The 288358-nt window shown below is 41.7% G+C and overlaps 1 protein-coding gene across 5 annotated transcripts; it reads right to left on the bottom strand.

Annotated features, from left to right (window-relative positions):
• Positions 1-80292: 80292 nt before the first annotated feature.
• GABRB2 (gamma-aminobutyric acid type A receptor subunit beta2) lies at positions 80293-262097 on the bottom strand. 5 transcript variants are annotated; one of them, XM_048491881.1, is made up of 12 exons: positions 261697-262097; positions 260616-260849; positions 260369-260460; positions 259445-259512; positions 202144-202364; positions 176526-176608; positions 137067-137204; positions 130119-130271; positions 128751-128995; positions 104434-104544; positions 92701-92751; positions 80293-87303 (listed from the first exon to the last, which is right to left on the bottom strand). In XM_048491881.1, exons 2-12 carry the CDS (start codon positions 260690-260692, stop codon positions 86956-86958), a joined length of 1587 nt encoding a protein of 528 aa, XP_048347838.1. In that variant the 5' UTR covers positions 260693-260849; positions 261697-262097; the 3' UTR covers positions 80293-86955. The 5 variants fall into 5 exon arrangements, with proteins under 5 accessions (XP_048347838.1, XP_048347841.1, XP_048347842.1 ...); XM_048491884.1 differs by lacking the exon at positions 92701-92751 and having other exon boundaries at positions 261697-262096; XM_048491885.1 differs by lacking the exon at positions 104434-104544 and having other exon boundaries at positions 261697-262096.
• Positions 262098-288358: the final 26261 nt, after the last annotated feature.

Here is a 288358-nt window from a genome sequence, read left to right as displayed (position 1 = left end):
TGCAGCAGCCAGGTAAGTGGGCGGTGTGTGTGTGGAGGGGGGGTGGGCAGCAGTGTGTGGGGGGGTGGGGTGCGGTGGGGGGACCACTTCTTCGTAGGAGTGGATTGCAACTGCTCCTTCAATATTTCATATTTTAACAAATCCCACCCCTCTTGAATCACTTAACCTTGAAGCATTTTGCTCCATGAAATACCATTCAAAGCTTGCCTCAGACTCCTAAAATCAGCTTTCCTAAAATCCAGATACATTCCTGACTTTTCACTATACTCCCCTTCCTGACAATCATAAACCCCCAAAAACTGCACATTCCTTATAACTCCCATACTTTGAAGATCTATTAATCTCACATCATTCTTTTATTCTACTGATATTCAGGATAATACTTCCCTTCTAATTTCTTAAGTATGTTTGTTCTCACATTTTAAAAAAATTACCTTTTGCTTATGCGAATAGATTCTACTTTCCTCCTAAGACTATGACAGCCGTATCTACAGAAAATATGTTTGATCTGTGGCTTTATGGTTAAAAATTCACATACATTACAGAATATGTAATGCTTCAGTTTGGTGGTAGAAACCACACATGCAGAGGAGTGTGAATAGGTTCAGAGTGTCATGGAGTATTATGGGTGGTTGCTATGTTTTTCTTTTTTGATGGACTATAATATTACATACTGATTATGTAAATTGATAGATACAAAATGTCAAAGATCACCTTATGTGCCTGTGCTATGACATAACTGCATTGCAAGAATTAAATTACACCCACACTGAACAGCTCAGTTTGCCCTGAGAATAATTTCCAGTCCCTCTGCCAGGAGTGGGTGGGAGAAGAGGAAGAAGTACAGAAGAACTGAGTTATAGTGGAACAGTTTCAGGGAAGAAAGATGGAAAACTGCTCATGAAGGTTATATAGAAGAACAAACAGAACATAGAAGAGTAAGTTGATAAGATTTTACATACCATTAAAGCAGACAATTTTAATTTCTTTTAAAACATTTTTCTTCCTGCTTTTTCATTTGATATTCATTTCTCCTTATTTGTCACTCCATGGCCCTTTCTGCACGGGCCGGATACGGAGCCCTGGGGATGGCAAAAACGCCATCCCCAGGGAGCCGATCGCACAGGGGGCGCAGCTGCTTCGCAGCCGCGCCTCCCGAGCGGTGCGAAGCCGCCGTTTTCCAGTGCTGCGCCGTCATCAGGTCGACCTACCTGCCCTGCAGCCCTCCGGCACGTCCCCGAGGCCAGGGGACCGCAGCCCCCCTGCCCTGCGACGGCCGCTCGAGTCGCCTTGGGGCAGAGAGTGATTCCCAGGTCTCGGCCAATGCGCCGAGAGAGGAGCCACAGGGCACAGGTAGATCCCCGGACTAGGGGGAGGGAAGATGCCTTGGAGCCGCTGCCGTTCGCACGGCAGCGGCTCCAAGCCGCCGTTTTCCATAAACCTCGCTTCCCAAGGCCCTTTCATGCGAACGGTCCCAGAGGGGTCGGCGTCATGTACGCCGACCCGACCCCTACCGTGGCCATGCGGAAACAGCCCATGTTTGATGCCTTTTGAGGATAAGGGTCCTGGGGTCTGGGATCCTGGGGTAAATCTCCACTGAACTTCTAGGAGCAGTACGAATGGTGAGTTGGTGGTTTGCACTAAGGGTTTATGAATATCATTACTCTTCTATTAGTGGAAATGTATAGTAGGATTCAAGCCTCTCTGTCACCAATTGCGCAATGGGGACAAATGTCACCACAAGATTTTTATATGGATTATTTCCTCAAGCCCTGCTTTCACTTTCCATTCTCCCCGCAGCAAGCACGACCACTTCTAGCGAGAATTTAATTTTGCTTTCCTGTCAGAGCAGACAGATTTGCCAGTGAGCACAGTTTTGTCCCAGACCTCTTCCCTCCATCCACAGTCAGCCTACCTAGTCTCACCCCTCCCATTCCCTTGGGCTGTTTTGCATGCTTTCCCCTCCCCCTCCTCCCTGTTGCTGATTCCTTTCCACTTCTCTAAATACTTGTATTGATACATCAAACAGCACAAGATACCTGCACTCTCTCACATGCCAAAACGAGTGAGGGAAGGAAGGTGTGAAAGGAAGGGAAGGAGGGAGAGATGGAGGCACTCTCAGCAGCTAGCACAGGCACTCCCCACCCCTGCCATGGTGTCTGCTGGGATCTTCCGATACGCCAGCCTGTTGGGGGAAGGGTGTCTAGGTGTGTGTGTGTGGGTGTTGATTGAAAGTGGTTCCCTTTTCTTCTAAAGGAGCATACCCACACATCAGAAGCAAACACCTTTAACATCAGCGCCATGCCTACCCTCTCTCCTTCTCTCTCCATTGTTCAGACCTACTCTCTGATCATTCTCCATCACCACTACCATCACCTCCTTTGCTGGCAATTACCCTGTTGGCTTCAAATGCAATTTCCCTCCGCTTTGTGAAAATAAAGAAAATCCTAGCTGGTTTAAGGTAGCTGACAGCTCCATCTTGCTGGAGCCTGATCACCACTGGCTATTATTGTGGAAGGGTGTCCCCACCACCCAGACTTAGCACCAGCAGCCCTTTTAATTCTCACTGTTACAAAGAGCTTTGGCAGGACTTCCTGGAAAGAGCAGGAAAAACAGAGAGGTGAAGAATCACACATAAAGGAAAGAGGCTCTGCATGTGTGGAAGAGAGAAATGCCCCCTTACAAAGATCAAGACTCTTTCCCCTCTCTCCAAATCCTTCCATCACACAGGCTACCTTCCCTGTTAAAGCAGTTGGTCTTCAATGACACGATGCACACTGATAGAAGCCAGGAATGACAAAGCTTTCTTCCAGCCCACCTTCCTGACTAAGCCTTCCCATTGTCATCTTTAAGGAGTCACCTCAGTCCTCACCTTGCAAAAGCGGCAATTAAAGTTGTTCATTGACATTAACAGGAAGAGTAACAAGCAAGCAGGAGGGGAAGGGGGCAAAGGAGATTCAGGTGCACAAGACACTCTATGGGGAGGGGTGCTCAGAGAAGGTGAAGGACTGACTGCTGTTGAATTTCACAGGGAGGAGGCAGGCAGGGAGAGGGCTCAGCAGATGTCACTTTGGTAATTGTTGAGGACTGTAGTATCAAGTGATTCCCAAACAGTAATTAGGGGACTTGAGCAAGGTCTCTTTCTTGCTCCCCCCCCCCCGCGTTTGCCCTCTCTGATGACTGGGAGGGCATTTTTTAAACAAGGGGGGGAAGGGAGGAGGAGAGAATATCAGTGAGATCTGTGCCCTTAAGGACGTTGATGGATGGAGTTAAGAGAAGCAGCAAAATGAGAGGCTGGTTACCTCAGAAAGCAGCTGTGGGGTAGGCACTGGGCTGCCTCCCCATGTGCAAACAAAGAAATGTGAGGAGAGCCCTCTGCAAGCCCACTATGCAGAGAAGAGTCCTGAGGCAAGCATTCCCTGTGTAATCAGCCTATATATTATTAATATGGCACCATCTATTTACATGGTGCCTTGCAGAGTTTTGTAAAAGATAGACAAGTAGTTTAGCAGAAGCAAGTATAGTTTAGAAGAAGCAAGTATAGCAGGGGATGAAACAATTCATGTAATAAAGTTTGACTGGTTTTGTACTACCTATAAGATCAAGGAAAGACATGCACTCTAGATACGTGTCTGTGTTAACATATAATACTTTACACTCAGATAGTCTGAACAAAAGGAAGAAATCTTTCCTTCCATAACTTTTAATTTTTAGGAGCTGCTGGTATGATTTCTACACATATAGGTTTGCCCTATCTGGGCAGTGGCCCCCACAAGTGGCAACCAAGAGATTACTGGATAAAGCTCTTAGAACAAATTTAGACTTAGAATATGCTAAAATTAAAGAGATGGAATAAAATTTTCACCTCGAAGCAGAAAGATATTAGGCATATAACAGCCAGATTATCCTTGCATCCTACTAGGCATATATCAGCAGTACCGAAAACTAGAATGCAACTCCTCCAAATGTGTGTACACACACACACACACACATGCACACACACACATTTGTAATGTATATCTCCTATACATAGGAAAGCAAGAGGCCAAAGAGAAAGAGAAAAAGGGTGAGAGCTTGTTATGAGTCGTTATTGGCACAAATTCCAGATCTTGTTTCCAAAACAGGGTTCCCACTATGTCTAGGCAACCCATATCCAAAAGGTATGTTAAGAATCAACAGAGAGAAACAATGAGAAAAGAAGCAGAAATGCAACATGCATCCATTGGGGATCTCTGCAGCTGTGCAATCCTGTGAAGTATGGAGCCCACTTCGTGGTCATATTCAGGCTTCAGTTATAGGGCTTGGGTCTTGAATGATAATAAAAGATTCCTTTTCCAAAACTTGGAGAGAGTGGAGAGAAATTCCAATGAGCTATCCTGTAGACCAGTTCACAAGTTACAGTAAATGCACCGGAGACAAATTCCTTGTGTGTCCAATCACACTTGGCCAATAAAGATTCTATTCTATTCTATTCTATTCTATTCTATTCTATTCTATTCTATTCTATTCTATTCTATTCTATGCATGTAGAATCCATTATGAAATCGATGTATTGGGTACACTTGATTTTTATTTACGATGCATATTACTAATTCATGTACAGTGTAGCATATGATACATTCAGGTACTGCTCCCCATTTTCATTTGTAAATTTAACACATATTGGCTCTTTCTTACAAACAGATGTACATATGTATAGGCAAGACATACATTTGTTCATTGTGAATGGCACTAGTCTGCTCCCTGATTTGCCAAAGAAGAGAAGGTGGGAGTTTGCTTCTGGGGATATTCCCATTAATGTATGCTCACATTTTACATATTGTGTGTTCTAAATGATGAGGCGGGGGGGGGGGGGGCTTTTATTATTCACAGTTTATTTTATCCACCTCTACAGAGAAGTAATTTCATTTGCACCCTGAACCAAGTCTACACAATCTGAGCACATCTACATACAATATTAGTCTCGGGAGTAGCTGGAAATAAGTTAAAACATTATAATTAGTATATTCTGCACTTAGGTTAATTAAACATTTTCCTTTGTTGTAAAGTTGCTATTCCTTAATTGCATATTTCTAAACATAGCACAGTCTTAAAGTAGGGGACTTACAAAACAGATTTTTTTTCCTAATGGAATGTAATTCTATTTTAAAGAATCTGTGGGTTTAAAAAAATAGTTTAAAAACAGAAAATATGTGGAGTTTCTCACACCTCTGAGTTTTGAGTGTTTCATAATGTTGAATGCTCAGTACATTGCCTCACTAGAGAACATTACATGGATGAGTCAATAAAAACATTCATTTTCATTCCTTTGTACCCTTTTTAAAGTTGCCTTTAATAAATAAATCTAGCCACATGCTGGGAAATGTGCTTTTATTATAAACTCTGGCTAATTATGACATAGTGAAGATAGGGGTCACCAGTGAGGTGACCCCCATCCATTCCTTCATTTTAAATTGAGCACTCTGAGGCATGCAGACACCCTGTTGCCAATGTATTTTGTCTACGTTCAGAATAGAATGCTAGAAAAATTCATTTGTCATCAAAAAGGGTAATTAACTTATAAAGGGCTATAATATCTTTCGCTGAACTGCTGACAAAGAAGCTAATATTTATATCAGGAACATAGGAGCAGCATTACAGCATCTATATCTCTTCCATAATTTATTATTTTATTTTATCCTAAAATGCCTTTATCCTGCCTTCCTACCACAAAACAGGGCCCAAAGATGCTTACAATAGAAGGGTTTTTCCCCCTAAACAGATATAACATAAGTAGCGGTACCCGGCCACGCGTTGCTGTGGCAAATTTCCTCCTCATCACAGTCCACAACCCACACAGATGTCCATGCAAGTCCAATGATCCCCAGCATAGCCTTTTGGGCTGGTCAAATAGAACCCCTCTTTCCCTTTTCAACAGCAGATTGGATTCACAATGTTGTATTATGGTTTGTAGTTTGTTTAGTGGAATTCAGGAATGGTCCAACACAGGCTGGCACTGACAGTTCAGACCTAATTTACCTTGGGGTATGCAATGGCAGAGCTTGGTGGCAGCAGCCATTATCTAACCACTCTTCAAAGGTCACAGCAAACACGACGTTACTTCAGAGATATCAGATTAGAACTACCTGCCCAGCTCCCTTCTCCCCGCATGAGTTGGGTTGTCCGCCAATGGGGCTTCTTGTGAAGGGAGATCTGGCTGGCCAAATTTCTGAAGGGAGTAGGAGTCCCTGTAGACAGGTATTCTGTTGTGAGTTAGCATCTGTCCAAGTGCTTGGTGGACTGAGGGTGAGAGGGCAGTTATGAGAGTGTTCACTGTGTTGGACTGTATGGGGTGATGATGTGCAAACAGTGTAGGAGAATCGCTTTGCCTAATATTACCGAAAACCTAAATATTACCTAAATATTACCTAAAACCTAACGTGCACAGGTGTGTTGTGAAATTGTCACGCACAGCCAGCCATGTGATCGTGTGAAGAAATGATGGGTGACTGTGGCTGCACTGAGATGTGAGGTTGGAGAAGGGAAACAGAGTCTGCTTTCCTGACCTTTGTGTCTCCATCCTCAAGACCTGCAGTTCCCAGTAATGTGTGAGGTAAATGGCACGGGGAGCAGGCCATGCAGTGCGTGGTGGGGAAAATGCTCCTGTGGCCTAACTCACACGGCCTCCTTCCAATTCAAAACTGGGAACATTTCCCTACCGGAAAAGTTAAGCACAAATACAGTAGAATACAGTGTGTGTGGACTGCGGTGGCTAGGCTTTTACTAAATACCATGCTGCAGAAAAACCAATGTACTCTCTGATTACTTGCCATACGGGGGGAAAACCTGTTGCAGCATTCTCCTCTGTAATCATTGTAAGCACAGGCTGAAGAATGAATGTATTTGGCTAGTTTTTTTTAAGGGAGGCACCCGCAAATATTACAGTGGCTATGTATATGTGAACTGTTTTTATGATTCTGCCAATGACGCTGCGCTCAAGGCAGTTAAAATCTCTAGTGGAAGTTTTTTTTCATTTGCAATGTAGTCTGTTAGTTATCCTGGATTAGAATATATAATTAGCAGTGCAATGATTGTATTACTTATACAATGGCATCAGTGGTCATGATAAGCATGGTTTGAAGAATGCCAGTCCATACTGTAAGAGGTTTGTATTCCTAAGGCTTAGTGAGACAGCAGAGTGGGGTGGATTATGCGTTCTGAGGTAATATTTCATTCAGGGAGAGGGACTGGAGGTGAGGGCAGGGGCTTCATGTGTAAATGTGTTTGTTTTCTAGATAATAGGTTGAGAGTGGTTTTGTATTTCATTTCTGTCTGGCCAGTACCTCTAGAGAAATGCTGCGCACCTGGGTCACCTCAGCTTCTGTCGTCCCTCTGCTCCCTCACTGACTCTTGGCCCTCTCCCTGAATGAAATATTACCTCAGAACGCATACCTCAGAACAGGCCCAGCGTCCACCAGATGGCGCTGTTTTTTGGGAAAGGACAGTGATGGTATCGTTTTTGGGAAAAGGATGGTTTACCTGGCACAGATGAGATATGTGAGGTGGTGAAAACATGCTCGGTCTGAAAATTTCACAGCATTTGGTCCAGTAGTTTCGGAGAGCAATGGTAAGAAACAAATGGACACTTTGCTTTTTATTTATATAGATAAAAGGAACAACAAATCTTTCACTTAGCATGTCACAGGTAGAATTGGTCACAGTCCTTCTCTCAGGAAGTGATCCTTTCAGTGCCTCAGGCATAGGAAAGGTAAGGGCTGAGCAGCTGATTTTAATCATTATTAATCTAATAATAATTAATCAATGGTAAACAGAACTCAGGGTCTACTGCTACAACTTAATCCAGACAAACTGGAATAGAAAAATTTCGTCACTGTTGCTCATGCTGTGGTAACCTTCTAGTACAACTATTTTTGTGTACTTTAAATAGGACTGTCTTGAAATAAAATTTTAAAGCTTCAATTGATTCTGAATGTGGCCATCAAAAGTGTCACTTCTGCACTAACTTTGATGTGTACAAATATGCTTCTGCCCAAATTTGAGGTACATTATTCATTTCCATTTTTTAACCTTTTGTTTTTATGTTACATGAGGGTATAACCGAAATATTTTGAAACATGAACAAACAACAAATTAGTGAAAATACATATTTGTAAGAGGATAGTTTTGAAGGGCTTTATTTTATTTTTAAAATGTTGACACAATTGTACTCATGTGTCACAAAAATAAAAAAATATAAATATATATTTTTCAACATAAGGAATTCATTTTGAGGAGATTTTTAAATTTTGCTGCGCTTCTCAAAAAAGCAATAAAAGAAATCAAATGTTTTTCTTTCAGAGAACTAAACTTGTCGCTTGAAATCCATCACTCACTTTCCAGAATTTTCCTTTCTTGCCAAAGGGCAACTGGAGCAGAACTCAAGACATCACAGAACTCTGGAAATAATGATGGAGCAGAACAGGAGGAATCTGCTTATCCTGATTGGTGCCTTTCCCAAGGTTTGGCTGTCAGTTTCTCCCATCTTGGTAGCAATTAATCCTTACACCCAGTTCTTGAACTGTTTGCATCACAGCAATAAGTGAAAGTGTTAATTGTCCAACTCTCCCCAGAAAGCAGCCAAGTTCAAATCTGTACAGGTTATAAAACTATCAAACAAAAGAAATGAGCTCCCAATGTATAAACTGACTCATCTTTATAACTTTGGAAGCAGATGATTATGTGACTTGCCTTCTTTGTGCATGGGATCACACATTACAAGCACCATTTCAACAGCTGTCAATCCCACTGAGGTGAAGGTTTTATTGTAGCACAGCCATTTAGTAGCATTTCCGTTTTTGTGTGCCATATCCCATGGTACTATTGCAGTTTGGAAAGCTTAGAGCAATTTAATAGTTTTGGTCAGGATGGAGGAAAAGAAATTCTGAGAGAAATTATTAATAGATCCCTTTGAATGGAGTCTAGGGATCAAAATGATGGCATTTGCCATCAGGGAAAAATAATATTGTGACTCAGATAGTAACAAAGGGCAGAGGTTATGACAATTCATTGGTGTAATATGAAGCTTATGTGAACGTACAGAGAGATAGCTATTAAGTATGCTTCCCTGAATTTTAGAAATAAAATGTACCACTGCTGGCAAGTCTGATTTTTCTTTTAGAATTTAAGACCTTCAACCTAACAAGTATCTTGCAACATAAGCTTGTGCCATTTTATGTCACAAAACCTCTCTTAATTTCTAATTAGATATCACATGAAATGCTAGATTTGTATCCATTAATTCTTTACCCTTGGCTACTGAAATCACTGCCTTTGAATCTTCTTTAGGAATTAACTTGTGCTTCCTCAATGTTAAATTACAGATGAAAGGCAGCAATGAAAGGAAAACAGATGTTCCCAATTTGCATATCGATAGCTTACACTTGATTGCTGGAGAAAACATGGCATTTGGGAGAAAAATTCCTGCCTATTATTTTTCTCTCACCTTTATTGTATTTTCAGCATTTGATCAAAAGCCAGACTGGAGTAGTTTTCATTTCACTTGATCTTTTCCATTATGTGCCATGTCTGTAGAGAATCAACAACTATAAATAATAGAAATATGTGTGTGTGTGAGATGTCTCTTTCTACAAACTCAGTTTTTACTGCCTGAGCAACAAGTGGAGTATTTCCACCCTTCTGTTTCTAACAATACTTCTATTAATCAAATAGAATCAAGCAAACTGCATAATGAAGACGTAAATGTGATATTAGCATCTCATTGCTCTTGTTCTGTGAGATGATTTTGCACACTCAGGGGATAACAGCGAGGATTGATGATTGCACCGCACTGCTTTCTTTCTACCTTGATGAAGTCTCCTGAGGGGGACAAAATATTTCCATCAAATGCAAGTGGGGAAATGGGCCATTTTTTCACTTCTTTAAATTGTGACAAAATTTAAAGGGCAAGAGCATTATGTATAAATGCAGCAAAGTTCCAGACAAACTTATAAATGAAATGATAGCCATGTTTTATATAACTGAGTGTTCGCTATTGACAGAGATAAAATCCATCAATTCATCTAATCACGCATCTGCCTGGCTGATGTGGAAACAGAACACTAAATAGGGGAGACCTTGGTATGATCCACTCAGATACATTTTATTTCACATATTATCCTAAGCTTTTCAAAATGAAAAACACCATAGTCTGAAAGAAATAGCATCTGAATGAGAAATTATCATCAATAGCAGGACAGACTGAATCAACTGAAGTGCACTAAAACAGTGGGGTTCTGTGTGGTTTCCGGGCTGTATGGCCGTGTTCTAGCAGCATTCTCTCCTGATGTTTCACCTGCATCTGTGGCTGGCATCTTCAGAAGATCTGATTGTTGGAAAGGAAAGCAAGTGGAGTATATATACCTGTGAGTAAAGGTCAATAGGTGAGGACATCTGAATAGGAATGGCCTGGCAAGTGAGTAACAATGAAGTGTAGCATGTGAGTAACAATGGAGATAGCAAGGTCAATAGGTGAGGCATCTGAATAGAAGTAGTCTGGCCTTTGTTCCCTTTGATTGTCTATAGTCATCCTGTGTCTGTGTGGAGCTGATTAGTCACTGTCTTGACTCTAGTGTTTTTCACTAAAACAATTGGCACATTAGCCATAGTATACAAGACTGTAGAGAGATATTGCAGAGTTCTCCAGAAAAAGTTCCCCAGGCATCACTGCATGTCTCTCTGAAAAACTGTTTCTTCTCTCATGAAAACTGGTCCAAACCACGTCTGTATGTTTGTATATTAAATTTTCCTGTGTAGTGTCTCTGATATTTTAAGGCAGTAATTATGAGACTGTGGTGTGCTAGGGTCCCCAGACTTACCTGGGATCCATTTGTGGGCCTGCGGGGGAGGCAGCACTGGTCAGTTGGCCTGGTGCTGATGGCAAGGCTGGCTAATGGTTGTGGAGGCTGGTGCACAGATGTGGGCTTTCCTTGACCTCTCAGTCCATCTGACATCCTTCCCGCATTTCTGCTTCCTCCCCTCCAGGGCAATTGGACTCAGTCTGATCTGGATGAGGGCGGGGGCAGGGGGTGGACAAGGAGATCTCTCTGGGAGGGGCTTCCCCTCAGTTTGCCTGGTCACGATGTAGATTGCTAGCTCCAAGCCTCAATTGCCTTGTAGCTTTTACCTCTCAATATGAGTAGGGTTTAATGGCTAATTACATCAGGTTGTCTTTGCATTTTATATCTTGGGATTTTACTGTTCATGTCACAACTATGTTGACAGTATCAACATGGAGCTAGATACATTGGGGGTGGTGGTGGCCTACATGCCTGTTTTCCACATCTTCGAGAATCTCTCTAAGGCGGATTCCGCATGGGCCAAAAACAGCAGTGTGAAAATGGTGTGAAAACAGTGTAAACCCTTTTACACCATTTTAAACCATTTTACACCATTTTCACCCCACTATTTTTGGCCCATGCAGAATCTACCTAAGTGATTTTGTGCTAGGGCATATGAGGATATGCCAAGCTTGGGGGCTGTCAAGATGCCCTCACTCCAAGTGTCAGAGGAGACTACAAGGTGGTTGGTACCCATGTGGAATCCATCAACCTACCATCTTATGGGATCTCCCCCACCCAACAGGGGTGGAGTACATCAATTCGCAGGTGAGTCAGCTGATATTGGGATCCGTTGTTCCATGCTGTGCCAACGCTTCTCAGTTGCTATACCAATAAAGTTGTGACCATTTGTATTCCAGCAGGTTGTCGGTGTCATTACATGTCTAATCCAGTGAAATATCAGTAAATTTAATATGGATTTTTTAAAAGTGCCAAAAAGGGGGGAACAAAGGAAGTAGATGGTGGGCAAAATGGCTGCTTGGAACCCTTTGCACTGCGGTGATCAGGTAAGAACAGAAAGCTGTGGAAAAACCCAACTGTGAAGCAAGGAGCTTTGGAGCAAGTAGAACATGCATACCAGGCCAGAGGGTTCATGCCTCCCAGGACCAAAATCCTGGAAGTACATCCTAAAGATCGACTAATAAGCATCAAGAATTTGAAGAATGCTATTCTTAGGAAAGATCAAAACGCTACAAGGAACCCACCAAAACTTCTTATCTACAGCAATAGTAGAAGTCATAGTTCAAAACTTTTAAGGCAGCACACTGATCCTTTTCTGTGGGGCTGATTTTGCACAGTAAAAACACTCTGCTATATCTGGGAGCGCAGCTGCCGAAGCTCTCTTTACTCTGCTATTGACATCACACTACTTCCCGGCTCTCCTTCACTTGCACCGCAAGGTTTTTGGCAATGTCTTATACAAATCTCTCCCCTCCTCCCGCTCACTTTCACCAATTTAGTTGACTCTGCACAAAACAGGCACTGGGAATCAGTGCCCTTGCCCCCCTGTCTAAAATCCCTGCATGTGCAAGGCAATCACTGCCCTGCCATTCGCAGCGCCTTCACATGCCACTTCTCTACAAGGTTTCTCAAGGTTTTTGCAAGGTTTCTCCTGCCATGTTTTTAATTCTACTGCAAAAGGATGGAAGGCGCCCATTCATTGCAGGGTGGGCATAACAGCAAGGAAGGAAAAATGGCCTCGTTTCTCAGCAGGGGAAGCCACTGAAGCAATAGAGGAGCATTCCAAAAAGTCCCCAACCTTTGCAGTTCTGGAAAGTCCCGTAGCAAAGCCACTGCTGCGGGGCGGCATTGGGGCAACAGCATGCCAGACACGCTGCAGCACCAGGTGCTGTGGTGAACTCCCCATTGTGCCGGGGCATTCATCATGCCAACAACAGGGCACTTTTAACGTGCAAAATCAGCCTGGGTCAGCAGTTATTCTTAGTTGTGTGCAAAAATTGCATGTGTGAGTGCTAGTAAACAATATAAGAGTCTATTAAATGTCATATCGACTATTTAGAGGACATGACACAGGTTAGTGCTCTTCTGCTGGTGTTAAGAAAATTTTAGTAGCAAATTCATGGTTGAAAATCAGAATGGGGTATATGGAAGCATCCTGTCACTGGGTATCTTCTTTTAAGAATATTGTTAGTGACTCTAGACAACGTCAGGTACAAAGATCTGACAGTATAATAGGAGCAATGTGCTAAGGTAGGAACTCAAAGACTAAATTCTTAAATCTGTTAACAAGCCTGTCAGGTATCCATCTGAGAGGACTATAGGTCTCATAGTCAAGATTACTATTTTGGTTCGTGACCTTCATTACAATGAAAATAATGTATTGTTATGTGGCAGCCCAAATCACGCAACTTTAATTGGAATAGTGAAAGACAAAACAAAAAGTTAATTCTACAACAATACTGCTGAATCCAGATTAAAAAATTAATCTGCATTTACCTCTTCTATATTAGTTTTGATTGGATTGCCAGTATTGTACTCTGTGTTCAGTAGACATATGGAGTTTTATTAAACACAGTCAATTGCATGAATGCCAATAAAAATCTTGACGTTTTTCCTTAAGCTCTGAAGAGCAAGCTATTATTAGTAGTTCTCCTGCAGGGACAGAGATTAGAGGTATACAACAAACCTGAAATATCTATTTTTCCCGCAATGAAGCATTTGCATATCTGCATCAGGGCAGTTTTGTGTATTTATTAAAGTGACAAGAATATATGGTAGCAGACAACTCAGATGGCTTAATTTATCTTGGATCCTTTTAAAAAAGCCAGCATGGTGTAGTGGTTAAGAGCAGGTGGACTCTGGAGAACCATGTTTGATTTCCCGCTCCTCCACATCAGCGATCCTGGAGTCCTATCTGGTGAACCAGATTTGTTTCCCCACTCCTATATGCCTGCTGGGTGACTCTGGACTAGTCACAGTTCTTCAGAACTCTCTCAACACAACTCACCTCACAAAGTTTCTGTTGTGGGGAGAGGAAAGGAGTTTTTAAGTTCCTTTAAGTCTCCTTACAGGAGAGAAAGACTGGAGATAAATCCAAACTCCTCTTCTTCTCTTCATAGAATGCTACAGACAGAAATGAAAAGAACAAAATCCAGAAAAAGAATATCACACACATCTTGTTCAGAGGCATCTAGTCAGTTAGAATAGACATTGGTTAATTGATCAAAAGTGTCATTCGCATCCACATTCTCCACATACGAAGCTTCAACAATACACATCTGAACACATTTAATGCCAGTGGTATAGTAGAAGCTGCCCAGCCCAAGATTTTGGACACTTGGCAGCATTCCAGAATTCTGAGTTTGTTCAAATCTGATGTCTGCTTGGACCACTGTCTACCTAAATGCTGATTTCCTTCACTGGAGTCTAAAGAACCAGATAGACTTCCCTCTGTGACACACTTCTGAAGATGCCGGCCACAGATGCAGGCGAAACGTTAGGAACAAGATCCACCAGACCATGGCCACATAGCCCAGAAAACCCACCACAACCACAAGATAGACATTGTTTCAAGAGCCAACATGCTGTGGACAATGATCTAAAATGGCCCAGTGACAGCAACCTGTAATTAATTTTTTTTTTCATTGCACATGACATCCCATATTCTGATGATGGAACTTAAGACTACCTCTACTATGCCTTCTCCTGACTCAAGACTCCACTTTTTATTTAGAGACTTTTCCAGGAGACAGGACTCCCTGTGGCGCATCTCCTGCCCACCCTAAACCTTTCTTTGATTATGTGTTTTATCACTTCAGAAATACTTTTACCACATCACCAACTAGCAATATCCTTCTTCCCTCATCATGCCCAGGAACAATAAATGCTTTGTTCTCTGCTATTTCCTTTTGCCTATAACTGGAACTCTATTATGTCCTCCAAGGTTTGTACACATTCTGCAGTTGTTTCCTTGATGTGATCAGCTCCTGTTTGTACAGCCACTTCCACATGCTTTCCCCTGAACACTTTCCTGGATTGCTACTTGGATTTTCATTTGGCTTAAGTTTCTGATCTCACCCCAGCACCTCTCCTGGAATCTTGCATCTCGCAGTTTGTACAGGTCCACGGTACTTTTGAACTATGAACTACCCAGATGGTTCAAATAATCCCAGATGATTTCCCCACCCAAAACCAAATCAAGATACATAATACAACTGATTGCCACACTTGGAGCTGCTACCAAGGTGCCCAAATGAATGCTGCATGAAGCAACCCTAATTTTTCATATATATTTTAAACAAGAGTACAAAATTTCACACTGGCACTTTTTGCACAAGTACTTTAAAATGTTTTGAAGCAGGAAATAGAATGTTTCTTCCAAGGAGTTCTGCATCCCCCCCCCCAAATATTTTATTTGCAGCCTCAAAATACTTTGAATGAGCCTCTTTTTTAGTGATTTCTTTGCCTGAAAAGGCTTCATTTGTGCACTGCCCCTTTAAGATGCTCCTTGTCTGCAGAATTCTTTTGCCCTGTTTTTGGAGCATTTCAGAGTGTTTTTGAGCTTTTGTGGGCACTTAATCTTCACAGCATTGACTACAGAAGATCCAAGGAACTGCAGCATGTGGCTGTGAAGTTTGAATCACTGATTTACCCACACACTGGGGAAAAACAGAGAAAAAACAGAAAATGGAATCATTTTAAGGGAATGAGTGCGAACAAAAGAGGGAAGCTGAAAACATTTTACAAACATTTTACAAACATTTTACAAACATTTTAGGAGATCTGTGTGTAAAGGGCCCCTTTACAATCAAACCCTCAATTCTCATACATTAATGAGAATTCTCACTTCCTGGTCAATGTAGGAATTTAAGCTGGAACAAACAAGGAGAAATGCAATAAGCAGAAGGTTGCTTATATTGATGCAGAAATGGCAGAATGCTGGGCCATGCAAAGAAGAGAATTGGTGGGGTGATCAGGACACAAACACATTATTTGGTAAAAACAGCTGGCACAGTTTTGCTTTTATTGAATTCAGGCATAGGAAGCTGGGTGCAGCATTGGGACAGATCATGTCATCAGGCAACCTGCCTGCTGGCCTGATGAACGCAATTTCCCCCAGCCCACCTGCTGGATAAACACAGGGATTAACAAGTTCCAGGATTGCACTGAGTGCTGGCCTCTGTGTGGTATCCCCTTACTGCCTGGGAGTGTAGGCCAGCTGGCAACCCCCATCTGGGCATATGGCAATACACTCCACCACACTCCCAAGACCCCTTAAGGGAGTCCCCAGCATTGGAGAGGCAGGTACACAGACACTGCCTCCTCCCAAAAGGATCCATTCCCAATTTCAATCTGCCACTTAGTGGGAGCACCCCTAGCCCAACTCCTACCAAAGCTCCCCAGATTGTAGACACGAGCAGCTGAGTTGAAAGGAGCAGGAGGCACAGAAGGGAAGCTAAGAGCCAAAACAGTTGATAGGCGTCATGCAAAAACCACTGGGAAATCAGTCCAACTTTGGAAGGATGCCGCATGAACTCGCAGGAGGTCAGAAGGGCTTTCCCTGAAAAGTCATGCCAGACCATGGCCCTACCCCCTCCAGCCAGGTGCAAAAAAGCCTCCTGATCAGTTGGCTGCCCCTAACTGTCCTGCCTTGTGGGGACTATGGGCTGGCTGGTTTCAGCTCTCCTTCCTCCCCACCCCTCCTGGACAGCAGCTGTGGATCAAAGGTAAGCTGAAGCTGCATTTATTCCAGCTCTAGCCAATTCAGAGGCTTCATGATGTTTGCCAGCTAAAAGTGCTGTGGCAGATAGCTACTGCTGATGTGTTAGGCCTGTCTTGGAAACTTGACTCACAGGAGTTCAAAAAGAACTCTACTGTTGACTGTTGAGAATGGCCCCTTCTGCACACGCAAAATAATGTGTTTTCAAACCACTTTCACAACTGTTTGCAAGTGGATTTTGCTATTCCGCACAGCTTCAAAGAGCACTGAAAGCAGCTTGAAAGTGCATTATTCTGCATGTGCGGAATGAGCCATAGATAGCTCTCAGCTGAGAGTGACAGAGGCAGCTAGAATTGTGTTGGCTTGAGGAGTATCCTGAATGAGGGAAGTGAAACTGGTGGTCCTTCCCTGAGGTAAATAGCTCGAAAGAAAAGGGTGTGATCCCTATAAAGTTTTAAGGGAAGAAAACTGGATTGTGTGTATATTGTTCCTGCCTTCACAAAGTTTAGAAATTTTGTATCAAACAAGCATACAACTATTTACCTAAGGAAAGACAGTCAAGTGATATCTCTATCAACAGTTACAAATACTAGCTGGAAGAACCTAACATTCATTCTTATAACAATCTGTTACATATACTTATATGACATTTCCCTCATTCCTGTTGCCCTTTCATCTGCCACGTTTAAACCTGAAACCTCCCTGACAATCTGATTTGACCATTTTCCCCAAAAGAGAAAATGAGGTATATATACTCGACTTTCTTTTCTGTCACCAGATCCTCTGAAGATGTCTGCCACAGCAGGCAAAATGTCGGGAGAAAATAATACTGGAACATGGCCATACAACCTGGAAAACCCAGAACATCCTAAAATGAAAACAGTTTTTTATTAAGATTCAAAATTGGCTTCTCAGTGTGCTCAATTCAGACTTATACTAATGAAGAATTTCTCAGTTTCCCCATCTTCTTAAATGCTAGATTTTAGTTTCATTTTGTTCATTGTGATGGAAAGGGTCAATGCCTCAAGGTCCTATTTCCTTTTGGGCGTTATGAGTGTTCTGACTGATACTGAGAATATGTAGTCCATATAGTCTTGCTAGGCAAGACTTAAACCCCTGATTTAAGGACTGTGGTTCCTGATTTAAATTCTAGGATCTCCAACATCTTATTTCAATAAATAGCAATGGCTCCTTGCTAGTCTGAAACACCAGCTAAGACTTTGAATACTTTTGTTTCTATTGTGATAAATCTCATAATGTAGTCCTATTAGGCAACAAAATCCATTACAACAAAATCCATTAAAAAATCTAGTCACATCTGTAAGACTAACACTTGTCTAACTCTTGTACAAGAGTCTGTGGTTTAGGCTTTAGGTCATTAAAACTACCACCAGAATAAACCTATTTGTCTTTAACAATGCCATTCTATGCAGAGTTACACCCTTTGAAGGACATTGACAGACGCACTAAAAGAGTATAATTCTTAGGATTGTATCGTAAGATTCTTTGTTCTTTTCATTTTTTACCTGTTATGAAGTTCTACCACACTAATCATCAATAAGGAAAATCATGCAAATTCATATAAAATGCATTTTATGGGCCTACTAACATATTACATTTTATGGGCCTACTAACATTTTTATGGGCCTACTAACATGAATGCCACAAACAATTATTTTCACAAGGTAGCAGTCCCACACAACATTAACATTAACAAACTGCTCAGTGGTTGGATAAACCCATTCACATGGACAGGCTTAGTGTGACTTTCTATACTTCTTGGCTGATGCATGAACCAATCTCAGTATGCAGAAGCAGTTTCTATTGGCTTCCACCATGGCAAATCAACCATTATGATAGTTGTAAACTCCAAATTTCACTTGCAATTTTAATCAAAATGCAATCCAAAGCAGAATCACACCTTTAGAATCCCATTGATTAAGAAGGATGTGCCTTTGCTTGGGACTGAATGGCAAGAAAACAAATTCCTAAAATTAAAAGCACTGTGAATTGAGTCCATGGAAAACTGGGGTCAAAGGACTATTGTGCCATGAAACTCAGACGCCTCCTCCCATTTAAGGCAAGGGGGCCTCTAAGTGGCATCAGATCATGGCACTGCTCCCCCAAAATGGATACCCTCAGAATTTTGTTTCAACCAAAGGTGGGTCTGGCATATCAATGGGACCAGCTGGACTCAATTGTTTTGCCTTAAGGTGATGTAATCAGCTCTCCAAGTAGTCCACAATAAAGCAGACCACTTATCATTAAGTGTCTTCTGTCATTTGTCTAACTCCTAGAAACACAATCAAGGAGCAGCAGTGGCGTAGGAGGTTAAGAGCTCGTGTATCTAATCTGGAGGAACCGGGTTTGATTCCCAGCTCTGCTGCCTGAGCTGTGGAGGCTTATCTGGGGAATTCAGATTAGCCTGTACACTCCCACACACACCAGCTGGGTGACCTTGGGCTAGTCACAGCTTCTCAGAGCTCTCTCAGCCCCACCTACCTCACAGGGTGTTTGTTGTGAGAGGGGGAAGGGCAAGGAGATTGTAAGCCCCTTTGAGTCTCCTGCAGGAGAGAAAGGGGGATATAAATCCAAACTCTTCTTCTTCTTCTTCCTTCTTTTTTCCAGCTGCTCTGCCACAATATACCTTGAGATCCATTTTAAGGTATAAAAACAGGTACTTTGGCCCCATCGTGTGTGTGTGTGTGTGTGTGTGTGTGTGTATTTGTGTGTTCTTGGATTCATCATACACCACTACCCTGTGAGTCTCTCCTCACTTCCAGAAATGTGGGTTGTTTATTTTTTCCAGTGCTGCTTTTGTTGACATCTTCTTCAGGACTGATAAATATCATTGCACCTCATAAAGTTATTCCCAGTCTTCCTTTTTACCTAGTTAACTCTTGTTTGCATTTATGTGTGTTTGCCATGTTGTCTATCTGTTTTTCAATAAAGCTTTTCTAATTGAACAACAGCCTGGTTTACTAGAGAGTTTCGTTGAAACAATTCTTTGAAACATTGGTCTTTCAATCTCAGTTATCCCCTCTTGCTAGTTCAGTCAACTCTAAGCTAATTCCCTGAACTCTCAAGGAGACTGCCTACTTAGGGCAACATGGTGACTTTGATCAGTCATTCTCTTTCAACCAAACCTATCTCAGAGGGTTGCTGTGAGAATAAATTGGCTGAGGGGAACCACACGTTACCCCTAGGTTGTTGGATGAAGAATGGTAGAAAAGTGCATTAACTGAATAAAACTATCCTATATATTCACATTTGAATCGTATTTGACATAATTCTACCCTTGAAGCGGCATGCTTTCCTTATTTGATAGTGATGCACTAAATGAAAATAGAATTGGGCAGCAATCCTACCCACCCCAGGTTAATTAAACGCAAGTTCCATGTAAATGTGTTTAGAAGCAGGGTGTTTCTAGAGAAAAATGTTGATAAGCTGGCAGCACTACAACAGATATGTTTTTTATCACAGTGTAACCATCTGGCTTGTGTGAGGGCATTTCAGTCCTGTGGAGTGTGCACATGGACAGTTTTTGTTTAGCCTCTAGCTTGGAATGCATTACACTGAAAAATCCAGCAGGACATTTGTTTCAGTTGGAGCTGGCCAAATTAGTCCCACCTGACTCATTTTCTGCACCCACCCTCCAAGAATATGGATCACAAAATAACAGTTTTTCATTACAGATTTCCTGAAGTGAATTTGATAGAAGATTTTTCTTTCTTCCATTTTTTCCTAGAAAAGTGGTGATATTCTCTCCAAGTCTTTACTAAACCAGTGAGAATTTGTCTCATGACATCTGCATTTGGGGGCAAGAGTGATCTTTAAGGAACAGCACTATTCCTATTTTTGAAGAATTCTGTATATTCTGAGTTCAACTGAACAATGAGTTCAACTGAATTCTGAGTTCAACTGAACAATGGGGTTTTACTTGAGAAACTTTGGGATGAGGCAGGATCAGTTTCTCTTCTAGTTCACCAAGATGCTAGATATTTCTAATTCACTCATTTTACAAAGAAATTCAGTCCCAAGTTCCAACAGGCTGGACAACACAGAATTAGGTTGTGATGCTCAACTTTAAAAATGTAGCCCTCAGATAAGATGATAAGACCAGGACATTTTATTCAAGTCCCCAGCGAAGCAATTTGACTCTTTCTCCTGGTAACTTCCCATTCAACACTTCATGCCTGCCTGGTGAAACCTGTGAGTTACACATACACTTTATGCATTTTTCAAAAATAGAGACAGCTTCTACTCTAGAGCTGTGGCTATGCTAAACTCCGCTGCTTCATATTGATGTATTTGGGGCTGTGTAGGGATGGGTGGAGGAAGGGGAAAGTGAGGATGATGTATGAGTCTGAAATTGTGTGCATTGAGGAACGCTGCTGTAAATTTCGTTGTGCGTGCACAATGACAATAAAATGCTTATGCTTATGCTTATGCTTATGCTTATGTATATACCATTACTCCAGTCTGGTATTCCCGAATTCTTTCTGCACCTTACAAACTCTAAATTACTATGAAATTTCCTTTCAGCTGCACAGATTTTTAAAATCTTCTTTTACAATTTTACTGTAGTATGTTAACTTAGATAAGAGTTAACATATTACAAATTTTTCTGGGTCTCTCTGGTTTACCATCTTACTTTCAGTCTGTGAGATCCAGATAATGTTGCTGAATGCAGCTGTTCAGTTTGTTACATTGTTCCTGATGTATGGTATACCCAGAAGCCTAGGGATAGAATTTGTAGGCAGAAAATAATATTCCCACTGTAAATCTATGTAGATGAACGCTAGTTATCACTATTTTTATAATAATGTCCACTTCCCCCCTACAATTAAGTCTAAATTCTATGGTATTCATCAGTAGCGTGTAATAATTAATTTATACATTGCTTCATGATCTGTGAATTTACAAATGTTAATATTTTAGAAGTTAGGTGACTGCTGACATTTACTAGCAATTCTTAAGATTTTTATGGCTATTCAGAGCATTTATGGCTATTCAGAGCATTTTCAGAAGCACCCTGATGCCACAAATCACTTACTCTCCTAATAGGTTCTTAGAACTAAAATGTCCACCTCATTGTATATATATTTGTGTGTGTGTGTGTTCGTTTATTTATTTATTAAATAGTAGTTCTACCTTCCCCAAATGGCTCAAGGCACTTCACAAATAATATTGATATAAGTGCAGTTTAAAGGCCAAAACCAGCAATCTTGATCATTGGGTGTAATGAGATCTGTGCCTTTAAGGATTACTCGATGGGTGGATTTAAGGAAGAGTTCTCTGCAGAAAAGCTCTGTGGCAAGAGTGAGTGTCTCCTCATGTGTAAACAGAGAGATGCTAGGAGAGCCCATTACAAGTCCACTGCCTAGAGAAAAGCCCAAGATAAGTGGTCCATGCACAATGGTCTTTAGTATATTTTCAACAAAATCCATTAGACCAAACCAAACATCCTTATCTATCCCACAACCATTTTATGTAATATTTTGTCATTCTCTCATGAAATAACACTAAAAAGTTAGCTTCTGAAGAAATATTTTCCCCGTTCTTAGACTGAAGAATCAGAGGTTGGACAACCCCACTGAAGCCTCATCTAGTGATTTTTACAGATTCACCTACAAGTTCAAGAGTGGACACATCTTATTTATGTCACCTATGTGTAGCACTAAGTGGAAGCATCATTCACAGTAAAATGCACAGAAAAAGTGATTCTCTTTTTTTTGCACATGATAAATGGAATAAGTTTAAAATTATGACAGATAGATTAACATCACTGGATACAGCACTGACGTTACTATCTTACTGAGATGAATGAGCCTGTCAGAGCTATAGTCTGGGCTTTGTGCAGGTTTTCATAGATGTTTCTGCACCATTTCCTGATGGTTCTTATTAAGGGAGACATTTCATAAGAGGCTTTGTTTATATCTGTTAAAGTGAAGCAGTTACTTTTTAAACTAGTAAAGCAAAACTGACCGTCAGACATTATTCTGAAGAATTTGCTCATTTTGTTTGTAATAGAATACCATTTTTCTTTATCCAGAAGGCATATCTAACCTATGTCTGCATTGGTTCTATGTGGCTAAATCAGGAATAAAACTTGCAAGGCAAATTAATTTAAACCTAATTTCTTTTGCTTGAAACCTTCCACCATATAGAGCAAAGGTTCATACAGACGGATGTAGCAGAAAACAAAAATATGCAACTGATAGCTGCTCTGAGTTCAACTGAACAATGGGGTTTTACTTGAGAAACTTTGGGATGAGGCAGGATCAGTTTCTCTTCTAGTTCACCAAGATGCTAGATATTTCTAATTCACTCATTTTACAAAGAAATTCAGTCCCAAGTTCCAACAGGCTGGACAACACAGAATGAGGTTGTGATGCTCAACTTTAAAAATGTAGCCCTCAGATAAGATGATAAGACCAGGACATTTTATCCAAGTCCCCAGCAAAGCAATTTGACTCTTTCTCCTGGTAACTTCCCATTCAACACTTCATGCCTGCCTGGTGAAACTGTGAGTTACACATACACTTTATGCATTTTTTAAAAATTCAGTCTTATTCTTTTCCTTTCCTTTTGCTGTGCTTATAATAGATACAGAAAGGACTATATGTTAAAGTTAGTTCATTGGAATCTGGAGATGAAGACTCTAGATCAAGGGTCCAAAACCACTTTTGAGCCTGCAGGTACATTTGACATGGCATGATGGGTGCAGCCATGAAATGGCTGCCACAAAATGGCTGCTGAAGTAGGCAGAGCCAGCCACAAAATGATTGCCACAGCTTAACTTCAGTAGTACAGTATAGATCCTTGTGCTGTGGTGTCAGCTGCTGCAAAAGCAAAGTTTTTTGAAAAATCTGCACAGCCAATTAAATTTCCAATAATCAGTTAGAAACCATGGTCCATTCTGAGCAGCACAAATAAGACATCCTGAGGACCTTTAAAAAAGATGTCTTGGGAAGGAATTCCACATAGCTTTCCCCCCAATACGTCCTCAAGATGCCTTATTTCTGCTCAAGGTTTTTTTTTAAAAAAACACTTCAAAGTACACCTTTTTCCTTGAAGTACCTGCAAGATGTCCCCTGCCTGGCTGTGTAGAATGCAGAGCTCAGGAGGTGTATAATTTTTCCTGCCTGACCATTTCACTGTCTGGCCAGTTCACCCTTCACTTGCACCTGACATTTTGTTTGCTGGTGAAGGGATTCTCCCTTTCTCCATTTGCTGAAGGTTGCCCCAGGATGTGTGCTCTACAGGCTCTGATCCTGGGTGTCTCTTCAGCCTGAAAAGTACATAGTTTTACGCAATTCCGGAAATATACAATTTTCCTTTTTTTTGAGGAGCTATTTTTGAAGATACGCAGACACACATAAGAGAATCTTAACTTCTCAGAAGACTCCCACTGAAAAGCATTGGGACCACAGAGGTAAACCTTTCCTCTGCAGTCCAATAAGATTCTCTTATGGATATCTCTGTGTCTTCAAAGATAGCTATTCCACACCAAAAAAGAAAGAAAGACTATTTATTGCTGTAGTAAGCAGGATGAGTAGATTACAATTATGTACTTTTTCAGGCTGAAAAGGACCCAGGATTGGAGCCTGCAGAGCAAATGTCCTGGGGCAACCTTCACCAAATGGAGGCAGGGAAAATTCCTTCACTAGCACACAAAATATCAGGCACAAACAGAGGGTGAATCTGACCAGGAACCAAAGCTTATTTTCCCCACTCATGCTATCTAGAATCAAGCCAGCAGCCACCTCTTTTTAAGACGACCCCAAGATGTTTTATTTTGGGCGTGCAGAGTGAAAAGAAGAAGAGGAAGAGGATGAGTTGGATTTATCCCCCCTTTCTCTCCTACTGGAGACTGAAAGGGGCTTACAAACTCCTTTCTCTTCCCCCCTCACAACAAAGGTAGATGAGGCTGAGAGAGCTCAGAAGAACTGTGACTAGACTGTGACTAGCCCAAGGTTACCCAGCTGGCATGTGTTGGAGAGTACAGGCCAATCTGATTTCCCCAGATAAGCCTCCACAGCTCAGATGGCAGAGCGGGGAATCAAACCCGCTTCCTCCAGATTAGAGTACCTGTTCTTAACCAGTACGCCACTGCTGCTCCTTAAAAAGAAGCAGTCGCCTCTTTTTAAGATGTCCCACAAATGTATTTTTTTCGTGCTGTGCAGAATGAACCCATCCTGGATAAAAGCCCTTCTTCACCCTGTCCACATCCTAACAACACTTGGTGAGCACCAGGGAAAGTGTTGGTGGGTGCCACATTGGGCATGTGTCATTAGGGACCCCTGCACTATACAATGTTTTCAATAATTAAAATAGAAATGAGGGAACTTAAGTCTTCCACTCTCTCTCCTCATGGTAAGGACACCAGATCCAGTTGGCCAAGAAGAATACAACTTGATAACTGTTATTTTCTAGCCAATTACATAAGCATAAGCATAAGCATTTATTGTCATTGTGCACGCACAACGAAATTCAATGTACACTGTACAAAATCAAGGTATTCCTTACACAAAGTCATACAAAACCTTAAAACATGATGATGAGTCAACAGTTTCTAGAGTAATTCAACAGGGGAATACACTGCTTCAGAAGGTGGTGGAGTCTCCTTCTTCAGAGGTTTTTAAACAGAGGTTGTCAGGAATGCTTTGATTGTGTGTTCCTGCATGGCAGGGTGTTGGACTCAATAGCCCTTGTGGTCTCTTCCGGAGCTATGATTCTATGATCATATTATACAGAACAAATCAAAAGAAAAAACTGACTATCAATTTAGCATTATAAAAATTTTGAAAATAGCCCTTCAGGATGGGCAAATCAATATTTAGTTTTCTAACATGAGAAATATCCATGATCATATCTCCCATGAATAAGAGTGCCTATAGCTTTGTTTCTTAAAGGTGGAATATAAATTGAATTCTAGTTGCAGGTTTTGAGCTACTTGGAAAAAGATAAGAGCATAAAATGAATCTTTCTGGATTGCTCCAAAGATCCATCTAGTCCAGGTACCTTCTTCCCATAGTCTCAAGCCAAATGCACACAGAAGGTTTACATGCATACCGCAGAGGTTATAGGCTCTACTTGTTATTGCATCACCAAATGGTATTTAAAGGTGCTGCTGAACCTGGAGATTTCATTGAATTCTTCTGGATGAGAGCCATTGATCTACCCAATATGGGTTTTACTTGGTAGTGACTGACTATAAAGGAGATTTTAGGGTCACAGAAAATAATTCAATAAATAACAATTTAGTATGTGGCAAGGTTGTAAAAAAATTATTCTAAGGACCATTAGGAAGGGTTAAAAATAAAATGGCCAGTATCATAATATCCTTACAGGGGGTGGCCTCATTTACAATATTTACACGATGCTATTCACCTCAAAGGATATCACAGATCAGCATAAAGAACAGAAAAATATATAAGGAATCAGAAGATCAAAGGGGCTATTCAGTTTAGAATAAAAACAACTAAGGGTGGAGATCATAAAACGTCATAAACTTATGCAAGGTATGGAGAAAATGGATAGAAAGAAGAGAAGAAAAGTTTGGATTTGTAACCTGCTTTTCTCAACCATAAAAAGTTCAAAGCCGCTTACAACTTTCTTTCCTCTCCCACAACAGAAAACCTTGTGAGGTAGGTGGGGCTGAGAAAGTTCTTCTTCTTCTTCTTCTTCTTCTTCTTCTTCTTCAGGAGCCAGGAAACAAACCTGGTTTACCAGATAAAAATCCACTGCTCATGTGAGGGAGTGGGGAATCAAACCCAGATCTCCAGATTAGAGTCCACCTGCTCTTAACCACTGTACCACACTGGTCTTTTCTCTCCAGTTATTGGAACTCAGAAACACCTAATTAAATTGATGGGCAATAGGAAAGGCAAAGATGGGTAATCAGAGAAGTGGCTGCAATTTGGAAAACTGGATTTATCTGTATTCAGTGTGTGCTAGTGATACAATATTGCAATAAGTGAAACAGTGCTATAGCACCTGGCTAGACTCACTGATAACCACACTTAGAGGTAGATAAATTAGCCCTCTGTCACTATCATATGACAGTTCCTATTATTTGCCCTCTGCTAATGCCCTATGTCTCTTGTATTGGTATATGCCTGAAGCAAGTGTGAAGGGCCAGCTGGGGTCAGAGACTGAAGGGCAGGTGTACACTTTTTTTTTAAAGCTGGGGAGTCAGTAGCAACTGTGGCTAAACATTTGTGTTTGAAGTCCTACACTGTACACTAGTCCAAAGTTGGAATAGTAAAGGCATGCAGGGTCAGAAAAGATACACTGAGCGCATATATCTGAAAGCATCTAGTGTACTCTGAGTCAGCAACATAAAGGCTTTGGGTTTTTCTTTTCTTCAGTAGGTAGAAATCCCTGAAGGAAATCCCTCATTTACAGAGAGAGGGTCACTATTGACAAAATGCTAATTTGACAGTTCCTCTGCAGTCTTGGCAAATAATCAAAATACAGAAATCTAGCACTCATATTATACAATGTAGAAAGATTTCTTTTAAAACACATTGACTTTTGCAGTATCCTGCACTCTGTGGAAGGAAGGATTAAACCTACTGGGAACAGGAAACTGATAGCTCCATTAGTCAAAGTGGTAGCTTTTTCATTTCTGTATGTTTATTACTTTCATACCTGGTCAAAATGATTTATTATCCAATCTCCATATTTTAAAATTTTGTCTTACATATCTTTCACTAAAGTGACTGACCGTAATTCCCTGCAGTCGTTCTAATAATAAAAGAAGTCTGTTAATATAATTTCCTCTATAGGCCATTTAATATTCATTATACCTGGATAACATAAATGATTAATGTAGTGGAAGTAAAAAAAAGGGACCTACTGCTCTGTGCAGAGCTGGAATCCTCAAGTATAGTTAATAGAACCTTATTATTTCGCAATCATATCAACTGACCCATTTTGACTGCAAATCTTCCACTTGCAAATGAGTTTGGAGGACATCAGAGGCGTGAGTGTCATTTGCTTAGCTGCATACAACACTGGATTCTCCGCCTAGCTGCACATCATACATCTTGAGATTCATTTTACTAACTTGTCATATTTGATAAACTAATAATGCTGGAAGGAAAATGAAAAAATATCATAGATATACAGGATAACTGGAGAAAATTTATTTATTTATTTATATTTATCAATGGATTTTTACACCGTCCTCCCCCGCCCTAAGGCACTTCAGTGGCATTGTCCCAAACTATACCACATGGGTTCTAAGGGTAAAAAAGATATACAAACAGGAAATGTGTGTATTTCCAGAAGTAACACAGATCCAGAATACAGTAAGTCCTCAAACAGAATAATGTAGTGAAGGATATCTGAAAAGGATAATATGCTGGCTATTTTTCAGCTCTCACCACAGAGGAGGAAGAAGAGACAAAGGTTGCAGATGTCATGGGTTGGATCCCTTGATCTATCAGCAGAAAGTGCTTATAGCTGCAGATCTTTGGTGCATTCTCCTCTTCACAGCAGTTTTGTTTGACCTCAGGAAAGTTGATTCCCAAAGTCACATTCCTTAATAGCCATGTGCTTTATGAGGTTGCAGTGGGGAGGAAGGGTAGAGCAAAATTTCCCTCTTCCATGAACAGATTTGTGCTGAAAAAGATGAAAGAGCACTTTTGTCTCCTTTTCCCTCTCCAGTGCTACCTCCCAACCCTTGTTACTGTTAGTCCATACAGGTTTCATAAGTCCTGGAATAAAGTTTCCTAGGATCAGAAACAACTGTTTGTGGAGGGGAACATGAGTAAGAGATCTTTCATCTTTGTGTCCTCCAATTGAATCAGAAAAGGAAGCTATGCCTGAGCTAAGCTGTGAGTGATATTATGTTTTGGAGGACACTGACTGCAACACCTGAACAAGGCTGTTAATGATAGGATGTTTTGGAGGACATTGATTCACAGGATTCATGTGTTGGAAGCAACACACACACACACACACACACACACACACACACACACACACACACACACACACACACACACACACACACACACACACAGAGAGAGAGAGAGATATCAATGGATTCGACCCATTGGCTGTTCTGCCAGGTAGCTGGGATTAAGTTGCTGGAACATCCATGCAAGAGCCAGATAGCACAAAATTGTGGGTAACTCACCTATCAGAATGGCATCATACTGCGGAAAGGGGGAAAACTAGAACAGTCTTGTATATTTGTAATTTTTTAAAAGACACCACAAGGTTCCAGTGTGACAGCTCATCTCCCTGAGAATCAACCCAGGTAAGTATTGCCCTCCCCTGGAACTTGTCACCACTCAGAGAGGAGTGTGTATTGCTGTATTTATGATGTCCCATGCAGGCTAATCTCTGTGATCTATGGTCAGTCTTTGTCTTTCAGCCTGGCTTCCCTACACAGGAAAATGCTGAGGGACAATACAGTTTCTGATCCGAGTGCCTTAACTCAGCTAAATAAGCAAGAGTAATGATCCTGTACAGATCACCGAATAGCCTTTACCCATCTTGGCTGTACTCATCATCAGGATGGTTAAAGAGTGGCAAATAATTATTTTCTGCTCTTCCTGTTTATTTTGGGTTCCAATTTGTTTTAATAATGGTAAGTACAGTATGGTGGTGGTAATTATTGAAAATCAATTGACGTGCACTGGTGTGAGCAGCCATAATAGCCTAGCTTAGCCCAAGCTCTTCAGACTTGGGAACCTAAGCAGGTTGGTTATGGTTACAACCTGGAGGAGAGGCTAATAAAGAAGACTGGGGTCGCTATGCAGAGGAAAGCAATATCAAAAGACTTCTGCTGATCTCTTGGTTGTGACTTGACAACATGCAATTATTGCCTTGACCTGAACAGTCCTATCTCATCAAATCTCAAGAGCTAAGCAGGGTTGGCCCTAATTAGTACTTGGGTGGGAGACTCTTGCTTATTCAGCTAAGGAGCTCGGATCAGAAACTGTATTGTCCCTCAGATTCAGGAGGTCCAGGACAGCTACTCAGATGCAGGAATTGGTAAACTATCTCTGTTACTCTATGGCCTTGAAAACAGGTTGCCAAAAGTTGGTTGTGATTTGATGGCCCTTTACACCAGCACACACTTGTCTGCATAATTAGTGATAAGTGCAATCTTGTCTCCAAAATTCCATGCTTGGACAATTGGCTCTAGGTCTTGGGACCCTCGGATCATCTTAATGTCTCCACCACATTAGTAATGCACATGCACAGTGATAAAGCATTGCTAAGAAAGCATCCTTGGTGTGAACTTAGGTACATACATTCACATCACACATTACTTTTTAGCAGCGCATCTTAAAATTCTTTTTTTGTACAGTATTTTCCTGATGACCATGTGCTCCTACACATTCATAGAATATTGCACAAAAAACCCTTGTAATAATAGTATTACAGTCAAATCAAAATTACATTATTACCGTGCTTCACAAATGGACCTAGGTAACATGGGGGTGGGGCACAATAAAGTGTCAGAACAGAACCTCATCTGATGCAAAATTAAGAAATTTAAAATAAGAACAATGGAGAATTCAAATACATCAGTTCAGCTTCTGAAAATGGAAGAGGTAACATCATACCCCAAACTGAGGAAGAATATGGATAAGGACATTTTCATAAATATTCCTGTCTGTAGTATCTTCATCTGTACTGTCAGAGCTGCACTGTCATCTCCCACATCCCTGTAATGAGCTTCACCAGTGAATGAACCTCATTTAGGACAGAGAAGAATGCTCCAAGTACTAAATGTGATTTTGGGGATATTAAACACAGTAGTAGCATGAGACGAACTGTGCTAACCTCCAAACAACTGCATTTATCAGCAATGCCATAAACCAAATTGTTAAGTAGCTCTTCCTTTTTGGTATCTGTTGTAAGATTAGAGGACTCTGCTGCCAAACAAGCTGCCATACCAGCTGGAAATACTTCTGTTTAGTATAAGTGTAATTCTCAATAGCTTTTAAAGTTATGACTAATTCAATTTAGCTTCATTGTAAAGCAATGCCGTCGGCCAGCCAACAGCATAACCATTAAATGAATGAAATGGGTGTAGAATTGTCAAAAAGTGTCTCTTAACCTGCATTTAATGAGGCAATTTCAGTTCTATGGATCTCCTGCCAGAAGTTTAAATAGGAATATAATGTTTGGAGGTTCCCACATGCTAGTTCTTTATGGAAAATCTGGGCAAAATCAAACAATAGATTTCCTGAACAATATAGCAACAGCATCTGTGGTTAGGCCTTCAAATTCTAGCCTCAGGGAATATTCTGTTTTCCAAGTAAAACATCTTAGGTGCCCTATACTTGGTCAGAACAGAGTGGGAGACTCACAAGCAAGGTGTAACAGTAAAAAAAAGAGAGAGGTTTTATTGCATAGAAGAATTAAGACCCTAACTCCTCCCAGGGTCTGACTAACAACTTGGAGCTTGAGAATACCCCTGTTTAACTCAGTTCAGTTCAGTACAGGTGCCCAAGGAGTTAGGAGGCAGAAGTATTTTGCCACGTCAAAGGTGTACAGAGCGCACAAAGTTGAGGTTTACAGAGAATAATAGTCTGATAAGGAACTTAAAGAAGTGGACATTCCTGGAAGCAATTTTTACTCAGAAAGTGATATCCTTGCACTACATTTCTCATCTTAAGTCATAATGCATTTTCTGTTTAATATTCAAGTCTTTTTGTGGTTATTTATCTTAAATTTCACCTCCTCTGAGGTTTCAATAACCATTCAACTCAAATATCTTTATTAATACAGTTTTATTTCCTTATATATTCCAGCTCTTCCATACCCTCCATAGCAGGCTTTTGCAGCCAAGATGACTCCTCCCCCTTCTTTTGCATCTTCAACGCATGCATTAGTCTCGCAATGCATGCATTAGTTTTCATATCTTCAATGTCTCTCTCTCTCTAAAGAAAAAAAGAAATAACACCTGCCTCCTTTTCCTCTCAGCACAGCAATAGTTTTAATTCCAGAACGATGGGTTAGTGTTCAGTTGGTGATGAAAAGTTGCCAGTAATCCAGCAGCAGCTCGCTCTCAGTCAGTAGTTGATGCTTGACTCAGCTCCTGCTGCTCCACCAGTTGTGGGCTTTCTATGTGGAGCTTGGGTTTGCCAAATAAGCATGTAGACCCCCCCCTTCTCCTGGGAGGTGGTACTGCTCCACGTGGGTATCCTCCTGTTAAGGAGTTCTGTGGGGTGTCCAAAAGATAACCGAGGGTGCAAAGAGGTTCATGCTCACATCAAGCTCAGTCCACGTCACAAATAGAAGTTTCCCATTTTGAGATTATATATCATCATATATAGCATTTTTTAACATTTTAGTGTAGATTAATATTAATTACAATTCAAAATAAATAAAAGGAAGGAAAAAAACAAACTTGATAAATAAATCTGGCAATCCCTTCATACTAACATGCTTGTTAAAAATATTTACTGAATAATGGATTCAAGGTGCAGGAAAAGAGATTCCACTTAAATATTAGGAAGAACTTTCTGACTATCAGGGCTGTTTGACAGTGGAATTCACTGCCTTGGAGAGTGGTGGGGTCTCCTTCCTTTGAGGTTTCTAAACAGAGGCTGGATGAAAATATGCCGGGAGTGTTTTGATTGTGTGTTCCTGAATGGCAGGGGGTTGGACTTGATGGCCCTTGGGGTCTCTTCCAACTCTGATTCTATACATATTGATTTATGCCTCTATACATTAAAATCACTTCAGTAAAACATAAATGTAAAACATGAACTTCGTATGTTATAATATTTAACATAAGACTCTCCATTAGTTTCAGTTAATATTCTGAACTGCTATTTAGTTGCCATACAAAAGTATTCTCTCATTTTAACTTCCCAATCCTCTCAAGTAGGAACTTTTTCAAACTTCCATTATTATATTTTGAATTGTAATTGGGATTTTAGTTCAATTAATTATTAATGTAGATCCATTTATTTTGTTATTTTTAATTTTTCTGTATTATATTTTAATTTTGTGGAAAAATAATAAAATATATGTTTTTTTAAAAAAAGACTAAAGATTTCCATTTATATCTGCATGTGTGTCTGAGCAGTGAGGACAAAGGGATCCAGTCTTTTGACTTACCGTATGTCATTTGTAAAAAAATGTATGTTTATTTATGTGTCAGTTACATATGCATGCACGTGGAAGTATATGTGCTGTTCATGTACATTGTTAACAGTGAATGGTGGCATTCTGGCCCATGCTTTTGAATCACATTCACTTGATCCTGTATTTTGACCTCCAATTTTTTTAAGGTGATTTACAATGCAACCATCAAGTTACATGTACAGATTTGAAGTATTAAGGTTCTCTATGGCCTTTTGTAAACTTATTGTTTGCAATGCAGTTGTGTGTTTTGCAGTAGGGTTTCCCCATGGCTTTCCATTCAAAAGGGAAGTATCCTGCTACAAAGCATACCTGTAAAAGATTAGGTGATCTGCCATTTTGTCCACCTGCTGTTGCTTGCTTGCTTCTGTGTAACCCCCTTTGGTTTTCTTTTTGCTTACTGTCAAGTATTATTTTGCTGTATTTATGATAGATCTTCACTGTATGCTTTAAAAAATGCCCTTCAGATCACACTTAATGGTGGAACTGGTGGAACTACTGTTGACCCGCTGCTTCCTTGTTTGCATTGCCTGCCACCTTTTTTTTTTGTTTGCTGACTTCTTTTTGCTTTTAAAAATAATTTCTGTTTGCTTTGCTGGCACATACAGAGGGGGCAGCATTGCTTTTCTTCCCAACTGATGTTAAAAGCAAACTGCGGGGGTATTTTCAGCAAAGGATTGGTATTGGGAGAAAGAGTTCACACTCCCTACCATAGTGCTCTGATCTTGAATCTAATAAGCGTCCTTCATCTTCCTTTTTAAGACCAAAAACTATTGGAAGGCCAGTACTGCTTGTTATTTGACCCTGTTTGTTATTTGACCCTGAAGCCAAAAGTGGGTCTAAAAGGCACCAGGAAGGACAGAATTCCCCAAAGATAAGAAAGAGACAATCCTTTGTCAACAAGAACTTACAAATATACTCTGTTCCCTTCTTTGCACAGTCTGCCTGTTTACTCAGGATATCTTAACTGAAACACATGGAAACATGTTTTGTAGAATAGGAAGTGGAGAAGGTATTAAGCATGGTTGCAGTTCTAGGCTGTTAGGAGGAAGAAAACAGTTCGATGTGCATAAACTGGTGACATTCAGAAATGCTTTTATCTTAAACCCATGCAGCTAACAGTGCAATCCTGAGTGGGGAGAGCAAAAGGGCTGTCAATGTGGTATGATCCCTGAGCCGGTGTACATGCCAGTTGTGATGGACCCTTTCACCCACCTAACTCACTGAGGCAGGGAAACCACTCACTGACCTGTTTTGTCAGATTTTTCCTGCCTCTTCCCCTTCAGGGACTGAGGTGCTTAAGAAATGGCAGCCTATGATGAAACAGAAGTGCTTTCCCTCAACCCTGTAACTAACCCAGAAGGTGAAGAATGCCTGTTATTATACCCTTTCTAGGCAAACCCCTTAATAAGACACACAAAATAATAGTGAGGCATATTTTAAATAGAATCAAAGTTAATTTAACAGGGTGAAGGGAATTGAGATAGATAACAGGGAGGGAAGGAAAGGATAAGACAGAATAAATACATTTACAAAAGAGTTTTGGCAAAGAAATTCAGTATTTGGTTCAGTTTTACAGTTAGCTTAGATGTTATGTAGCTTTTTTTACAGATGGTACACTTGCAGTGTTCTAGGTAATGGGTTATGCACTGAGGGTCTATTTCACACAGTAACCTTTGAAGCCTCACTGTGTTAGAAAACCCTAAAATAAAACATAAGTCACACTCTCTCTGGTGGAAAATAAAGCAAATCCTCAAATACTCCAGACTACTGGCCCCAATAATTATTCTTCCCTCTCTCTGGAAGATATATTCCTCCCTGGTTATATATATGGCCACTTTAGCTTGGACCCCTCCATAATGCTCCATTAATTCACTCAGTCCGAGTATTATTTTGCTTTCACATGCAGCACACCAGCTGTCATATAGTAGATTATGCCAGTTTTCCACACACTGACTGCAACTACTCTCTTCAGAGATGGCATGTTTTAAGGTACAGTTAAAGCAGATAGCTCTTAACTCTGGGATCTCCAAAATTCAAAAGCCCCTCAGATTATTCTTCACAGGGAGATAACATCTTCCCTCTGTGCATCATTAAGCTTTTTAACCAATCAAAGTGCAGGATGCCACAACCAATCAGGTGGCTTCTCCTGATCCTATGGCCTTCTATGCCTCACCCTGAAGATAAACAATAATGCCTCTGACAGACCTGCACTTTTAAATTAACTTTTCTCAGCAGTCTGTCAAACCAGTCAATGCCTGCACAGGGGAGCTGCACAGTGCCCAGGTGCTGATGCAGCCCCAGCTTTTCTTGTATAGGAGCCTGCACCAACGCTGATGGGGAAGTTCCCAGGGTGGAGCCTTTAGTTGGCTTCCTGTGCCCTTTCAGCTCAGGAATGCCCCCTTTTGCTGACATAAACTTAGGCCAGCAAAAAGGTTGGGGCAGCGTTTCCACTAGGGGCTTGCATTTAAGTGGCTTTTCAGCTGCCTGGCCAAGAGGAGTTTGGTACTTGTTTCTTTTGGTGGATGTGGAAGCATCCGAAACCTCTATGGAGGCAGCGAGGCTGCACTGTGCCTGGCCTCCACACATCTACCCACTACCCCTAGGATTAGGCTGCTCATATTGATTCGTTCTCAGTACATGTGGACTTCTTCCAGTGAATCCTCCTTCAGCTCAAACCTTTTTTCAAAACAAGAAAGCTGAATTACAGCCTTGCATAATCAAACATAGAGCTCCTCTTTGGATTTCTTTTGGTCTCCCCATTCTATCCCCCACTTTATATAGACACTATATTTAAAACAAATGTAACCACAACAAATGCTTTCAAAATACATTTGCTTTTTGGCAATTTGATACAGAAAATATTAAAGAACTGACCTTCAAATCCTTGAACTCCCTTATTATAGTCCCTTTGCCCCCTCCTTTCTGACACCAAAACTGTCACCCTCCTTCAGTGGGATTAAATCCATTTTAGTCCTTGTAACTGGTGAATTATGTAGACTGGGCAGACAGCCTTTCTCAACACTACCTGAAGTTGCTTTCTCAATATCCCTTTCTCAACACTGCACAGGCCACTGCCTTTGAATGCAGAGATTCCATTGCACTACCATGGCATCACTTCAGAATGATTAGCAGAACAGAAAGTGTGACTCATACAGAGAATCAATGAAATGAAATGAAATGAAATCAGGTTCCCTGTGCCACTTTGCCGTGGCTGCTCTTCTAGACATCAACAAGTCACTTCAAGAGCCATTATGTACTCTCACTTGACCTGAACTTGGAGTCTATTTCACTTACTGATTGAGAAGTAATTGGTTTGAAATGGGTCACGTGACCATTTCATGTCAATCCCAGCATTTGGAATGCTTTGCAACCCCCACCCCCGTCCCCCGGTCCTCCTTTCCGCATATCTCCATTTCTTAGACTCTGAAATCTCTGTCTTGAAATCTCCGCACAAAGGCATCTTCCTTGGCAACACTGCTTTCTTTAGAGTCTTAGCCTCATTAGTAAGCAAGGCAAAGGCCCACCTATTGTCTTCTGCACATATATTTTATATAAAGCTTCATTATTTATATATTTAAGAAGCCCTTGCCTAGAGAGCAAGTGTTAATTATTAGCCAAACATTAGCAAGTGAAATTCACTTGTACTTACAAGTGCCATATTTATTTTAGCTTGCTGTTTGGCTTTATTTATTTTAATCTTGTCATGAATTATGCTTACACAGAGAGGGGGGGAGTAAATCCCCTCGACCTTTCCACTTGAATATATTCCAGATGCTAAAATGTCAATGGCATAGCTGCTTACAATGTAGCACTTGACAGTTTGCATACTTTAATAATCCTCCAAAGTTTTAATTATATGGCTACAGGCACATCTTATTAACATTTGTTTTCTTGTTTAAGGTCACTGTATGGACAATAAGGTGAAAAGGTCCAGAGAATGGTCTGAAGGCAGACCTTGCCATTCTTCTGTTCAGGGTAATTAGAGCAAGGACACTGCCTAGGAACCATATATAAACCACTGAGGGAAAACAAAGGGGCCCCCTAAATGTTTCACAAAGAATAAACAGGAGATTGTTCAAGAGGGTAGCCCATATTGGCCTGCAGACTCCAGTAGCACCTGAAAACAAACAAGAGTTGTGGGATATGAGCTTTGGAGAGTTAACATTCCCTTTGTCAGAAATAGGAGGGCATCCTTTGGTACCTGAAAAAAGTCATCTGTCCCAGATTCTATGGTCTGTTTAGACTATAGTGATGTTAGAAGGGGAGGAAAACCAACATGGCAACGAACTAGCAGCTCACAAAAGAAGTTCTTGATTTCTGATCATTTTCACCTCTTTGAGCCCAGCCCATACAGTTTAAAAATGCTATCCAGGGCTAAAGGAGACCTGGGATCAGCCCCAGGAATGACACTGGGATCCACAAACCCAATGCCCAGCCAACCCCCACCCCGCCACCCCCTTGAGAGACTGAGGGCACTGCAGCATGCTCTAGAGCAGTGATTCTCAACCTTCCTAATGCCACGACCCTTTAATACAGTTCCTCATGTTTTGGTGACCCCCAACCCTAACATATATCCATTTTACAGATGGAGAACATTGATGCAGAGAGTCTTAGGTGACCCCTGTGAAAGGGTCATTCCATCCTCAAAGGGGTTGTGACCGACAGGTTGAGAAGCACTGCCCTAGAGGCACAGGGGCCTGATCCCATTCATGAGTAAATACTACAAGACTCAACTCCTGAGTGAGCCTGGGATTGTAGCTTTCACACACTTGCCCAGGAGCAAGCCCAGAGTAATTTGGTTTGCATTGAAGGGGTGCAGGGGGCTTTCCCCACTCACCTTCTGCTGTGCGCTGCTCTCGCGCCCCCTCAGTGCGCGTCATTCCTGGTGCGCTCTCGGGGTTCCCCATGACCCCGCGTTCTGTGTGGGGTCATCAAAAGGTGCCGTTTCTTCAGCGCCAGGAATGACGCGCGCTGAGGTGGTGCAAGAGCAGCAGTGTCGGGGTGGCTGCGTGGTTGCCGCCCTTGCAAGTGGGGAGCGCCGCTGGACCCCGTGCTACTTTCCTGGAGTAGCGCGCAGTAGAAGGTAAGTAGGGAAAGCCCCCAGATTTCTCCAGGAAAAAAGGTGCTGATGCAGTGCACTGCATGGGGCCAACATGCAAAAACATGTCCTCTTCAACACCTCCCTAGCAAAGAATAAATCAGTTGAATGGTAAGCGCATACGCCACTGAGTCTGCCAAACAGACACACCCCTCATCCGACTCTTCCAAAAGAAAGAGGAAGGCTGGTTGCAAGAGCTGAACAGGTGAATTTCTCTCCTACAGGAAAAGTTTGTGGATGATTTGTTATTAAATGTATTCCACTCATTTTTGTTGGGGTAGAACCATGGAAGAAGAACAGAAAGAAAAAAAGGGGCTTGGGTCCTAGTCTGTACTACTTTCTGTGCCATAACAAAGACCCTCCCCCATTTAAAACATATGCCATGATTGTGTTCAGCCAATTTAAATAACATAAATAAGTGATCTATGTGGAACGCTGTGATTTTATGTTTTAATGATGCTAATTATATTGATTTTTATTGTAATTGTTATTGCCGTCTATGTAATATTATTTTGTTGTCCACCGCCCAGAGCCCTCAGGGGATGGGGCGGTAAATAAATAAATAAATAAATAAATAAATAAATAAATAAATAAATAAATAAATAAATAAAACTCCCTGTTGGTAATTAAGGTAGATGTGCCCCCAATAAGGAAGAAATTTCAAGTCAGAGTCTTGTGGACCCAATTGAAAGCATATGTTGCTGATCTTGTACTGCTGTACCCAAATGCATTTGCAGCATTGGAAGGGAACCTGAATGCTAGATCGGGCCCCAATGATGACATCCTGTATGGAAAGTATTAAACTTCCCCACCCAACCTTGAAGTAGATGAATTTCTCCTTAATTACTGTTCAAAAGATCAGAAGTCCAACTTTACCTGGCTCAAATGATATTTAAGTTAAATCTCTACATACTAAATGATGCTCTTGAAAGGGACTACCCTGCTGAATTCACCTATCTAACCTGGTCCAGCATGAGCATTATTGGCTATATTACTGTCTCTGGGGCTTCCTCTCTTACGTTAAAGCCCTAGAAGTTGCACCTGCATTTGAAAGTGACCACTTGCCAATCTTTCTCCAATTAAATGCCTTTTATTGAAAGACACTGTGACATACTGCTGATTAAGGCTTAATTTTAAAGTGCAGTTCTGTCAGAGCAAAAAGAATTTAAAGAGTTAGCTTGGTTGGCTGGTACTGCAGCTGTTTAAAAAAGCTAGAGGGTAGGTGTTCATGAGGAAAAAAGAAAAAGAGGGAGAAAGAAAAAAGAGAGGGAGAAGGAAGCTCTCAGAACTGATAGAAAGAGGGAACTTTGGTTTTCAAGAGGCTAAATAGCTGGTTTTCAGTGAAGGACTAGGAAGACCAGGCTAAATGTGAAACCTGAGCAAAGATCCTAGGGAAACATCATCACAAGAGCAAGACTTCAATCACACGGAGGCTTGTTTGTAAGTCTCTGTGGAGAAACACCTAGATATGGGACAGTGAAGTCTCTGAGGGTGTGTATTGTTTAATTAACAGAGTCAGGAGTGGGTTTCCAGGTGGAATACCCCAGAGTCTGTTCTGGTAAGCCCAGTGTGTCTCTTTTAGTGAAAGGAGTTGGATTTTTAAGTATCTGCCAAGTTCTGTGAAGGAAAGATTTTCCCTGTGAAGGAAGTTTTGTTAAAAGTGAGTCAGAGGATTGTCTGGAAACTATAATAGAATATCTGAAACAACTAATGTGTTTAGTAAAGTATTCCTGCCAGAGAAAAATAAAAGATTAATTATTTCTGTAACTTATTTTCTTAAAATTCATAAGTAAATGTTTCTTCTTTGTTTGCCTGTTAATAAGCCTCAGGAATCATTGAAGGATTCCCCAATCCAGCCTAGTAAGAGTTTTTCAGGGAAAAGTAAAAATCCCCTCACAGAGCTATCAGTATACCCAAGAAGTGGCAGTTAGAGTAAGGCTGACAGGAACTCCTGAGGAACCTTAGGTGTGTGCCTGTTCGATCTGTGCAAGCTATTGTTACAGACACATATTGTGGATCACTACCAGTCCTCCTTAATATCAGCTGAAAGAACTTATTGCTGAGCCAAATGGACTCTTCATCTAAACAAACAAAAATAACTGAATTGTTGAATTCAGATTGTCTACTGTAAGGGTGGGGGCTAACTCGCTCGTTCAGCCGTCCTGACCTTGGTGCATTGTTGCGTACCGGGCTGCCTGCCCAGGGAAATGACCTTGTTTTGCTTATCGTCTCTGTCTATGCTTACTTTCGTCTTCTGGCTTTCCTGTGTGAAAATTGTGTTTGGGAAATGGGGGGAAAGGAGGGGCTGTTCTCCCGTCTGTAAAAACGACGAGCCTTGTTGGGGAAAGCCAGTTCTCGCATTTCTATGCAGCCAGACCGTCGAAGCTTTGAAATGTGAACTGTTTAGAGTTGCTTTGTTTCTGATTCTTCTGAAGTTCCTTACATTATGCCGGGAGCGTGACGCCGAAATTGCCCAGGAAAAAGAAATGCTCCGAGAACAGTTTCTAAAAGACCTCGAACGCTCCCGCATGGTTTTGGATCACACCAAGCAGGACCTCGACCGCCACCGCGAATGCGTTAAGGCGCTTCAGACCCAGGGGGAGGTCGAAGCGGCCCTACAAAGACAGGAACGTGAAAGGCTCCGGCAAGAACGGGAGATGCTTGTCCGCCAGGAGAGGGATTTGGCAGACAAGGAAGCCGCCACTCGACGTGATGTCAGAGCAGCGCCGGCAACGGTCACCAGGACCGACGGAGTTGCTCGACCGCGCTCACCCCTTACTCACCTTCCCGTGGGGCCACCGCGGGGAGCCCCCGTGCCACAGCAAGGACTTTTACCCCCTCCGCAGCTCCCGCGACCCGCGGCCCAACCGCCTCCCATACCTGCCCAGGTTCCTGCGCCGCAAGCAGCTCCGATTGCCGGTAGAGGCTACCCCCGACCCCCGATTCCGGCACGTTTTGATGGTACTGCTTCCCGGCTGCCCTATTTTATACTGAAACTAGATGCGCACATGCTGGAATTCGATGACCTCTACCGCTCCGAGGCGGAGAAAGTGCGGGATATCGGGTCGGTGTTAGATGAGGATGCGGCTGAATGGTTCGTGGAATTACACGAACTTGGGGGAGCCCCGGAACTTCAGACTGTGGCCGCCTTGCTCCAAGGACTTAGGTTACGTTTTCAAGATCCTGAGGAAGCAAACAAGGCCAGTAAGACTATTAAAACCATCAAACAAGGGAACAGACCCTTTGCTGAGTTCGCTCGAGAGTTCCGCTTAGCCGCTAATAAGCTTCCAGACTGGCCTGAACGTATGAAATGCGAATACTTTCACGATGCAATTGATCCTGAGATCTGCACCTGGGCGGACATGGTGGGCCGGCCCCAAACCATCGCTGAATGGATTACAACAGGGAATTATATTGCATCCCGTCTTAACCGCTCCAAGACCGGCAAAACCCCACCAGCCAAACCAACGGGAAAACCAACAGCCGCCGCTCCACAGAAAAAGGCCACAACGGGTACCCCCACCACCGAATCCACATCCGAGCGTCGCCGTCGTCTTGGTTTATGTTTGTATTGTGGGGGCCCAGGCCACATGGCAGCCAGCTGCCCAAAGAAAACCAAGGCTCCCGTTCCGGTGCCACGGAAATCCGTAGCTAGGGCCCCCTGTAAAGCGGGCCCGAAAAAGTCTCAAGGGGCTGCGCGAAGCCTGGCTGATGATGACTCAGATGACCGCGATGACAACGACTTTGGAGGAGTAAGCCTTTCCTCCGGCCCAGCGGACGAAAAGACAGCGCCGGACGCGGTGAGTGAAGGGGGGGCCCCCATAACCCTTATGACCACTTTAACCAATTCAGCAAAGCACACCCATATTTTAGCCCGGGCTCTAGTGGACTCAGGTTGCTCGCACTGTCTAATGAGACCTCAGGTGGCAGAACAATTAGGTCTCGAATGAATAGCATTAGTCAAACCCATCACCTTTACTCAGATGGATGGCAGTCCTTTAGGAACGGAGGGTCCGGCTCGGTTCAAAACCCAACCTGTACTTTTACGTTGTGCCGACCACTGGGAGAGGCGCAGTTTCATTTTAGCCCCGGTTGCAAAACACCCCATTGTCTTAGGCATGCCTTGGCTTCTCTCCCATGAACCTACCATTTTCTGGGGGCAACGCATCGTACGTTTTACGGACCCACCATGTGGGGGACATATGAATGAGGGGGAACCTCCTGATGAACCGGTAGATACTCCAATCTCACAAAATTCGCTGGCCCTTGAACTCGCCCCGAGCCCTGAACTGGCTGGGATCCCAAAGCAATACTGGGATCTGGCTCGGGTTTTTGAAGAACATGAGTGCGACCAGCTTCCCCCCCACAGAGACACAAATTGCAAGATCCTCTTAGTCCCGGGGGCACAACTGCCAAAAGGAAGAATCTATCGAATGAGCCCCGCCGAACAGAAGGAGCTTCGTGCTTTCCTTGATAAAAATCTCGCTAGGGGTTTCATTCGCCGGGCAACCAAAAGCACCCACGCAGCCCCAGTTTTGTTTGTGAAAAAGAAGGACGGTTCCCTGTGCCTCTGCACCGACTATCGGGGACTAAACGCCGTCTCTCTTTCCAACAAGTACCCTTTACCATTAATCAAGGACTTGTTAGACGCTCTGAGAACGGGACGCATTTTTACCAAATTAGATTTACGCGAAGCTTATTACCGAGTGAGAATTGCTGAAGGGTATGAACATCTAACTGCTTTTAATACAAAGTTCGGACAATATGAATATTGTGTAATGCCATTCGGATTAGCCGGAGTGCCCGGGGCCTTCATGGCACTAATCAATGACGTTTTACAGGACTTTTTGTTCAAAGGTGTAGTGGTCTATTTGGATGACGTGCTGATTTATTCACGAACGGTGGAGGAGCATGAGAGAATGGTCAGAGCTGTGTTGCAACGACTACTCGATAATTCTCTGTTTGTCAAATTGTCTAAATGTGCGTTCCACCAGACTTCCCTGGATTAAGAACATAAGAACATAAGAACAAGCCAGCTGGATCAGACCAGAGTCCATCTAGTCCAGCTCTCTGCTACTCGCAGTGGCCCACCAGGTGCCTTTGGGAGTTCACATGTAGGATGTGAAAGCAATGGCTCCTTCAAGGCTGTTGCTCCGGAAAGAACCTGGACTGTTAAGGCATTTGCAATCTCAGATCAAAGAGGATCAAGATTGGTAGCCATAGATTGACTTCTCCTCCATAAATCTGTCCAAGCCCCCTTTAAAGCTATCCAGGTTAGTGGCCATCACCACCTCCTGTGGTAGCATATTCCAAACACCAATCACATCGCTATGAAGAATAGTTTCTCTTTACTAGTTCTAATTTTTCCCCCCCCAGCATTTCTGCTAATGAATGCCCCCTGAATTTAGTACTGTGAGAAAGAGAGAAAAATGTCTCTCTGTCAGCATTTTCTACCCCATGTATAATTTTGCAGACTTCAATCATATCCCCCCTCAGATCGCCTCCTCTCCAAACTAAAGAGGTCCCAAACGCTGCAGCCTCTTCCTCATAAGGAAGGTGCTCCAGTCCCTCAATCATCCCTCGTTGCCCTCTCTCTGCACTTTTTCTATCTCTTCAATATCCTTTTTGAGGATGTGGTGACCAGAACTGGAACACAGTACTCCAAGTGTGGTCTTAACGCACGGCTTGAGTATAAGGGCATGACAATCTTTGCAGTTTTATTATCAATTCCTTTCCTGATTATCCCCAGCATAGAGTTTGCCTTTTTCACTAGCTGCTGGCACATTGAGTTGACATTCCCATGGAACCATCAATTAAGACGCCCAAATCCCTTTCCTATTCTGTGACTTGAAGTAGCACTGGACCCTGTAGCGTGCAAGGTGAAGTTTGGATTTTTTGCCTATGTGTGCATCACTTTGCATTTTGCTACATTGAACTGCATTTTGCTATTTCCTTTGGAGCCCACTCACCTACTCCAACAAGGTCCGCTTGGAGCTTCTCGCAATCCTTTTGTGGTTCTCACTACCCAATTTGGAATTTGGTATCATTCCAGTAAAACTTGGCACACCATCAGCTACCCACCCCTACTTCCAGGTCATGCCAGGAATAGGGTTAAAAGAGGCTTGGTCCCAACACGGATCCTTGGGGGGGACACCCCACCTCCCCACATCTCTCCACAGAGAATTCTCCCATTTACACCCACTCTTTGCTTCCTGTTTCTGTTCAGTTTTCCTAATCCATAGGGAGGACTTCCCCTCTTATTCCTTCATTGCTGAGTTTTCTCAATAGTCTCTGGTGAGGAACTTTGTCAAAAGCCTTTTGGAAATCTAAGTAGACAATGTCCACTGGTTCCCCCTTATCTCACATGCCTCTTATTTTACATCCTCAAAGAACTCTAGTAAGTTTGTGGGCGATAGGATTTGCTCCCTCCTGCAAAAGCTTACATGCTGACTCCTTTCTCAGCAGGTTTTGCTTTTGTACATGTTTTATAATTTTGTATCTTTAATGACAGATTCTACCACTTACCAGGAACAGATGTCAAACTGACTGGCCTGTAATTTCCTCGGTCCCCCCTAGATCCTTTCTTAAAGATTGGTGTGACATTGGCCATCTATCCAGTCTTCAGGGATGGAGCCTGATTTCAAGGATAAGTTGCATATTAAAGTGAGAACATCAGCAATTTCATGCTTGAGCTCTTTTAAGAACTCTTTGGGTGAATGCAATCTGGGCCAGGGGATGGTGTAACATTTAGTTTATCAATGGCTGCCAGAACTTCTTCCTTGGTTCTACCACTATCTTCGCTTAGTTCCTCTGATTCGCCTCCCAAGAAGCTTGGTTCAAGTGCAAGAATTTTCCGCACCTCCGCGTGGGTGAAGACAGATGCAAAGAATTCATTCAGCTTTTCTGCAATCGCCCTGTCATCTTTTAGCGCACCCTTTGTTCCTTTGTCATCTCCCGGGCCTACCGCTTCCTTTGCTGGCTATTTCCTGCTTTTGATGTACTTGAAGAACTGTTTGTTGCTGGTTTTGATGTTCACAGCCATGCGTTCCTCATAATCCTTTTTTGCCTCCCTTACAGCTAACTTGCTTCTCTTTTGCCACCATTTAGTTCTCTCTGGTATTCCTTTATCAGTTAAGTTGGACTTCCATTTTCTAAAAGACATCTTTTTTCCCCTAATAATTTCCTCAACGTCCCTTGTTACCCATGGTGGCTTTCTTTTGGACTGGGCGCTCCCTTTCCTAACCTGGCGCACATACTCCAGTTGAGCTTTTAAGACTGGGTCTTTAAATAACCTCGAAGCATCTTGGAGATTTTTGACTCTCTTTGATTTTCCCTTTCAGCTTCCTCCCAAGCACTATCCCCCTCATCTTTGAGAAATTTCCCTTTCTGAAGGCTTAATGTAACTACATTAGTAGTTGTCACTTGTCTGCATTTTGAGATACTGGAATCTGACAGCATTGTGGTCGCTGTTCCCTATCGGCTCAACAACACTGACTTCCTGCACCAGGGTCCTGGGTCCCACATAGAATTAGATCTAGGATCACATCTCCCTCTGGTTGGTTCTACAACCATCTTCATGTTTCTAAGATACATTGTGTCATTTAGCATATCCAGGGAATGTTCTCTCCTTACTATGACCTGAACATGCATTTTTTCCAGTTTATATGGGGATAGCAACCGCTTCATTACCACGACATATTTTGCTTCGGTTGGCCTCTCTAAATTCTTTTTCCATCTCAGAACTCCTCTTGTGCGCTTTGGTCAGGGATCTTATAATATATTCCTAATGTTAAACTAAGTGCTTCACCCCTGGTATTGATATCCACAGTGCTTCTGTAGAGGGAATCAGCTCCCCCCCTGCATTGTCTATTTTATGTGACACCTAAAAGTTTCCTTTGATGTAGAGGGCCACCCCACCCCCAATACGCTTCCTGTCCCATCCTTCCTGTAGAGCCTGTGTAACCTGGGATAACACAGCATCCCACTGGTTCTCCTCATTCCACCATGTCTCTGTGATGCCCACTATATCAACAATGTCCTCCTTCAAAACTCTAGACTCCAGCTCCCCCATTTTAGGTCTAATGCTTCTACTATTAGCATAGAGACACTTTGTATACTCTGTCTCTGTCCCTAAACCTGGGATTTATGTGTTTTGCCCTCTAGCCTTTTGTAGACACTTATCACCTATCACATTGCTAAGTGTTCCCTGCTACTTGTATGTGGTTGATTTAAAAAAACCTCCTTCTCTGTCTTTGCATCCCCATGGGACTCTGTATTCTCAACCGAAGTTACCTCAGCTCCTGTCGGGTTTCCCCCAGGGAATCAGTTTAAAAGCTGTTCTGCCACCTTTTTAATGTTGAGCGCCAGCAGCCTGGTTCCCTCTTTGGTTAAGATGAAGTCTGGCCCCTTTGTGTACAGGCCTGCCTTATCCCAAAAAGGCTCCCCAGTTCTGGACAAATCTGAAACCCTCTGCCTTGTAACCAACCACCTTCTCACTCCACGCATTGGAGAGACCTGTACTTCTGCTTGCCTAGCTCGCCCTGCACGTGGAACAGGTAGCATTTCAGAGAATGCCACCTTGGGGGTCCTGGATTTTAACCTTTTTCCTAGCAGCCTAAATTTAGCTTCCAGAACCTCCCGGCTACATTTCCCAATGTCATTGGTACCAATGTGGACCACAACTTCTGACTCCACCCCAGCACTTTCTAACAGCCTATCTAGACGTAGCGTGACATCCGCAACCTTCGCACTCAGGCAGGCAAGTCACCATGCGGCCAACAATGCCTCTGTCACAAACCCAACTCTCTATATTCCTGATGATCGAATCACCCACTACAAGGAGCCCCCCACCTCCCCGAGGGGTATCCTCAGTGCGAGAGGATAGCTGATCACCAGTTAAGGAAGGGATCCCATCTAAGGGAGCATCTTCCCCCACCTCAGACTGGATTATTTGGGTTATCGTATATCACCTGAGGGGTTAGAAATGGACCCTGCCAAAGTGGCAGCGGTCGTTGACTGGCCCGTTCCGACATCTCGTAAGGAACTTCAATCCTTCCTGGGCTTTGCCAATTTCTATCGAGATTTTATTCCCCAGTTTGCTCAGCTGGCACTACCATTGACAGATCTGTTGCGTACCAAAGGAAAGGGTCCTCAAGCATCTAAACCCGGGGCTCCCATTTCCTGGACGGAGGATTGCCAATCCGCCTTTCAAGCCCTTAAGATCGCTTTTACTACTGAGCCCATTCTAAAACATCCGGATCCCGACCTGCCTTTCATTGTGCATGTCGACGCGTCGGATAAAGCTCTAGGAGCTGCCCTCTTGCAGAAAAATAAAGCTAATAAACTTGTTCCGTGTGCTTACTTGTCAAAAAAACTATCTGGCCCTGAACTGAACTGGACGGTGGGGGACAAAGAAACGGCCACAATCAAAGAAGCTCTTTCTACTTGGCGGCACTGGCTGGAGGGGGCTGCCACCCCCTGCTCTTGGTGGGTATGGTCAGACCATAAGAATCTGGTTGCGTTGTCTACCCCACTAAAAATGTCAGCCAAGCAGCTGCGTTGGGCCGATTTCTTCTCTAGGTTTGCTTTTACAGTCCATTTTTTCCCAGGCAACAGCAACAAGTTGGCCGATGCTTTGTCCCGCCAGCCAAAGGGGGTGGACACCTCTTTGCGTAACACCCCTCGGACTATTCTGTCCCCCTCCCAGTTGGGGCTGGCGGTCACACGATCCTTGACGATCTTTTATCGCCGGCTTTGGAGAGATTCCCCATGTAGCTTCTACCCATTTTCTCCACAAGCTAGAGGGAGGCGGGGCGCCAGGACATTCCAAAAGGGGAGTCGGATCCTCTCCTGCAGTTGCAAGGCGGGGTTTGGAGGCGGGGAAACTTTTGGTAATGCGTCACTTCCCTCCGCAAGTAGCAGTTCTACTGGTCAGCATGATGCCCGCCTCTTGCCGGTCATTTTGGCTTTTTGAAAACACTACATCTGCTTCAAGCGACAATTTTGGTGGCGCTCCATGCGCAAGGGATATTGAGGCTTACATTACAAGGTGTCCCACGTATAGAAGCTAAAGGGATCCCCCCTCGGAAACCGCATGGTGGCTTGCCGCATCCCATCCCTCCAGCTGTAGACCCTGGCAAATTATTTTGGCGTGGACTTTATAACAGATCTACCGGAGAGCCATGGAAATACGGCTTTATGGGTGGTGGTAGACCTTTTTTCGAAACAGGCTCATTTTGTTCCTTGTCCAGCCCATCCTCCTGGCTTCTAAACTAGCTGTTGTTTGTCCAACACATATATCATGACACTGGCTCCGGATAGAGTAATTTCGGATAGGGGCCCCCAATTCGTTTCAAAATTCTGGAAGGCGTTTCTGGACATTCTGGGGACCACCTCGGCGGTCGCCGCCCCCTACCAGTTGCAAAGTGACGGCCAGACCGAACGGACCAACCGTACATTGGAGCAGTAATCACGCGTTACACCAACTACCATCAAAACATTTGGCTCTGAAGTTGCTCCCCTTCGCGCTTGAATATCATTTATTGATAATGCGGTGCACAGTAGCACCAATAAAACGCCTTTTGAATCAACGTGGTCTGGTCGTATCGCTTCCCCCTCTACCTGAGCTCCCCGACTTCTATGATTGCAACCCCTAGAGTTTGCAGACCGGATCAAAACCCCATGGAGGGCTGGAAAACGGTCTCCACCTCCCTTTCTCAGGCGCAAGAAGCTCAAAAGACTCAAGCTGACAAACATAGGGCTGACTTTCCTTTGCAAGTGGGCGCCTGGGTTTATCTGTCTACCAAAAACTTAAGAGATGTGCATAAATATTCCAAGCTAGGCAAGAAATTCATAGGGCCTTTTAGGATCTCCCAGGTCATTAATGGGGTGACCGCGCGTTTGGAATTGCCTAACTCATTGGTAATATTCATCCTGTCTTTCACTCTAGTTTGCTCTGGGCAGGCTCCCGCTTCAGATGTCTGGCACGGCTCAACGGAGGCTCCCTCGCCGGTGATCGCTGATGGCCACAAGCATTACGTAGATCGCATCGCTGTTCTGGACTCTCGCTTTGTTCGCAATCAGCTGGCAATATTTGGTCTCCTTGGTGGGATATCCCTCCGGGCATAATCAATGAATCTATTTGGAGAATATCTACGCCCCCCCATTCATCACTACCTTTCACAAAGCTTTTCCCTGGCCAAGCCTGGGGGGAGGGGGCTTTCTTAGAGGAGGTATGCATGTAAGGGTAATACTAACTCGGCCGCTCAGTCAGTCGTCCTGACCTTGGTGCATTGTTATGCATCATTGCTCACCCAGGGTTGACCTTGTTTTGCTTATCGTCTCTGTCTATGCTTACTTTCGTCTTCTGGCTTTCCTGTGTGAAAATTGTGTTTGGGAAATGGGGGGAAAGGAGGGGCTGTTCTCCCATCTGTAAAAACGACGAGCCTTGTTGGGGAAAGCCAGTTCTCACATGGCGTGTATTGAGACCGTCGAAGCTTTGAAATAAATGAACTGTTTAGAGTTGCTTTGTTTCTGATTCTTCTGAAGTTCCTTACATCTACAGTTCCTACAGTTTCCCCTGATACTAGCTGAACCCCCGATTAACTCTTGAAGAACTACAAAGTCTTGACCCAAGAACTACACCAGCATTTAGTCTGTAAGTCATGGTTTGACAAGTACTGTATCAATGCCAAGAAAGATTTTGCCATCATATAACAGGCTTATGTATCCAAAAATACTCCAGCTGCTCCACTGGATCTCCTACAGCGGAAGGGACTTTATAAATAGTGGCTACCATGCAATAAAAAAAGAAGCCATGAAAAACAAGTGATCACAACTCATTCAGGTAGACAAGGGACCTCACTCAAAGTTCAATGCAGCCCTCAGGGCTATCTTTCCAATGCTATCAAAACTGGGAAAGGTGTTAAACCAGGTTACATATTGACTCCACTCTTATTTGACTTTTATATGGTGGGCCATCTTCAGAACATAAATTTTCACTTCTTGCTAGAAGACACATTTTAGTCTTGCTTTGTGTAGACGATACAGTAATCCTTTCGAGAATGCCTCTTGGCCTTAAAAGACCACTGGAAACACTAGTACTGTATTGCATGGAGGACAATTAGAACTTAATTACCAAAAAAACAAAATTATGGCATTCGTCAAAAGGACCAAGTATCACTCATGGAGCAACAATGGACATAAGATTGAACAGGGTCTCTGCTTCAAATATCTGGGGTACACTCCTCTAGCAGCAGAAAGGCCATGGGACTATATTGCTGAAAATGCACAGAGGAGCTCAACCGCCATCCTGTAATTCCGTAAGAAGAAAGGTGGCCATTATATTCCCTCAGAATTTTAATTGCTTGAAGCCAAATCAATCTTAAATTGCTTGAAGCCAAATCAATCACACAATTTCTATATGGTACACAGATAGGCCCCTTTTCCATTTTTGCACTATTGGAACTGGTACAGTCTAAATTCTTCAGATCAACCCTTCAAGTACCAAAATGTGTTTCTAATGCTACTTTGCATTTAGAAACGGGTCTCTTGAGAGTGGAGGCTAGAGCATGGATGGCTATACTTAATTATTGGCTCAGACTATTGTTTTGCCCATCTGCTTGCCCCATTGACTCTGAATGACAATTTTCAATGGCCGTTTCTGCACGGCCGTCGAGGCGCCTCCATGCCGGCAAGAATTCTGCCGGCGTGGAGGCGGAGGCCGTTCGCATGCAAGCATGCGGGCGGCCTCCGGAGAGGCTGGCAGGAACTCCTGAGGAATTCTTAATTCCCAGAGGGTTGGAGGACAGCGTGGTGAGGGGCTTACTGGATGGCCAACCCAGGCCGGATGACGAAGGGACAAAGGTGAGTGGGACGGGGAAGGGAAACAGCGTGGTTCTCGGCGGTGCTGTTCTCGCACCGGCACCGCCGGGAACAAGCTGTCGAGGAAAAGAAAAAACAACCCTTTAAAGGGGTTGTTTTTTCAGGATGCGCCTGACGCCGCCCTGGGGGGGGGGGCGCGGCGTCAGGTCGAATGGTTGGGAATGGATGTGCGAATGGCTCCTGGGGAACGGCGTTATCCCGGTCTCCTAGGGAAACATCCTCTCGGCAAACAGGCCGTGCGGAAACGGCCAATCTAAATGGAAGCAGACAGTGGCAACCAATACCTTAAACCTGGGTTTTTCTCCAGCATGGGTTTTGAACAGGCAAAAGGAACAACTAAACAGCATGTGGCTGATATAGAGCACCAACTGGATTTAGCCAGATCTCCAGCCTTTATTGCTAATGAACCTAATAGGTTTTTCTTTTACTTTTTCTTTTAGACCTTTATTAGGCATTAAAACATAGCAGAGCTAAGTAATCCAAATACAGTTTTACAAGATAGAACAGGTACTCCTGTTTCAAAAATGCATACATCAGAGCGAAAGAGGAGACCAGGAAATTATTTCGTAATAGTGAGCAAGAATTTGGCCACTATGTCCAATTGCTTGGGATTCTCTGTATTCAGAAGATAGTTCAGTTTAAGATTAAAAAGGCTTGGATGGACCAGTAGGGGATCCCCTAGAAACAGGTTTGGTCTAAAATCATTAAATTTTGGACAAACTAATAAAATGTGCTCCAATGACTTCTCAGAGGTTTGACAGAACCTAATAGGTATTCAATCTCTCCCATGACATGCTTAACTAATCTGGAAATGTTTAAACAACAGAGAGCCTTTACACTGGCATGGTGCCAAGCTCTCCCCTCTGCTGTCCTGGAAGGCCAATACAGGAAGACACCTTATCAGGAGAGAAAATGCCCCTGTGGATCTAGACACATAGAAACAGTAGAACATGTCCTTCTCCACTGTCAGTTTTACAAAAATACACATATTAATTATATTTTGCCATTGTTGTATAGATTTCCAGATCATACAGAACAATTTTATATTTCTTTGTTGCTTGCAGACACCAAACCTGGTATAACTACTAGGTGGCCAAGTTCTGTATAATAGCACTTGGAACACGTAACAAAATGGTCTGTGCAACACTGTAAGGTTAGTGACCTTACAAACACTGTAAGGTTAGTGACCTTACAATTATACCTATCCTCCTTTTAAAAGTTTACCCCTTTCAGTACTTATGCATACTGTTTCATTATGTTTTATCCTTTGCATATTACCCTTTATTTCATTTGTCTTATGCTGGTCTATGATCACAATAAAGTTATGATTTGATAGTCATGTTATTTATTTAAAATCTATATGCCCTGCCTGATCTCCTCTAACAAAACACAAATGCTACAGCACACACAGGCATATCTACTGCAAGAAAAATACTTATTTTTAATATTGAGAAATACATTACTCATTTTTAAAACAAAGAGTAGTATCTCTGATACTGCTAATTTAATCCTCCAACATATATCACAATCCAAATTTTTAACTGTTGGTTTTACACATAGGTATTATTTTTAAATTATTTTATTTTTTTAACTGGTCATAGCCTTGAGGGTCTTAATTGGGTACAAAGATGGCGAAATATGTTTTTTGCCTGTTTGTGCCTGTAGTAATTAAGATGTGTATCATGAGAAAACACCTCTAAAGCATCACAGTCATTGAGAGGGGTAGGTTTATAACAGAATAGCTCTGGAACAAGGTAAATTCAACAAGAAATCCAACTGTGATGTACCAAATAACAGCTGAACACAAGGGAAATGATTTTATGTGCAGAACAATTTGCACATTTCATAATGTGCAGATGAGTCGCTGTGAAGGACGTATTGTTGCTTTTTGGGCTTCACAAATTCAAAAAAAGGAGGGGATAAAATCAATTCTAATTAAATATTTTCCATATTTAAGATCACGTATTTTGGAAGTGAGTTTCAAGCAAAGCACAAATATTTGAAAATGAGTTACTATAACCATTCCCAAGCATTGTCTTTATTATACACCTGCAAATTGGGTAGTTATGGCAACAGAAAAAGAAACCTGGAGGCAAAGAATTGAAAAACAGCCAGGTATGGCCAAAAAAAGAAGAAGAAAAAACCCACTAAAAGTACAAACAAATGATAAACAAGCTTATTACAGGCTTGCACAATTTAAGATTCATCTAGCTGAGAGCAGTCTATCCACAGACTGTTCTCAGTGACACACCACAATCTCACTGAACCTCTTTGAGGTGAGTGTGTGATTGATTAGGACTACAAAAGGTGTCAGCATAGAGTTCTTGAGCACTTGATAGGCCAAAATACAAAGATCATTGAAGGTATGTAGGTGCATTAGTTACTAGTCATACAGGCCTGTGATATCTTTGGGGAGCCTGTTCATTTTTGTCAACTCTGGGTTGGGAAATTTCTAGAGTTTTGAGGGTAGATTGTGAGGAAGGTGGGATCGGGAGAGAGAAGAGACCTCAGCATGATACAGTCGTCATAGATTCCACCCTCCCAAACAGCTATTTTCTCCAGGGGAACTGATATGAGCCAGTTGGAGATAAGTTGTAATTCTGAGAGATTTCCAGGCCCCATCTGGAGGTTGGCATCTATAAATTTACAAGAACTTTCAAAAGCCTGTATCCTATCTCTCTCTGTTAAGAAAGGTTTGAAGCATAAAACCAGCATAAGGAGCTTTCTTCCAGTTTAAGTAATTTTTTTCATTGGCAGGAGAGACATTTAAATTGGAGAATAGCTTTAGGCTGAAGGATGGCTCCTTCCTCCAGCTCAGGTAGAATACTACCTAATGAAATTAAATATTCTTGTCTGCTCTATTTGCTCACCAAATTTTTTTCTATCTGTAGTTTTTCCAATCCCTGGGTGTATTGGAACAATTTCTCTCCATAAAGATGTTCAATGTATTGTTGAAGGCTTTCATGGCTGGAATCACTAGGATGTTGTGAGTTTTCCGAGTTGTATGATGCAGATGAAACGTCAGGAGAAAATACTACTGGAACATGGCCATACAACCTAGAAAACCCACAACATCCTAGTGATTCCAGCCGTGAAAGCCTTCGACAATGCCTATTTTCTATCATTTTGATACTTTTCAGTGGTATATCTGAAGAAAATGTTGCTTGGGGCAACAACTCTATGTGAGTTCAGCCAGGGTGGGGCACTTGGGAGAGAGGAGGTGGGAGCCAAAACGTGCACCCCACATGACCCAGGCCAATGCCACCTGGGTCAAACGATCTCCCCTGCCCTCCTAGATTCACTTATGTACTTTTTATCTATTTATAATATGACTTGGATGGGATACTTTTTGCCAGGAGAGAGTGGAGAACTTTTTGGCAGTGAGGAGGGTTTTAAAAAATGTTTTGGCTCCCCACGTTTTTGAACACACACCCCGCAACACACACACATATTTGATGTTCAATAGCAAATGTTTTAATGCCTCAAATGTTTTAATGCCCTGAATTGGGTGGAAAGGCAGCTCAAAAATGTTTATTTAATTATAACTTAGTTCAGAGTTTACCTGACATCTGCTCCCCCTTCTGGGTGTAACAGATGGGTACATAGCGAGAGGTTGCTCTCCAGTGTGCTCTCTCTCTCCCCTGCTTCCCTCTCTCTCTCTCTCTTTCTCTCTCTGTGTGTGTGTCTCTCAAACATACATACAGGCAGGCTGATTTTACCCTGCTCCTTTCCAGCTGCAGGCCAATCTGATCCTTGGGCTCCCCCACCCCTAATCATCTTGAGTCAAGTAGCTTTACTGCTTCACACTCAGGATATAAACACCCACCCATCTGGACTTTGTTGACATCCCTGCAGACTGGCTACCTCCAAACCCACAGATATATCTCCATAAATTCTCCCTGTGTAATTGCTGAGCCATCTGCCTAGAAATTATGACCAGAGACGCCCCAGCACAGGGTATGGAGAAGAGCATCTTGTGTTCATTTCCCAAAATGACCCCCAAACAACAGCAAACAGGCCAGGCTCGAGAGAAGGTGCTGGACTCTGGGTGCTGGTGGCGACACCTGTGGCATCCCACTGGTGGTGAGAGGGCCAGGGCGGGGTGCACTTGTTCACCACCAAAGACTCCCAGAAAGCAGTGGGGACCAGTGGCAGGGCCCTCCACAAAATGCGGAATAGCTTTTCAACTAGCGTCCCCCAAGGAGAACATGGCGGTAGCAGTGGCGACGGCCTGCAGGTGGCAAGTGTATCGGTGAGCGGACAGTGAGAGAGGGTGAGCTGGTAACAACAGAGCCAGCTGTAGACGTCGGGTGGCTGAGTCCTGACAGACTATGGACACAAGGGAGACCCTTGGTCCCTGGAATTACTGTTTGCTGGTGTGGACTATGTGAGGGTGGGTGGTTAAAGGCTGCATTGGGTTCCCTCCCATTTTGATAGTTATTAGCTTTTAGGGAGTAAGTTATTGCATTGTTGTAATTTCTGTTGTGCTAGTGTTAGGTTTAGTTGGATTTCTTAGGCTTAGTTTAGTGATAAGATATTGTATTTTAGACTACTCACTAGGCTAAGCTTTTTGCACCAACACAGCGGTGGTTTATTGGGGGTTGGTTCCTAGGTCTTGTATTTTTCTGTGGTTCACACTACAGAAGGGAAAAGTCGCCATTATATTTTTATTGCTTCGTTGTTGATCACATTATTGTTGCCTCTTAATATGATGTTATGGTTATTGATGCTGCTGTTTAAAATGTTAGGTTTATTATTGGTTATAATGATATGTTTTTATAATGTTCTGTTTATTGTTGTTTATAATGTTATACCTTGTTGCTGTGTTATGATGCTGCGTTTATTGTTTTGAGGTTGTAGCATGATGTTATAATTACTGATGTTGTTATGCTGTTGTATACTGCCCTGAGCCTTTTGGGGTAGGGTGGTATATAAACTAAACATACAATGCAACATGTGTAGCTGTAAAGGCATACAAAAATGACCCCCCCCCCCCCGCCATTCCAACTGTCATACAATCCAATCGGTTGCACCTGTGTAGCTGTGGATGTTCAACACTCAAAAATTTTTAAAAAGAAAGAAAAAGGGACCTCCTTGCAATGGCTGGGCAATAATAAATGTGTTGTTGGAGATCTAGATGGCAGTTATACTCCCTGTCATGGGGAGAAAACATGCTTGGGGGACTCTGTACAGTACACTGTCGGGCGCTCAGAGAATCTGCCCACAACATTCTGGGCGACCTGCACAGACTGGTGGGTGGGCGGATTCTCCCTGACTAATAGACGGTGTGCAACCTAAAGTGAACGGGTGGAAGGGAGGGAAATACAGTATCTCCTGCCTGTGGTGTTTGTGCAGGAACGCCTCCAACCCAGGATTGTGCAAAAGGATCACTGGTTTAACGATTTTTGAAAATCCCAGGTTGAGGGGAATAACATTGACAAACTCGTTTTGGGAACGGGACCTTTGGGGAGTTTCCCCCCTAAGCAGGTTTTATAACGTCCTGCAGATGTTATATTTGGCCTGTGCAGAATCCCTCATTGATAAACACTGTCAGCAGTAGGAAAGGTGGTTAAAAACAAAGGCTTAATTGGATACAACCAGGCCGAAATGAAACATATCTGTATGCACAGAGACGTTTATAAACACACATTTCTTAATTCCAGAAGGATTACATATGCATATTAGAGAAAATCAGTACCATTTGAGTGGCATAGAGTATAATTGCTGCTATGGCTCAACAGAGCTCATTTCCAGTATATGTTTTAATTAAAAGTCTTGACCTATGCGTATGAGAAGAGTACATTTTCCTCTTTCCTAGATGAGCCAAAGCTGTCCCACTCAGGACTAAAAAGTCGTCTTTTGGGGCAGATGCCATAATTTTTGAACAAGGCCAATGACTTAAATATTTCAATACTAGTATGTAGGGCTCTCTGTCCCTACCGAACCAGTCACATTGCCATTTTGTAAATTTGCTATACTATTTACAGTGCAATCCTAAACAGCGTTACACCATTTTAAGCTCATTGACTTAAATAGATTCAGAAGGGAGTAATCTTGTTTAGGATTGCCTTGTTTAAAAGGCATGTGGCCAGAAAAGATCTTCCCTGTTACTCCCTTCCCACTGCAAAGCCATTGCTGTGAGTCAGAAGGTCAGCAGGAACACTGAGGAATGTGCCACAGTGTTGGAGCTGTCGGAGGAATCCATTGACATTACAGGCCTTCACCTTGTCCAAATGAAGTGCCTTTGTTTGGGTGAGGGATCAAAGGCCCTTGAAATGGTCTGTCAGCTACTTTGAGCAAGCAGAAAAGGTGTAAATATTTAATTGAACTTCAATTAAACTAAATTAAATTAAATCTTTTGATCCTGCAGTTTTTCTCATTCAAAACTGCATTCATTATCGATTTTAGAGACCTTTATCTGGTAAAGTCTTGCCAGCATTTGCATACTTTATCTAATGTGCTTGAATGGATTTGGTATAAATTTTGTTTTGAAAGGGCCAGTCATATTTTTCATATTCCTTTTTTCTCTTTTTTGTACATGGAATTCCATGGTAGCAGGGATGTAGGTATAGATTTTTAATGGGAGGGGTTCGGGGGGGCCACAGCCCCACCCGCCCCAGGGCATGGCCACGCCTCCCCAAGCCCCGCCCCTGGCCTAGTGCTTATAAAAGCAGCTCTCCGAGGTCGGGGATGGCAGACTCCCCTGCCCTGCCCTGCCCTGCCCCTCCCTTCTGGGCAGAGGCATAGAGGAAAAATGGAGCCTGGTGCAAAATCTGAGTTTTGCGCCCCCCCCCCCCAGCAGCTGCTGTGATGCTGGAATACACCCCCAAACAGCATCACTTTCAATGGTGTTTAAACTAGAGAGCCCAAATTCTCCTATTAAATCCACCTTAAAGGGAGAATCTGGGGTCCCTAAACAACATTGAAAGTGATGCTGTTTTGGGGTGGATTATCCCCCACCCTGAAACAGCATCACTTTCTTTGTGGCGTAGTGGTTAAGAGCAGGTGCATTCTAATCTGGAGGAACTGGGTTTGATTCCCTGCTCTGCCACTTGAGCTGGGGAATTCAGATTAGCCTGTGCACTCCCACACACGCCAGCTGGGTGACCTTGGGCTAGTCACAGCTTTTCGGATCTCTCTCAGCCCCACCCACCTCGCAGGGTGTTTGTTGTGAGGGGAGAAGGGTAAGGAGATTGTAAGCCCTTTGAGTCTCCTACAAGAGAGAAAGGGGGGATAAAAATCAAAACTTTTCTTCTTCTAAACTGAGGACCTCAGATTCTCCCTTTAAATCCATGCCGAAGGGGGTGGATTTAAAAGGAGAATCAGGGGAAATTTGGGGGTGCCTGCTGTCAGGGGGGCAATTGTTAAGCTAGAAGCACCAAATTTTCAGGGTATCTTTAGGAGACTCTCCTAATGATACCACCTAGGTTTGGTGAAGTTTGGTTCAGGGGGTCCAAAGTTATGGACCCTCAAAGGTGTAGCCCCCATCTCCTATTAGCTCCCATTGGAAACAATGGGAGATGGGGGCACCCCCTTTGGGAGTCCATAGCTTTGGACTCCCTGGACCAAACTTCACAAAACCTGGGTGGTATCATTAAGAAACTCTCCTGATAGTACATCCCAGGTTTGGTAAAGTTTGGTTCAGGATGTCCAAAGTTATGGACCCTCAAAGATGTAGCCTTCATCTTCTATTAGCTCCCATTGAAAACAATGATGGATGGGGCACTCCTTTTGGGAGTCCATAGCTTTGGACCCCCTGGACCAAACCTCACCAAACCTGGGTAGTATCATCAGGGGAGTCCTCCAAACAATCCCTGAAAGTTTGGTGCTGCTAGCCCAAACATTGCGCCCCCTGCAGGCCAAAAACCAAAAAAGCACAAAAATGTTTTTAAAACCCACAAACGGAGGGGCGGAGCTTCGGACATGAAGGGGGGGTTCAAACCCGAGAACCCCCCCTTTAACTATGTCCATGCATGGTAGTAGGATAGTAGCTAAGCAGTTAACAAAGTGACTTGATCCTAGACCAAACCTATTTTCCAAGTGGGCTCAAGGTGTCCCCTGTAGGAATTTTAGGTACAAGAAATCATCTGGGGACAGTAATGTGTAACCTGGCCTGGCTGAAAGAGAAAAATAATGGTAGAATGAAGGATTGAATATGACTAACAGCTTTGCAAGATGCAACAAGACAATAAGTTGGAAAGACTTAGTACCCGAACCTTGCAGGGATTCTCAAAGCATTCACTGACTCTGCAAGTTATGATTTTGACAAACACAAGGGCAAGTGTCTGAGGAACCAGAGACCTAACAAATTAACAATACTGATATATAGTCAGAAGACTGCATGGTAGAGATATGAACAGATTCAGTGAGCAAGTCCACATGGTTTGGGACTTTCATATCTATGGATTATCTCCCCTGATACACTCTTCAGACAACATTATGCTCCTCTGAAAAAAACCTCTCTGATTATCCCTGGCCCCAGAAGCATCTGGCTGTCTTCAACCAGAGCCACAGCCTTTTCAGTCTTGGCCACAATCTGGCTCTGTCTACTGAGCACCATGCCCTACAGGACTTGGCTCAGTTCCACAGGGCTGGAAGATGGAGATGTTCCACCAGGCCTATGATTAGGAATGCCGTCTCTGGGTTGGTAAATCCCTGGAGATTTTGGAGGTAGAGCCTGAGGAGAGCAGAGTTTGGGGAGGGGAGGGACTTCAGCAGGATACAATTTCATAGAATTCACACTCCAAGGCATCCATTTTCTTCAGGTGAACTGATCTCTGTTGCCTGGAGATTAGGTATAATAATGCGAGATCTCCAGCCACAGGCCAGAGGTTGGCAACCCTGCATATGATTAAGGATAGTGATAGTCTCCGTTCCCCTTCCCCCAGAGGTGGAGTGAGGGGGAACTGCACCTGGGGCATGCATGCATCCTGCACCCCTGCCATGGCGCCATTCACCCCTGCCCTGGAACCCCCCCAGAATGCCCTGCCATGCTCCGCCATGCTCTGCCATGCTCCACCAGCCACGCTTGGCCATGCCTCCACCACTGCTCCTCTCAGGGCATTGTGCCGTATCCAGCTACACCACTGCCTTCCCCTCACTTTAACCTTCCCTTTCTTTCCTCCATCTGTTCTTGATTCCCTTTTCCTTCTGGACCTTTTAGTTTTGTGCAGGGGTGTAATGAGGCAGCCCTGGGCAAACTGTAGCCCTGGGCAAAACCTGAGTTGGATGCCCCCCCACCATGGGCAGCCACTCCACCACGACCAATTTTTTTTTGCACCAGGACATTGGTGCCTTCAGGGGGTGCATTTTTGTAGACCTATCAGCACCAAAATGGCAGCATATCATCAGGAGACTGTCCTTATGCTACTCCCCAAGTTTGGTGAGGTTTTGTTCAAGAAGTCCAAAGTTATGGACTCCCAAAGGGGGTGCCCCATCCCGCATTGTTTCCAATGGGAGCTAATAGATGGGGGCTACAGTTTTGAGGGTCCATAACTTTGCCCCCCCAGAACCAAACTGCACCAAACCTGGTGGGTATCATCAGGGCAGTTTCATGATGAGACCCTGAAAGTTTTGTGACTGTGCCTTCAGAAATGTGCCCCCCCCCCAGCCTGCAACCCCAATTGACAGCAATGCAGAAAACTCAATGCAGAACAAAGATTCTTGGGCAAATTTCTAGGATGTTCCTGAAGGGGGCGCTTTTTTTGATGTATCAGCACCAAAATGTCAGGGTATCATCTGGAAACTATCCTAATGGGACCCCCCAAGTTTGGTGCAGTTTGGTTTAGGGGGTCCAAAGTTATGGACCCTCAAATGGGGTACCCCATCCCACATTCTTTGCTAAGGAGATGGGGCTACCCTTTCGAGGGTCCATAACTTTGGACTCCCTGAACCAAACTGCACCAAACCTTGGGGTTGCCATCATGACAGTCTCCGGATGATACCCTGAAATTTTGGTGCTGATACATCCAAGAATGCCCTCCCTGCAAGAACATCCCGAATTTGCCCAGGAATCTTTGTTCTGCATTGAGTTTTCTGCATTGCTGTCAATCGGGGTTGCAGGCTGGGGCGGGCACATTTCTGAAGGCACAGTCTCAAAACTTTCAGGGTCTCATCATGAGACTGCCCTGATGATACCCCCCAGGTTTGGTGTAGTTTGGTTCAGGGGGGCCAACGTTATGGACCCTCAAAACTGTAGCCCCCATCTCCTATTAGCGCCCATTGGAAACAATGGGGGATAGGGGCATCCCCTTTGGGAGTCCAGAACTTTGGACTCCCTGAACCAAACCTCACCAAACTTGGGGGGTAGCATACGGACAGTCTCCTGATGATACGCTGAAATTTTGGTGCCGCTAGCCTAAAAACTGCGCCCCCTGAAGGCCAAAAATGGAAATCCACTAAAGTACCCAAAAACGAACCCAGCATTTTGATGCCCCCCACAAGGTGATGCCCTGGGCAGCTGCCCACCTTACCCAATGGGCATTACGCCAGTGGTTTTGTGCCTGTCTCATTGGTCTCCCCGTATTGTTGTCATTTGGGCCAACATCACCATATTGGTGATGATTTCCCTTACATGAGGTGGGTGCCTAGTTCAGGACCCCATCCCTCACTATATTAGATTATGACTGGTGGTTTTAAATATATGTTTTAATTTCACATTTATGTATCTATTTATCATTGTTGATATTTTAAGTTGCCCTGAGGTATAAAACAAATATAAATAACAAACACTCAGATCTATGTATTTAGTAGATCTGCTTGTAGCTCACTATTTCAGCATGCATACTCAAACACTGAGGTTTGTGCTCTAGACCTTATACTAAGTATCAGAACAGAGGGAATGGAGTTGAGCTAGCTTAAGGAGACACTATAATAGTCTGATAACCTATACAAAAGGGTTGGATGTTCATTTAGGCAACAGTTGTTGATACAGTAAACAAGTATCAGCACAATTATTTAGAATGCTGTCCTTTAAACCATTTGCCAGGTCTGACTCCATAGGAGATCATATGATTATCGTAAGGGACCTTCAAAAAGATTTTGGACAAGCATCCAAATGTCAAAGTGTAGGGCATTGGGACCATCTGTGTGGGGTTTTTTTTGCAAAGCTTTGTAAAGGATATTGTAGCCTTTTAGAAGTCATTCAGTAAAAGTCACCTTTACATCTCTGCATATCACATTTCTTAGGATAGTGATTGATCATAGGTCATTCTAGGGCCTGTGGAAATGCATGCACATTTCACTGTCTTTCATTAGGCTTTGTTCTCACCTCCCCCTCCCATGTAATCCTTGCTTAGTTCAGAAATGTCTCAAATGATCTGCTGATGAACATAATTAGATACAAAGAGTGACTAGAATGTGGCTACAAATGACATTGGATTGTATTCATTTTGAAGGAATACAATTTTGCTTGCATGTATAGTTGTGCAAGCACAAATTCCAAAAGACTTTTTTTCCTGCTTGACCTTGTAGTTGGAGTTGCCTGCTGCCACCCACAACTCACACTAGCTAGATGGGCACACCCACGTGAATATTTATTTTAAAAGATTCATATTCACAAATATTTGAAAGAGTGCAAGGAACAATTATTACACTCCACGAATCAGTAATGTTAGCCTAAGCTCAGATTTCAGAGTTACTGCTGTGAACACCTGACTTCCAAGCTACACCTACAGAAAGTAAATGGCAACGTTAGCCAGAATAAAAGGCAGAAATGTTGCCTTAATTTCATGGTATAGAGGTTTAAACTTTCAATTAGTTCTTTCAAAATAACTAAGGATACCAGTGAGTGGCACAGCTGAAACAAAACTCTGTTGACAAAAGTTGCAAAATCTGGAATAGAAAATTTGGGGGTGGAGTCCAAGAAGTACAGGGTTGGCACTGGGAGGGCCATCAGTTGGGTATAGTGCCACACACAGCACTCTACAAAGTACCCATTTTCTCCTGGGGATGACAAACCAGTGCTTTCTCTCTGGGAAACCAAGTGGGAAAATACTGGACATATAAATGGCCAGTATTTTCTAATTGATCAGCCAAGAGATACAACCAAGCATGAATATGATTGCCAGACAGACAGCCCTCCTTGCCCAATCAGAGCTCTGAATTCCTCCAGCCATCCAATTCTCAGTGTCAGGAGGCAAAATGCAACCACCTTTGGCTTGTCTCAGCATTCTGTTCCCTTTCCTTCCCCACTCAATCTAGAAATGAAGTCTGAGAGATTGCATTTTGGAGTTTTTGAAATGTAAGAATATCTTGCAGGAGGGAAGCCCCATTTTTATTGTTCTGAATCAGCTCCATAATGTTAAAGTTGCAACAACATGGAAGTCAATGCAAAACACCCCTCTTTTTCATATTACTCCTAAATGTTTAGCTTAACACATGTTATCCTTTTTATTTTGTTGCATGGATCAACTAGGAGCATTACTGAGCTTTGAACATCTTTAAAATAATGCTGACACAAATTTGACAGAAATGCTTAGCTCTCTGACTGCAGAAGAGTCACTTGGCTGAGTCTGATTCTGAAGAAACAGAATTGGGGGAGATGGTCATTATAGAACAGTGATGGCGAACCTTATTGAGAGCGAGTGCCCAAATTGCAACCCCAAGCCCACTTATTTATTGCAAAGTACCAACACGGCAATTTAACCTGAATACTGAGGTTTTAGTTTAGAAAAAATGGTTGGCTCCGAGGCATGCGTTACTTGGGAGTAAACTTGCTTTGAAGCAGCCAGGCAACTCTTCCAATGGGTGAATCACAACCCTAGGAGGGTTTACTCAGAAGCAAGCCTCATTGCCAGCAACCGAGCTTACTCCCAGGTAAAAGATCATGCTTTAGTTCTTCGCATGAAAATCAGTAGGGTTTAACAGTGCTTAACAGGGTTACCTACACTGCTTCCTCAAAATTAGGTCTAAGGTTTAATGCTAATAATCGAGCCCAGCGTCCCAGGCCAGCCTAGATGTGTGTGTGCGGTGGGGGGGGGGGGGGGCTCTGTTTGCATGTGCCCACAGAGAGGGCTCTGAGTGCCACCTCTGGCACCATGCCATAGATTCACCACCACTCTTATAGAACATGAAAACTTGACTACTTGAAGAATCAATATAATCATTATATGATGAGTCGTAGGAAGTATTATGCCCTTTCACAACTTTGTATTACTTCTTGTCCACTAAGAATTAAATCAGAATTAAAATCTGATCCCACCACTCCTTTGCTTCTGCTACTTTATTTATATCTGATATTTTAAACTTAAAATATCAGCAAGGAGACTTCCTTTTAGTAAACATGTCTGGATGAAGCCCCTTGCCCCCAAATCTCTATAACAGTTTTTATTGACTTCGAATAATATACCCTCCCCCTTCTATTAAAGGCTGTGATTATATGCACAGGTACATGGGAGTAATGCCCAGGACTGCTCGAATATAGCATTATCACAAGTTTTATATATCTATCAGCATAACTAGAGTTTACCCACATGTCAATTGCATATTACTGCACTACCTAAACATATTATTTTTTCAACTTCAACATTTTATTAATCAATGTATATTTAGATATATTTCTCAGTCAACTGACAAACTGAAGAAGTCTCTGATTCCCATCTTCTAATTTTCATAAGCCTCTTGCACCCTATCCTCACTTACTTGGGAGCAAGTCCCCAATCCTGAAATCTCATATTTACGTCCATGTGTGTTAAACTGCTATCAAGTCGCTTCTGATTTATGGCATCCCTTAACTTCATATTTACTATGTCTCATATCTGACTAGATGACAGAGATGATAGTTCAAAATCGCCACATTTATTGGTACCAGATATGTGCCAGCTAAGTCTGCTCAGGAGCCCCTGCCCTATCTTTTGTCAACAAAGTTTAAAATTGCTGCTTGATCTTGTTAGAAGAATATATCATTAACGTGTCTGAATATGTTAGTTCCCCATTATAATAAAAAATGTCTTGTGACAGAGTTCTGGACATCTGTGGGTAAAATCAGAGTCAGGTCCAACAAGAACTCTGGATTTTGGTTTCCAAGTGGTCATATAAAACAACTGTTGGATTTGATTTGCTTAACTTTAATGTCACTTTAAACTACTGTCCCTCTTCTGTACATTCTGTGCTGTGCTAGTGGTAGAATTATATTTTTTAGCCAAAAATCAAGACACCAGCAGCACTTTCTTCCCTCCTTGGCAGGGTTGCTAAAAGCCTGGAGATAAAATGGCCTGCATTTTTAACAGAGGCTTAATACACTTGAAGCTTTTAATGGCAGGGAATTAAATAGCAGACCATTAAGCCTCTGTTAAAGGAGCAGAACATCTTTTCTCTAGGTTATTGACAACCCTACCTTTTGGTAGTGTGGCAAAATTATGTTTAGGTGCTTCAATCTGAACTCAACATTTAGAGGCTAAAAATTGATTAAAGTGAAATAATTTAATGTAAAATAAGGGATAGTTATCAATAAGCTTCCCACCCTTCATGTATACTTTGGTGATCAACAGTTTTTTAAAATCAAGTACATCCAGTGTTTTTCTTGAAACCATCTGGCAATCCTACCATCAAAGACTGAGGTATCCCCAGCTTAAAATCTTCGGACAGGGATACATTGAGTGCTGTGGTCTGCAACCTAGATTGTAGAATTGCTGCAGACTTGTTGCATGAGAGTTTGTTTTGTTTTTATTAATTTCCAAAGGGACTTTTCATTATTAGGTTGTTTCATATCATTTTTGGTTTGTTATGATTTCTTTTGTTATTGTTTCATTTTTATAACTGTTTCATTATTCTTTACCATTTCAATGGAAGACACACACCATTTTTTAGGGAATGAAATATACCCATGTTAAACATTAAAGTTTATGGGAGATTTGGTAGGAAACAGTAATACATAATGTAGCTTGAGGAACTGACTACAAAAACAGCAGTAGCTTGATCTTGCAGGAGGGACTTCCAGAACCAGGTGGAAAGCTACTGCTGTTCGCCACTGTAGATTTTTCAGAATCATCCCTTCCCCCCGCCCCCCCTCTGCTATAACTAAAAGATCCCCTGCCAGTCATGAGGTTCTATGTTTATGCACAGTTGTCAGATAAAATACTGTCGTGTGTATTAAATGTACATAATTTTATTACTGGACTGTATTTGATTAATTCTATTTATTTTAAGTCACAGTTGAGACACCCAGACATACAGACTAATTTACACAAGACAGACAAATCCCAAATTAATTCCCAAAGAACCATAGCAAAATTAGAGAACACAAGCAGACACAAAATAGAAATGAGCTCTGTACATTGGATTGAAAAAATAAGGTTCCAAGACTCTTAGAATTTATATTATTAAACAGAAGCAATTCTGGTGGTACTCCATGACCTTTATCAGTTCTCCCTTCTACACTCTCACACACAATATTCATACAGTCAGGATCCATATAGGTTAAAATGGTTAAGTTTTGTCTGTATCACAGTGGCTGGGGTACTAGTTGCCACTTGAGGTGGGCAGGTAGGAGGGCACACCTGAATAACATGTAGCCACATGTTTGATGGTAAAAATTTCTGACCACTGCTTGTTTAATTAACAACAATAGGAAATAGGAGGAAAGGCGCCACAAGGGAATGGCTCCAAGCCAACCCATAACCATCAACCCCCAGTATGCTTGCTTGGAAGGACCCAGCTGGGTGTCAAGTGCCTAGGAGGTCATGCAGGCTCTGGCCTGTGTTTCACCTCCCCTTGCCAGCTAGGGAGGTAGGCAGTGGTAGGATTCAAATAATTTAACAACTGGTTATTTACAAGCAACATTTCAACAACCGGTTCTGCCAAAGTGGTGCTAACCTGCTGAATCCCACCACTGGGTGTAGGCCATCTGCTTGCCTCCATCTAGGACAGCGGATTAGTGGCCTAATCTACCCCAAACCTCTTATGGGGGTCCCATATCAATAGGAGGTAGTCATGCAGGCACCACCTCCCCCAAAAGGATCCATCCCTATGGCCAAACAGCCACTGAGTGGAGGTGTTTTTTCTCGAACAGATTAGGAGTCCTGACATCTAAGGAGGAATGGGACTTGCAGGCCAGCACACCGCCCTGCTGCACAGGTTGTGGTTCCATGGCTGGCAGCTGGGCAAGGTTGGTTGTGGGGTGAGACTGCAGCATTACCTTGTAGGTGGGGTCTTGCTGGGAACCCATCTCCATCTCAGGTGGCACTTCAGGTGAGCCCCATATGCAGCAAGGACTGAGCCTGAGACATATGCTGCAAGGTAGGCCACCACTTGGCAAGTGTGAGAATGCCTATCAGCTGGCTAGGTCCCACAGGGGCCTCCAAATGCCCCATCAGCTTGGAAAACTGAAGGAGTGTGGCTGAGAGTCCCTGCAAAAAATGGCCATGAGGTACAGGTGAGAGCATAGAGGGAGGAGCAGCAGGGCCTTGTAACCCATGAGCCACAATGGTGGTGGGTGCAGCCTGTGATGGCCCATCCCCTCCCCTTGACAGGGTTTCCCTAGGTGCTTAGACCTTCTCCAAGTGAAGGGGTGCACCCTAGAGGCCCTAAGTGCACTGAAGTTGGGAGCCTGCTTGGGGGCACTGGACCTTGTGGGCTGTTTGGGGGCACTGGAGTTGGCAGGTTGCTTGAGGGTGCTGATGTTGGCAGGGCAGTTGGCAGTGGAGCTAGCTGGCTGCCACTTTGACCCCTACGCTGCTGCAGAAGGACAAGAGGACTGACCTTTGTTAGGCTTGGCAGGCTTTTTTGGAGACATGTTAGTACAGTTGGGCACTCAGGAAGAACAGAAACAACAAAAAAACCAGAATGAGCCCTGAATGGACTGGGAGAAGAGGGGGAGCCTGGAGACGGCTAGGAGGGAGCAATGTAGACCTTCGCTGGATGCAGATATCCCAACTTGCTGCCAAAGGGATTAAGGGACTCAGTAATGGTGACCCCCTTGTAAAATAGGTAGCATTCCCACCCGGTGCATGCTGCCTTTTCCTAAGTCCCCACCTCTTAGGAAGAGCCCAGCAATTCTGGGGCTTGCTCTGAAAGATCCTGTCCCCAGGCTTGCTTGCGCCACTCCTCCCCCAGCACTTTCTGAGAAAACCTGCAAAACGTTTAAAGCCTGTGGATGCTGGGCCCTATCCTCTGGCATCTGCTGTGCTCCCCACTGATGAGGCCTCAGCTGGGAAGAAAAAATGCCACAGGAAGTCAAAAACCACCTGTGCTGCTGCCAAGGTGGGAGCCGAGACTCTGGTAGCCAAAGGAACCAGTGCTACCACCGCTGATTCAAAACAGCCACCAGAGCTCCTGATAGGGCTGCCGAAGCCCCAACCCCTCCAAAGCTTCCTGAAGTCTTCCAATGATCTCCAAAGCCACTGGAAGTAAAAACTGAGGGCGGAAGTCAACATCCGTAGCAATACCAAAGAAGAGACTGGGAGGTGTGCCATCCAGCCATTTTAAAGCCACCCTGGCCCACCTCCCAGCTCCACCTGAGCAGCTGGTCCACAACGGCTTGCCCAGAGAGAAACATCTGGGTGGCTCTGAGCCCTTTGCCCTTCCAGTCTCACCTGCGCGGCAACCTTCAGTAGCTGGTAAGTCTGTGTTGCATTTACCATCACTTAATTGTAACAGTAAGGACTAACAAAGGTGCAGTAGTATCTTAAAGACTAACAACATTATTGGCAGTGCATGAGCTTTTGTCAGGTACAGCTTGAGTTACTACTGATACAGATGATCTAGCTTCATTGGTAACAGTTTTGGTATTTCCCAGCCTACCATATTTCCCTTGGGAAAAAATTAACAATCCAAGCATTAATAAACTGAAGATGAAATGTAAGAATGATTACAGCTCAGTAATGCTTGTGGTCCACGAAGGTGAATCCAGGGATTGAACAAAACATTGCTTTGGTAGCAGAATGGGGAAAAAATGTTCCCAGCATAGGGAGGGTGCCAGGTGGACCTTGACCTTTTATAAGGACTTTTGAGAAACAGAGAAAGAAAAGCAAAATAAATAACATTTATTCAAACCTGTCACTCTTGGACAGTGTGACATGTTCAGATTTGTATCATTTCATTCCAGGGTTATATATTTGAAGTTCTATCTATATTTATGGTAATTAGATTGCCCAGGAGGCAGTTTTTTCTATATCACCAGAAACTGTCAACATTTCTGTCAATGAGTTAGTGCTTTATAAGCCACATGGGTTTGAAAGTACACACAAAATGAATTGTTCATTTGGCTTTCTCTTACTTCAAACACCCCTTGCTTGGTCCAAAGCATTTTCACAACTTGCAGTCTTTTCCATTGGCATGATACACAGCCTCTTTCTTTGGATACATTTTGCTCTATTTGGAATAATGACATCTTGTAGCATGCCAGCGTTGTAATTTTCTACTTTTACAAAGGCCTAAGAAATATTGTCATTGAGTTTTACAAGTTATAAAATTAGAGGCGTGGCTGGGCCAGTGCGCACTCTGGCTTTTTCACGCCCCCGTGGAGCCCCCCAGCGCCCCCATGCACCCTGGCACCCCAGCACCCCCCCACCCACTTACTTTAGGAAACCGAGCAGGCTGGAGGCCTGTTCTGGTGGGAACTACATTTCCCAGGGTATCCTGGGAAATGTAGTTCCCACCAGAACAGGAAGACCTTTTCTCCAGCCTGCTTGGTTTCCTAAAGTAAGTGTGGGGGACACCATGGGGGAATGCTGTGGCGGGAATATCATGCCCGCCCCCCACGGCGACCCCCCCACAACCCTGGTACTGACCAGAGCTGATCCTGTTTAGCTTCCAAGATCTGACAAGACTGGGCTTTCCAGGGCTTGTCAGGTCAGAGTTGAATCTGCACTACTTTCACCTTATGCTTTCAGTCTCTGGTTTTCTGTCTTTTTCCTGGAATAACAAAAGGAGATTCTGGTTGCAGGACAGAATACACATGAACCTCACCCTTCCTTTCCAAGCAGCAAGGAAGAAGCTCTGAACATGAAAATGGGGCTATCAAAATGTTTATACCAGCAGTGAAATGCCTTTTATTCTTCTAACATTTTTAAACTGTTTGTCCATCTTTGGATGAAGAAGTCTCAATTTCTAGACAGGGCACTGAAATCAAATTTAGTGTGATTTAACATAGCATCACATAAAGCCTTACAGCATCTTACTTTAGCTTTCAGCAGCAAAGCTACCAGAGGGAAGGGGGGGGGCGCGCCACGCACCGGATGCACAGATTTGGGTCATGTGGGGGTGCAAAATTCCCTCTGGCCTCTCCTCCTTCCCCCCATGCCCCCGTGCCCCCCCCACCGCAGGCCCCCCTTACTTTAGGAAACCGAGCTGGCTGGAGAACAGGCCTGCCTGTTCTCCAGCCTGCTCGTTTTCCTAAAGTAAGTGTGTGTGTGTGGGGGGGGTCGCCACAGGGGGCAGGCGGCCGGGCGGGCATGATTTCCCCCCCCACAGCACCCTGTAGAACTTTGTACCAAACCCCTGAACTGGGTTGGGAAACATATTGTTAACCAGTGCAGACACCTGGGCACAATGTTTTACCCTGGCTGCAACCTCTATATCATCTTGAAGGACAGCATCCCCAAACCCAAGTCCTACATTCTTTCACTTGTACCAGAGATTTCATTTATATTGGCTAACAACTGCATTCCTAACTGGTCAATATCACCACTACATATAAAAGATCTGTGAAGCAGTGACGTACCGCTAATGGGGACATGCTCCCACAAAACTTCTTTTAACTTTAGTGCCAATCATTCCTCACTTCAGGAGTAAACATTTGGAAAGTTTAACAGGCTAAAATGTTGTGGTGCTCTCCCAAACACAGGAGACAAAGTTCATGTTCATTGGTCTGGGTTAGTTTTGCATTGCAACATGCACTTTTAAAACAAACTTCTGGGATACTGCAAATGCTGCAAGCCCCAAAAGGTTACTCTTTGCACAACAGGGGAGGAGCAAAATCCCAAACTAAATTTAAAGAAGAGGAAACAAAGATCAAATTACAGATAATGAAAAAAGCTGCTGACTCCAATAGCAGTACAGGGGCAGCCACACCCATGCACATGACAGCTTTGACAGGAATGCCAGTATAGATCTGACATGCTGTGCCGCCTAGAGGTTTTAAGCTAGAAAAACCTCAATAGCTAGCCTTCACATGTGGGATGCACAGAAGACCAGTGAAAAGAACAATGGTTTATATCCGTTATTTTTGAATCTGGGTCTATTTTATTCCATTTTTTTTGCATGGGGGGCTGTTTTCCATGATGGAAACAATCTGTTTTCTTTCTGCCCCTTCGCACAAACCTGCTTTTTTTTTTTAACAAAGAAAAGTGCAGGCACAAACATCCTGTTTTTCCTGCATTCTGATTGGCTGTTCCATCACTACAGTCCCCCTTCCACCCACTCCCACCCTCTGCTAAGGGGATGCTTCCAATTGATGAAAAATCTACAGCAACCCTGGGAGCACAACAGGACTTTCCCCTCCCATTTCTACAGCATGGAAAAAAAGTTTAGACTTTGAAACCATGAAACATGTAAACATGAAGCATGCAACAGCCCACTTAATACTGCAATATAAAAAATAATACAACCTGTTCAGAAAGGAATCAAAGGGATATGTTCCATCCACATCCAAAGCTGTGTGCTCTGAGCACCCCAAAAAAATAAAAAGAAAAGAAAATGGGGCCATTGCTCACAACAGCCCCATTTGTTGTGAATCTTTTGCTGTACACATTTGGGTGAAATGGTGCTCACAGTCACTGCCAAGGGAAGAAAATGTGTTTTGGGGATGTTTCTGAAATGGCGCACTATCACGTCGATCAGCAGCTCAGCAGAAACTAAACTGACATGACGTAAGGCAGAAGAATGGGTGGCGGGGCAGGAAAAATAAAGTGGTTGGGTGTCTGTGCCATTCCCTCGGTAGTGGTTTCAACCTGGGTTTTTTCAAAAAGATCAAGATTTGGCATTTTTTGAAAAACCTGGTTTAAGGGAAATATAACATATCAATTCTGCTTTGGGGAAGGGACCCATGTGAAGTTATTTCCCAAACCAGGATATTTCCCTTTGTCAACCTGTTATATTTGTACCGTCCGGAATCAATTCTGGTTCAGAGTTGGAAATTCTTGCTGCCACTACCAAATTGTTAATGGATGGATTTTTAGGGCTTTGTGGTAATTAATTGTTTTATACATGATAACCTCTGTGCAGAGCACATTAGCCTTGCTTAAACCTCAGTAATTTCAATGAGTTATCTTTGAGAAAGGTAACACACTTCATATTACTGTAGTTTATAAAAAGTAATCTTTGTTAAAGAAGACCAGGTTTCTAAGAATTTCTTAGACAAGCAAACAATGTAATGAGGATAAATACAGAAAAACCCTACAGCCACTAATTAAACTGATCTTCAGAAAAAACTGAAACAATATGTAATGAAACTCTAATTTTAAAATTCATCCTTAGAATCTAGGTTGGACAGTTTTCCCTCCCTCTTGCCCAATAAATGCCCTAAAAAAATATTTGGTATAATAATTTTAAAAGTCAACAACTAAGTCCCCAATTCCAAATTCCAAGGTTTCCTGGATGAAAATTCAGGAAAGTAATATTGTAACCTCACAAGCATTTTTGATCTAATTTTTAATCCAGCCAGTATTATTTTAACTTGACCAAAGTCGTATCCCAGAATTCCTCACAAAGCCATATTCAGCCCAAGTCCTTTACCTCATCAAAGTGCTGACAAGCAAGCTGTCACATACACAGGATGTGGTAACAAAGGGCCATGGAAGAATAAAGGGTCCTTTTGACTTGCAGAATAGATAGCCCTTCCCTGAAGGAATATATCAGGAAACCATGTAGTCTGCCCCAAGGGTCCGTGAGAATACCGGGTGTCTGTGCCTTAAGGAAAATGATTTCTTTTGTTCAAAGATCTATGCTTTCAACCCTAAAGATCCCAATGTACCTGTTTCTACTGCATTTTATTTCTATCTTTGTATGCTTATATTTTGTAGGAAAGTGATATTATGAAGCTTGTGATATTACTTGCCAGTTAGCCTTTATGAAGATAGTTTGTAGAATGTTTGTTAAACTGAAGTAAAATTTCTGTCTCTCTGGACACAGTGTGTAACAGACTTCTCTCTGTGATACACCTCTGAAGATGTCAGCCACAGATGCAGGCGAAACATTAGGAACAAGATCTACCAGACCACGGCCACACAGCCCGGAAAACCCACCACAACCAATTGAATCCAGCCGTGAAAGCCTTCAACAATACATCATTCAGTGAACTTTATGGGCATTTGATCACAGGTTTCACCACTCCAAAAGTACAGCAACTTGTCCATAATACCACAATAGTTATTCGGTGTCTTTTTGGTGATCTTCTTTTAATCACTTACGTGCTTCCCCCCCTTAAACCACCCGTTTCATTTTTCCACCATACAAAAATCTCATTAAATTTCAACAAAGAAGAACTTTCCCAGCTTCTCTGTGCTTTGTTCTGTGATGTGCTTTCAGGGTACAGTCTTCATTTAATTCGACTGACAATTCAGATCTTCATGATATTATCAAAGTATTCCCTGAAGTAAATACTCTAGAGCTAAGGTTGATAAGATTGCTGACTACAACTGTTGTTATTTTCTATAAGGCACTATATTGTTGTTCATTAGCAGCAAGGCAGAGAAACAAAAAGGGCAAGGTGGGAGGTAGATAGCCACATCCAATTCACAGCTGCAGAACATCTTGCCAAGATTAGCAACATATGCTGCTAGGCTATGAAGATCAGTGTGAGGGCAAATTTATGGTATGAAGACTCAAGAGTTTGCAGCCTGAGGAGTTAGATCACAGGAGTAGGTGAAAATTTTGCCTAATCTTTAGATCAGGGGCCTGCAATCTGTGGCTCTCCAGATGTTCATGGAGTGCAATTCCCATCAGCCCCTGCCAGCATGGCCAATTGGCTTTAGATGCTGGAGATTAACTGTGGTATTGTGGTAAGAGTGTCAGACTAAAATCTGAGACACCCTGGTTCAAATCCCCACTGTGCCAAAGAAATTTGTTGGGTCAGTCACTTTCTTTCAGCATTTACCTACTCCACCGGAGTGCTATCAGGATCAAATGGAGGAATTATGTACAGTGCACTACTTTGAGTCTACGCTTAGAAGAAAGGTGGGGTATAAATAAAATAAAGAAGTAACCATTTCTCCATTGAATTAGATAACATGCTACCAAATTAGATACAGCAAAAAGGTTACGAGCTTGCATAACCACATGCCCAGCCATCTCAACAGATGCAACAGCATTTATAAACTCTTCTAACCTTTTCATGTTCCTAACCTAACCTACAAAAAATCCCCAGATTTTCATTAAAAGTCAGCTTAAGGAAATCATTCATTATTTATGAACCTTTGGGTCATGCATGAACTTTTCTGATGTCCAGTGCATCAGAGAGGAGTTTTTTGGTTGCTGTCATATTAAGACAAATTCCTTTGCTTTTTCTTAGTTTGCAAAGAGAGTGATGGTTCAAATGTTATTAGGGGAAATTCTTTAACAATCTATCACTTTCTCTCCCAGCAGACTCTTGACATTTTCTCCAATGTCATTCACAATGATGCTATTTACATAATATATCTTGGAATCTCAAGTGGTTATTCATTTGTGTCCTTCTTCCTAAGGCCAGCAAGGATTTATTGTGGCTAGTGAGAGAGTTGGGAGAGTGTCTGTAGCTTATCTGGTTGGGAGAGTGTCTGTAGCATTTAAGACTTGGATCCTATCCCTTTCTTCCATGGCACCCTCTCTTCATGTATAACAAATGGGGACTTTCACTGCTCAGAACTGTCCTCTAACAGAAGGGACTTTTTGGTTCATTGTGCCACCATAGGCCTTCAGACAAAAATCTGGGCCGCCCATATGAGCCTATTGAAAACTAAGCAACTCATTGGACTTTCTGTTACTGCAAACATAATAATATTTGCAAAAGGATATGGTGCATCCCCCTCTCTCACAAAACAATAACAAACCAAGGACATAATCATACTATCAATTTTAATATAGGTATGAAACAAGTCACTTGGGAATAGGCCCCATTGAACCAACCTCTCAAAAAGTAAAACAGTATAGTTGCATTTACTAAAGACCAAGTTCCAGGTGTTCCACCGGAACTGTAATGAAACATATTGCTTAAAAAGTGTTAAGGTGTCATTAAAAATCACATATGGTTATTTGGGGGCAGGAGTACTTCTTATTTCTAATGTTTTTCTCAGCCTCTATAGCCCTTAGGAACAACATGGTGTAGTGGTTAAGAGCAGTCAACTAAGATCTGGAGAACCAGGTTTGATTTCCCCACTCCTCTACATGAGCAGATGACTTTCATCTGGTGAACTGAATTTGTTTCCATGCTCCTACCTATAAAGCCTGCTGGGTGACCTTGGGATATTCACAGTTCTTTTAGAACTCTCTTAACCACACCTATCTTACAAGGTGTCTGTTGTGGGGAGAGGAAGGGAAGTAGTTTGTAAACCACTTGGAGAGTAGTTTGTAAACCACTTCTTACAGGAGAGAAAAGATGGTTATAAATCCAAAACTCTATCTCTTAGGCCGTTTCCGCACGGCCCTTAAATGGCGCCCTGGGGACGGGATAAACACCGTCCCCAGGGAGCCATTCGCACAGCCATTCACAACCATTCGACCTGACGTCGCTCCCCCTCCCCCAGGGCGGCGTCAGGCCGCCCTGAAAAACAACCCTTTAAAGGGTTGTTTTTCCCCAGACAGCGTGTTCCCGGTGGCGTGGTGCGAACAGCACCGCCGGGAACACGCTGTTTCCCTTCCCCGTCCCACTCTCCTTGTCCCCGTCGGTCTGCTGGCCGTCAAAGCCCCGCCCACACTGTCCTCCGACCCCTGGAAGTCGGAGGGCAGCGTGGGCGGGGCTTCGACGGCCAGCAGGCCGACGACGGGGACAAGGTGAGTGGAACGGGGAAGGGGGAAGAGGCAGCTCCATGCGGAGCCGCCTGCCGCCTGCCGTCCTCTCCAGAGGCCGTCCGTATGCTTGCATGCGAACGGCCTCCGCCTCCACGCCGGCAGAATTCTTGCCGGCGTGGAGGTGCCTCGACGGCCGTGCGGAAACAGCTTTACTTTCCAGCCAATTTGAGCTTTCTTTTTAAAAGATTGCTGCTAAAAATGGGTGGTAAACAGCCCCAGCCAGTAGAACTTCTGTCTGTTGCTCTGATCTTCCTTATTTGCACTCTCAATAGTTGCTGTGCAGAACTGTCCTAAAAGTAAAATAAACAAATGTGTTTGCTGAATGCAGGATAATTCCAGTTACATAGGCCCTTCAACTGACTTGAAGCTCTAAGAACCGATCTGCTGTTGTCTCCAGTATATTCCTAGAATCTTTACATGTGCTGACAGAGAAAACTGTTATTGGCATTTTTGGTCTCTGGAGGGGAAAAAAGGTAATCTAGTTCATATAAAAGAATGACAGCTATGCATTGCATCAACCAATAATCATGTTTTTTTCCTTTTAGTTCTCTGCTTGAATGGATGAGATCTGAGGGGATGCTGCCAAATTGAGAGGATTCTCCTTGGCCTGATTGCCTACTCTCACATTATGCAAGGAAGGCAAATACCCCCAGTGGCAAGATGGATCATCCTTTTATAGGTGCTCTATTTAGCTAGGCTGCACCAGGCAGCATAATTCTTCTGGTCCCTCTGTTAGAATCTAACATCTAGCCTCATTGTTTCAAACAGGGAATCTGAGGCAAAATTGCCTCCCATACAATTTCAGGGTGAGAAGTGGAGTTCTTTCTAACACTGGACATCATTTATTTTGTCCACATTTATCTTTGTCCACATTTGTCACAGAGCCATTTGAACCACTGCTTTGACTTCTTTGTATGGTTCATAGGTTAACCACTGTTTGAATGTTAAATGCTTGAATTTGGTTTAAGCTCACAGTCTTAAAATATGTTTATGTGAACAACCCCCCCTCACAAAATGGGCCTTACTTCTGAGTAAGCCAGCTTAGAATTGCTTACTAACATTACAATGCTTCCTTTTACTCACCAACCGCTGCTGCTGCTGCTGCTTCTTCTTCATCACCATAAATGTGTGTGTGTGTGTGTGTGTGTGTGTGTGTGTGTGTTTAAGCATTTATGGACCACAAGCCGCTGAGAGAGAATACCAGAATTATTTCTTTATTGTTTAATTCCATTAGTAGAACTAGAATTTATAAGTACACAAGTGCCATCAAGTTGCAGCCGATTTATGGCAAGCCCAGCAAGAGGCTTTCAAGGCAAGTGAGAAACAGGGTGGTTTTCTATTGCCTCCCTCTGCACAGTCTTCCTTCAGGGTCTCTCTTGCAAGTACTGACCCAGTTTAGCTTCTGAGATCTGACAAGATCAGACTGTACCATGAGGCCTTTTCTCCAGTAACTAGAATTTACTGGGATGTAAAATAATTTTGTATGCTTGCTGGTTTGACTTTGGTAATTGAAATGTTTTTTTAAAGATGGACAAAACTGTGAATGCCAGTTATAGTCCACTTACAAAGTTGAACGCAGCTGGAAAACAGGAAGACCCAACATGAGATGGACTGATTCAATCAAGGAAGCCACAGACCTCGGTTTACAAGACCTAAGCAAGGCTCTTAAGGATAGGATGCCATGGAGGTTATTAATTTCATATGGTTACCATAAGGTGGAAGTGACTTGATGGCACTTAACATACACACAGAATTTGTAAACACGGCTACCTTGTTATTTTAATGAAATTACTCAGTTTTACTAGGTGGTTTTGGTAAGGGAAATTTTGCTTTTACCGTCAACTGTCCTTTTAGAATTCTTTGAATGATCAGCAAGCATGTAATTAAAAAAGTATTTTTTCTAAGATACACTTCTGCTTGCTGATTCTTTTTGTACACAGATAACTCAGAATGATTGGCTGATGTTTCCTGAATTATTGATCTCAGGATCTGTTTCGTTTTGGAAAGTGAAGTGGAAAGAAAAGCATTGTGCTACCAGTCTGGATTTTTCACATGCATTTTTTTTTTTACCCCTCAGAGGATTTAATCATTAATTATGCAGCAATTGATGTCATCTGTGCATCAGGAACCATTGCAATTTATTAACGGCTGGTCTAAAAACAAGCTTAAATCAGTAAACTGAAATGTGGCAGAACAAGTGACCTCAATTTTTAGGGACAGAAAAAAAGAAGGAATTTGAGCACTTTGAACATAAAATATTCACAAGAGAACTGAACACTGACAGGTTTGGGTATCCCTCAGCCATTCAAGACATTTCTGGAGAAAACTGGAAATACTGAAACAAGAGTACTGATGTCAAAGTACATACAGCTTCCAGCAGTTTTAGAAAATTCTAACACAGAAGATAACATCTTCCAGTTTTTTCATGTACTTTTTATTTTCCAACTTTCCAGATTTAATGAGACTTATTTTCTTTGATCTTTGTTCCCCTGAAAGTCAAGATCTGTTCTGATATTGCACGATATGCGATAATGTTGCATTTAACCTTCCTTAATGAGATTATGCCTTCATTTGAGGCTAGATTTTTCACAGTGAAGGACTGATAATCAGTGAATGTTTTCTTCATATTTAAAAGTAGATATAATAGAAATAGAAACAGCTATGATGATCTGTAAACCATTTCCTCTTCAGTAGTCACTAACAGTGCATTCGTGGCAGGCAAGCAGGATGGATAGGATAGGTCTACTGAGCAGGGGACTGAACAGCTGTGCTGCCTCTAAAGAGGCCTGCTATGCCACAGACAGCAAACCAAAAGCGACGCTGCCCCTTCCCCTGTGAAAGTGGTCTATGCAGCTCAATGAGCTGCCCCACTGATTTTGCCAGCATCAGTCTGTGCTGGCAAATGGGGGTTTTCCCAGGCCAAATGGGCCTAGGAAGCTGACTGAAGCTGCCCCTGCTCCCAAGAACACCCCCTCTGGCAGTGATGCGGGCTCCCGTGCTTGAGGAGCACTAGTACTGTAGTTGTGCTGGCGCCCAGGTATTATGTTGCCACATGGTTCCCCACCACCAGCATCTGGATGCCCCTCACACCAGCACAAGTGGTCATGCTGTCTCCTCAGTGGTTTCACCCCCTCCTGTAAATCTTCTATTTAGGACATACTCTATAGAGAATGTATGAAGCTCTATGGGGTACAGTGGCTTAATTTCCAGTCATTCTTGCCTGACTCTTCCCTCTCTTCTCTTTTTTGTTTCCATACTGCTAATATTTAGATTGCTAGTTTGTTTGGCAGTTTGGCCATGCAGAACCATTTATCCAAGTGGATCTATATAAATAATATACTACTTCTGGACCCTTGAGGAATAACTGGGAATAATTATGCAGTTCTTTACTTTTTCTAGCTGTATAGCACAACATCACTCAACTTGATATCTGCTTGTCATGGAGAAATCCAGGATTCAATCTGTGGCATCTCCAGTTAAACAGTCTTGCAGTATTTGATATAAAAGAGCTCTGCCTGAAACTCTGGAGCTGTGGACAGACTGAGTAGACAATACTGACTTTGATAGACCATGCACGTGATTCAGTATAAGGCAGCTTGTAGTGTGTTCATGTGTTATACATTTCATAGCACACACTTCTAATCCTAAATTCTCCTCACAGTTCTCAGACATTACAAATGCCCAAAGCAGCTTAAAGAAGCCTAAAGTGGTGATGGGGAAGTAAGATGGGGCCATTTTTTAAAAAAACATTGCAAATTATTGTATTTTTAGATCTCTGGAACCCACTACCTTCTCTGTGTGCTTGCTTCTGCAACTTTCTTATGTTAGCATACAATGGGACATTTAGAATGCAGTTATCTCACTTCCTGCAACAAATAAATCATCAAGTTCACTATTTCAAGGAGTGGCATGAAACCAATAGTATGGTACCATAAAGAGAGTAGAAAGTGTTTTTTTTTAAAAGAACTTTTCAATCCTGGCTTCACTAGTGCTTGCATTTAAATAGTAACAGTTGCTTTGGTTGAAATATATGGAATCTATTCCCTCTCTAACAACATTTCCAGGAAGGTTATATTGGATTTTTATTGTATTCAAAGGAAGTATAGTGATGGCCTAATCCAGATGGAAGGGGGGGGGGGGCGATTTGGCACAGAAACTTGTGGAGGGTTGTGCTAGAATGTTTGCCTCCTCCACTGGCACAAGGGGCATTTTATACTAGAGGAGAGGGAAGAGGTGTGGGTGCCCAGCTGTCTCTCAGCTCCATCACAACAAAAGCAGGAAGTCCTGGCCACAGTGGAACTTCCATTTGAACGCCTGTGTTTGTGTGTGTGTGGGGGGGACAAGCCAGGGCATTGACACTACTCAGCTTCCACCCTGGGTTTGTGGCCAGATTTATGCCACCCTTTTTGGTAATGTAAGTCTATTGGCCCCTATGGAGGGCTTTGTGAAGGTGGGGAAGCTTTTTGGATTTTTTCTTCTGCCCGTGCTGGTGAAAAGCCCTCTGGAGGTGTGGTGTGGCAGCAGCACTGTCCCCACTCGCCTCTGGGAACAGGATTGCACTGTTAGAGAAGCATATGTGATTTGGCTTTACCACATATATCCACGTTCCTGGGGTCCTGGGATGCCGAGAGAAAGGCAGGTATGCAAATATTTTAAATGTAAATATGACCTAACAAAATATGGAATTATGATTACACCCAGGTAGATTCTTTTACATTTTCTTTATTTATATTTTTTTAGTTCAAGAATTACACACTAGCCAACATTATTATATATTTACATGCTGAAACTGGCTGTATTAAGTTTAGATTCAAGAAAATATCTCTTATGTGCTACTCAATTTACAATCATAATTTAATTACCTCTATTCTTCTCAGAGGTTAGCAGTCCTTTTGAGAAAAAACATGAAAATCTGATGCAATGATATCCACTAGTATTTTGCATTTTCTAGCCATTGGAAAATGTGCATTATGTGCATATTAGAAAGGCTACAAGGTCATTAGTAAGGCTGATGATTACTACATTATGAAGTAAATAGTACTAAGTAAAGAGAGAGAGAAAAAAAAACAGTGCAAAGACAGTACTAACAGAAGTATTTAAACACCCATGCAAATTAAGATGTGAAACTCAAAACACAGTCAACAATAGAATTCTTGGATGTTTCAAATGCCCATGTGAACTAACTGAAACTGTATGATCAAGCTTAAATGTACATCCTGGTGACATTTTCTTAAATGGCATCAACAAGGCAAACATACAAAATGCTGAGAAACTTCAAAAAGAGAACTTTAGAAATGAGAAAAAAACATTACAGGAGAACTAAATTAACTTCCTAAATATCAAACTGTAGCTAAGAGTTCTGCTATTAAAAAGTATTTATCAAAGCACTTAAAAGAAATAACTTGACACGTAAGAAACATGTTGCATATAGCCTGCAAAGATCATCCATTCTAATTTATCATTAATTCATTAAAATGGATGTTTAGAGATACTATTTGTACAAGCTGGAATATGGATGAGTTTCATTTAACATTCCATTTACTCCTCAAAAATTCTGACAAATATATCCTAGTGCATTTTGTTAAACATTACCTTTGGTGTTAAGCAGTGTCTCAATAATGTTCCCTTTTAATAAATTTCTAAAATAAAGAGTCTTTGGCATTGGGAGGGCTGGGAAGAAGTGGAAAGAATAGAATATTATACACTGGCAAATGTGCCTTTTTGAAGTCTGGTGTTTACCTTTGTGGTACAGATTTTAGAGATCAGACTTTCATTTATACAAAAGGGGGAAAATCCAAAGGGCCTGGCAGGTTCCAATATGCACATGATGGATTTGGTGCATGGTAAGGATGTTCTAAGCTTATGGTAAGCCCCTGAATACAGGGTATAGCACTCCTGTGTTACTAATTCCACACCATCATTCTTTGTGTGTGCGCGTGTGTGTGTGCTACTAGCTGTTGAATTTCCCTAAGCTGGAAACATGCACTCTGATTCTCTATCATGATAAAAATTAGGCACTATGTTTTAAGCTGCAGAATTTTAAACAGAGTGCACTGTGACACACAGAATAACAGTAAACTCTATTCAGAGGCATGCTCAGTTAACCAAACTACATCATGGCTAAAAGTGAACTGGGGTAATTTTTAAACAATGTTAATTAGTTCATGGTTAATTTACCTCTGCCATTAAAGTGAATTTGTATTAGCCCAGTGCTCTAGCAGCCCAATCCAGTCAGGGGAGGGGGAGCACTGCAGTGGCCAGGGATGGCACGGCAAGGGCACCGCTGCCAAAAGAGTTTTAGGTGGTGCAGGAAGGAGGGAAATTCAAAAGCTCTCCTGCCGCATTAATAGCCCCATAGAGCAAAAAGATTTATGCAATGATTTCCCAAGGTGTAACTGCAACCGAGGATGGGGGTGTTCCTGGGCCAAAAGCATGGTGATGTCTTTTGTTATGCCAGTGTGGCTCTGGAACAGGCAGCCTCTTCTGGGTCAGGTGTCATGGAGCTGTGCAGCTCCCTCCACCCTGTGTGCCCTCCCTGCTGGTGTAGGTTCCACTTACGTATGTAGGGTGGGCAAATGTGTTGGTGTGGGCCTTCCAGGACATGTTCTCCCATCCTCAGACTGGGCTGTTAGAATCACAGTCATAGTGCAAATGAAAACTGAAACATATATTTTCTGTTGCTGGGTTCCGTACTATTGATCTAGTGTTCCAGTTGTCTCCAATATTCACAAGGAGCTCTGCATTTGCTGCCATTGATCCTTCTCTTTAATGGCAGAGAAAACTTATATATGAAAGCTGGGTATATGTGCATAAATTTTCCCCACTCTTATGTCATTAGGACAAATGTGCATATCTCATTGGTCTTGCATGCGTTTACTAGAGCCATTTGAAGGAGGTGCTATTTGATGATTTTCAGTAGTCTGATGTGCAGATGAATTTGATGCTGTTGCACTGACCATTGTAATTCTGCACTTTCTATGGATTTCTATATTATAACCCTTCTCTGGAATCCAAGTCTTATGCAAAAGGGTGTTTAAATTATTCTGCTAGAGAACTGCAATCATAGTACTTAGTAAAAAAAACCCCCAAAATTATCACTGAACAATTACTGTTTCTATAGATTGCTCATTTACAGCTTATTTAAATATATTTACATAATTTTAGGACACTAGTCTAAACCATAAATAGAATCAGCTTTTTGCCTTACATTAAAGTACAAATTAGAAGTTAAAAATGTTAAGAAATCTGACAATATTTACACATGTCAGGCTTAAGTTATGATTGCTCATGTATGTTCTATATACAGATAGCAAAATGTTATGATCACTATTGTAAAAGTATTGTACTCTAGCCTTCCTGCCTTTCCTCCAAATAAATGTTTCAGAATTTTGCTTTCCTCCCTATTAGGACCTTTTATAAAATTACTAGTGGACAATGATTTTTTTATTTTTTTCTAAAAAAAAGAGAGAAGAAATAGGCAAGCAATGTGAGAGCTACTCTATTTCGAAATGTTTGGAGGTACAGTACTATTGTAATGTTAAACTGTGCAATGTTTTGTAAGAATTAGATGCATTGATCTGCTGATATAGAAATGCCCAGTTACCCTGTATAGTAAGATTTTAAATACATTAATAATTTGCTTTCTCAAAAAATATTCACATATCAGTTGATTATAGAAAGAAAACTGTTATTAGCTTATTCCTTTAAAATATCAACGTAAAGTTGTAGCCCAAATCCAGAGAAACATGAGCACCACAGAAGGCTGCATGCCTGCAGTACCAAAGAGGAAAATCAGGCGCCAAGAGAAGAATGTGGTCTCAGCCCTGATCTGTTCTCAGGAGTGCAAGAACAAAGTGATGGACAAGCTTGCCTTACAGTGCAATCCTAAGGAAAGTTCTGCAGTCTAAATTTTAGAAAATCAATGGGTTTAGAGTGAAGTAACTATGCAGAGGATTGCAATGCTAGGCTTTCTTTGAGCATCCTCTTCCTCCTTCCTGTATCGGATCATCACTACAGTGCTAACCACCTTTTGAAGTGTAAGAGTAGTACCCAAACCACCCAAGTTCCCTCTTTCTTATCTAACAGCTCTTTTGATATTTATTTGAGTCTTATTACAGGACTGATCTGATACAGGATGCACTGAGACTGCATTCCTGCAACTGTACTGTACGGGTGGGGTGGGGGCTGGAAGTTGAGATTTTTCTCCTCTTCACATTCAGCAGCCTGTCTGCATCTTTGGCATAGCAGATCCATAGGCAGAAACCAATTTCTGCTGATGGATTGCTCTCACTGGATTGGGGTGCCAGTGTGTGTACATACAGCATGTATGTGCACACACAGGCTCATATGTGTGTGTGTATTTATATATATGTGTGTATTTATATATGTGTGTGTGTGTATACACACACGTACACATATATATATACACACAAATACACATACATACATACATACATATACACACATATACTGAAATATGTGTCAATATACTCATTATATACTTAGATAATGTTTAATGTTTTGTTCCCTTAGATTAACTTTGCTAACTATGACACTGGAACATAGTTTTAGTTTATAATTTTAAAATTATTTAGGTTGAATGTTTAATAAACATTTTATCTAAATTTAAATGAGATTTATTCCCCAGATGTCTCTATATGCCTGCTCTCATGTTCTCTATGCATTGTGCTTTTGTATCTGGCAGATTCTAAGCTTTTTATATCAGAATATAAAATTTCTCAGATGTCTCCTTCAGTGCTATTATTTAAGACTTTGCTTCACTGGGGATGAAAACAGAAAATGTTCAGAACAACATTGCTTGGTTCTTTCTTCCCAGTCATTAAAACTGCAATAATATAGAAACATAACATTCCTTAGGCAAACACAAATATGCTGCATGAATTATCAGTCTGGAAAATGCATATTAGCAGTCATATACAGAACATATCTACAGAGCTTTGATTGCAAATATTGTTAAAACTGTGCCATGTTACATAGTTGTAATTTTGCCATGATTTCACAAAGATGGAGAAAAAACACCTTAACTGCTGGCTGGTTGCATCCTGAAACCTGGAAAAAAGGAACAATTATTATGTGGAAATGTGGCCACAACAAAATAAACAAGAATGTATTTCAATTCCATGCAAAGGGAACAGTTCATTGAAATTTCCTTTCAGAAGCAAACTATGTAATACTTTCTCTTCATACGCTGATATTACACAGGACAAAACAAATGAGTTTTTCAGTTATTGTCCTCGTCCTCCTACAAACCTTCTAGTACTTGGTATTTACTCCTAAGAGCACTTTCCCTTTAAAAAAAAGGGACCTCAGTGAGGTGACTGTGCAATTTCTTTTTGTAATCTCCCTGGAAAGAATTCATCTGTGGAAAGGTCAGACATTATTATGGCTTTTACTGTAACTTCCAGATATCTTAAAATGCAGTACTAACAGCTGAATTTATAGTTTCCACAAAAACTGACCTGTTGGACCAATGTGAAGGGAAAAAAGAGAAGTACTTTCTTACAAGATTCATAAATCCCATGTTGGTATCAGCACGGATATTTAGTTTACTTGTCAAACTTCTTTGAAATACTATATATATTTATTTTGTGTGTAATGGGGAAAAAGCCTTGAATACAGCACAACAGATCTCACAAATGACAAAGTGCATTTAAAATTATTTTAAACATTGCTAGTTTGCACACGAACAAAATCACAAAAAAAATGTTCTGACTTTCAAAGTGCGCTCAGGAAAAATGCAAATGGGAAACGGTCTCTTGTCTGAATCAAGTGGTCAGTGCTTCTGCAAATATGTTGCAGCATCCAAAAATTCCAACTCATTCTGAGTGATGAGCATTCAGCAACATCTATTTTAAATGTCCCTTACAAAAATACATGAACACATTCATGTATTGTATTGCTAAAACCAATAATTAGATAGTAAAGCTGCACAAGGAAAAAACAGGCAATATTTAGCACTTTAGAAAAAGTTCTTTTCCAACAGTGTGTTATTTCTTTGAACAGAAACACACTCCCCCCCACCCTTCACTAAGTAGTTCTTTTATATTAGAAACAAGAATTCAGTTTGAGCCCAGCAATGAATTCTACTGAACCAAATGTAGTTACTTGAAGAATGTGAGGAAATGAAAAGGAGGTGGAGAATACTGAAGGGTCAGTTTTAAAACCCAGGATGAAAATTCCACTTCTTTCACCAAGAGATAGTGGAATATTCCACTACATAAAAACAGTGTAAGTAATACTTCCCAAGTTCTCCCATGTAAAATAATAACACCACACCCCTATATTGAACACAATGATATGGAGTGAAGAATCTTTCCTCCTCCTAGAGTTTTGGTCTTTTCTTTTAAAATATATGTTGTCTAAACAGGAAAAAAATTATGAATGTGATTTTGTTCAGTCTCTTTGACCTGGAAATGAGATAAAACCAATAATACAGAATTCATTGGAAGCATTGAGACTAGCAGGCAAACTGATACTAACCATTTAACAGTATGTATAACCTTTCCCTGGCCATTATTATTTTTAAAAACAAGCATTCCTCTTTCTTTCTCCTTCAAAGAATGACAAAATATCAACAGAAAGCCCCCTTAGAAGTCACTGCTGGCCCACTGGCATTTGGCACTTTACACATAGAATGGTCTCAGACATTATGCTTAATAGCACACTGCAGCATATATTCAGACAACTCTCAGATTATTCCATGGATCATTGTTACACAGCATGATAACCACAATGCTGTATCTTTTAAACAAATGCTGTGATTTTTGCATAAACTTGTCACATACTGGAAACCTCACTCAGTTTTTAAATTCTCACAGCCAGTAGCATGAACTGCTTGGGAAAACACTGATACTTGTCTTTATGGGGTAATGGTAGGCACTACTTATTTTCAAGTTCATGTATTTCACAGGTAATGTAAGAATATGGTTTGTAAGCATGATACAAGTAATATTACCCTTTCTCCAGTCAGGTAACACAGTGCATGCTTCAGATGTGATGATACGTTGCTCTTAGAACTTAAATCATACAGCTTTCTATGAATGAAGTTATTAGTGTTAAAATCAAGGCTGGGGGAAACTATGAAATGATCAAGTGCCAAATTCTACTTCAACACATTGTAATGCAATCATATCTTTAAAGATCATGGTGCATACATCTGTACTGAAACTAAACATGTTTCACAGTTTTGCAAATGTTACAAAAGGGATTTATAGAGCAGGCCAGCAACTAAGGTGTTTTAAAATAACTTTTGTCCTGAATAGATTTTTTTTCTCCCTAGGTCCCACATTTGGCTGTACAACTGATTTTGAAGAGAAATTCAGTTCTTGATATCTGTGTGGCTTTAGTTTTTAGTTCACATAATAAAGCCAATAGACAATATTGAAGAAGGAAAAAACGACAGGGAAGAATATGCGTGACCATCGATCAATGGCATTCACATCAGTCAAGTCAGGGATGGTAATTTTCAACTGAGAGGCACGTCTCCGTAGTCGGCTTTTCTTTTGTGCCACGTGCCGTTCCAGAGCGTTACGGCCAAAGCTGTGTCTTGGTAAGCCAGCCTTCCGATACTGGATACTTGACGTATCATAAGCTAGCATGGTGCTTCTAGGGTCTCCAAGACCTATAACAGCTTCAGAGGCAGCCATCTCGTTTTTAATTTCAAGTGTGCTCAACAGAATGTTTTCATGAGGATCCATCTGGAAAACACAAGAAGGTGTGTAAGTGTGAGCAAAAAAAACACCAAACCAAATCAGACCTAAGACACCTAGCTGTTCATGTGAACCTACTGAAGCCTATATTTTAAAGTTGCCAGTATATTTTCATTTCTGGATCGTATATTTTGAAAGCTCAGGCAAATCCATTATAGGGTAATATCCATGGCACATGACTGCTGCTAGAAGTCTTGGAAGTCTGCAGCACTGCTATTATGTACTTGACTAAAGTGCTACACTTCTCAGTCCTAAAAATTCTGTTCTGAAGAGACAGCTCAGCATTCACAATAAGAATGATCTCAATAGTGCTGCAGCATGAGACAAAATAAATATGATTTCTGGCTTTAACACAAAGTTCTGAATTTCATTTAGTTCTGGTGTTTTGATACAGATTCCATTATGTTTTCAGTAGCGTGATGGAAACTTTCAGTTCAGAATTCAGATATACAGATTTGATATTATCTGCTATTGGATCTCTTTCAATGGTCAGAATAAATGTATTCTCTTCACAAACAATTTATCTTGGAACAATTTGTCCTATCAGACCCCAACAATAGCCATAGCCCTAGATTGTTCCTTTGCAGCAAAAATAACCAGGCATTCATTTCAGAGTACAAATGTCAACTATACATTTTTGGTGTATCAGTATCTGTAAAGTCAGAGAATTTTTTTAAAAAATCCCACTTGATGTTTCTGGTGTTAAGTACACAAAGGACAAGGAAAGAGCCACAGTGAATTACTCTGGGAAGAAGTATAGAACAGCTCTCTATCATTCACAAGTTTTTCTTCAGAAAAGTATCAATTGCTTATTTAGGATAGATCTTTAGATGAATAGAAAGGATCAGTACTTTATTTTAATAGATATTATAATGGATCATTAACTTTTTAGTATGTCATAGTCTTCTCCCCCCAGTGATCACATCAAAAGTTTCAATTTAATATTTAACTGACACTAATTATGATGCTGTCACATATTACACCAACTTGGTACGTCCTTTAAACATACACTTGAAAGTAATTTGAAACCCAGAAACCTTCATAGGGTCAATCATCATAAGTTTCCTTAATGACCTTAATACAGGCCAAATGACATATTTTACTGGACCATCTTCAAATGGTGTAACCTCTTTTCTTTCTGCTTTACATGCTTCTGTATAAACAGAATATTGTCTTTATTAATCAGTCCGTGTAATATCTATAAACATCCATTCCACTTCTGCAACTTCTTCCATTCTTGGGGGAAGAGCGGCATACATAGCATTCCCACTCACGCCAGACATATATTCCAAGCTTCTACTTTCTCTTTGATTTGGGGGATAGTCCTGCTTCAATGAGTGAGGGCCTTCCTTTACATCTAGAAATTCCCTTAGTTTCTACCTTTGTAAAATCCATGTTTATGAATTTTAACTGGTTTAATATATTCCAGGTGAAGTAAATACCCTCCTTGTGTTGATTTCAGTGGGATAAGGGATTGGAAGAAGCATCATTATCGACATCCTCATTCAAGTAGTCATATATCATAACTGATAATGGGCAACTAGAGCATGTTCAGGCTGTGGATTTCTAATGGGAATTAAGTTTAGCAATACTTTTATTTCCTGTTAACTATTGCTCATGTCATCCAAATTATGGGCTTCAACTATACCTTTTTCAATATAAAGTTGACAGGAGATTTGGGAATTCACCTGCCATTTCCAGGACCATTTCTGTCCTAGAATGCTCAGCTTAGGTCCCAGTGCTTCGGGGACCGAAATGGGTAGTCACTAGGACCCAAGCAGAGCATTCTAGATCATCATTGCATATGCAGTCCACAAAGCCAGGCATCATTAGACTAACTGTTCAGGAAGGAACATTCAGGCCTGCATTAGCAGTGAATGACTAGAGCAGGGCATCCCCAACATCGTGCCATAGTACCTGCTAACACATTTTCTGGTGCACCTGCCAAGTGCTTTTAGAAACAGTGTGGCCAGGTGCACTATCACCCAGCAGGACTTCTGGTAAATATTGGGGATCTGATTGGCTATACACTACAGTGTTTGTATTATTCTCTTCTCTTCTGGTGCATGTGGTTGAACCCACCAACTGTCAGAATTCCCAAGGTGCCCACAGGCTCAAATAGGTTGCGGGCTGCAGGATAGAGTGTTGTAAACAAAGTCTTATACATTTAGAAGCGGCCTAAATTGTTACTGTTTATGAAAAAAATCATTTTAAAATTATTATTGCTAATGTACCCGATTTAACTTTCAACAATAGTACCTTGTTAAATACCACAGAAATCTCAAGCAATCACACAATTTTAAAATTGTAGTTGGGGTTGAATACTGAATCGTGGCCCATGTCCAATTGTAACCCTTTATTTCAGAGACCTTACATTTAGGAAAAATGTAACAAATTAAAGTGAAACTTAGTCAAAGGTAGCTAATTATGCTTTATCTACAATTTTAGTACAATTTTATTGCACTCTGGCCAACATATACAGCTCTCCCTGTGGTGGTGGATAGGTAGCTCTCCTGTAGTCCTTTGAGTCATTTATCTATCCCCTCTCCACTGTGGTCAGAAAGAACAGAGCCACAGTAACATTCATTTAGGAGGGGGAGAATGTTAGAATGCTTGTGTGTGGGGGGGGGAGGTGTGAGAGTCAACTCAACACTTCAACAGTTATTCAAGGGAGAAATGATCTGACCATTGACGGGATAGTGTGAGCCATAGCTCTGGTTCAGGTAGTGCAGACTGGTTACTTAATTAATGGTGTTAAGAAAAAGTGACTGTTAATCCAGAGTGAATTCATCTTCTCAGGTGGGGTCTGGTCAATCTGAAGAACTCTTAAAGTTGGAGATGTCATTATAAGTTGATTGAAACTGTTGTCAGTCAGGATTTAAAGCATATTCAAGTTTTGAAGGGAATTGGGTTAACTTTTATTTAAGCTTCCCTGTAATAGTGATTCTCTGAAAAAGAAGAGTTGTCTGAGCAGAAAACTGTGAGGCTGCTGTAACATTCATACAGCAGATACTATTAAACATGAGTATTATATCTTGCTAAGGGAATGGGCAAACAAATCTATTTGTTCTCCTGTAAATTCTGCCTCCTGCACCTCAGTCAGGTTTACAAATAATTCAACATTCTTCACAATAACCAAATAACACTAACAGTGCCACTGAAATAAGGACTGTGTCACATTAGTGTAAAACTCACAGACTGGGATTTCTGTCATGACTAACACTGAAGATAGAGGTTGTTACACCCCTCTTCCATTTTATTTTCACAGCTCTTTTGGGTTAAGAAAGAATGACTGGTCCATTGTGATTCCGTCAATTTCATGTTGAGTTTAATGTTCTAACCACTATACCACACTGGCTCTTTCAAATCAAAATCATATCTTCTGTATGCATCTTCTGCATGCAATTCACATATGGATGTAGTGGAATGAAATCGTCATTGACAATCTATTTGATGTTTACAAAAATGCTTGATAATAGGATAAACTTTAGATACTACATGTTGAGTGTCTAATCTATAACAGAATAATATAATTCTGAACAGAATGCCTGGAAAAGCTCCCTTACTACCTCCAGTTTAAACAAAATAGGTCAGTAATCAAGCATACATTTTCTGCAGTCCACAACAAACATTTATATACATATAACCACAACAAACAAACTATCTCTCCATCACTGAATTCTGAAGTTCTAGGAAGAGATTATTTTTAATGGGGGAAAAACCCTGTTTATTCTATTTCTATTTACATTTATTACCCTCCCTTTACCACGGTCTCAGGGTGGGTTACAATAAGACATGCAACACTAGAATCATGACAGTAAAAACACAATAAAACACAATAAAATCCCATTCTAAAAACCCTATTCTAAAAACCTCATTCTACAAACCCAATAAAATCTCATTCTAAAAACCCAGACACACCTTAAAACCTCCCACATCCACCCTACCCACCCAGAAATGACATGTACATCATGGCACCAAGCATTAAAGAACTGACCATTTAGCAAATAGTAAATTCTTTAATGACTAAATATAAAACTTTTAAGAAAAAAGCAAGTTAGCTTTGAAACAAGTACATGATGACTGTGAAACAAATAAAGAACTTTTCTACAAAATCTAAGGTTAAAAAAATTGAACTATTAACAGCAGTAACTGCAGGGAGGGTGAGGAGGTTGAATGGGAGTGAATCAAACAAGCAGGATAGCAAAGTTTTTCGAAAATTTCATTTTCTATTTCCAGTCAAAGCCCAAGCTTCAGCCTTCTACACACTTTTATTTCAAAAAGAATATGTTAATTTGGCCCAACAGAATTTTTTAAAATATAAAATCATATAGTCATGCTCATTAATCATGAGAATACTGAGTGTGACTGTTTGAAACACAGGAAAAAGTCCAATATAATTGGACATACCAAGTTCCCAAACAGCGAGCTTTGGAATGTTTTATGAATGCTGCATATGTCCCATTACAGTATGACCAACTTTAGCAAGCTGTCACAGTTTCAGATAATTTAGTTATTTCCAGCCTGTATGGAATTTACCACTACTCATTTTTTCTTGTAAGGAGTTTTCTGCCGTTATCAGACACTTGCCTGGTAACACAACTCGAGAAGGCTGGAGGTCTCTTAATCTTTTCCAAAGAAACATTAGTAATTACTTGATAACAGTAAATTAGTAATGGATGAACCTCCAGCTGTCCTATAGGGCAGGTAGGTAAGAGAATAGTGTTTGTTCATAACAAGCCAGCTTTCCTTGAATGCCTTTTTCAATAACGCCTTGCTTAACACTTCCAAAACAGGAAGTACATAATCTTAAGATAAAGAAAAATGACAGAAAGCAAATTGATCTCTTCTTTGGACCTGAAACAGAGGTTTGAGTTTCAGTTTAGGAAGCTAACTTCAAACTTCCTTGTGACAGACAGGTTCACCCATCTCTAATGGAAATGTATGCTTGTAACTCAAGAAAAGCTTACAATACAACAGCAAAACACAGTAGATCTACAGGAAGCCTTTCATCCAAAAGGCTGCCAAAGCAATTTACAGACTTTAGAAAGCGACATCACTTCACCAACAAGTGCAGTCACCTCTCTGGCGAAATGTGGTGGCTATCTAACACTGCCAAATGACACACTGTATTTTAGAACAGGAAATGTAAAAATGCTGTAGCCAATTGAAACGATGCGGTGGGTGGTGGTGGTGAATGGAGGGGATTGTTCAGAAAGTAGGAGACAATTTATAATACAACTGAAATTTGGACAGGATGTTGGCATTATGATGCCAGCTCTAGCAAAAAAAAAAGTGCCATGGGATCTTTAATGACCACTAATGGTCCAAGACCTCAGTTTTATGTCTCTAAGGATAAAATCATTAGAAAACAATAAAATATACCTTTGTTGAATACATTTCTGGACAATGATATGTGCCAATTATTCTTCTGTCCTGTAAGTTAATAAAATCAAGACCAGTTTCCTTAGAGAAAAAGTAGCTGTTAGCTTTCATTTAAAATTAATGTACTATAGGCTATGATTACAAATTATGCAATTTAATTAAAAGCACAGGGCGCTCTGAGCCAACAATCAGCAGCAATGTATCTTCACTTTAGAACTGCTGTTGTTGTCTTGGCCCTGACACTGTAGACAACATAAATTTGTGATGGAAATGTAGGGGGGTGGGTTACTCTCCCAACTGGTCATTTTTGACCTAGAAAGAAATGATGACATGTAAAACCTATTTTGGTGTAAGTGGAAAACATGTGGGTTTAGGACATGATGGGGAAGAGTTAAAAAAAAGGGGGGGGGGCATTTGGTGCTGAAGGAATACTCAGCCACAGATCAAGTTCCCTGATGATATAAAAACAGATATTAGGTATACAAAGAAAAATTCCAAAGAGCAAGGAAAGTAGGACGGATAAAGATGAGAAGGGGAAAAACAATTTAAAAATCACACATGTGGAAGATGAATGCCAAACTGTAAAATACTTACTTAAACTCAGCAATCATTGGTGTGTTACAATCACTCTAAATGATAACATGATAAATGACAAACATAGATTTTATTGTTATTCCTGATCTTCCCTAGCTCATAAACCAGGTTTACCTATAAGAATCCAATCCCAGTCAAGTGTCCAAAATGATGGCTCTCTAAAGGAAGAGGGTGTAACACGTACAGAGTAACATAAAAAAAAATAAAAGTTTACTTATAGGACAAGGAAATTTGGTCTCGGCTTAGAATAATGGTTACTTCAATACTTTGCAGTATTTTCAAAACAAGAAAATTATTATTCATATCAGAGTTGCATCAGTAATTTATTTATACAATGATATTCCCTTTTTTCTAAAATTTTACTCTGAAGATACTTCTGATACTTCAAACATACTTCATGTCACTGGTACAGAATTTCAGATAAAAAGTCATATTCCCTTGCTTACAAACTGCTTGTTCTTAAAACATGGCTTCAAAAGCAAACCTGAAGACAGATATAGCCATAAAACGCTATCCAACTGAAATAAGGAGCAAAACAATTTAAGAGACTTAGGTAACACTGACAGAAGTGGAGGTATTATCCTCAGCCAAACAATGAGTCAAAGCCAGAAGGTATGCCTTATCTCCTTCAGTCTTCCAAAAAGCCTTTTATCAAATATTTAAGAGCTTTGTTGAAATAGATACAGGAATCTCAGTTGCTCTTACTACTGCAATTCTTACTCAAGAACACTTTCCATCATTTATTTATTTGATTTTTATACTCCCCTTCTTTCAAAAAGTTCATTTTTTAACCATTTTATCCACACAACCCTATACTGAGCAAAACTGACCAGGGTTGCCATTTACCAGGTAGGAGTAGGGAAACTCCCACCACATTTCCACCCTTACCCCAGTGAGGGGAAATGACAGGGCTAGAATGGCGTATCCTGACATCATGAAATCATTTCAGGCTAAAGCCCACTCTGCATGGGCCAAAAACAGTGCCCCAGACATGGTAAAAACACCGTTCTTGGGGCACAGTTCGCATGGCTGCTGTCTCCAAATTAAGGCAGCACCGTGCTTCTCCCCACCCCTTAACCAGCAGGGAAACGCTGTTTTTGAAACTTGCTCAATGAGTGAGGCTTTTCAAAAATAGCGTTGTGCAGTTGGAGGTGCCGCTTTTAGGCGCCTCCTGTTTTTTTTTAAAAAAACTACCTTCTCTCCCTGCACAGCTCCGCAGGGATGAGGAGGCACCCCCATGCTGCCCTCCAACCCCTTAGGTGTCGCTGTGGCTGTGGGGGTGTCTCCTCTTGTCCCCGCAGAGGTCTGCAAGGAGAGAAGGTAGGTTTTTAAAAAAACAGAAGGTGCCTCCGCTGAGGCGGCAGCTCCAGGGCCGCCCACACAGAAGCATGCAAACGGTCCTGGGGCTTCACTGACATCATGTATGCTGGTATGCAGCCGCTTCACTGGCCCGTGCGGAATGAGCCTTAGTGTTGCCAGCTTTGGGTTGGGAAATATTTGGAGATTGGGGCGGGTAAAGGAGGAAGGGGTTTGCGGAGGGACTTTAGTGGGGTGTTCCTCCCAAAGCAGCCATTTCCTCCAAGTGAACTGATCTCTCTCACCTGAAGATCAGTTGTAACAGCAGGAGATCTCCAGCAATTCCTCACTGACTGGAAGTGATGACCCTTTGTCTTCAGCTGCTCAAGCATTTACTTCAAATTCAAAATGGCATCATTATGTCAGGGGATTTCATTCTGGTCTGGTAAGTCTCCACCTCACAAAGTCTTCCTTGGCTTGCAATTTTAACAGTGACTAGACCAAGGTGAGACTCATGGCAGAGTGGAATTTGATTCAGTTTCACCACTTTCTGCCTTTGCCCTTCCCCTTCTTTCTAAATTCCTTTGGGCCATTACATATTTTAGCCATTCGTTCCAGGACATCCTGGGTTGGATCCAACTAATTTTTCCGCCGGTGAAAAAAACCCACCCACCCACTGACTATGTCATGAGTGGACAAAAGCCAGGTGGAATGAGAACTATAGCAAGAAGGGAAAAATGGGGTGGAAAAGTTAGCCTGCTTCCCTTTGTCCTCTCTGTTCTTCTGGGACAGTTCTGATCTGTTCCTCTGCTAGAATCCTATTCTGTACCTTTTTGTCTATGCCACTGTGTTTGTGATGTTCCCTGTGCAGCCAGATACCCTTAAGACTAAAACCACCCTGGAATTAGACTGTTCAGTTTGCTTTGTGGTAATATTAGACCAGGTGAGCGAATCACTGCCAGATACTTCACAAGCACTGTGTTAATGCCCCACATTATGAGGGCTCAGCATGTGCCCTGAGTGAGATCTAAATATTATAGCTAATATCTAGACTGGCAGTTTTTCTAGCAAGTCATTTGATTCATATATAATGTTATCAACAATTGACATGAAACGGTAAGTAAATATTTGGTAAATGTTTAGAAATTTAGAAAATGCTGATTTAATTTAAATAGCACCAACCTTTTTCATGGCCTTTTCAAAAGATGAAGTCATTCTGAATGACGTGTGACAAAGAACTGGGTACCCTAAATAATGACCTTAACCAGTTTGAACTGAAAGGTTAAGACTATTTACATTTCACTGGTTTTTTACATGTTTGATTCCCTGCTCCTCCACATGAAGCCTGCTGGATGACCTTGGGTCAATTACAATTTTTTCAGAACTCTCCCAGCCCACATGCAGGCAGGCAATGGAAAACCACCTCTGGAAGTCTCTTGTCTTGAAAACTCCACTGGGTTGTCAAAGTTAGCTGTAACTTGATGGCTCGCAGACACACAATTAGATATTGTACCCTCAAAAGAATGAACTCTTTAAAAACCACGCCTTTCAATTATGCTGGAACCACAGATATTACATTCTTGTTTGCTTCTTCGATGCTTATGCTGAATGTATAACTGATACTGAATACCTCTTTCAATCTTTGGTAATCTAGCATATCAAGTAGCATACAACGCTTTAATTAGATTTGCAGACATATTATCTTACTCTTTTGGTAAGATGGGTTTTCAACGGGTTTTTAAAGCTCTGCACAACCTGTGTGCTAGAAAAGACAACAGAATGAAAGTACACTAGGGTTGGTCAATACTAAAAAAATTCGGTAAAATTCGGATTTGGGTATTTTGGGGCATAAAATGATTTGTATGCCCGAATCCGAATCATAGCCAATTCGGATATACCCGAAAATTCGGGTAAATCCGAAAAATTCGGGTCCGTTTTATTATTTTTTTGAATTTTGGGTGTTTTTACACGTTTTGGCCTGCAGGGGACGCAATTTTAAATGGCACTGAAAATTTCAGGATATCATCTGGAGACTGTCCTGATGATTCTGTTTGGTGCAGTTTGGTTCAGGGGCAAAGTTATGGACACTCAGTAAGGCCCCATCCCCATTGTTTCCAATGGAAGCTAACAGGAGATGGGGGCTACACTTTTGAAGGTCCATAACGTTGGACCCTGAACCAAACTTCACTCAAACTTGGGGAGTATCATAGGGACAGTACATTTATGATACCGAAATTTTGGTGACAGTAGTTTAAAACTGCACCCTCACAGTCATCTAAAGAAATTTCCCAGATTCTGTGCTCTGTAGTGGCTGGTTGGCTCCATTGCAGCCAATAGGAAATTTGTGTGGGGGGGCTGTGGAGTGTGCATTTCTCATGGTAAACCCACAAAACTTTCAGGGTGTCTTCAGGAGAGTCTCTTCATGACACCATCCAACTTGGTGACCAAGTTGCTTCAAGGGGTTCAATGTTATGGGTAGGGTCCATCTCCACTGCCCCTTAGTAAGCAAAGTTCCTCAAACCTGGATGGTGTCATTCAGACTCTCCTGAAGATACCCTGAACATTTTGTGACTGTACCTGATAAATGTGCACCACACAGCCCCTCCACCAGAAATTCCACATTGACAGCAATGCAGAAGTCACTTAAAAAAGAACCTTGGGCAAATTTTTTGGGGGGTACCTGCAGTAGGGCACATTTTAGATTACATATCAGCACCAAAATATCAGGGTATCATCAGGAGACTGTCCTGATGACATGGTGCAGTTTGGTTTAGGGGCCAAAGTTATGGACCCTCAAATGGTAGTAGCCACCATCTCCTTAGCTGTCATTGGAAACAATGGGGATAGAGGCTCCCTTTGAGGGTCCATAACTTTGGCCCCTGAACCAAACTGCACCAAACTTAGGGGTGTCATCAGGACAGTCTCCTGATGATACCCTGAAATTTAGTGCCACTAGTTTTAAAATTCCGGTTTCATGTTTCACGGCTCCTGCACATGAAGCCTGCTGGAGTGAGGAGCGTGAACACGAACCAGCATTTTTAGCTAGTGACACTAAACTAGGGTAATGATACTAAAGTTTGGTGCAGTTTGGTTCAGGGGATAAAAGTTATGGACTCTCAAAGGTGTAGCCCCATCCCCTATCAGCTCCCATTGGAAACAATGGGGATAGTTGCACTCCCCTTTGAGGTGGTCCATACCTGAACCAAACTGCACCAAATCCTATGGGCAACATCAGGACAGTCACCTGATGATACTCTGATAATTTGGTGCCGATACATCTCAAATCCCCAAGATTCTTTGTTCTGCAGTGACTTGGCTGTATTGCTGTCAATGGGGAATTTTCTGGTAGAGGGAGCCAGAGGTGCACATTTCTGATAGGTATGGTCATGTAGGTATCTTCAGGAGATCCAGGTTTGGGAATTTTGCTTCAGGGGTTTAATTCTATGGGACCCAAAAAAGGGTAGGGCCCATCTCCCACTTCCACCTGAAGTAAAATTCCCCAAACCTGGATGGTGTCATCCAGAGACTCTCCTGAAAGATACTCCTGAAAATGAAAATGCACTCCACAGCCCCCAGAAATTCCTTATTGACAGCAATGCAGCTACGTCACTGCAGAACAAAGAATCTTGTGCAAATTTTGCCTGCAGGGGTGCATTTGTAGATGCATCGGTACTAATATTTCAGTGTATCATCAGAGACTGTCCTGATGATACCCTCCAAGTTTGGTGCAGGGGGCCAAAGCTATGGACCCTGAAAAGGGTAGCCCTCATCTCCTTAGTTCCCATTGGAAAGAATGGGGATAGGGACACCACTTTTGGGGTCCATAACTTTGGCCCCTCACCAAAAATGCACTAGTCTTTGAGGGTATCATCAGGACAGTCTCCTGATGATACCCCTGAAAATTTGGTGCTGATATGTTTAAAATGTCCCCTGCAGGCCAAAATGTGAAAACACCAAAAAATAAAAAACGTGGTAATCCGAATCCCATGGATTCGGATCTGTTAGGATTCGGACAGCTCAGATTCGGCTCCTGCTCGTCCGAATCCGTCCGAATCCATGCAGATTCGGTAAAAATTCGGATTTGGACTGTCCGAATCTCCAACCCTAAAGTACACATTGCAGATCAGGCCCCTTTCATACTACCTCGAGCCATCTGAAATATTCTGTCCGTCTCCATCAGTAGCCTAAAGCCTAATCTGTTTTGCTAACATCTCTAGGACACAACCAAGTGATACAATTCCATCCTATGTCATCATCTCCTGTTTTAGAGGAACTTCTCAAGAGTATTATGGGATCAAAATGATGCTGATATGTGTGCAACTTGAGTTGCATGATTTGGCCCTTTTTTCTATTTGTATCTGGCAGTATGTCTGTATAAAGTGCTGCAGAGTTGCGGCTGGCTCATGGCCACCCCAGCAAGGGGCTTTCAAGGCAAGTGAGAAGTAAAGGTGTTTTGCCATTGCCTTCTTTTGAGGTCTCCCTGACAATACTGCAGGGAGGCCTCTGCTGCTTAGTTTCCGAGATCCTACAAGACTGGTTGTCTTCAGTCTCTATGTGTCTAGCTAAGGGATAAAAAAGAGTCCATAAAGGGTCAAAGGCTAAGAATCATGAATAAGAATTCAGCTTGTTGATCAAGTCTCCCACACTCACTTGTCTTCTTTACCTACCCCCGGTCACATGAAAAAGGCCAAGGAATCCTCAGGAACATCATGGAATACAGAATAGAGTATTTCAACTAGGAAATCTGTAGACATTACAGACCTCCTACTTGTCTGAGCAGAAATACCTTTCACTTGAACAAGGGTATCTTTGGATTCATCCCAAGATGTCCTGTAAGCAGAACTATCAACTCTTGGATGGCTTAAATTTAGCATGGGCTTAGCTGCCTACAGACAGGGTCAGTGGGACAAGAGGTTGAGCCCATGTGCTCATGATAAACATGAGAAATAAAAGGGAGAAGCCAACAAGAAATACTCTATTTTATCTAAGATGCTTAGATACATTTGGTTGTATTGAATATGGTTTACATTTAGCAATATTCTCTCCTGACGTTTCGCCTGCATCTGAAACGTCAGGAGAGAATGCTGCTAGAACACGGCCATACAGCCCGGAAACCACACAGCACCCAAGTGATTCCGGCCGTGAAAGCCTTCGACAATGCTTAGATACAGTTGTTCCATGTGCTTACAAATCCTAAAAAGCAATACACTCAAATCCAGAGGTCCACTACCAGTTAAAGTTTTCAGCTCAATCAATGGTAGGACTACGCAGCTTCACACACGTTACCCGGGAGTGAGCCCCATTATATCTAGATTCTAGTGGATTGAATCCTATGGAAGATTTCCATGGACTGAAGAGCTTTCTATCCTCCTCTCCAACCTCAAAAATGCTGCTCCTAGAAAATAGTTGTGGGAAGATAGTTGTGGGAGAAGGAGAGGAGAACGAGGGGGAAGAATCACCCCCCTTACCTGTGGAAATACTCCATGGGGTCCAAACCAATTGGACTAACTTTTGATTCAATGTGTGTATGACCAGACTAAAAAAATCCCTGGCAACTGAGTCTGGAAAACATTTTAGTAGAAGTTGATAGTAAAACTAATTTCAGTTTTAACACACAAATCTCTGTTCTAATTGACTAACAAATGCAGGGCAAAATGGACGGTTTTCAGTGCTGGTGCTGTGCTCTCTTTCTGGTGTGGATGTACTGGGAGAGAAGGAAAGCAAAAAAGGTAGCATATGCCAGTCACAGCAGTAGGAGAAGTCGGTTTTGATGCAGAGAAAAGCCTTGGCTGAAAACAAAAGTAACAATCAACTGCATGCCATGTTTTCAAGAACTGTGCAGCAAATTCAGCTGCCTTACAAGCAGTGGTGGGATTCAAATAATTTAACAACCGGTTCCGCTGGTGGGATTCAAATAATTTAAAAACTGGTTGTTTACAAGCACCATTTTAACAACCGGTTCTGCCGAGGTGGTGCGAACCTGAATCCCACCACTGCTTACAAGTCACAAAATAAACAGTTAAAAATTGGCCTCTTACCTATTCCCTCCACTATATGAAACAGAACCTCATCTGGCAACTGGCCAAAAGGAGGAAAAACTATTGGAAAACTGGCTGGCAATCCTGCCTACGTAGAAGGGAACTGATTGAGAAGAAAACCCCAGCACAGGTTGGAGTCTTTCTATGGAATCATACTGCTATGCAGTAGAATGGTTGTTAAGACAGAAGATTTTTTTTGGTTCCCTCATGTTGCATTCTACGAGTTTGTAAATGTGTGAGAGCCATGTGTGATGAGATGGGATAGATCTGTTGTAACGAACCTTTGGCACTCCAGATGTTATAGACTACAATTCCCATCAGCCCCTGCCAGCATGGCCAATTGGCCATGCTGGCAGGGGCTGATGGGAATTGTAGTCCATAACATCTGGAGTGCCAAAGGTTTGCCACCACTGGGATAGATTGTTCACTAAACACTGAAGTGTGCAAGAGGAAAAGAAATCAGTCACACCAATGCAGTTGCAAAGCTACAAGGGGATGGTGGGGTGCGCTGTGGTATGGGCGCACGCCTGGGGGGCATGAAAAATTGCCCCCAGGCCCCTCCCCCTTTCCCGGCGGTGCCCCCCTCTTCCCACACTTACCTTAGTTCTTTTCCTTTTTAAGAACTTTTTCAGGCTGCAAAAGGCCTGATTGCAGTAAAAACGGCCTAAGGAACTACAGTTCCCATGAGACCTTGGGGCTCACAAGGTCTCCTGGGAAGTATAGTTCCCATCAGCCCGTTTTTACTGAGAACAGGCCTTTTGCAGCCTGAAAAAGTTCTGGAAAAGGAAAGGAACTAAAGGTAAGTGTGGGAAGGGGGGGTGCTGTGGGGGGCGGGGAGCGCTGTGGGGGGGCGGGGGGGGGGCAGAAAATTAGAATGTGCACTAGGCACAGTTTGGCCCAGCTACGCCTCTGCACCAATGTAGTATCAACTTAGTACTCAACATGAGCTATATAACTTGGCTCCAATTATGTCAATGTTTTTCATATGTAATTTTCATAAACTGTGAAATGGCTGCATTTTTGCTGCACTGCCTGGCCTACTGGGTTTTTTTTTTCTCATGACTGCTGCATCTGAAGGAAGTCTCTATTAAAATACCTTAAATAAAAAAACAGAGCATTTTTAATGAAAGTTTCTTCCATGGCCAGAGCTAATTAGCTGCTTAAAGGCACTGCATGATAGAATGTTCCATTATGTAAGAGAGCTGATACATTTTAAACATAAATACTGCTGTTGTGCAAATCAAAGTTGGCACTGTGAGATCACTACTACAGACAGAGAGAGCCTTCACAGCAGAATTCATTTTTGTGTCTGATGTCAGCAGGAAAGCACTTCAGATGGCATAAATAAGTTACCTTGTGACCTTTTCCTTAATACCCACAGGCCAAGACTGCCACCACCTCATTACATCCATAGCAAATGCTTACATAATGCTAATGAGATCAGAAGCAATGGCATGTGCACTGCTGGTTCATGGCAAATTCTTTTTCTTTCTTTCTTTGCTGTCAAGTTACAGCTGACTTATGTTGACCCAGTGGGGTTTTCAAGGCAAGAGATAGTCAGAGATGGTTTGTAATTGCCGGCCTCTGTGTAGTGACCCTGGTATTCCTTAGTGGCCTCCATCTGTTTAGCTTCTGAGATCTGATGAGACTGGACTAGCCTGGACTATCCAGGTTAGGGCAAAATTCTTGCACAACAGCAATGAACAGTTAGAATTAATAGTTATAAAAATGCTTTTAAAATGTTTCAGCACTACATGAATGCCGTTTCAATTAAATGCAGTTTCAATTAAAAAATCTGGACAGAAATGATTTTGGGTAGACTACTTGTACTATTATTCTTTTTTTTTTTTTAATGAGCTTTCACTTTCATGATCTAGAATACAACTTCTCTCGTGGTTCTGACATCATGGTACAAATGCCCAAGTTGCCAAGATGGAAAATTAAATTTACTTAACCATGACAACATGGTAGAATCCCTTAAACAAAAAGCACTGTTCCAGGCATAAGAAAAGATGAGTGGTGATATAGTACTAAGGTATGGAATTCTGAGGGGAAATCATCTCATTGAGCCTTTTCTGTCTATTTTACTTTACCTCCTTTCCTGCTTTAAAATTATACATAATCTTACTACTGAATTCAACAAAAGCCACTTCTTCAGAGATTGCATGGTATGAAGTATAAATAAAGATTTACATTTTGCCTCTGCTCTAAACAAGCTGATTACAATTTGAATTGTTCCTTTGCAACTGAAGTTCCTTTGCTACACTACTCCCACCTTCTGACTGAGATATAAAGACTCAGAGAAATCCATTCCTACTTATATCTTACAAAGGGAACTTTGACTTTCAAAAGCTTATATCTCCCAAATCTTGTTTGTCTCTAGGGTGCTACTGGTGCTATTAAAATCTAACTATTCTACTTCAGACCAGTATGGCTAACTTCTAAAAGTGGCAATCATTAGTCAGTACACAGTTTTTCCTTTTTTCAGTCAAGGTCAGCATTTCTTCCAAATTTTCATTGTTTGGATTACAGTCACAAGTGGGATATTGGGGGTGACGATATCCCTGTTGCTGTTAATACTGATTTTCCCCACATCATGCTGTGTGTGAATAGCTGCATCAATTTTATGGTATTCTCTCTTAGCTACAGTCCTTCCAAGATACAAATGCACCCTGAATAATTTTTGCAGAGAATGCAAGAGAAATATGAGATGGCAGCCGTAGATATCTCCAGAAGGAAGTACCAAGTAGATATTGAGAAACTGACAAAATCTCTGTGTAGCAGACCTGAGTTACAAAAGTGGAGATTTGTACTTTGTCCTCTAATTGGATAAGAAGTAGGACACATGTGTTTTAAACAAAGATATACATATTTTTTATCTTGGCTCTTCCACTGATGACCAAAAAAACCAGGTAGTCTTTCCAATGCAATTCTCTTTCTGTTTCTATTGCCTAGCTACCAAACAATATTCAGACCCCTAAGGCTGAAGGCAGATACAATATAGAAAAAGGCTTGCAGGAAAACAAAGGAGTTATTGATAAGAGGCTTGCTTGAAATAAGACTAGAAAGAACCTGTTCACTGAAGGAAACATTTGCACAAAATCAGAAGCAAAGCAAATTCAAGATGGCACATTGGCCAAGCTGCGTGAAAGGAAATACAGAATCAGATTTCAAGATGACTGAAGGTACGGAAATGTATTAACCTTCACAAATAACTAGCAAGCCAGGAATGAAATACAAATCTTGACCTCAGAATGTAAATCTATACTAAATAAACAAGTGCTTTAATTTCATCATAAACAAACAAAAACAAATTAAAAACCAAGCCTCCTACAAATTTAAAAACATAAATGCACCAAAAAATGAACTTTTTGATAATTAAGCACTGTTCATTAAGCTGTGAAAAATCTAGCACCTGAAATATCTAGATGGAACCATTTTCTTCTAAATTTTAGAAATAAGCTGCTGTTATGCCTTTTTAGAATCCTCAGTAGTCAACAATATTAAACGCAGAATATGTCAAGAGAAAAATACTACATCAGAATGAGTTCAAACAAAATCTTTGGGAAAGATTAATGAATTTTGACATTGTGATACGTAGAATTATTTCTGTTAGTCTCTTTTCATCTGAAAGGATTCAAAGTGACTTACAATATAATGAATGATGAGAATGCAGTGGATACTTTAGCTGGGTTTTAGTAAAGCATTTCATACAGTACTATACAATAGCTCATGGTTAGAAAGCCAACATAAGATGTCTTGGACAGTTAGTACAATCAAATGGATCAAAAACTGGCTATCTAACCGTATTAAGAGAGTAATCGTAAGTGGCAGTCCATCTAGTTGGGGAGAGATTTCCAGTGGGATCCAGGGATCGCAATTCGGTCCCATTTTGTTTTATATCTTTATAAAAGATCTGGAAGACAAAGTAGAGAATACGCTAAATAAGTATTTTAGCTTCTACTGATTAGGGAATGGTGATCAGAGCTAGAACCAGCATTGTAACCCTATATGCCTTTTTAAAATTGGATGATTAGATTTTATAGACCATTATTTCTAAATAAGCAAAGAGACAAGAGAATAACAGAATACAGGAAGTTCAGTGAAAAAAACCCCCAGAAGATGTCTTTGCTGTGTCAAACATGTGAAATGTTTTGTGCATCTGGACATTCCTGCTTCATGCAAAAATGCAATTATCACATAAAAAAGACAGATGAGGAAATATCATCATATATATTGTAAAAACTAAGTGAACAAAGAGCTTGAGGCAAATAAAGTAAGCAACAAACAATATGACAGTACACTAAAGTGGAGATGTGTGACAACGTGGGAAAAGAAGGCTGTTAAAATAAATGACATTTCTAAACATTAAAAAAATCAGACAAAATCATCATGAAAATAGTACTTGGCACTAACCTGAAGGGCATATGTGCAATGCTTGCACTGTTAACTAGATGTTTGAAACAACAGATAGGTAATTCATGAACATTTCAGGGTGGAGTAACTTTTGGAAATTTCAGGATGGAGCACCTTTTGAACACGAAGAAGATTTGGGTCTAATTTCAACATGTAAAATATCATTTGATTTAACCTTCTACCCATTCGACTGTATTCAGAAGGATAATTGCAACAATTCAAATTTCATTGTATTGGGGTAGAAAAGTTCCCACAAAAATGTTTGTGGTGGCAGAAGCCATTGTGTTTGACAATATTAAAACATCCCGAACTTGAAAACAAACTTGGACATGATGCAGAATGCTGTTTTGTGCAGACTCACCCCTCCTAACTTTTATACTGAATAACACACATTAGAATGGTTCTTTTAGAAAGCTATAATTAAAAAAATGAAACAAAAATTTTATCAATGTTCATGATTTTAAAGAAAAACATCAGGAGGAGCGTCTTTTTTTAAAAAAAGTAGAAGCACCAAATTTGCTACATATTTACTAGTGACACTTGTTAGAAGAACCACTAGGTTTGGTAAAGACTGAGACAGGATTTCCAATTTTATGGATCTTTCATTCTTTCCCATGGAGCTAAAATAGGGCCCCATAAAATTGGACCCCCTGACCCAATCTTTTCCAAAATTTGGAGGTTCTTCTAAGGCGAATTGCCAACAGCTATGCTACAAATTTGGTGCCCCTACCTTAACAATAACCCCGCCCACAGCCATGGAAAGCTTTAGTGGAGTCGAGGGGGGAGTGTTAAACTCTAAAGCCCTGTGGAATTTGATGTAAATTTGCCAAAGCATTTTCTTCCTTTCTACTGCTATAGTCAGCAATTCCAACATGATCCCGAAAGAATCTGATTTTTCCCCAGATTTTTCAGGATTGGGATTACTGGCTATAGTTAATAAGTGACTGTCCAATTTGGCTTTACCAATGTATACCCCTAACAATAAGTTCTTCATGCATTTTGCCAACATAGTATCAGAATACAATTAAAGGAATGAGATGCAAAGTCAAATAAACTCAAAGCTCATACATGTGTAGGATGGATGTGCCAAGCCATATGAGATAATTGGTAAGAGGATATTGTGACCAAAACACAGAACAGCACACTTGAACTATGAACAAACATTTGACACCTGTTTCATCCTTCCTTCTATTATGTAAATATGAAACACGTTTTCTGTCATGCCTTTCTTGGCAGATGTTTATTTTATTTATTTATTTATTTATTTATTTATTTTTTCAATTTATATACCGCCCGATACATAGGGGAAGCACTGAAGTCTAGAGCTTATGTATTTTTATACTACTTGTAAAGATTATATTGTTTACTAGGTTTGCTTTGTTCTAATTCTGGGTAAAATGGAACAGCTGCGTTCAAGGCAAAAATGAAAAAAAAAGACAGGGAAAAAGTCCATTTTGAGGACAGTCAATTATTAGGATGGGAACAAAGTCCTCAATTTAAAATGTAATGGTTGTTACAGTTAGAATGAATTAAGCAGAATTTCTCACTAGGGGAACCCTAAATTTTTAAATGAAGGCTTTAGCAATAACATTTTCTCAGCTACAATTACTATCCAGATAATTCGTGACACCATTTGTACAAACACAATCTGGAAGCTTGTGTGGGCAATAGAGCCATCATAGTATAAAAGCTGGTAGATGTCAATAAAGGCCTTGGATTGGAAGAAAAGCTGAATTGATTGCTATCTCTGTTGGTAGTTCATCATATCATAGGGACAAAAGTCTCTATCTTTTCAAGTGATCCTCTGTTATTATTTACGATCCTCTGTTATTATATATGTGGTTGAGGAAAAACAAGGCTTAATACCCAATTCAGTGGATTACACAGTATTCTTTGATGACATCTCTTCTAATACATTACAGTATGTACTGAGACTGTCTCTACCCCTCCAAATATATACCGTTTTTGATGTGGCTCTGCATTTCTGTACAAGCTGTTTTTCATCTAACATCATTTGTCACAAAAGGTCACTTTTTACATGCACAACATACCCCTACAACCATGCCATATGATATGCCGGGGGTACACTTTAGCTCAACTGGAAACCACGTTCTAAAACCCTCTGATCAATGCTAAAGTTTGAATTACCGTATATACTCATGTATAAGTCGAATTTTTCAGCACATTTTTAATGCTGAAAAAGCTCCCCTCGACTTATATGCAGGTCATTAAAATTTTTTGTGTGTTTTTACTTTGCCGGCCAGCAGGGGGCGCAGTTTTTATGCTAGTGGCACCAAAATTTCAGGGTACCCTTAAGAAGACACTCCTGATGATACCAGCCAAGTTTGGTAAAGGGGTGTTTATGGTTTAGGGGGGTCCAAAGTTATGGACCCCCAAATGAGGTGCTCCCCATTCCCCATTGTTTTCAATGGAGCTATTAGTAGATGGGGCTACCCTTTTGAGAGACCATAACTTTGGGATCCCTCTGAACCAAATCCTTTCACTCAAACCTGGCTGGTCTCATCAGGAGAGTCTACTTTATGATATCAGCCAGGTTTGGAGTGAAGTTTGGGTCAGGGGATCCCAAAGTTATTATTGACCCTCCCCAAAGGGGATGCCCCATCCCCCCACATTGTTTTACAATGGGAGCTAATAGTAGATTTTCCATTTCTGATAATATCCCTCTTAAAATCTAAGTTGGGTTACATTTGGACATACAGATGATGATGAGGAATCCAGCTTTGGAGGATTTTTAACTCTTGTGTTTTAGCGTGGTTGCTGGTTGAGCTAAGTGTTTTTTGCACTTTTAAAGCTATTAAGTTGATACCTCATATTGTTCTTGTGGTGCTGGACCCTCTCTCTTTTTCCAACTTACAAGCTTCTGCCAGTTTACTGTTTTTCTTTGAAATAAATATTCAAAAATATTTAACCAACTGATGCCTCAATTGATGTGTCCGGGGGTCACTGCGCCGGCTCGCCCCGGACTTGGACGGCTGGGGGCGGGGCCGCCAGCGCGCCGGCCGGCGCGACGCCCCGACCCGCGGCAGAAGTGCCAGCGGGGGGGCGGCGCCGACGGACGAGAGGCGTGACGAGGAGCAGCTGCGGCTTAGCCATCAACGGGGCGCGGCCGGGACGACGGCGCGGCCGGGAACGCCCCCGAAGACCCGGAAAGCCTTCAAAAGGCGAAGACGGCCGGGAGAGCGAGGCTGGCCGCGGCAGGGCGTGGGAGGGTTGTGCGGGAGCCCAGGGAGGTCGGGAAAAGCGTCGTGGGGGAAGGGAGGTGTACCAGAGAGAGGAAGAGCGACGGAGTAGAGAGAAGAGGAGAGAGAGAGAGTGGAGGAGCAGAAGGAGGAGGAGTGAGAGAGAGTGGAGGAGCAGAAGGAGGAGGAGGGAGAGAGAGCGAAGGAGCTGAAGGAGGAGGAGTGAGAGAGGGCGAAGGGGAGTGCGGAGGTGCCTTGGAGGGGGAAGAGAGGAGGCCAAGGAGGGGAGAGAGGCTGGCTGGGAAGGAGGCAGCAGACCCCAGTAGGAGGGCAGCCACCCCCAAACGCCAATAGGAGGGAACCCCAGGGAGTGAGGGCTGCCCTCACCCCTCGAGGAGCACCCTGTGGTTTAAGCAGCTGACTGCATTACGAGCCCCAAAGACCGGGGCCACAGACGAGGAGTCCATCACCTCGGATAGGGACGGTGGGACGGATTGTCGCCGCGGCCACAGGAGGGGGAGGGGAATCGCCACATGATGTAATTTTATTGGCATCTATTTTTATTTTTGAAATTTACCAGCAGCTGCTGCATTTCCCACCCTCGACTTATACGCGAGTCAATAAGTTTTCCCAGTTTTTGGTGGTAAAATTAGGTGCCTCGACTTATATGTGGGTCGACTTATACGCGAGTATATACGGTAACTAGTTACCATTTCAGACCCTAATTCTACAGTCCATGATTCTCATTTTCTGCTCATGAGAACAATCAAGCAGCATTCATTATGTAATCTAAACATCATGTATAATCTATACATTTCCATACTTGCTAGAGAACCAAGCATACATGTCTGTCTGTCTGTCTGTCACATACAGAGGTACCTTCAAATGAACTGCTGTACATTTGAATATATGATCATGGATCTCTTATGTTAAGTTTTAGGACAATGAAAATGCGAATGGGAGACTTCCAGGAAAGGCTGCCATCCCTCGAGAACTCTGAGATAGGGGAATTATTCCTCCATTGGCATCAAAGGTCTGATTAATTTTGTCAGACTTTAAAATCCCTTGGATCACCAAGTGGATGTTTAAAAGGTGCTATCCCTGTGGAAGCCCTGTGAGGAGAGTGGAAAGAGAGCTTATTTTAGAGCCATTCTGCTGAAGAAAAATTGTAAATGAAGAGCCCCAAACCAAACTATTGGCCCGAACAATGATAGATAAGACTTATAATATAACTAAGACTCAAAGTTGAGAAGGTTTAATTGTTATCTTTTAAGAATTCTGACCACTATCTGTAACAAGCTTAATTACAGACAAGTGGCAAAGAGCTGAAATGCAGACCAGAAACGGTGATGTTACATCTGAACTTACCTCAATGGGACTGCCGCAAGGATGAATTCGGAAGTCAAAAAGAAAGACAATATTATTTCTTTAATTATTATTAAGATCAACGAAGACTTAGTTACCTTTAAGAATAACGATACAGGCACAGGACTGAGATAGAAGAGTGCAACAAATGAAGGAGCTTCTGGAGCTGATAGGCAGGAAGCACCTAATGTAAATAGGTCAGCAGAAACAGAAATGACGTGGCGCTTCAGCTTCCAATTTTAATATTACGCTTTATAAAGTTTAAATTGAAACAGGAGAGCAAAGGAAGATAAATAGAAGCTTTTGAAAGACCTGAATGTGTGCTAGCTGTTTCAAATTATTTTAAGTTGAGCTTACGATTTTAGTTTCACTTTCCTTGGAAAAGAAACAAGGATGTCAAACTAATATATAGTGATTCAGGAGAGAGGAGAGAAGACTTCAGGTATCGAAAAGACAAGAAAACAAGCTGTACTACAAGCTCCTAAATAATGGCAGCCAAAAAAATAGCAGCTAAAACTTTAAATGGAGAAGCCAAAACTCCAGATAAATTCTATGACAATAGCCAAGACTATATACAAAGAGTGGAACAACTTTTGGAAAAAAACTGCTACAACCGCAAGAAGAAATGAAGGAATGATTAAACCAAATTGAAGAGGAAATTCTTGTCAACAGTGAAGGAATTACTCAAGAAATTAGAAGAATCCATCTACCAACTGAGCATAAACATTAAAGAAACTAAAGAACAGATAAATGAAATAAAAGAAGACACTATTAATCATACTAAACAAATGGATCCCTTGGATAATAGACGAATTCTAACGGAAATAAAACAGAAATAATTTTTTTGAGATTGAAGTTTCTGAAAGAGACACAGAAAATTTAAGAGAAAGATTGCTACCAATAATTGCAAAATATATCAATATGGAAGCAGAAGAATTTATGGAAGAAATAGATGAGATTTGTAGAATTTTCACCAGGTGCTCAAACCTCAGTCTTAGTAGCTGCTACCAGCTGCTAGCTGCTACCAGTCCCTTTTCATTGTCCAAACAGCAAAATGCCAAGGACCAAGTTTGCAACCTTCTTGGGATTAAAATCAAGAAAATCTCCCCTGAAAGGTAGACTAAATGCAGTGTGAGTTTCACAAAACAAAACAATAATCTGGTTAGGTGTAGCAACATAGGCCTAGGTACTGGAATTAGACTGAAGCATTAAATGGGAGATATGAGGCAATTGAAGTTGCTTGGTTTAGGAAGAAGATCTTAATGGTGGGTATTTATGCCCCTAATGAAAGAAAGAGTGAATTTTACAAAAAATTGAATGATCTGTTACTGGTTTTGGACTATGAAGATTATTGTATTATGGGCAACTGTAATGGTGTGCTTTCAACCTCCTTAGATAAGAAATCTGATAAGAAACTAGATAAAGGAAAAGGAAAACTACCCAAAACTTTTTTTTAGTTAAAAGAAAATTGGTTCTTAGAAGATATTTGGAGACATTATAATGGGAACTCAAGAGAATTTACTTTCTTTTCTGAGTATTTTAAGTCCCATTCAAGGGTAGATAATATCTTGGGATCCAAATTTTTGAATTCTTTGACCAAAGAGATTATAATTATGCCCAGAGTTTTATCAGATCATAATGCTATTTTATGGACACTAGGTGATAGGACAAAATCAAGAATATGGAAGATGAAGGAATACTTGTCTTAAAAAATATGTGGTAGAAAGAAGTAAAAAAGAGTTGAATAACTTCTCTAAGGAAAATTGGACTGCTGAAATGGATATTAATGTGGTTTGGGAGACCTGTAAAGCATATATGAAGGGAATATTTATAAAATAAAATAATAGGTATAGAAGTGAGAGACAAAAAAAATGAGAAAAAGCTATTAGAAAGGATTAAAGAAAAAGAAATCGCGCCCCAGGCTTCAGCCTGGAGGCGCCGTTGCAGGGGGGGAGGGACGAGTGTAGGTTTTTTCCCTCCCGCCGGCCGAACGAGGCCGTCACGTGGCCGGGTGCCGGCACGTGACAGGGGCCTCTAGCAGCCTTAAAAGGCTGCGTCGGCGGGGGCCGGGCCTCTTTCAAGGCCGGCTCGTGAAAGGGAAGACGGCTTACAGAGCTTCCTGGCGGCCTTGATCGGAGCCGGGTGAACCCCCCCCACCTTGACGTGATCGTTCGCAGGCAGGGCGTCGGCGAGTCACCGAGCGGGCGTTCTTCTCCCGCTTGGTGCGGCCGCGCAGCCTTGCGCCGGCCGAGCGAGTCACCTTAGTGGGCGTTGTTTCTTCTGCCGCTCGTGCGGCCTTGCGGGCCCGGGGCTTCACCCGCCCAAGCGAGTCACCTTGGTGGGCGTTCCTTCTGCCGCTGTTGGGCCGTGCGGCCTTGCGGCTGCCAGGGATTCCCCGTCCGAGCGGGCGTTTGTGCGGCCGTTTACTCGGGCTTCAGCTACCGAGTCGGCCGGGGTGGGGGGTTCGCCCTTCCCTTCCCTCCGCCTTGCGTCTCTGACGGGCCCGGGGAGCCGTCCGTCTTCGAAGGAGGCAGGCGAAGGCAACAGGCAAAGCCCACTGTCTAGCCTGGTAGAAGGTTGCGCGGGAGTGGGGCGGTGGCCATTTTGTCAGCGTTTTGACCGCGCATCCCCTCCCCACTAGGCTTGCCGTTTATTTTATTCCTTCCCTTCCGTCTCTTACAAATAGAAGACCTTCCTTTTGAGGAGCTTTCGGTCTGTGCGACCAGCGAGCAAGGGCGACAGTTGTAATAATCGCAGGGCCATTCAGGCGCCGGTCCTCTATTATCACTAAGGGAAACCTGAGAGCCATTTTGAGTGGGAAAAGCCCCTTCAACAGCGGCGGCCATTTTTGGTGGCATTTAGAGGCCAATTACGAAGCTGTTTCAAAACCCCATTTTGAGAGTGGGTCAGGACTGGCTCCACCTCTAGGTTTATAGTTACAATTAAATTAAGGAATAAAATTAAGGAATACAATTTATAAAAAAAAAAAAAGGAGGTTAGCGGTTAGGAGCCGACAACCTTTAATACCGAGGTTGGCTAGTGCCATGGCGTCAAAGCCGAATCTCAGAAAAAAGAAAGCACGGAAAGGTGGCCAAGTTGTGCCGCCCAGGGTTTTGGAGCAGGGGCAGGTGGGGCCCACTCCTGGGACCCTTCAGGAATTGGGGACAGAGCTACCACCCCCCACCAGGGAGATGGCTGCTGCTATTAATCTAACAGGAGCGGCGGTCCCCTCTTCCAGCGCAGGGATGCCGGGCACATCTGCGGCACCTGCAGTAATCCGGCCAGAGGCCGTCAGGTTGGGGCATGGACCCCGCATAGAGGTGCTAGGGCAGCCGGGGCAGGCAATTTTAGGACCGTCCCGGCCTCCCTCTATTCGGAGCGGGATGAATAGTCCCTCAGTGCTTATGGCACCTTCTGGGCAAAGCGGGATGCCCATACCCACAAACGCTGTTTTATGCCGGGTCACTACCCATATTCTCCTTATATGAGCATGACTGTTAACCCTGGTATGGGCTGGCCAGGCCAGTTCAACCCAGCCCTCTGGTTTTGGGCAATGGTCCGGCTGACTTCATGGGAACCAGCAATTACCTCCTTGCTTTTGGCCTCCTCAAGTTCCAGCGTTCTCCCAGTAATCAGTTTAGGGGGCCTTGGGTCCCGCATGAGCTTAGGTTCCCCTCTCACCACTTTTGGGGGGACCTTGCCGTTCATCAGAGCTTGGGTTACCAAGCACCTCCTGGGGCCTGGGCTCCTTCGGCACCTGCCGACCCATTGGATTCAGGGTCCAGAGTCGGACAGCGGGGAGTAGTACTCTGCCAGGACCAATGGGCGGTGTTGAAGTCGCAGCTGGCTCTTCCAGCCAGGCGGCTGGGGTGCGAACCAGAACCAGGCGGAAGGGGAGGAAGGCCTCTCGATGGATTCTAAGTCTTCCCGGCGGTCCCCTAGCTCATCCTCATCTGGTGAGTCTACAGATGAGGATTCCGCTTTGAAACAGCAGGGGATTATTGGGGAGAGAGGGGAAAAGGTGCCAGCTCTTCCCCTTTGGATCACTCAAAGGAGATAAGGGGAATTTGCAGTAGAGGACAGTGCCGGGAACGTTGGGGATTCAGCCTTCTGCTCGGCATGGGACCCTGGGGACCCCCCAGGCTCCCATTTGCCGAGGAAGTTAGAGAGAAAGAGCCCTAGATGGGTACTATGTGGATATCTTCACGGTTTTGCGGCCGGAAGAGGATCCAGAAGAGATCGGTTCACGTTCAGCCAGAAGAAAGAGGGAACGCCCGGAAAGAGCAGAGCGTTCCTTCGACAACTGGCTGTTGGGGTTCGCAGAGTGTATGGCTCTGATAGGAGCTGCTTACCCACAAAGGGCTTGGCATCTGTCTGCTCACTGGGCCAATGTTTTGAGGAGCACGATCCCTATCAGGGGATGCGGCTGCTATCAAGTGCGATGAGGCATTCCGTGGAAGAGTGCCTCACATCGTCCGGGACGCAGGTGGGATCTAATACACCGATCAGAGCGTGGATGACAAATGTAATAAAAGCTTCGTCATCTGGGTGCTACTGCATCAACTGGGGCTGATGGGCCGAGGGAAAAAAGGGTTTGGTCAATGCTGACCCTCCCATCGGGCCAACTTGCTGGGCGCTTTTGAACTCAGAGCTGCCCTGTAAGAGGGATAAATGTAGGTTTGAGCACAGCTGTTCCCGTTGTTTTGGGGGGCCCACACCAGAGTACAATGTGCCCGCAACTGGCTACCGGCCTCCCCTATCGGCGTGGCCGGAACCCTGGCTCCGACGGCAACTCTAAGAAGGACGATTGGCTGACCAGGGAGGATCATTCCCCGCTTCCAGAAGGCCCTGAGAGTCCCGGAGGTTCTGCAGAGTCCTCGCCCCTTCCCCGGGTAGCGTGTGCAACCTTTATGCCAATGGCTGGACAGGTATCCGTGGTCGGGAAGACGCATTGTACCTAAAGCTAGAGGGATTTCAATTTGGTTTTCACATCCCATTTTTAGGGAGTAGGGTGGCAACCTCAGCTCCCAACTTAAAATCAGCCAGGGAATTACCTGCGGTGAGTGTCTGCCAAAATTGCAAAGAATGCTTGGCGAGGCAGAATGCGCAGGTCCCTTTGCACAGCCTCCGTTACCCAACCTCCGGGTTTCCCCATTGGGGTGTGGTCCCCAAAAAGGCCCCGGGAGTATAGGATGATACTAACATTTGTCCCTACTCCATGGGGCAGGGGGGTCAGTGAAACGACTTCATCTAATCCGGTAAGTATCTGCTCTGTTCGGTATGCCACACTGTGGATGAGGTGCAGTGGAAGTCTCATCCGGGAGGTAGGGAACTGCCTCGATGTTGGCAAAATGCTGACTATACAGTCAGCCTTTCGCTTCTGCTGCCCATACACCCCAGGACTTCGAACTATTAGGTTTTCAATTTGAAGGACACTGGTATAGCCGCATAAATGCATGCCCATGGGTTGCTCTTATAGCTTGTGCAGCCTTTGAAAAATTTAGCACCTTTTTTGGAATGGGCAATCCAAGGATCGCATGCCATCCAGCCGAAAGTCACTCATTATCTGGATGATTTTTTTTGTTTGTAGGTGCAGCTGGCTCCTGACGAATGTCGCGATGATGTTGTCAGCATTTCAGGCTCTTGGCGGCGGAGCTTGGGGTTCCCTTGGCGGCCGACATTAGACTGAAGGGCCTGTGTCTCTGTTTTAACCTACTTAGAATTCAGTTGGACACTGTGGCAGGAACATCTTCTCTGCCCCTCGACAAGCTGACAACATTACAGCCGCCACTGATCGCTTGAGACACCTGTGCAAAAAAAAAGTAATGAAGGTTGCGGGAAATACAGTCCCTGCTTGGGCACCTTAACTTTGCCTGCAAGGGTTTGTCTCCCCGGGAAGGGCTTTCTGTTCCTCGCCACGCATAGGGTCCTTGCAGGCGGGCTATTCAGTTCCCCATCATCACATTAGGGTTACTTCTGGTTCTTCGCCAAGACCTAGGGGGGTATGGTTACATTTTTTTCTGGAGCGTTATAACGGAGTTTCCTTTTGGCAAAGTTCCTTGGGAGCTGCAGGATAGTTTTCAAGTTCACACCGATGCAGCTGGCTTTCGGATAGGGCTTTGGTATTTATTTCAGGGGCCAGTGGTGTGCAGGGAGTGGCCACCAGCGTGGTCTCAGACCGAATTTTGAGGGACATGACTTTCCTGGAGTTGTTCCCTCTGGTGGCTGTGGTTCACATCTGGAAGGATGTGTTTAGCGACCATGCAGTTAAGTTCTGGTGTGACAACCAGGCTGTGGTCAGGGTGGTCATCGGCAGTCCAACCCGGTCAGAGCGGGTGATGCGGCTAGTAAGGGAGTTTGTAATGGTTTGCCTGATTAATAACATCTCCTTTAAAGCTGTTTTCTTGCCAGGTATAACTAACAATATAGCTGGCAGCAGCTTTGTCTCGTCGTCAGGTCAGCCGCTTTCGCTCACTAGCTCCCGAAGCCAGCCAATTTCCGGAGAGGTGTCCCGACCATCTGTGGCGTCTTGGAGGCAGTCAATAGCCGAAGGTGTCTTGCGGTCACTGGCTCCAGCTACCCGTCGCGCGTATGAAGGGGCCCTGAGCACCTTCTTTGCTTTCGCGGCTTCCATCGGTGAGCCTGTTCGACAGGGGTTTGCTAAGGATTTGGTGCTCCGGTATTTGGTTGACTTGAGGGACCGTCAATTGGCTGCCAGGACGATTAAGGTCCATTTAGCGGCCATTTCCTTTTTCAGCCAGGCCCTGGGGATCACTGACCACTCACGCTGCTTCGAAGCTAGAAGAGCAGTGGCCGGGTGGCAGCGCGCTTCCCCCAGACCGCAAGATAGTAGGCGTCCCATCACCAAGGAGCTCCTGGGAACTTTACTTAACGCCACAGACTCAGTCTGTGACTCTGCCTATGAGTCTACACTGTTCCAAGCCTTGTTTACCTTGGCTTTCTATGGGGGCCTTTCGGTGTAGTGAGCTAGTGGCCCCATCCACCACATCATTGGCTCCTAAGGCTCTGCAAAGGGCCGATGTGTCCATGGCCGATGGGAACTTACTCATATGGTTGGCGGGGTCCAAGACTGACCAGCGGCGTCGAGGAATGAGAGTGACATTGGCCCCCTCCCCACCAGGGGCACCCTGTCCGGTCGCTAGGATAGCTGCGTTTTTAGCTGTCCGCCCTGAAGGGCAGGGTCCCCTGTTTATCCACAACGATGGAGCATCAGTGTCCAGATTTCAATTCACGGCTGTGTTACGGCTGTGCTTACAATTTTTAGGACTCCCAGCAGAGCAGTTCGGTTCCCACTCCTTTCGGATTGGGGCAGCTACTACGGCCTCTCAAGAGGGACAATCTGCAACTGAAATTCAGGCTTTAGGCCGCTGGAGATCTTTGGCTTATCGTGTTTATGTCCGGCCTCACCTTTCCTTGTAACTTTGTTCTCTTTATAGTTCCGGTGGCCTGTCGTTACCTTGTTTGGATGGTTGGCCACAGTATTGTTTACTGGGCTGGGCGCTATGCGAAGAAGTCGGGCTGGGGACAACACCTTGGACTGGACACCTCCCTGGACATTCACTGGCTGGCGAGGCGAGGCATGCGGTGGTCTTCTCTGCTCTTCGAGTTGCGGAACTCGGTGCTTCAGTTTGGCTTCCCAGACGTAATAGTTCTTCAGCTGGGGAAAATGACATTCCGGCTTTCAAGGGAGTAGCGTTGCAGAACCATGAGGGAAGACTTAAAGTTGCTTAAAGTAGCAAGATGCCGAAATCAAGCTGTTCTGGTCATGCTTGCTGGAGCGGAGGACTTGGAGGAAACGCTGTGGCTCCGGCCAGAGTTAACAAAGTCAGGTCCAAGGTTTGTCGGTCCATAGCCCGGCTGGTACTGAGCATGGGAGGGATGTTATTCCCCATGTTGATTTGTCTCATGCTCTGCCAGCATTGTTTTGCCCGACGGAGTCCACTTATCGGATTGGGGCCAGGACATCTGGTTGCACGATGTCCGCCATGCTCTCACTGGAGTGGCTTCGCGGCCCGCATTGAGCTGGCCGAAATCCATTCTGCTCTGTTGCAGTGACTTTCGCGGCACGCAGACCTGAGCTGTGAGACTCTGGGCTGCTGAAGCTGGGGCGGGAGCTGTTGGAGTGACAGCTCGGTGGCGGTAGGGCATAAGAGCACATCCTATTTGGGGAAGGCAGAAGCTTGCATGCCGGACCTTCCCACCTCGGGGGCCTCCATATGAGGTCCGTGGTGGCGATAGAGCTCTCGAAAGCCAAGCCTGGGGGCTGCGCTGAGAGCTCGCTGCCCGGCAGGGAGGGGTGTCACAAATTGGGTTTGCGCCCATGTGGCACCTAGTAACTTCCTGTTCCGTTCCCTCGGGGGATGTGCCGGACAGGGGTTCTGTCCGAAGGGCCTAAGGGGTCAGCTTGGGCTGCCCTATAACCAGGTTCAGCGGTTTGCTACCTGGGGGCCAGGATGTGCTCTGGTATGCTCGCCCAGCTTCAAGGGTTTTGGTTATGTGTTATAATAAATTTTGGGCTGCGGCCGATTTCTATTCCAACAAGTTATGTTAGTGTTCTTTTTGACGAAATGAGTCTCCACACATCCCCATGCAAATGGAGCTGCAACAGAACCCAAAAGATAAATAAAAAGTGAACTTAATTTGCCAAAACAATATTCAATATTAATTTCTAAGGAATTAGATGAGAAGTTATAATTCGTGCATTTAAATTATTTCCATCATGCTAATAAACCAGGTAGATAGCTTGCATGGAAATTGAGGAAGGAAAGGGAGAAAAGAAGGATTATGGAGGTTAGAGACAGAGATTGCAGGTTTACAAAACAAGAAGGTATTATTTAAAAAATTGTAGATTACTATAGAAGATTGTATAAGGATGTAGATATCAATGAAGGGGAGATAGATGGTTGTATGCAAAAATGTGGTGATTTTAAATTGCCCAAAAATCTGAAAGAACAACTTAATAAAGAAATCACCAAACAAGAAGTAATTGATGTAATAAAGAATATAAAATTAAATGGGGCTCCAGGCCCTATGGATTTACAGCTCTATTTTATAAAATATTTTAGATCAATAAAAATATATTGTTTTTAATTTGATGAATAATATTAGAATGTCATATCAAGTTCCAAATTCCTGGAAAGAGGCAACTGTGTCTCTCATACCTAAAGAAGGCCAAGATGAAAAATCTGTTTAAAATTATCAACCTATCTCCCTACTCAATACAGATTATAAGATGTTTGTGGCAAGATAGTATGAAAAGGCATTATAGGGAAAGAGCAGAATGTGTTTCTACCAAAAAGATATTTAAGAAATAATATTAGAACAGTGGTCAATGCTATTGAATACGTGAATAAAAAAATTGATAAACAGGCGACCCTAATTTTTTTAGATATGAAAAAGCTTTTGACAGTATTTCTTGGAAATTTATGCTTAAAGTTTTAAAAGCTACTGATTGTGGGCAAAACTTCTTTAATTGGACACAATCAATATATACGAACAATTGGCTAAAATTAGATAAGATAAATTTTAATATCATTGTGCACACATAACAAAAATACAAACATCTTCCGATGCACATTTCTGCAGTCCTCACACCCATCTTACACAATCCCCCTTCCAACCATCCCTACACAACTTGTAAATGACGCAAATGAAGAAATCTCTGAGTTGATAATTATAGAAAAAGATACAAGACAGGGATGCCCTTTATCTCCCTTAGTAATGTTAGTGAGAAATATAAAGAAAGATGAGGAATTGAAAGAATTAAAGATTGTGAAAGAAGGATATAAGGTCAGATTATTTGCTGATGATATAGTAATTATATGTGAATATCCCAAAAATCAATTAGTATATTAAAAAATAAATTAGAAGAATTAAAGGAATATCAAAATTAAAGATTAATAAAAAGAAACCCAAAATGATGCTTTTCAACTTAACAAAAAAAACACAAAACAAGAGGAAGAGCTAATGAAATAAATAAATATTGATTCTGTAAAGAAGATAAAATATCTTGGTATAGTTCTTACTAAACAAAATTCATCATTATTTCAAAATAATTATGAAGCTATTTGGAAAAAATTTAAAGATTAAATTAATAGTTGGACACAGTGTGTAGCACATTTCTCCCTGTGATACACCTCTGAAGATGCCAACCACAGATGAGGGTGAAACAATAAGAACAAGATCTACCAGACCATGGCCACACAGCCTGGAAAGCCCACAACAACCAGTTAAGTCCGGCCATGAAAGCCTTCGACAATACATTAATAGTTGAAAATTTTTTAACTTGTCATTTTTAGGGAGAATTGCAGTAATCAAACAGAATATTTTGCCCAAAATGATGTTACTTTTCCAAACTCTCCCAATAATAATTTAAAATAAATGTTTTCATACATGGAGAAAAAAACTACTTAAATTTGTTTGAGAAGGAAAAAACCCAGAGTTAAATCTATTAGAGTTGGTCGATACCAGAAATACCAGATATCAGTGCGGCTCAGTCCAAACTCCAGATTCGGACTGTCCAAATCTCCAATTCTAAAATCTATGCGATATTCAAAGTAGAAGTGGTTTGGGCCTCCCCAATATTAGATTTTATTGTCATGCTACTGGTTTACTGTGCCTTAAGGAGTGGTTAAGCTTGGAAGACTGAGTTATTAAATTTAGAAAGGTTTGACGATGTATGATTGGCTCGCATATTTGTGGCATAATAAAGTCAAGGTTCATAGAAGTTTTGATGACCACTATATAAGGAGAGCCTTAAGGATAATATGGGAAGAATATAGAATGTCTTCAATAATCAAAACCCCATGATGGATTTTCCTGAAGAAAATGGTGGTGTTAAGACCAAGTCTGGTAAAAACTCATTTCTTGCAATATAAAGATTTAGTAGTGAAAGAAAATCACCAATGGAGAATAAAAGAAAGACATAAAATAAGTATAGATGATAAACAATGCCAATGATTCTTGTATTTACAAATGAGAGAAAAATTAATTTGGATATGAAATGTGGTTTTGAATGGGAGAAATGTGAATTGTGGGATGCTGTATTTAAAAATGAAAAGTTCCACATAAGAAGAATACATAGCATGTTGTTAGATAAGGATTTAGAAACAGAAAGAGTTAAAAATAATATGATAGTATGATAGTTGGTAGAGATATAGGTTTGGTAGAATGGGATTCTACTTGGAAAAATTTGACCTTCACACAAAACACTGGTTTGAGGGAGAATTGTTTTATGAGGTTTTATTGTTGGCACCTCTGTCCAGATGAATTCGCTAAGATGTATCTAACCAATGGGGATCTTTGTTGGAGATGCCTAAAAGAAACTGGCTCTTAGGACCGTATCTGGTGGAAATGTAGTAAAATAAAGTAATTTTGGCAGGGTATTTATGAATTAATAAATAAAATACTTAGAACTAATTTTAATTTTAGGAAAGAATTATTCCTATTGAATATAGTGGAACTAGGTTCTAATTTCAAATATAAAAAAACTATTATTATATATGACAACAGCTGCAAGGGTCCTGATAGCCAAAGAATGGAAGAAGGAGAATGTCCCACAAATTGAGGACTGGATGAACAAATTGTTGGAGTTTGCTGCACAAGTTATCTAGTTTAATTAAAAATAATTGTACTGAAGAATATGTGGATAAATGACGACCATTAATATGTTACATGGAAAATAGAACAGAATGCTCAAAATTAATAAAATATTGTAAATGTTAAAAAAATGCAATCTCCTCTTAATGGAAAGAAATTAAGTTTTATAAGGAATAGGAAAGGAAAAAGTATTGCATTTTGGAGTTGTTTATGATTATGGAAATTGTTGGAAGTCTGAAAAAGGGAAAGAAAAGAAAAAATGTTTACAGATTATTTAACAATAACTTGAATAAAAATCATAAGAATATTTTGTGAAAGTTGTTTGTTTATATTGTTATTTTAACAATGTCAATAAAGATTTTTTTAAAAAAGAATTAGATTGAAGCCACCTGAAGAAAAAACCAGAAAATATAATTAAAGCGATTTATTGAAATTGTGCAAGAATACGTCTACAAAGAAGAGCGAATAGTAAAGATTAAAATTACAAAGGCTAAACCAAATGAACTAACTACACAGTTATAACACTTGTTCAAATTAGCAATGTCACCCTTCCAGCTGAAATCCTTCAGAATTCATAGTCCACTTTCTTTCCAAGAGTCAGCATGGACAGATAGCTTATGTGATCTATGCATGTGTCTGTAGTTCAGTATGTATGAAATCAAATGGTCCAAGCTTGCATCAAAGAGCCACAAATAAGGCACCAAGAACAAAACTAGTCTGAAACTGCCAAACTTTATGGCCAAGGGTCTGAGCCGGCTTGAGCTCATTTGACCAATCAGATCTGTGGCTGGTGATGCCAATTAACAATGTAACCCTGTCACTAACCAAGTGACTCAGGGGATTCAGAGTGTGAGATGGTGTGGTGTGGCCATGTGACTCAGGGGATTCAGAGTGTGAGATGGTATGGCCTTAAATGCAGCTCAGTTCTTCCAATACTCATAGGTGTTGAGGCTCATGATTTCACCTTTGCTAATTGGATGGAAAATAGTTCCACTATTCTTGGCTTTGGAGACTAGAGGGGAGTTAGGATAGAAACTGCCTCCTCCCAGTACCTGTACTAGTTTCAGTTACATAAAGGCAAAATTAAAAGATCAGTTAATACAATCAATAGGCAGCTATTCTATTAATTAAAACTGTAGGCCCTCCACAAGCCATCAGCATTGAGTTTTCTTTCTCTTTAATATGGACCACTACAAAATCAAAATCCTGCAAGACTAAACTCTATTAAGAATAAAAACTTATGATTGGAGTTTTTAACCCAGTCGAACCATCACAGTGGGAAATGATCACTTTGAAGTTAGAACTTTTGTCCCGAGAGGAAGGACTTCATTTATTCAAAGCCCATACAATCCTCAAATGTTCCATTTCTATAGTAGCCAGATTTCTCTCAAGAGGAAGTAATTTCTTGCTCAAGAAAACCACAGGGTTATCTTGGTCCATTTGGAGGAAAACAACACTTAGGCCCATCTCACTCACATCAGTTTGGACAACAAAATGTGCGTCTGGATCGGGAGTAGCCAAAATAGAAGACTGAATGAAACTGTTTTTCAAAGCACCAAAAGTAATTTGATATCTATCAGACCAAACCACCTTGATAGATTGTTCATTCTTACACAGGTCAGTAAGGGATATGGCTGAAATTGTGAAATGAAAGACAAATTTTCTGGGGTACCTTTTAAAGCCTATAACTGCATAGTCTGATCATTTGAACTCATGGTAAGGTCTCAATACTTTCCACCTTAATTTCAAAAGGTTTGAGGGAACCTTAGGTGTAAGCACACAACCTCTCCCAACACTCCCAACTAATCCTTCTGCACTTTAATAGTGGGTTCAGTAACATGAATCTTTTTGCATGCACATCAGGTGATTTTTCCAAGTGTCACTAAAACTAACACTTTCATTAAGGTAGGAACAATCCATTTGTGACAAAGAAAACTGATCAGGACAGTCACAGTATCCAAATGTTTATAGTCTTCACAAAAATAAATTCCTCCATCCTCCTTAGGAACTAAGAACATTGGATGACTTCACAGAGATGTCTCTGTAGCAATTTCTTTACCACACTGTCTACTACCCAGGTAAGGAGAATTTACAATAGGGGCAGCATCTCTGGCGTTAATGCTGTGGGGTGGTAAGTTGTGTTCTGCCAGGTTGACTTGAAACACCTTTCTAAAGTTCTCCAACACACCATACAACTGAGTAGCTTGACTTCCGCGGAGTGCAGGATTTAAAACCACATCTTCAACCCCTCCTTCTTGTTGACACTGAGACAAAAAGGGATTGGGGGGGGGGGGGTCAGAATCAAATTTCACAGAAAACAAGTGTGCGAAATACTCTTTCAAAGAGTTCACATGGTAGCTTTTTGGTTTAGGGTGCTCTTCCGGGCAAGACAGTTGTTTAATAATTTCTCCTAGACTTGTCAGCACAACCGACCATCAAGAGTAATGCTTTATCTCTAAAAGAAAACTTTTTCTTCACAGGAGCAACTTTTTCTTCACAGATTGTTTAGATTCAGCTTGGCAATTAAATCAGTCGCAGCAACTTAACACTTTTCTGGGCAGTTCTCAGACAAAGCTAGTTTCTCCAAAGCAAGTAAATCTTCCAATAGCTTAAAGGTTGCAAGCTCCTCATTTGCATCCTCGCAGACATCCAAATTCTTCCCACCATCAGCTTCAGTTCTGATGTTAGAGACAACATAGTCTCTAGGTAGCTCAGGAGGATCAGAGTAACCTTCGGCTTGCATGCTCACTCCCTTGTTTGAGGAATCTGATAGGCAAACCTCACAGTTAGAAGGGATTTTAACTCTTTCTGTATTCCAAAAAGAACAGCTGTTAAGTCAGACTGGCTGTTCAAGAAATCTTAGTCATTGATGGGCCAAAGCCCCATCATTCCCAGGGGCAAAACATCCTGCAAAAGTAATATGATTCATACAAATTTCCTGACTAAACTCAATCTGAGACCAGTTCAGTTGTTGAGCAGATCCAGCTGTCTTCTTCCTTCTCTACGCTGAAGAGCTGTTATCTCTGCTTTCAGTGTCAGACAATGAGCCTCTCTCGGTCTAACGTGGAATCTTCTTCCCAATTTGCAGCAGTCTCAACTGCCTGGATAATCCTCCCTTCAGGCACTGTATTTGCAGGAGTGCTAGTCACCCTTTTCTCCTTCTCCTTCAAGAGCGGGTAGTCCAGCTTGATGTTTCCTGGCTTATCAAGAAACTGTGCCTGATAATGCATGGCAAGATTCCCGTGACCCCAAAGAGAATTTGCCGCAGAGTCTTTGTTCGGCATTATTACCCACTGTTCTGTTTACAGTGGGGCAGGCATTGCCCATCGGTTGGCTTTTTGCTTGTGTCCAGGGGAGGACAATCTCCACTTGTTTTCAAGGATTCTCCATTGCGCACGAGTGCTTTAATTTTTAATATAAATTAATTTTTAGATTATCATATAGAGATATTGAAATAGCAATATAAAAAAGCAAACTATTACATAAAAGTCTTGAATACGGTTTCTGCACACTTCTGCACACGTTGATTGTCTTCTAGGTTGGGAAGTAATCGGGAAGTAATGGTGGTGGGTAAACTGCAAAAGGACAACCTCAGCTGCCTTTTGCAAAGCTCTGCAGTCATCCCTCTCCTGATGTGCTGTAAGTGCCAACCTGCTGTGGTCTCGAATCACTGACTGCTTGTGTGTGAAACTAGGAGGGCTGGAGATGTCCCAGTCTGTTGATCAATGAAAAGGAATAGGAACAATGGAGGACAACGCATGGGCAAATTGGGTGTTTGGAAGAACGAACTAGTGTTATTATTTTTACACTGATATATCAATATGAGAAATTAAATCTTTAAAAAGATCTACAGATATACAGGAGTGGGGAGGTAATGGGTAATAAAAATGATCCAGCAGGACAAGAAGCAGGACGGAGTCAGCAACAAGGATGGGGTGAGTGAGAAGGTGTGGAAAGCAGCATGAGGGAGTGGCAGAAGTGAGGCTAGGCAGGCTGGCTGTGGGCAGAGGGAAGATGTCTGGGGCAAAACTGTGCTCACTGGCAAATCTGTCCTGCTCTGGTGGCAAAGAAAATTAATATTGTGCTAGAGGTGGTCTCGCTTGCCATGGAGAGAATAGAAAGTGAAAGTGGGGCTTGAGGAAATACGTCCATACAAGAAATCTTGCTTCGATGGACATTCACCTCAATCGTGTGACTGTGTAATTGTTCTCAATGTGTGTGTAATTGTCCTCAATTGTGTGTAATTGTCCTCAATCAACTTTTGGAGGCTAGTCTTGGGCAAATCTCTGCCATTAGGCAAATAGTTTCCAAAAGCATACTCTCAGAACTCCCACCTAGCTTGACCGTTTTGCTGGCATCTGTAGACCCAGGGTGAGCTGGATTCTAATCCTACACAAGGGCAGATAATCCCTCTGGCAAAAGTCTAAAAAACTGTGCCATTAGGATCAACTCTCTTAGATCCTAGAAGGAATGGACTCCTTCTGAAGTTACATCTATGGTGTAGACTGGGACATATTTGCTACAAGCACATGCAAGTTACCTTGCCAAGCAGTTTTATCCATTTTCCAAAAGGCACAAGTCTCAGCTGACAATGCATAATACTGTCGGTCCAAAGTCTTAAAGTGCTCATAGTTATTCATATCACCCAGGTGCAAATTACCCATAAAATTAGTCAAAGTCCCTGTTACCTGGACTTCCACTGGACATGTCCCCACATGTTAATTCAAAGAGCAAAAAAAATGCCATCACATTTTGGTCCTCCTTAAAAGTAGACAAGTACATTCAGGGAGATTCTTCTATTGCTCTGCGATGTTGGACCCAAGTGAATTCCTCTCAAACTGTGATCTGGACTGTGAGCAGCAAGCGGTGATCTACTCCACCTGGAATCTTTCTCTGTCTGGCTCCCACAAAGCAGGTTCATGTGGCCGACATATCCTTGGCAAGCACCCATAAGTCATGTTAAAATGGCAGTAAGGTTCTCCCAAATCTTCTGTTGGTAGGCAGTAAGGGACAAAAGGCTCCTGTCCACTAGCCAGTATTTCTGAATCTTGCAATCTAGCAGAATGTCTGAAATGAACCACAGGCTCCTCTTTTTCTGAAAACCCATGTGGAAGGGTTTCTTTCCACAGGCTTAAACTTTTTCATTGTAGCCTGGACAGTCACTGTGGGTTGATTCCCCAGGTGACAAAGCAAAAGGGATCTTCATCAAAATTGATAACATCCATAGCGTGGAGGCTCACACCCTCTTTATCCAGTGGGACACCTACTATGCACTTCTCTGCCCTAGTGAACAACCTGACTCGGCTAATAAAAATAAAAACCTCTCACAACCTCTTCAATACTCATGCACAGACTAAAACAGGAGCTTTAAACTTCAAGGATTCCACTCTTATCCCAACACTGCCATGTCAAGAACCAAGTCCAAGGTATTCTCAGGATTAGCCAACAACACCCAAAATTACAAAACCCTAGGGAATGAGTCCACCAGCCCCTTTTAACTACCTAAACAACCAAAAGCCAAGAAGCAAGCTTGCAGCCTTCTTGGGATTAAATAAAGTCTCCTCTGCAAGGTAGACCACATGCAGTGAGAGTTTCACAAAACAATTAACTTGGTTAGGTGTGGCCACATAGGCCTAGGTGCGGGAATTAGACTGAAGCCACCTGAAGACAAAAACCACAAGATATAATTAAAGTGATTTATTAAAATTATGTAAGAATATTTCTTAAAAGGATAGTGAACAGCGAGGGTTAAAATAACGAAGGATAAATCTGAAGGACTAACTACACAGTGATAAAATTAGTGCAAATTACCAGATGTCTCTTCCATCTGAAATCCTCCAACATTCAAAAGTGCGCTCTTTCTAAGAGTTGACATGGACAGATAGCATGTCTGATCCATAAAACATGTATGAAATCAAAAGGTCCAAGGTTGGATCAAGGAGCCAAGAGCAAAAACTAGACTGAAAATGTTAAACTTCATGGCCAAGGGCCTGAGTTGGCCTGGGCTCATTTGACCAATCAGATCTGTGGCTGTTGATACAAATTAACTACATAACCCTGTCACTAATATGGGATCTGGGACAGGGATGAGACTGGGGGTTTATGTTCAGCTAAGCCCACCGAGTTCTCACAGGTGTCAAAGCTCACAATTTCATCTCTGCTAACTGGATGGAAAGTAGCTTCACTGTTCTTGGCCTTGGAGACTAGATGGGAATCAGGATAGAAATTGCCTCTTCCCACAGCACAGTTATTTTCAACTTAAACTTTTCTATTGTAGGCCTGAAACTTGAACCAGTGTGTAACAAGAAACTGCACTAAGGGACTCAGTGCCAACTGCCTACCCTGTCTCTACATGGTTTGTTTTATTTGAAACTTGGAGTTGCTTAAAGTTATTATGTACCATTGGTATAATAAGCTGGATGTAGCAAGGGTGGGGAATTTAAAAACTCTAGCCCAGAGCTGTATGAACCAATTTTAGTTTTGAATCACAATTCCTTAATTTCTATTGAGGTCTTGCTTTCGGAAAAACACTGCCATGAAATTTGAATTTCCTCAAATGTATATTGTAGAAACTCTTCCATGTTCTACTTACACATAATTTTACAAAAGTGTATATTAGAAAGGTTCGTTCTGTATTTCAGTGGAACAGAAGTGGATTTTCATTCAGTTTCCCTGGCATCTTTACAAGAGAGATACAGATTAGGCCATCTTGGTTCTGTCATATAGTTTCATACAGCTCTCCAGCTCTTCATATTTTAGCCATCATTTTGGATTGTTCCCTTAGGGAACAGTTTAAAGACCCATTAAACATATGAAAGGAAAATAAAGCTTCAGTAAGGAGATGATGATCCCAGCTAAAGGATGGAGGATGGCTGAGGCATCAAAAGGCCTTTCCAGATGATTCTTTTTGGTGCAATAAGTGTACAATTGTTACTAAGATAGAGGCACCTTCCCTCGTTGGCACACTTCCAGTCCAAGTGCATATTAGCACTATAATATCATGCCACCAGGAAAAGGCAGTTCTTCTATCAGCTAGTGCACTTGTTTGCGACTGAAAATACACCAAAGCACCTAAATGCAAAAGGATCAAGGGATTCTCTAGAATATGTCACCCTTGTCCTATTTTTGGCCAGTTCGTTTATTTTATCATCATTTGGGGAAAGCAATTAAAAGGCCAAAAACAAGAAAAAATGTGTACCAGGAAAATCAATCCCTGCCCCAAAGTTCCTACTTGTCTTGCTTTTAAAATATACTTTAACATCTTCTCTTTCGACCTCCTTGAAGAAATGCCTATCACTTAAACTTGCACAACTATCCGCTCTTTTCCAGCAAGACTATTCCTTCTGCAGTAAGCCTATGGTTAATCTGGGGTTAGATCAAGAATAGTGCTAAGAAAAAAACCGGATTCTTAAAAAGTCATCTGGAAAGACTCTATGTTTCAAGCCAAGGCACAGTATTGCTGACAGGAGTTGCATGCTAAAGCTCTAACAATGCAACTGTAATACACCCCATTGCCATTTACCTTATTGACATCCATTCGTAACTTCTCATTATTTGCACTGGCAGCTTTTTCTGCTGCTTTCTTCTGACGTTGTGGTCCCCTGCCAAAGAATATGTAGTTGACCAAGGCATACTCCAGCAGGGCCATGAATACGAAGACAAAGCATCCCATTAGATACATGTCAATAGCTTTCACGTAAGGAATTTTGGGCAGTGTCTCTCGGAGATGTGTGTTGATGGTTGTCATTGTGAGAACCGTTGTGATCCCTGGAAAAAGCCAACAACATAAACTCTCATTTAACACACATTCTTTTTAAAAGTCAGAAACATTTGCCATAATGTTTAAAGGCTGGCACCAATCCTGATGCAACAATATTATTCATTAAGTTGCTGTTTTGTTACAGCAATGTCGAGAAAATGTAACATGCTACTAACTATAACCTTGTTCAAATGTTATATTTAACATGCATATGAGAACTGACTATATGATCTTTCCAATTGACATTGTATCTGAAAGGGGAAGCATACATAGTTTTAGACTCAGTATATACATATCAGAACTCAGAAACATCTTCTTAGACCTTAGAGGCCTCTTGAGGTATAGAAAGGAGAAGGGATATCTCACATAAACCTCTGAAATCTGGGCTAATAATGATACTAGGAGCCAGGGTCTGACTGGGTCAACAGAATTGGATATCCTGATTGCTGAACTTCAAATTCAAGTCACTGATATCAAGGAAAGTAGATTTATTTGTTAAGTATCTTTGTATCCAATTGAACAGATTTAAGACAGTGAACAAGACTGTGTGGTTGAAGACTCTGGAATTAGTAGTCTGTGTAGCTGTTATAGAGAAAACAATATTTGAACCTTTATTTTGTAAACAAGTCACACTGGCGAGTAGTGAGTTCTTAAGATTAAAGATACTAAATTATTTTGCTTCCACTATTTGAAATGACAGAACAGGTCTATTTGAAATGACAGAACAGATACTAAATTATTTTGCTTGCTGCATGGCTAGAGTCTTATTAAAAAATTATTTAGTTTACACCTGAAAATATAGCCTAACACCTTGGGCTTGTGTTTGGAACTCTGTTCCCAGAACTAATTTCAGCTACAGTGATTATACAGCTAGCTAATTCACAGATGAAACTGCTCAAAATGTTAGCTGAATTGTAATGATTCGAATGCTGAATTTTAAACACAACTTAATGAGTCTGCAACAAAGCTGAAAGCCAGCACATAACCTCACTTGTTGCTGAAAACATTTAATTCATTTAAGAAATTTGGGCTAAATTTATTTAACTGCAAATGCTGTATTTAAACTGGTGTATTAGAACATTTACCCAGTACATAATCCTGAGAGGAAATAAGCTAAGTAAAAACATCTACCTAAAGCCACTCTTGCAGCAGAAGCATCATAGTTAATCCAGAATGAAACCCAAGAGAGGATTGTGATCAGAATGGAAGGCATGTAAGTCTGCAGAATGAAGTACCCAATGTTTCTCTTAAGTTTAAAGCTGAGCGACAGTCTTGGGTAGGAACCTACAACAAAGAGGAATATTTAAAAATTAAAAATTCCAAAACCTGACAAAAATATAAATTTACAATCCACTGACTTTTATGGTGGCACAGTAACCCCCCATTAAACAACAAGTAAGGCCATTTCTCAAATCTGCCCAAAATTGTCACAGGAGAACTGTCATGTTGATAGTACCAATACATGCATATAACTAAGCTGCCCAGTAGTTTCAAAATACCATCCAGTTTATGACCTGTTGTTATAGTAACTCTGAAAATACCCAGAATGTCAAGACTGAAAATTAGTTCACATGATGCCTACATAATACTAATCACAGAAGAGATTCCTATTAATTCTGAACCTTGTCATAAAGAGCAAGCAGTATGTTGAGCTGGTGGGATTCTGTTTCTTTAGTGTGCCTTCCTTGATAATGTACCCTGAGGACAGCAAATTACTTTCCTTTTAATTAATTGTTTCATTTTATATTTGATCAAATATAAGTTCTTTAAATTCACCAAGTGTCTCTTATATGTATTTATTTATTTCATTCGTTTAATATCCCCATGCAGGTTCAGGGTGGCGTACAACATCATTAATAGAAATAAAAGCAATAAAATCCACTGTATAAACCCATAAACTCCACTAAGGCCCTTTCCGCACGGGCCATTTACGGCGCCCTGGGGACGGCAAAAACGCCGTCCCCAGGGAGCTGTTCGCACAGGAGGCGTTGCTAAAACACAGCAGCGCCGACCTGGCTCCCCTCCTCCACCCCCAGGGCGGCGTCAGGCCTCCTGGAGGGAGGTTTTTGGAAAACAGCGCATTCCCGGCAGCGCGGTGCGAACGGCACCGCCGGGAACACGCTGTTTCCCCTGTCCATCTCCCACTCACCTCGTAGCCTTCGTCGCCCTGCTGGCCTCCTAAGACCCTCCCTCACTGTCCTCCGACCCCAGCAGGGCGACGAAGGCGACGAGGTGAGTGGGAGAGGGATGGGGAAGAGGCGGCTCCATGCGGACCTGCCTCCCCCACGCCGGCCTCTGCGGGGGCTGCTCGCATGTTCCTGTGTGAACAGCCCCCACCCCTCCACCGGCAGAATTCCTGCCGGTGCAGGGGCACCCTTTCTGCTGTGCGGAAAGGGCCTAAGGGATAACAGTTATATTAAAATCATAGCCCTTAAAAACCACCATTCATGCCAGAAAGGAGGGAAGGAAAAGAGAAGGGAGGATGAGGGGAGGCCAATAGGTGAAATACTGTTCCTGTCCTCAACCGTAAGCTTGGTAGAACAGCTCTGTTTTACAGGCCCTGTGAAATTGCAGGACCTGAGTCTCACATGACATAACGTTCCACCAGGCTGGGGGTCAGAGCCAAAAACGGTTAGAACTGTGATAGCTGGATCACAATCACCCAGCAGCAATTGTAGCTTATTAGCTACATGAATGTCTATATCCTGGCCAAAAAGTAGACTCTTCTAAAAACTGGGATAGTTAAAAAAAATCAATTCATGGACAAGAATTTAATTATGTAAACCCCCCAAAAGCAGGCAAATACACATGTGGGCATGGAGAGCAGAACTGTTTAGGGCCCACTGGAACAAGAACAATTTTTTTAAAGCAAGTTACAAAAAAAGACAGATGAAAAAAGGTATTTTGCAATCCCAACCTGTGAAGTTTAAAATCTACATATCTAAACCAAGGATTAACATGAGTCCTTGGATAAGCAAACTTAGGAGGCTGCCCTCAAGAAAAGCAAAGAGAAATTTTAATTGATATTGAAAAATCAAAGCCCGTGCTTTTGCCCCCAAGAAACAAATCCCCAACTCAGATCTTGTAACAATCCCTGCCATGCAATATGGAGCCTCCAGTAACTTAAAAACCTACACACAATAGCATCAAGATGTTAACCTACTAAAGCAGTCCACAAAGGTACACCAGTGGTGTAGCTACCATGGAATGGGTGTAGACAAATGCACTGGGTGGGCCCCCATTCGGTCATGTGGGGGTGGTGGAAAATCACCCCCCCTTTCAGCAGAGCCTGGCTCCATCAGGCCGTTTCTTCAATAGGCGGAGGCTGAAGGAGCATAGTGGGGCTGCCGCAGGGCACCCCTCGGCCCTGCCAGGTCTGTCAGAGGCTGTAGCTGGGCACCCCTCAGCCCTGCCCCACCAGGCTGCCCAGGACCACTGTTGCCTTAGGTAAGTGGGGCATGGGGAGTGCCTTGGAGCCATTTTCCCTGCTACGCCTCTGAGGAACACTATAAAGAAGTTGGATAACTATTTTTGCTTCAAAAAGCATAATAGGAGAAGGAATAGAAGCAGATTGCTAACTTGGGCCTCCAGAAACAGGTTATTTCTGGGCCACTGTAGTGCCACTTTGCAGAAGACCACTGTAATGTGAGGAGTTAGTCATGAACTACTGTTTCTCCATTTGTACACAAAATGCCCTGTGAGCCAAACCTCAAGAGGTTACTGGTGCTGACGACGTTTTCTTTCAAAAAACAAGATTTTCTTCCCTAATAATTGTTTTTATACTTTGCTAGTGGGTTGTTTGTAAGTGAAGCTGATGCACCAGCTATTGGAATGTAGGGAATATCTGTAATGGACGCCTGCCACTCCTCCCCACATCATTCGTCCTTGGAATGTATTATTCCCCTTCAAGTTCAGTTATGGGATAAACATGCACACATATTGACAGGTGAAAATCATGTAATCCTAAAATAGTATATTAGATCCTGGCAACCACTCTGTTCTCAAGCATCAGCTGAGACTGGATCCCAGAGCAGTGCTGAGCACATTGACCAATTCTAGGAATCTGTCTGCTGTTGTGCTTCAAGGTTCCCAACAGCTAAAGGGACATAAACCTATATTGTCTGTTCCTTTTTTAACTTGATTTGTTGTCTGTACATTACTAGAGAGATTATCTTTCCCCACCTGTGTGCTTATAGCCTCCAAATCTCTCAGTGGAAAAGGACAAATTGCTCCTTGGCAATATCCCCTTCCTTCCCCGAATACGTCCAACCCAAACATCACAGGAAAACAACACATGACCCCAAGGATGACCGTAGTTCTGGCATTTTGTTCCCAGTTTCATGGTTGCCCTGAGTATAAAAGAGGGACCTCCAACACAATCATGACAATTCTACTTCTAAGGCACTGTTCTTTTCTGTCTAAGGAAAACCCCCAAATGACAGCTGCTCTAACAAATTAGTGACACAAGAAAGAAATAATCACAGCCAGACTCAATCAACAGTCTGAAAGCTTATTTTCTCATTATCAGTCACAGAAATTAATCACCCTGTTGCAGATTGATTGTCACTGAAGCCTAACGGGAAATCTGTGTAGCAGACAGGGAAGCGAGCTAATTCATGTTCCACCGGGCATCATCAGGCACCACAAGGATAATGCAATTGGGTGGTGAAACTCCACCACAAAATCACTCCACACTGCGCCATGGAGACAAATGCATCTTACCACGACATGCTTCTGAAGATGCCATCCATAGATGCGAGCAAAACATTAGGAGCAAAAACTATCAAACCATGGTCAACAGCCTGGAAAACTCAGTTGATTTTGGCTGTGAAAGTCTTTGGCAATATAAGGAACAATAAATACTGACATTATAATCACTATTAAATGGTGATTATCATCTTATAAATCACAAGTTACCCTATACAATACTTCATAAATACGATAATAATGTTGGAACTATTATAGGATAAATTATAATGAAACAGAATAGATTAAAAAACTTGCACTAATGATTACTATTATACATTTCTAAAATACTTCCAAATGATTGAAAATAGCTTATCATATATCCATGATACCTAAATATGTTCCCTCCCTTAACACATTTTCAATACAATATTAATAATTCTACAAAACTTTCTTTTCTCCCCATTTAAAAAAGAATAATATAAGTAGTATGCTTTCTATTTGTCTTCACCTTCTTTGACCGGTCCTCTATTCACAGTTTGTTAATTTTGCCATTGCTGCATATTCTGCTAATTTACTTTCCCAGTCCTCCCTGTGTGAACACCCTTCCACATTCTATTTTGTTGCAAATGTAACTTTGGTTGTTGTTATCATATATCTAAACAAGTATTTAAAAGTTTGGGGGATTTTTTCTTTTGGCAGAATGCTCAACAGCATACCCTTGACTTCCATAGTAAACGTAATATTTTACATTTTTCTGGATTTCAGCATGTATTTCTTTCCATTTTTTTTGGTCTTTTTGCAAGTCAACCACATACGATAAAGAGTGTCATCCATCTCCTTACATTCATGTTTCCCCTTATAGTTCCTGTCCACCTTTTCAATATTCTTTGGAGTCATGTACCACCAATAAAACATCTTATGTCAGTTTTTTTCTTAATGTTTGACTGGCTGTGAATTTTACATCTTTTGGATGTTGTTGGAGAGATAGCTCTTCCTCAAAGTTTTGCATCCAACTGACCATACTTGTTTGAACTTGTTTCCATGTCAAAATGAAACAATAGCTTATGTATTTGTCCAAATACACGTTCTTTTTGCTGCATTATTGCCTTTTCAAATTCAGTCAGCTCCCTTATTACACCTCTTGCTATGTGAATATCCTTTTAAAATCTTGAAAATAGCTGAAAATATAGCAGCCCACTGAACTTCTTGCCTTCATCCTTCACCTTTTGCCAATATTTATTTCTGCTTGAGAGTTTATCATATCTCCATAGACACTTTCCCCACATTCTTATCGTAATATGCATCTGTATGGAACATTAATGGGAATATTGGAGGACTAACTCTTCTTCCAGTACATTCCTGTTTCTAATTTTCACTCTTTGATTTGAGTTGTTAATTCAATTTACAATCCAAATCAGGTCAGCTACTTGATAAAATAAATGAATATTAGGTACTGCCAGTCCTCATCTCTTTTTCTCAAAAAGGCTTATTCTTTTCAATTTCTTTATAGGTTGTACAATTTCTTAAATCATAATACTTTCAGTATATCCCTGTATTCAGATGTGAACTTCTCAGTAGGTATTTCTTTTATATACTTCTGTCTTCCTTCTTCTGTTAAATCATTTTTGTACAGTTCTGAAAATTAGAGAGCAAACTTCCTGTATCTCTTTTTCTATATGAGTAATTTCTTCACTTCTATTATCATTCTTCTTTCAGTTACTTTTATTAAAAATGTGCTATGTACCTTCAAGTTTTGTTCTCATTCCCTGGTATCCTTCATGCAAAGCACACAGAAGTGATAGCTCCCCATACACACTCCAAAATGAATGAATAAAGACAAAGGGACAGCTCTCCTTCTAGAGATCTGAGAATTTCAAAACACTCTTTTAGGAAAAGGAAAAAGGGGCCATATAACCAAGGATGAATACAAACAAATTAATCAGTGCTTGTAGGGAGAGTGTTAAGCTAAAGCTCAGTTTCAGCTTAGGCTAGCAAGAGACGCTAAACACACAAAAAGATTATTTGGTTATATTCAGAGCAAGAACAAAATAAGGAAGCGGGGAAGAAAGTGAAATTATCTTTCAGTCTTCTCTTGCAAGAGAAACAGAGCTCCATCTAGCAAAACTTGGGAGGGGTAGCAAATACAGTGGGAGTCAAGGTATCGGATGATCTTGAAAGGCTGAAAAACTGGGCTAAAACTAACAAAATGAATGTCAACAGAAAGTTGGCCTTGGATATATTGTGGCTTATGTCCATTATCACCTATACGCGATTTAAGCTGGCCAGCCCTTTCCTTTTTTATTTTTTTGCTTTCCATGCCCCCGAGAAGCCCTTTGGAGGTGCTGGGGTGGTGCTGCAGTGATCCCTGCTCGGTGGTCCCTGCTCAGTGGAGAGATCTGGATTGGGTTGTTAGTAGACCATACACTAAACATGAGTCAACAGTGTGATGGAGTAGCTATATAAAGGGTGGCATCAACAGTAGTTTCCAGATCATGCGAAGTGATAGTATGTTACTCTGCTCTGGTTAGACCTCACTTGGAGTACTGTGTTCAGTTTTCAGAACTGTAGTTTAAAAAGGACACTGAGAAGCTGAAAGTGCTCAGAGAAGAGCAATGAAAATGGTTAAAGATCTAGAGACCAAATCTTAGGAGTAAAGACTAAAGGAGCTGGGTACGTTTAGCCAGGAGAAGAGATGACTGAGAAGTGATATGATAGTCCTCTACAAGTTTTTGAAGGGCTGCCATACAGAGCCCCACAAGGTTGGACCAGGACCAATGATCAAATTATTTTTCGGTAAAACATCAGGAAGAACTTCCTGATAGTTAGAGTGGTTCTGTAGTGGAACCGACTTCCTCAGGAGATGGTGAACTCTCTTTCTCTGGAGGTTTTTAAGCAGAGAGGCCAGATGACCATTTAACAGCAATGGTGATTCTGTGAGCTTAGACAGATCATGAGAGGTAGGGCAAGAAGGGATGTCATCGCTCAGCTCTTGTGACTCTTTCTTACATGTCTGGGGAAATGACAACTATCACTTTGGAGCCAGGAAGAAATTTTATTCCAGGCCAGATTGGCCAGGGATCCGGGAGATGGTTTCCCTTCCTCTGGGTATACAGCGGGGGGTCACTGAGGAAATGCTGGGGGAAATAGTTGTGAATTTCTTGCGCTGTGCAGGGAGTTGAACAGCATGAAGCTTGAGGCCCTGTCCTGTTCTGTGTTTCAATCACTATGATTGTCATAGCATCTCCTGCCCCTTGCCACTCATCTTATTTGCCATTTGTGATCATCTGATTATTTAAGTAGTTCACCTTATTCCATAAGATCCCAAATTATTTACAGCCAACTTTTCAACAGACAAAATGAAGCCTTCCCTTTATATAATCTTTCACAAACCTGTTGAGAAAACAACTTTCTTGGAGATAAGTTTGTACTCTACAATGGAGAACTGAGGCAGTTCAATGTTCCTCACTCCTGTAACGGCATTATCTTCCCCACGCCAGTAAAATTCAATATCATCTGTTGTGTAACCATCTGAAAAAAGGAGAGAAGCATTAGGATATGGTACACTTGCAGTAACACATGTTGCAAAAATAATTCAGGGATTTTACTGGGAGCATATATATATTTTGCTAAAGTAAAAATGAATCCAATTTATTGTATTGACTATGTTTGCTGTACAACACCCACAGTTTTTATCTAAAATAAAATCTACATATCAATATGAGTAATTTTATAAAGTATGCTGGGGATCTAGTTAGTAATTTGCCCACTTCGTTATTATGTATTTCTACTGTTGGGCATGACAGGAGTCACAACTGAGTCACGGTTTGACTGATGATGGATCACAAGAGCAGCACAAGTAAAGGAATGGTTTCTATAGAGCACATTTTGACTAAAGAAAAGTTCTTGTCATGATCAGCCCCTGCTTGATCCTGCCATGTTTCACCTGCCACCTGGGACCTTGATTCTGTTCAGGCTTTCTTTTCAGACCCCGCCACCCACTCTTTTTCCTTTTCTCAGACTCATTATCAGCCTGTTAGCCACCTGCTATTGTAGCTCTCTCAGTAGTGTGGAATGTAGGTTATTTTGACAGTGATGGGGGAGGGCGGTTTTTTCTTCGAGCAGACCATGGAGCTGGAGGGATGCCCTCCCCTCCTTGGGAACTGGTGGCAGCAGTGGGATGACAGAACGCGGGAGTAGGGTATAATGGTGCTTGCAATATTGACTATGCTTAGTTCTGACAATAGGAATCCAAATGCTCCTTTCCTGATGCTGTTTCATAATAAAGAAAATTATTTTTAATGTTAAATTATAATATAAAATTTTATTTAAAAAGAAAAGCAGTCTTGATGTGATTGCATGTATTACTGAATCAAGATAATTTTTAGGCATTTTACCAATCTGCAAGAATGCACATATGCAAGAGCAAAAGACCACAAAATAAATATTTCTGATACAAACATGTGTATATTCACATCAAGGGGTTTTTTTTTGGTAGACTTGTATCAATGAACATTTGTAGATCAGTAGCATGGGAAGGAACTGAAGGGGCAGTAAATGTGGTGTCTGCTTCAGTTTCTGAGTTAATTTTAGATATTCTCCTGGTTAATGTGCGATTAAGAAAGAGAAGATTGCAATGCAGAGCAAAATTTTGTAATAATGAAATGGAACAGGGGAAATCTACTCAATCCTAATGCAGACAATATAGTATGTTAATTGTTATACAAGAAATCAAGGAATTACACAAATTGTTTGTGGATAAATGGAGCCAAGTCCCTACGTACTTCAATAAGTACTCTAAAGAAATTAGAGATAACATTGTTTTGGCAGAACAAGAAGCAGCTTTTGAAAACTAGGATGTGCAAAAACAAACAAACAAACAAACAAACAAACAAACAAACAAACAAACAAGCCAAAACCAGAAATAACTAAAACCAGACTCTCCATTTTACTATTATTTAACAGTAGCTCTAAAATATTCAACAGTTTTAAATGTTTCAATCATTGGCAGTATTAAAATGATTTTATCATATTATATCTCAATAACTATACCAGTGGTGGCGAACCTATGGCACGGATGCCAGAGGTGGCACTCAGAGCCCTCTCTGTGGGCATGCGCAAACAGAGTGCCCCCCCCACACATCTAGGCTAACTTGGACTGCTGGGCTCAATTATTAGCATTAAACCTAAGACCTGGTTTTGGGGAAGCAGTGTACGTAAGCCTATTAAGTGCTGTTAAACCCCACTGATTTTCATGGGAAGAACTAAAGCACGATCCTTTATCGGGGAGTAAGCTCAGTTGCTGGCAATGGGGCTTGCTTCTGAGTGAAAGGTACCTGTGTGTGAGGGGGGGAACCCCACCTGACATCTTACATGGTAATGTGTGTATGTGTTTTACGTCCACTCGAGTTATTGCCAATGTTCTGTTTTCACTGCTCATATATGGCCATCTGAGCGAACATTCTAAGGGCACGAACATTCTAAGGATGACAGTTACACACAGGCAGCTTCATGCCTGGTGCACCAGGAAAAGGATGTTTTACCTGGCTCGGGTGAGTTGTCTGACAGCGGGAGGTACGTAAGAACACAGTCGGGGGGATGAGTAAGTGTCTGTGAAATTTTCAGTGCGTTTGGGCCAGCAGGTGCGGGGTTATTCTCGAAGTAACAAACGCATGGTTCCATTTATATATATATAGATGTGACAGATTTGGCTTTAAAAGGGCTAATCTGAAAACATGCAGTTCAGCGAGAGCAGGAGCACCAACTGTTAACCTGATTGGCTGGCTGAGATGCAGTAACCAGGAGACACCAAGAGAGAGTGCTGGCTCATATAAAAACAGAGAAAGCCTGTCAGAAAGCCAGAGGATAGAGAGATTTTGAACAGATCAGAACGATTTTGAAGCAGCTTGTGAGCTTGTGTGACACACAGATCGTGTCAGTCCTCAGATTCAGTCAGTGGAGATTGTGTCTAAAGACAGAGAGAGCCAATGACAGAGGGATAATGGCAAGGGGGCTAGTGTTCTCAAAGAGATCTCAAAGACTGAGAGGAAAGAGCCTTGTTTTCACTAGAGGATAGGAGGTCTGGTTTGGTGGAAAACAAGAGGGAAACTTAGTTCACAGGGATGCTCCTAAGACCATACAGAGGGCTTGGCTATTGTCTCATTAGGAGACCACACCTAGATACTGAGCCAGAGAGCCCACGAAGGTGTGTTTAGCTGAACTGGCAGAGCTTAATCTGTCCCAAGCCAGCCGAGTTCCCTTTGGAGTTAAGGGTGGCAATTTTAGGAGAGTGTTCAGGACCGTGTTGAAAAGGTTTACCCTAAACAGAGACACCTGTGCGTGTGTGATGTTATCTGGAAATTGAAACAACCATATTTAAGTGAAGCTATATCTTGCAACTGAAACAGCTATTTAAGTAAAACGGCATTTTATCTGTAACATCTAAGTAAATATCTGCCTCAAGGAACTAGAAACACTTAAGTACCTCTTGTAACAACAACCTGAGAAGAAAGCTTGTAAAATAAAATCTAGTTTTGTTTTATGTTTCAAAAGCCTAAGTTCCATATTTTTAACCTCAGAATTGGTGGCGGCTTATTATTAGTCTTCCTGACAGGATTTTTGACTAAAGGGGCTTGTGCTAGTGCGTGAGTGGGGAGTGCCTAGGCAAAAAGGCAGCTATCAAACATTGACCCCAGCAACATGCTTCCCCCTGCTGGGACTCTGTCTCTCTTCAGGGAGAGGGAGTGCGTTGCACAAACTATTTCTCTGTGTGTAGACACACACACAAATACAGCTGCTTTTTCAAGGAACCCAGTTCTCTGAAAAATTCAAGAAATACAATACAAGGAATTGAAATGGAAAGAGGTAAGTTTGCCAACTTCCAGGTGAATCCACAGTAATAAAAGGGCGGCTGGGTGGGTGGGTGGGTGTTGGTGCACCAGTAGTAGTACAATCAGAACATTCTGCACCAAAAAGCTTACAGTACTGAAGAACTGGAATTTATGCATCTTAAAGTATTGAGTATTTAAGAAACCATCTTTTATTTTTTTTCATATGTTCTATATCAAAGGCAAACATAGGATGTCACTTCTCCTTACAACATAAAGTTATTAACCATCCAAACTAAAAGATTCCATACAATGCGTATGTGTATCCTTGTTTGTTACCGATATGCATGTGCATATACATTTTCAAACAGATTATCAGGCTTTACAGAAGTACACCCACAAAATCAATCCTGATCTAGAGGTTGACAGCCCATTTCTTAGCCCAGAACTAGGGCTTGTTTAGTCATAACTCAACTGGAGTGTGGCTGTTTCTAAGTGTGGTTGTACTAAGAGCCTTGTGCCCAAGTGTGCTTGTATTAGGAGCCTATTGGCTAAGTGATATCTTGCATTTTGATTTCTGCGCAATCATGATGGATTCTATGGAATATTTTTGGTGCAGAATTTTCTGATTTCACCATAACTTCCAGGAGATGCCTGGAGATCTCCCAGAATTACAACAGATCTCCAGACTACAGAGATCAGTTTCCCTGGAGAAAATAGCTGCTTTCCAGGATGCACTCTAGGGCACAATATCCTGATGAGGCCCCTCCCCTTTCCAAATCCTGTCCACCCATAAATCTCCAGGAATTTCCCAACATGGGGTTGGCAACCCTAGTTTATACATAAGCCTCCAATTTTTCATCTGAAAGAGATTCAGTGAATGAATCATTCATATCTTAAGGATTAACTGGGTCATTATATTTAATCCTTCCCTCAACTGGTGGGCATGTGCTATTTTTGACTGTAACTTTTTAGTAGGATTTGTGTCATGTTTTGTTTATGCAAGGAATTGAACAACTCAAAGTGCAGCAGAAAGCAAACACTGCTGCATTTTAAAGTGCATAAACTTATTTCATGTATCTTCATAAACACCAACCTATATGGATTCTATGTTTTTGCTAAAACAGCAAACACCACCAGTATATGTGTGTGTGTATGAATGTGAAAAAAACCCAAAAATTGGTTTTTATACCTCACTTTTTTCTACTATGAGGAGTCTCAAAGTTGCTTACAATCCCCTTCCTCTCTCCTCACCCATCTCCACAATAGTGAGGGAGGTGAGGCTGAGAATGAACTGTGACTAGCCCAAGGTCACCTAGCTTCCCGTGGGGAATCAAACCTGGTTCTCCAGATTAGAGTCAAATGCTCTTAACCACTACACTGTGCTGGCTCAATGGTATACAATGGCAACTAGTAGATATACATAGGTATAACTTAAAATGATTAATACAACCTCATTACTGGCAGAAGCTAGTCCAGTAGTGATTTAGTGAGTGGTTCTCTGATTCCTCGGCTTTCCTTATTCTTGAACTAACTGGATTCTATAACCCTAATATACTGAACTTCTACTCATAATCTTTCCAAAAGATTCACCTATCAGGCCAGCATGTACAGTCAAAAGGTTTTGTAACTGAACATCCATATGTTCAGTTAGTAACCATCAGCAATTCGTGCCTTTCAGCCCCTGTGACATAATCCAGGATTTACAGTATAGTATTAATCCAGAGTATGAAGAAAAAGTTTCTTTTGTCACTGTCACAATCTAGGCCCTAAAAACTCAGCAGAAACAGCTTTATCATTGCTGTGAGATTGTCCAACCCCAAGTTTTTGTGTAACTTGCTAATGGCACAGGAGCAGTTGCATCAGGAAAGCTCCATACCTTGAAGATACAGCACTCAGATGGGTGCTACTGCACATAAAGTTGTTCAGCCCTCAACCACAAATATGACCTTAAGCTATTCTCTCTGCTTCACCATCTTCATCCCATAATAGTACTTTAGGTGACAGATCAAGTGAGAACTACTGTGCTAGTGTAGATGAAGTGCTCTGAATTTACAAAACATGCTGTGAAAGTGTTATGCAGAAACAAAAACAGCAGTGCAGATATCAGACACAGTTCATATTTAACAATGTTCATATTTAACAATGGCTCTGTTTCACGAAAGGGAAAAAACCTCACAATGCTATGGGAACTAAGTACATGGGCAGTGCAATCCTGAGGGGTGGGGGTAGTTGCAGCATACCCAGGGATGGTGCAGCTGCGCTGTGTCCTAAGAGGGTTGCTGCACTGTGACTGGCAAGCCAAAAGGGACACTCCCCAGTCTCTGTGAAATCATCCTTATGCAGCACAATGGGCTGCACATACCTTTTTGCTGGCATAAATCTGCGCTGACAAATGGGAATGTTCCCAAGCTTCGCCCTGGGAATGCTGCTGGTGTTGGCATGAGCTCCTGCGCTGGAGGAACACTGGTGCTGCAGCTGCGTTGGCACCCAAGCATTGCACTGCCTCGGCGCTCCCAGCACTGGAGTAAGCCCCTTTTTTTTCTGATGTAACTTTCGCCCTTTCACCAGTGTAAATGCCCCTCACACAACCTCCTCAGCAGTACCCCCCCCGCATTGCAGCTGTACAAGGAAACCTTTATTGTTATGTGATGATGAAGTATATGCATTAAAGCCTAAAATTTCCATTGAGGAGACCAACCGATAAACAAGATTCAGTAAATGTTTAATTTAAAAGGCAAAAAGTTGGATAACTTCAAGAGAATAATCTTGTTGAAAAGGATCTAGACGATGGGGATCATAAGCTCTCATTGCTATTCTGTTTTCAACACCAGTGAAATAACAGATCACATTCTGGGAATGCTGAAATGACCAAACAAATGTATTTCATTTTCCACATGGAATTTCATGAAGTGCTATTTACTCAGTTGCTTTTGGACTCATTCCATACAGAAAATGATTATAGCCACTGCAGGCTCTCTAAATTTGACTTTCGTTCTAAAGAAAATTAAAATCCAAACCTAATCCTCTCCTTTCCCAAAATAAGGAATTAATTTATAAATTTATAACACAGGGCAATCAACAACAGCCCTGTGCCAATTCATTCTACTGAAAAGACAGCAAATATTAAAAATGCATGTACGAAGAAGTGCCAGAAAATCCAAAATTACCACGTAGGTTTTTGTGCAGCGTAAATGACTAATGGAGTGTAGTATGTGAGATGAGGTACAAGTCTTTCTAATCCAATATTTCACACATATATAATGTCTACACCCTCCCCTCAGTATGCTGCTCAGGAGCCTAATTTTGCAGTGAATTGGAACAATAACTAGAACAAGTGGACAACATCTGGCAATTTTAATAATGCTGGAAATTAAACTGCATTAGTACTCTACTTAGTTTAATTATTCCATAGTTGTATCACAAATCGAAACCTGCACGGAGAAAATCATTATGGCTACAGTCCAGAATCATGCTCAACCAGGATCTTCACAGTCTCCTTACTGAAAGGGAAATGCTTTGATGGCCTATAGGAATTTCTCACTGTGTTCACCAAATATTTATTCTCATAGCTTGGGGCTCCCCAGGCCTTAATGCCAACAGCTCAGCTTAAGAAAGAAATATCATTAAAAACCTTTTATTCATCAGTCTAAGTCATGGATTAATGAGATTCTGACGCTTGTTTCAGTCTGTGACTTATCCACTGTGACCACATGTAAATACCCAGCTGTTGCACAGTTCCAGGTCCACAGCTTCAGAGCCTTGACCTATACAACTTCTATCCTGCCTCAGACAATGCAATGCCTTAAAAAGGACAAAATCAGAATTAGCATGTACACACAAAGGCAAGAAATGACCAAATGACAACAGATAGTTTGAACTGCCAAAGCGTACAGTGACAGTCTACAAGAAAAAGAGCCATGCTGAATAAGTGGCTAATTCTCCAGTCTGCACTGTGAAGTTATATTCACAAATTATGTCAACCACATGGTACTGACAGTTATAACTTGATATCTGGATATTTACCATAAATCACTGCCTCCTATTGCCCCACAGGTACCCCCAAGTGGGAGACTTAGTTGCCGCACTACAGTAACAGAGAGATGTCCCAACAAGGCTCATTTGTATATGTGTATCCATTTTCCTTCTCATTCCAGTGAGCCCTGGTTAGTGTTGGGCAGGAAACCACCAAAGAAGGTCAATACGCAAAAGCAGACAATAGCCAGCCACCTTTGTTCATTACTTGCCTGAAAAATACTAGGGTATGTCAGATGTGACTTACCGGTAAGAACACTTTACACACATACAATGGGAAGAGGACAGGAAGAGCCTCATGGCTTATCTCACAAACCAAACATGATGGGCATGAGGTCCAACAGAAGAAGTATTCATGACAACAACACTCCAAAACGGTTACCCTAAAAACATTTATAACCAAGAAACACTACTTCTAAACTATTGTTAATAGGATAATAAGCTTGTAATTATTTTCAGGTATTCAGCTTTACAAGTTATCTACAATGTGTATGAAATTTAAGTAAACCTACAAAAATTATATCTAAATCAGTCATTTCTTGCTCATTCCATTTTGGGCACAATAGTCCATTTTATGGTACCTTTGTTTTATGTTGTGAAAAACATAAGAATTTATGTCCTGACAGTTGAGTAGACAGTGTTCAACATATCCATTTCTGTTTTTCACAGCTCATAAGAGACAATACTGAAAGAACTTTAGATCCTCTGTGACATGTCATTAAATATCTGAATTGTCAAGAAGATTTTTAATCCTCCTTGGTTAGCATCTCATCTGAGTTCTAGATTTAGCATTATGTCAATATGCAAATGATGTTGTGTAACGTTTACTCCTGGGCTAGAAAAAGATAAAAACCACATGTAAATATTCATAAAAATAAAGCCACTAATAATATCTTTACATACATAAAAGAAAATTGTCCTAAAATTGAAGATGATATGCTATATTTTTATGCAGAGAACAGCACACAGACTCCTCTGCTTGGCTATTGACTGAGCCTTGTACCAATAACAAAATATAACAACAGAACAATAAAATGAACTTATAAGCAGTTTCTAGAACACCAAGCCCTGATCCAAATAATCCTAGGACTGTAAGAAATCCAAGAATGTGCTACTGAGAATCAGAGTAGGAGAGTCTCATTGAGTTTCTGGTATGAATCTAACAGTGCAATCCAGATTTGGCTGGGGGGGTATGTGCACAGAGGCAGTTGGCAGTGTGAAAGCGGTGCCACGATGCTTCTATGGGAGCTTCGGGGGGACATGGAAAAGAGGGAAAGTTTAACTCCCCCTGGCTGTCTTACTCCCGCCAAAGGACAAACAGGCTTATGCTGCAGTCTGTAAGGTTTGGGGCTGGTGTTCCTGGGCTAGAACACTGGTGGAAGCTGACTGACATCAGTTCCATCCCTGGAAACAGCCCCACCCCCACCCCACCCCCCCACACCGTTTCCACTCAGATACCAGAATATCTGTGCAGCAGTTCGGACTTCCAGATTTGCTCGCCATGGAGCTGTGGGGCTGAGGGACACCAGTGTTTTTACGCCTTCTGCTGGTATGAGTGCCCCTTATGTAGGCAGAGGGGGGAAATGCATTGGTGCAGCCCTCTACTGCTATCACAGCAAAATGGGCCCCTCATCTGGATTGGGTTGTTAGTTGAGCACAGCTTGCAACATGACAGATCCTGATGAGATACACAGAATTCACTAGAAATGCTCTCTTCGTTCTCTACACAGCAGGCTTTTCTGTATGTAGTACAGCAGATCTAAGAGAAGAAACTGATTTCTGAGTTCAGAAGTGGACTGGGGGGCAAAAATGACTCTGGAAAGGGTCTGTACCTGATGGAGGGGGAGAAAAGGAGCAGGCTGTCTACATCTGCCACTCAGCTCTTGTCTGCCTAGATTGGGCAGGGCAAGGCTGCTAGCTTGCAGCTGTGGCGGCTTCTTCCACCTGCCTGACTTGCGTCAAGTGGAGGCCACCAGATTCTGGTGGCAGTAGCTCCTATCCCCCTTGTGGGCACTGGCAACGTGCAACAATGGCCTCTCCTGCCCACTTCATTAGGGCCGGAGTGGGGGGGGGACCTGTGCCCAGGGCATGCATGCATTCTGCGCCCCTGCCATGCCCCTGCACCGGCACATGCCTGATGTGTTGCGCACCCACCTGTCCCCTTGCTGCTACACCACTGCACTTCATGTAGGGCTAACCTGAGCTCCCAGATATTCAGCCCATCAGAAGTTTTCCTTGTGGCCTTAATGGCTAATCTGCCCCATTTGGACATGATTATGTTTTCAACATGGACGTTTGTGACTAATCTGAATGTCTGAACAATGGAAGTCAAGCTATATGTTGATAAACTACCACTTGGGAAATGGTGTTACCTGATCCAATTTTTAATGTCAGGGGAATATTGACTTTCTTTAACGAATATGTTTATCTGCAAGGAAGTATACAAAAGGAAGAATAGCACAGAAGGCACACAGCGCAAGTAGCCACAAAAAGTAATCCAGACTTATTCTGTACATTCCATGATGCGGTTGCTTCTGAATGCTTAAAATTAGCAGACTGTACAAATTAAAGATAGCTCATGCCATAAAATGTACACTAAAGTACAATAAACTGAAAGAAAAAAGGACAGTTTTGGATTTGGAGATGATTTCTACTGATGGAAGGGATGTTCATCAGTGGATTGGGACTCCCCTTGCTGCAGCCCAAAAGGAGAGTCAGACAGATGTAGTGCTTATAGTATGAGACTAGGATCTGGGAGACCTTAGTTCAAATCCCCACTCTGCCATGGAAGTTTTGTGGGGTGACCTTCAATTCATTGTCCACTCTCAGTCTAACCTACCTTACAGGTTTGATACAAAGATAAAATGGATGAGAGGAAACCAATGCAATCTGCTTTGAGTTCCAACTCAGTATAAATGAAATAAATAAATAATCGTTCCCCCAAAGCTGCTCCTGGGGAACTAGAGATCTCAAAGTACAGCACAAAAGTGAGCTGGGAGTCTGTAGTGGGAGGGGAAATTATTAATAATTGCCCCTCCTTCTGTTAATGAAGATCCAACTGGATCCAACTCACAATAGATTATTCAATCAGTCCTAAATTTTCAGATTATTGTCCATTGAGTAATGAGACTATATAAGGAAACATGGGCCGTTTCCGCACGGCCAGGATGCGCCCCCACGCCGCCAAGAGTTCTGGCGGCGTGGGGGCGCAAGCCCGTTCGCATGAACGGGCGAAGCGGAGGCCGGCAGATGGCAGGCGACTCCGCACGGAGCCGCCTCTTCCCCCGTCCCCGCCCCACTCCACGGTGTCGGATACGCGTGGGCGTCGCAGCCCATACGCCCCTTGACCCCTGGAGGTGGGGAGGTTGGTGTGAAGCGAGACTGCCCTTTCCAACGAAGGCTGGCGGATGGTGCTTCTTCAGTGGTCGCGAACGCTGCAGACGCTTCTCCCTCAACAACAACCCTTTAAAGGTTGTTGTTTAGAGAGCGGCGCCAGGCCTGTTGTTTTAGGGGCGTCAGGCCAGGCCTGGGGGGAGGAAGCGCCAGTCAAAGATTAACGCTGCTGCGTTGCAGCAGCAGCGCCTGTGCGAACGGCAGCCTGGGGGCGGTGTTTTTACCGCCCCCAGGCCGTCGTTAATGGGCCGTGCGGAAACGGCCATGGTTAAAAAAAACTGCCTGGGGATGTCAGCATAAATTTATTTCCCTGCTGTTGGCTTGTCAGTCTCTGGCAATCCTAAAATGTGATGCAGCAATCTTACATTACCCTTTGCAGTACCTGCTTTTTCTTCCATTAACTGCTATGCTTCTTAGATTTTACATCCTTTTCCCTGATTCCCCTTTCTGCCTATTAATTCCTAATGCCCTGCCTAGCTTTAAGAACTAGGTAGTCCTTTCTCTTTTATATTCCCTTTTGTATCATACTTGCTTTGCCTAACAGATTTCCTGTTTGTTTACTGAGTACTTGAACTTATGAATTATTTAATTGGTTGTTAAGCAATAGTTTTTAATAGTTGTTAAGCAAACAGTTAAAACAAAATTGTTCTCACTCAAAATACTCACAAAAGTACTGATCTGCAATCTTTGGGTCATAATTTTTATTTTAAAAATGCTGCCTGTCTATGTATTAGAGGCACTTTGCTTTCATTTCACTGCACATTAAGAGCATTCCGATGGTCTGTTTTGTTTTATGGATACTTTTAGACTGCTTATGTCTAATACCTTATTTGTTGTAATGGTTTGTTTTTTTATTGTGGTTTTTAACTGAAATCGCCGTCAATCAGGACTCTGAAGAAAAGGCATAAAAATATTCTACATAAATAAGCAGTTCAATTCTCACCTAGGAAATTAATTATCCACTTCCAAGAATCCCTGAGCTCATGGATAATGAAATATATTTACTTATTACTGTCACCTGCTAATATATTGGTTTCTATAAAAATATTCAGTGCGCAGGGCTAGTTGTTTCTGTATTGTTAGATGCCTAGAAGATTACTGTGAATATTATTTTCTTGGTATGGAAGCTGAGGCCTGATTTTAAAGTGATCCACCTATAGAACATAAGAATGGCGAACATGTATTTGTAAGATGCCATCTTGGCAGACTGTGAAGGCCCACCTAGCATCAGCAGCCGTTACTAAAGCTTCTAGAGCAGATCAGGTTGCCTGCCAAATCTACTCTGTCCCGCACTGCCACTCCATAAAGAGACAGGAGAAAAATGGGGCAGAGCAAATGGCATTTGTCAATGCTGAAATGCCAACTGGAACTAATGTCAGTGTGTCACAAGATGCTCTGAGATTCACCCCAAACTGAAGTGAACTCTAGCATATTCCATGATTGTGATGCCACTTTTGGCTATTTTATTTATTTATTTAATCTGCACGTCACCCTTTCCCTCGTAAGTTTAGGGCAGCTTCCAACTTACAAAAATGGCAATCATACAATCATACAATCATATGCAGTCAGAGTCAATGGATGCCATTTAGGTAAGCCCCCCCTCCCCTGGTCTCCTGGGGGTTGCCAGTCCTTTGCAATCCTAAAAAGCCAGTCTCTGGCAATCCTAAAATGCGATGCAGCAATCTGAACATTTTACTTTTCTCAGTATATCATACCTCTTTACAGAACTGGCATCTACATATTTGATGTTATTTCTATGGGACTTGAAGTATTTTTTAAAAATTGGATCAAAGTATGTCCTTTTGGTTTTTGTTATTATAAAATGTTACATTATTAAAGTTTTGAGATACATAACTAAAATAATACATATTTTCGTTTGGAACCAAGTACAGTTTTCCATATTACCTTCAGAAGATCTTTTCACGTATACTCCCTTACAGAAGGAGGTCCATAAATAGTATCAACTTCTCTATTATTGATCGTAGTATCAAGAGAAAACAGTTTTCCCTCTGATAATATTTAAGCTTCTCACAACCAGCTAAGGTTGCCAGCAACTTGCCCGCCCACCTCTCCCCATGGAACTTTGGAAATGCATGCTTCTTTGTCATATAGCCATTCTCAGTTTGGTGCATGGGTATTGATCCGAAAGGGCCAGGGGAAGGCAGCTAGGGAGCTGCCCCTCCCCTGCTGGTAGGGAATGCTACAGCAAGAGGCCGACCATCCAGCTGAGGATTACATCAGGGGGATGCTCTCGCAAGAGGCAGACTGCCCAGTGGAGCTCCACAGCAGAGCGAAGCTCCAGTAAGAGGCTGACCACCCGCTGGAGCTCCGCGGCAATGTCCCAGAGCAGATCAAAATCCCATGCTGTGCTTCATGCTTCTGATTGTATAATACATGATGGCTATGGCCAAATAATTTATCCCAGCCAAGAGTGTAGTGTGGTTATTGGGTCAAAGGACTCCAACCAAGGGTGGTCCTGCCCTCGGATGGTCAAAGGACTCCAACCAAGGGTGGTCCTGCCCTCCCCAAAAGCAAGAGGCAAAGCAATTCCCTTGACCACACACTGCTGAAGAAGGGGACCATGTGCTAGATCCCCCTTCCCCTCCACTCTCTCTGTCTCTCTCTGTCTCTCTCTCTGCTGTAAAATGCCCTCTCCATCATTGGGGAGGGTGAAAGGAGAGCAGGGGAGGTGGGGTGGAGATAAAAACAGACTCCTTAAATTAAAAAAGTCAATACTGAAATACAGTTTCTATACTTCACTTGCTTCAGAAAACATTTGTTTAAGCCTTTCCTCCTTCACATTCAAATATTTGTTCTTCTATTCTAGTCCAGCCTCTCTCTGTGGTATATTGTAGAGTGTTCGGTCACCCACTCCCTCTTATTTCTGATTTCCCGTCCTTCAGTGTACAAAACAATAACTCACAATTATCTAACAACTCTGCAGGGCTCCATTCAGAGCACTGAAAGTCCCTGGCAAAGAACCCATACAATTTAAAAAATGTTTTCTGTTTCCATAAATCTGCATAAAAGCAAATAAATACAGAAGAGATACGCTATTGCTCAGGTGATATCAGTATTTGTTATCTGCTTTATTAGCAGGCATCATTCTTCACATTTGTACCAAAACAATTATATATTAACAAGAAATGACTCTGGTGCAATGTAATATAAACATCCCCCATGATGGTACTTCAATGATTACATTTTTAAGCTTCTATACACCATGAGAATACATGCTGAAACAACCATACAGTGTCATCTTTACAAAGGATTTTTATGGATTAACCAGATTCCCCTGCGCCTAGTTGGTAACTATTTTCACTGAAGTTTTGGTAAAACTCATTACTATAAGCATTGGCAATTGATATGTTTTTTGGCACTGCTCTACCAAACATAAGCATATGCTACCAACTTTTAAATGATGCCTTGAGATTTAAGTATACTAGCCAGAAACAAACTGAAATTCCTCTGAAAATGTGGATTGGAAAGTTCAGCCACCAATTACAGAATGCATTAGGAACAATTATTTAATTTTCTGGCTTCTCTCAGAAATCACTTAGATTTCTTTGATCCCTTTGCATTATATTATTCTCATCTTGTACCGCATAAACTTCACAATGCACAATACATATTATAGCTATTATTAATGGGCTTCGTGGCTTCAAGTCATTTTTATGTCCCAACAGTTGGATGTATGCAAGAAATAAATCCATATAAAGGATGGCTTTTGATTGAGCACATTGGTGATTACAGTGGATAGAAGAAAGAGGGTGCTGTGCAGCTTCTAATTAACATTGGCTGAACTGCGTAAATGTAGCTTTTTTCATTCATCCCAGAGCTGCCAAAATATATGCACATGGAATAGTCGGAAAAGTTAGCCTAATATTTTTTCTCCTTGGACACTTTAGTCCTGATTTCCTTCCTGCAACTCTTACTGGAACCTGCACCATTAGATATCTTTGGGATGCCACTGTGTACAGTCAAATGGAACAACAAGATGGATTAATAGATTTGCTTAGACTTACATGTAGGTACATGCCAAATACAATAAATTCACATCCTCTTCCACAGATGTGGAACTGCATCTTAAAACAGACTCTGGAGTTTTTTGGTTTATTTCCCTGTAATACTGAACTTTGTGCTTACAGATAGGACATGCCTCACTGCACTGAATTTTTTGTTTTTTACTTTCTAATGAAGTATATAAATACAAGTAACATATTTCTGGAAAATGAATGAACAACTTTTCACAGATATCCATCTTTTAAGTCTGTCTGAATATACTTTTTTTTTACTACGTACAATGTGGGGGAGCTCTAGCTTTATTTAATTCCATTTTAAGGAATGCTCCAGTTAAAATAAACTAAATCAAACAGATTTCTTGCTGAAGGCTTTCACGGCCAGATTCAACTGGTTCTGGTGGGTTTTCCAGGCTGTGTGGTCGTGGTCTGGTGGAAACATTAGGAACAAAATCCACCAGACCACGGCCACACAGCCCGGAAAACCCACCAGAACCAGATTTCTTGCTATTTAAAAATAAATGTAAACACAAGGTGAGGCAGACTTGTGCAGGGAGTCAGACTAGTCCATAGTGGGCCATTTAACCTTTTTCCATTTGCGGTTCTCCTAACATCAATTACTCTGACATATAGAGGGAAATATACAGGTACTAGTGCCTTATGTTATTCACACTCACGGAACAAAAATAATTGGTGGGGGGCATTGAATATGGGACAATGGCAAAGAGTTAAAGGGTTAACAGTCCTGGCTGCACTTTGAACCCCTCTTCACAGTTGCTACTACACTAGGGAGAAAAAACTTTGAAATTCATTCACTGGATCTACCCATGTCAGGTATAACTTCCCCTTTGTAAGTTTATGGTACTTTCCTTCAATAAGAGTACATATAGTATAGCTACTTAGTTTGCAAAGGTAAGGTAAGAAGGATGGAATTTAGTCTTTCTATCTTTCCAGATCTACTGATATTAACTTTCTTGCAAGGACTGATCACACTCAATTGCAGCATATCCTGGTTATGAAAGCAGGGATACAAACTTACAATTTTATTGGTTCCTCACTTGCAGGCTATAAATTACATTACAATTTCTCATTAATCTGGAATGCAATAGTGCTGAGACACTAAAATCTGAGAAAACAATTTGGCACAGGTACATTATTTGATAAAATTATATACAGGCTGTGAAGCTCAACACCCAGCTGTTCATCTAGATCATAGTTTATTTTTTAAATTCTTTAATACATATAAACAAAACAGAATAAGAAAAAAGAAAAGAATTTAAAACCCATATCCAAACAACAATAATAGTTACATTCTGAGACAAAAAGAATATAAACATATAATGTATTAAACAATTATATAATAACTATAAATGATTATAACAGTTATGAACAGTAAATGATAATGTAATGATGGGCACTAAATATTATTTTAGTAATCTAAACAGAAATCATAAGATACCCTATATAAAATTAAACAATATTGTAACATAAATTGTATGAAATGGAATCGATGAAAAGGAAACTTGGGAAATTGTTATTATTAATTTCTAAACATACATTATTGAATCAAATGAATCAATGTATCAAGAATGTTATTAATAATACATATATATCCTCCCCTACTCTTCATTATTTTAAAAATAATATAAATAATATGATTTCCATTGATCTTGAAATTCTTTTCTTGGTCTTTTGTTCACTTACAGCCACGTCCAAAGATGGTGATGGTAGAGCAGTGACTGAGGATGGCACCATGGCATCACACGCATACCGCCTCCAAAGGGGTTTCAGGCAATGTAGGAAGGAAGGAAAATTTAAAAATCATGGTGGCCAGTTGTGGCAGGGGCCAGGATATCGCCAGGGAGCTGGCACTCACTCATTGGCTGTCCAGGAGCAGGAAAAGCAGGTGGACAAGATGACGGCACCACCATTCTGAGGGGCTCCAAAGCCACTGTTGTGGCCAGAGAGAAGGAGTTTCCTGCCCAAACTTGAGGCTATTGAGGGAGGATTCCAGGGGGGTCTGATCTACGTTCCTTCATTATCCCTGGGACAGAAATTGGAGCTGGTACAAGGGGCAGCATCCAGTGGCTTAGCGCCAATGGAGTTGGGGGGCACAACGCCCAGGGCAGAACTGCAGCAGGGGCATGGCCGGGCCATGGAGGGGGCGTTCTGGGGCGAACAGCACCACGGCAGGGGCGCAGGGCCCCAGTCGCAGTTTCCCCTCGTTCCGCCCCTGGCAGCATCTCATCCATTCTTACAGCTGTTTCTCTCTCAGTTGCAGCCAATGGTTTTCCATCCAGCTTAGCTTCAGTAATGCTAAACTATTGATGGTAGTGAACCAATCACAAAATATTTCAATCTTATTTAACAGCATCCTATGAAAGTTTTCTGAATTGTGCATTCAGATGCCCTGTTCTGGAATCCTTGCCTTCTGTCTTCCTTTGTCACCTATTAAAATTAACAGCATTATCTCTGTTTTTGGTAACTACAAAGAATGTTCTTGGAAATCCCTTTAGAGAGTTAGTAATAGTTAAAGATAAAACATCTTGTTGTAGATTGTTATTTCAAAGAATTTTGGTTACAAGAGAAAAGACACTATTGTTCTGTGCTCTGTGCAAGACCATCTGGTCTTTCAAATGTCAACTGTAATTTTTAAAACTTTTCAACTAGCGCTGTGAAAAACTTCAAACATGCTAAAGCATTTTCACTGTCTGACATGAAAGCTCAGGGTCTGCAGCACAGATGCAGTGCCATTGTGTAGACAAAATCATTGATTCCCTCCATAATATTGTCTTTTGAAATTTCATTTTGAACATGCTTTCTTGCTGAACATCATTACTTTCAAGATTTCCTGTATCAGTATTATTCTTCAGCTAATTACCATAGCTGTACAGAAATGAAAAAGCAGACATTTTTAGGGTAAGCACTACCAATAGCAGGGGTGAAAAAGCGGGCCCTGTCACAACCACTAATTTGTTGAAGTCATGTAGGAGAAAATCACTGATGCATTCCATCCTTCTATAGTAACAGATGCAGGCTGGAGCTAATCAGACTATGATTGACATTTTATATAAGAGCACAACTTGTTACAACCAGTTACAACCAGTAGGTTAGGAAGTTCTGAGTGCTCAGAATGTCACTACAAACAAGAAGCGAAGCACTGTTTCCCCTGTATTTTCTTATTGCAGCATATGCAATATTGGGTGCGGAGATACTAGTTTTTCAAGGCTTTCTTGAAAACCCAAATAGTTTCTTACAATCCAAAGTGAAGTCATGCCCGCGAGGGTCACCAGGAAGAGGCGAGACGCGGAGATATCATCTGGTGGAGAGCGCCAGCAGCAGGAAGCGCGGGATTCCGTGATCCTAGCAACTCTGCCGTGTGCTCGGCCCTGGCACCTTTTATTAGGGTTTACAATAGGGGCGGCAATGGGGGCGTACCGGGAGGCGGGAGAGCTGGAGAGCGGGAGAGTATCATATGATACATGACATCATGGAGTTGCCTACGTGCGGGAGGAAGAGTCCGTGTCTGGGTCTAATCCACACCTGGGGGCAAGAGCCCCTTTGTCCCTTTGTCTGGGACACCTGGTGACCGTGAGTCAGGCATCTCATGACCTGTGACTCACGGGGGAACGGGGGGTGGGGGAGCGTGTGCGCCCAGAAGGCCGCAGCTGGCACCAGCATTCCAAGCGCTCTATCTGCGGTTCTGCTGGGTCCGCGGGCCCATCCCTACACAAAGCAAGGGCCGGCACCACTGCCACCATCGCCACACAAAGTGGCTCAGACGCCAGTGCAGAGGCAGTTAACTTGGTGGCAGGCACAGTGTGGCTCTGTGGCACCTGAATCCAGAGGCAACTATTGAGTGGTGAGAAGTCAACATCAGAAGACTGGTGAGGGGACTCTCTTGGGGCACGTAAGCACTGGTTAACTTTAAGGCCATCAAGGTTAAGATGCCACAAAAGGCAAACCATCTCTGCTTCCCCCTTGCCTCAAAAGCCCCTTGCTGGGGTCACCATAAGTCAGCTGTGTGTGGAGACAGGCCAGAATGTGTATAAATTTGTATTTAATCAAGAAACATGGAAGTTGCCAGAACCAAAGATTGCAAAGAATCAAATGGAGCTTCTGTGTAAGTGACCAGCAGAAGCCTGCATTTTTGCAGCAGGTCAAAGGAATGTTACCAGCTTGTCAGTGATTATGCAGGCAAGCAAGATAACATCTTTAGTATCTTGTCACTGAGGGCCAACGTGACAGCAGAAATATGCATTTTATAACTCTGTTTTTGGGTTAGAAATGAATGTGATTAGTTAAATTAATAAGTGTTTTTCTATATAGTTAAATGAACACAGAAATGATAATGAGTGATTCATATTTACTTGTATTTGATCATAATTCTATTGTGTTAGAATCAGTGTATGCAAAATCTTTTAAATGTTTTAACATTTCATGTTGGGAGAAAGAAGAAGTTTTATGATCCTAAAGAATGCTGCATAGCTTAAGGACATAGCTCTCTCTGGGAGCAAAACTAAGAAAAACAGGATTTTCTTGAAGACAGCAAGCTAGTTTTATGGCTGCCCTTTGCATATGCGCAGAGAAGGCATGCGCTAACAGCATGAACAGAAGGAATGTAATACGTGAAACTTAAGGGGATGGATTGTGTGACGTCTGTATTCCTGTAACTATAAAGACTGGGACTTTCATATATTGGGTGTGACTCTCACTCGAGAGCCACCTGGAAGGGGGCGTGTCTCTCACTTGAGAGCACCAGGGCATACCTCTCCCTCGGGAGAGGTCACCTTCTGTAACTTATCTATATTCTGCTAAGTAAAAAGTGTCTGTTTGTTTCTGATGTCAGATGTCTTTTGCTTTTATTTCTCTAACCTATCTTCTGTTTCAAAACTGCTTCTTGGGTGTTTTCTAACTTTAAGTTTTTCTTAAACTAATTCAGCTGTGTAGGACCAGAGACGCGGTCCTGGCCCCACATGTGACTTGATGGCATTTTACACATATGTTATGTCCAGAGCTGGGGTTCCCAGCTGGTCTGGACTTCCCTAAGCCAGTGTCACTTACCCAAGGAAAGGCAGCCACGGCAACATGGAGCTGCCAGGAGTAACAAGTGTGGACCCCGAATGAGCCACCCCAGCCAAGGGAAACAGGGCCTGCAGGTCTGGAAATGTTGGCCCAGAGAATCAGCGGGAAGGGCAGCATTCTCCCCAGCTGCCAGGGTGAGGCAGGAAAGCCTTGGCTTGCCTGGTGGCAGCATAGAGTCCAGGGGAGAGCCAGGAAGCCGCAGGAAGAAACCCAGGCAGGTTCGTGGCCTTGCTAATGGTGCCAAGCAAACTGATGGCAAAGCCTGGCTCAGTCACACCCCCTCCCTTATGCTTTGAAGGGCCAGGTGGGCTCCTGGGTCAGGGGCTGAAGGAGGAAGCAGGACAGCAGGGGCAAGGCCTTGCTCTGCGCTAACAGGATCCAGCCAGAGACATACTGAGGGACTAAGGGGTTCAAGAACTAGGGCTTAGATGTGGCCCTCGAGATCCAGCTTGTGAACAGGCTTAAGATAGCCCATGCAGGCAGTAGAGCAGCTGACAACCCAAATCAGGGTAGACTCAGGGAGCACTCCACATGTTAGGATGGATGGATTACTGCACTGTCACTCTCAGCATATTAATTGAGAAATGCAGATGGTGAAAGGCACTGCACTGACTTAACAGTGCAACTCTATTTGCCATTGAATTGCAATGCTTTCAAATGGGTTAGCATACAGGGACTCTGGACAAGACTGTTCATCCATGCCAAGTTTGGATCCAAGGTGGAATTGCCTAGTGCTCCAAGCAAATTACTATTACCCAAAATAAAAAATTGAAGGGAAGATTCAGGCTGGTAGTAATCATGGGACAATGATCAGAACACATGTGAGATCACTAGTGCTTTGAGTCCTCCATTCTTCTCTTTGTAACTCTATGAGAGAAGTGGTGGGTTGGGGTTTCATAGCCAGGATGTCTCGGTTCTGTTTACAGAGGAGGTAATAGAAACATCTAGGTATTAGGGAAGGAAAAACCTTGATACACAAAGTATTGTCAGAAACTTCAAAACTGTGAACCTCTTTCCCCCGTTTGGTTGGTGACAAATATTTGTGTTAAATTATATTCATGCAGAATAAACACTTGACTTTTGGTCTCAGCTGGAATCTCTCTAGTGAGCTTTACTATACTTTCTGTCTAAAAGGTTTTCTAAAAATTATCCAACTCCCTAAAGGAAAATGAAAGGATGTAGCCATAAGGATCTGCCTTATGTTGCCTTAATTTAACTATGAAATTAAAAAAAAAAAAAGGTGAAAACCCTCCAAAACCAGAACAAGGCAAACAGTCAGTTCTGGGAATGGTCCATACTAAATACAAAGTGGAATGATAAAATAATGGCATCTTTCAGCCCCCACCCAGCTTTCAGTCATCATCTAACATCCCAGGGTAAAATCCAGATAAGCCAAAGTATTTTAGAGTTAAACCAAGTGTGGTAGAAACGTTCTGAATACTTATACTCTGCATTCAAAGACATTTGTTTTCAGGACACAGAGGATGTGTGTTGAAACTATTTCTACAACACTCATAATATCTGATGTCTTTCATCCTAAATCTCTGGACTATTGAGATACAGAGATATAAAATTTTAATTGCACTTGAAAACATGGTAGTATTAATATCCTGGCTATCCAGATAGCAATGCTAACAGTGTCGTATTTGCCTTTAAACCAATTATAAAAAGACTGCACCCTTGGCTCAAAGAGGCATTGGGGAAGGGGTATAGTTTGCTACAGCAAGTGTAGGAACATCCAGATGGCATGATGTTGCCTATGTTGGAATTAGGGGTGGGGGGACTCAGTCCTTGTTCAGCATCTGCATACAAAGCCCTTTGCTACTTTGACAATTTAAAATGCTAATTATGTTCCTGGGGTTGGATCCAAAGATTTCTTTATTCTTCTTATTCTTATTTTCAGTATTATCCTGGAACTGTCTGGAGGATCTCCTTGAGCCTAGAGGGCCTAAATTGACCGAAAGAAGACAAGGAAATGGATCCTTCAGCCCTTGAGTTCATTAGTTCCACCTTTCAGCAATGCAGCTGGCCACTGTTGATAGGGCCACAGAAAGCTGGTTTAGAGTGGCTGGCTGAGGTCCAATTTCTCAGTTATTCACCCCACCCCAACTCAGGCACTAATGGTGCTCCAGCAGCTTGAAGCTGAAAACTAAATTTATGGGCTTTGCAGAGAGGGCTTAACCTTACTTTTGTAATTAAACATTTTTAAAACTGGAAAAGGTTTCCTACTTCAGCACTGCAGAATGTCTGAGTTGTGGGAAAGAAGTGAAAATAAGGAGAGGCTACACTGGGGTAATTAAGCAGAAGGACAGAAGCAGCACCAGTATTGGTATAGTCTACAAAACATGCCACTGCTGTTGGAAACAGATGTAAATATGAACACTTCCAGAAGCCAGTTTTTGTGGTGTGATACAATGACAGACCAATTCCATAACCTGCATCCACATGCCATAACAACTATTTAATAGTTTCAACTATTTCAACTATTTGACAGTTACTATAATTTTTTGCAACTGTTTTTGCTTCTTCAAAAGCAGCACTGGGGGAGGATCATTTGGGGCTGCAATGGAAGAGGAGGAGCAGGAAAGCCACAATTTGATAAGTGGAATGCCTTCTATCTGAGAAACGTTCCTGGTCAGTCCAAGCTGGTATTTTCTATCCATTCTACTGAAACCCTCCATTCTATACCAGAGAGTTTGGAGTTTTGGATTTATACCCCCCCCCCTTTCTCTCCTGTAGGAGACTCAAAGGGACTTACAATCTCCTTGCCCTTCCCCCCTCAAAACAAACACCCTGTGAGGTAGGTGGGGCTGAGAGAGCTCCGAGAAGCTGTGACTAGCCCAAGGTCACCCAGCTGGCATGTGTGGGAGTGCACAGGCTAATCTGAATTCCCCAGGTAAGCCTCCACAGCTCAAGCGGCAAAGCGGGGAATCAAACCCGGTTCCTCCAGATTAGAATGCACCTGCTCTTAACCACTATGCCACTGCTGCAGAGGCTTCAGCGTTGACAAGGAACTGTGCATACAAAACAGCGGCTATGCATGGTCCCTAATCCAGGAAGCCATACAACCTGGGTCAGAATAACTGGCACCAACCAGCTGCTTAAGTACAGATTTAGTTTCCTCCCCTCTTGTGTGCTTATTTTGTGTGCACACATCTCAATCCAGGCCAACAAAATTTTAAAAGTAAATTTGGATTTAATTTTTGTCGTGATAAAACATAAACATGCAGTTGATACAGCCCAACCTTTTCTAATCTAAAACAGATTTAGAAACAGAGCTGTTAAATATCCAGCTAAAAGTTATTAATTTTTTGTAGTAATTGTGCAAGTCTGGGTCAGGTTTATATCCTTGTGATAGTGTACCATATGTATTTTGCAGTTTCAGATAACTTGGACAGTTTCTTCCTGAAGTATTCATCTTGCAACTTGCATGCCAACAAGCTTTAGCAAACGTGTAGTAACATTTTCTCACATCAATTACAGTAGTTTTGGCTGATAGGGAATGACAACTGTATCCCTTAGCACTGCTAAAAGTTAAGATGAAGCCATGGCTGAATTCTCTTTAAATGAACTGCTGCTGTTGTCAGACATAAACTAAGCCATCACTCTAGATTTCATACATCTAAGGCAAGGAAAATGGGAATTTTTCCAGAAGCAGAATGCAGTTACTTCTTCCTGATTCATACAGACTTTGAACATAATGTATTTGCAATACAAAGAAACTCTGATTGAAAAGTACAAAAATAAATGTGAATGACAATGTGCTCATTCTATGCAAGGTTCATTTTAATCTAATAATATCAAGGCTTAGCCTTTCAGCAAATTATATAATTTATAATATTTTTCAAACAGTCCACCTGATTGAGGATTAGAGGTTTTTTTTATTTTCACTCCAAAACAACTCTGCCTTTTTCAAGTATGTTCCTAAGATCTACTGTCTGAACTCCTCTACGTACCTGGCACCTGCAACGTGCTCATCTCCCGGTTTGTGTAAAGGCAAAACTGGGAGGTAGTTTCACATATTGGCTGCCCAAGCAATGGCTAAATAGCGACTTTTTGGGGCTGGTTCATTCACTTGGCAGATCCCATCTGTTCATCCCTCAAACTACATAATAGGAAGTGCCTCCACATGGGAGCTATCTAAGAAACTGCACCAAATGACAGATGCATACATAGCTCACATGAAGCCATCAATTCATACAAGGCACCACTTCTGCAAGTCCAATAGAGTCACTACATAATCCTTGAGATGATCATAAGGAAAGGGGGCAGGGGAGTAGAACTTCCTTGAACTCCATATTCTTGTCCTCTAGCCATTGACTTTTCATTCTTTTTTCTTTCCCTTTCCTCATTACTTTGTCTTGCCCATCCAATGCAGCCTTCAGTCTCTCTGCTCAGAGACTGTAAAAGTAACTATGAGTGCAATAACTCTGGCTGTGATTCACCAATATAGTTTAGTGCAAGTTTGTCAGTGACTGCACATTATTCCACACTCTTAAATGAGATAGAAACGTTTCTATATTTTTTGAGCTACATTTTTTCATGGTGCCAAAAGAATGAAACGAGCACAATTATGTAATTCAACTTGATGACAGTTACAGGAGTGGGAGTCTGGGTTGCAACAGCTTTAAGCTGAGCTGGCAACACTTTCACAAAGAAAAAAACCCCTTATGACTTTCATGTTTTATTATCCCTTTCAGAAATAGCTGCTCAGTTCCAGCAGGTTTAAAATACTGCTCTTGTGGTTGCTGTTGTGACAAGTGGATATGGTCAACGCCTGAAATTCCTCATCTCAGAACACTGGAAGAGAGAAGATATTTATACAATAACTGCTACGGGAGGATTACAAAGCTTTATAGTACTGGTCAAGAAGTGCTACTGTTACCCTAAGTAGGCAGTTTCCACTTTAGTTTGGGGAAATTAGCTGGAGATAGAAAATGACAGGGGGTAACTGGGATTGATAGCTTATGTATGGATTGATAACCTATGTATACCAGGCTAATCCTGGTATACTCTCAAATAAGCAGGCATTTGTACAGTTAAAAGGGGTTTGTATTAAAGAATTAAGTAATAAAAACAAAAAATATATCTCAAGCAACAAGCACACACACACACACACACAAAGAATACAAGAGCTAACTAAGTGAATGGCATAGTATAATCATTTGACTGGTTTTTAGAACAGATCATGTAAACTATGAATGTAACTAGTCCTGAGAGTTGGTGCTTGAAACTTTAATAAATCTTTGGCCTTGTGGTTGGGTTCAGATACCAATGCCTTTGGTGAGCAATTACGAAACAAATGACACAGAGGCTACAATTTAGTTTCTTATGCTTTGAACAGGGAAAGAAAAAAACCCAACTCATGATTCTTTCCTTCAAAACAAAAAGGTAGGCTTTGCTTTCTAGAAAGGTTTCTGAAATAGCAAGCAAATTATCAGTGTTTCTTATAGATACTAGGTATTCCAATGGCTTGCACAGTTGATCTGAAGGATCAAATATCAACCAGCAATCAATAACACACAGAAGTGGGCATAGAAGAGATAACACACACACCTTTAGTGATGAGAGCCCAGCATGAAAAGAAGGGTCAAACGCTTTCAGCCTCTCAGCAGTGGAGCTATCTTGGACCATGATTCTCTTTCAGTTGTGCTATCATAACTAGAGTACAGTTCTTGAATAAAATCTAGATTAGGAGAATAAACTGTGCAAACTGCTTTCTTCATAAATCAACAAAAGTGTAAGTAAAGTATTTTGAGAGAAGAAAGTAAAAATGTAACACAGGCACAAATATGCCAGCAATACAGAGGTGGGATCCAGCCGGTTCTCACAGGTTCCCAAGAGTGGGTTACTAATTATTTGTTTGTGCTGAGAGGGGGTTACTAATTGGGTCCGCTCAGAGGCATTGGCATATTTGCCTAGGGACAAGGGGTACCCCATGTCCCCGGGTGCATCCATTGCAGTCACGTGGGGGGCGCTAAAATGTCCCCCCACACAGACTGATTTTGCAAGCCCCAGCAAGCCTGGACTTGAGGAAGCCGGCTGCTGCAAGAATTAAGGAAGCCTGACATAGCCCCGCCCACTCTCTATGGTGGCCCTGAGTGTCCATAGGGCGGGGGGAAAAATACCACTGTGCTCCCAGGATGAGGACTGGGGAGCTCTGCCTCCCCTCCCTCTCACCCAGACTGCAGTGCCTTATTCTCCATTAAGTCATTGCCATTGCTCTCAGTCTCAAGCCTTCTCCCCAGAAGACAGGCGCCAGCCAGCACAGGAGAAGTCCATAGGCTGGCTAGGGAGGCAATCTCTGCCCCACCTGCAGGGTGTTTGTTGTGAGGAGAGGAAAGGGGGGGCGCATTTGTTAGTTGTTTGGAGACTCCTTAAAGGTAATGTGCAAATCCAAACTGCACTTCTATCCCTAAAATCTTGTTTGCAGTTGTGAATGGCCTTGATTCGGGGGGGGGGGGGGACATGAAGGACCTGGCTTCTTAACTTTTGCTCTGGGGCTGGGCTGTAATCTGGAGAGCTGAGTTTGATTCCCCACTTTCTCTGCCCCACCTGCTGCCCCACAAGGTGTTTGTTGTGGGGAGAGGAAAGGGAGGGGTTGTTAGCTGTTTGGAGACTCCTTAAAGCAAACTGCACCTGGGGTGCACGTGCCCTGCGTCCTTGCCTCAGCCCCGCCCAGGAATGCCCCGCCCCAGAATGTCCGGTCATGCCCCCATCATGCCCCGCCCAGCCCCATTGGCGCTACGCCACTGTTTGAATCCCACCACCATGGAAACCTATTACTAAATTTTTTGGATCCCACCACTGCAGCAATACATTTCTAAACCACCATATTTTTCCAGTCAAGCATGGTTTCGTGAGCTGCATCTTGTACATGGACGTGCATAAAAATATAGCTTCAGAGGGCAACTAGTCTGCAGTAAAACAGTTAGATTCAAGCCCAGAAACACCCTTGAGGCCAACAAGATTTTCGGTTCATGAGCTTTTGAGAGTCAATGTGCCCTTCATCAGAAAAAATACAGGTACATCATGTCAGTCTATAAGTATCCCACCTCTATAGATGTTGACTTTTCCTTTAAAAATTCACCATAGCAGATAAAAATCCTGATATGACACTAATTAGTTTCAATCCGTGGATGAAACGTGGGCTGATTCCACATGGGCCAAAAACAGCAGTGTGAAAACGGTGTGAAAATGGTGTAAAAGGGTTTATACTGTTTTCATACCGTTTTCACACCGCTGTTTTTGGCCCATGCGGAATCAGCCGGAGTTTCAGAAGATATCCTTAGATCTGTTGAAAGGTTTACAATTTACAGTCCACCAACTGAACCAACTCAGATATACATGGGCATACTTTTTTTTAAAAAAATGTGCTGCTACATTACAATCTGCTTTAATATAGAAATTTTACACATCCCTGAAAGTTGTGATCCTCTGTGCATATTTTCAAGTGATATCATTTTATAACAGAACTACATCACAAGTTTCCAAATGTTTGAAACAGCTTTCATTTGTTCAAAACCTTGCAAAAGATAACCAATGGACTACTTTCATTGAACACTAACAATCTGTTTCTAGAGGAACAGGAGGTATTATTCAGTCTTCAAACGCTACCTCCCCAACACAGTAAAAATCATTGTTCTCTAGTCCCCTTGAACAAAATTGAAAAGAGAAAGGATATATGAATAAAACCTTTAAATGGGATAGGATCACATGTACAGTATAACAAAAGGGGGAAAAAACCCCCAGCATTTGATTCAAATCTCTGGCATATTCAACAGAGGAAACAGTATATATATGGAAATTGCCTTATAGAAAGAAATTCATGTACATCTGCACTTGATTATGGCATTTCTAAAATCTGATACTGACAAAAAATTCTTTATTTTACCTTAAAGCATGCCCAGCACAAAATATCTAGTAAATATAGTCAGCAATCTTAAGAACACTTTCCTGGGAATAATATCTACTGAATAAAAATGGGACTTCTAAATTGCCCTGTTTAGGATTGCACTAGAGGTCTCCTATATTATACCCTGCTTGTCTTACTATCAAGGTTTAACTTTTTATGCAGAAGGCAAACCAACACCTATATAATCATAACATTTTGCTTTATCTGACAGCTTGATGGATAAAGCCAGGGAAGTACCAGGACATAGGACTTCTCTGCACCAGATTTTTCTCCAGTTTAGCTTCTTAACTACTTTGCTTTCCCGTTCTTTTTTTCTGAGTTTTCCCCATGTTATCCATATCACCTCAAAAGTGGGAGAGCTGCTATGTGTAGTGGAGCCAAAAAACTGATGCAGTTAAGAAGCCTGGCTGAAGCAAAAAATTGATGTCAAAAAGCCCCAAGTCAAAATACATTGGAGTTTTACCACTGATTAGAAAAAGGGAATTATAATTCTCCCTAATCAGGTTCTAATGTCTATGGGTTTTGTTTTCCCCATTACTGCTTGTAGAAATTTTTCCATCATGATCCCGAGGTTTTAGTTGTTGGAGGTCAATTTAGACATCAACTGACCTAACTTTTCCACTCCCACTTTGGCCAGTGTAACAGAATGTTACTGCCTCCCACTTCCATAGCAACTAATTCATTTTCCAAAAATGATACTCCTAGGAGACAGGGGACACTCAGGAACAGTATGAGATGCATGTTGTTGTCTGTAACAGGAAGAGGGAATTAGTAAAAAGTATCTCTCTCCCATTAGCAGACAATGTAGAATAGATTAGGGATGGCAGCCTCCATATTGGACCTGGGGATCCCCTGGAATTATAGCTCATTTCCAGGCTACGGTGATCAGTTCTTCTGGAGAAAGTGGTTGCTTTGGAAGGTGGTCTCTAGTGAATTGTACTCCACTGAAATCTCTATCCTCCCCAGGCTCCACCCCGAAATTTCTAGCAGTTCCTTAACTGGAACTGGCAGCCCTACCCCCACCCCCTTAGTATGGATCCACCCCATTGGACTGTTTATTTGGATTCAGTTTTTTAGTTACTTACTGCTCAAGTTTGCTTTGAACATCTGTTTTTATTCTTTGCCTCTATGGAATGTGTCCTTAACTTTCTCAAGACTATGGGATTCTGAAAGGTGGCAATGAGTGCCACAACAAAACGGCTGCTGCAAGAAGCAGAGCCAACCCCCCAAATGGCTGATTCATTAGGCATAGAAAACACAATAATTCCCTCTTCGTTTTCCAGAAGAAAAAAGAAATGAAGGAAAGTCCAAGGGTGAGGGAGAAAATAACTGTTTTGAAGATGGCATGGAACCACACTGACTAAGGAAACCTAGAGTCCTGATCTAGCTGCCCTTTGCTTTGAAATGATGAAAGTCAAAAAGAATCCCAGCCTTACAATCTGCTCACTTTTTCAAAAGCTCAGTGGGTGCCAGGGGAAGTACTGGCAGGCTCAAAGGGGAATTCTGCTGTATGGCTTCAGTGGATCATAGTTATCTATTTGCTTCAGTGCAGTTTGCCTTTTCTTCTAAACTTCTGACTGCTTCTTCTTGGCTCCCCCATAGGTGACCTTTCTCTGTAGCCTTGCCAAGTTTCTCTTACGGCAGTCTTCCTTGGAAGACAGTCATACATTGCCTGATTCCTGAGGTGGCTAAGAGATACCAACGACTTATAGTTCTTACCTAATCAGGCAAAAGAAAATACCCCAATGGTGGGACACATGAAGAGATTCAGAATGTTAAAGGGTTGTTACAAATGGACCATGAGGCTAAGAACAAATGGTAAAAATAATTACCTTCATATGTACATTTTGATAGGAATAGATTCAAAGTAGAATCGTATGTTGATGAGCACTGCACAAAAAGAAACCACCATAGCCCTTTGTTTTGAAAAGCCTTTGTGCCAAGTGCTTAATAAAAAGCTACCAAAGGCATAAACGAGTCTCCTGCTGCTGACACTCAGTACATCTGATACACACAGAGAAAACTGCTCTAAAATGAATTATTTTATAAAAGGAAACTACTGGGTGACCAGTATCAACATCAATCAATGTTTATTATGATCAAGAGCTCAGTCAACAACAATTTCACAGCAGAGATTAAAATTCATAGCCTTATTGTGCTGTAATTTATTATTATTATTTGTGGAGTCAACTGACTTATGGTGATCCCATAGAGTTTTCAAGGCAGGAGACATTCAGAGGTGGTTTGCCTCCACATGATAATGCTGGTATTTCTTGGAGGCCCATTAAAATACTAACCATGAGTAAAATAAGTAAATAAAATAAAATAAGGTCCTGATTTAGATGGCCCAGGCTAGTCTGACCTCGGAAACTAAGCAAGGTTGACCCTGGTTAGCATTTGGAAGGAAAACCACCAAGAAGTTGAGGATCACTTCACAAAGGCTGGCAATGGCAAACCACCTTTGAACAGCTCTTGTCTTGAAAACTCTACAGGGACACCATAAATTGGCTGCAACTTGATGACACTTTCCACCACCAAAGAAGCTGACTTACTGGCAATTGTTTTAGAACTTTCCCTAACATAAAATGTAATTTGTTTTAACTGCTTCCTATACTTGACAATTCTTTTAAATTGGAGGGCGGGGGAAAGAAACAGAGGTTTCAAAAGGTCAAGTTCCACTAAGTACACAATGCAAAAAAAAAATGATTAATGGAGAGCAGGCAATGGACTGAGTTTTACACCTACAGTCACTAGGTTCATATCCTTATCAAATGGCCCGAACATCTGAAATGCACAATCCCATCCACTTCCTGACAATGGCAAGTTAGCATCAGCTGCCTGCCACCTCATGTGTCTCTGTGAAATGACAAAGCTGTTTGTACTAAATGGAACTGTCAATGACATCAGGACTGCTATCAGCTTTTGTAAAGATAGGCAGGAGAAAGAAAATTATTCCATGTGAACAAGGACCTTTCCAAACAATTCCCTCTGTCTTAAAAATATATGCCACCACTTCCTTACCATCTCTTCTCTGTAGAGAGATTAAGGGATGCTAATGGAGAACAAACAATACTGGAACAGTTTTCTTCATGATAAGTGGGTCATACATTTATATAGTGAGAGCGGGGAAAAATCTTTACTTATCACAACAGGGTTTTGGGTTTTTTTTACTGCAAATGGTCAATATGTTTTTTCAATGTATTGTTCCCTGTGGTACTAGCAGGAATCAAAGAATCTAGGCAAGCTGAAAACAAAACTAAGTACAAACAGGGTAAAATTCTGTGGCAATCTGAACGTTTCCTTACAGCTGATACAAAAATTCACCCAAAGGGGAATTTTTCTAGGCTAATGTCTGCAAAAATCCTGACGTTTATGTAAAATCAGAGTGAATGTGAAGTTTCTTAAAATGAATCTGTTGCACCATAGAGAGAGACAGCCAGTGATATGTAGTGATTAGAATGTCACACTATAAGCAAATAGATCCAGGTTTAAAAGTTACTGTGCCATGAAATCTTACTGGTTGCCCTTGCTTCCTTTGTCATCTCTCAATGTAAACTTATATCACAGGTTCACTGTGAGGATCTCCTTAGACAATGGGTGGGGTAAAAATCCAGTAGATACATAAAATGAAGTATCAACAAAATGACTGATTAGAATATGGAAATTAGCAGCCCTATGCAAACTAACAGCCTCATCCAAAGCCCTCAGTGGGCTTTCCAAGGGGGTTTTCCGGCAGTGCAAGGAGCAAAAACACCCCCTCCCCGCACTGGAAAGCCCTGCAGAGGGTTTACAGGACTTATGCCAACCCAAAAGTGGTGTAAGTCTGAGGGCTGGGGCCCTGTGCTCCTGGCCCTAAACTGCGGATGAGAGGTAACTAATGCTGGCTCTGCCCTTAGAATGCCCTAGCCTCCCCCCCCCCACTGGCATCTAATTGGGAAGCCAGTGGAGCCCATCCAGGGCCCAGACTTCTTGGATTTGCACCAGCGGGGGTTGAGGGACAGTCAGCTGTTGGCAAGTCTGCCTCCTCCACCAGGATAAGAAGTCTGGGGTGGGCAAATCTGCTGGTGCAAGGCTGCCCTGCTCTGTCAAACCATTTTGCACCCCCTCCTTCCGGATGGAGCTGTTCAGCAGCTCACATCATTCTCTTCTCTTCAATGTTATCTTCACAATACGCAAGCTGAGGCTTTGATTGTGAGTGGCCCAAGGTCACCCAGTGAGCTTCCATGGCACAGCAAGGATTCACATCCGGATCTCTCAGATCTAAGTCCAACACTCTAACCACTACACTGCATTGACTCTCATAATGCACTGTGACAATGAAATCAACACTGAATCGCACAACTATCTTGGTTATTTCTTGGATGGTATAAAATGGAAATGTATTCATACTGCCCCCCACTGCCCCCCACTGAAATATTAGAACTAAAACCGAGGTTGCCATTTTTCCATCCTTTGTCACCTCGGTCGGGCCACTGTTGATTCCATCTGGGCCCGCCGTTTTCCTCCCTCCCTTCTTTCCTCTACTATGTATTTTCCTCCCTTTTAGCCTTGGGAATGGGCGCCTGCCTTAAACTGTTTAAACTGTTTTAAGCTGTTTTAAACTGTTCAGACCGTTGAATTGTTCGAGCTGATTGAACTGTTTGAACAGCTATATTGTTAAGTTGTTTTAAATTATGTGACTGCTGCTGGTTTTAAGAGTGTTAAATTGTGTTGTTGAGTTTGCTGTCGGAGAACAGCCATGTTGGAAGCCGCCTCGAGCCCCTTGGGGAAGAGGCGGCCTACAAGTTCGAAATATAAATAAATAAATAAATAAATACTGTGGGGACAGGCCAGAATGTGTATAAATTTGTTTAATCAAGAATTATGGGAAGTCATAGAACCAAGGATTTGCAATGAATCAAAATGGGAGCTTCTGTGTGACCAAGGCCTGCAGTTTTGCAACAGGTCAAAAAGGCATGTTACCAGCTTGCTAGCAGAGATGCAGGCAACTACAGATAACATCTTTGACATCTTGGCACTGAGGGCCTACGTGACAGAAGACAGATGCAATTTTATTACTTTGGTTTTTGGGTTAGAAATGAATGTGATTAGTTAAATCAACAAAGTGTTTTTCTATATAGCTAAATGAACACATAAATGATAAGTGATTCAAATTCACATGTATTTGTATTTTACTATAATCCTATAATTGTTAGAATCATTGTATAAGTCTTAGAATCATGTTTTAACATTTCAAACTGGGGAATGGCAAAAGAAAAGGTTTATGAGCCTAAGGAATGTATGTTAAGCCTACCCCTGCCCTAGAGCCATAGCTCTCTCTGGGAGAAACCTAGCAAAACGGGTTTTTCTTGAAGACAACAAGCTACCTTTTATTACTGTTCTTTGTATATGCATAGAGGCCATAAACTAACAGCATGTAGCGTTTGAATGTGGATACGTAGGAATATGGGCTGTCTTCATGTGACCAGTTCTGACCAATTAGATTTTTAAGGTATATGAATCATCATACGTGGAACAAAAGGGGAGGACTGTGTGACGTCTTTGCATCTACAAAAACTAAGGTTTTCCTATACTGGGCGTGCCTCTTTAGAGAGCCACCCAGGAGAGGGCAATCTCCTGTAACATTCTAAACATTGTATTGGGGCGTGCCTCCTTCGGGAGAGGTCACCTTCTGTAACTTATCTGTATTCTGTAACGTTCTAAATTCTGTGTCTATCACTCGAGGGCACTAAGGGCGTGTCTCTCCCTCGGGAGAGTTCACATTCTGTAACTGATCTAAATTCTGCTAAGTAAAACTGTTTGTTTGTTTTCTAATGTCAGATGTCTTTTGCTTTATTTCAAATTTTAGTTTTTCTTAAAACTAACTCAGCTGTGTAGGACCAGAGAGCGGCCCTGGCCCCACAATACTAATGGAATGGAGTTTCTTCCAGCATACGAATAAGACAGCGCTGCTTTAAAATGGTATGCCATGATACCTAACACTGAATAGATTATCCCAACTTCCTTTCTGGTTTTGTGCCTCCCCCAAAGCAGATTACATGCAGGTATGGAGGTTGTGCTCCAGGGCTCAAGTTTATTGGAAAACATGACAAAAGACCATTTTTGAGATATGGGATTGGGCCTTAATTTGAAACCTGAATTTTATCTCCCATATCCTGTCTGTGCTATAATTATTGATCCTGGTACTGTTATATGCTCTGATATCTACAAGAATAGTATCTTAGTATCTGCACGTTACTGGAAACAACTGACATCGCCTGGCAAATTAGAATTTGGACATGTAAGAATTGTTATCTGTAGTTACATTAGAAACAATTCAAAATGCGAAAAATATTTTTAATGATAAAAACTAGCATCAATTATCTGCATTAAATAAAACCCTCAAGCGATTATAAATGAATGGGTAAGAATAGCTATGCACAATTTCATTCTTTCCTTAATTTGCTAACTGGGTATATTGTTTGAGCTGTACAGTGATTTTGATTATGTATTGTTGCATTTTAACAAAAAAATTAAAAATTCTCACAGCTGTTGTCAGATGATACTCCTGACTTGTCTGCCTTTTGGAGGAGAGACTGTTTTCATCAAGGGCAGAACTGCTATCACCTGCTTTGCATCTCTCCAGCCTGTGTATTAGTCTGGTGATGGCAAGTATTTTTGTTTAGTTATTTGTACTTTGTTTTTTTTATAGAATGTATGGTTATCTGTTATTATTCTTTATTGATACAGTAAGCTGCATTGAGTCCACACTGAGTAAAGAGGGTTAAAAATGCCTCAACAAATAATAACTGAAATCAGTGGTCTAAATAGACCATAAATAGCTGTAGGTATTTTGGGTGGAGTCTAGCTCATCTGCTATAGGTTTTTACATGAGGGTAGTGACATTTGAAGGTCAGTACCTAACAGATGTGCAGCAAAGTACTTTGTCTATTCTTTTAATGAGAGAAACCAGTGTTCTGTGAACTGTAGGAAAAAACATCTGTTTGCTATTGGCACAGTTTTATTTGTTAAAACATAGCTACTATTGAAACACGGTCATACATAAAAGGAGGAAAGGGAAAATCAGCAACTATGTAGAGACTGGATGTGTCCATTTAGGGAAAAAGCTACTGATCACATGAAACATGAATTTTCCATTGGGCTAGGAGAAAAAAATTCAGTGTTCTAGGGTGGAGACATAATCTACTGGAAGGAAATGAGGGAGATGCATAAATTGAGAGGGCAAGGAGTTCCGATGCAAATATATTCCAAAATGCATAAGAGAAAAGGAGAAACGAGTAGGCAGCATGTTCAAAATAAGTGGAACAGACTAGATAGCAGCTTGACATACTGAATCTTGAGGAAATGATGGGCAATGAAGGCTGAAATTTAAGACAAGATGTGAGAAAACATTGTGCTCTGTTGTCCTGCTGCATAGCTTCTATAGAAGTTATGGATGGCGGCAATAAAGCTGGGGCAAGAAATTGAGTTGAAGTTCACACACTGATCTGAAATGAACTCAGATAAGTCCATCTTATTTTTCCACCATGCCAAATAATGTGCATAATTTTGCCAATGCTTCTGACTAGTTCACCAACAAGTATGAAAATCTGGATCATGTAACATTCAAAACAGAGATAACAAAAACAATTACCATCATGGTTTTCCTAATCATTAATCTTAATGATTTTGCACTAAGGCAGAAAATGCATATCTATACTATCCCTATTTTTTCATATAAAACTAAAGGTGAATCTAGAAGATGCACATGATGCGATCTAGAAGTGCTGTTATTTTAAAAGGGATTCACTGGTGGGAGTAGAGTGGGACTGCAACAATGGATTTGCCCTCCCTGGAGCACTTGCCAACAGGTGGCTACCGTGGCCCTCTCCAGAGATCAGACGCAGTGTAGGTTGCTCCACCAGCATCTCTGTGACCCTGGCAGAGTGTGTGTGTGTGGGGGGGGGGGAGGGGAGAAGCCAGGAGCACTCCCACCTCTTTCAATTTTGGAAGCTTGGGCGGGGGGGCAGTGGCTAGAGATCTCTTGCTATAACAGCTGATCTCTAGGCAACAGAGATCAGATCACCTGGAGAAAGTGGACAATTTGAAAGGTGGACTCTATTATGTTATACTCTATTGAAGTCCCTTGCCTCTCCAAATCCTGCCTTCCCTTGGCTCCCAACTTCAAGCTAGCAACTTTACAGAGGGTCCTTCCTTCCTTTCACACCAGTAGAAAAGTTGTTTGGATTCAACTGATTGCCATGAAATGCCATCTTTCTCACTGCACAGACACATACCCAGATTTCCCATTGACCTTCAGCAGTCTACTTTTAAGGATATCTCTAATGAGCAGTTAAAGTCTTGAACTACATGGACAAATTCCTTTATGTTGTACTTTCACCTTCATGTGCAATTTTATTTCATTTTTATGCAAGACTATGAATAAACCAATTTAAGTCCATTTTTGCAGCTGAAGTATTGTTTCACTTACAATATAGTAAAATGTGCTTTGCAAGAGGGATTTTCAGAGCTGTTATATAACCTAATTCGTCTACCTGTAAACTATTGCATTCCCTTTACACACAGCTACTTAACACCAAAGTAAATGAAATGTAAGCTGTTCCATTTTGCTGATACTATATAAAAAGTAGAGCTGGCAATATATCTTATAGATTGTGCAAGTGCTCCCTCAGAAGGAAATGTAAATGGAAGGAAAATTTCCTTTCCCCTAATATTTCTTTGTGCTGTTATTAATTCCAGATCATTGTTGCTGTATTGGAAACAAGCAGTGAATACTGTGTAATCGAGGTCACATTCTCTATTAATATAGCTGCATGCCTTGGCTTTTCCTTCTTGCTGCTTACATGCTAGGATAAATTGTAACAATGATTTAATAAGGACTTAATCCTAAATACACTTTCAGTAAGAAAACAGTGCCCATAGCACTTACACAGATAATACAAATATGAAATGCTTAAACCAGATACTAAGTTAAACATGAAATGTGAAGCCACGTTAACAAATCTTGAACAATCAAATATTTGGCAGTGGGTCCATTAACAAAGATAGTTTCAACAGCAACACTGCAGAGAGAAAACTATACCAAAGATTTTGAGTTACAGAGAAATAATGGCCCAGAGTCAACCATCCATGCATGGAACATGAATTTTCCCTAGATTTCTTTCTATCCTTGAAGTCTCTTTCAACTCCCAGAAAGATTATTCCTGGAGTCACAGGACTCACACGGAGAGAGAGCTGTTTATATGGTAGGGGAGATGGAGTGAGGAGCAGGGAAGGAAATCACTCATCCTTAAGTGTGGCTCTGTCAAAAGAAAGGGGTAATTTCATCCCCTTGTGTCACCTCACTTTTGCCCTTTGACCCCAGGGCATGATCTTTCAAGGGGCTGGAAGGGGCTGCAGGAATGGAGAGAAATGCAGGAAAATTGTGTTGGATACAAACTAGTGATGTATCCTAGAACCAAATGTTTCAAGAGGACAGTATCCTTCTTCTCAGATGGACCTGATGACTCTAAGCTACAGATTTACAACACAGGATCTGATAACTGAGTCAAAGTTGTTGTTTAATCATTTTATGTCACAGAGAACTTGCTCTTTTGGGGGCATTATTACGGTCAACGTCTTATGCATTTATCATTGAAAACAAGATGTATGCCGCAAGTTACTATTTTGAAAATGTATGAGGTTATGAATTAAATAAATGATAATGAAAAGCTTTGTGAACATGAGAAGCAGAAACTCTGGATGATCTCAAAATTCGACTAGGGCACATTTCGCAAGCAAAACTTGCTTCTCTCCCAACCGTGCATCAAATTGCTATCTGGTCTGTAACACAGTTGATAACAGGGATGGTACTGAATTCATTACATGTTAAGCCTTAACTTCTGTTTTTAGCTTGGCTTGTAAGGGGCTTTGGAATTCTGAACTGGGAAAGTTCATGTGTGAACATGCATACACACCTTACCATCTCCAAACATGGTGCCCTTACCGTGATCTCTGCTTGCTAATAGTTTTGATGGGTATTGCTGCCCTCTAATGGCATTTGTCAGTCACACTAATTAAGCTGTAGTATGTACCAGTCCTTATTGTCTTTAAAGCGTTACTTCAACCAGAAGCTTACACTGAAAGGAAAAATGTTCCTCAAATAATAAATGTGATGTATGGATGAAGAATATTCACCAATAACCAGCATACAGTTTTTCCTCTTCCTTAACAGATTGTTCAAGTAATTTAAAAAAAATTATATGCTGCCTGACCACACAATTGAGGGTCCCTAATGTGTATAATTTGGAAAAACAGCAGACAGATGTTCTCATTTTAATTCAGCAATGCTATCCTTTTTCTGACAAGCCTACAAGTACAACTATAAGCTATGCATGTGGATTTGTGTACAAGATAGCTCATCAAGCTTTGCTGTAAGTACCTGTTTTCAATGCCAGATTTTTATCCTGGAATATGTGGAAAAAATGCATTTTACTATGTGTAGAAGGGTACCACTGGAATTTCCTGTTCTAAAAACAAACAGCAAGAGAGAGAGGAAAAGGCTAAGGAAATTCAGTTGTGAACTCCAATTTGCCAATGAGTACACATGCAAAATCTGCTGATATTTATTCCCTTCAACCTTCGGGTCACACAACTGGAAAATATTCCATATTAACTGGATTGAACTATCCAGGGATGTTGAAGGGAATATTCTGCTCAGGATGGCACTACTTGCCTTCAGAAAGTTTTCTTTATTCTCTAACTATATCTTGGGATCCTTTGGCTTCATGGGCTATTCTCTAAGGAACAATTTACAAAAACCTGGAGTGGCTTGGAACCAAGGCAGGAGACTAATGTCCCAGAAGAGAAACGTTCTCATAAGCCACTTACAAAATAGAATCCAAACTTCAGAAAGTGTCTCAGCTTCATGTCTGTACTTAAACTAGGCATAGGCAGAGCTATTCAGTATAGCTTTCTCAATTCCTAAAAAGCCACAGAGGAAGCAAAAAATGAAAGCTGGCAATAATCTACTCCACAAACTCTGCTCTACTGAATCCTGTCACATGTAATGATGCAAAACGTATCCTGGCATAGTAAATATATGAACTGGTATAGAAAATGCAGAATTTTTATTGGGACACAAAGATCAAAGATTCTGAACTTATACAGAAAGATAGGAAGCAATAATAAAAAATCAACATGTATTCTATTGCCATAATAATAATGCAGGAAGCCCAGTTCACCATCAACTGCAGTGACAAACCTAAACTCTTCATTTAAAATGGAAACAAACAGCAACCCTGTTTAGCAGCACAAAAGGATAAAGAATGGATGGTATCCCTCATACTCCTGGCATGAAGGCATTTCAGTGAGACATTTAAAGCTTAAAGTTGTCCATCAAACTCAAAAAAATAAGTCCCTTAAATCCTTGTACTACAAATTACTCCTCCATCTGGAAAGCTAAACTTGTTTTGTGTATTTACAAGGATCTAAGTGCCACCAGACACAGGAACAACTAGGTTAGTTGCAGGTGGAAAGGAAGTAAATGCTTGAATCATTTTGCACACATAGCAAAGTAGGATTTAGAAAGAATACTTACAGCTCTCAATTTCCAGGGTGCAGTTTTGTTCATCCAGGGGGTATCTTCGTAAATCCATCATACAAGCAGCTGTTGTTGTAATTCTAGAGAGGAAGCGAATACAAAGACAGGAATTTAAAAAACTTGTTCAAATCTGTTTGAAGATGGTTGGCTTCATTGTATGTGTTGTTACTCAAGTATTGAGTACGCAAACACACTTGCAAAAATTACCCACCACCGTCTGCCTGACTAGAGAAGTTGAAAATACATTCCATTGGTTCATGAGAGATGAGAATTTTCTTCAGTTTGGTTTCATATTCTCCAGACAGGAAACAGATGATAGCAAGAGGAAAGCAAGAAGAAAGGCCTTAAAGAGACCGATGGCCTAAAAAGAGTTCAGGTTTTTCCACTACTGACTCTGAGGGCTGTATAAAGATTTGTATGTCTTAGGGGGAATACAAGAGCAAAAAAGCCCTGCTGGAAACTTCAAATACCCACTCACCAAGAAACTTATTGGCAGTGCAATTCTATCCGGATTACTCCAGTCTAAGCCACTGAAACCAAAAGGCTCAGACTGGAGTACCTCTGCACAGCAGTGCGCTGCCAGAAATCTTGGGTCTTTAATCCTTTGCAGCCAAATCAATCTCACATGGTTGTTACGAGGATAAAATAGGAAGAGGAACCATGTACAATAACTTGCTTTGATGTCCTTGGTAGAAGGATAGAGAAAAGTCCTAAATAGACAGCTAAGTATGTCAAGAAATTGAATACCTGCAGTAACAAAGAAAGGTGTAATTTATATTTCATTCCTGGTTCATCAAATCAAACACTGATAAACTCTAATACAGCAACTTCATTTTGGAGTCTCCCTTTAAAGTACAACTACTGAAATGATGAACAGGAATTTTCAACTCACCAGTAAACAATGTCCTTTGACTGTCTACACTGACAAGGGAGTCTGATTCTATGCAAAAGAATTTGAAAATAGTGGTGGCAAACTTTAGAAACCTATAGCATCACATTTCAATATATTGGGCCATGTTGGCCTGAAGTTGGGCAAAAATCTTCTGATTTGTGTGACCCAATACATGAACTGACTGCTTACATTCCCAAAGCAATGGCTACCAATTGGCCATCAATTTAGGTGGACACCCTTAGATATGAACTGTGCTTTAACAAAATGGACAATCCTGAAAGTGTACACTGAGTTCCATACAATGACTCACACATACATACAAAATTCTCACTTTCTCTACACATATGTGACTAGACAATAATAAAGCACAGTATACATGATTGTTCTATTTAAAGTACCTTCAACCAGATTTGTACCATAGGGTGTAGCAAATGCTTTGCAAAATAAAATTCATTTTATTGACCTATTACACAAATACTCTGAAGGCCATCTATGCAGCATATAATCTGGACATTTTGTGTCTCCAAACACCACAAATCTTTCGATTTTTAACATACACCAGTGAATCTTATCAATGTTGATAGCAGCATCTGCACAATCAGAATTGATTAATGATTAACTGCTAGATCTCAGGAACTGCCCTGAGTTGCATCAATGCAAACAAGTATAGTAGCAGGGTTTTATTAACCACATTCAAATCTTCATACAAAAAGCCAGAATAAACACTAAAAATCTTGCTATATTGTATTCTAATTTCCAGTTCTTGAAAGTGGAAGATTTTTGAACTAACACATGTGGCTTATTTAAACATTTTTTTACCAGGGACTCAGTAACTACTAGAAAAACTGGGGGAGAGACTGGTTCCTCCAGAGTTCAGCAGCCCTTCCAAGGAGAGGAGGGAAGAGAGGCTGGATGTGGGGCAAGAGAGGGAAGTACACCCAGAGGTGGGATCCAACCAGTTCTCACCACTTCTCTAGAAGTGGTTACTAATTTTTTCTGAGTGCCGAGAAGGGGTTACTAAAGCAACCTCCCTGCCCAATAGGGACAGGAGGTGCATGTGTGTGGTGCCACCACTGTTTGAATCCCACCACCATCGGAGCCTGTTATTAAGATTTTTGGATCCCACCACTGAGTACACCCCAAGATCAGTGGTGGGATTCAAATAATTTAACAACCGGTTCCCGTGGTGGTATTTAAATAATTTAACAACTGTTTGTTTACAAGCGCCATTTTAACAACTGGTTCTGCCGAAGTGGTGCGAACCTGCTGAATCCCACCACTGCCCAAGATGCTGCCATTTCAAACCCTTCTCCCTCAGATATCTCCTTTTGGCACTCCCACCCCCAACATGTTGTGCCTGACCCAGGCCTCTCACCAGAGGCAGCTCAGGTAGTACCTGTAGAGGCTTAGTGTGGGTGCCTTTTATATCCTTGGTGCAGTGGTTAGAATTTAAGGCTAGGCTCTGTGAGACCGAGGCTCAAATCACCGCTGGCTGATCCTGAGCCAGTCACATATTCTCAGACCAACATATCTCACAGGGTGATTATGAGGATTAGATGGAGCGGGAAATTATGCAAGCTGCTTTGGGTCCCCACTGTGGAGAAAGGCAAGGTCATTTTTTTCATTTCAATTGTATTTGTACCCCACCCTATCCCCGAAGGGCTCGGAGTGGCTAACAACACAGTAAACAATACATTCCAATAATATAACAAAATACATAATAACAATAATAAATACATATGAACTAAATAAGCTAATTCCAGATGGCGACTATAATACAGGCTATATAACTTCAAAAACCTAGACAGCAGCATTAACAAAGATACAGCTAAGTCCATACAATACCTAGTATCTTAAAAATAAATCAGTGCATACAGTGGATCAATAATTTAACATCAGAGCAATAATACACAACAACCAATAGAAGTATATTGATACATCTCAACAACGTTATCATCAGTATACAATATAAAACTTTGTAACAATACATATCCTGGCATATAAAGTAAATAAGTAATAAATATGACTGAACATAGGGGGTAGAGAAAGGATTGGTTGGTTGGAGGCAGGGAAGGAGAGAAGGAAGCAGGGAAAGATTGCCTACAGGAAACAGTGTGGAAGGAGGATACCAGGGAAAGGTTTCCTACTGCACAGCTGGACCTGGCAGCTGATATTGCAAAACTGGACCCACACATTTCCCAGGCACAGGCTACTAGGGGTAGGAAAAAGTGAAACCTGAAGATGAAGGCATAGATAAAAGGTAGGTTGGCAGGTGGGTGGTAAGGAGAAGCAGAGGTTTGGGGGGCTTTCAAGGAAGGGAAAGAAGTGGGAGGAAGGGAAACAAGATGTCCCTCTTTACTTGTTGCAGGGTCCTTGCTTGAAATACTTGTGTTTTTCTTCATTTTTCTTATGTCTGACAGTTATAAAGAAAAACACTAGCAAGCTGATTGCTTCATTTGGGTTATATTATGCTCCTGTCTAAGCCATGGCAGAAACAATGGAAACATTCAACAACATTCTGGGAACAATATTAAACATCAGAAAAGTAATTGTTCCCAATTCTATCCATAGGATCATCAGATGCACTCATAGCTGTATCAAGAAAACAGACATCCACAACAGAGAAGAGACTCCGGGTTTAATTAGCAACATCAATAATGAACTTTCAGTATAAATCACGTTCTTTGCCTGATTGTATGCTTTTATTAGAACTCTTATCAGGAGTCTTCTATGCTTGGTGACTAAGCATCAGTGACTGTTATGTCTGAAATAGTTACCAGAGCTGTGCACTTGTAGCTTTGCCCAGTGTTCACTTCTGCTTCTTGGAAGTAGGCCTGTTTTGTGACAGTTGGAAAGGCTGGCAGCAGCCCCAGTTATAAATATATGGAAATCTGAGGACAAAATTGCCTCGTGATTAATTTCTCTCCTGAACAAAGAGCTCAGCTTTGAAGAAAAATAGCCATGGATTTTTTTAGCAGCAGTATTTCCCTCTCTTATTTTAATTTTCTATCTCTTGTAAAATTGAAGATGCTTCTGCTTTCTTATTCCTATAGGGAAAAAGGAGATATCTTAGGGTTTCCTTTCTTACACAGTAAGATTAAAAGAGTTGTTCAAGAGGCCATCAAACACTGTGACATTCCTATAAATACCTAGGGGGCACTTATGAAATCTATCCTATCCAAATTTCATCCTGGATTCTGTTGTCTGGGCTTATGAGGGTAGAATTCATGAATTTGCAATCTGGTATTCTGAATCCACGGCCCATCAAGTTCATTGGATGCCCTCCTGAGATCTAATATTTTGGGGAAGAGAGAAAAAAGTTCTCACAAGCATAGTTTTGTAAAGCTCTATCATGTCCTCCCTTAGAAATATTTTTTCAGTATTGAAAGCTACAGACTCTTCAGCCTTTCCTCTAAAGAAAAGATGCTGCATCCCCCTAATCTTTATTTTTATTTATTTATTTATTAACCTTTAATAGGCATAGACAGATCAGGATCTACACAGACACACTCTGCAGTCTCAAATACAGTTCAATGGCAAGAAAACAGTCCACACAACCCGATAGTTGACTTCGGGGGGTCAGATCACTTCAGATTTTTTTTTTTTAAGAAATAGCCAGAACAAATAAATACCCCTACACGTCAATGTAAAAATACAGTCTAATATAAAATTGCAGTATAAATAGATCTGATTAGCAAGTTAAAAACATAATAATACAGCAACAAGGTATCCCTCACGCTGCCTAAATATTGTGACAGACAGTGTATATCAGTTAAAACAGTTAAAAAAATAATAAAATTAGAATAAGTTAACTTACTTTAAAATGGTTTGTTAGGTATAGAGCTACCATCATCGTGTTGTATGAGCATTGTAGTCTCCAAGAAGAAAAGCGATGATGGCAACAGGTAAAGGTGTTAGAGATTTTCCTACGCCACTCAATAAAGGGTGGATTAATCCCTGAAGGACGCTGCGTCTGCATTTATTTTGGCACTCTAGGAGGACATGGGTAAGAGAGTCAATGGAGCCACAAGCCACAGTGTCTTCTGTTGTTCTTGGAATTTGGTGATACCTTCCATTGGGTAGAGGCTGAAGGAAGAACTATTGAGTCTGGCTAGCATAAATGCCCGATCTGGGCAACCTGTAAGGTGGTAGATGCTAGGTATCATTGGCTATAACTGCATTACTTGGGAAGGATGCCCAGAAATGCCCCAGGAGAACAGACTGGAATTTTTGATGAGTAGAAAGCCTGACGTTCCATGGTCTTTCAGTCTGTCTTTGATTCAGCTGAAAATAAAGTTCTCATTGCTGTTTTTGAAGGGACATTTTAGATCTATTCAAATGCTCCTAATTTTTGTTGGTAATTGCTTGCTTGGACCAGTTGGAGACGTAATTATCTTTGAGTAGGTGTACAGTAAAAATGTCGTCATCCAACTTGGATCCTAAAGTGGATCTTAAGCCAGAATTTTATTGTGAAGATCCAAGGCTAAAGGTTTCGACTGTGGATGAGTCCACATTCAAGGCACAGAGTAATGAAGGTGATACTATTGGGGACTCCCATTACTCTTCTAAAATGAGGAACTTTGGATTTGAGTCGACTTCAGAGTTGAGAAGCATTGATCCATATGGGGATCCCATAAAGAGTTCTTTGGAATCACGCTTTCGCTTGGAAGATCTTCAGGGCATGCAATGATGGATTGAAAACCCTTCCCCGTAATAGAATTGGGCGATACCTGATAGCAGCCTTTTCCCCGAAGTTATGGGAAGCAAGATCTTTGGTAATGACCACTGGAAATTATGTTGGAAATTTGGAGGCCTCCAAATATTTAAAAGATTTGACCTGGTTACAAGATGGATGTTATTAATTTTCCATGACTTATCTGTTTCCAGCGAAGTTGAGAAGACTACTAATATTTTGGATTTTTGCGTAATTGACCTTTAATTCATTTTTTGTCACAGTGGAGTTAGAAGAATGCTTTTTAAAATATCTCTCATAAGGCCAACTCTGGTTTCTTGATAGAATATAGCAGTATCGTCCGCATACAGTTAGCAATGGAATAGGATGGCCTCTCCCTGCTTTTCGGTGGATGTCCTTCTACCGTGTTGAGATGGTCTTGCAGGTCATTTATATATAAGTTGAATAGGTGCGGGGCCAGCACGCACCCCTGTTTGACTCCTCTCGAGGTAGATATTTTGTTGGAAAGTGAGCCTGAATGGTTCAATTTTACCTGGCAGGAGGTTGCACTGTACAAGTTCCAGAATTAGCATGAATAGGCGAGGAATCCATGCCCATTTGGTCTAGTTTGGACCAGAGAAGGGTCCTAGAGACACTATCAAAGGCATTACTCAGATCCAAAATGCTCACGTATAGTTTCTTTTGTCCTTGGTTGGTGTATTTAGTCCGCAATGAAAAGATAGAGTATAGACAGTGAAGTGAATTGTAGATTTCCTGGCTCTGAATCCACCCTGTTCTGGACCTATATAATCCCTGTTTTTGTTTTGCCATTGTCATTAATTTTGCTCTCAAGATGTTTTGCATAGAGTTTCCCTTAAAATTGATAATATTAGGCTAATAGGTCTGAAGTTCTCCTTCATGGTCTATCCGTTGGTCCTTTCTTTGTGGATTGGCACAATAATTGATGAGAGCCAAGTTTCGGGAATTATTCCATACTGGTCAATGAAAGAGAACAGCTTGAGCTAAAATAGGGGCCCACCAGTCAGTATGTTCCAAGAATCACCTGCATAGCCAGGAATCCCGGTCCGGACCTAGGGGCCTTATTTTTCTTTTTAGATGCTGAATTAAAATGATGTATGTCCCTTCTAGTGTAGGAGATGGCCATGTGGAATGTTGTCCCGATCCAGTTTCTCCCCATGTATCTTGATATGCTAGCAGGATCTCGAAGGAGAACTGAGAAATAGTTGGTCCATTGGGGTTCGGTTACATTTGCAGCAAGTACTGATTTGGGAGGTCCATTCACTATTGCCCAGAATTGTTTGATGGTTATTAGATTTTTAGGGCATCTAGATATATTGTCCATTGAGTGTTCCAGCAAACTGGATACTTCTTTTTCCTTTGCTTAGTAATGTTTGGGTGTTCCTTTTTCCGTTGTAGATAGGTTACTAGGGATGACAGAAGTCGTTGGTATTGTATATGGTCTTAAATATATACGCTCTCAGCAGTCTTTGACTGAACACAGTCAGAGATCAAACCAGCTTATTTTAGAGGCCATATTGGAATTGAGTCGGGCGCTTACTGAGTGAGATGTAGTCTGGTAAGTATCTCAGAGAAGCATTCCATAGTAAATGGACTTGGATCAGAGTTAATAATCAGATCTTTCAAGTTCATGAAGTGATCATTGACCAAGGTGGATGATAAAGGAATTATTTGCCATCCCTGGCTTAATTCAGTGGATTTTTCTATGTAACTCTTTTTTGGTTAAAGAGTTATCTGTAGTTGTAAGTTTATTGCAGAAGCACAAGTTCTTCAGGGATAACAAAAGGGGTAAGTGGTCACTTTCTGTACGTTTTTCAATCTTAAAGGAGTGGATGAGTTCTATGAAGTTTGGTGTGCAAATTCCATAGTCTATTATGCTACATCCTCTGGTGGAAAAGAAGGTAAATTGGCCAGAATCAGGAAAGTAGGTGGAGCCATTAAGTATTGATTTGTTTTGACACTGACAAAAATCGATTAGGTAATGACCACTAATCTTTTTGATTGACATCTTCTGTAGTTTTTCCAGCTCCACACTTTTCAAGATAAAGCAACTAGAACTTTACACAGTGTTCCAAATGAGGTCACACCATAGATCTATCCAAGGGCACTGCAATATTACAGGTGCAACATCTTTCCTAATAATCACCATTGTAGAGTTTTCCTTTTTCACTGCTGCATATACTGAATCACCATTTTTCATTGAGCTATTCACTATGACATCATGATGTAATTTCCTCTCTATCTCCACCAGTTCAGACCACATTAGCATATATTTAATGTCAAGATCCCTGCCCACAATACACACTGTCCCTCTTTGTCTCATCACAACTATTCATATATTTGAACAGTTAACATAATAATAAAAATGACTGATGGAAAAAATTACTACAGACTAGTAAACTATGGAAATGATCTCTATAGCCACACTCATATTAGGATCATAAAATTTAGCCAAAAATGAAACTGTATATGTTCGTTAAGTTTACAAATGACTACATCTGTGTGCTTATTTAGACTACTAATTCATTTCCACATACTGTCCTTTCGTCAAGTGCTCTGTGCCAAGCTGACTATACAGCATTGCCTTTCTGAACATGGGATTACCTGGTTACCTACAGAAGAAACTTGGTGGGTCCCAGATTATTTGGGTACAATTTTAGAAGCAACCTTAAGGGGAAAAAATCAATGTCAAAATCAACATATCTTCCTCCGAGAGGTACAGGTTAGCATACATGGGTTCCCAGTTTAACACCTATGAGACAGCATGGATTCAGTTCAGTGGTCTCATGGTCAAACTGAAACCATTAGTGCCCTGGGCTTTCTTCTGGAAACATCAACAAAATTTTTTGCTTGAACTTTTATAGATATATACCACATTCCAATTTTAAAAGTAATAATGAAATCAAAGAAAGTAAATCAGTAATGTATAGTCAGTGGGCCCAAAGATCCATCAAAGTGTCTCTAAGAAATTCCAACTCCACAAAAAAAAATGTACAAAACGTATTTTAAATAATATGTCTGAGTTGAGTTTGGAATGTGGCAGCCCATTTTCCTCATTACTTTCCTCATACTTCTAATAGTTTAAATATCAACGCCATACTTTTATGGAGACAAAACAGTGGTACTCAAGAATCATTTCAAATCTTATTTTGTAAAATGCCTCTGGCAGGTTTCTGGAAAGGTGACCTAAGAATGTTCTAAACAACTAGTTAAGTGAATTTATATTATCTACTGATGGTTATATAAATAATATAATAAATATAAAAATAATATAAAATAATGTCAAATTCTACTGGAGAAATCTTAAAATTTGTTGCTTTAAATGCTAAACAATACCTTTGAATAAAATGGAAGCATTTTTGACAACAGAAGTTATTTCAGCAAACAGAACCCCCAAATTAGGAAAAGATTAACCAGTATGCTTGTAACAAAGTTGATTAAGAAAGCAATCTAATTGACACCACTGCTGTCCAACCACTGTAAAATATGTTGACTATGAAAACTGTGTTATAGCTACTTTTCATGGCATAGATACAGGTGTCCGTTAGCAGGGTTTTTTGTGTAAATGGTTCTCTGTTCTGGAAACTTTGAATACTACTGAGATTAATTCATTGTCCTCCAATATTACAACGTAAAAATAAGACAAGATCAGTAACAGCTACTACTGATCAATGGAAATTTCCTATAGCATCACCTGTATGTATCCTGACTTTCTCAGTTTTCCTTGTGCATAGGATTTTCACTCACTAGATCGAAAGCAGCCTCTCTCTCTCTGTATATATATATATATATATAAACACCATGTATATAAACACCATATTGCTTAGTGTCCACTTTTACTGCAATAGCACATTATCAAAAAAGTCACATGAATGTCTTCTGAGCTCGTCTTTCAAGATCAAACAGAATGCCCCCAAAGCTCTCTGCAATTCTCCTTCTGTGATGATGATCCTTGTTCTTTATAAACCCTTCTGTGCCTAAAATATTCTGCTTTCGCTTCTACTATGTATTCCTGCTATGTATTCCATACCTAATCATTGCCATTTCCAGCTAATTTCATACTAAGAAAGATATTGCTAGTTAAATGAGATCCCTCATAAAGTCATCACATCAGCCGACTGAGTTCTATGCTACCAAGTACAATGAACACAGTATTCATTCAATGAATTTAGATACTGTGTTATGCACTAAATAAGCATAAGCATTTTTTTAATTGTCATTGTGCACGCACAACGAAATTTACAGCAGCATTCCTCGATGCACACAATTTCAGACTCATACATCATACTCATACAATTTCATACAATACATCATACTCATACAATTTCAGACTCATACCCCATCCTCACTTTCCCCTTCCTCCACCCATCCCTACACAGCCCCAAACACATCAACACGAAGCCGCGGAGTTTAGTATAGCCACAGCTCTAGAGTAGAAGCTGTCTCTAAGCCTCTTTGTCCTAGATTTGATAGTCCTGTATCGCCTACCAGATGGTAGCAGTTCAAAAAGAAAGTGTGCTGGATGAGACGGGTCCCTCAGAATATTTTGGGCATTTTTTAGGCTTCGGGAATTATAGAGTTCTTCCAAGGAGGAGAGAGGGCAGCCGATAATCCTTTGTGCAGTAGTGATCACCCTTTGGAGCGCCTTCCTATCTGCAACTGTGCAACTGGAGAACCATACACAGATGCAGTAGGTTAAGACACTCTCTATAGCACAGCGGTAAAAGGACACCAGGAGTTTTCCATCCAGTTGTTGCTTCCTTAAAAGTCTCAGATAGTACAGTCTTTGCTGGGCCTTCTTAACCACCGCGGCAGTCTGTATGCCCCAGGTTAAGTCCTCTTTAATCATAACGCCCAGAAATTTAAAACTAGCCACCCGCTCTACTTGATCTCCATTTATAGTCAAGGGCTGAATTTCTGAACTATTCCTTCTATAGTCCACTATAAGCTCCTTTGTCTTGTTAGTATTAAGAACCAGGTTATTTTCCCTGTACCATGAGAGCAGTCGATCCACCTCACTCCGATAAACAGACTCATCCCCTCCAGAGATGAGCCCCACCACCGTTGTGTCATCGGCAAATTTGATAATGGTGTTACTATGATAGACAGGAGTACAATCATATGTATAAAGGTAGAACAATAAAGGACTCAACACACAGCCCTGTGGTGTTCCCATATTTAGAGTAAGAACTGAGGAAACCCGATTTCCCAGTCTAACCCTCTGGGAACGTCCAGACAAGAAGTCCCTAATCCACAAACAGATCGAATGTGAGAGTCCAAGATCCACAAGTTTTGTCACCAGTCTTTGTGGCAAGATTGTATTAAATGCGGAACTAAAGTCTGCAAAGAGCATTCGCACATAATTCCCCTGTTTTCCGAAATGCGTCAAAGCAGTGTGGAGACTAATGGCAATGGCGTCCTCCGTAGATCTGTTTGTCCGATATGCGAACTGATGTTTATCAAATGTATCTGGAAGGCAAGAACTAATATGCCTATGGACCAGTTTTTCAAAACACTTCATGATGATGGGGTGAGTGCCACTGGTCTATAATCCTGAAGATTGTCAGGAGGAAATCTCTTTGGTAGTGGAACAATGGTGGAAGCCTTCAAACAAGATGGAATGGTGGACTGGGATAAAGATCGATTAAAGATCCCAGTAAAAACACCAGCCAGTTGGTTAGCGCATTAGCTACTTCAATTTTTAGAAGTTCCAGGGGTGGTGTAGTGTAGTGGTTAACTGTGGTGGACTCTGATCTTGTGTACTGGAGTTGTTTCTTTGCTCTTTCACATGAAGCCTGCTTGGTGACTTTGGGCTAGTCATAGTTCTTTGGAACACTCTCAGCTTGACTTACCTCAAAGGGGAGAGGAAGGGAAAGGAGTTTGTAAGCTGCCTTGAGTCTCCTTACAGGAGAGAAAAGCAGGATATGATGAAACCTTTAATGGCATATATATAAATTATACAATGAAAATTAAAATTGGCTGGTAAAAAAGTTTTAAAAAAACAAGCATCATGAGAGCTGGAATATTAAGCCACTGAATTGGGATTGAGTCTACTAAGCATTTGGGAACGTTCAGTGATGACAACACACAAGAATCTAGCAGTTGAGTTGCTGTCTAACAAGAGTAGCAGTTGAGTTGCTGTCTAACAAGAACAAAGTTTTGACAGCATCTGTAGTGTTGCCTAGATCAGTTATGAGAGGATTAAGTTGTCTTTCCCGCTCTACAGCATATAAAGGGCAAAGTAGTAGAACATAATGGACGGTTTCCTCAAGACCAGGATTGCAGGTGCAAGATCTATCAGAGGATGGAAGATGGTGCTCTCTGTTGTATCGTCTGGTAGAACGAAAAACATTGCATCTGGCTAAGGTGACAGCGCGTCTCAGAGTGGGCTCATGTAGAAGATGTAGATAGTTAGCAGGAGTGGGAAAACAAGGCAAAATATGCAGATGGATTGGAGAGCAGGTTTTATTTGCTTGTGCCATCAGTTTCTGGAAGTCCTTCTCAAAGAGTCTTTGCTTTATGAGACGGTATATCTCACTAGCAGTCATAAGAAGATCATCAAGGGACACAGCTAGGTCTTGCAACTTATTGGTTATATGAATCCACCATTCCGTCAAGACCAAATATGAGAGCGCGTTTGAGGTAAAGTTAAGCTGGCCGTCATGAAAACAGATGCGTAGCCAGAACCTAAAAGTGCGGCACCAGGCTATGGTTTCCAACAGATGTTGGCCAGCTCCAAACACAAGGCTGCATAGGGTACGGAGAGAAGGGTTCCAAAGATCTTATACAGGAACCTAGATTGAATTAGCTCGGCTTCAGTGTTCCATACATGAATCCACAACGGGCAGCCATAGAGGAGTTGTTGGCACACTTTAGAGTTGAAGATCTTTTAGGCGGCAGGGATGCATCTATGTCCCTTATTATGGCGTTGCACGAGCGAAAAGCAGGATATAATTTCAAACTCTTCTTCTTAAAGTTACTGTTTACCACTTTTAAGAATAAATACAGCACTGTTTTTGATTTAAAACTTGCCGTCATTAAGGTGGCTCTAGCATGGGAGGCAATGCATATTTCAAAACGACAATGTAGTGAGAATAGAAGACAATCCATATGTGTAAAGAAACAGCAAAAGAAGAGTGAGTCACATTTCTTTTTGTATATTCAAAGACATGTGCAAGAGGAACTCATCAACAGGATGACGCCATCCTGCACCAGAGATCTACACTATTTATTTAATTTTCTCTGTATTCAGGAATTAAGCTTGCTTGCTCCTCTCTGCTAAGTTCCTGCTGTCAAGCACTGCTGTTCTCTGTTCCAAAACCTTGTTGACAAATTAGGGTTTAAAAGAGTGACAGAGAATGGTTGAAAGAGATACAGATATCATGCTGTTTTCAGAAGTCTCAAAAGGCTCTTGGATGTAGGCAGGATATAATCTGGAAAGGTCACCCCTTTTGTGACACCATTATGTTTACTCACAACACATGCACATTCAATGTAACACAAACCACCAGAAGCAAATATAATGGAAGCTTGTTCTTTTAGGAACCTACCATATATTCTGATGCTGAAAAATGATTTTGACTTTTTGTGATCTTAAGATTATTGTCCTGAACCTTTATTATTGTGACCTTAAGAATTATTGTCCTTAACCATTAAGAATGCTATTCCTTAAAACCATCTGAGATGATCTCAGAGTTATCTAATTTCCAAACTCAGACTCTACTGAAATATCCAAGTCTTGCTGTTCTGGAAGACATCAGCAGACATGCAATAGCACATTATCTGCACTGTTAGGGCTGCCATGTTAGCGCTGGATCAAGATATTTTGGCCACCATTGCTGTCATGGGTTTGTGGATCAGGGTTTGTGGATCAGGATATTTTGACTGACATGGCCACCATGAATTTGTCCCAGGTTATTTTGGGCTTACACACTTAAGATAATGTTCTGCAGTGAACAGTTTTTGGTGGTCTCCTTGAGGCTGTGGAATTCCAGACCCTGCCATGGTAAAACCATTATCTGTTGAAGGCTCAGAAGAAACTGGTGTCCTTCCTCAAGGGTGGAGGATTGATTAAATCAGTCTCTCTTCAGAGGCTGGATCTCATGAGATCTGGGGGATGTTGAGAGTATCCACAGAGTCAGTTCCATGGGAGCTTGCAATTAGCAGCAGGGAGAATCCCGAGGACATCTTGGAAAGAAAGATGTGTGGAATGCCTTCCCAGGACACCTTTTTAGTGTCCCCAGGACATTAAATACTATGACGGGAGTGGGAAATCCCCACCCTTAGCAGGAACCTGAAAATTCTACTTGGGCATGCTACTGAAGTTAACTTGGAAACTTCACCTAATACAAAACGGGGGCAGCCCATTAGTTATTACACACAGGCCTTTTCCAAATGGGGTGCACCGGCATAGTCCATGCCAATGCACCCCCTGGGGGTGTTTGCATGAACTGCCCTGCTGATTGCACCACTCCCAGTGCTCTTTCACCTCCTACCAGCTCCCGTTGCCCTGTGGAGGCCAGGGGCCAGGAGGCATGTTCCCTGGCCTCCACAGAGTGATGGTAGCTGGCAGGAGGTAAAAGGGCAACGGCAGTGGCGTGGGAAAATGCGGGGTTCCACACAATGCTGTTTTGCTTAGCACTAGATGGAAGTCGGCGTTTTCAAAAAGACTCGCTTATTGAGAAAACACTGTTATGGGAGGGAGGGGGAAAATGCCGCCGCTGCTGCGCTGCAGCATCGGCATCTGTGCAATATTTTCTCCCACAACAGTGTTTTTACTGGCCCTATGCTGGTCTAAATGGCCCATGCAAAATGGGCCACAGAGAAACAAATGTCATGTCACAGCTGACTTATGGCGACCCTGTAGGGTTTTTAAGGCAAGAGAGGTTCAGAAGTGGTTTGCCAATATCTTCTTCTGAGTAGCAACCCTGATATTCCTTGAAGTCTCCCATCCAAAAACTAACCAGGGCTAGCCCTCCTTAACTTCTGAGATCAGGTTATTCGGGTTGCTTATATATTTTATTGAAATCCTTCAGATCTTTTAATGGTCACTCCTTTATGAATTTCTTCAATTCTAAATAATTCCAAAGTCATTTACAGCTTGTTTCTGCAGAATTTGGTTTTAAAAATAAAAACCATTTAGTGAACAGGGAAAAAGGAGGGGGAATTCAACACGAGAGGAAAGTAGCAGGTCTCCCACCTGTACAGTGGTAGGAAGATAAAGAAGTAGGTTTGTACAAACATGCATGACTATGTAATCATCATCCAATATCCTAATCACTAACAGACAAATGTTTTAAAACCCACCACTGAGTGAAAATGCAGCTGGGGTTCATACATCTTGCTAAATTCAACCCACCTAACCCGTAGGTGGATGAAAAACAAGGCATCTGGGATTAGACTACACTACAAAAAAGCAGAGTACATGACACCCATGCTGAGAAAAATAAACAGTTATAATTATCCTTATTTCAATGGTCCATGATCAGCCATCCATTAAATCAAGTACTGTACCTATTTGGCATAGAGAACTCCAAATGGGCATTTTCAGCAATTCAAAGATTCGATAAAAAGCTCCCAAGACATCACCTTTTTAACATTCCTTCAATCAACTTCAAAAACAATGAATTTATTTTCTCCACGGCCCTGTTTACATCAGCAATGCCATGTGAGACTGGAGTATATATCTGATGGAAGTAAATATAAATGCCTAATTATTTTGAGGGAGTGACTGACTGTTCATCGAATGATTTTTCCATTTCTCTTTTTGCCAGAATGCTGCATATTGTCCCAGCAAATCCTGCAGAACACAGATTTAGATGGCATTAAAATAAAAAGAACAGATGAAGCTTAGAGGAAATTAAATGAAGTGAAAAAGGCAAAATGAGTACAGATGCAGTCCTTCTCTCCCACCTCCCTCTTTCTCACAAACAAATGGACAAGAACTGAAAGCAGATATTTAATATATTTTTTCAAAAATATTTCATTTATTTTAAAAAACAAAAGATGGAAATAGAAAAAGTGTCAGGCTCACCAGAGGGGGAAAATACTACTAATTCCAGTTTTCTGCATATTTTGTGATTGTACTATTAATATTTTCTTCATTTGGAGGGAGGGGATAGGAAATTTTGGAGAAAAATGAAATTTATGCAATACTTACTGTCATCAATCCTAAATTTGATGCTTTAACAACATAAGATATATCATTTATAATTTGCTTATCATATTAAACTGCAATATTTGACAAATTTGTGGAATTTAACAGTTATAAATACCTTAGTTTACCTACAAACAAAACTGCAAATATGCTCAATACTTAAGAGAAAACTGGGAGCTGAGGCACTCGATGCTGTCTTAGCACATATATCTTAGGCCATTTCCGCATGGGCAAAAAAAGCTGGTAAAATGACAGTACAAATAGCATTATGGGCGGAGAGTTTGCATGGCTGTCGCGATGTGGCAACAATCCAGCAGGGCCACAATGGTGTGTTCGAAAATCACTCAGCAAGCGAGTCTTTTCAACAACGGCACTCCGCAGCTGGCATGTTGCAAAGTCAGGAATTGGTGCCACAGAGCCCGCCTCCCACACTGACGGCCACACTGGCCAATCCTGGTGCCAAACGCCTGTGACGTCTACCCTGGGGAAAAAAGAATGTCGTTTGCAAAGCGCAGCCTGCGAGGCGCGGCATTTCAGCCAATGCTCTACCTGTCCACCCAAGCGAACGCTCTATTGCTGCAGCATTGCCAATAACACAGATGGCACAACACAGCATTGCCAATAACACAACATGGCACAACACAACACTGGCTGTGCAGAAACGGCCTTAGTTGTAACTAGATGCTCTTTTCTTCCTTCTGTGGCTACTGGTTAGAGTACACTTCTTAATGAACCTTTCAGAGTTGACTTCTGAGGCTTTGGTGCAATTTCTGCACCACCTCCTTCTGATTTTTTTTCTTCCATCGAGCTAGGGAAATAAGCTGCTGGTTACCCAGTCTATGGGTATATGTGTCACAGTGGTTTGAAGGAGAGGTGAAAAGATCAACCTCCAGAGAGCAGTCAGGTCACAAGGACAACCGAAGGCATTCAGCAGTTGAGAAGCAATGAATGTCCACTTCATAAAGATTAGTTATACTTCCAGGTGCAGACATGCAGCTTGGGTTTAAGAATGGTATATGCCTACAGCTTGACAACCTTGTGTTTAAAAGTGTTTTGCCCATTCCAAAAAAAGAAAATATTTCATACAAGCTTTTTTCAGCATTTTCATTTTGTCCACTGGAATAATGGAAAAAAGAATGCCTCAGGGAAAACAAACAAGAATATTGTCGAAGGCTTTCACGTCTGGATTCAACTGGTTGTGGTGAGTTTTCCGGGCTGTGTGGCCGTGGTCTGGTGGACCTTGTTCCTAACGTTTCACCTGCATCTGTGGCTGGCATCTTCAGAGGTGTATCACAGAGGAAAGTCTTGTTACAGACTTCCCTGCGACTTGAGCTCACCATCGAATCTCAACCATAGAGATCTGGCTTAACGTCACAGTCAGACTCCGAAAAAACCTGACACCACAACCAAACAAGAATATATCCATTCCCATTTCTGTTTTTCTTCCCAGAGTCATCCCTTTGGGGACAGTTCTCAATATAGAATGTTGTTGTTTTGGCCCTACTAAGATAGAAATCTAGGAATACACAGCTTAAAATAAATTCAAAGTATGAAAAGGAATATATATTTAGACAGAACTGAACATACTGTGGAAACAGATAATGTCTATAACTGAACTGTAACTAAAGTGATTGGAAACTGAAAAGCTACAAAATCTACTTCAATGGCTACAAGGTAGAATTCACCTCTGACCTTTAGAGTCTGCAATAGGAGTGAATTTATGGCTACCCAAATGTTGCTCCTAGAATTGCTGATACTTTACACTCCGATTCTTTTTTTTTAAGTTAAGTAATAGACCGAATGGTCTTGGCAACTGTGGATTGGGAAACAAATCGAATTTTTTTGGGGAAGGGGCAGTGTAGGTGGGGAAAGATGGGGTTTGGGGAGGGGAGGAACCTCAACAGGATATAACGCCATAAAGTCTAGCCATTTTCTCTAAACCAACTGATCTTAATCACCTGGAGATCAATTGTGATAATGGAAAATCTCCAGGTGCTACCTGGAGGTTGGCAATCCTATGTAGGGCACATCAACAGAAATAAGCTGGAGGCAGTGACTTCTAGTTTCATATCACTGGTTTTTCTGCTTATAAACTGATTCACACGTAGATATGGATGGAATAGTATATTTCAGACATAAGGAAGACAAAGTACAGATATATCACTGAAATTAGCAACAAATACAGTTTTGTCTCTCACTGAAAAGGGATCATATATCCCAAAAGATCTCGGCCAGTTCATGCAGTGCTCAGTTTCAACAAGTCCTTGCCATCCTCTTCTCTGCCAACTGAACTCTAATATCTGCTTAACCACTTCCTCCAAAAGACCGACTACAAGTACAAAATTTGTTTCCTTGATCCAGCCTTATCAGTCAACTCAATGGGTGGGAAGAGGCACAACAAAATAAACAACCAAACCCTCACAGCCTCAATGACCAAAGCACCAGTCTCTTGCAAACAAACAAAAATCTGGTGTTTCTGTAGAGCTGTAGCCTGCACATTCCCAAGGGTGGAGTCTCCAGAAAGAACTCTGTTCATCCAAGATGTATAGTTTCTCCATGCACTTCGGAACTGCCTACTATCACACACCTAAATTCAGACTATCATGCATCACAATATAAATTGACATGGCGACTGCTGCACAACCAGAAGGCAGATAACTCAAGAAAATGAATGAAGTCACAAACTGCAAGTCGAGCTATACGTTTGGATAGAACTGCAGCCCTGAGAAAATACGCACACCATTCTTTCACTATTCTCCCATACAGCTGTAATTCACACACTTCCTGTACGTCCTTTCAGCATTTTGCAAGAAACCTTTGCACAGCTTGCCAGCATCTAACCAACCAGGAACAGCAATGTCAGCTTCAGGACACCTGTTTTTATAATCCCTGCTCCAAGTGTTCATCCAACAAGTATGATAAAATATTGAGTCACATTAGTTTGATGATCATTTAAAAATAAATTCACTTCAGTAATAATGAAAAAAAATGTTTTTGAACAATTTCTACCTGGGAAAATGTTGTGTCTTGGCCAGAGACACTGGGAGCAACCCAGTAGTGCTGCCAGTCTCATAGATTGAGAGTTGGCCCTGTGTGACAAGTCAAATGGAGTGGCATGTTGCTATCCAGCTAGGGTTGCCAACTTTCAGCTGGGTCCTGGAGATTGCCCTGAATTTCAACTGATGTCCAGATCTGAGAGATCAGTTCCCCTGGAGAAAATGGTTGTTGATGCCGGAGGAGTGGAGAGGCAGCCACTGGTCTGCCAATAAACACGCTAAGCACCTTTTGGTGCTCCATGTCCTTGCTGGCGCCAGCGGGAGACACCAGTTTAATAAAACTGGCCGCAGCTTGTTTTATTGATTGCTGCATGAGAGACAGATCTGATCTCGGACAATATGCTTGCTTAATCCAAAGAACAGTGTCCTCCAGCCCATGTTCTTGGCGAACCAGGAGCAGCTGATTGGGTTGCCTATATTTTCCCCCATTGTTTAATTGATACTACTCAAGACTGTCTAATGAAATACAGATGAGGTGCATGAGAAATCTACATTAAAGTATCATCCATGACAGGGGCCTAAATTAGGTACAATAAATTCAAAAGCTGAACATTTCTCTTTATAACACTGCATTTTGGTTTTTCATTTCTTATTAACTAGATGTATCAGATGGCAGAACTTCTGTTTAATTAAGATTTTTACTGTATAATTTGTATTTATTACAACACAATATAGCAGCCACTATATTTATTCACCAGATGTATAATTTTGCTTTCTCAAAACCTATTATGCCAATAATTTAAATGAACTCTGATACAGAGTGCGAACGGCAGCGGCTGGAAGGCGCCATCCCCGCCTTTCCCAATCGATGTACCTTCCCTGCGACCTTCCGGTGCATTGCCCAGGCCTGGGGACATTCCCCCTTTGCCCTGCGACTCCATAGCTGTCGTATAGGGCAGGGGGGCATGTCCCCTGCCCTGCGCGATGCGCTGGAAGGTCGCAGGGAAGGCATGTCGATCGGGCGATGGCGCAGCGCTGCGCCGTCTTCCCTGCCTTTACCAGGACCATTCATGCGAAAGGTCCTGGCGGGGTGTGGTGGCGTTGTATACGCCGACGTACCCCCCAGCGTGGCTGTGCAGAAACAGCCCTGGAGATCTCCCAGAGCTACAGTTGATCTTCAGATGACAGATACCTGTTCTCTCACAAAAAATGACTGCCACAGCAGGTGGAATTTAAGGCATTTTACCTTGCTGAGGTCCCTCCCCTCCCTAAACCCCATTCTCCCCAGGTTACACCTCAAAAATATTCTAGAATTTCACACCCCAGTATTGGCAACCTTAGACAACTGCTAAGGCCCTAAATATCTAGGCCATCAGCACATCCAGGTTTTTGCTGATACATAAGGAAATTACAATCCATTAATTATCTTTCAGGAAATACTAATTTTGTCACTATGGATGCTGAATCCATACATATCAACATCCCCTATAAACACATCCATGATTTTACTGCAGGCCTTGAGGATCTCTGGACACATGGGAAAGAAGCTTGCAAGAGATTCAACCAGGACTTCAACAATTTCAGCTTTCATTTCACCATCAACCCGAGCATGGACTCATCCATACAGCAGGTACATTTTCTGGATAACACTGTGATGAAGAAATAACCACCAGCTTATACCAGGCACTCGCTTATTGATCTGAATGCTTCTAGTTTATATCAAAACAACACCAAACCAAAAAGTCTACTATATGCAGTCAAGTCCTGTATTACCACTGCATTTGCTACAAATATTCCAGACTGAGCCTTACATTTGAACAATTTACAAATTTTCTTTGGATTACAACACTTTAATGAGGTAAAGAAAAACACTGACAAAGCCAGAACATGATCCAAAAATAACATGCTACAATGCAATCGCAAACAACAGAAACAACATTAGAACCCCACTCATTGCCACCTATACGTTGCTGCTGAAACCTGTCCAACACATCATCAGTGACTTTCAGGTCACCCTGGATAATGACATAGTGTTGCCAACGTCCATGTGGGGCCTGGAGTTCTCCCAGAATTACAGAGATCAGTTCCCCTTCAGAAAGAAGATTGTTGGTAAAACAAACATTTTCAGGGAAATCCCTCTCCAAATTCTCCCTCCATCGGCTTTAAATCTCCAGAAATTTCCCAGGCAGCAGTTGACAATACTATACACAGAGACTTTGGATGACAAACTTTTCCTTATTATTGACTGCTCCATAACCTAAAACAGCTTCTCATCCACAACAACATACCACCTAATAAAGACACAAATTTGGAAACCAAACCCTGGAATATATGATATAATGGTTAGAGCACCAGATGATCTGGGAGATCTAGGTTCAAATTTCCACTCTTAAACAAAACAGGAGGGAACAAATGTAACCCTACAAAACTAGAATTAATTACCTAAAAGGTCAAGAAATGGATAAAGGGCCACTAAATGTAAAACTGCCAAGTATCAAAAACACATATGTATTTATTAAGAATTAAAATCATCTACCTTTATTTAAAAAAACAAGAGTAGGAGGCAAACCCACAGGAGGAAAAGCAGGATAAAAATGTACTGAATAAATAAAATTAGATGCCAACTTTGTCCTCGTATACACACAAGAAACACAATTTCAAGACCTTATAACATCAGCTATGCTACAACTCATTTTCTTGCTCCTCCCTCCAATGTAATATATGGAATGATGTTTCAACAGTGCCCCTCTACACTGGATAAATATGTCAATGTCAGTGTAAGAGGATAAACAAACACAAATCTGACATTAAAACTCATAACATTTAGGAACCAATGGGAGAACATTTTAGTCTTCCAGAGCATTCCATTGTTGATCTACAGAAATTATGATTAACCTATAAAGAAACTTAAAAGAGAGAATTTAGTCTGAACTTGCTGAATTAGAATTCATCAAGAAGCTTAAAACTATCTATTCAGTATCTATCAGTTTGTATCTTATAGATGTTAATTACTTCAACTATCCTCTGATAACTTCATAACTGGATTGCATTCTCACGCTTCATCCTGTACTTTCCTAGATCAGATTTTGTGTTAATCCTACTTTGCCTAACAGTGAACAGGTGGGAGGAGTCCTTCTCACTCATTTTGAGAGGACTGGTTACTCTTTTGATTAGGTCCTGTTTAAATGGTGAGATTACCTTAGAGAACAACAAGATTTTTTAGGTGTAAGTTTTTGAGATCTGACTCCTGAAAGCTTATACTCCAAAGTTTTTGAGATCTGACTTCCGAAAGCTTATACTCCAAAAATCTTGTTGGTCTCTTAAGGTGCTACTGGACTCAAATGTAACTGTTCTGTTGCAGAACAACACAGTTATCCTGTGAACCTGTTTTAAACTGGTCTCCTTTTTAACATTTTCCCTCCATTCCACCTTTCTGTTGTTTGGTCTTTATAAATTCTTTGGCCTTGTGGATATACACTTCATGCTGATGGAATGAACCCTGACAAACAAAAAATTATGCAGGAATTCATTTTTGGATTCTTGTTTTATTTTTCTGCTATAAACTAACAAGGCTTCCCATCTAAAATTCTAATTAAATAATTTCCGTAGCTAATGCAGAAAAATAAAGGAGGTATTCAAGCATTTATTCTACCAAGCCAGGGAAATGATTCTGTGTTTATTATAAGCTCCCAAACCATCATGTTTTTTTTTAAAAAGAAGTTTTTTAGTGGCCAGCGCCAGAGTGAAAAGGTGCGTGTGTGTGTGGGGAGGGGGGGGGGGTGACTGAGAGAAAGACTGCATGTCGTTTCTCTCTTCTGGTTTGATTTCTAACATCTCCCTCTGGCCCCTTAACATATTTCCCATCTGTTCATACAGATGGCACATTCCACCAAAGTCAAAAGAGCTGGTGTCCCAACATTCCAATATATAACAGTACCCTTATAGAAACATGCTGCAGAATACAGGGGAAAGGACATATCTCAGAGTTTTCAATGGAGATTAAATAAGAACGATGGATGCAGAAAGTTAATTGCATAGTACTACAAAAATGTCTGCAAAAATGCACAGTTCTATGCATAGCAACTCCAACTGAAGCCTGTGAAAGTCAATGAGCTTAGACTGGAGAACTGTACACAGGACTGCACAGTAAACTGTATAGGAGGCAACACTGACTAATCTCATTGTCGAAAAGTTCCATTCCTGTAGGGAGTCTTTGCTGTGAAGCCTTTACTGGACTAACTGCCAAGGGCTTCTCTGGAGTTTGCATTTTAATGCAAAAAATCTGGTGCAGCCAGCTGATTATGAACACCAGCTGAATTCTCCTGCATATCCCAACACAATCCTATTAATTAACTGAGCACTTTTTGGCCTTTTAGGGGGAAAGCATATAAATACAAAAAGCAGAGATTCTAAGCTTCTGTTCCTTAATTATCAGCCACTCTGTATTCAATGGTACTCTCCAGTAAGTTTAACCTAAATAATATCATATCATATATTCCACACAGACACCCCACCCCCCGCATACACTACAAATATATATTTTAATTCTCAACTCAGCCAAGTCTAAGGTTACCTAAATCTGGAGATTGGAACAGACAATGAACAAGAGTGTTCGCTCAGCGTGTTGGGGGTAAAAAAAGGGGGGGGGCATTAAAAACCCAAAATGATAAATGTATCTAAGAAACAGATGTACTCAATGGCCATTACTAGGTAGCCACAACAACATTGTCAGCCTTGGATTCTGTCAGTAAAAGGCAGAGAAAAGGCTAGGCTCCCTCCAGGGTTCTTTTGGACTTTGAGAAAGGATTCATTCAGGCCAGCAATCCAGGCCAGCAATCACTGGGCAGTTTGCTGTCACATGATTTGCATGACAACCCAAAACTGGCTGCTTTCTAATGTTCAACAGCAGCAGTCAGTGTGAGAGTAGGCGGAGTTTCAGACAAGGGCCTCTCTAGGTGACCTTGGGCCAGTTACACAGTTACTCAGCCTAACTAAACCTGTCAAAGAGGAGTGGGATGAAGGCTCCCCCGCCCCGCCACCTGAGCCAGATCAGCCCTGTGACACAAGGGCTGAATCTGGCTTGCACAAGATTGAGGGGGCATCCTTCAGCCTATCTGAAAAGGGGTGCGAGAAGTGGATCCTGGCCTGATGGAGTCCCACATGAAGTGAGGCAGGTGCAGCACCCAGCTTTGCCAAGCCCCACACGGGGTGAGACAGCCAAAACCTGTGAACGACATGGCATATGGGGGCATCCAGGCTGGCCAAGCACCACAAAGAAAAGGCAGACAGTGGTGCTTAGCAGAATCATACTTGAGCCGAGACAGACAACAAAGCTGAGCTGGCCTGCCCAAGGATGAGGAGCCACTAAATTCTTCCCTTGCTTTTCTCTAACTCCCCCCACCCCACCCCACCCCACTCCACGTGTCTATTTGTTACCAGATATATGAGCTCAGGAAAAATGTTTGTTCACAGGGGGAACAGAAGCAGGTGGGAGAATGGTTAAGCATAACCATGCCTGCCACTCCTCCTCAGCAAATGTTCCCTTTTCTCTCATTGCTTGGCAGCACGGAAGCTGCTTTCCTTTCTACCTTTCACTTTTTACCTTTATTAGCGTCTACTACTACTGATCAAAATCTAATTTCTACAAACATTTTGGTTTGGTGTTGAGAGATGCTACTAGGCAAACTCACTTGCTGTGTAACAAGGACAAACAGTTAAAATGCAGAAAGATGGTATCACATGTTAGTAAACAGGCCTTGAAGTGAGTTGGTTAAATGTATATGATAGCAGAGGAAAACAAATATTTCAGATACAGTTGTAGTACTGTTAAACAGTCAAGATAAGGCACTACATTTCTTTGAAGGTTAGAGACAAATATTTCAGATATCCATGTAATCATGCATGTTGTAAGATTGTCTCATAAATAAGACCAATTTTTTCTCTTGAACTAGTTTAGTCAGTGATCAAAGAATCCAACTTTAACACAAAATAATACATCAACAGTAAATGTTTCAAAGTTCAGTGTTTCTTTACCAATATTACATATATAAGCACATCTTGAAATAAATCTAACTGAATTCAGTGATACTTTTCTTTTGTTGCTGTCAAGTTACAGATAACTTATGGTAACCTGATAGTATTCTTAAGGCATGAGACATTCAGAAGTGGTTTCCCATTGCCTGCCTCTGCACAGTGACTCTTGGTGGTTTCCCATCCCATCCCATTTCCTTGGTGGTTTCCCATCCAAACACTGACCAGGACCAACCCTGCATAGCTTCTGATATCAGGCAGGCCTTGGTAATCCAGGTCAGGGCATTGTGATACTTACTCCTAAATAAACATGTACAGGGTTGAGCTGCACAGCTACAAGTTCTGTTTTGCATGTAAATCTTTTAAAATCTAGTCTGACGTCCAGTTTTGTGAGAACCTTGCCAATATCTTGCCTTTTTCCATATCTAAAACAAAGCTGTTAACATCTGATACAGTCTTCTCATTCTAGATTAATGCACAGTTTTGCACAAGACTAACTGTAACAGACTACATGGAAGATGGTTTCCCTAATGTATCAAGTCTCAAGAAAGCAAGTTTCCTTCATAGGGCAGCTTTCTAAGGTTGCTGCTCCTTTTTGAATAAAGCACAGCAATTTTGGATATAATTAAGAGACAAAAATCCAAAATTATTTCAAAGCAAGAACATTTGAAGCTTTTTTTTATTTATTAAAATATTGTCTTACATTCCAACCCCTAAGTTTATAAGTATACCCGGAACACAATTATTCATGGCTAATAAGACACAGAAATCTGGAAAGAAAATGTATATTGAAAGTTGAAAGTTTGCCGTTTAAAATGCTTGATGCTGACCTGAGACCATAGAGAACTGTCCCATCTGGATGTAAACGAATCATCCTGTTCTTCACAGTGACACCATGTACAAATGACTTCTTATCATTCAGGAAGTAGGTATCAGGAACCCAAAGCTGATCTGCTACTCTATTGTCCAGGGTAAGGTTTAAAGGTATTACATTATACGAAAGCCTCTTATCCCTCCATGCTTGCTGAAAGTACATTGTCAAGGTATAGTCCTGAAATCATAGAAGAGACAGGAAAAAATAGGTTTAAATTGGTGTTAACATTACTTGTATTACTTGAGATAAACACATTAAGTTCTTCCCTAAGTATCCATATACAGTTCAAATAAGCAGGAAAACAGGGTTTTACTTACCTGTAACTGTTGCTCATTGAGGTGTTCTGTGTAGACACACATGCAGGACTGCGCTTGTGCAGGCCTGCCTTCAGAAGATCTTTTCCCCTAGCAGTAGAGAAAAGCACCCTTTCCATTCAGAGCGTGACATGACAGCTCCTTCCTGCTCAAACCGTCACAAGTTCAGGAGGGCGCGCCCCCTCCTCCCTCAGTTCCTAATTGCTGCCGTCAGCTCAAAAATAAGTAATAACATGGGGTATAAACAACCCAACAAGCAAAGAGGCGTATGTCTGCACAGAAGACCTCAATGGACAACAGTTACAGGTAAGTGAAACCCTGTTTTCATCTTCAGTCTACAGTGCAGCCCCACATGTGCAGTGCAGCCCCAGTGCAGCCCCACAGTGTAGCCCCTAGCTAGCTCACTGAAAAAGGAGGTGGGGTGATCCTCTATTGGAATAAAGAACGAAGGACAGCTTTGTCAACCTCAACCTGTCTTCTGCCTTGCAGGTCCAAGGCACAAACTCAAATGAAAGTGTCCTCAGACAATCTAGTCGCTGCTCTGCAAATGTCACACAGAGGAATCCTACAATGACATGAAGCTGATGTACCCTATTCCCCAGGCAACTGAACATGGATATTGAGAGAATAGTTGAAACCTGCAGAACTGTAGCAAGTTTTAATGGCAGAAACCACCCACCTGGAGACAGATTGTGGTGATGCAGCCTTGCCCTTATTATGGCCAGAGCCACAAATAAATAAAGTCTTAGAAACTCTGAAAGCCTTTTTTCTGTGAATCAAGTAAAATCCTCTCGACATCAAGGGAAAGTAAAGCCCTCTCTGCCTCAGAGATGGGATTGGGAAAGAATATGGGCAGTACTACCTCCTGAGCAAGATGAAATTTGGTAGAAACCTTGGGAGAAGGGTGAGGATTTATACAGTAGTGATTATCAACCATTTTGGAGGTTGGTTGCTTTGGAGGGTGGAGTCAACCTTTCTGAGCTCTTCAAATCACACCCTCCTTAGTCTTTTCCCCTCAAATCTCCAGGAATTTCCCAATCTGGAGTTGGCAACCCTATCTCCTTCCCACTCAATAGCCAGGCTACTTTTATCTGCTCCTCTGTCTTAAGATTTCCATCCCTTCTCTCCTGCAACTGGTACCTTGGAGAACAACAGCATTTCTCCACAGTAGGGACAAAAGCAGCATACATTAATTTGTCCTCCTCCTTTTCATCTGCACACCAATTGTGCTAGCTGAAAATATGTGGACAGGACCAAAACCCTCAACACTTCCACAGCAAGATGGGAATTTGAATCTGGGTCTTGCAGATCCTGCTCTGAAGCTCTAATAGCTAAACCACGCTGGTTTTCATAGGGTGGCTGCTGTTGAACAGTAGAAAGCAGCGAGGCCTAGCTGTGTCATACAAGTCAGGTGGTAGCAACTCAATCAGAGGCTGCTGCCAGGCTAATGATTGCCAACATCCAGGTATGAACCTGGCTATCCCCTGAATTACATAATAATTCCACACAACTGGTATCCGTCCCCCTGGAGAAACTGACTGTTTTGGAGGACAGACTCTTTGGTATCATATCCTTCTGAGGCCTCGTCCCTCCCCCAAACCAGTCCTCCCTAGCTCCATCACAAAATTTCAAAGATTTGGCCAACTGCACTATTGGAATATAAGACAGTTACAGCAATTGGAACACACACACACACTAAATTCATCAGTAAAGCAGCCTTGGAAATAAGCCTAGAAGTGTAACTAATCTATAAAATATTTCACTAGCCTGTCTGCCAATATATCATTGTGGCCTTTTCTGCATGCACAGCTTACCACAGATTTTCCCAAGGGTCAAACCTTGTGTCTTAGAAACATTTTCTGTGAAATCATTCCACACACCTTCTTTCATTCCATTGTTTTGGGTTCTCCCCCCACCCACTGTCTCTTCAGTTGCATTTATTCCATATACTACTGCTGAAAACATTATTCTTGATTGTGGTGCAATGTCATCTGCGACACAGAAGAACAACCTTTCCCCTATTTTGCGCAGGCACTCTAGTGTTACATCACAGTTATGTTTTGAAGTGGGAATTCAAAAATACCTCAGCCTTCATTTCCACTACTGAGAACTACCAACTCAAAGGCCACTTCTGCATGGCCCAAAAACAGTGCCCTAGTGACAGTAAAAACACTGTCCCAACTGCAGCAGCGCTGTGCTCACCTCCCCCAAATGGCACAAAAACATTGCTTTCAAAACATGTTCCATGAGTGTGTTTTTTAAAAAACAGCGTCTTTCCCCAAGCACGGTGCAAAGAGCGCCAGCGTAAGAGAGCCGCTTTCAGTCGCTGCCTTTTTGTCTGTGCTGTTTACCTTGTCTTCCCTCCAAGGCTCCAAAGGGAGAAGAGACATGCCCATGCTGCCCTCTGACCCCCATGGTTCAGGGGCAGCATGGGTGTGTCCCTTCTTCCCTCTGGAGCCTCAAGTCAAGGTAAACAACAAATGCAGACCAGAGGCGGCTCCATGCGGAGCTGTCTCTGTGATGTGCAGCAGCTTTGGCGCCACCTTAATTATGCCAGTGGACAGCCGCTTCTGCTGACATGCAGAAATGCCCAAAATGTCAGCTAACACAACACCTGGAGCAGGCACCATTACCCAAAGGAAAAGAAACATAGCTCATCCCCCCCCCCACCACCACACACAAAGAACCAAATTTTTTGGCCAAATTAGAACTGCAGTAATGGTTACTGCAGCAGTCCCTGTGATTACTCCTAATGCTCTTTTCAGTTTTCCCCAACTTCAAAATTGCTCTCTGCTCTAACATTAGATCTTTAATTTGATATGAAATTGACAAAGCTGATCTAATCAACCATGCTAGTTTGTATCCCTGCCTGAACATTAAGATTAAGTATATGAACATTAACATTAAGTATGTTCCACTGACAAAGCTGATCCACTTGACCATGCTAGTTTGAATTTCTGACTCAATGTTCCATCACTAGTTCGATGTGACAAAGAGAATTTTTTAAAAATTGCTTTTGAAATTGGAGGAGGAGGGGGAGGATAAAATGGCTGAAAGGGAAGTTGGGTAATTACATGGGGAATGAATAAGGGTCAGATGTTAGCACAAAACGGAAGCTCCCCCATCCCCAAAAAACCCCTACAGGAACAGAGACCATTACCTAAAGGAACAGAAATACGCAGGCCCCCTCACTACAAAGAACCACATTTTCCAGCCAAATCAGAGCTGTAGTAACCCATGAGTGTTATTGTACCCTTGTGAATTTCCTGTAAAAACAACTTCTCTTGCCAATTTCACTCACTCCTAACTGCAGACACAATATCTATTTGCCTTAATGTTACAGAGCTCCACAGACTTGTCACTCGCCTATGCCTGTGGCAGGCTGTGAAAGCACTGACCACCCTTCCTAGTTTGGCTTAAGGGCAAACTGTAGCAGCTGGTTGTGCCTCCTCTTTCCTGACCCCCCCCCCCCACTTCCCAAACTGCAAATGGTGCCATGCAGTTCTACCCAGGGTTTCCACACTAACAGTCTAAAAGAAAAAAAAAGACCAAACCCATTCCAGTTTGCTAAAAATCTGATAAAAGAGAGCTGAAATGTTTTATTTAAAAAACTGTTTCAGCTTTTTTTTGTTTCCTTTTTCTCTACCCGTGTAATCCTAAACAGAGTTACAGCCTTCAAAGTCTATTGGAGCCAACTCTACTAAGGATAATAAACTTATTATTCAGATTGGGTCATATGGGGAAGTCACCATGGAATCTTTGTCCAGGGGCCCATGGTGGCTCTCAGCAGCAAGCAGGCTGCAAACAGCTGAATAGCTCAATGATTAATTGGCTGACTGATTGGTACTGGCAGACAGGAAGTGAACTGAACTGGCAGGTGTTTGAGCATCCCTACTCTTTATCCTGCTGGATGTTAAAGGGGGAGAGAAAATATTCAGCCCCTGATCTTTTGTTATCATCCTTTGTGGAATGATGAACAGATTTTGCAAAGATATGGGGTGCTGGTATTAACTTGTACATGCAACCTTCTGGGAATAAGAAGGATTGTTTTCTAATACTTTTCACAGCAGAGAGATGAGGGGAAGATTGGGCTGGGAAGGCAGTTTCAAGAAAGGAAAGATGAGGAGAAAAAATGTCAGGCCTTGCTTAATCTAGGAAGATTTGTGGAGCCTTTCAAGACTGAGTTGGGCATTTTTGGGGAGCAATATGGAACCACATTGGGTTTTGCCCTTTTGTAGGCAAAATGAGGATTAGAAAAAGGGCAGATCCCATGCCAGGTCAGTCTGATGAAGACATACAACTGCCATTCAATTCCATTTATTGAATGGAAAGGAGATCTAGGAATGCCCTCTAAATTGCTGCTAGACTCAGGACAGAGTGATTCCTCAGAGGGCACATTGCTTTAAAGTAGTAATCTCTCTCCAGCAAGACCTGCCACTCCTCAGTGTGTCCTGATCCAAATGTATGGAAAGGGAAAGGAGAAAAAGAACTCCATAAGGATCCCTGTACAGGACTAGAAAAATCAGAAAGGATGGTTGGCTGTAGTCAAAATTTGTTGAATGTTGTACTTTTGCATCTGCAGTTATTTGGAGACTAAGCCATTAAAGAAAGGCCATGAGAACTGGGAACGTTCAGCCAGGAGAAGAGCAGGTTTCGAGGGGAGGGGGGGATATGATTACTCTTTTTAAGCATTTGAAGGGCTGTCAGTTACAGAAGAGTAGGATGCTATTTCTGTTATTAGTGAAGGACAGGACTTTAATAATGGATTTAAGTAACAGGAGATATTGGCATGATGTCCAAGAAAGTTTTTAACCGTAAGGGAAGTTCAGTGGTGGAATCAGGTGCCCAGGTGTTTTGTGGGTTCTCCTTCCTTGGAGATGTTTAAACAAAGATAATTATTTGTCAGGGATGGTTTAGTTCATCTCACATAGTGCTGAGGGTTGGACTAAATGGAACTTAGGCTCCTTCCAACATTTTGATTCTATGATTTCCTAGTCAAGCAACATGAAGAAAACTGCCAGCACATCTCTGCATAACATAGACCTGCATATCTCAGTACCAAACTATTTGGTTTATAGGTCAAAATTGGTGCTTTGAACTGTGTAGGAAACTATAATTAAGAGAAAAACGCTGAATAACATGATCCTGATGATCCATACCATTAGGAGGTAGATTGCTGCCTTCTGTTCCAGAATGTTGAAGCTTCCACAGTTTTCAAGGCCAGACTTCCACAGTTTTTAAGGTCACACTCTGGAAGAACAATGCTCTAATCTTGACTTAAAGTACTGAATATGTGAACAGTCCCATTCTAAGCCAGAGGGTGTTAGTTCTCAAGAGATGGATATTGAGATGTAGTGCTTCTGAACCAAGAGCTCCAAGTACAGCTGTGACCAAAGCCCATCAATGATATCAATAATAATTCCCTTGCTTCAGTGGCAGGGCTCAGCAACCCTCAGTGTGCTATACATTCCATTCCAATTTGCTAGTCTGTACCCAGTTCTAGCCTCTGCCAACCCTTCGCCAAACAAAAGATATATTGCAGCAAGTCAATTGTGTGCCAGCCTCTTACCATTCCACTGCCCAAACAGTGAACATAGTTAATGAAAACAGAGATGGGTCTCTGAATTTTGCATATCTTCCGAAGGGAGATTTACTCTCAAAAACTTACACCCTGGAAATCGTGTTGGTCTTTAATGTGCTACTGAATTCAAATATTGCTCTTCTAGTGTAAACGACCATGGCTTCCCGCTTGAAACAATACTGTTCCATTTTTCAGTTTGCTAATAGAAAAAGCCACCATAGTACCCAGCTTGCTGTGGGTAACATCAGATGACTTGGCAAGACAATGGCAAATCACCCTGCAAATATAGTTGCCTAGTAAACATCAAAATGTGACATCATCAGTAATGACCTGGTGCTTGCACAGAGGATTACCTTACTCTTTAACTCATTTATGCTTGAATTCAGTCTACATCTCAGGGTTTTCCAGTTATTCCTTTGTAATGAGTCTGTACTAAATAATTTGGAGGACCTATCTCGGCATGCAGCGATTTACTGCAAATATTTATAAATCATCAAAGTGCTGCACTCAATTTCTCCTCAGAAAGATTAAAATTTACATAATGAACAAACCACAGTCTTTTCTATGAGTGCACCTGTGAGTTTGCTAAAATAAGAAACTTATTCCTCAGTATATCTGTTTTATGGCACAGTGTGGTGTGGTTAACAGAGTTGTACTAGAATTTGGGAGATTCAGGTCAAAATCTATTTAGTCCCATGTAAGCTCCTACGTGACCTTGAGTCAATCACATACTCTCAGCCTACCCTACCTCACAGGGTTGTTGTGATAATAAAATAAAGGAGATAAGCCAGTTTGGGATACAACTGGGGGGAAAAGTGAGGTAGAAGTGAAGTGAATAAATAAATAAAAATTGGAAGGAGGTGTCACAATTCCTAAGCATCGAGGTTCCCTAAAAAAGAACTCCAATACATCCTTTAACAGGAAACTAAATGCTGTCAGCCCTTGGGCCTTGCACATAATCCAGAAGCATATCCTGTTTTAGTGGGATAATGCTAATAAAACCACACCACGTGCACTATGTACATGAAAAAATATTTTATCCTTTTATCATTCCTTTATCATACACAGTCACAATCTACTTTATATATCTTCCTGCTTTAACAAAAATATACTTAGTTCAATAATTAAAGGATTACTAATTGTTCATATGTCTCATTGCTGTCAGACTATTATCTCTTCGTATTTAAAGGGAAAGGGAAGCAACAGATAATAACAGCATAGATACAGCACATGTATTTTGGGCGGAGTTTCTTTAAATAACGGATTTGTAAATAATATCCTGTAGCCAGAGAAGAAATTGCAATGATTAGAGGTAAATGAAAGGTGATAATCTCACTACAGAGAAAAAAAAATCTTTAATATAGAGACCGAAATGCTACGTGGCATCTGTCTTTAAACTCGTTTCTCCTGGAAAGCTTCATGGAAAGCTTCAGAATGCAATATGATTCTAGCTGTTACTTAAATTAACTGTTTATTTTTCAAAACATGACCAAGGGTAGTTGTGCCTACTATGTAGTAGTACAAAAAAATGAAAGCTATTAAGAAATATGCTTAAACTCCCACAGGGGATGAAATCTGTGGAAAGCAGCATACTAGAGATGGGGAACCCTGCACACAAATGCACCCCTCAGCAGTTTTCAGACTTTGCATCTTTAGCAGAACAGGTGCACACAAATTCGCTTCCAGCTAAATGTAACATTGAGCACAAACTCACCTGGCAGAGGTTTCTCATGCAATTGGTCCCAGATACTCAAAGCAGCTCAAAGAAACTTGTCCAGAAAAATTATCACAATGTAGTTAGAACCAGGAAGAAATGCTCCAGTTTGCTCTGCACAAGCCGGGTTTCTGTATTTACTTCAAAAGCATGTCTGAGCATGCCCAGTGTCCTGCATTCTGATTGGCTGTTGTTTTTGAGTGGCAACTTGAATGGATGTCAGGTGGGGAGATCAGACGATTGGGCGGGAAAAATAAACTTGGTTTGCTCCTGATTGGTGTTTTTGTGCATGTGCTGTGGGAATGGAAGAAATTGATCTGTATTTTTAATGGTTTAAAATAAGAGGGAGAAATCTAGAGAGTAGGTCTGCTAACTGATTTAAAATAAAGCTTGTACTGAGGAAAATAGACTAAGTGACTGTTCTGATTTGCTGTTGCTTTTGAGTGGCAGCTGCAAGCACCTGTGAGCTTGCCTGGTGTCCCACGTTCTGATTGACTGTTGTTTCTGAGTGGCAGCTTGAATGAATGTAAGGTGGGGAGATCAGGTGGCTGGGCAGGAAAAATAAACCCGTCCTGCTCTCGATTGTTTTTTGCATGGTGCAGGCAAGCAGGGTCACACTGGGATTTTTTTAAAAGAACCTCCAAACTGGCAATTTTTGAAAATCCTGGGCTAAGGTAAATATTGCGGGGCAACATTGAAGTTAGGACCAGGAACCATGCAGAATTCTTGGCTGCACAGGAATATTTTTCTTGCTCAACTGGGATATTTTGGCTGTGCAAAAACTACTCAGGTGACCTTGGGCCAGTTATACATTTTTAGCCTATCATCTCAATGTTGTTGGAGCAAAGAAGAATCACGTAAGGTGAGAGGCAGTTGACAGGTAAGTTGATTGATAGGAAGGAGAGGGGAAAGGCAGAAACAGATGCAGATATGAGTGCCATCAGGGGAATAACAGGGAAAGTGAGGTGCTCCCCATAAGTTCTTTTAAGGTCTTGCCATGCAACTGGCCTGGCAGCTGGCATTGTGCAACTGGACTTGGCCCAGCACCACAACTGAGCCATAATTTTCTCAGACAGATGCTGCTGGGGGATGCCAAGTTGAAGAAAGATGCTAAGTTGAAGATGGGAAGCAGATAAAATTAGGTTTGCGGGTGGATGGGAAGAAGAGAAGGAAGCAGTAAAAGGGGGAGGATATGGGGGCTTTCAGGGAAGGGAAAGAAAAAACAGTAGAAAAGAAAAAATGACAAGTCCTTGAAGGTCTCCCACTTGTATATCTATCTGACTTATAAATAGCTGAAGATGTGGGGAAAGTGAGAACTTTTAGCTCAGCCCCAGATCACGCATCTCTTTTTGCAATTGTTCCATCTCTTTTTGCAGCAGGTCCATTCTAGCTTCCAAAAAGGGGGAATGTGGCAGCAGGCAGACCAGACTAGGGGTGCAAAGTATGTTTACATATCTAGCTTTTCACAGTGAGTAAACACTTCTATTAAAGATGATTTTGCACATCCTATGATCCCTGTTTGCCGCTTGTTCACAATGAAGTCTGCTGCTACTCTGACTCTGTCTTCTTTTCAGGAGGCAGAAATCTCTATCAGTGAGGGATCATATAAGAAGCACAGCGAGATCTGACTACATGATTTTATCACAAAGACAATTCAGAGTGAGGGAAATGCTTCCTCTTTTGTTTTCACTCCAAATATTCAAATACTGTTGCAAAATCTTCTAAAAACATCAGTTGGGGTTTTTTTGCAGCTCGCAGGGGTTTTTGCAAAAAGCAGTCTCTTTGGCTCAGACCTGAAGTGATGTTTAAAGTCCCAACTTTAAAAGATACAGGTGTTTCCTACAAGATCTTAGCCATATGGGGTTTCCCTACTGCTGTTGTGGCTGCCAGTACAGTGTAATGGCAACAAGACTTTCACATGGAAGGTTTTCTTGCAGCTTCCCTGCCCTTGTGCCCCAGGAGCAGCCATCCCTCCCCATACTACCAAAGCTTTTTTTTAAAAAAAAAACCAACAATTGAATATTGCTGCATTGATACAATGTCCTCCGAATCATCAGCTTTCATTTCTAAAAGTCTCAAGCCGGCCAGGCAAAGGGGCGTGGGGAAGCTCGGCCTGGCAATTTAACGTGGCTGGGAGGCGCCAGTCAGCCCACGTCACAACTGAGCGCCTCCCTGCCCCGTGATCCAATCGGCTGCGCTGCTACACGCATGCGCAGCGCAGCCTTGTGTTCGGCCATTGGGGGGAGGTGCTTCCGCCGCTGCGGAGAAACAGCTTCCTTCCCCCGTCGGCAATTGGCGGCCCCGGTAAGTCGGCGCCGCCCCTTTTTTTTAAAAAAAAAAACCAACAATTGAATATTGCTGCATTGATACAATGTCCTCCGAATCATCAGCTTTCATTTCTAAAAGTCTCTTGCTCCTTTCATTGAAGAGATGTCTTATATCGCCATGATAAAATTGCTAGAGATTTTCTTTTAAAAACAAATTAAAGCTGGATATTCAGAGAGCCTGTCACACATAGTTAAAATGTGAAAAAGTGAATTATTAAACCGTGAGACTCTTTATTCTGTATCAGTCTATTAAGATGAAATAGTGAGTGAAACTTAGAACTTCAATGCATCAAACATACTAATGTTTCTTTGCTAGAAGCAGCAGTTCATCTCCCAAAATCTATACCATCTGACCTAGGTAAATCACAAGGTGAGTATTCAGTAGACAGAGATATGCCTTTTTTTCTGAACATATGCAGGGATACTGGACTGTACGCTACATAAGAGTTTTCCCACATTCCTTTCCATTTGCAGCAGCTTGTTTAGGTCCCAGGAAAGATAATTCCTGAGGTTGCAGGATCCATGCTGAAAAAAGCCACATGGGTCAGTGGGCTGAAGTATATAAGGGGATAAAATTGCTCACTCCCTTCAGTTGAGCTATCCCTGGTGAAAAGGAACAAGTTTTCCTTGTCCTTTCCTCACCTCATTATCGTAGCCAGCAGCTGGCAACTGGCAAGAGCTGGGGGAGGGGGATGACTACACATGGACGGGTGATTTTGGGTAATGCTATTATGTCACTTCTAGGGAAAACCTGGAAATGATGTCACACCTCTCTTGGTACTGACAGAAACTGTAAGGTAAAAGTATAGAGTTTCTGGTGATTCCTAAAAAGGTTTCCCTGGATGTGACATGTCACTGCACAACAGAAATTTATTTTCCCCTTCCACTGGCTGCCAGAGGGTAATATATGCTGGGGGTGGGGCATCTATCCCAATAACCTCAACTGATGTGGCTGTTCCTCTGCATGGATCCTGCACCATTAGAAATTATCTTTTTATGCTTGGAAAGGGCTGCTGCATGGGAGAGAAACATGAGAAAACTACTCCTTTTGCACATGGAGTAGCAGGAGACTGTCCATTGTTTTTAGATAACGTATCTGGCAAACACTGATGCTACTTAAGGTCTAGATGAAGAATAAGGCAGTAATTTTAAAATGGCTGGCAGCTGGGACCATGGTCCATCAATGCATAAAAAACCAATTTTCCACAAACAAGACACAAGTGTATTTAACAGAGATAAATGAACATCCAAACTGCACACCAGAGAAAATACACTTTGCCATGTGAGATTACATAAATGACTTTGGAGACTCCTCAGGAAACTCAGCACAGACCAATATTTAAAAAGAATGATAGATGGCTAAGCTACCATCAAATCTCTTTTGCCAGGCAAGGTAGGCAAGCTGACCTAATTATTATATCACAGTTACAGTAATGCTGTGCCAAGATCATAGTGAGGATGCATTTCAACACATATTATGAAGCTGTTCAGTTCATTCAGTTATTTCAATAACTATTAAAATATAAAGAAAAAAATACATCAATAAATTGTTGTTTCTTCTCCCATGTTATCCCTTAGTTGGTCTTCTCAGTCACAGCAAAAGATATTCTAATTATAGTTACCTATAAGAAATACAAATTGGCCCCATTTACTTCTGAGTAAATATTGTCAAGTTTCACTATGTGAGTGCTAGTATTATCAACATCTTTTCTACCAGAATCTGAACCACCCCGAAATAAACAAGCTGTGGTGCTTTGTATCTTTCCATGTGTCTCATCAAAACCCTTATAAAGTATTCACTGAAAGTTTGCAGTCACAATAAATTTATTTCATCAAAGTGTTCCCTGAAAAAAAAATACCACAACTGTTCGGCCCTTTCTGCATGGGCAGGCGAGCAGGGGTGCACCGACATAGTTGTAGTCAGTGCACCCCCCAGGGCCGTTTGCACGCCATTCTGTGAAAGGCCCTGGTGCCCCAGCAGCCCGCAGTGCTGCCGTCACATGGGGCTGTTGCTTTTTTCCCACTTTTACCTCCTTTTGGCTGCCATCGCTGTACAGAGGCCTGGGGACACGCCACCATGGCCATGACAACACCTCCAGGGAAGGAGGCCAGGCGGCGTGTGCCCTGATATCTGTACAGCGACAACAGCCGAGAGGAGGTAAGAGTAGGAAAAAAGCGGCATGGGGAAAATGTCGGCTTCTACCTGGTGCTGTTTGCTCGGCACCAAATGGAAGCCGTTGTTTTTCCAAAAGACTTGCTCACTGTTTGAGTCTCCTGCAGGAGAGAAAGGGGGGATATAAATCCAAACTCTTCTTCTTCTTATCTACTCTTCCCTATATACCTTTCTCCTCAACTTGGCACAGTCCAATAGTTCCATGGAGTCCATGATCTCTATGACTGCAGGCTTTCCACCCTCAGGAGCTCATATGGTGCAATGACTTTGTGGCAGATATTCATCAGCCGTTTTGGTATGCCACAAGATCTTCAGTTACCATAGACAAGCAATCTACAATCAGCACAATGGGGCTAACTCTATGGTTGTTCGTAAATCATAGGTACAAACAGCTGGATGAGTAATTCTTTAGACAAGGTTGCCAACCTAAAGGAAGGGCCTAGAGTTCTCTCAGAATTACAACTTTTCTCCAGTCTACAGACATCAGTTCCCCTGGAGAAAATGGCAGCTTCAGAGAGAAGACTCTATGCTATACCTCAGATTCCTAGAAAAATCCCTCCACAGACCTTTCCCTTGAAAGATACCACCCACAAATCTCTAGGAATTTCCCTGCCCAGAGTGGGCAACTCTATTTAGTCTTGACTTACAATTTTTTTTTTAGTAAGATTCTGGATATACAGATTCTGTATATTCTGTATATCTAGATTCTAGAGATACAGGATCATGTTATACAGTCTACATGTTATTCAGTGGGGTATTCTTCATCAGAAATGCCATTAAATTCCCTAAACAATGTGCTCATGATACTCATGCACCCACGGTACAAATAATACTAACAATAACCAACGTGGTTGTGCTACAGTGGTTGCTACTGCTGTTTATCTGTTAATTTACAGGGTAGAATATATGAGAGGAATTTAGCCTTGCAAATAATTCCATAAGAATTAGTTGCTTATAAAAATATTTACTAACTCATTGCCCTACCTATCTGTGTCCTTAATTTCTGGCCCAAATGAAATCAAGAGCCATCTTTAATAAAGTTGCCATGTTTGGATGCCTAGAGGCAGTTCTTATGATCAGCTGCATTTATAAGCTTGAGTTAGTTAACTGAGCAAACATAAACGATGTCAAGAAGCGGCACAGCACTTACAAAACAATAAAAAAGCACCATTAAGGCACTGTGAGGTCAAATGAAATAAAATAAAATGAAGGATAATTAAAAGCCATACTAAGTTGGACTCTGATCAGAAACTTGAAATAACACAGTATCCTATAGTTTCATGAAGAAAGCAAAAAGCATGTTTGCCTATGGTCATAGCCTCAGTCCCTACTAGAGTTGTCAGCCTCCATAAGGGGCCCAGAGATCTCCCAGAATTATCAGTGGTTTCCAAACTATAGAGATCAGACACCCAGGTAAAAACAGCTGCTTTGGAGAGTGGGCACCATGGCATTATACCCCTGTGGAGGTCCCTCCCCAAACCCTGCTCTCCATAGCGCTACCTCCAATTTTCCAAGAATTTCCTGTCAGAATTAGCAATTGTAGTCTGTGCCCTTAATATGCCTCCATGCCCAAGCACATACACACTATAGAGGGGGTTGCTGGTTCAGCTTTATTTCTAAATGCTCAGCTTCTTTTCTTCCACACATCTTTTTAATCTTCCATTAATCTTTCCTATAGACAACATTCTAGGACTAGGTTGAAAAGGTACCATGAAATGTATATTCTCAATACGTAACTAGATGGGAAGTGCAATCGCCAGGGGCAGGGATAGTTGTGCCACAGCTAGGGACAATGCAGGGCTTCTAAAGAGGCTTGCTGCAAAACAGCCAGGAAGCCAAAAGGGATGCTCCCCCAAGCTACTGTGTCTATCTTTTTGCCAGTGTAAGTCTACACGAGCAAATGGGGGTGTTCCTGAGCTGAAAGGGCTTAAGAAACTGACTAAAGCTGCCCCCTGGAATGTCCCCTTTGGTGTCAGTGTAGGCTCTTGCACTGGAACGGAGTTGGTGCCTAAGTGTCGCACTGATGTGCAGTTCCCCATCACCAGCGTAAATACCTCTGTATTGGCGTAAATACCCCATACACTGGTGCAAGTGGCATTTACGCCACCGCCACCGGGTCCATATCACCATCTGAGGGGTTTCAGTCCTTTCTCTAACCCTAACCCTTTCTCATCAGGACTGTCCGTTAATGACTCCTAACGAAAAATAATTTAAGATGTTGCTACATTACTAGGTGCCTTAAGGCAAACATAAAGAGGTTAATTATCTATTTCGTGTATCATACATCTAGTTATAAGTATCATCAACAACTACAATTAACTAGTCCTCTTAATTATCTCTTAATATCAGAACGATAGATGAACTCTCAACTGACCTAAAACACAATATGCTTGTCTAGTTTTAAAAATTGCAACTACCTTATCTGTAGTCTCTCATATGTCTTTTTACTTCTTTCGTGCAAAGTGCTTTTTAGTATGAATGTCTCTCTGTGTGTATGTGTGTATTTATGTAGCAATAGACACTCAACGCTTAAATCTGAGAGGAGTAAGCACCACTCATAATGGGACTTACAGCAAGGTAAGTTTCTTAAGTGGAGGACGGCATGGACAGAAGGAAGTATCTTACGGCACAATCCTGAGAACACTTTTCTAGGAGTAAGTCCTACTGAATAGACCTAAGTAGAATTTTAAATAGATCTGCTTAGGAGAAGCAGCAGGAGACTGGAGGGGGCACAGAGGGGCAGTCTGCAGTGACAGTGCGACATCACTACCCCAAACTAACATCATGCCTCTAGGAATTGCTGGAAACCCTATAGTTAAACCATAGTGTTTCCAGAGATTCCCATAGAAGACTGACATTGTATTCAAGGAAAATGCAGAGGTAACATCATGCTATCGGCCCAATGGTTTTTTTATTAGGGGACTAGCGGGGGAAAACACCCTTTCGTAACTGCTGATTTACAACGATGACAGATATGGTGCTGGGGCAAATATCTGGTGTCAGCTGAAGACTTAAAACCAGGTGTTCTCAGGATGTCCATTTGACATTCAGTGTCTGTTATTCTTTGTCTGAGGAGTTTGTTTTGCTTGCTCCAAACCCAATAGCAGAACGGCTTGTGGGGAGAAGCCTAACTTCTCAAAGCTAATCTAAACAGCTCCGAGTCATTTGGATTCAGTGGCATAGTGCCCATGGGGTGGGGGGCATGGCACCCCAGGTGGAGCCTCAGCGGAGGTGTGGCCAGGCCGTGGAGGGGGCGGGGTGGGGTGTTCCAGGGTGGGGTGGGGCGACACCGCAGCAGGGGTGCAGGGGGCGCATTCGCCCCATGTGCAGTTTCCTTTTGCTCCACCTCTGTTTGAAGTCTGTCCTGAAGAATGAGGAGCAGGCATTGAGATTTTAAGCTGGCCTTCAGTCACATATAAATCAACGTTAAATGCCCCTTGACCTCCAACTTCATCATGCTGGTCTCAAGTTGCGCCTTAACCGTTGGATACACAGTTAGAAAATTATACTGAACTTGCTCTAGCACAGTAAAATGTGAGGAAGTCCAAGATGAGAGCCATACAGAAGTTGTTCTGGTGTCTTGACCTTAAACGAATTGACGCCTACTGGAATAAATTGACCTCCTTTGAATCGAAGACATTTAATTATGTTAATGGTTGATCTAGCTCCTAGTTCAGTAACATGGCTATTGTTGGCCATATTTGAGCCAGTGAGTTGAAGAACTACCCCCCAAATATTTCAACCTTTAATGGCACAAACCCCAAATATTTAAAGCTGTTTACTTGTTCAATCTTATTTCCATTCAATTTTCAGACCCTGGATTTCAAACCATTTTCAAAGGTCAGCACTTTTGAGATTTTTGGGTGATCAACTGTCAAGATATTCCTTTCCCAGAATAAGGCTAGTCTGTTGAGAGTTCTCTTCAGCCCTGTGGGGGTCCTGGAAAGGAAGACTAGCATATTTGCATATAATAGTACTGATATATGCCAGTGAGCAAGTTAAGGAGGATGGAACTCATGTTCACCAAGGCAACTTACTAAGTTATTTATATAGAAGATAAACACCAGGGGAGCTAATGCCTGCCTCCTCAAAAAGTTTTAATTGGGACAGTTAGGTGTTCTTGCATACTATAGTGCATTCTTAGGGCTGTTTCATCATAGAGGCCTTGGATGAGGAAAAGATGTCTTCCATCAGAACAGTACTTCAACTTCTGTTTTTATGACCAATGAGTTATAATCTAGTTTCATTGCAAGAATTGGTTCTGTAAAATATTTATGATATGAGAACATAGAAAAGAATAGCTGTCAAGAAATAAATGCAGGCTGTTGTAAACATTCCATTTTTTTTGCTACAGTTAAATTTCTAACATGAACAAATTTATCTTCATCATTATGTGTTGCAAAGAGCTAACATAAACATCAATCAAGAGTTGATTCCATAAGGAAACAAACTGTACTGTCACACAGCAGTATCTTCTACAGAATACAGCCAACTGCAAAAAGGCAGCACTCTGGAAGTTGCACAAAAGTATGGTAGCATTTATTCCATGAAAATATGGAATAAACACACACATGTTAATTTATTTCACTTTGCACCTGCCTTTCAGCATGGAATATCTAGTTCCGCAACCCTATTTTATATTCACATCAACATATCTGCCAGGTTGGTTAGGCTCTCAAAACTTCTCTTTTGTCCTGTGAAGCAGGTTGCAAATTTTTAGCATCATGTTTATTGCCCTCATCCTCATCCTCTGCCTTGCTGGAAAATTGTCATACTTGTTAAGATTAATGAGGATTGATGTTAGTCCAAATAAGGAGAAAAGATAATTATGCCAGGGGAAGACAAAGACTATTCTGTTATACCTAAACTTGTGGGAAGAATTTCCTCTTGATCATGCATAGGAGCACAACATCCCGAAAAAAGTGTAAAGTTCACCGTAAATGTTGAGAATTATAATTCTTAGAACACCCAACATGAATATTGAATAGGGGCCAAAGACCATAGTCCAGAATCTAAAATTATCTTAACGGTACCATTTTTAAAAAACTTACCTTGGAACCACTCATGTTAAAATAAACTCTAACATTCTGTTTCCGATAATGATCTGTCATATACTTCCAAGGCTCTCACAGACAGAGCTTTAAGGCAATAGTCCTATGCAGCTATCACAGTATCTGAGAACAGCGCTGTTTCCTCTGAACATGGAGGTTTCATTTAGCAGTCTAGGCTACTAGGCATTAATAAAGCTGTCTTCCATAACTTCTATGTCTCTGGTTCCCAACACACCTGCTGGTTGCGAGCCTGGCTACCCTATTTTCTCTCTGGTTCTTTCAGCAACAACCTCGTGGATCAATTCTATTATTTAGGAAGAGTATTATCTTCCCTAGTAGTTTTGTGTTAGGTGACACCCCCCCCCTCCACACATGACAAGGATTTAGTGTATCTGCTAGTAAAAGGACATCTGCAAAAGGACATAAGCATGTGTGTGCGTAAGGGAGCACACACATGCCAATAATATTCCAGTTGGCCACCAAAAATATTTTAATGCTGACACTTATCTTGTGGTATCTTAATGGAGTTCCCAATCCTAATGCTGACACATATCTTGTGGTATCTTAATGGAGTTCCCAATCCTAATGCATTAAAATGCCAGCTGCCCACTTAATTCATGCTGTTGCCTTTTACCATCAAATTTATAGGTGCTGCTTTGTGTATGTGGATCTCCTTCCTATAGCAAGACATAATTCACTGCCCTATTTTCCTTATCTACTGTAATGTCCAATGCACTGTGAAATGAACTGAGGACTGAAGTATGTAGAAAATGATTCAAAAACCAGCCTTTTCAGAATGGTGTCGAAGTAACCCTAGAGGTCCAACCCTGTCAATTCCAACTATACCTCTGGGGCTAATGGGCCTAACTGTAGCCTGACAGACCATCTGTCTTACCAAATCTATATCTATCCTATGAGCAAGCAATTTCATTAGAGTGAGCTTGACATTTCAGAAAGAATTACTGTAGAGGATTTTTATGGTGAAAAAAAAAATAGTCCCCCAACACTAATTGTTTATAACATTTCAATCATTTCCATTCCTCAGAGGGTATGTATGTGTAATCTCACTGATCATGCCAGTGAAAAATGATATGAGTAGAAATTAGAATTAAAATTACCTTCAACTGTTTATATGGATTGTTTTGGAAGCTTTAAATTTTTAAATACCTACCTACGGGGCCGCCTCTCCCCATATTGCCCCTCTAGACCCCTCCGCTCATGGGGGGGGGATTTATTGGAGGTCCCTGGCCCCACACAGATTTGGCTGGCCACTACTAGAGCCAGGGCCTGTGGAATTCACCAATGTCCCTGATTTCAATTGGGAGCTCATTCCACCAGGTAGGGGCCAGGGCCGAAAAGGCCCTGAGTTCCCAATTGAAATCAGGGCCCTGTGAGACATTGGTGAATTCCACAGGGCCTGCAAGACCGAGAAGGCTTTTATGTCTTGCCGGCCAGCCTGATCAGTACATTGTGACCTCCCATGGGTGCCTATTCTGGGATTTTATCGCCATCTTTTTTTGTTTAAAGTTTTAAATTCACACCAGTTTTATATTATATTGTTTTAATCTGATTTTATATTGATGTTTGCCACCCAAAGTCCTATTGGGAGGGACGGGATATAATCAAATAAATAAATAAATAAATAAATAAATAAATAACTGCACGTCAATAAAATCTTAATATGGCATTAAAAAACCACATATATGTGCCAGTGGAGCCCCAGGACCGTTCACACGCTCCTGTGCGGGCAGTCCCAGAGCCGCCTTGACTCACAGAGGTGCCTTTGCATGGAGGCGCCTCTATTGTGTTTGTAAACTTACCTTCTGTTCCCTGTGCAGCTCTGTTGAGACACTCCCCTGTGGCCATGGCAATGCCTCGGGGATCAGAGGGCAGGAGGCATGTCCCCTCCTCCCTTTGGAGCTGCACAGGGCAGAGAATGTAAGTTGGCAAACAAAATGGAGGAGCCGAAAAGAGACACCTCCGAACCAGGGCCATTCGCTTAGCAACAGGTTCAAAACACTGTTTTCAAAAAGTCTCACTCATTGAGCAAGTTTCAAAAACAGCATTTCCGCACCAGTTGGGGGGGGGGGGCACAGCGCTGCCTCGTTGCAGAGGCAGCAGCTGTGCAAACTGTGTCCCAGACACTGTTTGTACTGTTCCAGGGATGCTGTTTTGGCCTGTACTTTCCATTGTGAGAACCAGCTGTTCATTCATCCCCTCTGCTTCTTGTTGAACCTGTCACTCGTCCATTTTCTTTTACCCCATGGTTGCTGAATTAGCTTTTGGTGCCTTTTGGAAGTGCAAGTATATAATGTCTACCAGACCACTTTTAATCACATGCTTGTCAGGACTCCCCTTTGCCATATATACCGATGCTTTCTCAGTATGGCAATTTCTCTCACCCTTCTTATAATTCTATCTTTAGTAACTCTCTCCACAAATTCACCAGGAACAGACTTCATCAGTTTTCACTCCTACCTGACTTACCCCTTCAGATGTGCCTCCCCCCAAAAGGGGGAACAGATAAGATTATCTGTCCAATTTCTTTGGCCGTGAGAAGTGATACAAAGATGTTATTTTCCCTGTCCTAATTAAATAAGTCATTTCATATCTTTGTACCTTTGTCACCTAGTGGTATAACTTCCACTTTGATGGATTTCAAGCTTCCTAATAGCTTTTAGTGATGTATTCTGGATGTGGCTGTCAAATAACATATTCCAAGGCCCACTGGTACAAAACAAGACAGGAGTTGCTTTGCAAGCGTGGGCTACAAGGTGCATCTTATGCTAAGTTTGCTGATCAAAAACACTTTTCAGTAGCTTTCAAGTCACATTTTGGTATGCTAGTTTTGACAATCCAGTTGGGCCCAGCACACATCAGAGACCACGTCAAAAATCTCTTTTCAAACAGGTATACCACAAAACAACTAATAAGGGCAGATGTATTTTTATTTATTCTTTTAAATTTAAAAATGCATTGTAGAAAATGGCATTTAACTGTAAGAACTAAAGTGAGTAGGAATTATTTTCATGTAAAGCATTTTACGTTGAATATTCTCTATTTTTATTTGCAGTGAAAATATAATCACAAGTTTCAGGTCTTAAGAATAGGAAAAAAATACTTTAAAAACCACATATTTGCAACCAGTAGCTGAGATGCTCAGGGCAAGAAATCCTTTCGCCAAGTCTAAGGCAGAAATTTAACAGCCAGCATCTGGGGTATAATAAAAGTGGTAGAGCGCATTCTATTAGTAGTCTTTTCTGTTATTTCTTTCCAAGCCTCCAAACAGGCTGCTATTAGAATGAATAAATCATTGATTTGATTAGTAAAGGTGCTCTTATGCTTGCATTACTAATCTCTTTTTACAGAGACATCTGAATATCCAGTTTTCCTTTCCATTTTCAATGGAGTAGATTGTTCAATTAATGGTAGATTGCAAAATCAGGATCTAAAACGTTCAACTGGATGTACAAAAGAAAATGAGTCATAACTACCTCTTCACAGATTCAGAAGGCTTTCTCCCAAAGCCATGTGAACAGCATATATTTAATTATATTTAATTTAAACTACTTGATTAAAAGGAGAGGGAGATCTTCCAGCTGCTGATACCTGACTGTTCCTAGAAATCACTGTAAATTACCTATTATATTGCTAAACATTACTATTTATTTTTAAATCTTAAGTTTGCCTTGATGAACATATATTTATGTCTATACAAACCTATCAGGATTCAAAATTATCAGTAGACTCACACTACCTTATATACCCGCATATACCGTATATACCAGAGGTGGGATCCAACCAGTTCTCACCACTTCTCTAGAAGTGGTTACTAATTTTTTCTGAGTGCCGAGAAGGGGTTACTAAAGCAACCTCCTTGCCCAATTGGGACTGGAGGTGTGTTTGTGCAGTGGCGCCACTGTTTGAATCCCACCACCATCGGAACCTGTTATTAAAATTTTTGGATCCCACTGCTGGTATATACTCGTGTATAAGTCGAATTTTTCAGCACATTTTTTGTGCTGAAAAAGCCCCCCCTTGACTTATACACAAGTCAGCTGTATTTTAAAAAATATTTTAGGGTTTTTAATTTGCTGGCCACCAGGTGGCACAGTTTTTAGGCTAGTGGCACCAAAATTCCAGGATATCATCACGTGACACTTCTGATGATCCCACCCAAGTTTGGTAAAGATTGGTTCAGGGGGTCCAAAGTTATGGACCCCCAAAGAGGGTGCCCCCATTCCCCATTGTTTCCAATGGGAGTGAATAGTAGATGGGGCTACATTTTGAGGGTCCACAACTTTGGACCCCTTGAACCAAACTTCACCAAACCTGGGGGTTATCATCAGGATAATCTGTTGCTGATACCAGCCAGGTTTGGTGATGTTTGGTTAAGGGGGTCCAAAGTTATGGATCCCCAAAGTGGATGCCCCCATCCCCCATTGTTTCCAATGGGAGCTAATAGTAGATGGGGTTACATTTTGAGGGTCCATAACTTTGGACCCCCTGAATCAAACTTAGCCAAACCTGGGTGGTATCATCAGGAGGGTCTCCTAAAGATACTCTGAAATGTTGGTACTGCTAACATAAACATTCCTCCCCTGACCAAAAATCCAGTTTTGAAGGATTTTAACTCTTGTGTTTTAGCTTGGTTGCTGGTTGAGCTAAGGTTTTTGTACTTTTAAAGTTATTGTTGAGACCATATTGTTTTTGTTGACTCTCTTTTCCATTTACAGAGCTAGTTTACTGTTTTTCTTTGAAATAAATATTCAAAAACATTTAACCTACTGACGCCTCAATTGATGTAATTTTATTGGTATCTATTTTTATTTTTGAAATTTACCAGTAGCTGCTGCATTTCCCACCCTTGACTTATACGTGAATCAGTAAGTTTTCCCAGTTTTTTTGTGGCAAAATTAGGTGCCTCGACTTATATGCGGGTCGACTTCTACACGAGTATATATGGTAATTAATTACTGTTCCTAGAAATCACTGTAAAGTATCTATTATGTTGCTAAACATTACTATTTATTTTTAAATCTTAAGTTTGCTTTGATGAACATATACTTATGTCTATACAAACCTATCAGGATTCAAAATTATCAGTTAAAATTAGTGTTTCAATTCTGAATAAATTGATTAATACCTTCAATTAATCAAAAATTGATTATATGGACTCAAACATTGTAAAACAGAATTACATTGAGCAAAGATAATTTTGCTCAAGAAGAAATACTACAGCAAAACTTAGAAAACAACAAAACTCTGCAAAATGTAACAGTCTACTGACATGAGTTTACGATAGCTACTTTATAGCCTCTATGGGGGAAAAACTTGACTAAAATCTTTCAATGGCAATTAGGGTATTTACACGTACAGCATAATCTTAGTATATTAAGAAGCAAGTCTTTATTGGCATAGAAAATCTTAGTATATTTACTACCCAACAAGAACCCCAAAACAAGCAAAATACATTAACGGGGAGTGAATTTGAAAGCTCATTTGAAAGAATTTGAAAGAATTTCCTAATTGATTTTATGTCAATAAACGTAGGAGGAGCTTATAAATGTCATTTCTGTCTTCTGTTATGTATACAAAAATTGGTCTTTCAAACTAAAATCAATCCTCTATATTAACAGAGTTTTTTCCCAAATCAGTCAGAAGCTTTCTGTCTATCTTCCACTTATTTTTGTGGGGGTTTTGTAATTTTTTAATGTAACTACAAAACTATCAGTACCGCATACATTCAACCCCAGTATGTACTATGACCACAGAAAAAAGATAAAAGAACATAAAAAGATTTATAAGCACATAATTACATTACTTCACCTAACCTTCACCATATACCCCACATTCTATATCAAATAATCAAAATCTCTAAAAAATAATTAAAATTTGTAAAATTCTAGGGAGAATATAGCATTTTACATGGCCTCTGCAATTTTCAATATATTGTATATATGATTTCAGTAACTTCCCCTCCCTTCATTTATTCCAAATCTCTAGCTTTTCCAGCTTAATATACTCTACTTTAAAGAACTTGAAAAGTCTTTTTTATTCTTGCTAATAAATTTTCTTGTTTCTTATATGTCAAGGATCTTCTGCTGAGTTCCATTAAAGGTAAAAACTAGTCTTTTTGATAACCACCATCTAAAGGGAATGTTCTTTCTCTTTAGCATTTTCTCTAAGCAACCTGTATTCCCTCCTCTTCACCAAGATCTCTCATGGCAGCTCCTTCATGATTATCAAGTCCTGCCCAGAATACTGCATTCTTTTTTTAAAATGCATGCGAAGTATGTCTTCTTTCGTTGATCTTAATGTCAGATACATCAAGCAGTCTTGCGGCACCTTTTTCTTTTGTACAGCAAGTGATCTCACATGATATATTTTATCCACTTTCGCTTGTATTTCTGGAACTGGGATAAACATATATTTTGCTAGTTCTGGTAGAAAATCGTTATGCACGTCTCTGATACTGGAAAAGCACGAATTCTCAACATAAATTTCTTGTCTTAACTCCAGGCCAATTAAATTTTTAGTCTGGCATTGTATTTCTTTTTGATAAACTTCCATGTTTCCATTGTTTTAGAATCATCTAAGACTTTTTGCAAATCTTTAGCCAGTCCTTTAATCTCTTTTTTCAGTTTTGCTAAATTTTGAACGCATTGATCAACTTTATCAATCTTGTTTTGCATTTCTAATATATCTTTCTTCAGATGCAAGCATAGATTCAACTCTCTGCATTTGGTCTGGTGAAACTGGGATAGCTGGGTCAGAAGCAGCTCTTGTTTTGAGCTTTGAAACAGCCATTATTTCTTTCTCCTTTTCTCTTCGGTTCCAGCAATATTAAAATCAAATCTTTTTACTCTGGGTGGTTTATAAGTCTGAGTGAGTTATAACTCCTTTTTCCAAGCAAGCTTCTTAAGTTTTCATTTGTTTAAATTGTGGAGGATCATTACAGCAATATGCACTAACATCTCCAAAGTGTCTCATTCCAACATGGCGAATTTATGACGCTGTTCATAAATCAGGCACATAACTCAGTTGCACTTATCCGTTCTAAAAAATAAATTCTTGATGGATGAAGTATATGATGACAGGCAAGACTCCCTTCTTTCATTTCTTATCTTCTTCAGAAAAAAACAACATCACCTACGGCTTTAAGTAACTATTAGAAATATAAAACAAAAACAAAACACTGCTTCTTGTCCCGTTGCTGAAAGGATGTAAAGCAGGCTCCAATAGGTGAAAGAGCTGGGGCTTCTGTTTTTCTTCCAGTGCCTGCAAAATACAGTGCCTTTCTCTCTAATAGTACCTTTTAATCTATGGAGCTACAAGACACTTGGAGACGACACCTGAAAAGGAGACAACAGGGTTTTCTCTCCCATAGGCAGCAGTCATCATGATGCCGGAAGATGGAAGTCCTATCACACAATTCGAGTTTTAACTCAAAGAAGACATGTTAATATTTGCTCTTTATCATTTTTGCTTGTCCAGTATTGGCATTACTACTTCACAGGGGTCATCCTGGGGAACAGTGGCAGTTGCCTTGGACTGGGGGCTCTCCCATCTGACCCTGTCTCTTTCCTTGTGATGGCAGAGGTAAGAAGAAAAACAGCAGGTTCCCATCACCATTACTCATGCCCATCCCTTCCACGGCTTGAGCTGCCCACTCATGGAAATGTCCACTCACATCTGTGTTATCTGGGACTCAAGTAGCCTGCTTATGTTGGTTCTATTCTGGACTCAGGCTGCCAGCTTCCAGCTACAGCTCCCACCTACTTCACACAGGACAAAACCTGCCTCTTGCATGGCATTTACAGAGAAGCCAGTAGGGGGCCACTGGAGCTCCATCCTGGACTTTTGCAGAGGGACCATAGTCACTAAGACCACCTCCTCTTCTTCCAAATATATTTCTCTGCTCTCTTCTACTTCTGCTATACTAACAGTGCAATCCTAAGCAGAGTTGTATCCTAAGTCCACTGCACCCCTGAAAAGCTCTATTTAAAACAGTAAGACTATCAAGAGAAGGTCAATACTTGTACCTTCTCTACTTCTTTGGCTCTTGTTGCTTTAATATACCCTTAAATAAGGCTGCCTGATATTTTCTATGTCATTCTGTACCCGTCTCTGCTTTAGCAGGCAGAAGGTCTGCTTGCAGCTGCATAGGCTGCGAATTAGCTAGCTGTCAAGTGATCCTTTACCAAGACTGAACAGGTATGTGTGCCTTTCATAACAATACAATATAATTATCTTCTTAAGAATAAAATACCATTCTCAAACAATCTCCAGTCTGACCTGAGTGTGTTTTGCTTTGAGACAGATCCTCTCTATGTTCTTTTCTGCTGACAAATTTGAATTTGTTCCAAGTAGATGTACACTCAAATGTTACTAAAGAGAATTTAGGGAGTACAGATTTTGACATACATTTTTCAGAATGCCTGTTCACAATATTATAACTTTGCAGCATGTGTAATCTAGTACATTTACGCCATAGCAAAACTGAATTGTATCTAGTTTTTCTATCTATATTAGAGGCTCAGTGCCGTTGTCCCAGTTTTTAAAAAGATCATGATGAAAGTGTAGGCTGCCAAATCCTGGTGAAAACATTGAGAACAAATGTTTGAAAATAGCATTCTTGAACTGGAAGAAGTGAAGGAATGGAATTTGTAAGGATCGCAAAATATTTTAATGAAATATATTTCCATTTCTTACAATTTACCATGTGACACAGCTAAAATGCAACAGACTACAAAATTTTCAAAATTCACAAAAGCTAATAAAACAGTACTATAATGCACCACAACTAAAAAATAAGATCAAAAATAACAAGATGCATTTTAATAGAATAACTTCTCAAGAGTAAGATGTTTTACCAAAATAACCAAGCAGAAAAAAAGGAGAAAGCAAGTAAGAAAGTGACAGCCCTTCCAACAGGTAAGAGCAGTTGTGCACTCATTAAGATTACCTTCACAACAAAAAAATTTAAAGTGTAATTACATCCCATTTCAATTTTGTTTTTATTCCTAGTTCATTTTCTTAGTTTCTGGTTTGCTTCTCACCTGTTTAATTTGGAAAACTTTTAACAGAATATTATACAATTCTGGGATGCTACTATTTCTTACTGCAAAAAGAAAACCTCTGTCTGGCTCAAAGAACAGCATTAAAACTATACCTTTAATGGAAATAATTAAGAAGTTCTGTATCAAAAAACCAAAATACCAACAAAAAAATAATAATGTGGATAACACGTTACAAACAGCAAGGGGATCCCAAAATATAAACTTAGAACTCCAAGTCTCCATATAAATGATATCCTTTCATGGAAAATCCAAAGAGTAGCTCAAGTTGGAAAGATTTCAGTTGCCAGATGTTCAGCTGGATTCCTCTTCAGGCAATAGGCCGCATACAAACATCAGTTAGTAGAAACTTCAGTTAGTGGTAGTATTGACCTGGGTGAGTTCAACACTTTCAACCTTGGTTTTCCTCAGCCACAACAACCATATGAAGAGTGACAAGGCATTTAGCCCAAAATTATAACATCAATTGAGTAACAGGCCCAAGGAGGGGGGTTTTCTGGGTTCAACTCCCCCACTACATTTCCAAAGCTCCACCCCACCCCCCCCGTTTGTGTTTTTTTGTCTTTTTTGGTGTTTTTTCAGTTTTTGGCCTGCAGGGGGTGTGTCTTTTAGGCTAGCTGTACCAAAATTTCAGGGATTTTTGGGAAACTCTCCTGATGATACTACCCAGGTTTGGTGAGGTTTGGTTCAGGGAGGCCAAAGGGGGTGCCCCATATCCCATTGTTTCCAATGGGAGCTAATAGAAGATGGGGCTACACTTTTGAGGGTCCATAACTTTGGACTCCCTGAACCAAACTTCACCAAACCTGGATGGTACCATCAGGAGAGTCTCCTAAAGACACCCATAAAGCTTGGTGCTGCTAGCTTAACAATTGCACCCCTGACAGCAGGCACCCCCCCAAAAATTCCCCAGATTCTCCTTTTAAATCCAACCCCTTCAGCATGGATTTAAAGGGAGAATGTAAGGTCCCCAGTTTAAACATTGAAAGTGATGCTGTTTCAGGGTGGGGGAGAATCCACCCCAAAACAGCATCACTTTCAATGTTGTTTGAACTGGGGACCCCAGATTCTCCCTTTAAGGTGGATTTTAAAGGAGAATCTGGGCTCCCTAGTTTAAACACCATTGAAAGTGATGCTGTTTGGGGGTGGATTCCAGTATCACAGCGACTGCCCATAGGCACCGGGCTCTATTTTTCCTAGCTACACTTCTGCCCAGAGGGGAGGGCAGAAGGGACTGCCGGCTTCTGGCTGGGAGCCCAGCCGGTGGGGGGTGGGGCAGGGGAGTCTGCTGTCCCTGGCCTCGGAGAGCTGCTTTTATAAGCACTGAGACCAGGGGTGGGGCTTGGGGAGGTGTGGCCCCACCCCTGAACCCACCCCATAAAAATCTATACCTAGGTCACTGAACTGTCCACATGCATTTAGGTATGCTTTCCACCTACTTATTCAGTCTACAGAGCCCCGTGGTACAAAGTGATAAGCTACAGTACTGCAGTCAAAGCTCTGCTCTCAACTTGACTTTGATTCCGATGGAAATCAGTTTCAGGTAGTCAGCTCAAGGCTGAATCAACTTTCCATCTTTCCAAGGTTAGTAAAATATCCTGCTTGCTGGTGATAAATTGTAGATGACTGGGGAAAGCAATGGCAAACCACCCCATAAACACAGTCTCCCTAGTAAACATGATGTGACATCACTCCATGGTGATACAGTGCTTGCCCAGGGGACTATCTTTACCTCTTTATTTGAAGAAAACCCCAAAAAAGTTGCTTGAAGTGAGACAAGGAAGGAAGGAAGGAAGGAAGGAAGGAAGGAAGGAAGGAAGGAAGGAAGGAAGGAAGGAAGGAAGGAAGGAAGGAAGGAAGGAAGGAAGGAAGGAAGGAAGGAAGGAAGGAAGGAAGGAAGGAAGGAAGGAAGGAAGGAAGGAAGGAAGGAAGGAAGGAAGCAAGGAAGGAAGCAAGGAAGGAAGCAAGGAAGGAGGGTTAGGAGGGTCCTACATATAATTTAAAATCCTTGGATGTAGTAACTGCTACTGAACAGATTTTGACCTTGTGTAGTAAACAAAATTGAAAAATTCAGAATGGGAATTTATCTTATGCCTGTCATCACATCATGTCAGCACACATGCCTTATCTTGCTATTAATTTTAGTCTGATGAATTATTCTTAACACATTTCTTTTGTTCTTGAGTTCCTTCATTTTATTTGCAATTTCTGAAAAAAATCAAGACACAAGTACAAAATAAATGAATGTCTGGTAAACCTTGGTCATGCTCAACTTGATTCTTTGCAAACCAACATTTTTACATGATGGTTTGAATGAGCCTGTGAAGGTCAAAGCCTAGCTTTGCAACCTAGACTTGGCACAATGAAAGTTTATCTTAAGACTATTAGAAATATAAATAACATGCTACATTTATCCTACATTGAACTATTGACGTTTCCACCACGGATGTTTCCATGGAGGCATAATAAAAGTACTAATTGAGAGATCTGCAATTGCACATTTTCATGAGTTGTATTAAGCAGACTGACAAAAATTATGCAAGTCTTTAAACTGGATGAATTTCACATTAATCAGCAACTAATTGTTATGTGCGAAACTCTGGCCAGGTAAGGTAAAATAAAATAATAAATAATAAAATAAAATAATGGTGTAAACAAGTGAAAAAAGGAGTGCCTAGGCTAATCCTAAATTTAAAAAAAACTAATCCTAAATTTAAAAAAAAGGAGTGCCTAGGCTAATCCTAAATTTAAAAAATTTAAAAACAACTGAAGCGGTTCTTCAGAACCGGTTCTGAAGAACTCTTACTAGAGTTCTTTGAGGATGTAAATAGGCATGTGGATAAGGGGGAACCAGTGGACATTGTCTACTTGGATTTCCAAAAGGCTTTTGACAAAGTTCCTCACCAGAGACTATTGAGAAAACTCAGCAATGAAGGAATAAGAGGGGAAGTCCTCCTATGGATTAAAAACTGGTTGAGAAACAGGAAGCAAAGAGTGGGTGTAAATGGGAAATTCTCACAATGGAGAGATGTGGGGAGTGGTGTCCCCCAAGGATCCGTATTGGGACCAGTGCTCTTTAACCTATTCATAAATGACCTGGAAGTAGGGGTGGGTAGCGTGGTGGCCAAGTTTGCAGATGATACCAAATTATGTAGGGTGGTGAGAACCACAAAGGATTGCGAGGAGCTCCAAGCGGACCTTGATAAATTAGGTGAGTGGGCTAAGAAATGGCAAATGCAGTTCAATGTAGCAAAATGCAAAGTGATACACATAGGGGCAAAAAATCCAAACTTCACATACACGCTACAGGGGTCAGTGCTATCAGTCACAGACCAGGAAAGGGATTTGGGCGTCTTAATTGATAGTTCCATGGGAATGTCAACTCAATGTATGGCAGCTGTGAAAAAGGCAAACTCTATGCTGGGGATAATCAGGAAAGGAATTGATAATAAAACTGCAAAGATTGTCATGCCCTTATATAAATCAGTGGTGCGAACACACTTGGAGTACTGTGTTCAGTTCTGGTCACCACATCTCAAAAAGGATATTGAAGAGATAGAAAAAGTGCAGAGAAGGGCAACGAGGATGATTGAGGGACTGGAGCACCTTCCTTATGAGGAAAGGCTGCAGTGTTTGGGACTCTTTAGTTTGGAGAGGAGACGTCTGAAGGGGGATATGACTGAAGTCTATAAAATTATGCATGGGGTAGAAAATGTTGACAGAGAGACATTTTTCTCTCTTTCTCACAATACTAGAACCAGGGGGCATTCATTGAAAATGCTGGGGGGAAGAATTAGAACTAATAAAAGGAAACACTTCTTCACGCAACGTGTGATTGGTGTTTGGAATATGCTGCCACAGGAGGTGGTGATGACCACTAACCTGGATAGCTTTAAAAGGGGCTTGGACAGATTTATGGAGGAGAAGTCAATTTATGGCTACCAATCTTGATCCTCTTTGATCTGAGATTGCAAATGCCTTAACAGTCCAGCAGGGGCGTACCTAGGCAAACTGGCGCCCGGGGCCAAAACCTGTGTTTGGTGCCCCCCTCCCCACCATGACCAAACAATGATTTTTTGTACCAGCTCACAAAACACCTCCCACTCCCAGCAAAACATACATGGCTCTCTCCCCACCAACTCTTCTCCTAATTTCCTAATCACAACAACCCTATGAGGTGGGTTGTTAGCCTGAGAAACAACTCCAAGCCAGTGCAAGTGGGTATTAAGCATGTAAATCTCTCACAAATCACCCCCAGCAAAACATTTACCAAACAAATGTCAGCATCATCTCTCACAAAACACCTCCAGTGGAATCCACTTTCAATTGTGTTTAAACTAGGGAGCTCAGATTCTTCTTTTAAATCTACCTTAAAGGGAGAATCTGGGGTCTCTGGTTAAAACAAAATGGAAAGTGATGCTGTTTGGGGGTGAATTCTCTCCCACCCTGAAACAGCATCACTTTTGAGGGTTGGAGATTCAGATGAAACAAATAGCAGATTCAGCTGGAATCTGGGCAAATTTGGGCACATTCGGACAAAAATTGTCCGATTATGTCCTGCCCTGAACAAATGCGAATGTCCTGAACAAATGCGAATGCAAGGTATTTGGGGTTTGGGGGGGTGGTATTTTTGGTGTTTTTTCGGCCTGCAGGGAGCGCATTTTTAAAGCTAGCGGCACCATGATTTCAGGGCATCATCCAGAGACTGCCCTGATGATGCCACCCAAATTTGGTGATGTTTGGTTCAGGGGAAGCAAAGTTATGGACCCCCAAAGGGGTGCTCCCATCCCCATTGTTTTCAATGGGAGCTAACAGGAGATGGGGGCTACCCATTTGAGGGACCATAACTTTGGTCCCCCTGAACATAACTTCACCAAACTTGGGTGGCATCATAAGAATAGTTAACAGATGATACCCTGAAAATTTGGTGTCACTAGCTTTAAAAATACATCCCTTCCAGGCACCCCAAGAAATTTGCCCAAGATTCTTTGTTTTGCAGTGACTTTGCTCCATTGTAGCCAATGGGGAATTTCTGAGTGTGTAGGCAGGCTGCACATTTTTGAAGATAGAGGCGCCAGACTTTCAAGATGGCTCCAAGAGGCCTTGAGTAATAGCATCCAAGCTTGGTGAGCTTTGCTTCTGGAGTGGGGTGAGTGAGTTGAGAGAGTTCTGAGAGAACTCAGCCCACAGGCTTTCATGTGCAGGAGCGGGGGAAAAATAAGCATTTTGGGGGCCCATAAAATTGAACCCCCAGAAGCAAAGGTCTCCAAACCTGGATGCTATTACCAGGAGGCCCTCCTGGAGCCACCCTGAAAGTCTGGTGCCTCTATCTTCAAAAATGTGCAGCTTGCCTACACACTCAGAAATTCACCATTGGCTACAATGGAGCAAAGTCACTGCAAAACAAAGAATCTTGGGCAAATTTCTTGGGGTGCCTGGAAGGGGTGTATTTTTAAAGCTAGTGACACCAAATTTTCAGGATATCATCTGTTACCTATTCTTATGATGCCACCCAAGTTTGGTGAAGTTATGTTCAGGGGGACCAAAGTTATGGTCCCTCAAATGGGTAGCCCCGATCTCAGGTTAGCTCCCATTGAAAACAATGGGGATGGGGCACCCCCTTTGGGGGTTCATAACTTTGCTTCCCCTAAACCAAACATCACCAAATTTGGGTGGTATCATCAGGACAGCCTCTGGATGGTACCCTGAAATTTTGGTGCAGCTAGCCTTAAAACTGCGCCCCTGAAGGCCGGAACGTGAAAAAACACTTTAAAATGTAAAAACACACAAATGACCTTGAAATGTTGGCGCCCCCCCACGTGACCAAATCGGGAGCGCCCGGGGACATATGGTACCCCCTGTCCCTAGGCAGGAACGCCACTGCAGTCCAGGTGCTCGGGAGCAACAGCCGCAGAAGGCCATTGCTTTCACATCCTACATGTGAACTCCCAAAGGCACCTGGTGGGCCACTGCGAGTAGCAGAGAGCTGGACTAGATGGACTCTGGTCTGATCCAGCTGGCTTGTTCTTATGTTCTTATGTTCTTACTTCTGGTAGAACTTTCACACCACAAAACCATTAAGTAAAAATAAAGCTGGTAAACCAGCAGAATTACCATTCAGATAAAATTAAGATGCACTAAAACATGAACAGTACTTCATTAACAAATGTTCTGGGAAACTAGTGATCTAAAAATGTGGGATATAATGCCAGTTTTCCATATATCATAATAAAAAATATAATGCATAATTCATCTAAGGGGTTACGAATAGCCACTGAAATCAATGGTACTTCAATGGACCTAATATTAATGAATTTTACTTGAAAATCAATGTATATCCCAAGCACAAATAAAAATTATGTATCATTTAATGTTAACAGTGCTTTATTTGGAAAAAGTAACGTTTCAAGGTGAAAGAGGCGTATCTAGGCAAACTGGAGCCCGGGAACAAAACCTGAGTTTTGCGCCCCCACCCCCACATGGGCACCCTCTCTCCCACCACGACCAAACAATGATTTTTTGCACCAGCTCACAAAACACCTCCCACCCCCAGCAAAACATACATGGTTCTCTCCCCACCAACTCTCTTTCCTAATTGTGTCCTCATACCAACCCTATGAGATAGGTTGTTAGCCTGAGAAACAGCTCCAAGCCAGTGCAAGTGAATATTAAGCATGTAAATCTCTCACAAATAATCACCAGCAAAACATTTACCAAATTAATGTTAGCATCATCTCTCACAAAACACCTCCAGTGGAATCACCCCCAAACAGCATCACTTTCAATGGTGTTTAAACTAGGGAGCCCAGATTCTTCTTTTAAATCCACCTTAAAGGGAGAATCTGGGGTCCCCGTTAAAACAACATTGAAAGTGATGCTGTTTTGGGGTGGATTCTCCCCCACCCTGAAACAGCATCACTTTCAATGTTTAAACTGGAGACCTCATATTCTCCCTTTAAGTCCATGCCGAAGGGTGTGGATTTAAAAGGAGAATCTGGGGAATTTTGGGGGCAGTGCCTGCTGTCAGGGGTGCAATTATTAAGCTAGCTAGAAGCACAAACTTTAAGGGTATCTTTAGGAGACTCTCCTGATGATATCACCCAGGTTTGGTTTAGGGGGTCCAAAGTTACGGACCCACAAATGTGTAGCCCCCATCTCCTATTAGCTCCCATTGGAAACAATGTGGTATGGGGCACCCCCTTTGGTAGTTCATAACTTTGCCCCCCCCCCTGAACCAAACCTCACCAAATCTGGGTGGTGTCATCAGAAGAGTCTCCTGAAAAATCCCTGAAATTCTTGTGCTGCTAACCTACTATTTTGGTGCTGCTGAATGCACCCCCTGCAGGCCAAAAACTGAAAAAACACTAAAAATACAAAACACACACAAACCTAATTTTTTGTGCCCTCCAAGTGACCAAATGGGGGCACCCGGGGACATTTGACTCTGCATGTCCCCATTGCAGATACGCCCCTGGTGAGAGGTTTTTTGCATAAGTAGATACAGCATAATTATATCCTATTTCCTCAGAAGGAGATTCTACTGATTTACACAAGACTTGATTCTTTTGAGAGTGCATAGGAATACAAACATCCTCCAACCCATGAAGGAGACCTCCAACAAGCTGCACAAAATCACAGCAGTACTTTTTCTCTTTCCTCTTATTTGTAAAACTTGGCACGGCACAAGTCTTCAGGCTTGAGATGAGGACCAAGAGCCAATAGGCTCTCTGCCCTTTTTACTCTTAGCCTGTGGCTTATAGCCAGTGCTTCCGGAGAAGCCAGCTAGAGAATTGTGGACCAGTCCAAGATGTAATTTATTTTGTATTGAACTGCCTTTGCTGCTGTGAGTCTTTTTGGGTCCCTCTGTTGAAAAAAGCAGAACACAAATATTTAAAATAAATACTGTAGCAAAGCTGGGAGCTATGGGAGCCACCTTAAGCAGGTCAACCCAGAAGGAAGTCCCATGTTATTCACTGGGATTACCTCTAAATATATCTCTGGGATTGCAGCCTACAGTATTAAAAACCAAGATACTCTTAGAGCCTCAATGGTCATAACTTTGTTACAAGACTGATGAAATTAGAGTTTCCAAGTTTACTGTTCAAGAAGCAGATCAGTCTTAGGCAAACTGTAGAACAGTGGTTCTCTGTAATGGAAGACAGAAGGGTGGATAAACAATATAGTTATATGTATAAAATAATGATTAAAGCACCCCATGCAACAATAGCCTTGGGCTGGAAAGAAAAGAAAAAATGGACACTTCAGAAATGGTTAGAATATATCTGGGAACAAGTGACATTTGATATTTTCAATTTATTAACCAAAAATAAGACGCGGCAAGATAAACAGAATGAAATTATGAAGATATGGATAATATGCGTGGACTGGATGAAAGAAGCTCGAGTCAATGAAGAAATATGGGAGAAGAGGCTACAGAGAATGAACTTACTGCTGTTAGTGTGACAAAACTATGAAGAAGAAGAAATGGGGGGAGGGAGACAAGGAGGGGAAAGTATTGTTTGAAAATGTATAAAGAAGGAAATTACTATAAACTGTAAAATTCAAATGATACAATAAAAATTATTTAAAAAACAGAACAGTGGTGCTCAACTGGTGTATGTTTACACTGGTGGGATGCAAGAAGTAGGAGATAGGTTTTCTAAACTATTATGAAGAATTTGCGCTCCCCCAGTCTCTGCGTTCACTTGTAATTGTGACATGCTGTATCTTGCCAATGCTTCAAGCCACAGATTATCCATCTGTAACCTTCTGGCATGGTAATAAAAATAACACAATTGTTGCCAGACTGATCTATGGTGGACTAAGGAGATCCTGTTTGGAAGATAGTGGTATCTCTACCCTCCTCAGCCAACCCTTGGGATGCCTAGCAGTACTGTGCCAAAATGGGGAGCTTGCATTGGCTCAGTGTATCCACAAGGAATAAGAACTATGTCTGGATAGTCTGGATAATTCCTGACAGAATCAAGTGAACACAAAGTGCCCATCTTTAGCCCTGGACCATACACACCAGTGAAGACAATGGATGTGTTAATGAACTTACCTACCCAGTGTTGTACAAACCAATGTTTCTTCCTTTAAAGACCACCTCATTTACATTATCATTGTTTTACAGCTGGAATTTCATCAGCTAACTTCCCCATTGGAGACACTTCTGAGCACGGAACATCAGGCTTATGTCTCAAAGCATTAGATCAACAACCCAACCATTAAGGTTGTTGTCGAAGGCTTTCACAACCGGATTCAACTGGTTGTTGTGACACAATGTGTAACAGACTTCTCTCTGCGATACACCTCTGAAGATGCCAGTCACAATGCAGGCAAAACGTTAGGAACGAGATCTACCAGACCATGGCCACACAGCCCGGAAAACCCACAACCACCCATGAAGGTTGTTGTCTGTCTCTTGTCTTTCCCAGGAAAGGCAGGAACTCTCTTTGTTCTGGAAGATTAAAGATCACTCTACATAACCCTGAGGGTCTATTTTCCCCTTTAAGAAGTCTTTCCTCCCAGCAACAACAGAAATATTCCCAGAACACAAAGCAGGCATTCAAATATACATGGTTAGCATTTTCCTTTTGCAAAAGAGATGGAAAGCAAATATATTAAAGATCCCAATAACTCCAGCCTTGAAACTTGAGTCTAGTAGCACCCCAATATGGAGGCTTTTCCCTCTACTGTCTGCTTTTAAAATCTTACAGGAATCAATGCATTATAATGTTCAATGACTACTAGATTCTGTCGATGAGAGCATGATTTCCCTGCCTCCCCCCGCCCCAGAACACATAAGTATCTTTGCTCTGAACAAACCTCCATCCAACACAGTGAAGCCACATGATCTTCAACAAGTCATTCCAGTTGCCATGGAGATAAGCAAGGAACTTGTGTGCATGACAGCACAGAATGGATGTGTTGGAGGCTACATCTGATCCCTGAAATGTGTCATGTAGATGGGAAATGAAAATCTATATTCAACCATGAGCTTTATAGCTCTCAGTACAAATCTGTAAAATTAAAACCTTGATGCACTTTTTAAGCCTTCAGTTTTGATGAGGAACATATTTTATAGCACATGACTATCATTTATGCAGAGGGATCCTAGGCTATACTGAGTAACTTAAATATTATAATCTAAATTTCTTAAATGTTATAACCTAAATTATAACCTGAATAATCTTAAAATTGCCAAGGATAAGTGCAGTTTCCCCCAAAATTAGCTGGATGCAAAAAACTTTCAAATCCAGGAATGTCAAAAAGCAGGCAGAGGTAAAAAAAAAAGTTCACTTGCTGAATGTGTCTTCATGGGACAAAAAGCTATATTAAGACTATATTTATAATAAAGATGGGGTAGTTTTGCCATACAATTCTACATGATTTTGACAATCTGTATAAGTTATGCTTCACTGGTTTACCAGATCTATAGCAGAAAATGTAGCCTGGTGGAAACTACAGGTCCCATGAGACCTTGCAAGCGGGGCCCCTCTGAGGCCCAGCTACTTCTGGAAGGCAAAGGGGTATGGCTGGGCCTTGGCGCAACTTGCACATGCTGCTCAGGAAGGCCTTGGACCAGGCAGCGTGCGCTTGTTGCACCGAGGCCCTGTCACACCCCTTTTCCTTCCTGGAAGTGGGGGGCAATTTTTCCACCCCAGGTGACTCCCATGGGGTGCCCACGGCATTTGTCCCTAGATGTCCCCGTGGCAGCTACACTGTGTTAAATTGCATTTATACTGAAAGTTCAGTATAAAAAGAGTAAAGAAATGCAGGGGAGGAAGAGGAAAAAACCTTCATTTCCATTCATAACTAATAATAAATTGACAATTATTGACAATTATTATTGAAAATTATTAATTCCCAATTAATCTTCCATTTTAAAAATAATGTTTAATTTCCATACCAGTATTTAAAAGTGCATTGAAGATGAAATTTACCCTTAACTCAAACCATTTGAGTTATAGGGAATATCTGCTATCATTAAGCTTGCCAGCCTCCCAGTGGGAACTATAGAGCCTCACCCCTTGGTATTCATTCCTTGCTGCTGCTGTGCACAGTGGCAGGATAAATTTTTTTATAAAATGGGGGCCAAACTGACAATGTGATATCACTTCTGGAAAAAAACCTGTACGTTCCCCCAAAACTGATATCATGCCTGGCAACTCTAGCCATCACAAAGTAATTAAAATTTGCACAACTTCATGAGAGCCTGATTCTAAACAGAGTCTACCACTTACACTAGTTTACCTTGCTATCCATATGCTGCATGGTACAACTGTGATGTACAAAGGGTCTACTTGATTCTTGAGATAGCAATGACGGACTATTTCACAGAAGTCTTTTCTCTATATATTTTATACTATATTGAGCAGTAAAACAGAATTTGGAGTGAACTTTGCAAAACACCACATTCAGCTTACCTGGGTTCACAGCTACAGGCCCTCTTCCAAATTATGCCTACTATCTAAATGACCTTACATCATACACACATAGACTTGCCTGCAGTTCTGGCAACAACTTTTTTTTTGGAGCAGGGGGAGGAGTAGGGTTCCTGCCAGCATGTGCAAATTGAACATATATACAGTTTGGGGGTTTCTCAGGCAGCTACTGTAGTTCTGCTTCTCCTTTGCAGGTACATTCTGTCTACCCCTTGTATTTCCTGAAAAGTTACCTACTTATTATCTGATAGGGTTGCCAATTCTGAGCTGGGAAATTTCTGGAGGTTTTGGGAGTGGACTGTGATGAGATAAGCATTCGGGAAGGACTTCCACAGTATACTGCTATCGAGTCCATCATTCAAAGCAACCATTTTCTCCAGGGAAACTGATCCCCATGGTTTAGAGATCACTTGTAATTCCAGATCTCTAGGCTCCATACTATTTGATCCAGTTAGCATAATTGAACAATACTCAATTTAAGATATTTCTTAATGCAGTAAATCCACTTGTAAACCACATTCTTCCCAGTAGAATAATGTATGCACAGTGGTATGGCAACCTTGCACTGTTTCAATAGGAAACTACATATGTGGAACATAACAACATTGTGGATTGTGAGTTTCTTGTATAACAGCCCAATCTTGCACAGGTGAATCTTCTTGAGAAGGTGGTGCAGGGCGGCACCGACCTGTTTGCCCCTGTCAGCACAAAGGACAAGGCGCCAGTGGAGGATGGCCTAAGTCCATTGAGCCCTCTGGAGGGCTTTCTGGCAGCAGGGAGGGGTTTTATTTTCTGCCTCTGCATTGCTGAGAAGTCGTCTGGAAGCAATGGAGCAGTGCAGTAGCAGCGACATCCCTGCCCACTCATGGCTTTGGATTGAGCTGCCTGTCTTCTGTTTTTGTGTCACAGTATTTTGTCAAACTTTGTCTGGTTTCAAAAACCCGTGACCCTCTTTCAACATCTGATCAAGGCTAATTTTCCTCTCAATTTAACAGCTGCAACAGAACGCATCATTCTTACACTTTCAAATAATCAAAAACGTCTACTGTCATACTTAAAGAACGTCTGAAAAATTATAATAAGATGCATTTAACAAGATGGAATGTTTTTTTTGTTTTCTCCTTTAACTTTCACAGAAGTAAGCAAATAAAATCTGAGATTCCTGTTCACAGTGAAACTCCTACAACATTCAGTTACTGAAAAAGCTTTTCCTCCCAATGAGTGAAAGGTTGCTTATCCATTACAGAGATGTGACTCTAAGAATGTTCCAGATAATTCTATATTTTTAACACAGTAAAAAGATGGTTGTCTATTCATTGTGCTCCACAGAATAGATGCCTCATCACCAAAATGTCAAGTGATGCATCAAGTGTTGATACATCGTTCTGTTCTCAAAAAGTCAATCCAATTAAAAAGTTAATCAAAATGAAATCCTGCACTCCAGTTCTCTTATGATTTATGAGTACCTGACCTAACACACGCACACATACTTTTCATTCAAACCAAAAATGCTTGTTCAAGAAGTATTGTATAGACGTACATATGAAAATGCAAAAAAACGCTTAAATTAAAATTTCCTTCACTGCTAAAACTATGTTATTAGGCATTTTGTATGAAAATCTTCCAAAGAGGGTTAATGAACTATGTTGGCACTTATTAACAGCTGCAAGGGTAACAGTTGCATCCTGTTGGAAAACTGAAAGAGACCTTTATGTAGAATTCTAAGAAGATAAAGGCCCCTTCCGCACATGCAAAATAATGCGTTTTCAAACCACTTTCACAACTGTTTACAAGTGGATTTTGCCATTCCGCACAGCTTCAAAGAGCACTGAAAGCAGTTTGAAAGTGCATTATTCTGCATGTGCAGAATGAGCCAAAGTTAGAGAATATGCAACAATGGCCAAATTAACAAATCTTGTAAACAGATGGTCAAAACAAGAGTTTTATGAGAAACAGGAACTGCATTTTTTATTTGAGGCTGAATCGATTATGTAAAAATAATAATAGTAAGGATATTAATTTGTTATTGACTTAGATATAAGTGAATGCTTACTAGGTACTCATTGCTGTTTATGAATTAAATGTTAGAAGGGAATGAATTTTAAAGCTATGTAATGTTCTCTCGTGACATTAACGTTGTAATATGAAGGTCCAATGTGTTAGAACTAATATACATACAGTTTATGAGTTGCTGTTATTTTTTTCCTTTTCTATATTTTTTTCTGTTTTTGAATTATATTACAGAAAATTAATAAAAATATTATTAAAATGCTTGTTTATTAATTCTGTGCATTGTGATACCCTATAATGCCCACTTAACGTTGAATGATGCCAGAGCAAGGAAGCTAGAAAGTAAGAAACAATGGTTCTGAATAACAATGGCCACAGGTTTCTGTAGGCCCATAGCAAAGTCCAAATGAAGTATATCCCCAGGCAAAGAAAAAAGCAATTCATAGGCTTAAAAAAAAGAAAATAATATAAAAAGTGTTCTGTTGGATTAGAACAGTGGCCCACTTAGTTCAATAATTCTGCTCAACCAAGTGCCCTGCAGGCTCAACAAGTAGAGCACAAAGGACAGGGTTTCCCCCCCCCCCTCTGTTATTGCCCCCTAGCACTGATATTCACAGGCTTACTGCTTCTGGATATGAAGGTCCCCTTTAGTCATCACAGCTAGTAGCCACTGATGAGACTATCCTCCGTGAATATGTCTAATCCACTTTTAAAACCATCTATGCTAATAACATTTTGGAGTTCATTAATACATAGGGTCAACATAAGCTGGAAGAGCTTGGCGGCACATAACACACACATGCTAGTAACCATCACTATGTCCACTAGCAGGGAATTCTACAATTCCACAGGGCAAGTAAGAAGCAGAGGGGATTTGCCATTGCCCTCCTCGTCAAGACCCTTCCCTGGCAGTCTCCAATTTAAATAACAACCTTTCTTAGCTTCCAAGATCTGACATGATTGGGCTTTACTGTGCTGCTTTCCCTCCCACAAAATAAATATATTGCCTCACTGAATAAATAAGTACTTCTTTCAATTATTTCCAAATGTATTGTCCATCTATTTCATTTTGTGCTCCAAAACAGTATGGAATATGGCATTTGGAATACATATTTTTTAGTAGTTCAAATGGATTTCCATCTTCAACTTGAAAACAATTCTTGAGTTTAGCAATGAAGGGTTTGAAAGAGAAACTCAAAGGGACAAAAACTTTGTTAGGTACATATACCCCTAACAAGTACTTTCCCTATATCTCTACCTACTGGCCATAATGAGTTTTTCTTCAAATACCAAAACAATTCTGGCAAGAACTCTGCAAGAGTTCTCGCCAGAATTGTTTTGGCATTTGAAGAAAAACTCATTGTGGCCAGTAAATAATAAATATAGCTGAAGATGGGTCAGATAAAAAGTAGACTGGTTGGAGAGAAGAAGAAAAGGAAGCAGGGAATGATATCAGCATTGTAGCTTCTAGGGAGAGAAAGTATAGGGAGGGGAATACAAGGAAACTAAGGCATCCCTTGCAAATTTTAAATAAATACATAAATGTTTTAAATAAATAAACATCACCATACAGCCTTCATCCATGCACTAGATTTCAGATTAATCCATATCATTCATGCACCACATCAGTGGAAAACAAATATATGAATCACTTTTATTTTGGGTATAATGTGCAGATTTAAACTTTGCACATTATATTCTCGCTGTAAAAGGTGAAAGTTTCTCCTCTGTGTAATATCGGAAGTTGAGGTGAGAGTTATTTGAGTATACTTGTAAAATGTGCAGTGGCTCTGACAGGTTGTCAAAAGTTCATTACACTGAAGCAAAGAAATAATGCTTCAAGCCCTTCACAGTGTAATCAATACAAACAAAGAGAATGGCTCCTACCCCCACAAACTCTTCTGTTCACAAAATGGGAATAACCAGAACACATAACAGAGAAAATGAAGATCAAATAGATTCAACATATACTTTTTCAGTGTAAACACTCTTGGGAAAGAAAGAAGGGGGGGGATGGAAGTATAACTCACAGATCTCAGCATTCCTCATTAACAACTACTAACTAAATGATGCTGACAGGAAGGAAAATGATGATGTTGTAAACCCATCAAATTATATCAAAAAAGGGCAAGAAGCAGCTTTCACCTTGTCTAGCACACTTAAATGTAATAAAGAACAAATCACCCAGTGGAAATGCTCTGTATCAAATAGCTTATGTTCTATTTTTTCCTCGCATTTCCCAAGCAAGAATGTACTGGTGTAGCATGCAAGACTTGTTTATGTTTCATTTCACAATACAGGTCTTGTGTATAGTGGCACCTATGAAACAAGTCTTGGGATTTGGTGTTCACTCCTCTCATGAAGAGTCTTGTGTAGCACAGCCTAATTATCTATGCCCCAAAAGATTATCCATCCTGTCTCTTCTAATTATAGAAACATTTTGCATACAAGGGATGGATCCCGTGGAAGTGGACTTGCAAAATATCCTGGCCAGTGAATTAAGCCCCTGGGAAGGATTTATAACAATTAAACCATAGCTGTCTGAAAGGATGCAGAACTTGTCAAGGATGGAATGTGCAAAATGAATGACACAACTGTAGTACTACTTCTAAGTCTTGGACATTCTATCATTGTGCATTTTCTAATATGTTTATGTATGAAGATTTTCAGGCAGGCTGTAGAAGACATGATGTAAAAAAAAACCTATTCCAGTAGGAAGAAACTTAGAATGTAGATGTTTATATTAGTACAGGCATACATATAACACACTTAACACAAAATAGATGAAATGTATAGCTAATTACCATCAAAGTAGAAATGTGTAAACTCTACCTCTTCATTCCCCAGGAATTTTTTGCTTGTCTTGTAGCACTGTCAGATGTGTACACAAGGTCTGTAGAAAGTTATTCTTGCTCTTCTGAACAAGTCTGCACATATGGCTCTCTCTGTTAATTCCCTAAAATGAACTTAGCAGGCTAGCATGTGCACTGGCATCTGCACATTTATATGCAGAATATTAGTGGCAGTGCCACACTTTCCTGCTTGGCATTCATGAGCAATCTCAGGAAGAGAGAAAAGTGCAGCTAATCTGCAAGAAGTAGGGTTACCAATTAAGGAAATTCGTGGAGTTTTTTGGGGGTGGAGCTTATGGAGGGACCTCAATGGGGTATAACACCACCCTCCAAAGCAGCCATTTCTCCCAGGGGAACTGATCTCAAGTCCATCTGTAATTCCTGGAGATCTCCAGAACTCACCTGGAAGTTGGCAGCTCTATGCATATCTTGCTTTTTTGGCCTACAAGTCTGTATAGGAAAGTGTCAGCTGAAGGTAAAAAAAAAAACCCAACAACTTGCTCATGTCACCTGTTTGTAGTGCAATTCCAAACAGACTTACATCTTTCCAAACCCAGTGCAGTGCTAAAAGACAACCACACTCAGATGCACATTGGAGACTACTGTTCTTCTCTACTGCCTACCTTGTGGGAGATTTGATTAAGCTACTCCTGATTTTCCTGCCAATGGAAAAATATCTAAGATGATAATATATATGCAAGATTTGGGTCAATCACCTCTACCAGCAGAACAAAATCTACGCCATAAATTGAATGTGGCCATTACCACAGCATTTTTGTAATTCTAATCTGGTTCCTGTGTACCTGCAGAAGCAAACTCTTCACTCTTTCTCCGCTTCTTCTTGTTTCCATAGACCTGACAGGATATCACTTCACACCTTGCATTTTACTTAAATTTTTATTGTGAGGGGATGGAACCACACTTTCTCATGGTGGTTTTCAAGCAGGCATTTGGTACCAATTAAACTGTGCTAATTATCCCTTTGCTGACTTCAAAGTGTGTGTGGGGGGGGGGGAGGGGGCTGTGCTTGAAATAGGAATGTGCATTTTAGTAATTTTTTAAGAAATGATTTTGAAACTGTTGTCTCTTAAACTCTTCTGTTGTGTTACATACTTCTACAGATGTTGCCTCAGCAGCAAAGATGACTAAGTAAGAACAAATATAGTGCTTCAAATAAGCCAAAATGTAAATCATATAAAGTAGGCTAAAATGGACTTGTGCCTTAACTAAATAATTCATTCTTTGCAGCCATCTACTAAACATTTAATATGCAATAAGGCCTAAGGGATGGAGTTTTCTCAAGTACCTACAATTGATAACAGGGTTTGAAACAAGCTTAAGGTCTAGTTCATTTATTTAAATGGCTGGCAGCTTTTAAAAAGTGCTCCACATTTCAAGCTCGGCTGCTTGAAATAAAGTGTTATCATGGGGAAAAAAGTCAGGCTGCTTGAGACTTCTACTGAGTAGAAAACACCAATTTTATGACAAACAAAGGCACGGTGAAACACAGCGTTCTCTACTCCTCAAGTGCCAACAAGGGCTATCATGACATGTATTCCAAGAACATAAGAAACATAAGACTTCTTAAGGTACTGTACTTTTTTGATAAAATGTTCAGCTTGCACATCAAATCAAGTGATCTATACAGAGTCCCTTATTTCCTCAATATTATTCCTCCCCCACTTCCATGTGATATATATATAGAAGTTACTTTTGACATCGTTTTCAGTTTCTAGCTTACACAAGTTTCTAGCTTACACAAGCAGCAGCTCCTACATACTGTTTCCATGTTTAGACATGTTCCTTTTTAAAGCTTCTGAGTTCCAGTGCTAAGTTCCTCACTGTGAAAAGGTTGTTTCACACAGATTCACACTAGCCTGACAAGGACCTTTGATCTCTGGATAGGAAGCCTACATGCTTTGAATAAATTACACAAAGGAAGCTAGTTGTGACAAATGCACTTATCCTGCATTCAGATTACAGGGTGGACCCGCCCCTGAAAGAGTTAAGCCCTGGCCAGCCCTGATTGGCCAGAGAAAATATGCAGATGCTATATAAACTGTCAGCGAGAGTGCTGAAGGGTCTTTCTTTTGAGTCTTCGGACTTTTTGGCTCTGACTGAGCTTGTGTGCCCTCGGGTACTTTTTTGGTAGCAGTGTGAGGAGAATCCGCAAGATCTCTCACGGCTGTTGTTAGATCATAGCTGAGGAAGCTATTGAGGGATCTTAAACCCTGAGTTTGGAGGCGAGTGTCCGCCCTCAGGTGTTTTGTTTTGTTTTTGAGGGAAACCTCTTAATAGTCTTTAAGTCTGTCCTCCACAGTGAACAACAATCTTGAGAGGCCCAGTCCCTGTGGCAGAGAAGCCAGTTTTTGGGAGTGTGGGAGAGGGAGGCTGTTATGCCTGAATCCCACTGGGCGTAGACTGGCTGTTTTATTTTGGTGAGGAGGAACAGCGGACTGAAAGGTTTTATTTTTAAAAGGGAGTGTGAAACCTCCACAGTAACATCTTTTGAGAAACATCTATTTTTGAAGTAACATCTTAAGTGAAGTGCCTGAAACCGTTACGTTTAAAAATAATATTACTCTGAAACCGCTAAGATGAAAACAAACTTACTCTGCAACCGTTAAGCTTAAGACAAACTGACTCTGTAACCATTAACCTTAAGCAAACTTTCTCAGAAACCATCAAGCGTAAAACCTCTCCAGTTTACCTGAGAAGCCTCTGTTTAAGCCAGCAAATAAAGTTTTCAGTTTTTGTTCATCTTTAAAATCCGTTCCAGTTATTATTATTTTTGTCTGTGTGTCTGTGTTCCCCAGTCAGGGTGGTGACCATTGGAAAAAAAAGTCAGTTTGAGTGGGCTATAAAAATAAATTTATATTTTGGTGGCAGTGAAAAGCAGAATATCTAAGCGCCTTCTTCCACACTAGTGGTCAAATGGTTGTAGATCAGAGAGGTTGATTTATGGGGGTGGGGGGAGGAAACAGAGTTTCCCTAAGAACCAAGGGGAGAGATTCTGATCCAGGCTGGGCAGGAGAAAGAAACTCCTGATCCCAGGTCTGCAACAAAGAACATGCTTGGAACGATGCTGTAGCTGAGAAATCTATGTACTAGAACATTTCTTATTTTCTGTTTTTCAAATAAAATCTTTGGAAAACTCAGTGGTTTTTTGAGTATCTGGAAAAAAGAACCCAGGATTTATAAGACAGGCAGGCAGCACCCCATCCCTGGTCTTGTGACATGATGGCAGTGATTAAAGGTTCCGGTCCTCTGGTTTGAGAACGTTCCTGGCTTTGCCTGCAAGAAGGCTGATTTTTTGTGGCAGTCAGTAATGGCAGAGCATACTGACATGCGCCAGTCTGCCAGGACATGGCAGGGAGAAAAGCAGGTTGATGCATTCACCAAGATGGATGTCACTCTGCCTGAGACTTCTCTGGACTGCGGAGTTCAGGACTGGAGGTGGTTGACCATCGGGTCTGATGGTACTTCAGATGCGGAGATGACATAACGGGACAGTGTGAGTTACTTTGAAGGAGGTGAGCCACTATCCAGCAGGGAGGAGGCACGAGGCGAGGGCTCAAGGCATGGGTGGTGCACCTCGAAGGCCATCCCAGGTGCCCAGGATAGCTGGACGGAGCTCCTGAGAAGCTTCATGCTCAATCAGCAAGCAATGCTGAACTTCTGAACAACACAACGCCAGTGCAAGGTTGAGGACTCATGGCAGAGGTAAAAATTTTCACGATTCAAAGTTGGCACAGACGTGTGTTCCTAAATCTCTTTGAGGCCACATGCAGGCCTTACAAGGCCCATATGGGGAGTACATAAAGATGCTCTGGTCTCAAGTTTCTGGGGATCTTGCCAGATTGCTGAGTGAGTTTACTCAGAAAAGCAAGAGGGACTACAGGCTTTTCAAAGACATTGCTTTGAGTAAATCGTTCCAATGCCTCATGGATAGAGTGTTGGACCGATTGTCATGAGCCAGAGCCAACCAACACAACATGGCCACAACATCTTCCACATCGGAAGAACATTTGAAGCATCTCAGAGTGGTGCTGCACTCACAAACAAACTGTCCTCCAGGGCACAGTTCTTAAATGTTCTCCCTTGGAAGAGCCAGCTGTCATTGGCTGTCTTGCTGTCCAAATGCTAAGCAGGCAAAACTTAAGAAAACTGCAATGTGGTGGGGAAAGACTTTTAAAATTACATTTGATGTTTTTATTTTACTTTTGAAATCATGAATTGGTTACAGAAACCACATAATTTGTCAGTATTCTACTGCTGAATCCCCATTCAAGCAGCTAACTCGCTTCTGAACATTTCAGCATCCTGTGATATCACAGCAATTCAGAAAACAGCTTAACAGTTTCCAGAAAAACAGCCATACTAAATTTCTAGCAGCAAAAGTAAGCTGATTGCTATGAGTGCATTAAAAACTTATTCATATCTAATATGTCTATGGACAGTTTCTGATCTTATAAATCCCTGAAGCATCCTCTTTTATGTTGGAATGGTGATAAAATTATTTAGTCTCAACTGAGCAGCACACAAGAGGTTATGTTTCAATTATTCTGAACTGGGAACTTGAAGGAACATCTTCTCCCATATCATCCAGCTCCCGCTCCCCGCAGCTCAGATCTACCTCACAAACTCTGCTCTTGGTGGTCCCCAGAGGCGTACCTAGGCAAACTGGAGCCCAGGGACAAAATCTGAGTTTGGTGCCCGCTCCCCCACACATATGGGCGGTCTACAGAAAATGACACCCAGGGCAATTGGTGAGATTGCACTCCCCTTCAAAATCTGTCCCTTTGAAAGATAGTGAGGGCTGAGAGCTTGACTGGGGGCTATTGTTGATATTAGCTGAGTCTTCCAGCCTGGCCTGACTGCCTTCAGGGGCTATTCCTACTGGTCTGAAACCTGAAGGAGGTGGTTCCCTCCCACTGGCTAGCAGAGTCCCAGTAGTGACATAAAAACATCAGAAGACCCCTACTGAATCAGACCCCAGATCCATCTAATCCAGTATTCTGCCTAGGAAGACACACTGTGGGAGGAGGGAGGGAGGGAGGGAGGGAGGGAGGGAAGGAGGGAGGGAGGGAAGGAAGGAAGGAAGGAAGGAAGGAAGGAAGGAAGGAAGGAAGGAAGGAAGGAAGGAAGGAAGGAAGGAAGGAAGGAAGGAAGGAGATCTCAGAAGCACACATTGTGGGACTGGAATGGAAGGAACATATACAAAGAAAAATGGAAAACATACGGTACAGACAGAAGAAGAATGGAAGACATACAGGCATTACAGAGGAAAATATCCAAATGGAGGGGATTTTGCTATGGAGTTTGAAGGCAGCAACTAGAGGCGCAGAAGGAGTCAAGAAGGGCAGAAGGTGCAGCAGAGATTCCCGGAAGACCTCAGCCTCCGGACAAGGAGAAGAAGAAGAGCAGCTGCCAGGGAGCAAATGGGGGGGGGGAGGCTCTGCAACACGGAGCTCACCGGTTCATGATGTTTATGACAGCAGGGCAGCGAGAGACTCGGGCAGCCAGCACACTCCTGGCCCTGGCGGTGAGTGGAGCTTCTCCAGTCCAGCTCGGGCTCCCCACCCACGCTCTGTCTTCCCAGGGCCTGGAGAGGCCCCAGAGGCCAGATGGCTCCTGCCTCTTCCCTGGGGCAGGCCTGCTGCTGCCTCCCTCTGCATTGGGGTGGGGCAGGCTGGGGGCGCCTGGCTTTTCCCCCATGGGAGCTGGGAGGATGGAAGCTGAGCACTAGCAGCTCTGGGTGTGGAACAGCCCAGCAGACAGCCAAGGCTTGGGGGAGGCTTTTGCTCGAGCCTCGATGGGGTGGGCAGGGAGGATCCCACAAACTTGAAAGGGCGCAACCCCCCCCCCCCAGCCTCAGTCTGTTGGGTGGTGCTGGTGTGGTTTCGCTTAGCCGATTTGGTGTTCCCCCCATGTGTCTAAATAACTTACGCCCGGTGACATGGGTGTCCCCATGTCACCATTACCAGTACGCCACTGGTGGTCCCACCTTAAGATGTGACATGATTTGCAACCAAATGTATTTATTTACTTCATTTCCACTTTGCTCCTCTCCACATGGGGGACCTAAAGCCTCTTGCATCATTTTCCTCTCCTCCATTTTACCCTTGCAACAACCTTGAAAAGCAGGTTAGGCTAAGAATGTGTGACTAGCCCAACAAAACCCAGCAAGTCTCCAGAGCAGAGTGGGGATCTAAATTTGGGTCTCCCAGATCCCAGTATGCCAATCTAACCACTAAACCACACTGGTTCTCAAAGACTGGACTATGTTAGTAGTGGTAACCTTTCTAACAAGGCTTGCTTAGTGCCTATATAACCACCTTTTTAGGCATCAAGCCAAAAAATTCCTATTTGTTTCACATCAACAGGCCTTCTCACACCTTAGAAGAAGAAGAAGAGTTTGGATTTATATCCCCCCTTTCTCTCCTGCAGGAGACTCAAAGGGGCTTACAATCTCCTTGCCCTTCCCCCCTCACAACAAACACCCTGTGAGGTAGGTGGGGCTGAGAGAGCTCCGAGAAGCTGTGACTAGCCCAAGGTCACCCAGCTGGCGTGTGTGGGAGTGTACAGGCTAATCTGAATTCCCCAGATAAGCCTCCACAGCTCAGGCGGCAGAGCTGGGAATCAAACCTGGTTCCTCCAGATTAGATACATGAGCTCTTAACCTTCTATGCCACTGCTGCTCCCTAGTATAAAAGTTTTAGTCTAAAATTGTCATTTTAAGATGCTTAAAAATTGTCCCTAGTTTTAGTCTAAAATTGTCATTTTAAGATGCTTAATGGTCTGAATGTTAAAACTGTGCCTATGGTTTTTAATGCTGTATTTTATGTTTTTATTAATTATCTTTTACTTTGTAAGCCATCTCAGGCAGGTTCCCTGGACAGCAGAGGCGTAGTTTGAAGGGGACAGGGGGGTATGTGACACACCAGGTGTGCACCCCAGTGGGGATGTGGCAAAGGCATTCCGGGGGCGTGGCAGGGGCATTGGATGCACCAGTACACCAGGCGCTTTCCCCCCTTGCTATGCTTGTGCTGGACAGAGAGCATCAACATGTGTTAAATAAATAATTAAAAAACTAACTTTGGGGCTTACTGTCTTGTAAGCATTATACTTTCTGCCAGGAGACAGACAATCCACACCCTCCACTCCAGATTCAAAACTGAATCAGTCTTTCTAAGCATTCTGTCTATCAAAGAAAGGCTTTTTGAGAAATCTGTGCAAGTTCAGAAAGACTGGCCTTGGGGAAGATTTTCACCAGCTTTCTGTGCTATCTATTTCTATCCTCTCCAGCTTTAACATGTAATTTTGGAAATGGCAGGAAGCAATCTTTTGTGGGAATAAGGGGATTGGAAAGCTAATTACGACCTGAGCCAAACTTCAGGTCAAGATTTGGCTCACTTTTTCTTATTTTACTGTATGGAATGTCCCCGTGGGCTATGCTAGAATCTTTTTGTTTTGCTACATGATAATGTTAACGGTTTTAACATTAAATTATTATACGTGGTCCAGTGAACAGAGTCTTACACTTGAACTAGTTTTGTCAGTCCCAAGTTAAATGCTCCATGATGTGATTACCATCAAAATCACTTTTACATGTTCAGGGTTAGGGTTGCAATGCTGCCACCTTGTTGGAATCTTCTTCCCATATTTGTGTTTTGGCTCACAAGAGCAGTAGCCAAAGTAACTTTACTGGAAGTACGGCAGCTGAAAGAGCACATTCCTTGCAAGCCAACAGAAGTCAGTCTGAGGCAGACACTAGAAGAAGCATATCTGAATTGGGTCCCAGGGGCTAACGGAGGATAATGAGCAAGACTGCACTTGGAATTCTCTAACAGGATTGTAGTGATGATGTGTGAAGGACAAAGTAATGTACACTATACACTAAATGGGACTATCACCTGATCATGAGTGCGTAGAAGATATAGGGGAAAACATGACATGTAGAGATGAAAAACTGAATCAAATGAGACTTGACTGGCATAAAGAAACATACTCTAACTTAACAGAAAAGATAATTAGTGCCAGTTCAATAGTACACACAATTTAACTAAAAACAAACTCCTTAGAAACATAAGCACTGAGGTACTGGATTTACTTAGACCTATGGAGCCAAAACCCCTTTTGTTATTGTTGTTTTAGCAATTTATGAGCCATTCTAAACAACATTATTTTCTTAACCCCAGAAGGACGAAATCCTATTTTTATACAAACAGCAGGCAAATCGTGCTGTACAGGACATCACCTCTCAATGCTCTAAAAAACAGAAAGAAATGGTGATCTAAACCGAAGGCGGGGGACTTCCACACAAAGATTCACAAAATGCTGATGGGGCATTTGTGAGTTGCAAAGCATAGGCAGTGTTTTCATAGTTTTAGGTTTTATGAAAAATGGTTAACATGTTTTATTTGATGTTAATAACAATTCTGACATTATACAGGAGAATTCTTTTAGGGTAGATACTGCTGTTCATTCACTGGAAACATCAAACACTTATGTTTAATTTTCCTTGTTTTATACTTAGATCATGTCTGCATGTTGAGTATTCCATTTTGTATGATTTACTCAGAAATATGTTAATACTCCTATTTATTAGTTTATATATACAACTTTGTCATAATTATATAATTGGTTTATATGTACATCTTTGTTATAATGATTCAATTTTTTGTTTGTGTCTATGTTTATTTTGCAAATTCCAAATTAAACTACCGGTATATTTTCAACAACAGTTTCATGAGACTCCTGTAGCTTCCATTTCCATACAACAGAGAATGTACTCTGGTTCTAATCAGGATAAGCATAAATTAAAAAAAACAATGAAATGGCAAACAGTAACAAGAGCAGTGACATGCCACAAAATCCTAAATAGAATTACACCCTACTAAACCCTCTGACTATCACAGCATTGAATGATACTACCTGACAGAATTTTGTGAAACTCTTAAATGATTTTAATTACCGGTAATATCCTGACAAAATATTGCAGTTTGGGTGCTGAGAAAATGTGCCCTACAAAATTTAGTTCCCAGCCTATACCACTGGAGTGCTGCTTGGTGACAGCCATCATTTTAAATGATAGCAAAGCACTATTGGCTCTTGATGAACTCTTTCCTGATTTATGTGCAATATCTTTTGGAGAAGCTATCAAGCTTTGCCCTGCCTCCTGCAGTAGGCTATTGCTGTGAGTTGACCCATCTACACTCCCTAAGGATAATACGGTATTGGTTGCCTTTTAAAGAAACCAGGAAGGAATGGGGGGGGGGGGGGGCGCTTCCTTAAAACTGTTCTATAAGGAAGTCCTTTGTGCCTGCTTCATAGGGGAACTGGGTATTTTTCATTAGGCCTTTTGCCCAGAACTAGCTCTGACAAGAACAGCGCCAGCTGGTAAAGTATAGTATAGCCATCTGAACATGGAAGCTGTTCATAACAGGTGTGCCAAGCTCCTGGTAGAGGCAGGGTTCCCCATCTCCAGTTTCTGTTGTTATACTCTTTTCCACCGAAAGATCTAAGGGTAAATGTAAATTCATTCACCATTTCTTCCTAGACCTTATTTGTAGCAGAAAGCTCTGCAGGGGTCCTAGTGCCTGCCTTGTTCTGTCTCACCTCCCCACCTGTTCAAATGAAAAAAAATGCCCTTACCACTTGGGGGGAGATTGAGGATTAGACCAGGAAGAGGCACACGAAGTTACATTTCATTTTTTCTGCTCCCCCCCCCCGCACCTTGGAGCTCTTAACTTTCCTTACTTTCCTTTCTGTTGTGCTTGCCATTTTGTGTCATTTTGTGTCATTTTGTGCCATTTAGCCTCAGTGCTGCTGTTGCCACCATTTGCAGAATGTTCCCAGGAGTTTCCTCTGCTTGCTGCTTATCCAATGGCCATTGTAATGTAAAAAGTAGATGAATAAAGTGTGTTGTTCCTGGCAATCCCATGCACATGTCGATTTTGTCTCTTTTTTTAGCGAGAGATCTCTGTAGCTCTGACAGCACCATTTCAGAATCACAGCTGTTTGGAGGGCAGGCCTACCTTCCATTAAGAAGCAATGGGTAGACCCATTACTTTAAATTGTGGATAGACCTACTCTTCAGAAAGCTGGTCTATCTGCAATTGAAAGTAATGGGTAGACCTGGCCTCTCCAGAAACAGGTCTATCCATTGCTTCTTATGGGAGGTAGACCAGCCCTCCAAATGACTGTAATTCTCATATGATCTCTGCGAAGCTTTGAAGGCATCTCATTCAAAACAACAAAAAAGGAAAAAAATGACATGTGTGAGATTGCCAGGAAATTATTTATCAACTTTTTATGTTGAAATGGCCATTGGATGAGTGGCAAGCAGAAGAAACTCCTGGAACATTCTGCAACTGGTGGAAGAAGCATGGAGGCTCCTGAAGCTGACACAAATTGGCGGGTGATAGAAAAAGGAAAGTAAGAGCTCTGAGGTGAAGGGGAGCCAAGTTTTGCTGATGTTTAATAGTGCACAACATTATGGTTTTGACGAAAGCTGTGCTTAAAATTGATTCTTTAATACTCATAGACATTTGGGACTATTTTCCCCTGCAGAAACATGGTACTTTCACTTCCACTACACCACGACTGACTGCACTTAGATCTTACAGTGGAAAAGGGTATAGAACATACGGTTTTCCCACAGAGTTTCCAGTGATTCCTAGAGCTATTCTTTGTCACTTCTGACTAGTTCTAGGAATTGCCAGGATGCCTATGTTAAGAACGTCCTGTAAGCAGATAAGCCTTTATTTTTCTTTTAATTTTTTCTCCAGGGACAATGCCCCCACCTACCCAGAATCCTTCTGCCAGTTGCCAGGCAACCTTGTTCCCAAGCTGGCTCAACTGGCCTAATGGGCTGGGAAAATAAATGCCTTTGGTGGCAGAGGAGCAGCATCACAGCCCTTAGTTGCTCTTTTGGCACATGGAGGGAGGGAGGCACTAGTTTATGTACAAGCAAGGTAAACAAAGCCAGTGGTAATTCTGGCTATTTTTACAGCAGGGTGATTGTGCACAAAACACTGGTAGCCATGGTGGGCTGCTTGTGAGCAGCAACTTGCACTAGTTCAAAGATGGTGGGCAACTCAATCCAGACCCGGGGGGGAGGGGATTGTGCTGTAGGAGCAGCAGAGAGCCACACCAACAAACTTGCCCCCTTTGCCAATGTAAGGGGCACCCATGCCGGTGAAGGAAGCAAAAACACTGGCATCCTGCTGTCCCAGAGGTCCACTGAAGGCAAACCCAGAAATCTGAGCCACTGAGGAGCCACACTGACATCTGGCCAAACTCAAGTCTGCTGGGGGTGGGGGCACAGTGTTCCCAGGGGTGGAGTCAACTTTAGTAGGCTTCCACTGCTGTTCCAGCCCAGGAACGCTGACCCTGGCCCTGCAGCGTAAGACTGCTTGTTCAATGGGTTGATTCAAGCTGCTGAAGGGATTTAAACTTTCTCTCCTTTCCACACCACCCAAAGTCCCTGTGGAGAGGGTGCAGCAGCACCTACCCTGTTTCCCTGAAAATAAGACATCCCCTGAAAATAAGATGTAGTAGAAGTTTTGCTGAAGTGCTAAATGTAAAGCATTCCCCAAAAGTAAGACGTAGCAAAGTTTTTGTTTGGAAGCATTCCTGTCGACCAGAGCATGCAGCTCTGGAGTGGAAAAATAAGATATCCCCTGAAAATAAGACATAGCACATCTTTGGGAGCAAAAATTAATATAAGACATTGTCTTACTTTCGGGGAAACAGGTATAATGCCCCCTCCCCCCCCCATCCTGGATTGTGGTGTAAGATGTAGATATGCCACTAATAAAGTAGTTTACTCTCATACTGGTGTTTTGTGTCTATATTTGAAGATACTGCAGCAAACATTTCCTTGGATTGACAGCAACAAAAAATATATCTTTATACCTTTTAAAATCATCAGTCATACCCTACCGATAAAATTAAAATAACATCAACACTGTTTTGTTTTCTTGTCATTTTACCTAAACTATATATAAGCTCTCATCCTTCTTCTTTATACACTATTTCAGATGGTTCTTCTGCATGAAGAAAATCTCAAGTATCTGTGAATTCTTTATCATGATAACTGGCACAAGTTCGCAAACTAACTTCACAACTTCCAATTCAAAAGTTGCAGTTTCTTTTATGATTTTTCAGAGCTTGGGATGCAGTTGAGATGATCTTTTTCTCAACGTAAACAACAATGTTCAGTAGTAAAATCGAGATTAAATTTGACACATTTTAATGTTACTGGCATGTAAGGCCTGTTAAAAAAAATAGTAGACCCTCACCATTTTCAGATTCATGACTCGTGGTTTTACTTACTTGCAGTTTGCAATTTGATTATGTGACACATTTTTACTCCCACTGCTCCATCAGCATAATCATTACATTATTAAATTTTCCAGGATTCTTTTACTGTTGGAAGGCAGCAAAGCCCTGCCTACCAGTATTTGTGGATTTTGCCACTTACACTGATCCTGGGAAGGGGTGGCCCATGAAAAGTGAGGGTCTGTTGTAAACAAAACGGGAAAACCAGCAAGAAAACCAGGTGAAGTTATTAACAAGTATGTACACATACACACAGACAAAAGGCATATCCATGCAAGTGTAATTTGGCATACGTGTACAAAGGGGAGGGAGGGGGAGGAACTCTTAATTTCTTGCCTCACATTTTTGGATTTATGAGTATATCAGCAATAAGAAGCTAAAAGCCAATGTTAAAATCCAATAAATATTTAAAATAGGTTGTTTGATTACTACACATACCGAACAAAATTAAGTCCAGTAGAAACATGTTTAAAAGTTGTTTAAATTTAGCTACAAGGATGAAAGTTAATGCTTCTGATTAACAAGATAGGATTGGATAAAATTTTGTACACACAGCAAGTTTTTTGTAAGATATAGAGAAAAAACAAAGCCAATAGAAATTCTTTTAGGACAGGTTCAGACATACAATTAGCACCTTATAAATGAAATAAAAGATATCTAACATTAACACAGATATTTCAAAATGGATGAGTAATGCTCTTTTATACCATGGAATATTCTATCTGTTTTGGGAAACATATTTACAATTTTTGTAGGGAAAAGAAATATCAAATAGCTTTTTGAATTCATGTAGCAATTACTAAAGGTGTGGATTTATAGGCCAATGAACTGCTTAGCCAAATTTCCCAAGCATCCTTCTCAAAAGTAAATACACTGAAAAATCGTGATGTAACACTTTTCAATAATAAATAGAATATTTTGTAGTAGAACTGCATTTGTCAGTAATAAAACTGAGTGTCCAAAACTTCATGTCACTATAATTTGTTTTAGATATAATTTTAGTCACTTTCAACAGGACATCAATGTCCACAGTTTTCATTGTTAGGCCTTGTGTATGCATTAAGGCCAAGATCGGTCACCCTTTAATAAGATCAAGTGAACATAAGGCTAACAACCCTTTGCAAACAGGATAAAAAAGAAGTTTGGTTATAATCATGTGAAGAACTTCTTTCAAATCTCAACGTTAATCCTAGCTGCTATTTTCTTCACTGTCTCAGTACCCTAGGTGGCAGATGTAAAAGTGGATTTCCCAACGTATTTCATACCTTTGCATTTTAGCAATACTAGGTGAATTAATCGGATGCTTGTGAAGACCTAAAAAGTTTACCATGTGAAAGGTTGTTTCTGCTACAATATTATGGAAAAGGCCACACTTCCCAGCAAGGTCAACTTCTCAACATGTTAAAATGGGTTTTCCAATTATCATTTTTAAAAAATGTCTAAACTTTCCCACAAAAAGCGTGATCAGATTCTACTGGCTCTTCCTGATATATTACATTCATATCTAGGCCTGCACACCTCAAAAATAGATGAAATATCCATATGATAGTTTAAAAATCCATTTGAAAATCTAGGTCATTAAATTACAATGAAACCATTTAAGTGGGCAAAACTAATTTCAGTCCCCATTCACTCTAACAATAACCAACACAACCAAAACTGTCCCAAAACAATGAGATGCCAGATCTGTAAAATACTGTCTGTGAGCTGCAGTGCACACTGATGTCAGCAGGGGGCGCTCTTGCATGAAGTAAAAGGAGCCCAGTATTGTTCACCTAATTCTCTCAATAGGGTTAACTGTATGTGTGAAATGGTCTCTGCTAAATAGTAAGATTATCATAAATCGTACCAGCTTTGAATACCCTGCAAGAAATAATGTGAAAAACCTGTAGACATTCGTTTGTTCCAAATATTAATCCCAAAGCAAGATTTGATTTACCTGGCTGTACAAGAGGCCTCATAACCTCATTGAAATCAAGGAACATTTCATGGATTTAAATCCCTCCCGCAATAAAAAAAAATGTCATGGCCCAAAAACGGGAGATTATTTTTTAAAGAAAACGACTTGCTCCTAATACTTCCCATATTCCAAAGATGCAGAAAGCTCTAAATTCATGCCTCAGGAGCTACTCTGCAGGATTAGCCTCTAAACAACCCCAAAGTAGGGAATACACAAGCAGGGATTTGGTCTGGAGAGCAGGGATGGCCCAATTGCCTGCAGAGACCAAGGCATGTTGGTGCTCAAGGGCCAAGAGAAAATACTACTCAGACACCCCCTTTCCTCCCCATTAGAATACTGCTTATGCTACAGATCCTAGTAAGGAGGAGCAGGGGGACAGGGTAAGAAATCAAATACTCACCATATTGACTTCAGACACCATATCTATGCTGGCAATGTCTATGTTCATGCCAACGGCCACAGGGGGACCTGAAACGCAACAATGGGGTCCATAGTCAGAGATCTTGGTCATTTCACCCATTCACGTCTGACTATTCGGACCAACAAAGGGGGGAGGGGGGAACTCAAGGGCCAAGCCACTTACTCGACCTGTAGCACTTCACGGGTCACCGTCGGCGCTGCAAGCGCTTTATGGAGCAAACACGTGTTAGTAATACGGTAAAGTTTCTTCAAACCACCCCCCGTCACCGCCAAGGGACACAGTCCAGCCCACTCAGAGAATCGAGTCCCCCCGTTTCTGCCTGCTGCACGTTGCCACTCCCGCTAGCAACACCGAGCGGGCTTCGGATCCAAATCGGCTCTAACCGGACTCTCGTGATTCTCTAGTAAAAGCCACCCAACGCCGGCCCAAAGATCCGAACGGAAATTGCAACCTTCCCACACCGACAGCGGCTTCCAAGTGCAAATCTCACGGAGGGTTGAGCGGCATTTTCGTCTCGGCGAGCGGAACAGCCCGTTCTCCAAAAGATGCCCCGTGGCCGCAGGCACCGAAACCGGCGCGGGATAAACTTGGGAGATTTGCATCTCAATAAAGCCAATTAAGCGAGGGCTCAATTACGGGTTAATAAGCGATCAACACGCGAGCGCGCACATCGGCTCTCGTAATAAGAGCGATTACATATATTCCAGGCGATTTAAATGGCCGTAATACGATCGTTCTCCGCGAAGGAAATTGGAGAACAATTGGCTTAACTTTGGGTCAAGCGTCAGGAAATGGCAACACGCATGCAGAAGGGGCACCCGCCACACGTTTGTACAGCCGGAAAGCGAGAAGAGGAGCAGCCTCGGCATGGCAGAGATTCTTAAACAAAAGCAACCGAATTACCTCCAAAATCTGGCCTCAGTCGAATGTCGTAGCCCTTCAGTAGTCGATCCACTGTCTCTTTTACCAGGGACATATTGCTGGGGTCATTCGCACTAAAAAAGAAGGGCAGGGGGAAAAAATATAGGAGCGATTTTCTCTCTGTGTCTTTGAAAATGCATTCTGTATTTCCCAGTTTATCAGAAGCAAACAGTGCAATTCAAAGTGAACGGGGAGGAAAAAGAGAGAGAGAGATGCCTTGGCCACTTACCTCTGTGCACACACCACCGTTATGATTAAGGGCAACGACCATATTCCAAAGCAACCTTTTTTCCGGACTCTCAGCATCCCTTTAGCTTTTGATATGATTTAGGGTTTCAGTGGGAGAGAACAGGAGATCCAACTTATTCTAGCCAGTGCAGTAATTCTAATGTGGAGCGCATGCGCACGGCGTACCACAACATCAAAAGGAGCAGTGGTTGCTGCTGGAGATGGAGCAAATTTCCTTGCCAAAAAAAATGAAAAGAAAGAAATTAAAGGGGAAGAAGGAAATACATTATTTTTTTTAAAAAAGTAATCCACAAGAGGATTAAATATATTTTTGTTGTTCTTTGGTGTAATACAGCCTGAACTACAGAAACTGAGCAAGTTTCGGGAGTTGCAGGCGACAGCAGTTTTTGCAACCTAGTTTAAAGGGAGAAATGTGCAAAATCGAATTAGCGACAGAGAAGAAAATAGGTTAAAAATGGGAATTCAGCGCGTGCATGGGGGGTGGGGGTGTTCCAGTCTTCCTGCTCCTTGGGAATAGCAAATGGTGGGCGAAGTGATCAGGAAAGGAGGGGGGGGGGAGGTCCGAGTTTGTAAGGGGTGGTTGGAAAGGGCTCAGCCTATAACATTTCGGTGAGGGGGGGGGGGTGTTAGTTGATGACGAGTTTCTTGGAAGGGGTCAGATGGGTTGCCTACTATTCGGGGAGAAAAAAGGTGGGCTTCAGGACTCAGAAATGGAGGGCTCAGGATCGCGAAATGACGTTATCGCTCCTGCGATCCTCAGGATCCTTTACAGGGGCGGGGGAGCGGAATAAAAAGTGGGACCTAGCATAGCCTTCACAGCATGCAAAGGAACCGATCCGAAAGGCCGCGAAACCCCCCTCCTTTCTTTTTCCTAACGTGATCAACTGGCCGAAAAGAAGGGGCATGGTGGGAGGGCGACGGTGCTTAAATCCACCACCGTAAGGGGGAGATGCTGAAAGGGTGGGGGAGGACGACGCGGGGAAGTTACCCTGGAAAAGGCTCTGAGCTGTCAGTGACCATGCTGCTGCCGCGGTGCATTTTGCACTCGCAAGCCTCCTTACCTTGGCTGCAGAAATGCAACGCTCGGGGCTCTCGACTCAGTGCCTCCGAAGCCAGAGAGGAGCAGCGAGGTGATTTAGGAATGCTTTGAGTGACATTTAAATCCCCAGAAGCCGCCCGAGCCCCTGAAAGGCTTCCTTGCAAAGATGCCTGCTGCTGCTGCTGCTACCAGCTCCTCTTTTCCTCCTCCTCCTCCTCCTCCGCCGCCGCCGCCGCCGCCACCACCTCCTCCTCCTTCTCGTCCTGCAAAAACCCACTTGGAGCCGCCGTGGATCTGTGCTGCTTCATTGAACGGATGCGGGGTGCGGGGCTCAAGTGCTCGCCTTGCCGGGGATTGCACTGGGAAGGGGGGGATTAGGCAGAAACACTTGGATTCTTCAATTAAGCAACGAAATATTTTAATTCGCTGCAGGGGAGAAGGAGGAGGGGAGGGCGAGTCGGGGGAAGTGTTGCCAGCCGCGGGAGGTGGAGGGGCAGCGGCGGCGAGAGAGGGAGAGAGCTGTGAACTGTGCTTGTGAAGGAGACGCCGAAAGCCTCCGAGAGCTGTTCAGTAAACGTTTAGTCATTCCGCACACATAGACCGTGACAGGCGTTCCTCACCCCGACCTGCCTTTGCTTTTCTTCCCGGGGCTGGAAACCAGGTCCTGCACTCACCCAGGTGAACCGCAGCCACCCTCGCGCCAAAGCAGCTAGCGAGAAAAGAGCAGGGAGGCTATTGCGGCCGAGCACCTGCGCCAGCCGGGGGCTTACAAACACGAATGACGGGAATGCCCGTTGGGAACAATGGAGTTGATGGGAGACAGTTGGATACAATGGGAGTCAGGAATGCCAACTCACTTCCATGGGCTCCATTGAAATACATCACAGCACCCAAGAGTTGCAATGAAAATGTGGACTAGATGAAGAGCGATGGTTTCTGGAACCAGATAGACTGCTTTGCGGCAAGAATGACATCTCACCCCCAGGAATGGAATGATGGCCTCTGGGAATAGTGTCAAATGACTGCAATGACAATCTCCAGAATGGAATGGGAGTCCCCTGGAACCAAATAAGAAACTCTGGGCCTGGACTGACTGCCTCCACAATTGGATGACAGTCCCTGGGAGTAGCATAAGTGTCCTGTGACTAGAATGACAGTCTCTAGAGTGGAATAACAGTCCCCCGAACCAGATAAACTATTATGGGCTTAGAATGGCAGCCTCCAGAATGGAATGATAACTCCTAGGGGAAGGGTCTGTAAAACAGCCCTCCCAAGTAGAATGATGGTGCCTGGGAGTAAGTGCTCTTGGCCTGGACTGACAGCTCCCCCACATTCAGTAGAATGACAATCCCTGGGAGTAGCATACATTATTTGAGACTAGAATTACAGCCCCATGAACCAGATAAACCTCTCTGGGCCTGGAATGACAGTCTCTAGGAGTAGCACAAGTGTTCTAGAACTGGAATGACAGCCTTCAGAATGGAATGATGGTCCCTAGGAGTAGCATGTGCTTTGTGACTGGAATGACAGGTCCCAGAGTGGAATGACAACCCCTGAAATCAGATAGCCTGCACTGGGACTGGAATGAAAGGCCCCAGAGTAGAATGACTACCCCTGGAACCAAATAAACTGCTTTGAGACTGGAACAACATTCTCAGGAACTAGATAAACTACCCTGGGGCCTGGAATGACAGCTCCCAGAATGGAATGACAGTCCCTGGGAGTAGTAGAAATGGTAAGCAATTGGAATGATAACCCCTAGAACCAGACAAACTGTTCTAAAACTGGAATGATGGCCCAGAAGAGTCACACTAGGACAACTTCACACCAGAAGATTGCATGATGTTGCAGCTGCAGAAGATGATATTGTGCAGCTTGCTTACAATCATCCGCCACCAAACCACCAATGTATTTCATTTGCAAATTGTGCATTACGGATAATATTAAACCAGTTTTGTTTACTTATTCATACTGTATGGGCAAATTTTCATTTATCATGTAATTGCCATAGCGAACAGTGGATAAGAGTGTGTGTTGAGCTGTAGAGGCTGAAGGGGTCAAAGAGAAGGGAGGAAGTAGAGAACTGATCACCTGTGCCTGAGATACTAGGGAGTCAGAAGCAGTCAGAGCAATTACCAAGAAAGGAAAATGGCCTAATCAATGGCTTAGAAAAATATCTGTCCTCCCTGGGTTCTACTGCCACATCTCCAGGAGTTTCTCAACCTGGAGCTTACAACCTTATCTCCACACTAGAAGGGGACCGGTTAACCTTACAAAGGTCAGATATTCTACCTTAACAAACATTTTCTCTTTACAGTCCCAGAATTAAGGTGAAACTACTAAATAAAAAGGAATTGAAACAATCCACAGACTGAGGGACCTTCCTTATTAAAAGAAAAGGATAAAGCATCTGGGGGATACTGGTTTACAAAAACAAAAAGTACTATGAGGTTTATAAAATTAAGTTTATAAAATTAAGTTTATAAAATTAAAAATGGCATACAGACTGTTGATAAGGATTGCTCTTTTTTTTTATAGCCAATGAAAGAAACTGCTTTATTGTTTACGTGCCACTGTTGCAAACAGAATGTTGGAGTAAATAGATCTTTTCTGTAGCATTTTGATATTCTATCACCTAAAAAAACCACAAGTTTTGGGCACAGTCACACTACAAGAAAAATGCTTGGTGTTTCTGCTCTGAATCCTGTATGATTATGTAATTATGTATGGAGTAGCCATACTAACCTCTTGTAGAAAAAATAAACAGGAATATTGTGGCACTTTACTTCAGCATAATCTTTCATGGATTAGGGCCTCCTTCAGACATGTAAGTTCAGGGAATTCAGCATTCATAGTCTTTATGACATAAGAAGTATAATTTGTGTTAAAATCATACAGATCCAGGAATAAACATCTCCAGGTTAAAAAAGCAAGGTATGTTCATGGTTTCAGAGGTAATCCTAATGTATGGAAAAGTATGACAAAGTTGCTTGAGTGCACATAAGGAATGCACAAAAAGGACAATACTTAAACTTATTTAGAGCTGCAATATCAGAATTTAAGAGACTTTGAAAGCCATCAAAGTCCCTTAGTCAGTGTCTCCCATCCTGGCACAAATTGGAAGAATGCCTGCTTATCTTCAGTAAGGTTGCTATATATTCCATATCCTCTGATGGATACAATGAGAGATAGTTCAATTAAACATGAAGGAAGAATTATTGTGCCTGGAGTGGGGACCAGCCCATGGGGGCAGAGAGAAAGATGACACAGACATGTGCTGAGCAGAATCAGCTACAATTGTATTGATTACAGGTTCCTCAGCTCTTGGTGCAGCACAGACAGGGAACACTGAGTGAAGCTGACAGCACATCTGCTGTCAACACCTTTCCAAACCCTCCTGTTGGGGTTACTGAGGGCAGAGGGTTGGCATTAAAGCTTGAAGCAGTAGAAGCCACTATTCCTAGCCATCAGTCTCCTCCTGAGGACATGGCCAGTGGTTCAGCCCTGACGTTGACTTTCTTGTGCCATGCCCCCTGCACCAGAGCTCCTTAAGGGGACACCACTTGTAATCATGCAGGCATCTCACCCTGTACAACCTGGACTATATTCCCCAGCCAATGCCTAAATGCCAGCTGCTAGTTGCGATTGTCATCACCTTTTTAACTGCAAACAAGCATTCACGCTAATATATTCTCTAGCTATTGAGAAGGAAAAACCCAAGAGCCTATCTGTCAATAAGCTCTGGGTAAAATTCCTTCCTGATCCTGTTAACCAGAGTGCCCCTGCAGTAATAGTAATGGGCAAGAAGCCATATAGAAAATAACCCTCTCAAGGATGGGGTACGACTCGGAGGTCTGGTTTTGTTTTTAACCAGAAAGACACTTGCAGCCCTCCTGACTGTGTGCCCCTGTTGGGCTTACCTCTGGGATAGGCAGCAGGAAGCTGCCTGAGAGCTTACTGGCTAACAGCTAGTGCTGGCACTAGTTACCAATGTTTATTTATTTATTTATATTTTAGATTTCTAGGCCGCCTCTTCCCCGAAGGGCTCGAATGTTATCCTTGTTCCTCCCAACCACCCAGGTACAAATGATGCCCCCACTCATGGCTGGAGAAGGATGGCTGAAGACCTCAAAAAGAAAACCCAAATGAAAGTATAAAGTGCATGGCTGCAGAACAGGCTCAAAAATGGTAGATTTTGACAATTGATGCCCCCTGATTAAATCTGGTTCTCTGAAAGTTACCCAGTACTACATCAGCCTCCATTTGCCACATCGAGAGAATGTCTATGAAAGGGAGGAAGGCAAAACAACATTAAAAAAAGGCACTTTCGCCGGGGGTGTAAGGGCTTCCTTTTAGTCTCAAGTAGCTCTCACTGTCATCCCTCTCTCCCATCCCAGCAGCATGGAAGGATGAAAGGAAAATTTTCTAACCTTAGTCCACAGTCTTAAATGCACTTATTTAAAAGTAAGTTCTACTGAATTAATCTGAGCTTATTTTGAAGAAAAAGAACAACAGGTTTGGGAGGGATGAATAGTTTCACTAATACATGCATCTCATATTACTAAAACTTTTAAAATGGCATCAGTCTGTACTTATATTCAAAAATGGCATATTTGGTTAATCCTTGGCCTTCCGTGGAAGAATTCACATCATTTGTTTGGAGGACAAATTTCTCTTCTGGATTCACCTAGCCCTACCGTTGTGACATATTCACTGCAATAAACCTCAGGTTATCCTTGCAAGATTGGTAAAATTAGGACCCAGCTTGTTGGGGGTAAAGTGCAGACCATTGGGGAAAGCAATGGCAAACCACTCCATAAACACAGTCTGCCTAGTAAATGTGATGTTACCAGAGGTGAAGCGCTCACGGGGACATGTGGGGTCACATGTCCCTGGGCGCACACTGGCTGGTCACGTGGGCGGGGGGGGGGGGGGTCTGACTGAAATGTTGAAGCATTACTTTTAGATTCTCAGGGGTCTGGGTAACCTGCTCTCCAGTTCATGATTGCTAAACTATTAGCCTTCTGCCAGCATGGCCACACAAGTGCTGGCAGGCTTGATGAGAATTGTAGTCCATGAACATCTGGAGGGTGTAGGTTGCAGACCCCTATTTTAGACGAATGCATAACCTCAGTTCTGAACATCCTGGGGTGGCTCCACCTCCTACAGCAGCCATTTTGTGGTTGTACCCACCATCTGGTATCAGAATTTCAGTGGTGCCCACAGGATCAAAAAGGATTGGGATTCTTGGTCCAGCCTGTGGATTCTTTTATCAGTGTCATTTTAAACTGTTGTATGTGTGTTATGGCCCGGCTTGCTTTTTTTGTTTAGTTTATATTATTGACTTAGATTGTTTAATTATTCTTTTATTGATATGATTGGTTTTTTCTTATTTTTATTGTATGCTTAATTTTGTTTTATTGATGTGAGGTGTTTTGAGCAGGTCTATAGATGTGGCATACCAATTTTCTAAAATAAATAATAAATATATAACAGATAAGCTATGGATAGGTTTCAGGAAGTTGTAGAGTTACCAGTCATTGTGTTATTTTGTAAAGAAATCTGTTCGGCAATTCATACACTTCTTAACTGAATTTATTTTGTCGCTTTGCTGGTAAGTTAATGAACTTGCAGCTTATGTAACATATGTCACACTGCACAAGCATTGTGTCAGCCTTTCCACTGCCCTGTCAAAGCTAAGTAGCATATACTTTAATGTGACAGTAGTGTACAAAAATCCATTCAAAGCATGTCTTGTAAATTCAGTGAGCCTAAATACTGCAACTGTTTTAGGGGCAGGGAATTCCTGCTTGCCACAGCTACAAGAAGTGTGCCAGTCCCTTGTGCTGCTGCTTTGCTGTTTCTCTGTGGTGGAAAGAAAATGCTGGCTGAGGCCCGTTCCAGAGAAGGTGCACCTGTTTTAGGGGCAGGACATTCCATCTCACCATGACTACAAGAAGCACACCTGAAGCCAGTAGCCTTGGGGTGCCCATTTGAGGACTGGTGCGGGTGGGGCAGGCCACTTTCTTTTTTCCCTTTTAATTGGCTTGAGGGGGTGGGTTGGGTTGGTGCAGGTGGTTCTTTGACATGAGTTAGGAGAGTGTTTTTGGGCCACTAGTTGGGTACAGAGGGAAGAAACACACACACACACCCCAATGTGCCCCCCTCGCCACTGCAACTTGACATGATGGATGGTGTTGGTGAATCACAAGGCTGGGGTGAGAGAGTAGCCCTGGGAAAGCAGACTGTAAATCTGAGTGGGAGACAGGAGAGCAGTTTGCCAGCATTATCCTTTATGCAGCACCAGCCTAAGCTAGTGGGGTGGGGGAGTGGCTGTGGTCTATAATGACTGTGGTCCTCACCAGATGACCCTCCTGCCTATGGCCGGTTTAGAAAGTTTGTTCTTGGTGCTTGACCAGAGAGACAAGTTGGGTGTCCTGGCCTGTCTGGCTCATGGGGCGTCAGGTTACAGTTGCTAGTAGTAGGCAAGATGTGAGAAAGGGAGAGAGCAGTCTTACTCTGAGTCCAGAGGAACATGTTCCAAGCAGATTTGGGAAGAGGCAGTTAAGGGTCGAAGGTAGCTCAGGTCAGGCAATCTGGTCCTAGTCTGAGTTCCAAAGGATCAATCTGCTAGCAGGTGTGGCAGAAAGCTGTCAGAATTTCAATAGCATGGCTCCTGCAACTGACACTTCCCAGAGCTGCCTCTTATATGTGTGTGCTGTGGCTCAGTCTTGATTCTGAGCTGACTCATAGCATTCTTGGCGATGCCTTGGGGCTTCCACGCATACACAGTGCCTTTTAGAGAGCAGTTCCTGCTGGGTACAGATTCTCAGTTGCCTCACAGACTCAGGTGAGCTGGGTGGACTCCTATTTCAGGCCTCAGTGTCTGGAGGTACGTCTGCAAACTTCCAACTCTTGCCTTGGTCCAGCCTGTCTGTGTCCTATGAGGCTTCTGGCTGTGCTTGAGGCCCAGTTGACTGGCACTCCAGCACAATGGGGTCATCCTGCCAGTACTTCTCATTAGAGGACTCCTGGGTGGCTGACTCTAAGCCCATGACATTGGGACAGCTGCTGATGTACCATTCAGCCCATTGCCCAGCTGCCTCCTTGCCTGATGTAATGAAAGCAGTCTCAAAGGTGGTGTTGGTGGCTCCCAGTACAGTGGTTCTGAGGGATTTCAATCTCTGCGTTGAGGATGCCTCTGATGGTCCAACTTGGGACTTCATGGCCACCATGGTAACAATGGGGATTTTTCAGGTTGTTGTTTGCTTGACACACTTAGGTGGATATACCCTCAACTTGGTCTTTGTGATGGGCAGGTTGGAAATGGTCCATTAGTTGGGGACTTTTCCTTGTCATGGATGGATAATTACCTGGTGAAGTTTGGGCTTCAGATTCACTCCCCCACTGCAGGAGTGGGGTACCAACTAAGATGGACTGCCCCTGGAAGATTATGGAATCCCAAGGATTCCTGAGAGTTCTGGGGGATTTTCTGGGCAACATGGCTAGCATTCCTGTTGAGGATTTGGTTTTGCTTTGGAAGAGTGAATTCAGGAGGGCCATTGGCATGATTTCTCCTGGGTACCATTTGTGCCCCATGGTACACTGGAGATCTGAGGATAACGAAGCAGGAGTGGCAACAGCTTGAGTGAAGCTGGCAGAAATCATATTGTGGATCTGACTAAACACTTGTGAAAGCCCATTATAAAATGGTGGTGACAAAACAAGTGTATTTCTCAGCCCCCACTGCATCCACAGGTAGCCATCCAACATATGGTTAACTGCTTCCTGTCATCCACTCAGAGGATTGCAGTCAGGGTGCCTTCTGGTATCTGTTGTGATAATTTTGCTGTGCACTTTTGGGATACATTTGCTCATATCTGCGCAGGATTGGACTCCACCTTAGAACAATGTCTGATGGAGGTGTTCAGAGCCCCATCTGATCTGATTTTATTGGATCAATTTCAATTTTTGAGGTCTGAGGATGTGGACAAGTTGCTTCCAGGGATGCCATCTACTACTATTGCCTTGGACCCTTGTCCATCCTGGCTGATAAAAGCTAGCTGGGAAGGTGGGGCTGGCCCAGTGGGTTCAGGAAGTGGTAATGCCTCTTTGATGGAAGGAGTAGTTCCTACACTTCTGAAAAGGTGGTGGTCGACCTCCTTTTTAAGAGGCCCTCTTTGGACCCTATGGTGCTGAGAAATTATCACCTGGTGACCAACATCCCATTTTGGGGCCAGGTCCTGGTGATGGTGGCAATAGATGAAGTGCAGGCTTGCTTGGACGTTGGATGATTTTCTGGACCCATGTCAATCTGGTTTCAGGCATAGTTGCAGCACAGACAGCCTTGGGCACCCTGATGGATTACCACATCGCACCATTTTCTAAGGCTTAATTCTTTTGTCTCTTAGCTCCTTCAGGTCCTGTGTGAATAGTGGGAGCTTCCAGCAGGTGAATGAACGTGGGTTGGCCGACGAATGTGCAGGTTTCCTAGACGGACTCCAGAGGCAGGCGAGGGACTCGCTGTTGCTGCTATGCTGGGGGACTCGCTGACAGGCTAACATGCCAGGCTTGCTACATTAGATGCGGTTGGCTGACTCAGGCCACATACGGTAATCCTTGGGCACACCTGCTCATGGGGAGAGCCTGGTGGGGCACCTTTTGAACCTGACCAAGTGCAATCCACTGGTCAGCAATGGAGTGCATGAGCTTTGCCAGGCAATGTGGCCATGCTGGCAACCCTGGATACTGGAGGCCAGCTCATACCAAGTGCTGTACTCCTTTGGTTGCAGCTGCTTGTGAGGTGTGCTCGGCAGGGTGACCTTGCACGTGAGCGAATGGACTCAGTCAGGCAGAAGAGCCGTGCTGGCAAATGGGAATGCTGTAGGCCAGCTTGGATCAAGTACTGTAATCCATTAGTTCAGTAACCTGTTAGTCACAGCTGCTCAAGAGGAGTGCTTGGCTGAGCACCTCATCACCCAAGCGGGTGAACTCTGCAGGCGTGATACCTGCAAGGCAGTTTTATGGACAGTGTGGTGGATGCTCTAGCATGAGGCATTGTCGTCAGGACCCACACACTGTTGAATTGATGGATTCACTTGTCGGACTGGGGTGGACCTGGGGCAGCACAGCCTGAGGTCAGAGTAGTGTGATTGGCCTAAAATGGGTGAAGTGTTTGGCAGGAGCTGGGGGGTCCCATCTCACTCTTTTGGCAGATTACACATGGGAACTGATCTGATGGTGAGGGGAGATGGGGAGCTACCTTCTTTGGTAGTACCTCCGTAAGAGGTTTGAGGTGGAGCAAACCATGAATCAGGATGCCCAGGTGGGGGCTACTGAGGCTTGCACCCCTTGGTGGTATAACAGTTCTTCAGCATGGGGCCTTCTGCCTAGCTGAGTTCCACATTTGCTGCACAAGGTTAATGGTCTCCTCCAACAGGTGGGTTCGAGGAAGGTTTCATTGGGGGACAGCACCAGGGCTGTCCAGTATACAGATCAGGTCCCATGCTGCACCTCATGCTTTTTTAATCCTTGGTCAATAAACGATTTTGGCTATGGCCAAATTTTAACCCTACAGACAAGAGTGTTGTGTTGTTATTGTGGTTTGGAGATTCTGAGAAGAACCAGTCCCGCCTTCGGGTGGCGATGGAATAACAGGATAGATTTCCGATAGTTTGAATATAAATTAAAGATTTTGGAAGCAATAATTGTTGTTTTTTCTGGCTCTTAAGGTGAGAGAGTAATCTTGCTCTAGGGCTCTTCTGGAATTGTCCCATGATTAATTTTTTTAACCTCCAGATAGCTCTCTCTCTCTCTTCCTGGAGTGAAAAAAATCAGATTTTTTTTAAAGAAATCAGGTGCCTCTTCTTTTCGGGGCTATCACAAATAAAGGAGCAATTTCTCAGCCTAACCTCCTCATTGTTCTGTTTTACATGCTCCATCTTCCTACAACATCCCAGTTTCTTGGGCCATTGTTCCTTAGGGTTTATACCTCTTCTGTTATATTCAGCGTCCTCTTGGATCTCTGTCTCCCTGCTTGTACAGCCTGCCTCCTGCTCATTCTCCAAGGTTTAGTACTTGGATTTCCCCCTGTCATATTCCCCTCCACACACACTTTTTGCTCACTGAATGCTGATTTTATGTTCGTAAAATTGTGGGTACTGCAGACTTGCAAATTATTTGTTTTCTGGTCCCTTCTTCTCACATAAAGTGCCATAAAGCCCTCATGTTATTGCACTGTTTCAGGTGATGGCTGGAGGAAAGGAGGGCATGTGACAGCGAATACTTGATCTATTATATAAGATACTTTATGCGGTTTTAAAGTTCTGGAAGGTCCCTATATATGCCTGAGTCACACATGGGGTTTGGGTGTGTGTGTGTGTGTGTGTGTGTGTGAAGTTGGGTGTATATAATCTTTATATCCATATTCCAGTACATGTTGGAGATTGGGCTGATTGTTAGCATCTGCATCAGCTCAAATTGCTGATTCATCTCAAGAGATGGGATATCACTCAAGTGAAGCAGCGAGCCTGATAAAGTGCCTAGCAAACAGGAATAAACTAAAAGCCTTAATCAATTGATGGGTTTGATTAGACACTTAATTCAGTAATCACTGATTGTAGTTGTTTAATTGGATTTTCACTGGGACTTTCTTTTGACAGGATTTCAGTGTTATGAAAAAAGGGTGTGTGTGTTCTTATAGTGGATGGAAGATTCAGAAAAATAAAAATAAAGTGCTGTAACTTTCGAGAAAATGTTCATGTAGGAAAATTTTATTCCTAATTTAGTATACCAAACTTTTTATTCAAATAGCATTGTGAAAATTAAGATACTGGGCAGTAAACAATTGCATTATCTCCCTCCCTCCTTACCCACCCCCCGCCCTGCCAAATCTGAAGACAGCATTTTCCAGAGGCATAATTTAGTTTTTTGATCAACACATTTTAAAATTAGTATGATTTAAAAAACCTGGCTTTATTTTAAAGCCTCCCCGCCTCCCCACGCACACCTCCACTTACCTTTTCCAGCTGGCAGAAAACAACTTTCTGCCAGCTGAAAACAGGCCACGCTGGTGGGGTGGGGGCTGGCAAGGTGAGGCGGGGTGAGGGAAAAGGGGGGTGGGGTAAGGGTGATTTTCTCACCCCCCAAGCACACACCCATTGCAACATGCCCCCTGTCCCCTTGTAGCTCCCCCCCCTGAAAAATAATCAGGGGATATTTATTAAACTAAGAACCTAAACAGCAAGATAAGGCCTACCTAGAGGAGATGCTAACAGTTCTGAGGTTAGAGCTCCCAAAAACTTTTGCTTTGTAAATAGGGGCAGTTGGGTTGGATTAACCTTTCCCTCCCTTTCCCCCTTGCAGGAAATATAGCTTTGTCTCAGTTGGCAATCAGAAATTCTACAGCACCATTTCAGGCCAGCAGTCTGGCACACAGAGAAATGGTTAAAGCTTTCTCCCACTGACCATGGTCTTATTCAAACTAGATTTGCCCATGGCTGCAATTTTCAAAGAAAAGCATCCTAAAGATTCAGTTCTGAGCATCTCATCTAGTTTGAAACCAAATATTCCCTGATTTTTGGAGCATTGTGAGACTATTTTAGGACAGGCCATATTAAACTTTTGGCAACAAATATGGATACTTCTTTCCATATAATTTTACCTGTTGCCTTTGCAGGAATTTGGCCTGAACGTAGCTAGAGGCATAAATCAAAGGTCAAGGGCCAAAATAGGCTTTGGACCCACTTAGCTCACAGCTTGTAGTTGGAGACCTTCAGGGAGTTATGCCAGAAGACCCAAGAGTTGGATATGTGTGTTGGTTTGTTTGGAGTAAAATTGCACCATTTTGCAATGTGTATTTTGTAATCTTTGAGTTCCCCATTGGGGAAACATAGGATGAAAATACTGAAATAAACAAATATACCAATTATGCAATGCCATCATGCAACTATTTCAACTATTATGCAACTTTTTATACCAGCCCTTTGAAGGTGAAATGGTAGCTGGCCCAAGATCACCCAGTTGGTTGAATAGGAATTTGAATTTAGGTCCCCTTCATCCAAGTCCATCAGATGCAGTATACTGCTCTCCCAGTCATTCCTGCCATTGCCATTCTAAGCCCTTCTCCTTCGTGAACTTCAGGGATGCCCATAAAACAGCAAAGTGGGGCAGAAACAAGAAAGGCAGGGCAGGCAGCCCAGTGATGGGACATGTCATAGTCAGTAGCAAAACTGTCTCTTAGCTCTGGTGTTTTACATGGGAACAAAGAGATTTCAAGCCTCGTGCCATCTACAATTTCATTTTTCTCTTTTGAGATGCTGCTTGATACATCACGGACAAGAATGAACAAAACCAGATTAGCCTTTATTTGAAAGGTGAAATGTCAGCTTTGCTTAATAGCAGAGACTTGACAGAGATCCCAATCCAACTATGACTGACAACTGAAAAGTCTTTTGTAGAGGGGAAAAAGGCTGTCCACACAAGTGAACCATAAGGCACTATGACATTTTATACTTCTGCATGCCAACCAATCATTCTTTTTTACACTGTTATTTAGGCAAGAAATATTCAGTCCCAAGTTAAGAATGAAGTATAATGATGATCATACAAAGGAGCTATCAGTCTGTCAATTGTTCAGACTTCTTCAAAATGAACCTGACAAGGACAAGTGGCATACAAGTGTTCAGTGCAAAACCACAAGGTCTTGGTCTTGCCAGGATAATGTCAAATCGAATTTGTTCTTGGCATGTGTTGAAAAAAGGCATGAAGTGATGGCCATTTTAACTTTGCTCCTCAGAATAATTCTAAATTGGGAATTACATAACATCATCCAAATAGTTAGACAGTGTCTCAACTCCCATTTTCCTCTTCTGGGCAAACAAGCAAAAACTTTGGGGTGGATCCAAAAAGGAACCTTCCTTCAAATTATGAATCTTTCTTTAATGAAAGAGCCATTTGGAGGAGAGATGCTTAGATTGACTGAAGGCTTCAAACTTAGGTGAGAAGAAAAGGGGAGGCATCAATATTTTAATAAACAAAGTGCCCTTGATAGAGTGGTAGGATAGGGGTAGGATTTTCCCCACAATAATCCCCAAAACTCACTTCCAGCTGAGCAGGAAAACATTAAGCCAGAATGTCTAACAATGTTTTGTAATATGCAAGCATTTGTTTTTGAAAATAAGACCTGAGAGAGCTAAGATTAAAAAATGTAGAATCAATTGCTGTGTCATTTATTTATATTGAACTATTGTGAATGTAATCAATACACATAATTTATTTTATTCTTTTAGATTGTTTACAGCTTACCATAAACTATTCCTGAAGTAGCTTACAGCAAAGCCAATATATATAAAAATATTTTTAAAATACTAAAACTCTAATCTATACTGTGTTCCACAGAAAGATGATAGATCGGTCAGTTAAGGTGCAGTAGTTGAGAAGGTTGTATGCTTCCACATTAGAACATAGTTCCAAACAAGTGTGAGAATTATCATTCATTGTTATGCAGTGCTTTTGTCAAAACTATTATTTTGTGCTGTATTGAACATGGTAGTTTGATACAAGATCATTGATGCCAAAATATATTTTTACTTTCAAATGGATGGGGAGAGCAGACGCTAGAACCCAGGAGGAGCATTCTACAACAAAGAAGGTCCAGCTTGCTTTGTTCTGTGGCGGAGGAATACACAATCTACATTATTTTTAAGAACATAAGAACATGTCTGCTGGATCAGACCAGAATCCATCTAGTCCAGCACTCTGCTACTCGCAGTGGCCCACCAGGTGCCTTTGGGAGCTCACATGCAAGATGTGAAAGCAATGACCTTCTGCGGCTGTTGTTCCTGAGCACCTGGTCTGTAAGGCATTTGCAATCTCAAATCAAGGAGGATCAAGATTGGTAGCCAGAGATCGACTTCTCCTCCATAAATCTGTCCCCTTTTTAAAGCTATTCAGGTTAGTGGCCCTCACCACCTCCTGTGGCAGCATATTCCAAATACCAATCACATGTTGCGTGAAAAAATGTTTCCTTTTATTAGTCCTAATTCTTCCCCCCAGCATTTTCAATGTATGCCCCCTGGTTCTAATATTGTGAGAAAGAGAAAAAAAAAGTCTCTCTGTCAACATTTTCTACCCCATGCATAATTTTATAGACTTCAATCATATCCCCCCTCAGACGTCTCCTTTCCAAACTAAAGAGTCCTAAATGCTGCAGCCTCTCTTCATAAGGAAGGTACTCCAATCCCTCAAACATCCTCATTGCCCTTCTCTGCACTTTTTCTATCTCTTCGATATCCTTTTTGAGATGTGGCGACCAGAACTGAACATAGTACTCCAAGTGCAGTTGCACCACTGCTTTATATAAGGGCATGACAATCTTTGCAGTTTTATTATCAACTCCTTTCCTAATTATCCCCAGCATAGAGTTTGCCTTTTTTCACAGCTGCCATGCACTGAGTTGACATTCCCATGGAACTATCAACTAAGACGCCCAAATCCCTTTCCTGGTCTGTGACTGATAGCACTGACCCCTGTAGCGCGTATGTGAAGTTTGGATTTTTTGCCCCTATGTGCATCAATTTTTACATTTTGCTACATTGAACTGCATTTGCCATTTCTTAGCCCACTACAATTTAATTTATCAAGGCTAACCGCTTTGGAGTCTCTTACATGCCAATCCTTTGCGGTTCTCACCACCTTACATAATTTGGTAACATCCGCAAACTTGGCCACCACGCTACCCACCCCTACTTCCAGGTCATTTATGAATAGGTTAAAGAGCACTGGTCCCAAAACTGATCCTTGGGAGACACCACTACCTACATCTCTCCATTGTGAGAACTTCCCATTTGCTTCCTGTTCCTCAACCAGTTTTTAATCCATAGAAGGACTTCCCCTCTTATTCTTTCATTGCTGAGTTTTCTCAATAGTCTTTAGTGGGGAACTTTGTCAAAAGCCTTTTGGAAATCCAAGTAGACAATTTCCACCAGTTCCCCCTTATCCACATGTCTGTTTGCACCCTCAAAGAACTCTAGTAAGTTTGTAAGACAGGACTTGCCTCTGCAAAAGCCATGCTGACTCTTCCTCAGCAGGTCTTGCTTTTCTACATGTTTAATAATTTTATCTTTAATGATAGATTCTACTAATTTACCAGGAACAGATGTCAAACTGACTGGCCTGTAATTTCCTGGGTCCCCCCTAGATCCTTTCTTAAAGATTGGTGTGACATTGGCCATCTTCCAGTCTTCAGGGATGGAGGCTGATTTTAGGGATAAATTGCATTTGTGTGGCACAGAGTGTAGCTATATATCTAATTCCATTTGTGATACTTGAACCCACAGATAGGGGGCACACCCATCCCAAACAAATGATTCTTCAAACTCATGTACTCCCCAAATTTGCAGAAAAATGAAAATTAAAAAACAACAACGTGTGTGTGTGTTAAATGCCACAATTTTTTTAAAAAAAACCTTCATCTCTATATGCACATACAATGTCCTTACCTTTTGAACTGATAGCAGCAGAGATCCTGGCTGCCTTTTCAGAAAATGTGGAGTACTGCTTCGAGTCTGGCAGTGTCACTATTCAGATGGGCGGAGAAGGCCAGGAGTCCTGGCAGCATGGCTGTCCAAGTGAGGTGGTGGTGGTGGGGGGGCTGCAACAGCCTTAACAGTGTATCTCTTCAAATGGGGTGGGGAGATCTCTTCACTGATTGCCAATTTGTTTCTGGATTAATTTTGAAATGCTGGTGCTTACTTTTAAAACTCTTCACTATCCAAGACGGAATTGAAGGAATGCATGTGACAGAAATCTGATGTGGAAAACAAAATCTTAAATGATGAAGGAATCAGAAATTGTTCTATGTATGTTCTGCTGTAGTGCAGGAGTTAAAGTTTTCTTTATATTAGCAAATGAATAAATTTACTTTAACTCAGCTCTTTAATGGAAGAAGTTTTGATTTTTACCTTACTATTTTCCTATTTTTTGCCTTACTATTTTCCTACTATTTGCCTTATTATTTTCCTAATCCTATTTTACTACTATTATGTCTAACTATTTTCTTTGTTGGCATTACCTGAGAGATCATGGCTATGTTGAATTGTCCCTTTCCCCAGTATCCTAATAGCATACATACCGAGTTAAGCATCATCTTGGAGGAAGTTCAATTGTATATCAGCCCTATTTTGTGAATATTACATTTTTCCTTAGCAATCATAATACATATTTTAAAATATGTAAAACAAGCAAACATTTAACAGGATTACAGTATGGTCTCATTTTGCCCCGTTGAACAAACTGCCTACCACAATCTAAAATAAGCAATAATATTTGTTTGTATTGTAATGTACCAAATATAGTCTAGTTGGATGTCATATAGGGACATAATTTGGAGAGACAATTTGAGTACAGTAAACAAAATCTCCTTGGAACTATTCATTCCAAAGCACAGAAGAGGAAAGGCTACTCTTGACTTTGCCCAGAGTAACACACAGGAACTGGTTCAGAAACAAAGTGTGGTAGTGCAGCCACGATAAACTAAGCATAATATAATCAAATTTGACATCTTCTGTGCATTCATACTAGGAGGTAGTGTTGTGACATTACATGAAAAAAGAGAAAGCTTATTTTGCTTCTTTAAAGGGTGAGAGAACTGAGAATGACTCTGAAGTTATTAAAAATAGAAAATAACTATGGAGGCAGTTTGCAAATACCATCGAGACCAAATATGTGGCTTTGGGTAGGTTCATATAATGTTAAATAGGCTCAGTTGAGTATCAAATCCAAACCTAGTACATTTTCAAGCTTGGTTCTAAATGCATTGAAGTAGATAGGTTTAGAAGGTTGAGACTCTATTTAGAAGTGCACTGTAAAATAAATTTGGGGATTAATTTGTGATAGCTCATTTCAGCCACCTCCTCATGCAGAACTCCACTGTTGCCTAGCCTCTGACTGTTGCCCTGTCTTCCAGTACTTATCTCTGACAGTATCCCTTTTCTAAAGCATTACAACATACATGGAATGTTTATGCAACTGAAAGATTACATAGCGCTTCAATGCTCTGCATAGCTGGAAGGTAACTAGAATTATCCCTTGCTATCTCCTATTCCTACCTGATGAGCATTTGGGTGGTGGTAATATAAAATGATTCTCCAACAGTGCAGAAGTTCCAGCTAGGCTAGATGTAAGGGATGTACCATGCAGCTGCAGGAGCACATACGGAATGAAGTTAAATAAAAATGTTAAGTTCTCGTTCTGAATGATGGGGTTGGAAGAGATATTTCTATTATTGGCAGAAACTGAAAAAAGCAGGATATAATTTTAAAATATTTTAAAAGATGAACAAAGTACAGCAAGGTAATTTAATTAAATGAAAATAAGACAAAGTTCATAGGCAAATGTTATCACAGGAATATCAAGACAAACATCACATCCTATGCTATATTTATAATATAAAATATGTATATCCCGTGCTGTCAGCAAAAAGATTACAAGATGACTAATAGGAATCTTGCCAGGTTGTGCGAGCATGAATTTTTGAGAAGTTTCCTGTGGCAAGGAATTCAAGTTATAAAGCAATTGTTAGGCCTTGTAAGTTTGCATGAAAAAAAAAAGAGATTTGAGCAGAGAATTGACATTTAAAATAAAACCCAAACATGGTTGTGATGAAGGAGAGGAAATGTGCCATGTTGCTTGTGGCAGGGAGGTCACAGGTAACATCCAACTTGTTCCATGCTACTAGCAAAACCACATCCAGTCCAGAACATTAATATGGGGAAGGAACCATGGTGGATTCCACACAGTAGAAATATAATGGGTTGACGAAAGGAAATATCCTGGTTTGGGGAAGGACTTCGCATGGGTCCCTCCCCCAAAGCGGGATTGACCCATGATATTTCCCTCAACCTTGTTTTTTCAAAAAACGCCAAAATTACAATGTTTTTGGAAAATTTCAGGTTTAATCTGCTACTAAGAGAATGGCATGGGCGCCCAACCCCTTTAATTTTCCCGCCCCGTCAAGTGTTCTCCTTCCTTACATCATGTCAGTTTCATTTCTGTTGAGCTGCTGATTGGTGTGATAGTCTGCCATTTCAGAAATGTCCCCCAAACATGTTTTCTCTCATTGACAGCAACTGTGAATGCCATTTCACCAAAATGTTTCCAGCAACAGATTCACAACAAACAGGGTTTTGCGAGTAATGGCCCCGTTTTCTTTTCTTTTTGTTTTTTGGGTGCTCAGAGCAAGTAGCTAGGCAGGTGCACACCTTTGGATGTGGATGGGACATATTGCTTTGTTCCCCTTTTGGACAGATTTTATTATTTTGTATATCACAACATTAAGGGGAAGGGGGTCACATGCTTCATGTTTACATGTGTGTGATTTCAAAGCCCTAAACTTTTTTTCTCCACTGGAGAAAAGGGAGGGGAAGGTCCTGCTTGGGCTGCCAGGGTTGCTGTAGAGACTCCATGAATAAGAAGCGTTCCCTCAGCAGAGGGAAGGAACAGGAGGAAGGGGGGCTGTGATGGAACAGCCAGTCAGAACACAGGAAAAATAGGATGTTTGTGCCTGCACATTTGCATTGTAATAAAAAAAGTGGATTCATGTGAAGAGGAAGAAAGAAAATGGATTATTTCCTTCATGGAAAATTAAGGACAAAAAGGGAATAAAATAGACCCAGAATCAAAAAGAACAGATGTAACCTGTTATTTATGCTGTGCGGAATCCATCCATGTTTGTTCAGAAACAATATACTGTGAAATGTGAGGTGGGAATACACTATGATTACCAAAAGATCAGAACTGAGAAGAAATATGTTTGGATCGTTGAAACAAAGTGATGCTTCCATGTTTTTTGAACTATTACTTTGAAACAGAATGAGGAACAAAGAAAAGTATTTCTCATCATCCAGATGATGACATAATCTATGAAATTATTTCAAAAGTAAGAAAAAAACTAATTTCCCTTTCAAAAGTACATATTTTTGCATTGATATGCCTTATATTTTTGCATTGAGATGCCAAGTTCCCCATTGTTCTTCCATGGGCATCTGCAAATGTGTTGCCATTCCTTTGTGGGTTGCTTTGTTTATTCCTTTTCTCTCCCCCAAGCTCAGGGTACATATGGTGTGACACAAAAATATATCCTTTATATCTTGACATTGCAAGCATTTTAAGGTTGATAGCAAACATAGAAACTGACAAGGACAAACTGTATGCATTTGAAAAATGTCACAGATATTCATCATTCCAATATTCACAAACAATTCAGTATATACAGAATTGTGTGGGGCAGGCCCTCCCAGTTTATGGTTCTCATGTATTGTCATCTCTCAGATGTGTCTGACCAGTGGATGGGTGTTACATGCCATCAAAATGCTTACGACTTAAGAGTAACCCTAAGAATCCATGATCTGCAAAATCAATAGAATTCATCAAAATCTGTTACATTGCATTAAAAAAACACATGACTTGAGTAAATTAAGAAGCTTTTTGTATTTAGTAGGCTCAGGATAAATCTTTTGAAATCTTTTGAAAAGTTCTTTCTTTTGTAGGCAGTAGTAATTAGGTGAGAGAGATTGTTGGTCCAGTGCATTAAGAATTGGCTTGTGCAAGAAAAAGAGTGGCATCATTTTAAAACAAACTTTAGTTGCATCCAAATGTAATATCCAACTAAAGTAACTATGAAATCAGTCTAGTGGTTTGCATGGATACTCCAGCTCCACCTACCTGATTATAATACATTTTTCAAGAATTGCACCTCTCAACAAGATATCCTTTCTCCCAAAGCTTAGTTAGACATAAGAAAATATCTTACTACATATTCAATTAAACCTCTGACTTGCAGATCAAGAACAGAGGGGTATGAACTAGTAGAACAGACACAGGGAGACAATGGTTGGAAGAAGGTGGGAATTCTGTGTACAGAAATGCCTGTGGGTGATTGATCCTGTTTGGTGGGAAGATGGGTTAATTGCAAGGCTGAAAATAACCCTGTACAAACCAGTGCAAAGGACCAATAAGAAAGTGGCTCAAAGGATACCTCTCATCAGCTGATCTGAGCCCCCACCATTCTGGGAGAACAGTACCAATACGAAATTTAAGTTACTTTCAGCCCTGGCTAACCATTCCATTGGATGATATTCCTGCTGGCCACACACCTGGTTTTTTACCCCCTTCCTTCACTGTCCCTCTTGCCTTTCATAGTCTGGGAATAGAGTTGCCAGGCTACTGATGGCGGTGGCGGGAAGAGGGGGCTAGGGTGACAGCTCCGGATTGGGACATTCCTGGTGATTTGCCAGTGGAGCCTGGGGAGGAAAGGAACCTCAGTGGGATACAATGCCAAAGAGTCCATCCATTTTTTCCAGGTGAACTGACCTCTGTAGTCTGGAGATAAGCAGTAGCACTGGGAGATCCACAAGCCCCTCTTGGAGGCTGGTATTCTTGTGTCTGGAAGTTACATAGCAAGGCATGAGAGTAATAGTCAGATTGTAAAGTTTCCCAGAATTCCCAATTCTTAAAAAACAACTCTGTTCTCAGCATTTATGATTTTGATAAACTGGGATTGTTCACTGTTTCTGACTGCACACCTCTATTAGGAACTAATATTGATTTTGAGATGGGAGGATTAAAAATGTAATTTGGAATTTATTGAATTTCACAATGTAAATAGGAATTTATTGAATTTCACATTTTAAAAATCTATGTGTGTGACCCAGGCCATCTTCTGTACTTCCTCGCTTGCCTAGAGTTTAAATGAGAGAAGTGATAAGCATCATCAAATCTATCTCCTCCCTACACAACTACTTCAAACATTTCATGAATGTTTTCTTTAAATAAAATTAAACTTTTGAAAACTATTCAAAATGGCACAGGCATGGGAATAATTCTACTGCTGCTGTTGGCATGCAAGCCCAAGCGCTGTCTAATAGGAACACCTGAGGGGTCTGTAACCACATTTGTGACAGCAATGAAGAGGAAGTGCTAACTGAGAGCAGGTAATTATATTTTTCTGGACTGAAAAAGAAACATGGCAGGCTGAGTTCACCAAAAGGTTATTTTCTAGCAACAAAAGTGCTATCTCTTGGAAGGTTTCTCCCTAATTGTTTATACACCATACTACCTATTCCCATAAGCTGAAAGCAAATACTGGTTACTTGTTAGAAGGATTCATTAAGGACAGAAAAAAAATCTTCACTCAGACCCCCTAGACTGACCTCTGGACTAAATTCTTAATGCATCTAATAAATATGTGATTCTAAATTTGTATTTCCACCATTGCAATATGCCGGAGGCATTTCTCCAAACAACTCTCTCTACACATGCGGAGGGTGAGAGAGAGAAGGAGAGAGCAAGGGGGAGGAAGAGAGAGAATAGCAAAGCTCACTAGATTTCCCTGTAGAGATAAAATGAGTTTGTTGTCTCTTTGATTCACTCATCTTTGTCCCCCTGGGACTTTAACTGCAGCTATGAGATTCTTTGTGTTTCCATTTTCTAGGTGACTTATTAATATCATCCACTTTATAATCACCCTTCATTTTTGTATCTGCTTCTATTCCTCTGGCTAAAAGGTTTATAGGAAGAGATATTCCATGGTGCAAAAATGGGATACACTCTTGGTTGACTCTGTGAAGCCTGCATAACCACAAAGGGCCAAATTACATTCATTCATTCGCTCGTTTATTCATTCAGCTAGTACCCTGACCTTTCCTGACAAGCCAGGCTCAAGGCCACTTCCAACAGTAATACACAATTTAAACATAAATACCCTAAAATCCCTGTGTAATCCCTCCCCCCCCCCCGCCACATTGCAGCTCCACCTTTGGATGAATATCTATCAAATCTGAGTTATTAATAATTGTGTGCCATCATCACAACTGACTCATGGTGACCCAAGGACCACGGGAGTTTCAAGGCAAGAGATGATCAAAGGTCGTTTGCTATTGCTATGCCACTGCACAGCAACCTCAGCCTTTCGTGATAGCCTCCCATTTGAGTACTAACTGTGAACAATTCTGCTCTGATGAGATTGGGCTGCTCTGATGAGATTGGGCTGGTCTGGGCTATTAGGCTGCTGCTGTGGCACTGGGGAAGACATTTTTTTCTTTACTCTTCTTCCCCCAGCTCCATTTTCCACACCAAACTTGCTCAGTCTTTCTTCAGCTGATATAATTCCTAGTTTGGGAGTGGGGGGAATAAACAAAGCTGCCTCAGTTTACAAGATCTGAGCAAAGCTGTTAAGGACAGGACATCATGGACTTAATTCATAGGGTTACCATTTTGGAAGTGATTTGACAGCACTTAATACACAGGAAAGAACAGTACCTGTATTATGCCTGTCTATGGGACTAAAAGCACTTGGGTATTGCTTTCAATCAAAAATAAAGTATGGGGTAGGTCTCCCAAGCTACACCACTTTTCTGTCCTAGGCTCCACTGTGACTTTTTGTTGGTGTAAAAATAAAATAGCAGAGTAAATAATTGCAGACACTGTTGATTAGCTTAAATAAACTTTACTAAGAAAACAGAAGGGAAGAGTAACGTGCTGGAAAAACAACAAAACATCCTCTCTAATTTGAGCTACATTCTACATCTACATTTTGAGCAGATGTAACTCACACACTGACTGAGAATGAAGAAAGTTTACAGCTTCCTACCAAAGTGCCTATTTGCTTCAAAACACATCATCTATGAATCACTTCATTAATGCAGATACTTAGTTACTCTCCTATTGGCTATGCTAATCTAGCAAATGTTTACTAATGAACAGCATAATTCACTCTTTCATTACTGAAGAGGTGCTTCCTTTAACAACACTCCTCAAATATCAGCCACAGAAGTCATGAAGGTTCTGTCTCTACTGCAGGTTCTTGAATTTTCCTCTGGTCAACAGATTGGTGAGTATGTCAGCAGCCATGTCTTCTGAAGGACAGTACTTGAAATTATTGATAGCTTCCTGCTGCATTTTTCTCACAGAACAATATTTGACAACAATATGGGATAACAATGGACCCATTGGATATCATGACAAACATCTGTGGAGATAAATACATTGCTCATTTTCCCCAAATATTCTCCCTTCCTTTCTGCCCTTGTCCACAGTTAGCCTTATTCACAAGTTATAGTATACACATACTTGTAAATCCCAGGTCCTTTGCACATTGACCAAACACATGGAAAGTGGTAGTACTCATGAGCAACATTTGGGAAGCAGCTTCTCCAGTCACAAGGAGGAAGCATACATATAGACTTTTCCTCCATACATTCACACTATGGAGACAACCCAGCAATCAGTTGGAGACAAGGCGAGGGCCAGCATACTCGTGCTTCCTATCCTTCCCTATATTTCAGTTAATGCAAACGTGAGAGTCATGCATACAGCTTTTCCATGTGTCATATCATCATCATCATCATCATCATCATCATCATCATCATCATCATCATCATCATCATCATCATCATCATCATCATCATCATGCTAAGTAGCATATCGGGCAACAAGTGCTTTCCAGCATTTCTGGTCTTGGACAAGTGTTTCATCCTCCTCCCAAGCGATATTCTTGCTTGAATATTCTCCAGGTGTTTCGGAGGCATCCTCACTGTCATTTGGCATCAGGAGGTACTATGTACATTTTATTTATTTATTTTTACACTGTGAGGTGCCAAGGGGATTTTTCATGTTCTGTGCACTGTGAACTGGACAGGATATAAGAATATGGTTGCCCAGCCTAAGACATTAAAATATATGGAGAGAGGAAGCACAGAATAGAATAATCCCCCATCTATTATTTGTCTTACATCAAACTTTTAAAATGTGCACCAGATCTATTGTGCCATGCAATTTATATCAAAATAAAATAATTTTAAAATGTGAAACTTAGTTTATGAAACCTATGAAATAGCTGCCACTCAAAAACTGCCCACGACTTTAATCATCAACTGAGAATACAACCAGTCAAATTCTACCTTCTACTAGTTTCCTTGGTAACCAGTAAAGATACTGACATAGATTGCACACAGTGAAAAGAAATGAAAAAAAAACCCCTTCCAAACCCGCATTGCTTCTATCCTCCACCCCCACCCCCAAATACATTAGACAGCATGTTGGAAATGGTTAAGGCAGTGTTAATAACAGCAAACATAAATTGAAACAATATAAAATTGAATGGTGAAAAGGGTGAGGAGGACACCACTAAGTAAACTTGAATTCACTTTCGAAACATCTACAGGACATCATCCTTTCTTCAAATCCTTCCTCAAGATCTACCTTTTAATAATGGTCATGGCTTCAATCCTTTGGTCCTTACCATGAATAGCAGTGATCCCCAAAGAGTGTGTTTATTTTTTCCTCTGTTATCTTTCCTCTGCCTTTCCTCATCTCTTTCTTTTTCTGTCTTCAAGTTCCTTGGGATAGAGATTTGCTGTTTTGTTATCCTATGAACTGCCACACTGTCTCTCTCTCTTGTATGTGTATGTAGTGTCTGTCTTCAGTTATTTAGCTAATTTATAACCCACCTTTCTCACTGAGATTCAAGGTGGATAATGAAAAAGAAAAATCTAATCATACAACATAAGACATCCAATGAACAATACAATGGAACTAGGAATATGCAATCTACAGGCAATGTGAGCAAGAATGAGAACAATGAACTGCCTAAAGCAAAGGTATAGCGTGAACAATGCAGTATGTGAGATTACAAGGTATAAAGCAATGCAGTAAAAGTGAGATTACAAGGTATAAAGTAATGCAGTAAAAAGCTAATAGATAACAATAATTGCAGTGGACTACAGACCTACTCCCATATCTTTCTGGATTGTTCCATCTTAACACAGTTTTCATTCCATTTTAAGAATGCCCTCCTGAACACTGATGTTTTTCATATTTTGCAACATGATATAACTGTGGGAGTCCTATCTGTTTGTCTGTCTCTCTGTCTGTCTAATGACCCTAGTCACTGCTGTATAGTTCCTGGTTTCACTTATGAGTCAAATTATGCCAACAAAACATCTCCCTTGTGCTCTCTGTTAAATTAGCATTTGTTCTGTGAGTGTTTCACTAATAACTCTAGAGTGGATTATTATGTTGCTGCACAATTTTGAAGAATTGCAGGGGAGACTTATATTAGAGGTAAAGTCTAAACTATAGCTAATATTCAGAAAGAGGTCCATTAAGCCATTGGTAAAATTAAAAAAAAACTACTCCTGCTTTCTCTCTTCCACTGTACAACCACTTCTTTACCCAGTTATTATTCTGAAAGGGAGCAACTTGGCTGTGGGGATGTATTTGACAACCCAAATGAGGATTAGTTGAAGATTTTAATACTTTAGTAATGTACAAACACTTGTAAATATTCTCATGGACCTACAGGCAAAAAGTCAGATACAGTGATTGGTTTAAATGAATGTAATTTGTATGGATGATGAAAATAATGAAGCTTACCAAGAGCCTCTCCACTATAACTAGTTCACAGCCATTGTCACTTGGGTGTTGACATTCCCATAGTGTAATTTAACAAGTTTATGGGCCAATCCCATAATCTTTCTAGAACAGCTAAAACCAGCTAAAGCAAGTGCAATGTAGATTGTCAGATGCATATCTGTAATGAAATGAACAACATTTGCAGGGGAAGCAGGTTAATGTAGCAGAATCTGCAGATTCCTTTGCCCTCAATGGCCCTGCCACACTGTAGCCACTCTTAGGGCACAGGATAAGAACCCTGGTGCCCCACAAATGTAATTAGAGATGCCAGGGAACAAGAAGTATTACAGTAGAAACAAATAGGAATCTGAATCCAAGGCAGAGGCAATGATACATTCACAGCCCAGAGGTTATATAGTTACAAACGTCAATCCTCTTTACATCACATTAGCACAACATTTTCCATGGTATTACAGGTTACCCACTTCAGGTAATTTCATACATCCCATGATCACTAAGAGCTGGGCTTCTGACAGTTTGGGGTGGAGATTTTAGTATTAAAATGGAGGAGCATTTTTGGCCAATATTTTACTTTAACAAGAATAATAGTCTTTTGCTGAAGGCTGTAAAGCAATGTAGCTAGCCATAACTGGTACCCTTATCTTCAGATGTGTAAGAAGAAGTTAATTCATTGCTTATCAAGTATGTTTAGTGCCTCCACAGGGTCTTTGAAGACACAGAAAGCTATGCCTTCCTCTTGAGCTATGGATTATAATTTAGGCACTTCAGAAATAATTCACACTTCGGGCTATTTCATTAACAGGCAATGGACACAACTGCCTTTCTGGCCAGGTGGCTTGGAGGGAGAAAGTGAGGGTTCCTATTATTAAACTAACACCATGCACATTTCATAAGCGATCGCTTTAAGGTTAACTAGCTTCAGTAAAGATTTTAGGAAAAGTCCATCCTAATGCTGCTAGCAAAGTTAATACAAACCTAAACTAATACTGTTAATATTAATAACTAAGAAATGCATTTTATTTCCAAAATGCTGCCTCAAAACATGTGCACACTACCAATAAATAACACTGTCCACCAATAACCCAGTATACAGAAGGCCCAATGATGTTGTGATATAACTTTGCCCAAAACACACAATTCTTTATTTGCACAACATACAGTCAGACTGCCGGATGTTCCCTGGTCTTCCCTCCTCCTCATAACATGTAAGAAACCCGCATGAACAACCCAGAAATTTCCCAAGAAAAAGGTTC

Source organism: Sphaerodactylus townsendi, linkage group LG03 (assembly GCF_021028975.2).
Source record: "Sphaerodactylus townsendi isolate TG3544 linkage group LG03, MPM_Stown_v2.3, whole genome shotgun sequence".
Taxonomy (NCBI): Eukaryota; Metazoa; Chordata; class Lepidosauria; order Squamata; family Sphaerodactylidae; genus Sphaerodactylus; species Sphaerodactylus townsendi.
Note: the sequence above shows the minus strand (reverse complement) of the source record. Positions and strands in the feature narration are given on the sequence as shown.

Bases quoted from the DNA above. Each gene is read 5' to 3' on its own strand.
- GABRB2 (XM_048491881.1), bottom strand. From the start codon at position 260,692: ATGCTGAGAGTCCGGAAAAAAGGTTGCTTTGGAATATGGTCGTTGCCC. The intron at 137,205-176,525 runs GTAAGTATTCTT...TCCTTTTTTCAG, and splicing joins CACCCTGGAAATTGAGAGCT to ATGGTTACACAACAGATGAT. The intron at 92,752-104,433 runs GTTAGATAGCCA...ATTAACTTACAG, and splicing joins ACGATTACTCTCTTAATACG to GACAGAAGAATAATTGGCAC.